The sequence below is a fragment of the Trichosurus vulpecula genome, chromosome 3 (assembly GCF_011100635.1).
Source record: "Trichosurus vulpecula isolate mTriVul1 chromosome 3, mTriVul1.pri, whole genome shotgun sequence".
Classification (NCBI taxonomy): domain Eukaryota; kingdom Metazoa; phylum Chordata; class Mammalia; order Diprotodontia; family Phalangeridae; genus Trichosurus; species Trichosurus vulpecula.
Genome location: NC_050575.1, coordinates 42,147,395 through 42,398,253, shown reverse-complemented (window position 1 = coordinate 42,398,253; position 250,859 = coordinate 42,147,395). Strand labels below are relative to the sequence as shown.

The 250,859-nt window shown below is 37.2% G+C and overlaps 2 protein-coding genes and 1 pseudogene across 2 annotated transcripts; 2 read left to right on the top strand and 1 right to left on the bottom strand.

Annotated features, from left to right (window-relative positions):
- The first annotated feature begins 60,155 nt into the window (after positions 1-60,155).
- NID2 (nidogen 2) lies at positions 60,156-203,193 on the top strand. Its single transcript, XM_036750336.1, has 20 exons — positions 60,156-60,488; positions 61,302-61,610; positions 95,230-95,462; positions 98,589-99,367; positions 111,073-111,222; positions 111,558-111,803; positions 140,044-140,244; positions 140,973-141,203; positions 147,552-147,695; positions 149,045-149,173; positions 150,363-150,506; positions 158,498-158,617; positions 174,190-174,411; positions 175,278-175,447; positions 184,495-184,624; positions 185,696-185,867; positions 199,035-199,192; positions 200,386-200,509; positions 201,957-202,069; positions 202,438-203,193. Exons 1-20 carry the CDS (start codon positions 60,264-60,266, stop codon positions 202,446-202,448), a joined length of 4,011 nt encoding a protein of 1,336 aa, XP_036606231.1. The 5' UTR covers positions 60,156-60,263; the 3' UTR covers positions 202,449-203,193.
- On the top strand, positions 88,339-90,424 carry LOC118841132 (annotated as a pseudogene).
- Positions 201,781-239,763, bottom strand: RTRAF (RNA transcription, translation and transport factor). Its single transcript, XM_036750337.1, has 8 exons — positions 239,563-239,763; positions 237,871-237,995; positions 233,796-233,895; positions 222,103-222,189; positions 220,394-220,482; positions 219,555-219,623; positions 204,038-204,086; positions 201,781-203,642 (listed from the first exon to the last, which is right to left on the bottom strand). Exons 1-8 carry the CDS (start codon positions 239,621-239,623, stop codon positions 203,488-203,490), a joined length of 735 nt encoding a protein of 244 aa, XP_036606232.1. The 5' UTR covers positions 239,624-239,763; the 3' UTR covers positions 201,781-203,487.
- Between the last annotated feature and the right edge of the window lie 11,096 nt (positions 239,764-250,859).

The window sequence follows — 250,859 nt, the reverse complement described above, 5'->3', positions numbered from 1 at the left end:
CTGTATGAGACTCCAAACAAATATATAGAGACCACCTCAATTTTCATAAGGAACTTTAGGGGTGCATTGGTAATTAAGGTGGGACTTTTTTTTTTTTTACTATTTTCTCTTTCAGAAATGCTAAAGTAATCAAATGCCTTTGGTTAAGCCTTACTAGGGGCAAAGGCCCAGGCCCCGCCCCCCCCCCCCCCTTTTGCTAACTAGGCCCAAGGCTCACACCCTTTGGTTGACTAGGTGTGAATCCTTCAGGCCCTGAACAGGGTATAAAAACCCAAAGGTTAGTATTCTGTCTGGGGCTTTCACTCATGGAGGAGTGTTGATGTGGAGCCTCTGGGTAGCTGATTTCAAGAGCCCCTTGGTTTATAAACCCAGATGTTGATGCCTTCCTGGTAACCATGAATTGTGATTTGGCCTGTTTATATTGTATATGTGTGTGATTTGTTTATATATGCTCTGAAGTTTAGGGTGCTGGCTTTTCCTCCTTGAACTACGTGAATGATATTTGTATGTTGGATTAAAGTAAGATCATTAACCCCTTAATATTGCTTTCCTTAGTAAAGCAGATGAAAGAGCTTGTGCTGGCAGCTCTTGTTGCAGGTCTTCTTGGGTCTTACACCCCACAATAACTACTAGCTGAATTGTTGCTACAAGGGTGTAGACTGCTGAGGGAGTGGGGCATCCCTGTTCAGGTAGAAATGAATGAAGGACCTCCCATGTGGGTTATAGTTGTGATGGATAATCTCAGGAAATATATTGGAATGGATATTATGAATTCTATGGACAGCAGCTAGATGGTGTGGTTGATAGAGGTATGAGGAAATGAGATAATATTATAAAGCATTTAGTACTAGTGCCTGGCACACAATGAGTACTTTATAAATGCTTATTCCCTTCCTTTTCCTCTAGGACATCTTGGATTTTAGTGCCCACAAAAAACACAGGTCCCTTGGAGGTAGGGGTTGGGGAGGTGAAAGATATTTCCTTGCTAGTGATAGAGATGGAGGATGGAATTTTGCCTATGTCAACACCCCCTTATCTGGTGTAGCCAGTTAAACATGTAGATGGTTACTGGCAGGTTACAGGGGACTAAAGGAAACTTAACAAAGTTGTCATACCAATTGCTGCAGTTGTCCCTAACCCAGGGTGAGTGATATGAGGTTACTTACTTTGTCAATGTCTTTATTCTTGTGGTTGAGACTAGTCAGGAATGATTTGCTTTCACCTACAAGTGAGTCCAGTTGTTTGTCCTTTGTTTTTGAAGAGGACTGATGACATCACAGGGTGATGTCTTGACTTGCTTGTGAATTGGATTTAAGTGAGGCAGAGTTGTACAAAGTCATCAGGCTCATTCTTTCTTCCAAAGTCATTGAAGTCCAGTCACTAGAGAAAAGTCAAGAAGACTGGTGATGGCCCAGGATGCATTGGATGACCTTGGTGTCTTTAATGTCAGACCAAACTCTAAGTGGTCCATAGCACCTACTTCAGCTACTTTCATGGGTGTTGGAACAAATTGTTCTCATCCACCCATTTCACCAAGAGAAGTCTTCACATGCTTCACATGTCTAAGGGTAGATATCCACTTAACTCATCAACATATTTGAAGCCTTTTGGTTACCCTCAACCTGGTTTAGCCCATCTGCTAAGATATTTTACTGGAGTGTGTCTGCTGCACATGCTTCTTGGAGCCACAGATGAGGGAGCTGTGTGGCAGATGGATACCAAAGGTAGATGAGCAGCCCTGAAAAGGGCTCAGCAAGCTTTCACACAAGAGATGCTAGTCCTCCTTGGACACCCCATACTTCACTGTCCTTCCTCAGGGCTACCTGATTTCATCCTCATACTGCCACAATCCAGTGGACGGAGAACTGAAAGAAACTTTCCTTCCTGAAGGCAATGGGATATGCCACTATACTGATGATATAATGTTGACAAGGGCAGATGAGTTCACAGTAGCTGAGACTAGATTGAATAGTGACACATATGAGGGACAAACGGTGGGAAACTGACCCCAAGAAAATCCAGTGTCCAGCCTCATCAGTAAAAGTTCTTCACAACACAGTAGATGGGAAGGATCCAGATGCTTATGGACAAAGGTTAGAATAAAGTACTGGACATCGGCTTCCTCCAGTTTCTGGAGAACTCACATTTCATATTTTTGTATCTTTATGGCTTCCATTTAATAATTAACTTGCAAATTTGCTTCTTTTGAATGGAGCCCAGAACAAACTACAATTCTGGAAGACCTAAGGTAGGCCATACTGTCGTGTCTCCCTCTGGGTTCTTATAACTGTGTGGTCCAGGTATTTAGAAGTCTCTCTCCACAAAGATCAAGAAAAGTAGAGCCTTTTGCTGGCACCTACAGGTGGAGAGACCAAACAACCATTTGGTTTCTGGAGCCCAAGAGTTCCCCAAACAGCTACTCATTATATCATTTTTGAAAAGAAGTTACTCTCTTGCTACAAGACTCTAGTTGCTATCAAGTCAATCACATCAGATCATTCCTTCACCAAGAGTTGCCTATGGGTTGGATGATAAGAGATGGGATCTTTTAACAAGATGGTTAGGGCACAAGTGGAATCTAGTGTCAAATGGAAATGATACATTAAAGCTTGAGCACTCCCAGGCCCAGTGGATATTAGTGTCCTTCACAAACAAGTTGTGACCCTGTTAGCCCTGCTAGCCCAGTGGGCCTATGAGCACCTGACTCCCAAGGAATCCAATTTGTCTTATTTACTGATTGGTCTTCTGCCCCCTATGTAAGAGGTATATGAAACTCAACTTCAGTAGCTATGAGTCTGGTAACTGGTGATATTCTGAGGGATGGAAGTATTGTTAGGTCCTTCCAGTTGGCTGAGTTGTGTGTTGCATGACTGATATGAAAAAGTCTTGAGGGATGGGACTGATAATATTTTTATTTATACTATTTTGAGCAGTAGTTATAAGTCTGGTAGGGTTATCTGGAGCCTGAAAGGAATAAGACTGGACTAGTAAGGACTATCTTGTTTGCGATGAAGGTCAGTATAGGAATTTTGCTGATACTTCCTATCAATCACATACAATTGTTTGTAAGGTATATTAATGCCAGAGACAACAGACACTCTCAGCTAAACTGAATAAGCATGGTGATGTTCTTACTGAGAAAAGCAGAGACTGGAAAATGGGTCCATAGCCAATTTGGACATGTAGGACATCATACCATGTTGGTGTAGGCTTGGGACAATATAATTCCCCCTAACAAAAGTTGATGGAGCTATTTCTGCCCAACTATGTTCCTCATACCAATCAGAGTGCTCACTTCTAAAAGATCAGTATGACATGATTCTCAATGGTTCCTGGCATCTGACTGGCAAATTGATTATAGTGGTCTTTTTCTACCACTTAAGGGCAAGAGATCTGTTTCAAGTAGAATTTTTAATAAAAAAATTGTTGTTGATTTCTGTTTTCTACTTTATTCTACTGTTCTCTTCTATTTTCAATAAACTCCAGTGGCTTACTATTGCTTCCAGGAGCAAATACAAAAGGCACTTAAAGTCCTTCATAACCTAGCCCCCTCCTACCTTTCTAGTCTTGTTACAATTTACTCCCCAACATATACCCTTTAATCCAGTGATACTGGCCTCTTGCTCGTTCCTCAAACAAGACATTCCATCTCTCAGCTCTGGGCATTTTCTCTGGTTGTCTCCCTGTATCAGTGATTAAGGTGGGACTTTTTTCCTGTTTTCTCTTTTGGAGCACTTATTTAATCAAGTGCCCTTGATGAGTCCGGCCTTTGCTTCTTTGCTTAAATCAGGAGTCTTTGATAACCTCCTTACATTAAGGGAAAGCTTAGTTTGAGTCATATTTTTGTGATGCTTCTAGGTCATGTGGGGTTTGAGTCACATGTTGTGGCACCCTTTGACCCTGAACAGGGCATATAAATTCAGAGGATGGCGTTTTTCCTTTGGAAGCTCTTACAAACTGGTAGAGTGTCCTGAGACTTGAAGAGACTCTGGGCAGTCATTGTAAACACAGATGTAACCCTGGTAACTATGATTTGTGATTTGAATCAGACATGGTCTGTCTATTGATGTTTGTAATTTCTATTTGTTTTTGCTCTGAAGTTCAGGGTGCTGGCTTTTCCTCCTGAACTAACTTAGTTATATATGTATGTTTGATTAAAGTGAGAGTGTTAACCCCTTAAATTTGCTTTCCTTGGAAAAGCAGATCAAAGAATCTATGCTGGCACCTCTTGTTGTTCGTCTTGTTGGGTGTTACACCTCAGCAGAAGCTGCTAGCCATACTGTTGTTACACTTCCATGCCTAGAACACTCTCTCCTTGGCCTCCTTTAGGTCCCAACTGAAATCCTACCTTTTACAGGAAGCCTTACCTAACCCATCTTAATTCCAGTGCTTTCCCTCTCTTAATTACTTCCTGACAATCTTGTATATAACTTATTTTGTCATGTTGTCCCCCTCTTTAGAGTATGAACTCCTTGGGGGCAGGGGATGTCTTTAGCCTCTTTTTGCCTCCCCAGTATTTAGCATAGTGCCTGGCATATAGTAAGTGCTTAACAAATGTATATTGGTTGATTGATTCATTATTGATAAGTTCATCCCACTCACATTCACAACATTATTTCCCTCCATCCTATTGTCTTTTTTAAGACTCAGACTAATCCTTCCTTTAATCCTCTCATTCCTCCACTTTTCCTTAACCCCTTTCCTCCATTTCTATTATTGGGGGAAATGTATTTCCATACCCAACTCTGTGTGTGTGTGTGTGTGTGTGTGTGTGTGTGTGTGTGTGTGTGTGTGTCTGTGTGTCTGTGTGTCTGTGTGCAATTACAATGCTGCTTGTCCCTACCATGGCTATGTAAGGCCAATAACACCAGCACACAGGAAGGCTACTAGCACAAGTTCTTTGATCTGTTTTTCTAAAGAAAGCAACTTTAAGAGGTTAACAATCTCACTTTAATCAAACATACACATGCCATTAACTTAATTCAGGGGGAAAAGCCAGCACCCTGAACTTTGGAGCAAATACAAACAGAAATTTCAAACAGACACAATATAAACAGAGCAAACACACAGTTATCAACAGACAGAACTCTAGCTGTCTGCCCAAAGAATTACATCAAGAATTACATAGTTACCAGAGAGAGAGGCACCAACATCTGGGTTTTCAAAGCAGGGGGCTCCAGTGGCTACCCAGAGTCCCATCTGGTCAAATCACAGGACACTCTTCCAGTGAGTGAGAGCCCCAAACAAAATGCTAACCTCAGAGTATACACTTCTTCAGGGTCAGAGTGCTTCACACCTCTCAAGGGTTTCACAACACCTCTCATGACCTAACTAGCAAAAAAGTGTGGGCCTTCCTACAAACAAAAGCAAGACTCAGTCAAAGGCACTTGATTGCCTTAATGCTGAGAAGCGCTCCAAAACAAAAGACAACAAAAAGTCTCCCTTTGCTTGCCATTACAATGTGTGTGTGTATTCTTCTTTCCTTTGACCAGTTTAATGATAGTGTTATCTACTTTCCCCTAACTTTGCCTTGTTTTTACAGATTTCTACTTGTGCATCTTATTTGACATAATTTTCCCCATTCTTCTTCTCTTCCACCCCCCAGCTTTTCCATATCCCCTCCAGCATTCATAATTTCCTTTTGCTGTTATGTTAGCCAACCTGATAGCTATGAGGTGGTATCTTAGAGTTGCTTTAATTTGTATTTCTGTAAGCAATAGTGATTTAGAGTATTTTTTCATGTGGCTATAGGTATCTTTGATTTCTTCTTCTGAAAACTGCCTGTTCATATCCTTTGACCATTTATTACTCAGGAATGGTTCTTATTATTATAAATTTATCTCTTCACTATAAGTTTGAGAAATAAGGCCTTTATTAGTGAAACTTGCCATAAAAATTATTTCCTGTTTTCCTTCTACTCCTTCTAGACTTTTTTTTTTGTTTGTGCAAACCCTTTTTTAATTTCATGTAATGAAAATCATCCATTTAACTTCTTGCGATCCTCTCTATCTCTTGTTCAGTCTTAAATTCTTTCCATATCTATAAATGCAACAAGTAAATTTCTCCATGCTTTCCTAATTCATTAATGATTTCCTTTATGTAGAAGTCTACTGATCCATCATGGTATTTCTTAGCCAGTACCAGGTTGTTTTGATGTTATTGCTGTATCATATAGTTTGAAATCTGGTATTGATAGGCCACCATTCTTCACTTTTTTTTTCACTCAATCCCTTCATATTCTTGACCTTTTTTCTTTCAGATAAATTTAATTATTATTTTTTCCTAGATGTATAAAATAATTCTTTGGTAGTTTGATTGTATGGCACTGAGTAAATAAAGTAATTTGGGTAAGGTTGACATTTTTATTATATTGTTTTAATCTACTCATGAGCAATTAATATTCCTTCAATTATTTAGATCTATCTTTATTTGTATCAAAAGTGTTTAGTAATTCTACTCATACAGTCCCTGGGTTTGCCTTGGAAGGTGGACTCCCAAGTGTGTGATATTACCTGCAGTTATTTTACATAGAATTTTTCTTTCTATCTACTCATGCTAGTTTTGTTAATGATTTATGTGAGGTTTTTTTATGTCCTTCAGTTTTGCTAAAAGTTACTAATTGTCTCAATTAGTTTTTTAGTTGATTTCCTAGGGTTCTTTAAGTATACCATTATATCATCTGCAAAGAGTGACAATTTTGTTTCTTCATTGCCTATTTTTATTCCTTCAATTTCTTTTCCTTGTCTCACTGCTTTAGCTAGCATTTCTAATAAAGTATTGAATAATAGTGTTGATAATGGACATCTTTGCTTCACCTTTGATCTTATTAGGAAGGCTTAAAATTTATCCTCATTACAGATAATATTTGCTCTTGGTTTTAAATAGATACTATTCATCATTTTAAGAAAGACTCCATTTATTCTTCTGCTTTCTAGTGTTTTCCATAGAAAAGAGTGTCATATTTTGTCAAAAACTTTTTCTGCATCTATTGATATGATAATTTGGTTTTTTTCTTATTTGGTTATTGATGTGGTCGGTTATGCTTATAATTTTTCTAATATTGAATCAGCCCTTCATTACTAGTATAAATTCCACCTGGGCATAATGTATGAACTTCATATTGCTATAATTTCTTTACTAGTATTTTATATAAAATTTTTGCATCGATATCATTGAGGAATTTTGTCTATATTTTCCTTCTTTGTTTTTGCTCTCCCTGGTTTAGCTATCAAAACCGTATTTGTGTCATAGAAGGTGAGACTTCCTTACCTATTTTAAAAAGAGTATATATAGTATTGAGATTAATTGTTCCTTAAATGTTTAGTTGAATTCATCTGTAAATCTAGCTCGTCCCGAGGATTTTTTTCTTAGAGAACTCATTTATGGCTTGTTCCATTTCTTTTTCTTACATAGCATTACTTAAGAATTTAATCTTATCTTCTGTAAAACCTGTGCAATTTCTGTTTTTGTAAATATTTCTATATTTCACTTAGATTGTCAGTTTTACTGTGGTATGCCTCCTAATAATTGCTTTAATTTCATCATGGTGGTGCATTCATCCTTTTCATTTTTTATACTGGTAAATTTGGTTTTTTTTTCTTTAAAAAAAAGGAAATTAACCACTTGTTAATCTATTTTATTTTTTCATACAACCAACTCAAAGTTTTCCATTTTTTACTTTCAATTTCATTAGTCTCTCTTTTGAGTTTCAGTATTTTTATTTTGGTTAATTCAAAATTTTTTATTTGCTCTTTTTCTACTTGTTTTGGTGTCATTCCCAATTAGTTGATCTGCTCTTTCTGTCTTTTACTGATATAAATTTTCACCTAGGTATTTCGTTGTTATATCCCCAAAATCTAGGTATGTTGTTTCTTTGTTGTCATTACCATTAATTAAGTCATTGATTCTGTGATTTGTTCTTTGACCAACCCATTCTATATTATTAGACTATTTAATTTCCAATTGATTTTTATTCTATGTTCCACAACACTTTGCCATTTTTCAGTTGTGCTCAACTCTGTGGCCATGTTTGGAATTTTCTTGGCAAATCAAATTTTGTGGTTTGCCATTTCCTTCTCCAGTTAATTTTACAAATGAGGAAACTGAGGCAAACAGGCTCAAGTAGCTTGCTTAGGGTCACACAGCTAGTAAGTGTTTGAGGCCAAATTTGAACTCAGCATGATGAGTCTTTCTGACTCCAATTCCCTCTATCTATGCAGTTGCATCACCTAGCTGTCACAACACTTTATTGAAGAAAATTTTAATTGCATTGTGGTTTGAAAATGGTATATTTCCACTCCTGGGGCTACATCCCAAAGAGATCACACAAGTGGGAAAGGGACCTCTATGTACAAAAATATTTATAGCTGCTCTTTTTGTGGTCGCAAAGAGTTGGAAATCAAAGGGATGATTGGAAAATGGCTGAACAAGTTGTGGTATATGAATGTAAAGGAATACTATTGTCCTATAAGAAATGGGGAAGACACGGACTTCATAATAACTTGGAAAGGCCTATATGATCTAATGTTGAGTGAGAGGAGCAGAACCAAGAGAATATTTACAACCACAGACATATTGATTCTGTGATGACTAACTTTGATAGGTTTGCCTCTCCTCAGCAATACAAGGCTCAAAGACAGCTCCAAAGGATGGAAAAAGCTATCTACATCCAGAGAAAGAACTGTGGAATCTGAATGCAGATTGAGGCAAAGTATTTGCTCTCTCTCTCTTTTTTCTCTTTTTTTTTTTTTGGTTTTGTTTCTTCTCTCTCACGATTCATTCCATTGGTCATAAATCTTCTTCGTAACTTGACTATTGTGTAAATAAGTTTAATGCGAAGGTTTATGTAGAATCTATATCAGACTGCTTGCCATCTTGGTGGGGGAAGGGGGAAGGGGAAGGAAGGGAAGAAAATTTGAAACCCAAAAACATGTAAAACTAATTGTTGTAAACTAAAAATAAAAAAAATCTAATTTCAAAAAGGTGCATCTAATATTGCTGCTTTTCTGCATTTGTTTATAAAGTTTTATGCCCTAAGTCGTGGTCATTTTTTGTGGATGTGTCATGAAGAGCTGATTAAAGATACGTACTCTTTTTTATTCCCATTCAATTTCCTCCAGAGTCATATTTGGATTCTCTAAAATTCTATTCATTTGCTTAACTTCTTATTTATTTCATTGTTAAAATTTATCTATGAGAGGGGAAAGTTGAGGTCTCCCACTAGTATAGTTTTATTTTAATTTCCTCCTGTAATTCATTTAACTTTTTCTTTAAGAATTCAGATGTTATTTTAATTAGGTCAATTTTTGCTTTTGCTTTGTCTGAAATCACAATCATCTGCCTTTTTTACCTCAACCGAAGTGCAGTAGATTCTGTTCCAGCTCCTTATTTTTTGTCTCTGTTTGTCTTTCTATTTCAAATATGTTTCTAGTAAACAACATATTATTGGATTCTGGTTTCTAATTCATTCTACTACCTGCTTCCATTTTATGGATGAGTTCATCCCATTCATACTCAGAGTATGATTATTAATTGTGCACTTCTCTACATCCTACTTTCTTTTATTTATCCTTCTCTTATTTTTACCCTTTCCCTTCTCAAAAGTCTGTTTTGCCTCTGGCCATTGTCTCCCCTAAATCTGCCTTCCCTTTTATCACACAACCTTTTCTCCACACCCCTTTTCTCTTATCCCCTTCCCCTCCTGCTTAACTGTTGGGTAAGATACATTTCTATAACCTATTGAATGTGTATATCTATCCCTCTTTGAATCAGTTTCAATAAAAATGAGGTTCAGCTGTTGCCTGCCACTTGCCTTCTATTTTACCCTTCACTCTAAAACCTCTTCCTTGTATGCCCTTCTTATGTAAGATAATTTCTCCCATTTTTCCTCTCCCCTTCCCCTTCTCTCAGTGCATCCCTCTTTCTCACACACTCGTTTCTTTTGTTGGAGATCATCCCAACATGATCAACTCTCCTGTACCCTCTAGAGAACTCTTAGCTGTCCTAATAATGATAACATTCTTAAGAGTTACAAGTATCATCTTCCTCTTTAGAAATGTAACAGTTTAATTTTATTGAGTCCCTTATGTATTTGAGTGTCATGTTTTCTATTCAGCTCTAGTATTTTAATTAGGAATGCTTGAAAGTCCTCTATTTTATTAAATGTCACTTTTGCTGGGTAGGCTATTCTTGGTTGCATCTGAGCTCCTTTGCCTTTCAGAATATCATATTCTAAGTCCTTCAGTCCTTTAATGTGATAGCTTCTAAATCTTGTGTGATCTTGACTGTGGCTCCTTGGTATTCGAATTGCGTTTTTCTTTTCTGTCTGCTTACAATATTTTTACTTTACCTGTGAGCTCTGGAACTTGGCTACAGTATTCTGGGAGTTTTCTTTTTGTATTTTCTATCAGGAAGTGATTAGCACATTCTTTCAATTTTTATTTTGCCCTCTTGTTCTAGGATATTAAGGCAGTTTTCCTTTATAATTTCTTGAAATATGTCTAATCTCTTTTTGATCATGGCTTTCAGGCGGCCCAATAATTCTTAAATTATTTCTCCTCCATTTATTTTAGGTCATTTTTTTCTGATGAGATATTTGATACTTTATTCTATTTTTTTAAATTATTTTGACTTCATTTTATTGTTTCTTAATGTTTCATGGAGTCATTAGCTTCCATTTACCCAATTCTAATTTTGAAGCAATTAGTTTCTTTAGGATATTTTGCACCATTTTTCATTTGGCCAATTCTGCTTTTTGAGGGTTTTATTTTCTGTAGTGATGTTTTGTACCTCTTTGTCATTTGGTCAGTTCTGGTTTTTCAAGACATTATTTCCTTCAGTATTTTTGTGCCTCTTTTCCTAAAATGTTAATTGTCTTTTCATAATTTTTCTTGCGTCACTCTGAATAATTTTAATCCATTTTTCTAAGATTTTCAAATTTTATTTAATTTTTAAATTTTTGTTTAGCTCTTCCAGGAATTCTTGTTCAGCTTTTGTCCAATTTTCATTTTTCTTTGAGGCTTTACTTGTAGCTGTTTTGACATCACTGTCTTTTTTGTGTTTGTGTCTTTATCTTCCCTGTCATCATAATAACATTTTACATTCAGGTCCTTTTTTGTTTTTTGCTCATTTTTCCAGGCTATTTCTTGACTTTGAATTTTATGTTTATGTTTAAGTTGGGCTCTGCTCAAGATTTTTTGCACTATTGTTTTTAGAGCTAGTTCTGGGGGTAAGCTTTTGGTGCTTCTCAAGTGGTATGATCTGGGAAGACATGTGGCCATTGCTCTCCTGGTCTTTGCTCTTGTCCTTACCCAGGAATGGCCTATGATCCCTTGTGACTGAAACTGCCATTGGTCCTCAGGGTCCTGCTCCCTTGTGACTGAAAATGCTCTTCTCCCCCCTTGAACTGTGACTAGGAAGTAGGTATGGGAAATGGAGGTGCCAAATAACATATTCTTCTATGCCCAGTGCTGGCACTGGGGTCCCCTAAAGTCTCTTTCTGAATAGTTGCCCTTTTCTCCTTAACATCCATAGGCTGAGAAATCCTCCTGCTACTGATGCTGCTTCTAAGTCCCACAACTGATGTTGCCACCAAATTTGCCCTGGGCTAGCACCCACCCCAATGTCATAGTCCTTTCCTTTTGATCCAAGTTGTCTTACTCTGGAAAAATGTCTCACCCTGAACTTTCGTTGATTCTATGACTACAGAATTTGATTTGAGATGTTATTTTAAGTTTGTTTGGAAGGAAATGTTGGGAGAGTTCAGTTGTAGGGCCTTCATTCCTCTGTCATCATCTCTGTCTTACTGCTATGTTCTTGATCATTTTTTTTCAAGTAATAAAATCAGACATGATTCCCCCCATTCTTTTGGCATCTTAATCTCCTTGGTTATAATATCTTAGGTTTTGAGCTGGAAGGGATCTTCAAATCCATTAAATCCAACCTCCTCCTTTTAGAGATGAGGACACTTAGGCAAAGGTTAAGTGATTTGCTTAAGCTCATAAAGCTAATGAGTATCAGAAGTGGGATGAAAGGGCCCTCAGGGAGCCAAGATGGCAGCTGGAGAGCAGGGACTTGCCTATAGGTCTCCCCCAGGACCCTCCAAACACCTATAAAAATGGCTCTGAACAAATTCTAGAACTGCAGAACCCATGAAATAGCAGAGGGAAGCAGGGCTCCAGCCCAGGAGAGCCTGAATGGTTGCTCGGTAAGGTGCATCACACCATGCTGGGAGCAGAGCAGAGCCCAGCATGGGCCATGCCTGGACCAACCAGACTGGGAGCCAGGCAGAATAGGCCGTAGTGCCCTGAATCAGTGAGCTGTGGCAGTTACCAGACTTCTTGACCCACAAATACCAAAGACAACAGAGAAGGTTAGTGGGAAAAACTGCGGGGACAGAGTGAAAGAAATTCGTGGTTGGCTACCACCCCGGGGGCAGAAGAGGTGGTGCAGCTCTGAGACTGCATACAGAACTATAGCTGCAGTTGCTTCCAGTCCCAGGCCCACCTGGTGGGAGGAATTAAGTAGTGGATCAGGGTGGGAGTGCAGAGGCTGCTTAGATCTGAGTCCTATCTTGGTTGGCAGTTCTTGGTGTGGCAGAGCTTGCTGTGTAGAAATAGCTCTAAAAACAACAGCGCAGCCCCTCAAGCATGGGACAAAGTACTCTCTACTCTACCAGCAGTCATATCCTGACAAAAAGCTCAAGGGTCACGTAGTTGGCTGGGAACATGGCCAGGCAGCAAAAACACACTCAGATTCGGTCTCAGACTTTGGAATCTTTCCTTGGTGACAAAGAAGACCAAAACAAACAGCCTAAAGAAGACAACAAAGTCAAAGAGCCTACATCAAAAGCCTCCAAGAAAAATATGAACTGGTCTCAGGCCATGGAAGAGCTCAAAAAGGATTTGGAAAAGCAAGTAAAAGAAGTAGAGGAAAAACTGGGAAGAGAAATGAGAGTGATGCAAGAAAATCATGAAAAACAAATCAATGACTTGCTAAAGAAGATGCCAAAAAATACTGAAGAAAATAACAGCTTAAGAAATAGACTAACTCAAATGGCAAAAGAGCTCCAAAAAGCCAATGAGGAGAAGAATGCCTTGAAAGACAGAATTAGCCAAATAGAAAATGAGGTCCAAAAGACCACTGAAGAAAATACCACCTTAAAAATGAGTTTGGAGCAAGTGGAAGCTAGTGACTTTATGAGAAGTCCAGATATTATAAAACAGAACCAAAGGAATGAAAACATGGAAGACAATGTGAACTATCTCATTGGAAAAACCACTGACCTGGAAAATAGATCCAGGAGAGATAATTAAAAAATTATTGTACTACCTGAAAGCCATGATCAAAAAAAGAGCTTAGACTTTATTTTTCAAGAAATTATCAAGGAAAACTACTCTGATATTCTAGAGCCAGAAGGTAAAATGGAAATTGAAAGAATCCACTGATCACCTCCTCAAATAGATCCCTAAAAGAAAACTCCTAGGAATATTGTTGCCAAATTCCAGAGCTCCCAGATCAAGGAGAAAATAATGCAAGCATCCATAAAGAAACAATTTGAGTACTGTGGGAATGCAATCAGGATAACACAAGATCTAGCAGCTTCTACATTAAGGGATCGAAGGGCTTAGATTGTGATGTTCCAGAGGTCGGTGGAACTAGGATTAAAACCAAGAATCACCTACCCAGCAAAACTGAGTATAATGCTCCAAGGCAAAATATGGATTTTCAGGAAAGTAGAGGACTTTCAAGCTTTCTCAGTGAAAAGACTAGAGCTGAATAGAAAATTTGACTTTCAAACATAAGAATCAAGAGAAGCATGAAAAAGTAAACAAGAAAGAGAAATTATAAGGGACTTAACTGTTTTGCTTGTATTCCTACATGAAAAGATGATGTGTGTAATTCATGAGGCCTCAGTATTAGGGCAGATGAAGGGAATATACATATATATCTAGACAGAGGACACAGGGTTAGTCGAATATGAAGGGATGATAAAAATAAAATCAAATGAAGGGATAGGAAAGGAGTATATTGAGAGAGGGAGAAAGGGAGAGGTAGAGTGGGGTAAATTATCTCACATAAAAGTGGCAAGAAAAAGCAGTTCATTGCAAAGGAAGAGGGGGCAAGTGAGGGGGAATGAGTGAATCTTGCTCTCATTAGATTTGACCTGAGGAGGGAATAACATACACACTCAATTGGGTATCTTACCCCACAGGAAAGAAGGAGAAAGGAGATAAAAAAGGGGGCACAATAGAAGGGAGGGCAGATAGGGGGAGGAGGTAATCAAAAGCAAACAGTTTTGTAAAGGGACAGGGTCAAGGGAGAAAATTGAATAAAGGGGGCTAGGATAGGAAGGAGCAAAATATAGTTAGTCTTTCACAACATGAGTATTGTGGAAGGGTTTTGCATAATGATACATGTGTGACCTATGTTGAATTGCTTGCCTTCTTAGGGAGGGTGGGTGGGGAGGGAAGAGGGGAGAGAATTTGAAACTCAAAGTTTTAAAAGAAGATATTCCAAAAAAAGTTCTTGCATGAAACTAGGAAATAAGATATACAGGCAATGGGGCATAGAAATCTATCTTGCCCTACAAGAAAGTAAGGGAAAAAGGGGAGGGGGAGTCAGGTGACAGAGGGGAGGGCTGACTGGGGAATGGGGCAATCAGAATATATGCCATCTTGGAGTGGGGGGGAGGGTAGAAACGGGGAGAAAATTTGTAATTCAAAATCTTGTGGAAATCAATGTTTAAAACTAAAAATATTAAATAATTAATAAAATATTAAAAAGAGTATGTAGCATGCAGAGCAGAATAGAGCGTTTCCTCACTAGGAGTTCTGAATACAACCTGTATGCTTAAAAAAAAGAATCTTCTGTTTCTGCATCACCATTTCCAAATATATCCTCCCACCATTTCAGAAGAGCCATTTTTCATTTTGAAAAAATCCATCTAACACTAAGAAATAGATTTGCAGGTGATAATTACTAATAAATTCAAGGGTAAAGCAAGGATGCTTCTTCTTGCCACTATGATTTGAAATAGGTGAAAAGTGTTAATATACAGTAGTACAGACTATGGAGTCTATTCTCCTAACTACACTTGGACTAGTTTGCTGTGTGCTCAGAGAAAGACTTCTGTCCCCTTCTCAGGATTCTAGACACTCCTCAGAGTGAGGGTGTCTAATACTATCACTCCTGAACCCTTATCCAATGTGTTCCCTAAATATCAATCCATCACCTAACATCTCCCTAATATCAAGTATCCAATTAAAATCAACTAGTTTTTACAAACAAACATTTATTGAGAAGATATAGCAAGAACTGTAGGATAACAGTATACCAAACTGGGAGCATTCTTTCCCCTTTACATACTGTACTTTAATCCTTAGAAGGTAGATCCAAAATTAAAAAAAAATAATAGCAATTTATTTTTTCCAATTACCTGTAAAGACACTTTTTAACATTCATTTTTTTTTTAAAAAAATTGAGTTTCAAATTTTTCTCCCTGTCTTCCTCCCCTTCACCCTTCCTAAGATGGTAAGCAATCTGATATAGGTTATATATGTGCAATCATGTAAAACACATTTCTATATTTGTCATGTGAAAAAAGAAACAAAAAATCATGAAAAAATAAAGTGAAAATAGTATGCTTTGATCTACATTCAGACTCCATCAGTTCTTTCTCTGGCAATTGATAGCATTTTCATTATAAGTCCTTCAGAGTGGTCTTGGATCATTGTATTACTGAGAAGACCTAAGTAATTCACAGTCGATCATCACACAGTGTTGCTGTTACTGTATACAGTGTTTTCCTGGTTCTGCTCCTTATGTTTTGCATCAGTTCCTATAGGTCTTTCCAGGTTTTTCTGAGAGTATCCTGCTCATCATTTCTTATAGCACAATAATATTCCATTACATTCATCTACTACAGCATGTTCAATCATTCCCTAATTGATTGGCATCCTCTCAGTTTCCAATTTTTCTCTACCACAAAAAGGCTGTTATAAATATTTTTGTACAAATATGTCCTTTTCCCTGTTCTTTGATCTCTTTGAGATACAGACCTAGTAGTGGCATTGTTGGATCAAAGAGTATGCACAGTTTGATCATCCTTTGAGCAGAGTTCCAAATTTCACTCCAGAATGGTTGGATCAGTTCACAACTCCACCAACAATGTATTAGTATGAAATGTTTTTTATAAAACATTTCCCCCATCTCCCTATAAACTGGGAGGAAATTCCTAGCATGGGTTGCCCTTTTTGTTGATATGGCAGAGCCAATGGAGGAATCACTCTCTCACATGTGTGGCCAGAGTGGCCTTTGTTTTCTTTGAGTGACTCAGTTTATCTCATTGAGCCTTGCTGGGTGCTGGGTCTGCTGCTTCTCTTCTGGGGCAGGAAGCCCAGAGACCCATGCCTGGGAGCAGAGAACTTCCTGTGTGACCTCTTCCGGGGCAGGAAGCCCAGAGACCCATGCCCGGGAGCAGAGAACTTCCTGTGTGATGATTCATAGGGTGTGGCTATATTAGGAAGGCAGAATTTATGATTTCAAAGAGAATCTCATATGTGCCTAAAAGGTCCGGAACCGCAGGATATAAGGAATTCTCTAGGCAGAAGGCAGGAGAACTAAAGCATGTATTTACACTCCACAATAACAAGCCCACAAACCAGCGTCCCCATTTTGATATTTTCATCAAAAGCTTCCAGGCCCAATAAGTCCGCCTTATAAGGGTAACCAGAAGGCCGCAGAGAAGCGAGATGGTATAAGGCAAAATTGTATACATGCTTCCCCTCTACGGTAAGAAGATTACCCACTAGCCTCTAGTCAGCTCTGCTACCGGCAGCTCAGCTTCGGCTATAGATGTCTCTGGCTCCAACCGGAAAAGGAAAGGAGGATCTTCAAGCTGTCCTCTCTCCTCTTATAGAGTTTTTGACATCATCAAGCGCCGCCTGAACGACCAGGGCCGATTGGTTCTTGACTTGGCCCTTCCCCCTAGCGTAGACCATGTTAACACACTTCCCCTCAGCCAGCCCCACGACTCATCACACAGGAAGCTCTGGTCCTGCCCCGGAAGAGCAAGCCCCAGCGTCCAGGGAAGCTCAACGAGGCAAGCTGAGTCATTCAAAGAAAACAAAGTCCATTCTGGCTACAGTGGCTCTGGAGTTAACACCTCCCCTTTGAAAGTCAATCCCTCTCTAGCTGAACTTCCAACTGAAGAAAAGGTTTGGGATGCCATTAAGCTCCTTTTATGTGGCAAAGCATCTGCTGCTAATTCTATTCCAGCTGAGATTTATAAGGTGGAGGGTCCACTGCTCATGCAAAAGCTGACTGAAATTTTCCAGGTCATATGGCAAGAGGAATTTATCCACAGAATTTCGAGGATGCCTCCACTGTCCATAAAGGAAAGGGAAATAGACTGTCCTGTGGCAACTACAGGAGGGTCACTCTCTTAATCACTGCCAGCAAGATTCTCACTGGGCTCTTCCTTAATTGGCTGATCTTTCACCTGGAAGATGATCATGTGTTCAAGAGCCAGTGTGGCTTCAGAAAGGCCTGAAGAATGGCTGATATCGTGTTTGCTAATTGACAACTCCAAGAGAAATGCCAGGAGCAGGACAGAGGTCTGTATATATCTGTTCATAGATCTAACAAAGGCCTTTGATGACACTGTCAGCTAAGCCAAATTTGGTTGCTTGGAGAAGTTCAGTCAGTCTCATGACAGCATGCTTGCCTGGATCCTGGATAATGGACAATGCTCTAATGCTTTCTTAATCACCAATGGAGCGAAGCAGGGCTGTGCTCTTTCTCCCATGCTTTTTTAGCATGATGCTTTCTGCAATTTTGTCAGACCCCTTCAATAAGGACAAAAATGGCGTCAAGGTCAGTGACAGCACTGTTGTTACCATTATTCAACTTGTAAAGGCTACAAACTAAAATCAAAGTGGAGAGAGAGTTGGTGCATGACTTTTTGTTTGTAGGTGATTACACACGCAATGCAACCTCTGAGGCTGAATTGATCCTTTCTTGCTTGAGCTAATTTTGGCCTAACAATTAACACAAAGAAAACATATGTCCTCCATCAGCCACCACTGACACCATCCATACATGGAATCATCAGTTACAGCAAATGGAGAAATTTTGAATGCTGTGGATAAGTTCTATTGGAAAATTCCAAAGCAAAAATCTTACACAGGAGTGAGAGAAGGAAAGCTTTATTATAGTTCTTGCGAGAAGTGGACACCCCACACTAAGATGCATGAGCCCATACAGAAACAGAGTCAGCTTGTATTGGTTAATTGATTAAGGTCCCTCCCTTCCAGACCAGAATTGGTCCCCATCCTTCCAGGTTACATTCTTCCTTACACTCTCACTACATACTACTCCTTATCATGTTGCCCCCTCCGTGTCACGTGTCACATGTACAGAAAATGGAGGGATAATTTTATGTGAGGTGTGTCAGTTAATATTAATGAGGTTCATTAAGCAAGCGCACTTTGATTCTGGAGGCTGTTGCTTTAAGTGTCCTTTTGTTAACCCCTCAATTCTTGAACTCCCTCCTTCAAGTCAGATTCTCTTGGTTAGCAAGTATTTAGTTCTAGCTCCCCCATTGGGTGGTTAGTCTCTAAGCAAATTATGGTCAATCAGTTCCCATGGGGGTGGGGGGACGTGGGGGGAGTGGATAAGGTTTGTCTTCATCACCATTATCTGTGGAAGCAGAACAATACACCTTTTCTCATAGTTCACTTACCTTGATGGTATGCTTTCCAGGGATGCACACATAGATGATGAGATTGATTCATATATTGCCATGTTTAAGAGACTCTGAAGGAAAAGGTGAAAGAGAAGAGGTATTAGACTGCCTACTAAACTGAAGGTCTACAGAGCCATTATGCTGACCTTATTGCTGTATGCCTGTGAAACTTGGACTGTATACTAGTACCATGCCAGGAAACTGAATCACTTTCATTTGAATTGTCTTAGGAAGATTCTGAAGATCACCTGGCAAAATAAGGAAGATAAGGACACTGAATTCCTTTCTTGAGCTGACCTGCCAAGCATTCAATCTCTATTGCAGAGAGCACAATTCCAATGGGCTGGCCACGTTGTTCAAATGACAAAAGTATGCTGGCCTAAAAGACTATTTTGTGGAAAACTCACATAAGGTAAGTGCTCACATGGAGGTCAGAAAAAGTGATACAAGGACACCTGCAAGTTCTCTCTGAAGAACTTTGGAATCAATTGGGAAACACGGGAGACACTGGCATAGGACCACCCAATATGGTATGTCTACATCAAAGTGGTTGCTGTACTCTATCAGTAAAGCAGAATCGCAGTAGCTCGAAAGAAATGTCAGATGTGCAAATTTAGAGACATCACCACTCTCTCTCTCTCTCTCTCTCTCTCTCTCTCTCTCTCTGTCTCATTTGAACATGGGTGTTGTCTCCTCCATTAGATGATGAACTTCTTGAGAGCAAAGATTATGTTTTTTCACCCTTTCTTTGTATCTTCATTGCTTAGCACGGTGCCTAGCACATAGTAGGTACTTCATAAATACTGTTTGACCAACTGACTAACTTATGAGGGAAGAGTAATTGAATCGATTCCAGACAACTTTGGAAGAACTCCACATCATTTCTGAACTAGACAGTTACATGAGAATACTCCTTTCTTCATTGATGAGTGAGATTGTCCAATAGCCCGAGATATTCCAAAGGAACAGAGCATCCTCTGAGGTCTTAGATAACTTTACTTGGTGTTAGCCTGACAGGACATATAACAAAGAATTAAGAATCCTTTCAGACTTATGGCCAAGGAGTTATGTTTAGAGGCTTTCAGATTGGGAGTGCAGCCCCTCATAATGTACTTTTTATGCCTATAGTCCCATTGAGGAACCCTAGGAAGGATAAATGTGGAATTAAATAGTGTGTTTTGATGTGTGGGAAATCAAGCCCTTGAGAAAGTCTATTCATAAGTGTTCCTGAGTAAATGCCAGATACTTTTTATGGAATAGGTGATCAGTCAGTTTTCTTGCCATTATAATTATTCAGTTGAACTATACACCAAAACCATAGAAGGAGATGTATTTGTAGTACATGGAAAAAATTATAGAGTTAAAAAACACTAAGTACACTCTCTAGAAAGTTATGACTATATTGGAACAATCAGTATATAGATTAAAAATATCTCTTTTTTAAAAAAACAGCTATGACTAAGGGGATCACACTATCTATTAGTAATGTAACCAACTGGTAAATAATAAAAAATGTTACTTATGAGTTCCAATTGACCTCAAATTGGACCACATTGATCTCAGATGGCTTTAGTAATCTTAAAGCTTTCTATCTACCTTTCATGAGACTCATATAGGTTTGAATATAGACTGTTGGCTACAATCATTGCTTTGCCTTCAGTAACCTAGCCAATATAACTTATTATTCAAGGGAATGCCCTTAACTCTATTATGTCACTTGTTATAGACTGTTATAACACCTGGAACTGTTCTTTCTCTTCTCTTTTTATTTTGATGCATTTGCTATGTGTTAATTTTAAAAGGCAGAGATGAATATTTATTATTAACAACATATATTAAGAGTACAAATTATCATAAATAATAAAATGACATTATATATAGTATTTTATAATATAATTTATGTCATTGTTGATATATAGATAATAAATATTTGCAACAATATATAATTTTACTATTAATGATATAATTTATTGCAAGCAATTTATTATATGTAGCTACACTAAATATGGATCTTTCTGAATTTTAATATTAATATAGCAAGTGCATCAAAACAAAAAGATGAAGAGAAAGTATACCCCTGCAATATGATAGCACATAATTTCCTGCAAGGGAAACGTGACCTCTCAAAACAGTTTGGCTTAATAATCCATACATGAAAAACCAAATGGATGAAGATGGCATATAACCCAGATTATTACATGTGAGAGAAATGATTATTAATAACCAGTATTTGGGGAGATCTCTGAATCTAAATTCCTCATTTTAAAAAGTTCAATTTCGGGGCAGCTAGGTGGCGCAGTGAGTAGAGCGCCAGCCCTGGAGTCAGGAGGACCTGAGTTCAAATCCGGCCTCAGACACTTGACACATGTACTAGCTGTGTGACCTTGGGCAAGTCACTTAACCCCGAATGCCCTGCCAAAAAGCAAAAAAAAAAAAAAAAAAGTTCAATTTCCTGAATTACTAATAATGAGATTAACTCCTCATCTTGATCAGACCTCACCCAACTTTACAAGGAATCAATCTAAGGTGGGGAAGCCCATTGTATTCTACTCAAGCTTAGGTGGAGACAGATCCTTTTATCTAGATAGCCCAAGGCTTTGGGTGGTCTGAGCAGAAATAAATTTTCTATCCAAGGGTCACTCTCATCCCCTCATCTACCAGCTACTCTTTCAAAAGGTATATAAACTGTGAGCACTCAATGCAGCCTCTGAAGCTGAGGTACAACACAATATGGATCAATTCTGTGCTGCCTGTGCTAATTTTGGCCTAACAATTAACACCAAGAAAACACAGGTGCTCTATCAGCCACCACCATAGCAGTCATACATGGAACCATTGGTTACAGCCAATGGAGAAGTTCTGAATACTGTGGATAAATTCACTTACCTTGGGAGTGTACTTTCCAGGGATGTACACATTGATAATGTGGTTGAAATACACATTGCCAAAGCTTCCAAACACATTCCAGTGTTTGGAAGACTCCAAAGGAAAGTATAGGAGAGAAGAGGTATAAGACTGGCTACCAAATTGAAGGTCTACAGAGCTGTGGTGCTGACCTCGTTGTCATGTATGTGTAAAACCTGGACAGTCTACCAGCACCATGCCAGGAAACTGAATCACTTCCATTTGAATTGTCTTGGGAAGATTCTGAAGATCACCTGTCAGGATAAGATACCAGACACTGAGGTCCTTACTCAAACTAAACTGCCAAGCATTCAAATTCTGCTTCAGAGAGCACAATTCCAATGGGCTGGCCACATTGTTCAAGGGTAAAGTGTACTCTTGCCAAAAAGACTATTTTATGGAGAACTCACACAGGGCAAGTGTTCACATGGTAGTCAGAAGTAACAATACAAGGACACTCTCCAGGTCTCTCTTAAGAACTTTGGAATTGATTGTGTGGCATGGCAGATGCTGGCACAGGATCCGTCAGCATGGCATGCCCACATCAGAGAAGGTGCTGTGCTCTACGAAAAAAAGCAGAATTGAAACATCTCAAAGGAAACATAGGATGCGCAGATTTAGAGAATCCACCCCAAATGTTCATGTGGACTATTTGTGCCTGACCTGTGGTAGAGCATTCCAAGTTCATACTGGTCTGATCAGCCACAGTTGGACACACTGAAACTTGACTCTAGCATAGTGATGTCATTTTAATCCTCTTTGAGAACAAAGGACAACAACCACACTGTGAGCCCCCCACCATGATTGTCTTTGGTCTAAGAGACAAATAACCATCCTTTTATTAATAACCTGCTGGCCTTATCAATAAATATCATTAATTAATTAATTAAACTTTAGTAAACTACTAAAAAATTAATAAAATCATTAAATTACCTAAAAACTATGTCTCTTGACCTTTTTTAATCATCACACATGTATCATGCATAAAGCTTGTTCATCAGTATATACCAGAGATAAAGTATAAATAGACAGATTGGACCCAGAAGGAGAGGAGTGGACAAGATTGCCTCCAGGAAATTTAAAAGGTTCTTTAAGGATTCTAAATTTTTTCCAGAAGGAAGGCCTAGTTCTTTAAATAATATACTTCTTCTAGTAGTATTGTATGGCTTTGAGGCATAGAACATAATAATCTCCAAAGAATCAAAAATGATTATCACACAAAGGGTAATGAAGAAAGGCATGGTGGATGTGAGCAGCTGTTAACATAGAAGATGAAGAATTTTAAGGAAGAATTGGGAGTATGGGATGCCGTCAGAGAAATATTGACTGAAAAGTAATATGAATTGATCTCATGATGAGTCCCATGGCTGAAGAAATGCTGAATACCACTGTTATCTATGATGTCAGGAAAGAGCAATGAAGAACCACACCATTTAAGGTGGATCTTCTATGGTGAACTTATGGTAGAATATGGACAAGTGTTACACTGGATGGGTTGGTACTGATGGTTTGAAAAATGCTTTGTTTCAGGGAACATCCAAATCAACGAGAACACAGAACCATTTTACTTTTTCAAGAAAGTGTTCTTAAAAAGAGCTGCCTCTCTAATCTTTCCTGGAAAAATTACCTCAAATTCTACTGGAAAAAAAAATGATGGGAGCTGTGGAGAAAAATAACTGGATCACTTTATTTTCTTTTTCTTTCTCTTATTCCTGGCAAGAACAGAGGAAAATCACCAAGTATGACTTCTACTCTAATTATTCAATAAAACTAAATCTGTATATAGCCTTGGACTTTTTCAAAGGAAAGCACATCTTATTTACTATAGCAGTCCTGAGAGGTCTCAGATTTCATACTTCTCTTATTAAGCAGCAAATGCCATGGATTCTTTTACTTTTTTACCACATTTGTACAAACCATACCTCTGGGGAATTCTAAGAACTTTTCTAATAGACATAAACTTTTACATCACTCTTAAAGTGATTTCCTTTGAGAAATGTCAATGACTTTAACAAGTATCCTATTCCCTTCAGGTACCTAAGGATATCTTCCAAGGAGGGGGAGCCTCCATCCTGGATATTCTCCAGGTATCTAGTAATCATGGAAATTGCTTGGAAAAGGTAGTGACCTTGCCCTTCCTCCAAAACTATCATTAAAATGATTTAGAGGTATAGCAAGTTCTTTGATGATTCACATATTACATGAATAAAGGAGTGGGTATGCGATGCAAGATACGACATTATCTTTCAGGTACCTTTGGATAGAAACATAACTTCCAACTTCTCATTATCTTAGTAATTCTCTCTTTGGGTTCACAGACTAGTAGTAAGCATCAATGAAAATTATTCAGAAATCACTTAAAATGCAGTATGTCTCATTAATTTAATTAATTTGCACTGAGCTTCCAGTAAAATAAGGGAAATTTATTGTTCATAAAGATTTCTCTCCTTTCTCATTCTCAAATCCCAGACCCATAGGCATGGACAAACATCAATGGTCCAGGCTATATAATTTATTAACAGTAATGGATACTATAATGAAAAATATTTAGAGACTATACTGGCTGTGAGGAAAATCATAGCCTGGAGTCATTCTATGCTCTCCCAAGTAGAAAAAAAGAAATATTTAACTAGAATTCCCTTGCCAACAGCTACAACTGCTGATTCCTCCAAAACACTAGAATCATTCAGTTCTCTAAAGTTCAACCCATTCATTTGTTCTCCAGAACTATAAATTCAACCCTCTCAAAATATCTCCTCACAGTGGTTCTCACAGATTCATTTTCTCATGGAAATTAACTATATTCTCTCACATACTCTTTCTCCATAATATTTAACCTTCTAATCTTCTGAGAAAAGTTCTCTTAGACCTCTCAGGTCCACACACTCTTCAGACTCCTCCAAAGATGTCAGTTAATTGACAGTCTCCAATACATCGCTTTTAAAGGTAGAATGACAATATTCAGTGTCATAGTGAGAGATATCACATTTGATTTCCAAAAGAAAAATAAATTTATTTTATTTTTGTCATTTTTTTATAAATTTATTTTCAGTTTTCAACATTCACTTCCACAAGATTCTCAATTCCAAATTTTCTCCCCATCTCTCCCCTCCCCCAACCTCCTTTTCCATTTGGCCAATACTTCTTTTCAAGGCATTCTTCTCCTCATTGGCTTTTTGGACCTCTTTTGTCATTTGGGTTAGTCTATTTTTAAAGGTGTTGTTTTCTTCAGCATTTATTTGCATCTCCTTTAGCAAGCTGTTGACTCATTTTTCGTGATTTTCTTGCATCACTCTCATTTCTCTTGCCAATTTTTCCTCCACTTCTCTTACTTAATTTTCAAAATCCTTTTTGAGCTCTTCCATGGCCTGAGATCATTTCATATTTTTCTTGGATGCTTTGGATGTAGGAGTCTTGACTTTGTTGTCTTCCTCTGGCTGCATGCTTTGATCTTCCTTGTCACTAAGTATGTAAGAAAACGTCTTTTCGACAAGAGAGTAACCTTCCATAGTCTTATTCTTTTTTCCCTGTTTGCTCATTTTCCCAGACAATTATTTTACTTTTGAGCTCTTTTTTAAGTGGAGGGTGTACTGACCCAAGTTTCAGGAGTTTTGTGCGGCTGTTTTCAGAGATATTGCGAGGGACCCGTAAATTCTCAGTTCCCCCAAAGAGAGGTGTTTAGTCCTCTCCTGGCCTGCGCTCTGGTCTGTGAGCAACCACAGGCACTCTTTTCTGCCCTGGAACTATGAGGAGGGTTCCTTCTCCACAGCCACCACCAGCTTTGCCATTCCAGTGTTCCTCCTCACCCCAGGAATGCCACCCAGGACTGTGACCCAGATCAGCTGCTCAGTTCTCCCACCGTCTGCAGGTGGAGAGCTCCAGAAGTAGCTGTAACCACAGCAGTGGCTGCCACCACCCTGGGGCTAGGGTTGTGGCCTTACCAAGCTCCTCTCTCACCCAGGTGAGAGTGCTTCCCCACTAACCTTTGAAGCTGTCTTCAACATTTGTGGGTTAAGAAGTCTGGAAACTGCCACAACTGCCAGTGATTCAGGGCCCGGAGGCCTGCTCCAGTCCCATCTATGCCAATCTGGCCCAAGGTGGGCTGTTGTCCACTCCAAGCATGATGTGATAGACCCTTCCTGTCAGCCTTCCAGATTGTCTGGGACTGGAAGTCTGCTTTGTCATTTTGTGGCTTCTGCTGCTTGAGAATTTGTTTAGAGTAATTTTTTAGAGGTATTTCAAGGGGTTTGGAGGGAGAACTTAATCAGGTCTCTGCTTCCTTGTCACTCTTATTAAGAGAATAATATCTCATAGTTTTCTCCTCTGTAAAAATCAGGTTAGGTAGTGAACTCCAAGAGAACAGAGACTGTCTTTTGTCTTTCTTCATATCCCTTGCACTTAGCACAATGTAAGCACGTAGCCAGAGATTAATAAATGTTTATTGTCTGGCTTCTGGGGGGCGGAGTCAAGATGGCAGCTGAAAAGCAGGGACTTGCGTGAGCTCCCTGCCAGGTCCCTCCAAAAAAATATAAAAAATGGCTCTGAAAAAATTCTAGAACTGCAGAACCCACAAAATAGCAGAGGGAAGCAGAGATCTAGCCCAGGACAGCCTGGATGGTCGCTGGATGAGGTCTATGGTGCACGGAGCAGAGGGGAGTGGAGCTCAGTGTGGGTGGTGGCAGGACCAACCAGACCAGCAGCAGGCTGGAACAGGCCCTAGCCTAGCGCCCTGAATCAGTGAGCTGTGGCAGTTACCAGACTTCTCAACCCACAAACACCAAAGACAACAGAGAAGGTTAGTGGGAAAAGCTGCGGGGGACAGAGTTTGCAGTTTGGCCACTGCCCCAGGGGCAGCGGGGGAGGTGCAGCTACAGAACTACAGCTGCAGTTACTTCCGGCCCCAGGCCCACTTGGTGGGAGGAATTAAGTGGAGTTTCAGAGCAGGAGTGCAGAGCCTGCTTAAGATTTACCTTAGGTCCAGGTTGGGGGTTCTTGAGGAAGGAGGAGTGCTGGTGTGGCAGAGTTGGCTGTATAGAAATAGCTCTGAAATCAACAGCGCATCCCCTCAAGCTTGGAACAAAGTACCCTTTGCTCTACAAGCAGCCATGTCCCGACTTAAAACTCAAGGGTCAAGTAAGTTGGCTGGGAACATGGCCAGGCAGCAAAAACACACTCAGATTCGGTCTCAGACTTTGGAATCTTTCTTTGGTGACAAAGAAGACCAAAACATACAGCCAGAAGAAGTCAACAAAGTCAAAGAGCCTACAACAAAAGCCTCCAAGAAAAACTTGAACTGGTCTCAGGCTATGGAAGAGCTCAAAAAGGATTTGGAAAAGCAAGTTAGAGAAGTAGAGGAAAAATTGGGAAGAGAAATGAGAAGGATGAGAGAAAACTATGAAAAACAAGTCAATGACTTGCTAAAAGAGACCCAAAAAATACTGAAAAAAATATTGAGGAAAACAACATTTTAAAAAATAGACTAACTCAAATGGCAAAAGAGCTCCAAAATGCCAATGAGGAGAAGAATGCCTTGAAAGGCCAAATTAGCCAAATGGAAAAGGAGGTCCAAAAGATCACTGAAGAAAATACTAGCTTAAAAATGAGATTGGAGCAAGTGGAAGCAAGTGACTTGATGAGAAATCAAGATATTATAAAACAGAACCAAAGGAATGAAAAAGTGGAAGACAATGTGAAATATCTCATTGGAAAAACCACTGACCTAGAAAATAGATCCAGGAGAGATAATTTAAAAATTATTGCACTACCTGAAAGCCATGTGTTTTAACAATCCGGCTAGCAGCTTCTGTGGGGGCATAAGATCCACCCACAGCCAGCACCCAGGAGGCTGCTGGCACGCCGGGAAAGCACAGGTTCTTTTTATCTGCTTAACCAAGGAAAGCACGGTGAAGGGGTTGACAAGCTTACTTTAATCCAGCATTCAGTTAGTTCAGGGGAGCATACAGCCAGCATTCAGTTAGTTCAGGGGAAAAAACAATTAGCACCCTGAACTTTAGAACATTCATTTAGTTTGGGGGAAAAAACCAGCATCCCGAACTTCAGAATAAAATACAAAGAAATTACAAATATCAACAGACAGACCCAATACAATTCATAGTTACCAACATCTAGGTTCAGCCCGAAACAAGGGCTGGCCCAGAGTCATGCTTGCCACTTCTCCCGCTGCTGCTCCAACCGAAAAGGGATCTTCAAGCTGTCTTCTCCCCTCTTATAGAGTTTTTGACATCATCAAGCACCACTTGAATGACCAGGGCCGATTGGTTCTTGAGTTGGCCCCTTCCCCTAGGACCCTGGGAGGTTCACATCCATGCAGACCAGGTCAACACCCAACAGAGGCGGACCCAAACCCCCGTGGTCAAAAAGCCTCTGCTGTCCCCGACATGCAAACTAGGCCCTCCCTGGAGTTAGCCCTAGCAGGGGCCCAGCACCCAGCAAGGCTCAATGAGATAAACTGAGTCACTCAAAGAAAACAAAGGCCATTCTGGTTACACCATGATCAAAAAAAGAGCCTAGATATCATCTTTCAAGAAATTATCATGGAGAACTGCCCTGATATTCTAGAGCCAGAGGGTAAAATAGAAATTGAAAGAATCCACAGATCGTCTCCTCAAATAGATCCTAAAAAGAAAACTCCTAGGAATATTGTTGCCAAATTCCAGAGCTCCCAGGTCAAGGAGAAAATACTGCAAGCAGCCAGAAAGAAACAATTTGAGTATTGTGGAAAAACAATCAGGATAACACAGGATCTGGCAGCTTCCACATTAAGGGACCGAAGGGCTTGGAATACGATATTCTGGAGGTCAATGGAGCTAGGATTGAAACCAAGAATCACCTACCCAGCAAAACTGAGTATCATGCTCCAAGGCAAAATATGGATTTTCAATAAGAGAACTTTCAAGGTTTCTCAGTGAAAAGACCAGAGCTGAATAGAAAATTTGACTTTCAAACACAAGAATCAAGAGAAGCATGAAAAAGTAAACAAGAAAGAGAAATCATAAGGGACTTACTAAAGTTGAACTGTTTTGTTTACATTCCTACATGGAAAGATGATATGTATGATTCATGAGACCTCAATATCACAGTAGCTGAAGGGAATATGCATATATATATGTGTATACATACACATACATATGTGTGTGTCTTTGTATGTATATATGTAGGTGTATATATATATATGTATGTATGTATGTATACACATACACACACACACACAGAGGGCACACGGTGAGTTGAATATGAAGGGATGATATCTAAAAAAATAAAATCAAATTAAGGGATAAGAGAGGAATATATTGAGAGAGGGAGAAAGGGAGAGCTAGAATGGGGTAAATTATCTCGCATAAAAGTGGCAAGAAAGGCATTCACGGGGGTGGAGCCAAGATGGCGGCTGGAAAGCAGGGACCAACCTGAGCTCCCTGCCGAGTCCCTCCAAAAACCTATAGAAAATGGTTCTGAACCAATTTTAGAGAGGCGGAACCCACAGAACAGTGGAGGGAAGCAGGGCTCCAGCCCAGGACAGCCTGGATGGTCTCTGGGTGAGGTCTATCCCACACGGAGCTGGGAGCTGGGAGCTGGGAATGGAGTGGAGCAGAGCCCAGCCTGAGCGGCGTGGATCAACCAGACCAGGAGCCGGGCGGAGTGGGCCCTGGTGCCCTGTGTTGGTGAGCTGCGGCAGTTGCCGGTCTTCTCAACCCACAAACACCAAAGACTGCGGAGAAGGTTAGTGGGAAAAGCTGCGGGAGTGGAAGGAGTTCGCAGTTCCGCTTCCAGCCCCCGGGGCAGCAGAGGTGGGGCAGCTACAGTTGCTGCTGCTTCTGGCCCCAGGCCCACCTGGTGGGAGGAATTAAGTGGTGGATCAGAGCAGGAGGGCAACAGCCTGCTGAAGATCTAAACCCAGTCCGGACTGGGGGTTCTTGGGGAGGGAGTAATGCGGGTGTGACAGAGCTGGCACCTCCCCCCCAAATGTGGAACATAGAACTCGTTAGTCTACAAGCAGTCATACCCCAACGAAAAACTCAAGGGTCAAGTTAGTTGGTTGGGAACATGGCCAGGCAGCGAAAGCACACCCAGATTCAGTCTCAGACTTTGGATTCTTTCTTTGGTGACAAAGAAGACCAAAACATACAGCCTAAAGAAGACAACAAAGTCATAGAGCCTACAACAAAAGCCTCCAAGAAAAACATGAACTGGTCCCAGGCCATGGAAGAGCTCAAAAAGGATTTGGAAAAGCAAGTTAGAGAAGTAGAGGAAAAATTGGGAAGAGAAATGAGAAGGATGTGAGAAAACCATGAAAAACAAGTCAATGACTTGCTAAAGGAGACCCAAAAAAATACTGAAAAATACACTGAAGAAAACAACACCTTAAAAAATAGATTAACTCAAATGGCAAAAGAGCTCCAAAAAACCAATGAGGAGAAGAATGCCTTGAAAGGCAGAATTAGCCAAATGGAAAAGGAGGTCCAACAGACCACTGAAGAAAATACTAGCTTAAAAATGAGATTGGAGCAAGTGGAAGCTAGTGACTTGATGAGAAATCAAGATATTATAAAACAGAAGCAAAGGAATGAAAAAATGGAAGACAATGTGAAATATCTCATTGGAAAAACCACTGACCTGGAAAATTGATCCAGGAGAGATAATTTAAAAATTATTGGACTACCTGAAAGCCACAATCAAAAAAAGAGCCTAGATATCATCTTTCAAGAAATTATCAAGGAGAACTGCCCTGATATTCTAGAGCTACAGGGCAAAATAGAAATTGAAAAAATCCATCGATCGCCTCCTCAAATAGATCCCAAAAAGAAATCTCCTAGGAATATCGTCGCCAAATTCCAGAGCTCCCAGATCAAGGAGAAAATACTGCAAGCAGCCAGAAAGAAACAATTTGAGTATTGTGAAAACCCAATCAGAATAACCCCAGATCTGGCAGCTTCTACATTAAGAGATGGAAGGGCTTGGAATGCGATATTCCGGAGGTCAATGGAGCTAGGATTAAAACCTAGAATCACCTACCCAGCAAAACTGAGTATCATGTTCCAAGGCAAAATATGGACTTACAATAAAATAGAGGACTTTCAAGCTTTCTCAGTGAAAAGACCAGAACTGAATAGAAAATTTGACTTTCAAACACAAGAATCAAGAGAAGCATGAAAAGGTAATCAAGAAGCAGAAATTGCAAGGGACTTACTAAAGTTGAACTGTTTTGTTTACATTCCTACATGGAAAGATGATGTGTATGATACATGAGACCTCAGTATTAGGGTAGCTGAAGGGAATATGCATATATATGTATATATATGTGAATGTGTATGTATGTATATATCTATGTGTGTGTGTGTGTGTGTGTGTGTATATATATATATATATATATATATAAGAGAGAGAGCAGACACAGGGTGAGTTGAAGATGAAGGGAAGATATCTAAAAGAAATAAAATCAAATAAAGGATGAGAGAGCAACATACTGAGAGAGGGAGTTAGGGAGAGATAGAATGGGGTGGATTATCTCACATAGAGGTGGCAAGAGGAAGCAGTTCTGTGGGAGGAGGGGAGAGGGCAGGTGAGGGGGGAATGAGTGAACCTTGCTCTCATCGGATTTGGCCTGAAGAGGGAATACCATGCATCCTCAATTGGGTATCTTACCCCACAGGAAAGAAGAGGGAGAAAGATAAAAAAAAATAAAAGGGGGGAATGATGGAGGGGAGGGCAGATGGGGGTGGAGGTAATCAAAAACAAACACTTTGGAAAGGGGACAGGGTCAAGGGAGAAAATTCAATAAAGCGGGATGGGTTGGAAAGGAGCAAAATATAGTCTTTCACAACATGAGTATTGTGGAAGGGTTATACATAATGATACACATGTGGCCTATGTTGAATTGCTTGACTTCTTAGGGAGGGTGGGTGGGAAGGGAGGAGGGGAGAGAATTTGGAACTCAAAGTTTTAAAAACAGATGTTCAAAAACAAAAAAAAAAAGTTTTTGCATGCAACTAGAAAATAAGATACACAGGCAATGGGGTGTAGAGATTTATCTTGCCCTACAGGAAAGGAAGGGAAAAGGGGATGAGAGGGGAGATGGGTGATAGAGGGGAGGGCTGACTGGGGAACAGGGCAACCAGAATGTATGCCATCTTGGAGTGGGGGGGAGGGTGGAAATGGGGAGAAAATTTGTAATTCAAACTATTGTGGAAATCAATGCTGAAAACTAAATATGTTAAATAAATAAATTAAAATATAAAAAAAAGTGACAAGAAAAAGTGGTTCTCTAGAAAGGGAAGAGGGGGTGGGTGAGGAGGAATGAGTAAATCTTGCTCTCATCGAATTTGACCTGAGGAGGGAATACCATACACACTCAATTGGGTATCTTACCCCACAGGAAAGAAGGAGGAAGAAGATAAAAAAGGGGGGATGATAGAAGGGAGGGCAGATGTGGGGAGGAGGTAAACAAAAGCAAACCCTTTCGAAAAGGGACAGGGTCAAGGGAGAAAATTCAATAAAGGGGGATAGGATAGGAAGGAGCAAAACATAGTTAATCTGTCACAACATGAGCATAGTGGAAGGGTTTTACATAATGATACGCATGTGGCCTATGTTGAATTGCTTGCCTTCTTAGGGAGGGTGGGTGGGGAGGGAAGAGGGGAGAGAATTTGGAACTCAAAGTTTTAAAAACAGACGTTCAAAAACAAACAAAAAAAATAAATGTTTATTGACTGACTGAATATCATGCTCAATATTGTTTAATTAGTTTATTTCTGTAGGTCCTTTCTCTTAGTTTTCTAATGATCTGCATAAGATTTTGTTTACCTTTTCTAACATTATAATAATAAAATGTGTGTCCTTCACCTCTATACTTCTCTTCTGCTAATGTTTTAATGAATGTAATAAAATCTTTAAATAGATTGAATTGGGAAACCATAAATGAATCTCTCCTGTCAATTCCAGATATGACACTGGTTATCTAAGAACTGTAGTAATTGAAATGCTGGGAAGCTTACAGACAAACATAATTGAAAAACAGTAGCTTTCATATGCTTAAATACTGTCCCAGTGGTGTCATGATGATTCAATGACATGCTTGATAGGAAAAAATAAGGGCTGTGACAAGACATCTTTATAACTTGGGAGTGGGGCTAATGGACAAGCACCCATCTCTGCTTTATTTCCAGGAAAAAGTCAATGGTAGAATAAATTAGCTGCTTTGTTGAATTGAGTCAGAAGTGTACAGAATAATTTGGAGGGACATTAAAGAGCTTGTGAACTTTTATGGCTAATTGCTTAATAGTGACCAGTGCAAGCTTACCAAAAAGGGAGCATCAAAGAAGTATCTGAAGTTTTCAGATTCCATTTTGCCAGTTAAAGGTTTTAGTAACCAAGGGGCAGGTATCCTTCTGAATGATAACGGATCACTTGAGACAGAGTTCAACACCCCTCACTGCAGTGTGGGTAGAGTTAGAATTTTAGAGTCTTTCTACTCCTTCCTCTTGTATAGTCTCTTAAATGGTCTTTCCACTTCCAATTTCTACCCTTTCCCAGCCACATGCTATTGCCATATTACACTTTTTAAAAACAAAGGTCTAATCATAACAGTCCTTTGCACACAATTACTTATTCTCCACTGCTTCCTGAATTATCAAACTTCACTTTCAAGCATTTTCACAACCTGGCCTCAAACCATCTTTCCAGCTTTGTCTATCTCTACTACCCTAGGTCTATATATTGTATATACTACTCTATACCTACCTTATATTCCAGTTTAAAAGAACTACATAGAGCTCTTAAAACAAGCCTAAACTTTCCCATGTCCGTGTCTTTACTTGTACATAATTTTGTTTTTCACTGATGTCCTATTGCCTCCCAAGTTAATATTCAAGCTCCTTTGCTTGGCGTTTAAGCCCTAATCATTGCTCCACAATCTAGAGCTATCCTGCCTTTTCAACCATAGTTCATATTTCTCCCCTTCATGAACTCTTATTATTCTGTTCTCGTGCTTATATTGGGTCCCTCTGTCTGGAATGTCCTCTCCCCCCATTTAGCCTTTATCCATCCTTTAAATATTTCTTCACTTTAGGGAATCCAAGATCTTATGAATATAGTTTTTCTTTAGCTCTTCAGATCATAACCTATCCATTTAATCAATACACATTAAGTTTCTCCTATAGATAGTATTTTGCTAGACTCTTGAAGTTTTAAATGTTTAGCTCATGGAGATCTAAACCTGCATAATTATTGTTCATATCCTTGCACAAATCTTCTGCTAAAGATCCACTCAATATGATGCAGAACTTCCTTTATGTCCTTTAACATCCTGCGAATACAAGTGTAATGCCTGGGGGTTGTTCTTCTTACTGTTGTATGGCTGACCCACTTCTTTTGATCAGACATTTTTGGGGGGCAAATGTTTTGCACTACTTCATATGAATAAATAATTTTTGGTAATGAGACAGCCTACTTACTGTTTTGATTTTTGAACATTGTGTTCTTCTATAATTCAGTTATATAACATCACTAGAAGATTATTGGTGCTGATGATGGATATATATATTTAGGATCATTGAATGTGCTTCACAATCTCCCAAATTCAATACAGAGTATTCACTTTTATCTCTTACATCTGGAAAATTATAGGGCATTTTCTGTAATTTCAAACTATTCCCTGGACACATAAATGTATCTTACTAACGATGAACCACTAGCTGTCCATCTGAATGCATGTCATAGCCTGGACAATAGATATTCTTCATTCACACTTTTTCTTGTGTGATCAAGGATCTTATTTAAGAGGCCCTAGCCAGCATTTAGTACTCCTTATTTTTATATAAGGAATATAATTTATATAATTTTATATAACATATATATATATGTTTTTATACATCTAGAGGCCATAACTATCAGTGTTGGGTGATTTTTGTGTCACATGACCAACAAGATGAAGGATTAAACCTTTTCTCTCATGCTTAAAAGCTCTCAAACCTCTGCAAAATAGGAGTAATACACAAGAGATTAAGAAATTTCAGTTGTCTCTATAGTCTAGGACACCAAGAACCTTAACAAGGTAAAAAGCAGATTAACTAACATCAGAGAATATGAATCCCCAGCCCCTAACTTGACCCCCTTCCCCCACTGCCCACCATGATCTGGCAGGGCTGCTCAAGCCAATCTACAAGCTTTTAATAAAGCTCAATTCTATTCTTTCCCTCCCAGCAAATGTTGCGGAAAATCAAAAGGCAGAAGCTTGATCTGCCTGGGAAAGCAACTTGGCATAGAGCTTAGCCAGAGAACTGAGAAACAGAGGGTGTGGGTACAGGATGCCAACATTACTCCACTAAACCTGAGTTAAAGAACCCAGCTTCTAGCTGGGACCAACTTTGTTCTTCTTTCACCCCCTTGCCCCCAAATTAAATTTACTTGGGCATGAGACTGAGCCTAATGAAACATGAATTTCCCAGTGTCATAGAAAACTGAAATGGCTTTAAAGTTTAGCCCCCAAGGAAACCACTATCAAAAGATAAGGAATCAGAAAGAGAGCAGTAGGGGAATATAAAGGAAAAGATTTAAATTACAGAAGATCTCAGGAGAAAGAAAACTCAATTAAAGGTCTTGAGCATAAGCAGATAAATTGAGAGAGAAGATTCCCAGAAGAGAATATGGCCTTCAGATAAACTGAAAGAGTAAGACAAAGAAAGACAACTCAGTATATGATAAGAGAAAAGAACGTATTGATTCCCAAAAGAGCATGGAATCATAATAGGATATTCCTAAGTGTCTTAAAAGAGAAATAAGAATTTATGGCCTACGTAGCAGAAGTAATCAGCACAATAGAAATACTTGAATCCATGATGACGAGTCTCACCAAAGAAACAAAAGAGAGGATTACTGATCAGGAATGCAAACACACAGGGATAAAAGACAGTCTGGAAGAAAGGAAATAAAAAACAATAAAATTAAAAGAAAACATGATCTTCATAAAATATATTTATCTCAAAGACTGGTAAACAAATCTGAATACCACAAAGCAAGAAAAAATGCAAGAGAACTACCCAGAGCTTTGAAATATATAAAACAAAATGTCAATAGGAAAAAAATTCCTCAAATTGCCCCTCTGCCTGCCTCGGCCTCCCACCCCCAGCCCATATTGCAAAATCCAATATAAATAGTAGTTACCTTCCACAATTTCAATGATGACAAATTTTTCCAAGAAACCAGGAGAAAGACCTCCAAATATAAAGGAAAGGAACTTCAAATAAAATGAGACTACTCTGCACCCATCAAAAACTGCAGGTGGAGACAGAATAATGTGTTTTGAAGAGTAAAGAAGCTCATAATGCTGACAGATATATACCAGTTGACATAACTTGTAAATCTGAGCTTGACCATTAATGAAAAAAAAGACCTATATTCAATATAAGGAGACATTTGAAGCATTTCTACAAAGAAAACCAGACCTAATAAAATTATTTGCTTTTCAAAATCTTCAAACAATATATACAAATACAGATATACAAAAAAGGTAAACAAACATAGCAGCCATGGACAAGAACAAAATGACAGCAGGAGAAAAGGGTCAAAGTAAAAGACAAATCAAAAATTATGGTATAGAAAGAGGCCTAAAACATCAAAAACTAAACCTTACAATACCCAGAGATAAATCAATGTTTTTCTGTGACTAATTACAGAGAGGGCACATAAAAAGGGAGGAGTGGAAGAAAGGGGGGGGGGAATATGTGATGCACCCTAATCATGGACTGACAATGAAAGAAAATAATTTCTGTAGTCTCTTAGGAAGAAGAGATCCTACATGAGAATGGGAGAAGAGGCAAAAGGAGGGACTGAAACAGGAGGGAAGAAAGGGATCAACTTTTTTTCAGTGGGGGGAAGACATCTCATTGAGGATGTCGACCTGAAAATTTGGTTAATGGAGGCAACAAGCTAGGTGATATGTAAATTCATATTGTTTATTCCCTTAAAGCTAGCAAAGTTAGGGAACTTGTACACAGGAGGAGCCAGAGCATAAGCTCTGAGTGTCTGAACAAAAGAATGAGAAGACTTACATACATTTTAGAACCATTCCAATTCAGGGTGGCTGTGTCACTCAAATTTGTGATCTCCATGTATGATTAAACATAGTATGAGAAAAGGAATTTTCTTAATTGAATAGGTGATAAATAGAATAAGATAAGAGAGCTGACATGTCAATTGAAATTACAACCCAGAATCTCTGTGTTTAATTTACCATTAACATGCCATAACATAGTATGTGTCCATAAAATATTAAGATAAGAAAAAGTCACAATATTCAAGATAGTGTCTCATGTTAAGGGTTTCATCCTTAATGTCCATAGACAGAGGAAAGAATGCTCTTATGTCAGCCCCATCTGGCCTTGTTGACATAGTAAGAGGTATGCTCTGAGTAAACTCAGAGAACAAAAAGCTATTGGGTTTAGGTTCTTCCTCTGGTTGATTAGTTCAGGCTCTGGCCCTTATTGAGGTTATTAAATTGATATTAAATGATTATCAATGAAGACTCCCATAAGGGAAGAGAGATGATCTATAAAGAGAAATGGGGACCTTAAAATGGGTATAATCTGTAGAGATTTGGTACTTAAAGTGACTTTTCTTTATGCCTCAGTAGAAGGAGAATCAGAGCTCCTGAGGGCAGGTGACACTCAGAAAAAGGGTAGGGTATAGACCCAAGGAAGCAATTCTATGGTAAATGGAAAAAAATGGCCAGAGAGTGCAAAGGTTAGTACTAAACTTCACAAAGACTTGGGAAAATTCCTACCGTGGGACAATATCTTAATCACCTGCAGGAACTGGTATTTCACAAGTGTAACACTGCAGAAAAGGGGGCCTGAGAGCAAGATCTAGAAGGCAAAAACATGAAAACTATTTGGAAGGGGGTACCCAAAAAGCTTTAATATCTTGAGATATAAAAGGAATTAAGAAGGCCCAATAAAGACCGGGAATCAAAGAATAAATGTCAAGAATAAACAGAAAGGGTTGATAAACAATGAAGAGGACAAGGGGGAAAAATCCTTTTCAGAAAACAGTACAGAAAATAAAATTTAAAAACTAACAAACCAAGTTTAAGGGGAAGAAAGGGTAATTTTGCTTGACTACTTAACAAAGGAAAAAAAAAGAGAAGAATCACATAACTAGATAAAAGGAAGTAAAAATTAAGCAGAATCTCGACACTAGGGAAACTAGGAGTGCGGAAGGGCCTTAAGGGTGAGAGGAAAAAAGCTAGTGGGAAATAATGTCTTAAAAACGATTAAGCTAAAATGACTGAAAAACACACTATTTCTCAGAGGAAAAGGGAGGGGGGGGAATCATAATTCTGAAGGAAAAAACTGAGTATTAGAGACAAATAGGGGAAATTATAAACCTTGTAACTTTAAATGTAAACAGATTAAACAATCCAGTAAATCCAAATAGAGTGACAGATTGAACAAGGAAACAAGTTGTCCATTATAGATCTGCGGTTTCACGTGCCATTACTTTTTATTTACTATATCATGGAAATGTTTGTTTTATTCCATAAATTAAAAATAAAGTAATACATTTTGAGATCTGGTACTGCTAAGCTACCTTCTTTTCTTCACATTTGTATTCACTGACTCCAATAATATTCTTGACCTTTTGTTCTTCCAGATGAATTTTGTTATAATTTTTTCTAACTCAATAAAATAATTTTTGGTAGTTTGACATGATACTGAATAAGTAAATTAATTTAGGTAGAATTGTCATTTTTATTGTATTGGATCAGCCTACCCATGATAAATTAATAGTTCTCCAATTGTTTAGATCTGTCTTTATTTGTGAGAAAGGTGCTAGCAATTGTGTTCATATTTTCCTAGGTTTATCTAGGCAGGTAAACTCATAAGTATTTTATATTGTCTACAGTTATTTTAAATGGAATTCTCTTTCTATCTCTTCCTCTTGGATTTCATTGGTAATTGTGTTGGTAATCAAAATGGGCTCCTTAGCACTTAGTTCAACAAGTGCCCTTGAAGAGTTTGGCCTTTGTTTCCTTTGATTAATTCAGTATCTTTGATTGAGTCTTACTAGGTGCTAAGCCCTAGGCCCAAACCCCTATTAGGTGTAAAACCTTAGTGGGTGTGAATTGGCAACTAAGGTGGGGCCCAAGGTGGGGCTAACTCCAGGGAGGGCCTAGTTTACATGTCTGGGAGAGCAGAGGCTTTTAGACTACAGTGGGTTTAAGTCCTCCTCTCTGTGCCAATTCTAGGTCACGTGGGTGAGTCGCATGTGTGACTCACCCCTGATGCTGAAAAAGATATAAAAACCAGGGGTTGGCTGTTTGTTCCTTGGAGCCCTTTGCCACAGCAGTGGTGGCGCATGACTCTGGGCCAGCCCTTGTTCTGAGCTCCCGGGCTGAACCTAGATGTTGGTAACTATGAATTGTATTGGGTCTGTCTGTTGATGTTTGTAATTTGTTTGTATTTTGTTCTGAAGTTCAGGGTACTGGCTTTTTCCCCTGAACTAAGTGAATGCTGTCTATGTGCTGAATTAAAGTAAACTTGTCAACCCCTTTAACCTTGTTTTCCTTATTAAGGCAGATCAAGAGAACCTGTGCTTTCCCAGCGTGCTGGCAGCTTTCTGGGTGCTGGCTGTGGGTGGATCTTACACCCCCACAGAAGCTGCTAGCCGGATTGTGGAAACACTAACATACAGAAAAGCTGGTGACTGACATGGGTTTATTTTATATACAACAGCTTGCTAAAGATAATTATTTCACCTAGTTTTTTTAGTTGATTTTCTAGGATTCATCATATTGTCTGCAAAGAGTGACAATTTTATTTCTTCATCGCCTAGTCTAATTCCTTCAATTTCTTTTTCTTGTCTTATTGTTATAGCTAGCATTTTTAGTACAATATTAAATAACAGTGATGATAATGCACATCCTTGCTTCACCCTTGTACGTATTGGGAAGTCTTTTAGTTTATCCATATTACAAATAATGCTTGCTCTTGGTTTTAGATGCTAATTATTTTGAGGAACACTATATTTATTCCTGTGCTTTCTAATGTTTTCAATAGAATATGGATTGCATTTTATCAAAAAGCTTTTTCTGCCCTTTTTGAGACAATCATATGATTTTTGTTGGTTTTGTTATTGATACAGTCAATTATGCAAATATTTTTTTAAAAAAATATTCAACCAGCCCTCAATTCCTGGTGTTAATCTTACCTGGTCATAGTTTGTCATATTTGTGATATATTGTTGTAATCTCCCTGCTAGTATCTTATTTAAAATATTTATACTTTTGCATTTTCCCTCTTTGCCTACTTTTCCAAATAGTTCATATAGCATTGGAATTAATTGTTCTTTAAACATTTGGTAGAATTCAGTTGTGAATCATGTAATCCTGGAGATTTTTTCTTAGGGAGCTAATTCATGATTTGCTCAATTTCTTTTTCTAATACAGGATTATTTAAGTGTCTGTTTTCTCTTCTGTTAATCTGGGCAATTTATATTTTTGTAAACATTCATTTATTTCCTTTAGATTGCCAGATTTATTGCCATATTTTTGGGCAAAATAGCTCCAAATAATTGCTTCAATTTGTTTATTTCCAGCTTTTTGCCAACACAAAAAGAGCTACAATAAATATCTTATGTATATATTACACACACATTATATATATGTATGTATTGTATGTATGTTGTATATAATATATACATGCAGACATACATATGTATGTATGTGTGTGTGTGTGTGTGTGTGTGTGTGTGTGTGTGTGTGTGTGTAACATCTTTTCTTGTTTCTTTGTTCATTTGGGGACATAGACCTAGCAACGGTAACCTTTTGTGTAAAATTCCTCATTGCTTTCCAGAACTGTTTACACCTTTCCTTTAATTTGGAAAACTGTGTTAGTTAGGCAGTCAAGCTTTTTGTAATCTGTTATCAGGGTTTGGGAACAGACAGAACCCCACTCTTGTGTTTCAATAGGAACATAAGCCACTGCATGTCTCCTAAAAATATTTGTAATACGTTGGTTTAATAATATTACATGCAGTCTGGAATATGGTTGAAATGTAAAGGAAAGTGGGGGTAGTCTGAGTAATGGGTTTGAAGGATCAGGAAAGAGAAATAAAGGCTTGAGCAAAAATATGGAAGGTAGAGAAAAAAGTAGTTTGGGGACAAATTGGGGTGGGCCGCAGCAAGCCCATGTTCTCTAAGTCTCCCTTCCCCACCCCCCCATCCTTGGATAGTTGTTCTGGATGCTCTTGTGCCCGCTTCAGATGGTTTAAGCATGTTGAGAGGGTGTGAGGAAGTTTGGTTTTATTTTAAGTAGAAAGATTGAAAGTGAAAATTTTGTAACTTGATTTGAAAACCAATAGACAAGGTTATAGAGGATTAGAAAGAATTATGTCCACCTGCCTTTCAGGATAAATCTGTAGGAAGGCCTTATTAAATCTAACACTACCTAAATATTGGTTATGGCAAACATATTGGTTATTGTGATTTGCGATTATTATATAAAGTCTTAAATGTTTCCTTGTATTGTTCAATTATTTAATTATTATCTCTGAAAGCTGGAGATCTCTGCCTGGGAAACTGGCCATACTCAGTACTTGGGTCTCTTTGCCTGGGCCAAAATCTTTAACTAACCTGATGATAACAGGTGATTTCAAACTCTTTGTGAAATTTTGTAAAACTTTTCCTAGTATATACAGCTTGAAATTCCCAGGAGAATGGAAATGGGGAGCTGGAATGCTTAGGGCTGCTCTTTATCGGATAAGTCTCTAACGAGAGGGGACTTCAGCTTTTTAAGGAAGTAGAGAAAAAGGTTATTCAGAGCTAGGAATTTTCACCATGTGTCTTTTTTTTTTAAAGGGAACATATGAATTTATGGATAACAATCTCTTCTTTTAAAGTACTAACAGTATTAGGCTTTTTAAAAAATGTAAATGTTTACTATTAGCGATTACACATCCAGGTTTGATTTAAGTCAAAATCTGTCTTGAAGGAGTAAGAACAGTGTCTGAGAGTGCACTTTAAGGCTGCTGAGACCCCGAAATAGTGACATGTGGGTCCTGCTCAAATGAATTTGACTCAAGCCTTCTTTCAGCCAAGGAGAAACAAAGTTTATTAAAAATCTGCCATATTGGCCAGACTCTTAAGAAATCTCAGCATGGGCTCTACTGTTAAGGAATCTGAGCACTTGTAACATTAAAGTAAGTGGGCCAGATTGAATCTGAGCATTTGTGACATTTGTATTGGCAAGCGGGCCAGATTGAATCTGAGCACCTTCATGGAGGCCCAGATGGATCTTATATACAGAAAGACTGTGGGAGGGATCTAGGGTTGGCCAAGCAGTCTGGGGAAGAGGAGGTCTAGGGAGGATCTTGATTGGAGTGGTCAGTAGGATGGGGTAACTAGAGGTAGGATGCCAAGAACCAACAGAATGGAATCTTAAATAGGATCAAGGGTGGGAAGTAGCTTGAAGGGGTTCTGCAGAGAACAGACAATGGAAGGCTAGACTAGGTTAAGGGTCACAGAGAATTGGGCATAGTGATAATGAAAGGCTTATAGCCTCAGGTGAGAACCAGATCAAGTGGGAAGATTCAAGGAGAGTTTGAGGGGGTTCCTAGAGCCTGTACCCCATCACTCTCCACAGTTCTCTTTCTTTCAGACTGAGTATGTTTAGAGAAGGATAAATAAGTTTAAGAAACAGAGATGCAAATCTATTAAGAGTAGTAACTCATGAACTATTTGTGTTATCTTAATGGGAAATTTGATTTTATTTATGTTTGTTATTTAATCAGGAACTAGATAGAACATGTAGGAATGTATGCAGACTACTTAAGACTCACCTTAAAGATGTTCCCATTATTTAAAGGGATTCTGAGAGCAGTAAGATTTTTCTATGATGCATCTTTTACTGTTACCAATGTGGGATTATAGTCATATACCTGAAGCTCTAATTATTGGAACTTGCTATTCAAGACCTCATGGGACTGTTAACTGACATTATCTTGAGTCTGACTCCAGGTATGATTACGAAGGGATTTGCTATTTAACCAGTGATCTATGATGCCAAAAACCCTATGGGGTCTGCGAACCGCATCTATGAACTGCAAAGGGTGTTCTCATGGGAAAGGTTGGGAGAACGACTATTCCACATGGGCTGAGGAAAGATTTTCCTGCTTCAATTTCCCCAATATAAATATCCAACCTGGCAGATTTCAAGCCTGGCTCAATGCAATTGGCAATCCACACAACTTCTGCCTGGAAATGACATGAAGTTAGGGAAGCATTGTTCCCTTACTATAGTTATGTCCCTATTCTCTTATACCAAATTTCTATAATCAAAAAGTTTTATAAGTACAATATTAAATCTGTTAAATAATAGATTGACACTGAAACAAGTATAAGATTGAGAAATTTAGCCTAGAATTTTAGCTCAAACAACTAACTAATTAAGTATTTAGCCTGGACATCTCTTACTAGTTGTATATTCCAGTATAAGTTAGAGTCCTTTAATTCCTCATAATGGTATAGGGATAATGAGGTCAAGGACCTGTGAAACCAGAATATGATTCTGTTATTTAGCCAATAGCATAACTGTCTCATTTCTGTTACAAATAGTTATCTTAGAAGAAGAATGGCTTGTGGTCTATCTTGTAAATGCTTTAAAAGAAGCATCTACTTTAATTAGGGGTTATTTATTTGAACATGGCTAGAAGTTGGAATTTTTATTATAAATAGCTTACTTGATATGTAGTTTTAAATCTGATTACTCAATGTGTTTGTGTATGTATTGGAGTCCATCTTTTTATAAAAAGTGTTCAGTTATTAATTCCTTAGTGGAATCTCATCCTCTTAATGGGGAAATGAATAAAAACTGGTTCTAATTTTTCTGTTTCTTATTTGAATTTCTTAGATATATCAACATGGTAATTAGCCAACCTAAAAATCTATTTTTCCCAATCTAAAATGTTCTAATTTTGATTTTATAATAATAGAGACTTAAAGGTTGAGTTAACTTTCATTATTTGACCTAGTTATTGGCAAAGTAATTTAAAATTGTGTTAAAATCAATGTTGTAGATTTTAGCAAAGAAAGAGGATCTTTACCAGGAATCTTAAGGAGATACTCTGCTGAAACTGCTTAAACCACAATGAGATCAGAAAACTTTGTCGGATGGTATCCAGACTGATTTATGAGATGAGATTTCTGAGCCTTAAATGGACAATTTTATCCATTGTTTGCTTTTTCCCTTTGTGTCTTTCGTCTGTATGGTTTACTTACTAGAAAGGGGACTGCTCCCTTGGTTTTGATCAATTTCTCCCCTCCCTCCCTTCCCATATTGTTAGGCATCATAAATCCCAAAACCCTTGATGAAGTGTTGACCATATCAGACAGTGAGAAGGCTACTTCTCTCCTCAGAATCAGATGGGGGAATGTGAAAAATGATTTTTCTTAATAATCTTTATCTTGGAGACTCAGAACTTCCCCCAACCCCCTTCTTCCAAAGTTAAGTTTCTTCTTCTGAAGGACTTTAATGACAATGAAATTGCATGGGTGTGGAAACTCCCTTGTGTTCTGCTCTGATTTGGGTGGAGACAATTTTTTCTGTCTAGATAGTCCAAGGCTGGGAGTGGTCTGGTATGGTTGGGGCGGTGGTCTGATAGAAAAGGTAGATGGGGTGATATCATCCCCTGTTGAAAAGGTATATAAACTTGGAACCCCAACTCCAAAATGGACTCAGTCTTTGACTGCAGCTCTGTAGGCATGTAGCCAGCTTGAGAGAAATAAAAATGTGGACTCAGACAACCTAATTTCATTTGTCTTTCTTAGATCAAAGGATATGCCTGGTTTTATAGACCTTTGGGGAGAGTTCCCAATTGCTCTACATAATGGTTGAATCTGTTCACAATTTCACCAACAGTATATTAGTGTGTGGGGTGAGACCACACAACAGCAATTAATTAAAAAAATCAGAGGTCTCTCAAATTTAGAAACAGAAAAACTTCTTTATTATGACCCTGTGGGAAAGGGTGGTCTCCAAACCGATATACAATAGGTAGGGAGAGGCAGGGCCCAGAGGGCAGAACCCAGCCTTATACTCTAATGTAAACAACCCCCCCACTCCCCTCCCCACCACCCCCCTACCACCACTGGTCTTTTACTCTCATTGGTGGAGTCCAGGCTCACAATTTCAAGGAAAGATCAAAACATACAGTCAGAAGAAGTCAACAAAGTCAAAGAGCCTACATCAAAAGCCTCCAAGAAAAATATGAATTGTTCTCAGGCCATGGAAGAGCTCAAAAAGGATTTAGAAAAGCAAGTAAGAGAAGTAGAGGAAAAATTGGAAAGAGAAATGAGAATGATGCAAGACAATCATGAAAAATAAGTCAACAACTTGCTAAAGGAGACCCAAAAAAATGCTGAAGAAAATAACACATTGAAAAAAAGACTAACCCAAATGGCAAAAGAGCTCCAAAAAGTCAATGAGGAGAAGAATACCTTAAAAGGCAGAATTAACCAAATGGTAAAGGAGATCCAAAAGACCACAGAAGAAAATACCACCTTAAAAATTAGAATGGAGGGGGCGGAGCCAAGATGGCGGCTGGTAAGCACGGACTAGAGTGAGCTCTGTACCGAGTCCCTCCAAAAACCTATAAAAATGGCTCTGAACCAATTCTAGAACGGCAGAACCCACAGAACAGCAGAGGGAAGCAGGGCTCCAGCCCAGGACAGCCTGGATGGTCTCTGGGTGAGGTCTATTCCACACGGAGCTGGGAACGGAGTGGAGCAGAGTCCAGCCTGAGCGGCGTGGACGATCCAGACCAGAAGCCGGGCGCAGGGGGCCCTAGCGCCCTGAATATGCGAGCTACGGCAGTTACCAGACCCCTCGACCCACAAACACCAAAGACTGCGGAGAAGGTTAGTGGGAAAAGCTGCGGGAGTGGAAGGAGTTCGCGGTTCGGCTTCCAGCCCCGGGGGCAGCGGAGGTGGGGCAGCTACAGCTGTTGTTACTTCCGGCTCCAGGCCCACCTGGTGGGAGGAATTAAGTGGCGGATCAGAGCAGAAGTGCAACAGCCTGCTGAAGATCTAAGCCCAGCCTGGACTGGGGGTCCTTGGGGAAGGAGGAGTGCGGCTCTGACAGAGCTGGCACCTCCCCCCCAAACGTAGAACATAGAACTCGTTAGTCTACAAGCAGTCATACCCCACTGAAAAACTCAAGGGTCAAGTTAGTTGGTTGGGAATATGGCCAGGTAGCGAAAACGCGCCCAGATTCAGTCTCAGACTTTGGATTCTTTCTTTGGTGACAAAGAAGACCAAAACATACAGCCTAAAGAAGACAACAAAGTCATAGAGCCTACAACCAAAGCCTCCAAGAAAAACATGAACTGGCCCCAGGCCATAGAAGAACTCAAAAAGGATTTGGAAAAGCAAGTTAGAGAAGTAGAGGAAAAATTGGGAAGAGAAATGAGAAGGATGCGAGAAAACCATGAAAAACAAGTCAATGACTTGCTAAAGGAGACCCAAAAAAATACTGAAAAATACACTGAAGAAAACAACACCTTAAAAAACAGACTAACTCCAATGGCAAAAGAGCTCCAAAAAGCCAATGAGGAGAAGAATGCCTTGAAAGGGAGAATCAGCCAAATGGAAAAGGAGGTCCAAAAGACCACTGAAGAAAATACTACTTTAAAAATGAGATTGGAGCAAGTGGAAGCTAGTGACTTTATGAGAAATCAGGATATTATAAAACAGAACCAAAGGAATGAAAAAATGGAAGACAATGTGAAATATCTCATTAGAAAAAGCACTGACCTGGAAAATAGATCCAGGAGAGATAATTTAAAAATTATTGGACTACCTGAAAGCCATGATCAAAAAAAGAGCCTAGATACCATCTTTCAGGAAATTATCAAGGAGAACTGCCCTGATATTCTAGAGCCACAGGGCAAAATAGAAATTGAAAGAATCCATCGATCACCTCCTCAAATAGATCCCAAAAAGAAATCTCCTAGGAATATTGTTGCCAAATTCCAGAGCTCCCAGATCAAGGAGAAAATACTGCAAGCAGCCAGAAAGAAACAATTTGAGTATTGTGGAAACCCAATCAGAATAATCCAAGATCTGGCAGCTTCTACATTAAGAGATGGAAGGGCTTGGAATGCGATATTCCGGAGGTCAATGGAGCTAGGATTAAAACCTAGAATCACCTACCCAGCAAAACTGAGTATCATGTTCCAAGGCAAAATATGGAGTTTCAATAAAATAGAGGACTTTCAAGCTTTCTCAGTGAAAAGACCAGAACTGAATAGAAAATTTGACTTTCAAACACAGGAATCAAGAGAAGCATGAAAAGGTAATCAAGAAACAGAAATTGCAAGGGACTTACTAAAGTTGAACTGTTTTGTTTACATTCCTACATGGAAAGATGATGAGTATGATTCATGAGACCTCAGTATTAGGGTAGTTGAAGGGAATATGCATGTATGTATATATATATATGTGTGTGTGTGTGTGTGTGTATATGTATATATATGTTTATGTATATATATAAGTGAATGTGTTGTTATGTATATATCTATGTGTATATGTATGTATGTGTATGTATATGTATATATATGTATGTATGTGTTTTTATGTATATATATATATATATATGTAAAAGAGAGAGAGCAGACACAGGGTGAGTTGAAGATGAAGGGAAGATATCTAAAAGAAATAAAATGAAATTAAGGGATGAGAGAGTAACATACTGAGAGAGGGAGATAGGGAGAGATAGAATGGGGTGGATTATCTCGAATAAAGGTGGCAAGAGGAAGCAGTTCTATGGGAGGAGGGGAGAGGGCAGGTGAGGGGGGAATGAGTGAACCTTGCTCTCATCAGATTTGGCCTGAGGGGGAATACCATACATACTCAGTTGGGTATCTTACCCCACAGGAAAGAAGAGGGAGGAAGATAAAAAAAAAAAATAAAAGGCGGGGGGATGATGCAGGGGAGGGCAGATGGGGGTGGAGGTAATCAAAACAAACACTTTGGAAAGGGGACAGGGTCAAGGGAGAAAATTCAATAAAGCGGGATGGGTTGGGAAGGAGCAAAATGTACTTAGCCTTTCACAACATGAGTATTGCGGAAGGGTTATACATAATAATACATGTGTGGCCTAGGTTGAATTGCTCAACTTCTTAGGGAGGGTGGGTGGGAAGGGAAGAGGGAAGAGAATTTGGAACTCAAAGTTTTAAAATCAGATGTTCAAAAACAAAAAAAGTTTTTGTATGCAACTAAAAAATAAGATACACAGGCAATGGGGCGTAGAAATTTATCTTGCCCTACAAGAAAGGAAGGGAAAAGGGGATGAGACGGGAGATAGGTGATAGAGGGGAGGGCTGACTGGGGAACAGGGCAACCAGAATATAAGCCATCTTGGAGTGGGGGGGAGGGTAGAAATGGGGAGAAAATTTGTAATTCAAAATGTTGTGAAAATCAATGCTGAAAACCAAATATGTTAAATAAATAAATTGCATTTAAAAAAAAATGAAAAAAAAAGAAATTACATGCATCAGGGAAGAAAAATCACTATGGAACTGTAAGAACTTTGAGTAGACACTGTATTTTATATATAGTGGATATGTGAATAATAGGGCTTCAATATCTAGCCACAAGTTGCAAAATAAAGAGAGACCAAAGATTTCATAAAAAAAAAAATTAGAATGGAGCAAGTGGAAGCTAGCAAATTTTAGGAGAAATCAAGATATTATAAAACAAAACCAAGAGAATGAAAAGATGGAAGACAATGTGGAATATCTCATGGGAAAAAACCACTGACCTGGAGATTAGATCCAGGAGAAATAATTTAAAAGTTATTGGACTACCTGAAAGTCATGATCAATAAAAAAAGAGCCTAGACATCATCTCTCAAGAAATTATCAAGGAAAACTGCCCTGATATTCTGGAACCAGAGGGTAAAATACAAATTGGAAGAATCCACTGATCACCTCCTGAAAAAGAAAACTCCTAGGAATATTGTCCCCAAATTCCAGAGTTCCCAGGTCAAAGAGAAAATTTTGCAAGCAGCAATAAAGACACAATTCAAGTATTGTGGAAACACAATCAGGATAACACAGGATCTAGCAGCTTCTACATTAAAGGATCAAAGGATTTGGAATATGATATTCCGAGGGTCAAAGGAGCTAGGAATGTGATATTCTGGAGGTCAAAATCAAGAGCCGCCTGCCCAGCAAAACTGAGTATAATACTCCAGGGCAAAATATGAACTTTCAATAAAATAGAGGACTTTCAAGCATTCTCAATGAAAAGACCAGAGCTGAATAGAAAATTTGACTTTCAAATTCAAGAATCAAGAGAATCATGAAAAGGTAAACAGGAAAGAGAAATCATAAATGACTTACTAAAGTTTTACCATTTTGTTTGCATTCCTACATGGAAAGATGATATCTGTAGCTCATGAGACCTTTCTCAGTATTAGGGTAGTTGAAGGGAATATTCATATACATAGACAGGGAGCACAGGGTGAGTTGAATATGAAGGGATTATATCTAAAAAGAAACTAAATTAAAGGGTGAGAGAGGAATATATTGGGAGAAGGAGAAAGGAAGAGAGAGAGTGGGGTAAATTATCTCACATAAAAGTGGCAAGAAAAAGCAGTTGTATTGGAAGGGAAGAGGGGGCAGGTGAGAGGGAATGAGTCAGATTTGACTTGAGGAGGGAATACCATACACACACAATTGGGTATCTTACCCCACAGGAAAGTAGGGGGGAAGAGGATAAGAGAGGGGGTAATGATAGAAGGGAGGGTAGATTGTGGGAGGAGGTAATCAAAAGCAAACACTTTTGAAAAGGGACAGGGTCAAGGGAGAAAATTGAATAAAGGGGGACAGGATAGGATGGAGGGAGATATAGTCTTTCACAACATTATGGAAGTGTTTTGTATAATGATACATGTGTGGCCTATGTTGAATTGCTTGCCTTCTCAAGGAGTGGGTTTGAGGAGGGAAGAAGGGAGAGAATTTGAAATTCAAAATTCTAAAAACAAATGTTTTTTTTAAAAGTTGTTTTATATGCAACTGGGAAATAAGATATACAGGCAATGGGGTATAGGAATCTACCTTGATCTTCAACAAAGTAAACAGAAAGGGAATAAAGTGGGGGGCGGGGAGTGAGGTGACAGAAGAGAAGGCAGACTGGGGAATGGGGAAATGGGGGAGGGTAGAAATGGGGAGAAAATGTGTAACTCAAAATCTTGCAGAAATCAATGTTGAAACCTAAAAATATTAAATTAAAAAAAAAGAAAGAGTTTATGTGGTTATTCACAAACCAGTGCAAAGTACAAGAGAGCAGTAAACACACTTTTCCCTAGATCATACCACCTTGAAACAACCAAAAACTTACAGGTCCCTAGAATTACCTCTGAAAACAGCTACACAAAAGACCCTGAAGCTTGGGACAGTACCCTCTCCACTTGGGAAGCGGAGCCCAACATAGAATTAAAAGTCAAGAAATAGAAAGGAAAATGAGCTAACAATAGGAAAAAAATTACCATAGCAAGTTACCATGGGGAAAAGGAAGATCAAAACACACATTCAGAAGAAGATAATAAATCAAAGCTCCTATATCCAAAGCCTCCAAGAAAAATACTATTGGCTTCAGGCCATGGAAGAGCTCAAAAAAGATTTTAAAAATCAAATAAGAGAGGTAGAGGCAAAATTGAAAAGAGAGATGAGAGTGATACAAGAAAATCATGAAAAAGAAGTTGACAGCTTGGTAAAGGAGCACAAAAAATTTTGAAGAAAATAACATCTTATAAAAACAGAATAGGCTAAATGGTAAAAAGATGAAAAAATCTAATGAGGAGAAGAATGCCTTGAGAAGCAGAATTGACCAAATGGAAAAAGATATACAAAAATTCACTAAAGTGAAGAACTCCTCAAAAAACAGAATTGGCCAAATGGAAAACGAGGTACAAAAGCTCACTGAAGAAAATAATTCCTTAAAAATTAGAATGAGGCAAATGGGAGCTAATGACTTTATGAGACAACAAAAAAACAATTAAATAAAACCAAAAGATGAAAAAAAAGAAGAAAGTGTGAAATACACCATTGGAAAAACAATTGATCTGGAAAATAGATCCAGAAGAGATAATTTAAGAATTATTGGAATACCTGAAAGCCATGATGAAAAAAAGCCTAGACATCAGATTTCAAGAAATTATCAAGAAAAACTTCCTCATATTCTACAACCAGAGAATAGAAATTGAATTGAAATTGAAATTCCAAAGATGATTAGGGGAAAAAGAAAAAAAAAAACCTTACATGTTCTAAAATGTTCATAGCAGCCCTCTTTGTGGAAGCAAAGAACTGGAAATTGCAGGAATGCTCATCAATTAGGGAATGGCTGAACAAGTTGTTGTATATGATTGTGATAGAATACTATTGAGCTATAAGAAATGATGAACTCAATGATTCTAGAAAAACATGGAAAGATCTGCACGAAATAATGAAGAGCTAAAAGTACAGAACCAAGAGAACACTGCATACAGTAACAGCAATGTTGTTTTAAGAATGACTTTGAGTGAATAAGTTATTTTGTCTATTAAAAAAATCCAAATTAACTATAAAGGACATAAGAAGAAAGATGCTATCTGCATCCAGAGAAAGAACTGATAAATAGAAGTACATATAGAATAATTTTACATATACATGTGTGTATGTGTGTGTGTAAACCATACCTATTTGTGTCTAAGAGTAGCCATCTCTAGGGTAGGGCAGGGGAAGAGAGAGAAAAAAATAAATCTACATGATTTTGTTGTATATTTGAAAAGCATATCACATGTGCATAGCAGATTTGCAGTTTCGTGTGCTATCCTCTTTTTTATTGTACTATGTTATGGATAACATAACATATGGAAAAACAAATTAAAAAATTTTTAAAAAGAGTTTTATTTTTAAAAAGCTTATATTTTTCTCCATTTGTCTCTAATATTGGGGGTTTTGTTATGTTTTTCTCACTCTCCTGCTGGAAACACAGTACTATGTTCCTTAAATTACTTTGCAGTTACCTTTTTTTATGGTCACCCTATTCCCATTGGCTCTCTTCCCCTCAATCCTGATCCACCACTCTCATTTTTTACCCCATTTAATTTGGGATTTTGCTTGTTGGTTCCTTTTTCTCTTCTGTTTTTATCTGGTTATATAATTCTTCCCTCCTCCCTGCCCCCCCCACTTTTTTCCCTTTTAGTCAAATAGATTCTTTCTTCCTTTTTCCCCTTCAACTAGTTCTGTTCAGTAATTTTAAATTTTATATTTTGTGCCTTTTTACAAAAAGAATTTATCTTACTCTCTTCATTATCATTTTTCTTTCTGTCTACTCTAGACTTCCATTCTTTGAATCATGACTTCTACAATTGTCTAGTCTCTCTCTAGTTTTTGTACTACTTATGCAATTAAAATTTTCAAGGTATTCAAGGCTCTCCCCTCTAGGTAGTTTCTGCCACTGTCTTGTAGAGTTTGCCCCATGGATTTCCCTTTTTCATTGTGTCTCACTCCCAAAACAATGTCAATTATTATAGGTGTAAGAGAGAACATTACTCTCTGGTAGGGCCCCTCCTTCACCATGTCTCTGATTATGCAACACACCATTGATCTATCCCCAGTTACCTATTTTTTCCATTTGTCTCAAAATCTCCTCCCTAGGTCAATGCTCTCCTGCTTCCCCAAAGGCCAGTTATCCTCTGGAGCTCCAACCCCACCCCTTCCACTTCTGAGTTAGAACAAGTAGACTTTTCAAGCACAAAATGCTTAGTTCAAGGTCCCTATTTCACTTTACAGACCATCTCTTTTCACTTATAGGAACATTCATTGGTAAAACCCTCTTATCACCAAATCAAAGCCTCCTTCCTTTGCTTCCTTTTTCAGTCCTTTGGCCATCCTGTTCACTATTCTTCTGTAGGCTTCTGTAGGCTCAGTACTCAGTAAGAGTACTGAGACCACAGGGCTTACATTCATCTCATTGCTAGCCTTTGACTTGACCTGGACACATTCTTCATGCCTCTTTATCTCCTGGCTCTCTTACCCAGCTTTCATGTATCCTCTAATATTCTAACATCTCAGCAAAAACCATTGGTTTATCTGTAGACAGGGTGTCATCATATTTCCCGAGGTTCACCTCTTCACTCTTACCTCCGCTGGACTTCTGTCTTCACTTCTGTCTCCTTGTGTACACTTAGAAAGAGGTCTCTTACTAGTTTCTCTGTGGTGAATCTGTTGATGTTGCTGTCCTTGTTGTCCATGCCTGTATTTCTGTGGTTTAGGGTGTTTGAGAAGCAAATAATCTCTTCAGTCTGCTTTTCCTTTCTAAACATGCTTCAGATGCCTCTTTTTTATTAAGCAACTATCTTTTTTCACTTATGGTTAAGTTGAGATTTGCAGGGTAGGTCAATTATATACTGACTGCCAATATTCTTTGGAACATATTATTCTGTTCTCTCCTACATTTTCTGGTGGTTGCAGAATAGTCTTGCATTATTTGAATTTCCTTTCCTTCTTGTTTGAAAGTCTTTCTTCTAGGATGTAGAAATATTGGGACACTAATTCAATGTTGGTGGAGTTGTGAATTGATCCAACCATTCTGGAGGGCAATTTGGAACTATGCCTAAAGGGCTATAAAACTGTGCATACCCTTTGAACCAGCAATATCACTACTATGTCTGTATCCCAAAGAGATTTTTTTAAGAAGGAAAAGCACTTAAATGCACACAAAAATATTTATAGCAGCTCTTTTTGTGGTGGCAAGGAATTAGAAATTTAGGGGATGCCCATCAATTGGGAAATGGCTGAACAACTTGTGGTACATGAATGTAATAGAATACTATTGTGCTATAAGAAATGACAATCAGGCTAATTTCAGGGGAAAAAACTGGAAAGACTTATATTAACTGATGAAAAGTGAAGTGAGAAGAACTGAGAACTTTGTACACAGTAACAGTAAAATTGTGTGGTGATCAGTTATGATTGACTTAGCTCTTCTCAGCAATATAATCATTGAAGACAATTCCAAAAGACTCATGATGGAAAATTCTACCCACATCGAGAAAAAGAACTGAGATCTGGTAACTGCTTTTTTGGAACCCCCCCTTTTTTTTTACTGAAATGTCTCCAGCATTGCCTCTAGAACATTGAGTGGATCCTTAGTGGAGGATATGTTGGAAGAACATGAAGGAGAATGATACAACGAAAATATATGCATGTGGCTTTGTTTGCCTATCATTTGTCTTTATTTGGCCTATCATTCTGTAACCAAGTATGGAGAAAGAAATAGACCCAAGGCAAAGCCCCCACAGTTGGAGGATATGCTATGGATGAAGAGTTAGCAAAGGTGCCTGGAAAGCAGCAGAAGGAGAACCAAGAGAGTAGGGAGAAAGAAATAGACCCAAGGCAAAGCCACCACATTTGGAGGATATGCTATGGATGAAGAGTTAGCAAAGGAGACTGGAAAGCAGCAGGAGAACCAAGAGATCAGGGTAACAAAAACTCAGAGAAATGAATGAAACCAGGAGGAGATGATGGTCAACAGTGTTATGTGCTACAGAGAGGTAAAAAAATGTGAACTAGAAAAACTCATCTGATTTAGCAATTAGTAGATCACTGCTAACTTTGGAGAGATCAGATTCAGTTAAATGATGAGGTTGTAAGAGAGATGGCAAATCTCATCAGAGATTTTGGGAGCAGAAAAAAATATGGGCTAGTCACATATTGAGTGAAGGAAAATTGATAGACTCCTTTGGTATCCATGAAATGTAGAGAGATTAAAAGTCTAATGCAACATATTCAGCCAAATGTAATATCTGTATGTATATATGTATATGATATACATATATACACATACACATGTTATATACATACAATATATATACATATATATCTATATCTTTGTAGCACTTGTGTAATCTCTAGAGCTACACTCTCTTCTAAGCTACACTTAGATTAGAAGGTCAAGTTCCCAGAGCAAGGCTGATATTCCATTCAGAGTTCTAAAAATATGTCTGGGAGTTTGAGGGAATATTTTCCTAAAGCCATAGTTCATTATCCTCTATCCAGTGTATTCCCTCCAATTTCTCTTGGCCCATTAGCTCTTCAATATCATCTAACCAGTGATTAGTAGCCTGATACCACTTTGACCAGGTGATTTAATTGATAATCAGTATTATCAATTAACTTTAACAAGGAAATATTTACTGAGAAAATATGGAAAGAATGAAATATAAAAACTCCCTCTAATAAGGCACACTCTTCCTTCTATGCCTCAGTCCCTAAAAAGAGTGGGCTCACATTTAAAGAAGTAGCTAAGAAAGTACTTCTTCCACCAAGTTCTGAGTGCAACATAGCTGATGCACGTTTTCCCTTACTTAAAAGATATGGTATCTGATATCTATGCTTTGCTGAATCATCAAGCTTAGTTGATGCAGCTACAGAAAACTCTGCTTGTAACTGCCATCGCTGAGCCTGTGGTGACTTTTCTGATGTTTTGAAATAGACAAAGTTAATCATTGATGTAGGCTCTGAAAGAATAAACACAACAGATACAAAAGAAACAAGTTATGATGTATTTGATGCCACATTGCAACTGTTTGAGAAAGGGAGTTAGTTCCCTTATCCAGAGGCTTATGAAATTTCTCTTAATTGACTTGGTGGTAATTCTGAATCACTTGATAGTCACTGTAGAAGAAGCAGGTAGCCATCAGAGGCCTCTAAGGGGGGAAATATCTTGTATCATTCTTCTAATGTGGCTCTCAGAGGTTTTTATTAGGGCCAGGGAATAGTGAGTGGGGGACAGTACCAGGAGAGCCTTTATATCAGCTTAGATCTTGGGATAGTCTTTGTGCAAGAGACTTGGGATTTCTTAGTCATTTTACTACTGATAACCCTAAAGCCGGAGCAAGAATTTTTGACTGTACCAGAAATGTCCGTGTGGTAGCCCTTGTATTCCTCATCACCATCTCACATCAAGAAAAGAAATCCATTATTGTATTGGAAATTTCATCATCTTTGTTGTGGCTCTGATGTTCTTAGTTCATCACCACCACCACAAACTGCAAAGACACGGCATCACCCATAACATGGACGATACTGTTAGACTTTAGACTTCGTCTTTTTGAAGGGGTAAGAAATGGATTAAGATTTCTGGTGTTTGTACCCCTCTAAATTTTTTTGTTTTTTCTGCACCCCCTTTCCTTTAATCCTGCCCATGCTATGAGGGGAATATGGAAGCCTAGGATTATTAGCTTTTGTTCTCCTTCATATCTTGCTTTCTTTGGTTCCCCACACTCCTTTTCTTCCTTACTATTGCCAATGCCAGGAGGACTGTCCAGTAAAAGTCAAATGATTCTTAGGACCTTGCCACCTGGGAGTGATGCATGATAGAATAAAGATATCCCTGGTACCAATTGGCCTCAGTTTCCATATGCAACTTCTTTCCCCACCCCCTTAGCCAGCATTGAGGAGTCCCAAGATAAAGCTTCTCCTGCCACTTGATTGGCCCCGGCTTCCCTAATGTGGCTACCACATCATCTAAGGGCTTAAAAAGTCCCAACACTCATGAAATCAGGATTCTAAGACTTGGTGGGTGCCTAAGACGATGTATGTTAGCAAACCCTGCTGACAGTACTGAGAATATGAGTTTCCAGATAGAAAACCATAGAGCTGAATTCAGAGAAGCTAAATGCTACTGTATGTGTCCTTTTCATATATTCTTGCTACTTTAGGACAAAATAAACTTCCTTTGTTAAATGTTCATGCCAACATTGAATCTGAGTCAAGAAGGTGCTTCTGTTAAGAGTCATATTTACAATATGAGTGCAGGAAAGGATGGCAAAAAAAATATGATGGAAAACATGACTTGGCATTAAGAAATAACAGAGGCTAAAGATGTATAGGCTGCTTAAAGACTTCATGCTTATGTATCATAAATATTTTCTTCAAAAAAGAAAATCTTTATGAAAATATATTCAGCATTGAGTAACTATAAAAATAGAATTTGCTATTTTAACAGATGAGACACAACTAATGATTAATGATGGAGGAATTTATGAGTCATTTATGTTCAGTTAGAGTAAATGTCAAAATCAACATCAGATTCAAAGAAAGGATAAAGATGAGAAGATACTATGTGGAATTACAACAGCTCCAACTGACTTATTAAACTAATTAGGTGGAAAGAGAAGTATATATTGAACATCCACATTCTGTTACTGGACATATACCCCAAAGTCATTAAAGGCAAAGTGAAAGTTGCATTTATATCAAAATACTCCCAGTAGTACTCTTTGTGGTAGCAAAAAAATAAATCTGGAAGCTAAGTAGTAACTGATCAAATGGACAAGAGCTAAACAGATTGTGGTATATAAGTGTAAATAAATACTATTGTGCCATAAGAAATGAATATGTGGAATTTAGAAAAATTGATAAAACTTACATGAATTGATACAGTGTGAAGTAAGTAGAATCAGAACAATATACATAATGACTACACTGAAAATCAGCCACACATAGACTGAATGAAATGACCTACTTTACTACTGGAGAAGAAATGATAAAACACACTTCCCTTCTTTCATAGAGTGATAAGGAATTACAAGTGATGAATGTTTCATAAACTGTCAGGCATAGTTATTTTGGGCTAGATTTTGCTTAGCTGTTTTATTTTGTTATAAAAGAGGTTTCATGTTGGAGTGTGGGGGCTGGGGCTGGAAATAATGGTGGTGTAAAAAAAAAGTAAACCAATAGCCTTCAATAAAAGGCAGTTCTAAATAGTGTGTAGAGTGGTTGGATATGGAGTCAAAAGGAACTCCTACGTTCAAATTCTGAGACTGGCATTTACCATTTGTGTGACAAGGGCAAGTTATTTCATCCCTCTGAGCCTCAATACCTTTCTTAAGTAATGTGGATAATAATGTTATACCTGGGGTACATCTCTAACAGGGTTATTGAGAGGCTCAAATGAGACTGCATAAAGCATTTTGCAAACCCTATGCATTTGTTATGTAAATGTAAGCTATTATTTTCATGAAACCAAAATTGTGCTTATATGATGTGAGAGTATGTGCTTGCCTTTCGTGTGTGTGTATATGTGTGTGTGTGTGTGTGTGTGTGTGTGTGCGCTCGAGTGTATGTGTATGTTTGATGGGGCAGAGTGATATCAGAAAAGGGTAAGCTATGGCCCCTTGTCCCGGATAATTGTGGTAAGGAGATGAGGGTTGCAAAAAATAAAATAATTTAGGCTACATATAATGAAGTGCTAAATTATGTAGTTCAGACTCTAGGTACTAAGAATTTTAGTAATAAGAATTATAATTCAAAGAGTTTGAGATCAATGTAGCTTTTACAATGAGCCTAGCTACGGAATATATCAACAGCAATAGCGTTTTAAAACGGAAAAGTCAATCATAAATAATGTTTACCAGAATAAGAATCACACCTTTCATGCTAATTCTTGTAGTAGCAAACCAACATAAGCAAATATTCACGAAATACATGAAAAATCTCAGGGAGTGGGAGAAGGAGTTGTCAGGAAGCAGATTTATTAGAACAGTGTTTTATAAATGCTGGGTGATGGACAATTCATGGCCTGGAAAAAGATTTCTGGGAGTCCTTTGAGTTTCCTCTTACCTCCATTCAATCAACCAACAACAATTTATTAAGTACCTGCTATGTGCTAGGCACTATACTAGGCAATGAGTGGGGATACAAATACAAAGAATGAAGTAATCCCTATTCTATATAAATTTACATTAAAATGGTGAAAACAAGTACAGCATAAAGTTAATAAGGCAAACATATACAAAGTAGTGAAATACAAGGTAGTCTGAAAGGAAAAGTACTAAAAATTGTGGTGGAGAGGGGATCAGGGAAGGTTTCATGTAGAACATGGTGTTTGAATTTCATCTTGAAGGAAGAGAGGGACTCTATGAGGCAGAAGTAAGGAGGGGTTCCTTCCAGGCATTGATGCACAGGAATTAGCCAAGAAACTATCCAACTTGATAGCAAAACAAATCAGAGAATGTATATATAGGAGAATATATACCAGACAATACAAAGCAAAGCAGCTTAACCAAGAGCATCCTAGATTTCGCACAAGGGGAAGTTTCCCAAAGTCTCTTGTACAGGAAACTGGGGATAGAGATATGATGAAGATTGTTATCTCCTTTCATATTGGCTTCTTCCCAGAGCAGTTTCCTTCAGCGACTTGAAGTACTATCGGCACAGCCCATCCCGAAACCCAGAGAGACTGCAAGTGACTCAAAGGCTTGAAGAGAACTCAACAGCTCTCCTCTATACTTCTCTTATCAACTCTGCCCTACCCCTCACACAGGCACAGGGCATTGATCCCCACTAATGAGAACAGAGTCCTTTACCAATAGGCTTTAGGATTATACTTACAATAGTAAAACACCTCATTATAATCTTAGGGTTTCAGAGAGTGCTTTAAGTTCTTTGGATAGGGTGCTGAAGCAAACAGAATAACCCATTTCCCCAAATTCAGCGGTTTGCACACGATTTTTCCCTCTTGTGAATAAAGAATTTGGTTACTCTTAGATCCCTCTTTTAGCTAAAGACAGGAAGCCAAACCAATCCTAAATTATTCCTCATCCACTTACTCTCAAAGTGTGTAATGTGGGCTGTGTATGAAGTAAAAGGACATAGCCCCATATCTTTGATTGGTTATCTGATTATTTCTTTGGATCTGCTTTAGCTACTCCAGTAATTTGGCATTTGTAAGAGAAAATGGACATTTTCCAATCAAACATTTGCATTCATAAAAAGGTGAATTTATGCTTGAGTTTCTTTCACTTTTCTTTCCTAGTGGATTGTTCCCTGGGGGGCAGTTTAAACAATGGCTAAGGAGGGCTCTCTCATCCCAGGAACTCTCATTTAAGAGTTAGAAAAGAGAAGTGACCCATAACATGCATACTACAACTCCATCCAAGCAGGACACAAGGCTCTGCAGTGGGACGCTAGCAGTGGCCACCAGTTGGAAGGCGCTGTTTCCAGGCAATTCCCCACCCCCACTCCTACCCCTAATCAGGCCAAGCATGAAGTCATGTCCTCTCCTCAGTATTGCCTTTGGGACCTGGGGGCCGTTTGTTTGGTGTTAGGAGTGGAAATGTTAGGTTGGCAGCCAGTCGGACAAGGCATTTGGGATCTGGTACGACCCCGAATGATTCACCGAATTTAAAGCATGAGAAAGAACCGCAAGAATAAGAGGCGGCAATGGTCTGAGGCTTTTAGCCTAGTATCTCCTTCCTCCGCCTCCACCACGGATGCAGTTCAGTAGGGCCTCGGCCTAGAAAACTTTTAATGAGAACCAGATGCTGCTTCTGCCACCACTATTGAACTTTCTCAGACTCTGTAGCTCCTCTGATTGGTTCCTGTCTGGACCGCCGTAGCCAGTCAGGACTCTAGAAAAGACTTGGAGTCCCACCCTGGGCTTGGAGTGCCAGCGGGGACTCTGGTCGGATGTTCCGAGCACCCGATCGTGGGCTGGCTGTATTGGGGTGTGGATGGCGGACGCGCTCTGCTCCTGAAGCAATCCCGCGAGCGTACCATGAAGGGAGAAAGGGATACCAGTCAACAGAGGCAGCTGTTGCTGCTGCTGTTTCACTTACACTGGCTACTACCTTCGGCCTCAGCCCTCCATCCACAGGACCTCTTTCCGTATGGGGAAGCCTGGGGGGACCAATTTCTGCAGGAAGGGGATGATGAAATCTCAGCCTTGGTAAAGCTGAAGAGACCCCTGCGGTTCTATGAGGCTCAGTTCAGTAGCCTCTATGTAAGTTCAACCTCTTTTCACATTAGTTAGGAACTTTTTAGAAACTTTCCCTTCTTTCCTCTTTGCTGAAACAGAGTGGGAGCGAAGGAGGGAGGAAGGGAGAGAGAAAGAGAAGGGAGGGAGTAAGAAAAGGAGAGAGAGAAAGGGGTAGGGAGGTGGGGAAGGAGGGAGATGGTGGGGAAGGGAGACGGAGAGGGAGAGGAGCTCCATGGTTTTGGAGATGGTTCTTTTCAGGGATATTTTTATTTGACCTCAATCCCCTTCCAACACCTACTAGAGAACAAGATTTTCAGCTGGACCTGCTTCAGTCAGAAAAAAAAAATGGGAAAATCCAGATGTTAGTCAGGTTGAAAGTTTAGCTTAGGAACTTGGGTAGGAGTGCATCAAGTTCAGAGATAGAAATGATTTTTCACTGACCTGGAGAGATTTTTTTGCCACAGGGATGTATGTTTTCCAAGGACATACCGTAAAGGAGTGAGTGTAATATAAAAAAATCCCAGGGCTATTTAGGTCAGAAAATATGACTTTCTTGACTCAAGAAGATTGTGGTGAGGGGTTATGATTAATGAGATCTTCTAAAACTGAAATTAAGAATTTTAGGCAAAGGAGTTGTGTTTTTCATCCTGTGAGAGTGGGGAGTACATAATGTTGGATGTGGTACAACAGGAGCCACTTGACTCATAAGGAGAAAATTACTGGAGAGAAAATGAGAAGTATGGGTATATAGGTTTGAAGTACTACAGATCTTTAAAATTTGTTATAGCTGACGCATGATGCCTGTATCTTATAGGGTGATTTTCGGTTTTCTTCCAGGTGGGCACTAATGGCATCATCTCAACTCAAGACTTCCCTAAAGAGATACAATATGTGAATGATGATTTTCCTACAGAATTCCCTGCAGTTGCCCCCTTCTTATCTGACCTTGATACTAGCAGTGGGAGGGGAAAGATCTCTTACAGAGAAGATGACTCTGTGGAGATACTGAGCCAGGCAGCCCAATATATTCATGCTGGGTTTCCCAAAACTGCTGCAAACTACACACCAACCCATGCCTTTCTTGCTACATGGGAGGAGGTGGGTGCCTATGAAAAAGTGACACAATATGTGTTGCCATCAAGGCTGGTAAGTGATACAGATATGCTCTCTTTCCAAGCCATTGGATGTTGTCTTTGGTAGAGGGCTTGAATTCTAAGACAAACAAAAACAGGAAACTGTTCTTACTAGAGAAACATTATATAAATGTTTACTAAACAAGAAGTTCTACATTTAATTAGAACCAGGTTTCTTTTATAATTGACTATGTTGTGTTCTGGAGTTGTCTGTAAAGCAAATATACATTTGCTTTGTGGTCTTTGTGTGGTTTTCAGGAGTGGTTCGCTGTGAAGGAAGCCTTTCTTAGAGGATCAGATTTGCTATGTAGATGGGAAAGCTCTCAACATATTATTCATGTTTTTTTTTCTTTTTTACTTTTCTTTTTTTTTTTACCTCTAGCTTAGGGACAACATTGACTGAGTTCTTACGGCACATAACCTCAAGGACAATTATGAGAATTTGAAAGATTACAAATTAAAATCAGTCTCAAGGAATGGATCATAGAATCATAGATCTAGAGTTGGAAAGAACCTCAGAAGTCATTTAGTCACCTCTCTCATTTTACAGTCTAAGGTCACATAAGTTGTAAGCAACAGACATAAAATTTGAATCCCAGTCCTCTAATTCTAGAGACAACTCTCTTTCTAATAGATTTTTTAGACAAACATAATCTCCTCACAGCAAGAGGAAAATTATTCCAGATAGGAATTTGCTATCATGAGTAGGCATTTGGGACTTCAGAGTCATATTCTTAGAGGGCTTAAAATTCTTGAATTAATATAGTCTTTAAAAAATCCTTACCATATTTCATAGCTGTAGGAAGATAGCAAGTATCCAAACAGACAAGTTAAAAAACTTTCCTCTTGTCACAAAATAATTCAGAGGGCATTTGTGCTTTTCGGGAATTCAGTCATTCAACTAACAAACACTTACAAGGTACCTGCTGTGTACACTATCAGAGTCAGTGTGGTTTGGTGGTTACAGAACAAAGGTATTGGATTTTGGAAAACCTCAGTTCAAATCCTGACCCTGCCACATACCAGATATATGACAATGAGCCATACACTTTAACCTATTGGTGCCTTAACTGACTCTTTAAAACTCTAAGTTGAAAGTGAGTTTCTAGTCTATATTGATAAAGGGAATTTCCACGCTAGGAATTTCCCCAAAATAATTAAATTTCAGGTATAATATGCTGTGCAAGTCACTTGACCACCATTGTTTTTCTATTTCTTAAGAGTTAGGTATTTCCAATTTTCTAATTAGGAACTTTGTTTCCTGTAGGGTTTTTTAAATGAAAAGCAAAACCAAACACCTGAGACCTACAACAGAAGTAGCTGTAAAAATTAATCATTTCCAAAGGATGTAAAGTGAAACATAGATATTTAACTTTACCATAAATAGCACACCTCTATTATTGTCATCCCATGTAATAAAAGACAAGGTAACGGATCTCCAGAATAGACTTCTGAAGTTATATCCATCCCCACAAGTCAAGTCTTTTAAAGAACGTACCATACATCAGAGAAATAGGGGAGGCAAAGTGGGAATATTCAGACTTAAAGAACTAGAATAAGTAACAATGAACTGACTTCAGGGGACTTGAGTTGCCCCTTTTTTGGTTATCCTATATACACCTTATATTCAATATGTCCAAAAATGAACTCATTCTTTCTCTCAAAATCCTCACCTCTTTCTAACTTTGCCATTAATATCATTCAGTCATCTAGGCTCACAGTGTGTGTGTCATCTTCAACTCACCATTCCTTCTTACCCCTCTCTCCTGCCTATGTCCAAGCTTTTGCCAAGGCCTGTCGATTTTACTATCTGACATTTTATATGTGTTTAGGTGTATATATACATATACATGTGTATATGTATATATGTATATGTACATGTATATAGAGAGATAAATATGTATATATGTATGTGTGTATAGATATATATAGAAATCTCTTTATATAGATATAGATAGATATGTAGATATGTATGTATGTGTGTATGTATGTGTGTATTCTCTTCTCTCCTCTGACATTGCCATCACCCTGGTGAAGCTTATCACCTCATGCCTGGGCTCTACTGTAATACCCTGCTCATTATTTTTCCTGTCTCAAGTCTCTCCTCACTCCATTGCTCAGTTATAGAAGTGCTCTTCATAAAGCTTAGGTCTGACCATGTCCATGGCCCCAGTTCCATTCAGTCAACTTTTGTGGATCCATATTACCTTCAGAATTAAATATACAATCCTCTGTTTGGCTTTTAAAGCTCTTAATCTGGCCCTTTCCTACCTTTCCAGTCTCCCTTGCTGCCCTTCACATACTTTGCAATACAGTGACAGTGGCCTTCTACTTCATCTCCCAGCTCCATGCATTTTCTTCTTCTTTTTTTAAAAATTAAATATATGTTTTCAATTAGCAAGAATTCACCTCACCTCATCCAAATCCCTCCCCCACCAATTGTAGTGCATTCTGAGTCCTTCAGTTCTCTGTCATGAGATAGATAGCATGTTCCATCATTTTCCTCTGGAATCATGGTTGGTCAGTATACTGATCAGAGTTCCTAATTCTTTGGAAAGTTATCTTTACCATAATGTTGTCATGGTATAAATTATTCTCCTGGTTTTGTTTACTGTGCATCAGTTCTTACAAGTGTTCCCTTTTTTTTCTGAAACTATCCCTTTCATCATTGGTTACAGAACAGTAATATTCATTACATTTATGTCACACAGCTTGTTCAGCCATTTCCTAATTTATGAGAACCTCTTTAGATTCTAGTTCTTTACTGCCTCATAAAAACTAGAAATATTTCTGGTCATCCCTAGTTAGAGTTTGTTTTTCTTAGGAATAATCCTTCCCTTAATGTGCTGTCCTTCTAATTCCCTTTTCTCCTGCTTATCTCCTATTTCCCTATTGAATTAAAGATATTTACATGTCTAATTCTCTATATGTTTGACCCAGATGTGAGGGAGGTTCACGACTGATTAAATTTCAGGCATAATATACTATGCTAGTTACTTGACCAGCATTCTCCCTTTCTGTTTCTTAAGAGTTAAATATTTCCTAATTTCTAATTAGGAACTTTGTTTCCTATAGGATTTTTTTAAATTTAAAAAATAAAAAAATACTTGAGACCTTTAACAGAAGTAGTTACTTCTTATTCCATCCTCCTTGATATCTGCTTGTATACTCTGATTATATGAAATAATTTCCCCAAACCTTACTTTCCTCCATAAACCTCATGATGTGATCAACAAGACATACATAACAGAACCACACCCAGGTCTTGTCTAATTTAGACTCCTTCTATGGCCCCAATTATGACAGCATTAAAAGGGGACATGTGTATCATCTCCCAGTATATGAATCTAAGCAGCTTATCAATGTTCAGATTCTTATGACTGTTTATTCATGCTTCCTTTTTTAAATGTTTCTTTTAACTCTTGTGTTTGAATTTTAAAGTCTCTATGCAGCTCTAGTATTTTCATCAGGAATGCTTAGAAGGAATCCCTTTAGAAGTCTGTTTTCCCCACTGTAGGGTTCGGTATTTTTGCCAAGAAAACCCCAAATGGTATCACAAAGAGTTGGACATGACTTTCTCTCTCTCTCTCTCTCTCTCTCTCTCTCTCTCTCTCTCTCTCTCTCTCTCTCTCTCTCTCCCTCCCTCCCTCCCTCCTTCCCTTCCCCCCTTTCCATATATATAATATACACATATATTTCTATATGGTATGCATATGTAGGTATGCATGTATGTATGTAAAACTGGGAAGCTCCGGATTTCAGCTGTGATATTCCTGGGAATTTTCATTTTAGAATTTCTTTCAGATGATTGGTGCATTCTTCTTATTTCCACTTTGGCTTCTGGTTCTAAGAGATATGAACAGTTTTATTTTAAGTTATAACATTCAAATAGTCCAGTGATTCATATTTTTTTCACCTTTTCTGTTTTCTAGGTCAGTTTTTGCATTGAGATACTTTACATTTTCTTTGATTTCTAACTCTTCTGACTATTTTCAGCATTTTTTCTGATATCATTGAATCATTGGCTTCTATTTCATTCATTCTAATTTTCAGGGAGTTTTTTGTGTAGGCAAGGTTTTGTACTTCATGGGTTGAACTATCAATTCCCTTTGGGTTTGTCTTGTCAGATAGCCTGGCAAGTATTTTATATTGTCTACAGTTGTTTTAATAGAATTTCTCTTTCTATCTCTTCCTGGTGTACTTTGTGGTAGTATATAAAAATGCCAATGATTTATGTGGGTTTATTTTTATATCCTGCAACTTTGCTGAAGTTGTTAATTATTTCAACTAGTTTTTAGTTTATTCTCTAGGATTCTCTAAGTCTGCAAAGAGTGATAATTTTGTTTTCTCATTGCATATTCTAATTTCTTCAATTTCTTCTTCTTGTCTTTTTGCTACAGCTAGCATTTCTAGAACAATATTGAATAATGGTCATTTTTGGTGATAATGGGCATCCATGCTACAGTCCTGATCTTACTGAAAAGGTTTCTAGCTTATCTCCATTACAGATAATGCTTGCTGATGGTTTAAGATAGATACTACTTATTATTTATTCCTATGCTTTCTAGTGTTTTTTATAGGAATGTCCATTGTATTTTGTCAAAAGCTTTTTCTGCATCTGTTGAGACAATCACATGATTTTTGTTATTGATATGATCAATTATTCCGACATCCTACTATTGATTTAGCCCTGCATTCTTAATATAAATCATACCTGGTAATAGTGTACTATATTTGCTATATATTGCTGTAATCTCCTTGCTACTTCGTTGTAAATTTTTGCCTCAATCAATAGTCATTAGTTAAATTGGTCTATAGTTTTCTTTCTCTGTTTTTGCTTTTTCTGGTTCAGGTATCAGCACCATATTTGTGTCATAAGAGGAATTTGGTGGGACTCCTTCACCTATTTTTCCAAATAGTTTATATAGTATTGGAATTAATTGACCTTTAAATGTTTGGTAGAATTAATTTGTGAATCTATTTGGTCCTAAGGAGCTCACTGATTGCTTGTTCCATTTCTTTTTCTAAGGTAGAGTTATTTAAGTATTCTATTTGGTTTTCTGTTAACCTTGGGCAATTTATAGTTTTTGTAAATATTCATTGACTTAATTTAAATTGTCATATTTATTGGCATACAGTTGAGCAAAATAACTCCAATAATTGCCTTAATTTCATCTTTGTCAGTGATGCATTCATCCATTTCACTTTTGGTACTGATAATTTGGTTTTCTTTTTTTAGAAAATCAACTTAATTGATGATTTGTCTATTGTTTTCTCCATAAAACCAGCTCCTAGTTTTATTTATTACTTCAATCCTTTTTTCACTTTCAATTTTTATTAATCTCTCCTTTGATTTTCAGGATTTCTAATTTGGTGTTTAGTTAGGGATTTTAAATTTATTCTTTTTCTAGTTTTTAAAATTATATACTCAATTCATTGATCTGTTCTTTCTCTATTTTATTGATTTTACTGTTTTGGTATATGAATTTTCCCTTAAGCACTACTTTGCCTGCATCCCATAAATTTTAGCATGATGTCTCATTTTTGTCATTCTCTTTAATGAAATTATTTATTGTTTCAATGATTTGTTCTTTGACACACCCATTCTTTAGGATTAGATTACTTAATTTCCAATGAATTTTTAATCTATGTTTCCATGGCCTTATACTGTTATTTTTTTTGCCTTATCATCTGAAAAGGATGCATTTAATATTTCTGCTTTTCTGCATTTATTTATGAGATTTTTATGCCCCAATTCATGGTTTTTTTTTTTGTACAGCTGTGAAAAATATATACTTTCTGTTTCCATTCACTTTTCTCCAGAGGGCTATCATATCTTTTATAAAATTCTATTCATCTTGGCTGCCTTGGCCTCGCTCCTCATGGGCCCTCCTCCCAGGCAGAGCTAGACTAGTGGAGGCCACCCTCAGTCTTGGGGTGAGGCCTTGAGGCCTGTCTTCAAGGCCACAGTGAACACTACCCTCCTCCTTGGCTAACTGTGGGGCTGACCTCCCCCTCCCCCTTCTTCCCCCTCTTACAATAAGCCTAGAAGCCCCCAGGCTAAACTCTGACCCCTTGCTTAGCAGAGTCCCTCTGAAAGTCCTAGGTTACCCCATTTGATTACTTCAGCAGCAAAGGAAACAAAGACTACATACCTTGCTGAGTTCAGCTCTCAGCTGTACATGTCAGCTCTCAGGAAACTTCATTACCACCAGGGGGAAGAGGCAACTGACCAGAAAACAATCATTCTTCAGGGATTTAAGAGCTTAGCTTATAGGAAGAAGCCAGAGTGTTTCCAGGCTTTGATCAGTATGCTTCTTAGAACCTATTTATGCATTGCCGTTTTCGATGGGGGCTGTTTGATGATATCTTCACTGAAGTTGGCTCTGGGTATTATGTGGAGGTTCCAATTCAGTCCTTTCTTACCTTTCTAGCCATGTTTTTCAATTCTGCCATTAACCTGGGCTACCTGCTGTTGGGATGGTGCTAGCTGCAGAAAAATAGAAAGTCCTAGGAAATAATGAAGATTGGAGACAGGCCTGGTACCTGAAAGATATCTTTGTCGGCATGACCCTGCTCTGTGGTTCTGTTCAATAGCTATGCATGTGGACTCAGATTTACCACTCTGCAGTTCTAGACCAGTGGTTTACCTTGCCATTTTTGCTTGGCCAGTGGTCTGGTGCTGCTACCTAGAGGTTGGTTGGAAATTCTGGTCATTCTTTTGTACTGAGTGCATCCCTAGCCTTACCCCATTCCACCATCTTGGATCTGATATAGCTCTTGCATGTCACATTCTTGATGCTGTGTGGAGTGCCATACGTGTGCACCACCATTATGGGGATTCTGTCTTTGCCACGTATATCAGCCTGGCTGTGATATCTTGCCTGGAGTTAATTGTCCTTAAGCTGTGTGAATACTGGCATGCTCTGTGGATTTTCTTCAAGGAGCTAACTGGACACTTCTGATCTAAAATTTGTGATATCTTGCATTTCCACTTTGCATCTTTGTTCTTGACACACTTCAGTAGTCCCCAAAGATACATTGCTGAGGAAAAGAACATTTGAGTGGGCTAAAGAAGCTTCTATCTTAAGTACTTTAGTTAATATATACATTTGAAAAATAGTGTTCCAGACAAGTATATGCATCTATTCCACATTTATGCTCAATTAATTATCCCTGTTTTTCTTGTTTCTCTTGTTCATGTTTTTCATGGACATTAAAATAAAATTTGTTAATTAAAAAATAAAATTTTATTCGTCTTCATAACTTTTTTCTTATTTATTTTATGGTTAGATTTATCTAGTTCTGAGAGAGGAAAGTTGAGGTCCCACACTAATACAGTTTTACTATTTTTTCCACCTGTGACTCATTTAACTTTTCCTTTAAGAATTTGGTTGCTATGCTTTTTGGTGTATATATGGTTAATATTAATATTACTTCATTTTCTATGATACCTTTTAGCAAAATGTAGCTTCCCTGCTTATCTTTTGTAATTAGGTCTGTTTTTTTATTTTGTTTTGTCTGAGATCATGATTGTAGCCCCTGTCTTATTTTTAACCTCATTTGAAGCATAATAGAACCATATAATGCAGCTAGGTGGTTTAATGGATAGAACACTGGGCCTGGAGGCAGGAAGACCTGAGTTCAGATCCAGCCTCAGACACTTCCTAGCTGATCAAATCACTTAGCTTCTGCCACTGGAAAAGGAAATAGCAAACAAATCTAGGATCTTTGTCAAGAAAAGCCCCTGGAGAGTATGGTGCATGGGGTCATGAAGAGTCAGATACAGATGAATGACTGAACAACAGCGAAGCATGATAGATTCTCCTCCAGCCCCTTATTTTAAATCTCTGTGTGTCTATCTGTTTCAAGTGTTATTCTTGTAAACAACATATTGTTAGGTTCTGGTTTCTAATCTATTCTTCTGTCTGTTTCCATTTTAAGAGTGAATTCATCTGATTCAGATTCACAGTTATAATTGCTAACTGTGCATTTCCCTCCATCCTATTTTATTGTTTTTTATATTTTCTCTCTCTTTTTTTACCCTGTTCTTCCTCAGAATTCTTTTTTGCCTCCGACTACTGCCTCCCTTCTATCAGCCCCACCCCATCATTTATTTCTCTTCCTCTCCTACTTCCCTATTGGGTAAGACAGATTTTTATATACAACAAAGTGTGTATGCTATTCTAGCTTTGAGCCAATTCATATGAGAATGTGGTTTAAGCATTGTCTAATACCAGCACCTCTGTTTCTTCATTGTAAAAGCTTTTCCTTGCAGGCCTCCTTTATGTGAGATAATCCCCATTCTTCCTCTCCCTTCCCCCTTCTCCCAGTGTATCCTTTTTCTCATCCCTTCATTTGTTTGAGATCATCCTGTCATAGTCAATTCATATCAATACCCTCTGTCTATGTATACTTTCTCTAACTGCCCTAATAATGAAGAAGTTCTTTGGAGTTATAAGTATTACCTTCCCATATAGGAATGTAAATAGCTTAACCTTTTAGAATCCCTTATGATTTCTCTTTCATGTGTACTTTTTATGTTTCCCTTGAGTCTTGTGTTTGAAAGTCAAATTTTCTATTCAATTTTTCATTGAATAGAATAGTCTTTTCATCAGGAATGCTTAAAAGTCCTCTATTTCATCAAATAGCCATTTCTACCCCTCTGCCCCAAATGATTATACCAAATTTTGCTGGATAAATTATTCTTTGGTGTAATCTAGCTCCTTTGCCTTCTGAAACAGCATATTCCATGCCCTGTATGCCTTTAATATTTGTTGCTGTTCTGTCATTTTTCAGTCCTTTCTGACTCTTCTTGATCCAATTTTGGAGGTTTTCTTGGCAAAGACACTGAAATGGTTTGCCATTTTCTTCTCCAGCTCATTTTACAGATAAGGAAACTGAGGTAAACAGGATTAAATGACTTGCCCAGGGTCACACAATAGTAAGTATCTGAGGTCAAATTTGAACTCTGGAATGGGAGTCTTCCCAACTTCAGGCCCTAACTAGCTGTCCTACTCCATTAATGTGGAAGCTACTAAATCTTGTGTGATCCTGACTATATCAACAATATTAGATTTGTTTCTATCTGCTTGCAATATTTTCTTCTTGACATGAGAACTCTGGAATTCGGCTATAATATTCCTAGGGGCTTTCATTTTGGGATATCTTTCAATAGGTGGTTGGTGAATTCTTTCTTTTTTTTGATAGTATTTTACTTTTTCCCAATTACGTAAAGACAATTTTTAGCATTCATTTTTACAAGATTTTTGAGTTCCAAATTTTTCTCCCTCCCTCCCTTTCCTTCCCCTCTTCCTAAAATGGTGAACAATATAGGTTAGGTATATGCAATCATGTAAAGCATATTTCCATATTAGTCACAGTTGTGAAAGAAGAAACAGACCAAAAGGGGAATTTTGGAAGAGTTCAGCTGAGTTGTTGCCCATACTTGGCCATCTTGGCTCCCTCCACTGAGTATTATTGTTGAGGAGGATATAAACCTGGGCTTTTTGAGAATGTGTACATTCTCTGAGCCAGTGGTGTGTAGTAACTGAGTATGATAGAAACGGATGAAAGGAATTGTGAGATGTTTGTGCCTGAGATAAAGGAATGGAGAAAAGCAAAATAAAAAATACATTTACATAGCATCTTAAGGTTTACAAAACACTTTCTCATCAGAACCCTGGAAAGAAGGTAAAGTGTTATTACTGGCATTTTGCAGATGAGGAAACTGAAACTCTGAGATATGCCTTGCCCGTTATCACACAACTAACAAGATTTAGAGACAGGAGTTATTCTCAGGTGTCCTGACTCTAAATCCAATGCTCAGTCTGCTATGGCTAATTAAGTAGCACACACCCTTAAAGCCATGATTTGTATATTCTAACTAAACAGAAGGTTCTTTTGGACACTTGAGGGTTTTAAATGAGGAATAACATTCACAAGGTTGTAGGTGAAAAACTTATTTTTGACTATAGTCAACTTTGTTTCGTAGAACAAATAGAGAAAGAATCTACAAATGGGGGAGTTAGGAAAAGATAATAAACTTAGAACAAGGATACATTTATGGGTTGGAGAGAAAAAAGTGGGGGGGGGGATGAAAAGAGGAAATTGTAGGAGATATTAATAAATTGATGATGTCACTGAAATTCTGAAGGAAAAGTCAAATTATTATCTTTTAATGTGTAATAAACAATCTGTTGGCTGGTTTCGAGGATAATATGAAGGGAACAACTAAATGGAGAGCTTTTATGAGGAATGGAATATTACTTAAATACCTAAATTATACTAGGCAGTGTAGTGGATAGCGTGCTGGACCTAAAGTTAGGAAGTTATGAGTTCGAACATAGCCTCACATACTTAATATCCAGGTGATCCTGGGCACATTGCTTAACTTCTGTCTGCTTCAGTCTTTTCATCTGTAAAATAGAGTTAGTAATAGCATATACTTTCCAAAATTGTGGTGGAGATAAAATAAGATATTTGTAAAATGTTATGCAAATGCTATAAAATAATGATAATAATTATCATTATTATTAGTTGGTGTAGCTAAACACATTTGGAAAGAAAGTGCTGAATTATGGAGGCCATAAGGTTTTTTTGTTGTTGTTTATTTGTATAGGATTTATTTTTATACAGTGCAAAGACTTATTTGATGATATAAAGTGTGCCTCTCACAGTGGCAGAATCAATCTCAGACCAAGGAATTGGCAGACTTTTAATCATGTGCTTGACATCTCTTTAATTAAATTTTATTTTTTTATTCTGAATTTAATGATCACTAAAAAAAAGAACATTTGCATCTATGAAACAGAACAAAAAAGATTACATGTTGAATTATCAATCTCTGCAAACTGCCTTTTTAAAAGTATATAATAAATCCGTTGTTTCTTTCAGAGCTTTCCTGCTTGTCTGAGTTCCTTCTGAACTTTCTTTAGTCCTGTTCTGACACTTAAAAATGCTTCAATGACACTCTACACTACACTGTCATCTTCTCTTGAGTTCTTTGCCCAGTTATTATATTGTTGATCTTGCCTTGCCAAGCCTCAGCCTTGGATCACTCCCACCATCCTTTGCCTTTGCTCTTACACATATGCTGCTGAAGGAAGCTAGAAAAAATAATGTAATTGCCAACTGGTTCTACTATAGATTTATGTTACACAACCACAACTGGCCCACAAGACAATCAACATAAACATCCCTGATTAACTCTCTATCCCACTAATCACAGTGGCTTTTTATTTATGTCTTTAATTTTTTATTTTTACTTCTAAATTTCTCCCTCCCTTCCTACTTCCCCTACAAATTGAGAAGGTAAGAAATATGCTACCCATTATAAAAATGAAGTAAGGCAAAATATATTTCCACATTAGCCATGTTCCAAAAAAAAGATGAAGAAGCAAGAAAATGGAGGAAAAAATGTACTATAATATGCACTCTGAGTTCATCCTATCTAAAGGCAGATAATTTGTTTTATCCTGAGTTATTTGAAACTGTGGTAAATCATTGTATTGATGATTGTTACTAAGTCTTTCAGAATTGTCTTTACAATATTGTTATTACTGTCTAGATTGTTCTCTTGGTTTTGCTCACTTCACTGTGCATCAATTCATATAAATCTCCCAGATTTTTCTGAGACCATCCCTTTCATTATTTTTTTCTGACACAATAGTATTACATCACATTCGTATTCTATAATTTGTTCAACCATTCCCCAATTAATCCCCTGAGTTTCCAATTCTTTGTCACAATAAAAAGAGCTGCTATAAATATTTGTGTATATATAGATTACTTTCCTTTTTCTTTGATTTCCTTGAGGTATAGACATAATAGTGGTACTGCTGGGTCAAAGGTTAGGCCCAGTTTTATAGCTTTTTGGGCATAGTTCCAAATTGTTCTCTGTAGTGGTTGGATTAGTTCATAGCTGCACTAACAATGCATTATGGTACCAATCCCTTCCAATTCCCACAACTCTCCAGCATTTGTCATTTTCCTTTTCTGTAATCTTAGCCAGTCTAATCACTGTGAGGTGGTACTTCAGAGGTGTTTTAATTTGCATTTCTCTAATCATTAGAACATGTTTTCATATGACTCTTGATAGCTTTGATTTCTTTCTCTGAAAACTGCCTGTTTATATCCTTTGATCATTTATAGATTTGACTGTATCTTGCTTTTCTTCTATTTTTGGTTGCATTGATTTTGTTTGATTTTGTTTAATCAAAATGATCCATTTTACCTCCCATGAACTTCTTATCTCTTGTTTGTTCATATATCCATAGATATGACAGGTAACTTCTTCCTTGCTCCCCCTAATTTATTTACCAATGTTCCTCTAATTTGCTGTCCTTTCATGTCTAAATCATGTGATTGTTTTGAGGTTATCTTGTATGTAGTATGAGATGTTGGTTTGTGCCTAGTTTCTGCCAGACTACTTTCTAGTTTTTTCCAGCAGTTTTTGTAAAATAGTGTATTCTTCACCCAATAGCTGGCATCTTTGTGTTTGTCAAACACTAGATCCTGTGCTCATTGGACAACTAGATGGCCCTGTGGATAGATCATGGTGTATCAGTAATGCAATAATAACAATGTAGATGATAATTGTCAAAATGTCCATTTGGCTTCTTCAAAAGCTTTACTCTATTCAAGTCCCCAGTCAAATTCATATTTTTTCCTGGTAACTTTATATAGGAGTTTCAAAATCTGTCCAAGATGTGGAATGTGGTGTCTCCAATATCCAAACAGTCCTATGAACTTTTGTGCCTCCTTCTTATTGGTGGGGATAGGAAAATCTTGAATCTTTTGTCAAGCTTGTGAGAGAATTTCTCACAGTCCTTTATTCCATTGTATACCCCAAAACTTTACAGTTTTAGCTGGACCTTGAATCTTTGCAGGGTTAATTTCCCATCCTTTGCTTTTTATATGCTCAATTAAAAGTATCAAATCCTTCTCCACTTCTTTTACATTTTCTCCCTGTAGCAAAATATCTTCTATATAGTGGGTAAGCTGTATACCATGTAACTTCATTTCATCCAAATGTTCAGCCACCATCCTATGACAAATAGGCTATGCAGATATCCTTGTAGAAATTGGGTAAAAGTATATTGTCAACCCTGCCACGTGACAGCAAACTGGTCTCATCGTTTGGAGTCTATTGGGATCATAAAGAAAGCATTGGCCAAATCAATAACTGTGTACCAAGTTCCATCATATTTCTGGATTCTTTCTATTAAGATAACAGTATCTGGAACAGTAGCATACAAGGGAAGAGTCACTTTATTCAATTGTCTATAATCCACGGTCATTCTCCATGTTCCATCTGACTCTCATACTGGCCATACAGGATTATTCCATCGAGTGGTTGTAGGGACTAACACTCCTGCTTCAACATATTCCTTTATACTATTGGCAATTTCGTCTTGCCCACCTGACCCATGATACTGCTTCAAAGTAATTACTTTAGAAGGCTCAGGTAAAGTGATTGGGTCCATTTTTACTTTTCCCACTAAAACTATATTAACTCCTGTCTTCCTTACCGCAGATTTGATATCTCCCATCAGGCAAATTCAGAGTCATACCTTTCAATATTTCTAGTCTGATGATGTATTCAAGAATAGATACAATGAACATGGTATATTCTTTCTTAGGCAATTGTCCAATTATCATCATCAGTTTTCACTTGTTTGGCTGATATTTCAGCCCCTCCTAGTACTGTTATGGTAATAGGAGTTCCATGCTTAAATTTATCAGGGTTTCCACAAATCAAGGTGGCCTCTGGCCCAGTGTCTGTCAGTACCCTAGTTATAGTACTTGATCAATTTTTCCAATATTTATTTAGATTAATATAGAGTCTGTAATCCCATCTGTGTGTTTCTTTAATCTGAGCTGGGGCTCGGCCTATTCCCTAGTCTCCTTGAAGGTGTGACTCACTTGGATACAAGGGTTCAAGATCTGTAGGATTTGTAGGGGCAGTTCTTACTTCTCTGTTTCTTTTGCTAGTAAGTCCCTTATCTTGGCACATTTTTAATAGCTCATTAGTTGGAATGCCATCTATTCTTCTAAAATCTACCCCTGCTTCAATAGAGCAGTAAACATTTCTTTTCTTATCATTTTATTCTGATGTTGAATCCGTTGAATATTTACCCTTCTCACTCGAGGAAATTTATTTTTCCCTAGTCTCCTAAGTCACTTAACTATGAAATCTTATCCAGCACCTCTGAAAGAGGGTTTCCTACTTCTGCAATTAGCAGAGTCAGGATTACTTGTTTATAAGTGGGGAGTTTTAACTATCAAATTCCTATGAGAGACTCCCAAAGGAGTTTCATAATAAACCTCAGCATTCCTTATCATAATAGCAGTCTTCACTATCTCCTCCTTTAACTTTCTCATACATTCCCTTATTGAATGCCAGGGTCTATGTGCAGTAGGCCACATAGCATCAGCATTACAGCCTGCAGCAGCCAAAGCCCAACAAATTGGTTGTTTGGTTACCCCTTTGCAAATTATAATCCCTAAAAACTTGCTGTACAAAAGAATTCTGATGAATACTTATGAACCTCATACAATCCGCAGTATATGACAGACACTCCTGTGGTCCCTTCATTACTGATTCTCACCAACCAAGATATTAATAATTCTCTCATTCTCTGGGTGAATCTATTCAAGATATATTTGATTTCCTACTGTTTAAAATCTTCTAAAACCTTCCTGAACACAATCTTATTATCCTGCATTTCTTGCCTCCATCACTGTTTGGGGCGCACTTCTGGTTGAGAAGTCTGGTATGATACTGTAACATTCTGTGGCTCAGGAGTAGCATCATACCACAAAGTATCATCTCTTGCCTCGACCAGGTTGAGTCTAGCAGCCAGTCTGATTACCCTGGTAACAGGGGGAGAGACTCTAGACAGGAAGATACAATGCCAGAAGCTGAGGCAAGAGATGATACTTTGTGGTATGTTTCCAGAATCTAATAACTTTACTGTAAATTCAGCTAGAAGGCAGAGGGAGTCAAGGAGGTCAAGAGTTCATCTCAGCTTATTAGATTCTGGAAACAACAATCTGTTGTTCTACCACCTGAGATTCCCCATCTTGCTGTGGTATAGGAGAAGTATTTTCATTTGAGTTAGCAGATGTTTCAATAACTGTCTTGAGTCTGAGTTCTCTCTCATAATAGTCTGTCCCTGGTTTCATATATAATACAATAGGCTATGAGTAAAATCCAGCCTTGTCTAGAAATTGCTGTTCGCATTTCCTTTCCTGGCTCAACAGTAACTTCTCTCAGACATCGTTCCAAATCTCTAGGTCCTCCTCTCTGCAGCTTCTGTTTCCAGTCCTCACACAAACCAGTGCCTTGAGACCATTCCCTTGCTAGTGAGGAATAAGTTACATCATCCCCTACTAGGATAACCATTTCTTCCTCTAAAGCCCTTCTACCTCTAAATAGAGACCATAGACCTTGCGATCCTATTTATGATGCCAAATGTAATGCAGTAATAACAAGGTAGTTTGAGATCTAATTTTGCTGGTCCACCTTCCTTCACATTTTTTTCATTGAGTCCCTTAATAGTCAACCTTTTGTTCCTCCACATGAATTTCATTATTATGATTTTTAGTTCAGTAAAGTAATTCACAGTTTTGATTGGTTAAGTAATATTAACGTTTTAATTTTATTATTTTGGCCTACCATAAGAAATTAACATTTCTCCAATAATGTAGATCTGTCTCTGTGTTAAATGTGCTTTGCAATTATGTTCATACAGTCTTCTGTTTCTTGGCAGGTAGACTCACAAGTATTTTATTCTGTTTACAATTATTTTAAATGTAATTTATCTTTCTGCCTCTTTTTTATTATTAATGCATAGAAATGCTGGTGATTTGTGTAAGTTTATTTTAATCCTTCAATGTTAAGTTGTTAATAGTTTTTTTTCTGACTTTATTTAGTACTTTATTTTCCCACAGTTACATGCAAAAACAATTTTTAACATTCATTTGAAAAACTTTGAGTTCCAAATTCTCTCCCTTCCTCCCACCCCACCACCATCCCCTCACTGAGAAGGCAAGAAATTCAATAAAGATTATACATGTGTAGTCATGCAAAACATTTCTGTATTAGTCATATTGTGAAAGAAAGCATAGACAAAAATAAGCCTCAAGAAAAATAAAGTAAAAAAAAGTAAGCTTCAATCCATATTTAGACACCATAAGTTCTTTCTCTGGGGATGGATAGCATTTTTTATCGTATCAGAGTTGTCTTGGATCACTGTATTGCTGAGAACAGTAAAGTCATTCACAGCTGATCATCTTACTGTTCTTCCTTTGTACATAGTACATTTCACTTTGCATCAGCCTGCCAGTCTTTCCAGGTTTTTCTGAGAGCATCCTGCTCATCATTGCTTGTAGTACATAGTATTCCATCATAATTACATACCACAGCTTGTTCAGCCATTTCCCAATTGATGGACATCCCCTCAATTATCAATTCTTTGCCCCCAGAAAAGAACTGCTATAAATATTTTTGTACATAGAGGTCCTTTTCCTTTTTGTTTTTGTTTTTATCACTTTTGGGATACAGACCTAATAGTGGTATTGCTAGGTCAAAGGGTATACATGGTTTTATAATCCTTTGAGTATAGTTCTAAATTGTTCTACATAATGGCTGAATCAGTTCACAGTTCACTAAAATGTCTCATTTTCCCCATATTCCCTCCAACATTCATAATTTTCCTTTTCTGTCCTATTAGCCAATATGATAGGTATGAGGTAGTCCCTTAGAATAGTTTTAATTTGACTTTCTCCAATCAATAGTGAGTTAGAGTATTTTTTTCATATGGCTATAGATAGCTTTTATCACTTTATCTGAAAACTTCATATCTTTTATCATTTATCATTTGGGGAATGGTTCATATTTTTATAAATTTGACTCAATTCTCTACACATTTGAGAAATAGGTCACTTATCAGAGAAACTTTCTTCAAAAGTATTTTACTATTATATTATATATATAGCATTTATAGTACATATATATGTAGCAATATATATATGTGTGTATATATATATATACTATTAACTAAATAGTTACTATTGCTAATAGTATTTCCCTCCATTCTGTTTCTTCCCCCCATTTATTCTATTCTCTCTCTCCTTTCACTCTGTCCCTCCTCAAAAGTGTTTTGCTTTTGAGTATCCCCTCCCCCAACCTATCCTTGCTTCTATCACCTTGCCCCATTCTCTTGTCCCCTTCCATACCTACTTTCTGTACGGTAAGATAGATTTCTATACTCAGTTGAGTGTGTGTGTTATTCCTTCTTTGAGCCAATCCTGATAAGAGTAAGGTTCACTCACTTCCCCCCTCTTCCCCACCACTGTAAAAGGTTTTTCTTCACTCTTTTATGTGAGGTAATTTACCCCATTCTACCTCTCCTTCTCCCTTTACCTCAGGACATTCCTCTCTCATCCTTTAATTTTAGTTTTTTAGATATCATCCCTTCGTATTCAATGCACATCTGTGCCCTGTGTCTATATATACTCTTCCAATTGCCCTAATAATGAGAAAGGTTTTATGAGTTATGAGTTACCTTCTCATGTAGGAATGTAAACTGTTTAACCTTACTATGTACCGTATGATATCCCTTTTCTGTTTACCTTTTTATGGTTTTCTTGAGTTTTGCATTTGAAAATCAAATTTTCTTTTCAGCCTGGTCTTTTCATCAAGAATGCTTGAAAGTCCTCGTTTCACTGAATATATATTTTTACCCCTGAAGTTTTGCTGGGTAGGTGATAATTATTTGTAATCCTACTTCCTTTGCCCTCCAGAATGTCATAGTCCAAGCTCTGTAATCCTTTAATTTAATAGCTGCTAAATCTTGTGTTATCCTGACTGTAGCTCCACAATACTTGAGGTGTTTCTTTCTGGCTGCTTGCAATATTTTATCCTTGACCTGAGAGCTCTGGAATTTGTCTATAATATTCCTGGGAGTTTTCATTTTGGGATTACTCTGAGGAGGTGATTGGTGGATTCTTTCCATTTTTATTTCATCCTCTGGTTCTAGAATATCAAGGCAGTTTTGCTTGATAATTTCTTGAAATCTGATGTCTAGGCTCTTTTTTTATTGTAGCTTTCAGGTAGTCCAAAAATTCTTAAATTATCTCTCCTGGATCTATTTTCCAGGTCAGTTGTTTTTCCAGTGAAGTAGTTCATATTGTCTTCTACTTTTTTTATTCTTTTGGTTTTGTTTTATTGTTTTTGGATTGCTCATAAAGTCATTAACTTTTATTTGCTCAGTTCTTTTTTTAAGGAATTATGTTCTTCAGTGAATTTTTGTGCCACTTTTTCCATTTGGCTAGTTCTGCTTTTTAAGTCATTCTTCTCATCGGATTTTTGTACATCTTTTACTGTTTGGCCTATTCTGTTCTGTAAGTTGTTATTTTCTCCAGTATTTTTTCTATCTGCATTACCAAACTGTTGACTCTTTTTCCATGATTTTCTTGCATCACTCTCATTTCTCTTCACAAGTTTTTCTCTATTTTTCCAAATATTTAGATCTGACTTTATTTGTGTGCAAAGTGTTTGGTAATTGTGTTCATATTGTTCCTGGGTTTGTTTTGGCAGGTAGACTCCCAAATGTTTTATAATGTCTACAGTAACTTTAAATGGAATTTTTTTCTATCTCAGTATTAGGCTTTGTTAATAATATATAGAAATGCTGATGATTTGTGTGGGTTTATTTTATATCCTGCAACTTTGCTAAATTTATTATTCCAAGTAATTTTTACTTGATTCTCTAAGTATATCATCATATCATCTGCAAAGAGTGATAGCTTTGTTTCTTCTTTGCCTATTCTCATTCCTTCAATTTATTTTTCTTCTCTTCTTGCTTAAGCTAACATTTCTAGTACAATATTGAATAACAGTGGTGATAATGGACATCCTTGTTTCACTCCCAATCTTATTGGAAATGCTTCTGGTTTATCTCCATTACTTATAATGCTTGCTCATGGTTTTGGATAGATGCTACTTATCATTTTAAGGAAGATTCCATTTATTCCTATTTTCTCTAGTGTTTTTAACAGGACTGGGTATTGTATTTTGTCAAAAACTTTTCCTGCATCTATTGAGATAATAATATAATTTCTCTTAGTTTTGTTGTAGATATGGTCAGTTATGCTGATAGTTTTCTTAATATTGAACCAGCCCTGCATTGCTGGTATAAACTCTCCCTGGTCATAGTGTGTTATCCTTGAGATAAGTTGATGTAATAGTTTTCCTAATATTTTATTTAAAATTTTTGCATCTATGTTCATTAGGGAAATTGGTCTATAATCCTTTTTATCTGTTTTGGCTCTTCCCAGTTTAGGTATCAGCACCATATTTGTAACATAAAAAATTTCTTAGGACTCCATCTCCTATTTTTCCAAATTGTTTATATAGTATTGGAATTAATTGTTCTTTGAATGCTTGATAGATTCACTTCTACATCCATCTGTGCCAGGAGATTGTTTCTTAAGGAGTTCATCGATGGCCTGTTTGATTTATTTTTCTGAGAAGGAGTTATTTAAGTATTTTATTTCCTCTTCTGTTAATCTATGCAATTTATATTTTTTTGTAAATATTCATCCATTCTACTAAGATTATCAAACTTATTGGCATAGAGTTGGGCAAAATAGCACCTAATTATTGTTTTAATTTCATCTTCATTGGTGGTGAATGAACCCTTTTCAATTTTGATACTGATAATTTGGTTTTCTTTTTTCTTTTTTTTTTAATAAAATTAACCACAGGTTTTTTTATTTTATTATTTTTTTTTCATAAAACCAGCTCTGGGTTTTATTTATTATATAGGTTTTTAATTTCAATTTTATTAATCTGTCCTTTGGTTTTCTGAATTTCTAATTTGGTATTTAATGGGGGACTTCTAATTTGTTCTTTTTCTAGCTTTTTTGTTGCATTCCCAATTCATTAATCTCCTCTTTATTTTATTTATGTAACCATTTAGAGTTATTAAACTTTCTGTAAGAATTGCTTTGGCTACATCCCATAAGTTTTGGTAAGTTTTCTCATTATTGTCATTCTCTTGGATAAAGTTATTGATTGTTTATATGATTTGTTGCTTGACCCACTCACTCTTTAGGATTAGATTATTTAGTTTCCAATTGATTTCTAGTTTATCTTTCCATGGCCCTTTATTTCATATTATTTGTATTGTATCATGATCTGAAAAGGATGGATTTAATATTTCTGCCTTTCTGCTTTGGATTGTGAGCTTTTTGTGCCCTAATACATGGTCAGTTTTTGTGTAGGTGCCATATACTGCCAAGAAAAATGTATATTCCTTTCTATCTCCATTCATTTTTCTCCAAAGGTCAACCATATCTAACTTTTCTAAAATTTTATTCATCTCCTTAACTTCTTTCTTGTTTATTTTGTGGTTAGATTTATCTAGTTTTGAGAGAGGGAGGTTGAGGTCCCCCACTAGTATAATTTTGTTGTCTATTTCTTCCTGTAACTCCCTTAGCTTCCCCTCTAAGAATCTGGATGCTATGCCACTTGGTGCACATATGTTTAATATTGATATTACTTCATTATCTATGGTGCCTTTTAGCATGATGTAGTTTCCTTCCTTATCTCTTTTATTAGATCTATTTTTGCTTTTGCTTTTGCTTTGTCTCAGATCAGAATTATTACCACTGCTTTTTTTACTTCGGCTTTGTGTATATCCCTCTGCTTCAAATGTGTTTTTTGTAAACAACATATTGTAAGATTATGGTTTTTAATTCACTTTGCTATCTGCTTCCATCTTATGGGAGAGTTCATTCCATTCACACTCATAGTTATGATTACTATCTGTGTCTTTCTCTCCATCCTATTTCCCTCCTGTTTATGCTTTTTGCTCTCCTTTCTCCCTTTCCCTCCTCACTAGAGTTTTGTTTTAAGCCACCACCACCCTCAATCTGCCTTCCCTTCTATCATCCCCCTCCTTTTTCCTCCCCTTTTCCCTTACTACTTCTTCCCTCCCTCCTATCGACCCCTTCCCTTTTCTTTCCCCTTTCCCCTCTTACTTCCTGTAGGGTAAGTTAGGTTTCTATACCTAACTGATTATGTTATTCCCTCTTTGAGCCAAATCTGATGACAGTAAGTTTCAAACAATGCTCATCTCCCTCCTTTCTTTTCCTCTACTGTAATAGACCTTTGTGCCTCTTCGTGTGATATAATTTATAGTTTTCTGCCTCTTCCTTTCCTCTTCTCCCAGTACAATCCCTTTTTACCACTTCAGTAGATTTTTTATTATCACATCAAAGTCAACTTATACCCACACCCTCTGTCTATGTATGCCCCTTCTAAATGTCATAATAAAGTACAGTTCTCAAGATATCGTCTTCCCTTGTAGGGATGTAAGTAGTTTGCCCTTGTTAATAACAGGTTGTTGTCTTTTTCTTTCCTGTTTACCTTTTTATTCTCTCTTGAGACTTGCATTTGAAGATCAAATTTTCTGTTGAGCTCTGGTCTTTTCATCAGGAAGGTTTGAAAGTCCTCTATTTCATTTAATGTCTATTTCACTGGGTAGTTGATCCTTGGTTGTAATCCAAGTTCCTTTGCCTTATGGAATATCTTTTCTAAGCCCTGATCCTTTAATGTAGAAGCTGCAAGGTCCTTCATAATCCTGACTGTGGTTTAATGATATTTAAATGGTTTCCTTCTGGCTGTTTGCAGTATTTTCTCTTCGACCTGATAATTTTGGAATTTGACTACAATATTCCTTGGCTTTTTCAATTTGGGATCTCAGGAGGTGATTGGTGGATTCTTTCAATGACATTATACCTTCTGGTTCTAGGGCCTTGAGGCAGTTTTCTTTGATGATTTCTTGAAACCTGCTGGCCAGGCTCTTTTTTTCATCATGACTTTCAGGTAGACTGACAATTTTTAAATTATCTCTCCTGCATCTGTTTTCAGGTCAGTTTTTTTTCCAATGAGGCATTTTATGTCTTCTTCTACTTTTTCATTCTTTTTATTAACTGATTCTTGATGTCTCATAGAGTCATTAGATTCCAGTTGCCCAGTTCTAATTTGTAGTGAATTGTTTTCTTCAGTTAGCTTTTGTATCTCCTTTTCCATTTGGACAACTCTACTTTTTTCAGGAGTTGTTTTCTTTAGTCATTTTTTGTCCTTCCTTTTCCAAGCTATTTACTCTGTCTTGCATACCTTTCATTTCTTTTACCAATTTTTCTTCTACCTCTCTTATTTGATTTTTCAAATCCTTCTTGAGCTCTTCCAAGGCTTTTTGGGATTGAGACCAGTTCATATTACCCTTTGAGGTTTCAGATGTTGGTATATTGACAATGTTGTTTCCTTCTGAATTTGTGCCTTGATCTTCCCTGTACCTATCATAAGAATCTGTGGTTATCATCCCTTTCTGCTTTTTGTTCCTGATATTTGCCTGTTTCCTGACTTTTAAAGTTGAGCTCTTCTGCTGGAGTGCAGAGGGCACTGACCCAAGCTTCTTGTGCTGGGAATCTGGCACCTGGTCACTGGTTTTGTGTCCTGGGACCTCAGGTGCTAGCAGCTTGAGGCTCTGGGGGTATGGCAGCTTACCTGGTGCTGAGCTAGAGTCACCAACACTGAAGCTCTAGGCTGGGGGGAGAAGGTCTGGCCCCCAAAGGATGCCTGATCTCCTGTGCTGCTTTGAAGCACTGGAAGGGGGAGAGGGTGAAGCCAAACTGGTGGAGTAAGAGCAGGGACTTGCTTCAGTTCTCTCTCAAATCCCTCCAAACACCTGTAAAAAATGACTCTAAACAAATTCTAGAGCTACAGAACCCACGAAATGATAGAGTGAAACAAGTCGTCAGGCCTACACGGCCTGGATGGTCACTGGGAAGGGTCTATTGCACTAGGCTGGGAGTGGAGTGCAGCCCAGCATGGGCCACACCAGTACCCACCAGGCTGGAGCATACTGGGTGGAGCAGGCCTCAGGGCACTGAATCACTGAGCTGTAGCAGTTTCCAGACTTCTCAGCCCACAAATGCCAAAAACAACTGAGCAGGTCAGTGGGAAAACTCTGTTGGACCTCGGTGATAAAAAGGCACAGTCCAGCCCCAGCTCTGGAGAGGTAGAGGTGGCTGCAGCAGAGGCAGTAGCAGCAGTGGTAGCAGCTGCTTCCAGAGCTCCAGGCCTCCAGGTGGTGGGGGAATCAAGTGGCTGATGAGAGTGGGAGTGCAGGGATCTCTTTGCTGGACCTGAAGCAAGATTCTCTTGCTTTGCCCTTCTTGGATCTGGGTCATAGTCTTAGGTGGCAGTCCTGGGATGAGGAGGAATGCTGGTGTGGCAGAGCTTCTGATGTCTGTGGAGAGGGAGCCATCCTAACAGTTCCGAGGTAGAAAAGAGTGCTTGAGGTCACTCACAGACCAGAGAACAGGCCAGGAGAGGAGTAAACACCTCTCCTTGGATCATACCACTTCAGAAGAACTGAAAATTTACAGGTGAAAAATTTACAGCTCAGAAAACATCTGTCCACAACCCTAGAAGCTTGGATCAGAGCACTCTGCACTCTAGAAGGAGAGTCATACCTTGACAAAGAGCTCAAAAGTCAAGTAATTGTCTGAGAAGGTGAGCAGACAGCATAAAAAAACTCAGACTATAGAATCTTACCTTAGTGACAAAGAAGATAAAAACATACAGTCAGAAAAAGACAATGAAGTCAAAGATCCTACATTAAAAGCCTCCAAGAAAAATATGAATTGGTTGCAGGCCATGAAAGAGCTCAAAAAGGATTTTGAAAATCAGGTAAGAGAAGTAGAGGAAAAATTGGGAAAAGAAATGAGAGGGATGCAAAAAAAATCATGAAAAACAAACCAACAGCTTGCTAAAGGAGACCCAAAATATATAAAAAAAATAGTACCTTAAAAATAGACTAACCCAAATGGCAAAAGAGGTCCAAAAAGCCGATGAGGAGAAGGATGCTTTAAAAAGCAGAATTGGTCAAATGGAAAAGGAGGTCCAAAAGATCACTGAAGAAAAAAATTCCTTAAAAATTAGAATGGAGCAAATGGATGCTAATAACTTTATGAGAAATCAAGAAATTATAAAATAGAACCCAAAGAATGAAAAAATGGAAGACCGTGAAATATCTTATTGGAAAAACTACTGAATGAATGATTGAGGAGAGATAATTTAAAAATTATTGTGCTACCTGAAAGCTGTGATCAAAAAAAAAAGAACCTAGACATCATCTTTCAAGAAATTATCAAGGAAAACTATCCTGATATTCTAGAACCACAGGGTAAAATAGAAATGGAAAGAATCTACCAATCACCTCTTGAAAAAGATCCCCAAAGGAAAACTCCTAGAAATATCGTAGCCAAATGCCAGAGTTCCCAGGTCAAGGAGAAAATATTGCAAGCAGCTAGAAAGAAACAATTTGAGTACTGTGGAAACACAATGAGGATAACACAAGATCTAACAGCTTCTATGTTAAGGGATTGAAAGGCTTTGAATATGACATTCCAGAGGTCAAAGGAAATAGGATTAAAACCAAGAATCACCTTCCCAGCAAAATTGAGTATAATACTTCAGGGGAAAAATGGATTTTCAATGAAAAAGAGGACTTTCAAGCATTTTGATGAAAAGACCAGAGCTTAATAGAAAATTTGGCTTTCAAATACAAGAATCAAGAGAACCTTGAAAAAGTAAACAGGAAAAAGAAATCATAAGAGACTTGTTAAAGTTGAACTGTTCACATTTCTACATGGAAAGATGATATTTGTAACTCATGAGACCTTTCTCAGTATTAGGGTAGTTGAAGGGAATATACATGCATACATACATACATATATATGTATATATGTGTATGTATATATATGTATGTGTGTGTATATATACATATACATATATATATAGATATATATAGACAAGGGCACAGGGTGAGGTGAATATGAAGTGATGATATCTAAAAAATAAAATTAAGGGGTGAGAGAGGAATATATTGGGAGAAGGAGAAAGGGAAAGATAAAATGGGGTAAATTATCTCATATAAAAGAGTCAAGAAAAAACTGTTATAATGGAAGGAAAGGGGGGAGGTGAAAGGGAATGAGTGAACCTTACTCTCATTGGATTTGGCTTAAAGAGGGAATAACATACACACTCAGTTGGGTACAGAAACCTATCTTACTCTACAGGAAAGTAGGGGGGAAGGGGATAAGAGAGGGGGATGATAGAAGGGAGCAAATTGGGGGAGGGGGTAGTCAGAAGCAAACACTTTTGAAAAAGGACAGTGTCAAAGGAGAAAAATAAATGTGGGATGGGATAGGATGGAGGGAAATACATGTCAGTCTTTCACAACATGACTATTTTGGAAGTGTTTTGCATAATAATACATGTATAACCTATATTGAATTGCTTGCCTTCTCAAGGAGAAGTGTATGGGGAAGGAAGAAGGGAGAGAATTTGGAACTCATAGTTCTAAAAACAAATGTTAAAAATTGTTTTTACATGCAACTGGGAAATAAGGTATACAGGTAATGGGGTGTAGAAATCTATCTTGCCCCACAAGAAAGTAAGGGGGTAGGGGGCAAGGGGAGGAGTGGGGTGATAGAAGAGAGGGAAGACTGGGGAAAAGGGCAATAGGAATACATGCCATCTCGGGCTAAGAGGGAGGAGAAAGATGGGGAGAAAATTTGTAACTCAAAATTTTATGGAAATGAATGTGAACACTAAAAATAAATTAATAATTGAAAAAAAAGAAACACTTGAAGACTTGACCACAGGAGGATGCCTGCCTGGAGCTGTGCCTCCTGGACCTGTGCTTCCTGGACTTGTACTGAAATATTGGGAGGTTTGGCTGCTGAAGAATGCCTGCCCCCAACATACGTGGTGGTTTTCTGAGCTGGAGTCTATAGGTTCTCCTGCCTGTGCCAAGACCCTGGGGGGAAAGGGAAAGTGGGGAGGGGATGATGCCCTGATGTTGGCACTTGCCTGCTCCACTACCCTGGGGCTCAGGATCTCTCCCCGGTTTGCTGAGGTGTGGCTTGCTGCTGGCTTGCTGAGATGCCTTTTGTCCTGTCACGAGAATGAGAGGGACCTTTCTTGTTAATCTCCCAAGCTTCCCAGGCTACAAGACTGCTGCATGTTGTCTTTCTTCTGGCTGTGGTGTTCCAGAGCTTTTCCTATTTTCTGGGCTTTCAGAGGTTGATAAAGGAGAGTGAGATCAACATACTTCTTACTCTGCCATCTTGACTCCCAGAAGTACCCTTAGCCTATTTCTTGACTTTTAACTCCATGCTAAAGTGGGACTCTGCTTCTGGAGTGAAGGGGGTACTGTTCCAAGCTTCAGGGATTCTGTGTAGCTGTTTTCAGAGATACTTCTAGGGATCTGTCAGTTTTCACTTCTTCCAAGGTGGTATGATCTAAGAAGAGGTGGGGTTACTACTCTCTTGATCTGTTAATGACCATAAGCACTCTTTGCTGCCCTGGAACTGTGAAGAGGGTTCCTGTTCCACTGTGGCTGCAAGCTCTGGTGTGCCTGTGCTCCTCCTTGCCCTGGGACTGCCTCCCAGGACTGTGACCTGTATCCGAGTATGGACAAAGCAACAGAGTTCTGCCTCAGTGCTAGCAAAGAGACCCCTGTGATCGTCTGTCTGACCACTTGTTCGACCACCTTCCCATCTGTGGACTCAGAGCTCCTGAAGCAGCTGCTGCTGCTGCTGCTGATTTGGTGGTTCCCATGGCCTGCTCTGGGTTTGCTGGGGCTGGGTCCATGCTGGTGCGTCCTTTGCTGGACTGTGCTTTACTCTCACCCAGGTGCAACATACCTTTCCTCCTGACCTTCTAAGTTGTCTTTGGCTGGAAAATTATTTCACTCCATCCTTTTATCAGTTTTGCTTCTCCAAGAATTGTTTTTTGGCATTATTTAAAGGTGTTTGGAGGGGTTTAGGGGAGAGCTCAGGGGAGTTGCTGCCTCTTCTTTGCCCTCTTGGTTCCACACTCAGGTTCTTAATTGTTTTGAATAATTTTTTATTCTCTAGGGTTCCCTAATTATAGCATCATGTCATCTGCAAAAAGTGATCATTGGTTCCACATAGCCTATCTTGTTCCATCAATTTTTTCTTGTCTTCTTTCTGTAACTAATATTTCTAGTATAATGTTAAATAATAATGGTGATAATGACATCCTTGCTTCACCCCCGATCTTATTAGAAAGGCTTCTAATTTACTTCCATTATCAATGTTTAATTAAGTTTTAGATAGATCTTACCATTTTAAGAAAAGTTCTATTTATTCCTATGATTTCTATTGTTTATTCTAGGAATGGGGTGTTGCATTATGTTGAAAGCTTTTTCTGCATCTATTCATATAATCATATGGTATTTATTGCTTTGTTATTGATATGGTTAATTATGCTAACAGTTTTCTTAATATTGTACCGTTCCTTTATTGCATAGTGTATAATCTTTGTGATAAATTACTAGAATCTCCTTGCCAATGTTTTATTTTAAATTTTTTGCATGAATATTTATTAAAAAAAATTGACCTGGGGTGCTCCCAATGAGCTCTAGCTTTTCCCATCTCCCTCCTTGGACCAGAGCCAAGCAGTTTAAAGAAACAGTGCTGGGAGAACTGGGGGCACCAATTCTCTTTCACGGGAGGTGAGTGGGCAAAGGGACTTGCGACCTCTCAGTGACTTTTGACCCCAGGACGGCCTCTTTTCTCCCTCCTGCCGTGTTAAGATGGCGATGTCCAGGGTCTACTGGAGACTCATCTCTCTCTCTCTCTGGGTGATGCAGCCCGTTCCCCTGGGACCCTTCTCCCTGCAGCTGCAGCCTGGGTGCCCAAGCCCAGCCTGGGAGCCTCCTAGACCTTCCAGGCTCCGTATCTCCCCAAAGCTAGATGTGAAGAGCACATTTGGTGGCCAAGACAAAGGTGGTTAATGAGAAGTATAATCACTTCTTGGAGAGTTGCTTTCCCCCATGTGTATTCAGCCTTTGTGAAAGATAAAAACCAGGCAAGAATGAAAGTCACTGGGACCAGTTCTTAGGCCATGGCAAAGGGATTTCAAGTGCTTTTGGCTGATGCAAAAAAGGCTAGAAGAATAAAGGCATTTATATCCCAGAAAAAATTAATGTTTCATCAGCTTTCATACAGGGACATGAAACATTTGAGACAGTTTTGACAAGATGTCACCAAATGTCTTTTCCTGGGCATCATTTCCACCCCAATTGCCTGGTCTTCCTGCTGATGTACTTGTCCCCTGGGCAACTGCTGTTCCAGCATTTCTGGACCTCAAAGCAGCAGCTGGAATTCTTGGACAACTACCATGCTCAATGAAAGCAGTCCCATCCAATGATTCTCAATTGCTTGGAAAAAGCCATCCCTTTGCTCTCAAATACGACTCTCCAGTGGCATTTTACACAGCTGTGCACCAAGGTTCAGAATGGTGCTCATCCAGGTATAAATGATCTGCTGTTTTTGAAGAAATGTTTTTCTGTCTATCCCCTGGACATGACTTATCTTCCTGTTCCACACATGAAAGCCTTGAGCCAGGCCATGCTTCTCACACCTTGCCTACCCTCTGTTTTCCTGAGATACCATCTGAATAAACACACCACTTTCCTTCACCAGCTAGACAAAGCTTTGAAAAGATGAGATCAGCCTTCTGACTGCTCAGGAAGTAAAATTGGTTTGCTATCTCCCCGGTGTGGATTCCACCCACCTTGTTGAAGACTGGTTCCAAATTCATCTGGAAGAATGGCCACAGCTTTCCTGTAGCCTAAAATTGCTGAGATGTCCCTCTTCATGCATGCCATGGTCTTACTGTCCGCCAACTACTCTGAGACAAGGAATTGAGGGAACTGCTAGAAAGGCTGAGTCTGTCCTCTACCCTTTCTGGATATGCAGCCTGAGACCACAGTACTCAGCAGCCACAAACCCATGAGAGGAACGAACGCTGCAGGTCTGGAGCAGTGTGGTTGCCGAAGTAGGAGGAAGTGCTATCATTTCCCTTCCAGCTGGAACCAAAAGAGTCCATTCACATAGTTGAGTCTTGTGGGGTCCATCCTAACATGATTAGCTTATCAGGTAGCAGCCCTGTGCACTGGAGCCCTGTTGGTGATTGTAATTGAGTTCAGGTCCTAGGAAGACACAACCAGTTTCATATTTATTAAGGCCTTATCTGCTGCTATGTTCTTTCTGGCTGGTTTTTCACTGAATGCTTGGACTGGGTGGGAAACAAAGCTACTTAAACTTAAGCACTTAACACCCCAGAATATTCTTCTTCTGCTTTCTAAAGTTGCCAGAGAAGAACACTCTTTTTCCTTACCCCTTTCTAAGTTTGTCCCCTTCCAGTAACTACTAAAAAAAGAGGAAGTCTTTTCCTTTTGTAAAAAGTGTCTTCCCTGTCCTTCCTTCTTCCCTTATACATTTACACTTTCACCTACCTTGTCTTAGTTTCTGGGCTACAGCCCCTGTGGATCTTAAGATTCCTGGCTCCTTCCACTGTATTGTCGATACCCACCTATCACTGTCACAGTGGCTATGGTGTTTGGGCCATGGATAACACTAAGAAAATACCAGTTAGTGCCTGGTTCAGTGAATCCATCCATGGGAAGGTCTGTACCAAAGGTACAGTGAATTTGGTTTGGTTTTCTATATGTACATGTCAGTGATTTGTAAATTACTGTAAATGCATGAACCAACATGTTCAACCACAAGAAAAGATTTAAACTAATGGCTACAAATCAAAAAAAAAAAAAAGAAAGAAATTGGCCTAGACTTTTCTATCTCTGTTTTTGTTCTCTCTGGTTTAGGTATCAAAACCACATTTGTACTATAGAAGAAATTTGATGAGACTCTGTCTTTACCTTTTTTTTTTTTCAAACAATCTATATAATGTTGGAATTAATTGTTCTTTAAATGTTTGGTATGATTCACCTTTAAATCCATCAGGTCCTGGATTTTCTCCATTAGGGAGCTCATTTATGGCTTGTTCAATTTCTTTTTCTAAGAGTTATTTAAATATTCTATTTCCTCTTCTGTAAATCTGGGCAGTTTTAATTTTTAAAAAATAATGTTCCATTTAATTTAAGTCATTTATTAGTTTTATTGGCATGTAGTTGGGAAAAATAGCTCCTAATAATTGCTAACATTCATCTTCATTGCTGTCGTATTTACTATTTTCATTATTCACACTGGTAATTTGGTTATCTTTCTTTTTTTAAATCAACTAACCAATGATTTATCTATTTTTTTGCTTTTTTCATAAAATCAGCTCCTAATTTTATTTTTAGTTCAGTTTTTTTACTTTTAACTTAATTAATATCTCCTTTGATTTTCAGAATTTCTAAGTTTGTGTTTAATTGGGGATTTTTAATTTGTTATTTTTCTGGTTTATTCAGTTGCATAACTAATTCGTTCCTTTTCTCTTTTTCAGTATTATTGATATTTAGAGATTTGGAGATACAAATTTTATAGCTCTAAAATTTAGAGATATAAATACAAATTAAAATTTCCCTTAAGTACTACTTTGCATCCCATAAATTTAGGTATGTTTTCATTGTTTTTATTAACTTTAATGAAATTATTTTTTTCTGATTGATTCTTTGATCCATTTAGTCTTTGGGATTCGAATATTTAATTTTTAATTAATTTTTAATCTGTCTTCCAAGGTTCTTTTTATTGTATTATGGTCTCAAAAATATGCATTTACTATTTCCACTTTTCTGCATGTGTTTATAAGATTATTGTGTGCTAACACATGGTCAGTTTTTATGAAGGTGCCATTTACAGCTGAGACAAAGCTATATTCCTTTGTATTTTCTTTCCATTCCATTTTTTCTATTCCATTTATTATTCTCTAGAAGTCTGTCATATCTAAATTTTCTAAAATTCTATTCATCTTCTTAACTTCTTTCTTATTTATTTTATAATTAGATTTGTCTTAGTCTGATAGGGGTAAATTGAAGTCCCTCACTAGTATGGTTTTATTCTCTATTTCCTTCTATAACTCACTTAACTTTTCCTTTGAGAATTTGGATTTTACCATTTGGCACATTTATGTTCAGTATTAATATTAATTTTAATATTATAATTTATTATTAACATTCTTATCAAAATGTAGTTTCTCTAATCAGTTATATTTTTGCTTTTGTTTTATCTGAGATCTTGATTGCAATCTTTTACTTGAAATGAAGCATATTAGATTCTGATCTAATCCCTTATTTAAGCTCTGAATATGCCTTTCTGTTTCAAGTGTGTTTCTTCTAAATAACATATCTTTAAATTCTGACTTCTTATCCATTCTACTATGCTCCTCTGTTTTGTGAGTTTATCCCACTCACATTCATAGTTATGATTGTTAACTGTGCATTTCCATTCTTATTCTCTTCTATTTATCCTCCTTCTCTCTCTCTCTCTCTCTCTCTCTCTCTCATCCTCTCCCTCCTTCCCTCCCTCCCTCCCTTCTTACCTCCCTCTCCCCCCCACCTCAAAATTCAGTTTTGCTTCTGGCACTGCCTCCCTTAATTTACTTTCCCTCTTATTACCCCTTTCCTTTCTAAGATGAATTTCTATACCCAGCTCTGTTTGTGTGTGTGTGTGTGTGGGTGGGTGTGCGTGTGTGTGTGTATTGTTTGAGTGTATTTATTATTCCCTACTTGAACCAGTTCAGAACTTCTGAGAAAACTGGGTGATAATTTGTCATAAACTAGGTTCAGACCAATATCTTGTACTATATATCAAGCTAAACTACAAATGACCTAGATATAGAAATTAACATCATAAAGATACTAGAACAAGGGAAAAAATGCCTTTAACATTATGGACAGGAGAAGAGTTCATGACTACAGAAGTTATAGAGAGGATCATATAAGATAACATGGACAATTTTGATTACATAAAATTAAAATGCTGTTGAACAAATAAATAGTAGTAAAATTTGAAGCAACATGGGTAAATGGGTAAAAATATTTGCAATAAAATTCTTTGATAAAGATTTCATGTCTAAGATACATTAAGGAAATGATTCACATTTATAAGCCTGATTCATATTTATAATCTCCATTAGATAAGATATAAAGAGAGTTTTCAAAAGAAGAAATCAAGCTGTCAACAACAATATGAAAATGATCTAAATTACCAATAGGTAATAAAACAACTTTGAGGTTCTTCCTCATATTTATCAGACTGGCAAAAATGATAAAAAAAAGAAAATAACAGAAATTGGAATTTTTGTAAGAAAACAAGCACACTACTGAACTATTGATAGTGCTGTAAATTGTTCCAGCCATTCTACTAAGTAATTTCAAATTTGTTAAAATGTTCATGTCCTTTAACCTAGTATTTCTGCTTCTATATGCATAAAGAAATCAAAGGAAGAGGAAAGCATCAATATGTTTCTAGGAGCTCTTTTTCTGGTTTCAAAAATAGAAATAAGAAGATATCTTTCTGTTGAAAAAGGGATAAATAATTTTAATTTATAAATGTAATGCAGTATTATTGTGCAACAGAAAGAATGAAATGGATAATTTCAGAGGAATTCTGTGAACTGATTTATGGTTGAATATGAAGGGACGTTATCTAAAAAAAATAAAATCAAATTAAGGGATGAGAGAGGAATATATTGAGAGAGGGAGAAAGGGAGAGATAGAATGGGGTAAATTATCTCACATAAAAGTGGCAAGAAAAAGCAGTACTGTTGGGAGGATAGAGGGGGCAGGTGAAGGGGAATGAGCGAATCTTGCTCTCATCAGATTTAACCTGAGGAGGGAATACCATACACACTCAATTGGGTATCTTACCCCACAGGAAAGAAGGAAGAATGGGATTAAAAGGGGGGATGATAGAAGGGAGGGCAGACAGGGGGAGGAGGTAATTAAAAGCAAACACTTTTGAAAAGGGACAGGGTCAAGGGAGAAAATTCAATAAAGGGGGATAGGATAGGAAGGAGCAAAATATAGTTAGTCTTTTACAACATGAGCATTGCGGACGGGTTTTGCATAATGATATACACATGTGGCCTATGTTGAATTGTTTGTCTTCTTAGGGAGGGTGGGTGGGGAGGGAAGAGGGGAGAGAATTTGGAACTCCAAGTTTTAAAAGCAGATGTTCAAAAAAAAAAGTTTTTCGTGCAACTGGGAAGTAAGATATACAGGCAATGGGGCATAAAAATCTATCTTGCCCTCTAAGAAAGTAAGGGAAAAGGGGTTGGGGGGGTGGAGTGGGGTGACAGAAGGGAGGGTTGACTGGGGAACAGGGCAATCAGAATATATGCCATCTTGGAGTGGGAGGAGGGTAGAAATGGGGAGAAAATTTATAATTCAAACTGTTGTGAAAATTAATGCTGAAAACTAAAAATATTAAATAAATAACAAGAAAAAAAGAAATTGAGGTTTTTGGTTTTTTTAAAGAATTCTCTTCCTTTTTCTTCTCAGGATAAGAGTTAAATTCATTTCTCTCAGGAAATGACATTAAACAGAGTTACAGAGGAAATTACATTTCCAAAATACTATGAGTATTTTAGATTAGAGTAATTTGGATAAATTTGATATAAATAACAACTCTTAATAGAAAAAAAGTCTATACTATTTTACAATTTTCTGGTGTCCATGTTTTTAGGAACGTTTTGTCTCTAACTCATTTTCTATTTTATTTCGCAGATGAACACTTTTCAGGTAGTCTTGGCATTTGATGAGTTTGACACCTACGCTCTCTTTCTTTATCCTACCAATGGCCTTCAGTTCTTTGGAACTCGTCCCAAAGAATCTTATGATATACAGCTTGAACTCCCAGCCAGAGTGGGTTTCAGCCGAGGTAAAGATAACTATCAGAAGAGAGAAGGACCTTATTTTAGTGTAACTAGCACTGAACAATCTGTGAAAAATCTCTCCCAGTAAGTAATAAACATTCACTCAGTTTTTTGTTTTACCTAAATTTTCATGTACTTGAATTTGATGAGCTTTCCAAATCATTAAACAATACCTTTGTTGTATATAAGAAGGGTTAATAACTAGGGAAAAGATTAGGCCTTCAATAACAAAGCTTCTCATTCCAACAGCATGCTTGTTTTCCTTATTAAAGGCCATATATCATTAGTCTCTAGATAGAACTAACTGATATTCATTCATTTTATTTATTTCTGTTACTATCCTACCAAGAATTACAAACAGTCACTTGTATGCAGAGGAGTGCTGTATCACACCCCTGGAGTAAAAGTCAATTGTTAATTTTCATTGAGAGCAAAGGAACCACAAAAATTGGCAAACTACAAATCAGGGCTTGTTTTATTATTTTGTTGGTTGCCTAGTCTTAAGAAAGTGATAATAATGCAGAAAATACAGTGAAAGTGATAATGATGCAGATTAAATTTAAAAGTGTGCCATGTTTCAGAGAGCTGGTTGCTAAATGGGAAATAGGTGCCACAGTAGATAGAGCACCACGCCTGGAGTCAGGAAGACTAGAATCAAAATCTGGGCTCAGACACTTGATAGCTGTGTGACCCCAGGCAATTCATTTAACCTCTGTCTGCCTCAGTTTCTTCATCTGCAAAGTAGGGATATAATAGTATCTGATTTCCAAGATTGAGAGGATCAGTCAGTCAATAAATGTTTATTAAGGGTCTGCTATGTGCCAGGCACTGTGCTAAGTGCTGGATCAACTGAGATAACGATTATAAAGTGCTTTCACACTGCCTGGCACATTGTGAGTGTTACATAAATATTATTTTTACTAAACATCTAAAAGCATATCCCTAGTTGTTTATTTCCTTACATTCTTGCCTCTCTATATTCCTTTTAGCTTTCACGGTCTCTTCAGACATATTTCACAACTTGCCTTCATGCCCTTTTACACACACCCTTTTAATTTCATTCATTTGGGAAGAGATTTCTCTAAATATTCTTCATTTCCCTCAAACAGATCAGAAATTCCAAGTTCAACAATCAGTGGCTCAATCCCAAGTTAAGTCTCATTCGGATCCTTTGATTTAATCACCATTTAATTTAATACCAATCTTAAATATATACATATTCTTTAAATTTGAAATCAATAAAGGAAAGTCTTACTGTCCTTTGAGTGCTACTTATGTAGTCAATTTATGCCCCTTTATTACCTCTAGGTTTGTTTTCTTACTGAGGAAAACAAAATTTTAAATTCCTCTCATTATCAAGTTTTCCAGATGACCTTGCATTTAAGCGCATATTAAAATCAGCACCTCTTACAAGGTGCTGATATATTCTTATATATCACATAAGAGAGAAGAGAGTGGTTTAAATTTAGATGGATAGTAATTTCAACTTTTTGAAATATAGTTAAAATACTGCAAGATGGAATTTCATGGATGTAATACTTTATATATTGTATCAAATTCATTATTCTTACATCTCTAAGATTTTTCTTTTCAATTTCTCTTATTTGTCAACTATGCAAGCAATATTTTTTCACAAACATTTAATGTATGTATGGTAGCAAAAATTAACTTTGATTTTTCATTCTTCCTCAAAATCACTTTTTAAGAATATCCTTTCTACTGTAATGGAAAATATAAGTACTATAGAATTCCAGATGAAAATAATGAATTTTTGTGAGAAAGTTCACTTGTTTTTATTCAATTCAATTAATTACTCATTTTCTGTTATGCATATTAACCTGTATTCTTTATTGATTGATTCTTGGGGAAATCCTACGGCTTTTGGCAGTGTAGAGTTTTTGGACATACCAAAATGAAATAAGCTGACCTTATTCTGTTTTTTAAAGTTTGGATTTGGGTACATAAATCAAATCCTAAATGATTGTAATAATAAAAATGTATCATTGTGTCCTATTAAGACATTATTACTAGACTACTTGTTATGCTTTAGTAGAAAACCAGAGGATGGCTAAAATACTCATTAGTAGACAAAACATTATTGTTACTACTGAGCTAATTGGATATGCTTCAGTTGAAAGGTGAAGAAAGTTTATATATAAAGTATTCTTTAGAAAAGAATACATAACTGTTCTTTAAATGGGGAGACTAGCAATTAACTCTCTGGACTAGAAATACTGTTTTAAAAGTTTCACAACTTCTATTGTTTTGATTAAGTTTCTTTCTGTTATGCCATATTAACTTTGTATTTTGCCATTTTCCCCATGGAACATTTTATATTTAGTCATTTTTCTATGCACTTTAGCCAAACCAGAATCGTAATTATGGAAATGAAAACTTTTTAGGGTAAAAATTAACTCAAAGGCTATACTTTCTATCCTGAAATGAAACTATCTAAGCCTACCCAGAAAAGGTGGAAATTTATCTTCAGAAATGGAAACTCTTTCAGCCTATTCTGAGGGAGAACTTTTTCCAAAAATTTTTTTCAAACTTTGATAGGGATTTATAGGCATTAACTTTCCCAATTATGTCAAATGATGCTAAAAATCCAGGTGAAGAGTGAATTATTTACGCATTTGGATCAATTATATTCAATGAATATTTACTAAGAATCCAAACTTCCTACCTGGTCCAATATCCTCATTTTACAGATAAGTTAAATGACTTGCTTAATCATCAGCAGACTTGATGAGATTTGACCCCAGGCCCTCTTAAACTAAGTTCAGTACTTTTTTGTCTTGTTTTACTGGATTAACACAAACATAAATAAGGCAAGATTCCTGCCCTCATGGAGTCTGGTTGTTTCTAGCCATCAATATTTTGCTGTCCTGTTGACAAGCAAAAAATCTGGTTGAAAAATAATAGGTTATTCACTAAATTTTTCAGCCAGATTTTTAGGTACTATATGCACACAGAGCTTCTGAAAGGATGTTAAGATAATTTATAAGAAGATTGTGCTATGTTCCCTTTAGTTATCATATTTGTTTGGTTCATCTCATTTTAAAACCAGTAAAAGCTATGGATTGAACCTGCTGATCTAGAGTAAAGTGCTTAATTATATTTTAAAGCAAGGTAAATTAACTTTACAAGAATATTCAAAAAATATATTTGTTAAATGTGATAGTTTCACCTAATTGTTCATTTTTAATTTAGAATAAGTAACCTGGGCATTCCTGGAGTATGGGCTTTTCACATTGGCAGCATATTCCAGTTGGATAATGTTGAACCTGCAAACTTCAGAGGAAACCTTTCCATAGCCCATTCTCTTGAGCATTTTCTTAACAATGCTGCAGAGTACAGTGTCCTGGAAAGTAATTATACTGAAGAAAAAATGGATTATGTTAAGGTTTTTTATAATAACAATGGTGATGAAAGTGAACACTCACGCACTGAACAAGAACTAGCATCAAACAGTCACAGCAAGACAGTTTTACTTGACTTACATGCCAGCTCTCGTAGTCAAGTAGATCACAGTGAATCAAATCATGATGGTATGTTCTCTCCACTGGACTCAGAGCTAAAATCCAAATTGCTATATCCATCACCTAGTCATTGGCCATCATCTCCCAAAACAGAATCTGACTCCTTGTATCATCAAATTAAAGAAGGAACACCAGAGAGGGAGGCATTTTTTCTGATATCACAAGGCCACACTGAGTCTTCTCAGCAAAAAGGAATTAAAAGCCCAGTTCCAACAGACACCAAGGGAGAATGGCTGGATCTCTTAGTAGAAGCTTCACCACTCTATCCTAAAAATGAAACTATCCAACCCTACCCAGATGGTGGAGCTATGTCTTCAGAAATGGAAGCTCTTTCAGACTATTCTGAGGGAGTTGTTCTTACAGATTATCATTTTCCAGAAAATACACCACCATTGAATCATGGGACGTATGTTATGGGAATGGAAGAAGATAGGAATTTCAAAACTGATGGTAAGTGTTTTATAAGTCTGGGATACTAAGACTTTGTTTTAAAATTAGTTTTGGTAGAGTTAACATTTTCCTATTAAGCTAATAAATTCTAAAGTTTGAAACTATCTTCAAAATCCTTTGTATCAAGAAATGGGCTGATTATTTTTTGCCAGATGTATCTAGGCAGACAGATTCTACTTTGAATCTCTTATCCACTAATAATCACTAATTATGTTATTAAAAGTCAGGTTCCATAAAATGAAGGGGAAAGAAATGGAGTTGCTGATTACTTCTAGGCTCAAAAGTATAATGCATTATTTTGAGTTTAAAGGTTTGGCAAAAATAAGCCTTTTCATTTTGCTTTTTGAGTCTTCAGTCAGTTTATATTGATGGAGTTCTTAATTATCTTTTTAAGTGCCCATGGATGAAGATTATCGAACATTTGTTTCTATTGTTTTGGTTTACTGCCTCATACTGCTGTGATATTTGTCCCCCTGAAACCCAGTCCTCAGCACTATGACCCATTGACTCCAGTGAGAGGCAAGGAGTAAAATACTGAATATATTCTATTTTGAGCAATTAGTTAATTAAGTAATATAATTTTGTATGAATTGACCAATTTCTCTTCCATCTCTGGATAATCATTTCTCTCTGATAATAGTTATTATGAAAATCCTTTTCATTTCTGCAGATGTAAAATCTTAATATAAAATTGATAAAGAAAATTTAATTTAAAGTAAAATTCATCATAGAATGATACTTTTGTATTCTTACTCATGAATAGTCAAATCAAAAACAGTAAGAGGTAAAAGGTAAAAAAGTAAATACTCTTAGTAAGCCACTCGTCCTAAGACAGACCTTCCTTTACCATCTTATTTTCCTTTTGCACTAGAAAAAAATGTAGAAATATACCATAATTTGAAAAAGACCTTCAAAAGGAGGGTACCAAGCAACTTTGGGCAAGTCACATAATCTCTTTGAGTATTAATGTTTTCATTTATAAAATACACATAATGATTTTTTATTTTTTATTTTAGTCATGGTTGTCACAAAGATCCAATTATATATCTGATTTTCAGAATTTCTATTTTGGGTTTTAATTGCAATTTTAAAAAGTGATTGCTTTTCTAATTATTCTTAGTTGTGTCCAAGTTCATTTATTGATGCATATATTTAGCAATATAAATTTTTCCCTGAGGACTACTTTGGTTGTGTCCTGAATTTTTGATATGGTATCTTAAGGTCATCATTTTTTTTTTGAAAAATTCAATTAACTTTTATGTATTTAGATGCTATGACATTTACTAAATATACATTAAGTTTTGGTATTATTTCATTATCTCTAGTTCCTTTCAGCATAAACTGGTTTCTCAATTTATTTCTTTGAATCATGTATGTTTTTCTGTTGTCTCCTTTGTGATCATGATTCTTATTCCTTTTTTTAAAATTTTTTTAAATTTGCCTGAGACATAATAAGTTTCACTTTATATCCTCATTTTAATTCTGTGAATATTTTAATTTAAGTAGCTTTTCAGTAAACAACATGTTGTTGGATTCTGCTTTCTAATTCATTTTTCTCCTTTTATTATTGAGTCCATCCCATTCACATTCACTATGACTATTATTTATTTATTTATTTCTGTTCATCATATCTTACATTTTTTTCTTCTCTTTAACACCGCCCCCACTACCTTCCTTACAAAGGAAGAGGAAAAGGTAAAGAAAGAAGAAATTTGATAAATACTAGTAATCTATAATTGCAGTGGTCCCTTTCTACTTTCCTGCTCCTCCTTTCCTCACCAAGCCCAGACTCTGATCAATGGTTCTTACAATTTCTTTCTTTTTAGTCCACACTTTATGATCTGCCAACCAAAGTTTAATTTTGTTTTCCTTTTGCAAGGTAAATATTAGTGATTAGGTGAGAATAGTCCATCATCCTATAAATATTTCCACCCACTAGTTAGCTGATGAAAAGGGGAGGCAGCTATAGCAGTGAGAATCCAGGAGTGTGCTGATAGAGGATTACAACAGGAACCTATGGTGTCTATGGAAACAAGCCCTTCTTTCCCTCTTTGTTCTAGATTCTTTGTCACTAACATCTGTAGTCTAGTGAAATATAATTTGCTTTGGGTTATTAATTGCTGTCCCCATTTATTATTTACTCTTGTTATTGCCTCGGCTAATTAAGAAAAACTATTGCTTGCTGACCCTAAGTTCGTAATGTCCTGGGGGACAGTAACCTATCTGTTCTCTCCAGTGAGAGAGATGGATTTGTCTACCATATTTATCCAGACTGCTCTACCATAGCAAATAATATTAAACACAAAATAAGTTTGCTTCTGCTACTAATTTCTGTTACAAAAGAATGGGATAACAGTAACAAGAGAATAAACAGCAAGCCCAGGCCAAAAAAAGGAGCATGAAAGGGTTGATTGGTATAGTTTCCTGAAAATAATAGCAGCTAATGCAAAATATTTACAATTACAGAAGCAAGAATAGCTTCCCTCATTCAGTCATTTCTCCCTAGTGAGAAAGAGGGAAGAGGGAATCTGAGAGAGATCTGTCAGTTACCAGAATCCCCTTTCTTCCAACTTAGAGGCAGAAGGGGAGTAAAGGGAAAGGAATCACCAATAATCTCTGTTTGCTATAAAATGCCAGCAAGGCCATGGACCAGTGGTAGCTGCATCAGAGCTGGAAACAGAAATTATCAGAGTCCGTAAAGAGGGCAAAGAAGTTCGAATTCAGGATTTTTAAAGGTCCTAGCTTCCTCTCTCCCCCTTCCTTAAATTCCTTATGAACAATTTGAGAGTATACCTGGTTCTATGATATCTGTGACTGGTTGATTTTCAGAGAAGAGTCTCCACAATAATAGTGATGCTGGGCTACACATGTGAATCCTAGCAGGACCTTAGCTCTTCAGCCTCATTGTTTTCTTTCTCTGTCCCCATCTGAGTTCAATACATTTCTATACCAAACTCTGTGTGTGTAATCTCTTCTCTTTCTCATCCCAATGAGAATACCTGATTACTAGAGCTTGGGCTGGCTTGTGACCCTAGTCCTGAGCTTAATTTGCCAGAATGCACACTGGCGTCTGTAGTCTGATCCCACTCCCAGAGTCCACAAGGCTTCAGGTTCATTTGCAAGGGCTTGTGCAGGTTTTTCTGGTGTGATTCTACTCTGATATTCTGTTGGCTTCTGACTATTGGGGTGGGGTGAAAGTCACCTGGATTAGGTGAAGGTCTGTGCTTCTGTTTCTCTTCAATTTTCTTTATCATTGCTCTATCTGGAGCCATTTTAATATATTTCCTGGGGTGGAAGTGGAGAACTGAGTAACTTTATGACTTTCCATATCACTATATCAACCAAAAGTCCTTTTCCTTGGATTCTTATTATCATCATGTTTATGGAGGATATAGAAATGATACTAATGAGAAAAATATTGGGGAAGGAAAGTGGATTACACTAAGCGTAAATAGAGGTAATCCATGTTGGAGCCAACACAGTTGTAAAGATGTTGATGGATTAATTCCCAAGGTATCTCAAGGAATGAAGATATCAAAGGATTGGAAAGAATTTCAGATATAATAATCCCCCCACCGTTCTAGAAAAATTCATCAAGAAGGTGTTAGCAGCTAACAACCTATGTGCCTACTTTTCCATCTATATAAAAAATTTATAATAATGTATACATTCACTGAAGGCATCTTTGACAGGAGTATTAATAGGGAAGAAGTAGGCTTTCACAGACAACATCATATAAGAGACCATATCTTTAACAACCCATCCTTGACTAAAAGAGATAGAGAATAGAAGAAATCCATTAGGCTTATTGTCTTTTTTTAATCATTTGATGCATTAGAGCAAAACACCACCATGAAGGTTCTCTTCCAACAACCTGTCTCTCATCCATATGTCAAAATTATTAAATATTCCTGGAAATATATAACAACAAAGGATACCTCATTCAAAAGACATGTAAAACAGAGAAGCATGCTCACCAAATGTGTTCACTAAAATGACGGAAGAAATCCAGCAAAGAGTTAAGTTGAAGAAAGGTTCCTATGTATATTGAAGTCTTCTAAATGATCCTATATATCTATGATGTTGTCCTGGGTGTTGTCCTTGAATACTAGAAAGTCCCAGAGAACTATAACCACTCAAAAGAGCTTGGTTTAAGCATCTACACAGGGAAAAATAAGGAAATGGGTCAATCAGTAAACAAACATTTATTGAGCACCCACTGTGTTAAATGCTGGGGATACAAATACAAAAAGAAAGACAGTCTCTGCCCTCAAGAAGTTCACAATCTAAGGGAAAACACACCACACAAAAGGAAAAACAGAAAAGGGGATGGAGGAAGGAACAAAATATCCAGGAATGTACATGATGGAGTTCTGTTCAAAGATCTAAAGTACTATAGACAGGGACTAAATAAAAAGGTAGCTAACCTGGAAGTCCTCTTTAAAATGGAGGTTTGGGGAGAAATTCTTTGCTCTGCCCTCCACTCAGAAGGGCTGAGACTACTAAGGATGTGTGAGTACCAAGTCCAATGCAGTATTGCCAGATGAAGTTTTTCCTGATGAGGTTCCTATGGAGCATGGCCATGATGAAGTCTAGTCCAAGGGTACAAAGGAGTGAAACTGGCTGGGAAATAAAGATGAAGAATGGTTACTGTTCAAATTTATGACATGCAGTTAGATGGACAACTTGTAGACCTCACCATATATCTCTTGACCAGTCTGTAATACTCTCCCATGGAGTCCCCAGAGAAGTGGACTCAAGCTTATAGAGCAAATGTAGCATATAGGACAACTCCTGAAAGTCCTCTTGCTGGAGTCTTCAAGATGTTTCCCTTGGGTATGGTATAGCTTTTCTTTTGAACACCTTATGGAGTCTTAGAGCTGCTGTTCCTCATCATATTGTCATTTACCATCTGCTACTCTAGTGATGCTGTTGAGATTAGAACATGGATGGGAAGTCTAAACTCATCAAACTTAAAAGATTCATAAGGTCCTCCAACTCATCTGACCAGACATCTTGAAATGCCTTGATTGATCTAAAGATGTCCAGGTCTTGTCCACACCTGCTACATGTTTATTTTTTCCTGGAGGGTGGAAGGCAGGGCAATTGGATTTAAGTGACTTGCCCAAGGTTACACAGCTAGTAAATGTGTCAGGTGTCTGAGGCTGGGTTTGAACTCAGATCCTCCTGACTCCAGGGCCAGTGCTCTACTCACTGCGCCACATAGCTTCTCCTGTTACATGTTTCTTGATGCTCATTTAATATGTATTCTCACCTAAAAAGATATCCTATCAGTTGTTTTAAGTGGGTGGGGTGACTTGATTGACTCAATAAATCCCTTCCCTTATAATTTTCCCTTAGTTTTAATATTTGTTGTCCTTTACAAATCTACTAGAGTATCTTGGGCAAAGATTATAGTCCTGAATCCTGGATAACTCTGTAGTGTTTTAGGGAGGTTCTGTATTTTTCCTTTTTGAATGCCTTCCCTGGTGATATGAGCTAAAAGTTTCAAGAATTCATAATCAACTTCCATAATTGACATTCTTCTATAATTCTGTATACATATTGACAAAGTTTAACAAAGCAATATCTTTTTTAGCAGTTTAATGCTGTTTGTTCCTTGCAGAAAAGCCTTCCTCCAACCAAAAACAATAAAGAGGAAAATACTTCTCTCAGAGGGACAGCCTAGTCCCTTGCAGAACCTCTAAGGCTCTCCTCATAGGACTTAGTGACCTAGAAATCACCTCCTTACATTTAGATGAGATACTAAACCCTTTGACTTAGTGCTTGTGTAGATGCACCTGGAATCTCTGTTTTCTCCCTCTATCAAGAGGCCTTTCTGTGTTCAGTTGTATTCCAAGGGGTACAACACTGTCTAAGGAGTACTGGCAAACTTACCATACCCCTTTCACACTAGTGTGCCCCTCTACTCTGCCCCCTCTCCCTGACAGGCCAGATTTAATTGGTGACCAACTTTGAAAGGGAATTAAAGTCAAACTTCTTGTTTCAGGAGGAAATCTGAGTCCCTAAGAGATCCCAGAGCATATGGGGCTCTCTTCACAGGAAATAGAGACCTGAGATAAAAAAGAAGTCACCCCATTAACCCAAGTGGAAGCTTAACTGTCCAGGGTAAGAACTCTTTCTTCAGGGCATAAATCCATCCAGATAGGGTCCAGACAAATTTTCTAGGTGTTTTTATTTTCTATAGAGTGATAGAAATTTCTTCAAGGATGTCTCATAAATAATCCCCTTCGAGGTCCAGGCAAATTTTATCTTGGTTCTAAAATTTCTTTCAATGGATCCCTGATACGGCAAAGGTAATCCAAATGGAGTTTCTAACTCATCCATCACTAGGACAAGCAGGTTCAGATAAAGAAAAATAAACTCAGAAAAGCCCTCAAAGATATGTAGGACTCCCCAAAATAGATTATGCATTTATGAGTTGATTATTCAGGGTTCCTAGGCCAGCAGGCAAATCTTAGCTTATGAGTCTATAAAGATTTCAGACAAGGTCTCTGGACTCATGTCACAAATAAGGCACATATTAAGTCTGCTAAGAAGATAAGGTCAACAATTATGTGCTATCATAGTGTGGTACAAGCAAACTTTCTAGACACTAATATTTTAAAGATATAAAATCCATACTTCTATGAGATACAATGCTCACACTGCATAGAGTAATAAAATAGATATCAGTACATAAACATTAAAACAAGCAAAAGTGATGGCAAATTTTTTACTTTTAAGGAAACATATCAGAAACTTAACAATTGTAGTCTAAGAAATATAGAAAATAGAAAAAATTAGGAAAAATATAAAAAAATAGGAAAAATGCTAACTTTTTCCTTGACCTAATGTATCCCCAAAACTAGGTGTCAGGGCAGCTAGGTGGTACAGTAGATAGAGTGACAGGCCTGGAGTCAGGAAGACTCATCTTTGTGAGTTCAAATATGGCCTCAGACACTTACTAGCTGTGTGACCCTGGACAAGTCACTTAATCCTGTTTGCTTCAGTTTCCTCATCTGTAAAATGAGTTGGAAAAGGAAATGGCAAACCACTCTAGCATCTTTTCCAAGAAAACCCCAAATGGGATCATGAAGAGTTAAACACAACTGAAACTGCTGAACAACAACCACGAAAACTAAGTGTCTAGGTTCCAGTTCCATAAATGGTTCAATGAGTCACTTGGAGCCCAAGAGTTCAAATAAATAATCCATTTAACAAAAATACATTCAAATAGCCCCAGGTAAAAGCAGTTGCCTCAGTGACAGCAAAGAGGTCTCAGGAGCTCCTTGGCAAAGTCCTAAAACCATTCATAAGTTCCTCTTAACCAGAGGGCCCATAGTTGGGTCCCAGGTCAAACAAACCTGTGGGCAAAATTAATTCAAACTGCCCCAGATCTGCATCAGTTTCCATATTCCCAACAATCCTGGCTGGCTATGGTGGAGTGGGAGATTAACTCATGCCTCTCCAGTTCCATCAGTATCCTGGCCCACTATACTTTACCCTCTGATCTCTGACAACAGTGACGTAGGTAGCCAGAGTGACAAATTCCATTTTCATTGCACAACAGCCTCATCCTTGCTACAAATTAGAGAGGGTCCCATCAAAACAGCAAAAAGGTGTCACATAGACCTCCCCAATTTCTGGACTTCCCAGAATGCTAGAACTCTATCTTCCAGTTTACTTAGCTACCTACAGCTTGCTTATAGCTGAGGCTGCTGCTGACCCACATGCTCTATGAGTGCTTCCTGCTCACTGGAGCCACATATTCCATTCTACTGTTTTTTCTGACCCACTTAGCCCAAAAGCCCCTGGCTACTTCCTGGTGGGAGTAATCTAATTCTCATTCCCCTATGGAATTTAGGTCAGTTTTTCCTTAAAAGTTATAGAAGACATTCTTGAAACTTATCTGGCTCAAGCGTAATAGCTTAGGCCATTCATATTACTTCCTGGTTGCCTGAGTACTAAACAACCATGAGGAGTTCCAGGGGTTCTGTGATTCTTGGCTGGCAGACCATGAAGGTAACTCAGAAGCCCGGAAACTTTGCTCAGCGGAATCAACTTGAGGTATTCTAAATGCAAATCTTTGTTGAATATCCTTTTCCTATGGTTAAGTAAATTTCCTTTTGTCTGCTGAATAACTGATGAACATCATCTCTTTCATTCCAGAATCAAACATCCTTCCTGGGATGATGTTTCTTGCAGAATTTTCATCCCTGGTATACTGTATCCTTTCTTTATATGTTTGAAATATGCTTTCACCAAATCCAATAAGACTATTCTTGGTTTACCTCTTCTCTATTAAAAAAAATCTAAGATGGAATGGTGTTGAGTTTTCATTAACATGTGACATGAAAAAATGAAGAGGAGCCTTACTCTCCCGAAATGCCCCAACAAGGGCACCAAATCAAGCCCCTTAATCCAGTCCAGGACTGCACAAAGGACAGTCAAAAGACAGTCCTTGAAGATCTTGCCAGCACAGCTAGCATGAATGCATGTGAAAAAGCATAGTACAGATGGCAGACAAGAGCAGTGGTGCAGACAGGGAAGCCCCAAGGGGGTGGAAGACCATGGCAGTGCCCTGATTGTTGTAGTCTGGGAGAGACGGGAGAACATGAACTTACTAGGGAAGCCTTAGGGAGGACTGAAGCCCACATAATGCCCAGCAGGGACAGAAGACTGACAGACATGATGAGAGGCAACCAACTATAAAGCTCTGACCAGGGACACTGAAGCTGCCAGTGCTTTGATCTCACACCAACCAGAGGAGAGTGAAAGCCAGTGACAGGAGCACAGGAAATGGAGGTCACAATCAAACAAAGCCTGATTACCCCATGCATGAATATGGGAAAGGGTGAAGGATTCCCTTACCATAAAGTTCCAAATCAAGCTATAAGGCTGAAGATATGGGTTAGCAGAAGAATACACTAGATGCAATGATGAAAAAGCATAGATCATGGCACTCCCCAAAGGAAAATCCAGAAGAAGAAAGGAATTTCACAAAAAGTACAAATGAGGCCCTGGGGATGAAGAGAGAGATATGACATAGCCATGAGGACTTCAAGAGTATCAGAAAGAAAAGAAACAAGTGAAGTTATCCATAAAACAATAAAGGACAGCTGAATGGATTAGAAAGCAAAAGTCAGTAATATGTGATTTACTGAAAAAAAATAGAGATGTGAAACATAAAGATTCACATAGAGTTAAACTCTGGGGTTAAAGCAAAATATATTATGCTTCAGTTGATCTCAAAAAAGAAAAGGATAGAAACATGATCTCAGAAAAGGCAACTAAAAATAGATATGGTTAAAATAAACACGGAAATTATAATTTTAAAATGTGTCACATGTTATGACAATAATAATAATGAACATTCATATTGTGCTTTAAGGTTTATAAAGTCCTCTACATATGTTAACTCATTTTATCCCCACAATAACCTTGTGAAGTAGGTGCTATTATCATGGCAATTTTATAGATGGGGAAGCTGAGACCAGAGAAGTTGTGACTTGCCCAGAACTGTAAGTGTCTGAGGTAATATTTGAACTCAAGTTATCTTTTTTCCAAGTCCTGTACTCTTTATCTAGCGCACCACCTAGCTGCCCAGCTAACATAACATCTAAGTACTTAAAGGAAAAGTAATTCAAAATACAAAGAGAAATAGACAGTAAACTATTAGTTGAGGACTTCAATATATTCCATTTCACGGCAAGACAAATCTAGCATAAAGCTAAACAAACAAACATAAAAAGAAGTTATGAGCCTCAATAGAAATTGAGAAAAAATGAAACAGTAGATTGAGCACTAGACTGTCAGGAAAGACTTAAATTCAAATTTAGCCATAGACACTTACTAGCTATGTAACCCTGGACAAGTCACTTAAGGACTGTCTGCCTCAGCTTCTAATCTGTAAAATGGAGGTAATAGTATCAACTACCCCTCAAGGTTGTTGTGAGGATAATATTTGTAAATTTTAAAGCGTTGAATAAATGCTAGCTATTGCTACTACTTCTACTACTACCACTACTGTTACTACTACTATTATAACTACTACACTACTATTACAAATGCTGAATTGGAACAGAATTAATATACATATTTCTCAGTAGTAATGGTACTTTTAAAAGAAGTGACCATGTTCAGAGTATAAAAACTTCATAAATGCATGAAAGTAGAAAAAATAAGCAGATCCTTTACTAATCCTAATAAAACAAACATTATAATCAGTAAAGAGACGTTAAAGAAATGTTTCACACTTGAAAGGAGACTAAATAATTTAATCCTAAAGCATTCAAAGAACATTTGTTACTTGTTAAAGAATAAGTCATAGAAACAACAAATAATTTTGTTAAATAAAATGATACTAAGGAGACATCATATGTAATGCTAAAGTAGTTCTTAGGGGAAGTTTTTGTATTATTAAGTACTTGAGTCAACAAAAGAGAGAGAGCAAATAAGTTAACTAGGCAGGCAACCAATCAAATTAGAAAGAAAAACCCAGCTAATCAAAAATTCCAATTAAACATGAAAATAGGAATTCTGAAAATTAAAAAAAATATAAACAAATTGAAATAAAATATATAGAATCAATTGATAAATAAAACAAGTTTTAAACCAGTTTTAAACTTTTTTAACCATTAAATCATTAAATTATCTTTTTAAAAGAGAAAATTAAATTACAATATGAAAATGCAAAAAGAAATATCAAAAAATGAAGTAAATTATCTGAAACAACTTTGCCCAATTGTATGATAGCAATAAAATGATAAACAAGTTAAATGAATGTTTATAAAAATATGAAATATTCCAATGAAAAGAATAAAAACAGACTATTTAAATTACCCAGTCTTAGAAAAAATAAATTTAAAAGGCCATAAGTGAACTTCTCAAGAAAATAATTCAGGATCAATTGAATTTACCAGTGAATCCTATCAAGTATCCAAAGATTATTTAATTCCAGTAATACATAAATTATTTGCATAAATAGAAAAAGAAGGTATCTTACCAAGTTCCTTCTTTTACAATATGTTCTTGAAACCTAAACCAGGGAGGGATAATGAGGTGGAAAAAAGCTAAAGACATATCCCTAGTAAACAGTGATTCAATACTATTAAATAAGCTAACAAAGAGACTATAACAACATTTTAAAATGTATTTCCAGAAATATAGAGCTATTGTGTATTGTGAAAACTATAAACATAATAGACCATATTAATACCAAAACAAAAATGTAGAAAAAACACTTGAAAAATTATACCATCTATTTGTATTTTTGAAAATCAGAAAACATAAGAATAAATGTACCTTTTCTTTATATGATAATTCGTTTCTCTCCTACTATTGTAGGAGATTGTAAGCTCTTCAAGGGCAGAAATAGTATCTTGTTTCACTTTTATCTTCCCCAGAGCCTACCAAAACACCTTGAAGACTTAAAAAATGTATAATGTGGTTTTTTTCCGAGTTTTTGCCTTATAAATTAAGCAGTAGTAACAATCTGTCTTAGTAGGCATTACTTGTTTTCTAGCAATCAGATTTGTTCCCCTCAGTTGAATGTTAATGCTGTAACATTCAAAACCCTATTTTTGTATTTTTTTCAAACATACAAATAGCAACTGATTTTGTGGTGGAGTTTTCTTGACTCAATTGGAAGGTGCTATTATTTTTAATTTGGTCTTTTTCACATACATGTACTTTATTTTCAGTATTCACACATCAAGCTACTATCAAGGAAACATGTGAACAGAAACACAGAGAGTGTTCCCAGCATGCTTTCTGCACAGACTATTCCACTGGCTTCTGCTGCCACTGCCAGTCCCAGTACTATGGAAATGGAAAGCATTGCTTGCTAGAAGGTAAAGTGTTATAGGCTGGTCTTGTTTCAGTTTTTCAAGGGTCTCTTGGGGACTGTATGTAGACACATCAACTCAGAGCTATGTTGGGCTGTTTACTGAGAACTTCTTCCTCTCATCCTTTTTATATACCAGTTAGCCCCAGAGTTGAAGGAGAAGGAAACATGAAGCTGAAAGTAGATCATTCAGTTAATTATAAGAAGTCAATAGAGGAAGAAGTAGAGATTTTTCACTCAGAATTTAGTTTTTTTTAATGATCTATGGAATTCACTTCTCTTCACAATCCCTGTCTGTCATTACTGTGGATACTGAGAGTAACTCTACTTTCCATCTTTTAGGAGCACCTCACCGAGTCAATGGGAAAGTGAGTGGTCATCTCCATGTAGGACATACTCCAGTGTCCTTCAGTGACGTAGACCTGCATGCCTACATCGTAGGAAATGATGGGAGAGCCTATGTAGCCATCAGCCACATCCCTCATCCTGCAGCCCAGGCCCTGTTGCCCCTTACCCCAATTGGAGGCCTCTTTGGCTGGCTCTTTGCTTTCGAAAAACCAGGCTATGAGAATGGTTTCAGCATCACTGGTAGGTAGCATGGTTCATCTCTGGGAGGTCACATGTTCAACTGAACTTTAGATTATTATTTCCTGTAGTCATGTCCTAGGTTTTTAGTACAGTCTTGATGATGTCAAAGTTGTTTTGTGTTTATTCCATCCAGCACACATTTACAAAGCATGTGCAAGGAACTATGCCAGGTTCTAGATACAAAGACAAATAATAGAGCTTTCAAAGAAGTAAGGAAGATGAAAATGCATATGCAAAGAAGGTGTATAAGGTAGAATATGATAAGTATACAAGAAAGGTAAAAGTTTGGTAAATGTTTGGTTTCCTTCACTAATCTGAAGCCTTACCATGATGTGGAGATGACCTTGGGTTCTCAAAGGCTGGTTCAGTGGAGTATAATTTCTAACTAAGAAAGGTTCAAAATATAATGACAGACTGTATTTGTTGTCTAAGAACTAAAATACCTAAGTTCATAAAGGCTCATTACCATTGCTTAATACTTTTTGCCTTGTCAAATCAAATTGCCTATTCTAAATCTTCATCCATTTTTTTTTAAATTTCGTCACAGCTTTTGATATTGTTGATCACAACCTTCTCCAAGATATTCTCTCTTCTCTAGATTTTTGTGACACTGTTCTCTCCTGATCTCCTACACTTTCTTTGTTAAAACTTCATCCATGTCATGACCACTAACTATGGGTATTGCCCAGTGGTCTGACCTTGGCCCTCTTTTCCCTTTCCTACTATTGGTGATTACTTCAGCTCCAAAAGAATCAATTGTTGTCTCTATACAAATGATCCTTAAATCTATTTGCATACATAACTTCTATTTTGAGAGCTAGTCTCTCATCACCAACTACCTATTGGACATCTCAAATTGGATGTCCCATAGTTATGTTAAATTCAGAAGATCCAAAACAGAGATCATTATCTTCCCCCCAAATATTTTGAACATTGTTATTACTATTTTGGGTACCATCATCCTCCCAGATACAGCCTTCTGCCACCATCTCACATCCCTTACTCTTCTCCAAAATTTCAACCACCCTAGTGCAGGGACTCATCACTTAACACACTGGGAGTCTGCCTGTCACAAGTCTCACCCTTACTCCATTCCCTGCTGTACTCAGCTTTCAGATTGATCTCCAGATTGATCCTAAAGTCTAGGTTTTACCATATCACCCTTCATCCCCCATCCAATAAATTCAAGTGGCTTCTTATTACTTCCAGGGTCAAATACAAAATTTTGTTTAGTATTTAAAGCCCTTCATAATCTGTCCCTTTCCTACATTTTCAATCTTCTTATACCTTACTTCTTTTACATAATCTGTGATCTAATGACATTGGTCTTCTTGCTTTTCCTTAGACAAGACATTCCGTTTTCTGAAAATCAAAAGAATTTTTATGTAACAAAATCTGAGTGGCAATAACAAAAATGGAAATACCATTCAAAATAATTCTAAAATGTAGAAAATATTCAGGGATTAATCTACAAAAGCACATAAAAATTCTATTGATTTTTGTGGATATATTTTTGTAGCCTGAATCTTGGCTTAAAGTACTATTTCAAATAGCACTTTTGCTGATTCCCTAGGACTTTCTAAGCAAACCTTCATCTTATCATGTTAAAAGGGATAGTTTTAAATCCTCTTTTGCCTATCTTTATCTCTTTAATTTTTTTCTCTTGTCCTATTGCTATTGCTAGCATTTCTAGACCTATATCAAATACCCTAACCTCTATATTCCTGAGTTTACTCATTTTCTACCCATTCTTCCACCCAACCTCAGCTCCACAGAAATGATCATACCCTTGACTTTGCCATCATCCACAAGTGTTCAACTTCCAGATTCATAAAGCCCATTATAAATTTATCTTACATGATCTTAACTGGACCCTCACTGTGTCAATGAAATAATGTTTTGCCTCTCTAATTCATTCATTGTATTACTCTTTTCCACACTTTTTCATCCTTGATTAAATCTCCCATGACTGTCCCTCCCCCCACCCTCTCAGCTAAAAATTTTGCCATGTAGTTCACTAAAAAAAATTAGCCCATTCACTAAGAGCTTCCTCTTCTTCCCATTGTTCTCTTATGTCACTTAGATGCCTTCCACAACAATCTCCTCCTTCACCACTGCCTCACCTTCATGTGGGCAATGAAGCTGGAGAAAGTCACAGAACTATGATAAATCCACTGCAAATTTATGTTACATAATCTCAACTGGACCCTCACTGTGGCAATGGAATGTGATCCTTTCCCATACCAAGGCAAGCCCCTCTTTGTGCAGAAGTTATCCCATTTCATCTTGTCTTCTCCAGAAGATCACCCATTCTCACTCATATTCAATCTCTGTCTTCTGAATGCTTCTCTACTGCTTACAAGCATATCCATGTCTCTTCCATGCTCAAAACCCCCCTCAATTCATCATGAGATCCCTTCTAGCTGTTACGTTATATCTCTCCTGAGAGCCTCTGACTTTCTTCAGGTCCCAGCTAGAACCCAGCCTTCTATATGAAACTTTTCCTGATTCTCCTTTAGGTTAGTGCCTTCTCTCTAAGATTATCTCCAGTTTATCCTATCTCTTTTTTGTGTATTGTTGTTTACTTATCTCCCCCTTTGGACTTTGAAGACTTTGAGAACAAAGAATACATTTTGCATTTCTTTGTATCCCAAGCACTTAGCACAATGTCTGGCACATAGTCAATGCTTAGTAAATATCTTCTTGACTTTACTTGAAGCTTGTGGGGGGGGGGGTGCATACTCTTTGTGTGATACCAGAGGCAATAGGGAGCCATTGGAGTTTATTGAGTAGGGGAAGGGATGATATGATCAGAACTGCACTTTGGGAACATCACTTTCCTAGCTAAATGGAGGATGGATTGGAATGGCAAGAGACTTGAGGCAAGCAGACCCATCAGCAGACTATTGCCATAATCAAGGCATAAGGTGATGATGGACTGCACTAAAGTATTGGCATTGTTAGGGAGCATATTCAAGAAAGTTGCAAAGGTAAAACTGATAGACATGGAAACAGATTGGATATGTAGGGGAGAGATAGTGTGGAGTTGAGGAAGACTCCTGGTTGTGAGCCTGAGAGACTCAGAGGATGGTTTGCCTTCTACAGTAATAGGGAAGGTGGAGGCAGGAAAGAAGAGGGGGAAAGAAAATTACTTCTGTTTTTGGACATATTGATTTTAAGATATCTCCTGGTCATCCAGTTCAAGATTTCTAAAAGGCAATTGGAGAGGTAAGATGGGAGGTCAGCAGATATTTTGGAGCAGGATAGGTAGATTTGAAAGTCATCAGCATAGAGATGGCGATTAAATCCGTGGGAGCTGATGAGATCACCAAGGGAAGTTGTATAGAGGGAGAAGAGAAGTGGATCCAGGATAGAACCCTGAGGGACAGCTATGATTGGAGAGTTGATCTGAAAGAGGATCCAACAAAAAGAGATGTAGAACAAAAGGTCGGATAGGTAGAAGGAGAACCAGGAAAGAATGATACCTTGAAAACCTGGAGAGATGAGAGTAAGAAGCAGAAAGTGATCAACAGCATCAAAGGCTGCAGAAAAGTCGAGGAGGATGAAAATTGAGAAAAGGCCATTGGATTTGGCAACTAAGAGATAAATAGTAACTTTAGAAAAAAACAGTTTCAGTGAAATGATAAGGACAGAAGCTGGATTGTAAGGGTCTAAGAAGACAGGAGGAAGAAAGAGTACCTGTTGTAGATAGATTTTTTTCAAGGAGTATAGCTTCAAAGGGCAGAAGAAATATAGGATAAAGCAGGGACCAGAAGGATCAAGTGAGGTGTTTTTTTTTCCAGGGTGGGAGAAGCATGGGCGTGTTTGCTGGCAGTATGGAATGGGCACTAGCAAGGAGATGTTGAAAATAAGTGATAAAGTGGGAATGACAGAGGGGGCAATCTGTTGGAAGACATGGGATGAAATGGGATCCCTTGAAGAAGTAGAGGGGTTAGCCTTGTTAAGGAATGAGGCCACTTCATCATGTAAGATGGGGGTCAAAGAAGGAATAGTGGCAGAAGGTATATGAATGATGTGAGATAAGGAAGGGAGAAGAAGAAGGAGCTCACATCAAGTGCCTTCAATTTTTTTCTATAAAATATGAGGCAAGGTTCTCAGCTGACAGAGGACAGGAAGGGGGAACCATGGGAAGTTTCAGAAAAGGTTTGCAAGAACTACTGTGGACAGTGGAATGGTTGAGTGAAATAGTAAGTAAGGGAGATATGGTAGAATTGTTTAGCAGCAGTTAGGCCTCACTTGAGGTTGTGTAACCTATATTTGTAGTGGACCCTGTCAGACTGGATATGTGATTTTCTCCATTGTCATTCAGCAGCATGTGTGGAGGAGTGAAGGTTCATGGCTGGTGGAAGTGATCCAAGGCTGAGTCTTCTTGGACTTAGTTGGAAGTATGATAAGGGGGCTAGGGATTCAAGAGAGGAGGACAGTGTAAGGCTGAATTGGTTCTTTTTTTGGAAATATAAATTTTATTTTTTTCCTATTAATTTATTTTTAGTTTTCAACATTCACTTCCACAAGATTTTGAGTTCCAAATTTTTTCCCCATCTCTCCCCTCCCCCCACCCCAAAACAGTATGCATTCTGATTACCTCTTCCCCCAATCTGCCTTCCCTTCTATCATGTACACCTCCTTCTCTTATCCCCTTCACCACTTTTTTCTTGTAGGGCAAGATAGTTTTCTATACCCCATTGCTTTATTTCCTAGTTGCATGTAAAAACAATTTTTAACATTTGTTTTTAAAACTTTGAGTTCCAAATTCCTTCTTCCCTCCACACACCGCCCCCCCCCCCATTGAGAAGGCAAGCAGTTCAATAGAGGTTATAAATATGTAGTCATGCAAAACACTTCCATAATAGTCATGTTGTGAAAGGCTAACTATATTTCCATATCTTCATCCTGTCCCACCCCCCATTTATTCTGCTCTCCTTTGACCCTGTCCCTCCTCAAAAGTATTTGCTTCTGATTACCCCCTCCTCCCATTTGTCCTCCTTTCTATCCCCTTCCCCCCTACTTTCCTGTAGGGTAAGATAGATTTTCATAACCAGTTGAGTGTGTATGTTATTCCCTCATTAAGCCAAATCCAATAAGAGTAAGGTTCACTCGTTCCCTCTCATCTGCCCCCTCTTCCCCTCCATTGTAAAAGCTTTTTCTTGCCTATTTTATGTGCAATAATTTGCGCCATTCTACTCTCCTTTTCTCCTTCTTTCAATATATTCCTCTCTTACCTCTTAATTTTATTTTTTAGATATCCCTTCATATTCAACTCACCCTGTGCTCTATGTCTATACATATATACACACACACACATACTTGTATATGCATATATATATACACATACCCACACATATATACACATACATGTGTGTGTGTATACATGTGTGTGTGTGTGCTCTCCAAATACCCTAATACTAAGAAAGGTCTCGTGCATTATAAATATCTTCTTTCCATGTAGGAATTTGAACAATTCAACTTTAATAAGTCTCTTATGGTTTCTCTTTTCCATTTACCTTTTCATGCTTGTCTTGATTCTTATATTTGAAAGTCATATTTTCTATCCAGCTCTGGTCTTTTCATCAAGAATGCTTGAAAGTCCTCTATTTCATTGAATGTCCTGAATTGGTTCTTGACCAAGGGGTCAAGATGGCAATAAAAGAATAGTCTGTATAGTACAAGGGAAAGCGCCTTGGAAGAACTGAGGAGTCAAGGGGTTGAAGGTCATGAAAAGTAGGGTTTTGTGAAGGAAAGGAAGATGTAGACATGAAAAGGCAATAGATGGTCAGATAAGGGGACTAGAATTTTTGAACATGGGGGTAGTACATCTGAGAGTACAAATCAAGATCAAGAGTATGACCTTGTGTGTAAGCTAAAGTGGTATGGAGAAGTGGCTCATGAAAAGACTGAGGAACTGAGTAATTAGGAAAGAGAGGGTATCCACAAAAAAAAACATTGATTTACCTATAGGCAAGTATTTTAAGGTTTAATCCATGGTGTTTCAGGTCTGTTACCTTAGTTCAGCTTCTTTTATTTAATATCTATTTTTCACCTTTATCTCTTTATGTATTTATTTTGTTACTTGTACCCTGCTTAGTGGCTGTATTTGTTTACCTTTCTTCTATTTCTGTTTCCTGGGTTTTTTTTTTCAAAGCAGATAATATGCTCACATATTTTGTTGTTGTGGTTTTTAAGAAATACTTCAAATGCCTCTCTTTTATTTAATATTCATCTTTTCCCATTGATAATTAGGCCTAGGCTTGTGGGTTATCACTCATGTTTGCATCTCAAGCTGCTTAGTTCTTTGGAACACATCACTCCATTCCCACCTGTGGTTTTTAGTTGGTGCAGAATAGCATTGTGTTATTTGAATTTCCTTTCCATTACATTTGAAGGACTTTCTCCTGGTCACTTGAAGAATTTGTTGTCTGTCACTGGAATTTGTTAAACTTAACCACAATGTATCTTGCAGTTTGCCCTCTGATGATTTCTTTAATTCTCCATCTCTTTTCTGAGTTCAGAAGTTCTGGGCAATTTTCTTGTATTATTTCCTACATTATTTTGTTCAGGTTTTTTACTTATCATGTTCATTTGGGAGACCTATGATCCTTAAATTATGCCTATATAGCCTGTTTTTGAGATCAGTTTGTTTTGGTTTTATGTTGTTGTTCAGTCATTTTTCAGTCATGTCCAACTCTTTGTGGCCCCATTTGGGGTTTTCTTGGCAAAGATACTGGAGTAGTTTGCCATTTCCTTCTTCAACTCATTTTGCGCGTGAGATGAGAAAACTAAGGCAAACAGGGTTAAGTGGTTAACTTTCCCAGGATCACACAGCTAATGTCTGAGGCTGGTTTTGAACTCAGGAAGGCAAGTCTTAGTGACTCCAGATCTGGCATTCTATCCACTACACTTGTGTTCATTTTGAGGCAGACTTCTTGTATTATTTCCTGCATTTTTGTGTTCAGGTTTTTTTTTTACTCGTCATGTTCATCTGGGAGACCTATGGTCCTTAAGTTGTCTCTATCCTGTTTTCAAGATCAGTTTGTTTTGGTTATATAGAAATCATATATTCTTTATTTTGGAAATTATTTTTTTCACGAAGCAAAAATCTACCTTCTTTTCCTCCAACTCCCTCTCTCACCTTCTCCACCCTTCCAGTTATACATGAAAGGAAAAAGAAAACCCTATTAAAAACATGTATAGTAAAGCAAAACAAATTTCTACCCTATGTCCAAAAATATGTCTCATTTTGCCTTCTGACTCTTTCACTTCTCTTTCAGAAGGTGGTTAGCATGTTTCCTATTAATCCTCCAGAATCATGGTTGGTCATTATGCTCATCAGAGTTCCTAAGTATTTCAAAGTTCTTTGACTTTACAGTTTTGTCGTCTTTGTATGTTCTAGATCTGCTTATTCCACTCTTTACCAATTCATACAAATCTTTCCAGGTTTTTCTGAAATCATTTCCTTCAGCACAGCAGTGCAATACCATAGCCAATTCAGCCATTCCTCAGTTAATTGCTACTCCTCAGTTTTTGACTGCCTGCCACTGTAAAAAGGAGTTGCCACAAATATCTTTACATATTTTTAGAATTTGATTTGCTTAGGGCTAATCCCTCTCGTAATCTGCCCTCCATCTAATTCTCCTCCCTTCTATTTCTGTGTTGAGTGAAATGTATTCCTATACCCAACTGTGCATGTGTAGTCTTCCTTTCTTTGACCAGTTCAGATAAGAGTAAGGTTCAAGTGTTATTTGCTCTTCTCACTCCTTCTTCCTTATTTGTATAGGCTTCTATATGTATACCATATGATGGTACAATAGGAATAATATTCCTAATCTTCTTCACTTTCCTCCTCAGTGTATTCCTCTTCTCCTCCCTTTCCATTGAAATCATTAAAACATAATACAGTTATTTCTAGGCCTTCTGTCTAATTGGTTGTTACCCTTCTTTCTTGAAGAGGACCAAAATAACATTGCTATGTTGAAGTCAGGGTACACAGTGTGTTTTACTGTGGCTGATCAGACCAATACGAGCTCAGAAGGCTCTACCAGAGGTCAGGCACAAATAGTTCACGTGAATATTCAGAGTGATGTCTCTAAATCTGTGCATCTCATTTCTTTTGAGCTACTGAGATTCTGCTTCACTTATAGACCACAGCACCTTCTTTGATGCAGACATGCCATGTTGGGTGGTCTTTGCCCATGTCTCCCACGTCACTCTATCCATTCCAAAATTCTTCATAGAGACCTTGACAGTCTCCTTCTATAATTTCTTCTAACCTCTGTGTAAGTGCTTGCCTTATGTGAGTTCTCTGTAAAGTAGTCATTTAGACAAATGTATGTTTGGCATTCAATGTGGCCAGCGCATTGGAATTGTGCTCTCTGCAGTAGTATTTGAAAGCTTGTCAGTTAAGGTAGAGAAAGGACCTCAGTGTTCAGTACCTTACCTTGACTGTTGATCTTCAGAATCTTCCTAAAACAATTCAAATTGAAGTTACTCAGTTTCTTGGCATATTGCTGATATGATATGATATGATATATCCAGGTTTCACAGGCATACAACAACGAGGTCAGCACAACAGCTCTGTAGACCTTCTGTTTGGTAGGCAATTTAATTCTTCTTCTCTCCCACACTTTCTTTCAGAGCCTCCCAATCACTGAGCTATAGCAATTTCATCATCTTTGTGTACATCCCTGGAAAGTATGCTGCCAAGGGAAGTGAATTTATTCACAATTTTCAAAATTTCTCCATTTGCTATAATGATGGTTCCACATACAGATGGCGCTGTCTGATGGAGAACCTCCATTTTCTTGGTGTTGTTAAGCTAAAATTAAAACAAGCAGCAGAGAATTAGTTCATACTTTGTTGCATCTCAGCTTTAGAAGCTCCATTGAACAAAAAAATCATGCCCCAACTCTCCCTCCTCTTTAGTCTTAACTTGTAGCTTTTTTCAAGTTAAATAATTGTGAGGATTTTAATTGCCCAATATGCAAGAAAAAACACTGAGGCATAGCTCTGAGCCAATGGCACTTTATTAGAGGGTCCATGTACCCTCTAATGAAGTGGACCTCACATCTTCTTCATGATCTGAGATGCTCCCTTCCAGGGCCTTATTTTTATAAGGTTTGATATTAGATTTGATACTTGAACACTCTGGAGGGACTACACAAAATACAGAATCCCATTGGTTGATAGTCCTCACTTCAAGGGCTAACAATGTTGTATCAGCCAAAACATGATATGTCAACAAGGGGGTTTTGGATTGGGTGAAGCATGGGGCATCTCCACAGACTAAGTTGTCATAAGATGGTGACCTGCTCATGTTGAACAAGAGAAGGGGTCTGGAGGTACAAAAATAAGTTGGAGGACTTTCCATGTAATTGAGTCACCTCTGTCACATTAGGCTTGGTCACTATAACAAGTTGAAACAAGAGTGAAGGGCCTCTAGTTAGCTTCCTATGCTTAAGCAAGTGAGTTTAAAACCTTCAGTTTACAACTCTATGGCCTAATATATAGAACTTATAATCACTACCCCTATGAAATCATATCAAAATGATTAATACTGATTAGAATAGAGTAGGGATCCAAATGAATCATTTCTCATATTCCCTACCTTTGGTCCACAGAAAGACTCCAATCTTTCTTTGGATTGTTTCAATCTAAATGCATAAAGGGCAGTCCTCTAAGGGAAACACATTGATTAGAAACCATTTGGGAGCACTAGGCTTTGGTAAGTAATCTTAATGGAAAATAATGGTGCAATCTATTTCTTAATTTAATTTCCACATCCCTTTCATCATTCCATCATATCGTAAGTTTCAGAGTCCCATCTCATACAGTTGTCCAGTGTCTGAAACTGTACTATAGTCCTGTGGTCTTCTGGAGAGCTCTCTTCTTAGGCATACTGGAATGAATGGAGCTTCAGAGAAACTTCTAGTGGATTTGCTTCTCCAGTTCAGGTCACTTGCAGAGATTGCCTTCTATGTTCAAAATCCCTGACAGAATAGATCTTTTTTTTTTTTTTTTTGTAATCTTTTTTTTTTTTAATGCAATTTATTTATTTAACTTATTTGGTTTTCAGCATTGATTTTCACAACAGTTTGGATTACAAATTTTCTCCCCATTTCTGCCCTCCCCCCCCACTCCAAGATGGCGTATATTCTGGTTGCCCTGTTCCCCAGTCAGCCCTCCCCTCTATCACCCCCCTCCCCTCTCATCCCCTTTTCCCTTCCTTTCTTGTAGGGCAAGATAAATTTCTACGCCCCATTGCCTGTGTATCTTATTTTTTAGTTGCATACAAAAAGTTTTTTTGTTTTTGAACATCTGATTTTAAAACTTTGAGTTCCAAATTCCCTTCCCTCTTCCCTTCCCACCCACCCTCCCTAAGAAGTTGAGCAATTCAACCTAGGCCACACCTGTATTATTATGTATAACCCTTCCACAATATTCATGTTGTGAAAGGCTAACTACATTTTGCTCCTTCCCAACCCATCCCGCTTTATTGAATTTTCTTCCTTGACCCTGTCCCCTTTCCAAAGGGTTTGTTTTGATTACCTCCACCCCCATCTGCCCTCCACTCCATCATCCCCCTGCCTTTTATATTTTTTTTTTTATCTTCCTCCCTCTTCTTTCCTGTGGGGTAAGATACCCAACTGAGTATGTATGGTATTCCCCCTCAGGCCAAATCTGATGAGAGCAAGGTTCACTCATTCCCCCCTCACCTGCCCACTCCCCTCCTCTCCTAGAACTGCTTCCTCTTACCACCTTTATGGGAGATAATCCACCCCATTCTATCTCTCCCTATCTCCCTCTCTCAGTAAGTTACTCTCTCATCCCTTAATTTCATTTTATTTCTTTTAGCTATCTTCCCTTCATCCTCAACTCACCCTGTGTCTGCTCTCTCTCTTTTACATATATATATATACACATACATACACATACATACATATACACATAGATACATGCATACATACACATTCACTTATATATATACATAAACATATATATGCATATATATATATGCATATTCCCTTCAACTACCCTAATACTGAGGTCTCATGAATCATACTCATCATCTTTCCATGTAGGAATGTAAACAAAACAGTTCAACTTTAGTAAGTCCCTTGCAATTTCCGTTTCTTGATTACCTTTTCATGCTTCTCTTGATTCTTGTGTTTGAAAGTCAAATTTTCTATTCAGTTCTGGTCTTTTCACTGAGAAAGCTTGAAAGTCCTCCATTTTATTGAAAGTCCATATTTTGCCTTGGAACATGATACTTAGTTTTGCTGGGTAGGTGATTCTAGGTTTTAATCCTAGCTCCATTGACCTCCGGAATATCGCATTCCAAGCCCTTCGATCTCTTAATGTAGAAGCTGCCAGATCTTGGGTTATTCTGATGGGGTTTCCACAATATTCAAATTGTTTCTTTCTGGCTGCTTGCAGTATTTTCTCCTTGATCTGGGAGCTCTGGAATTTGGCAACAATATTCCTAGGAGATTTCTTTTTGGGATCTATTTGCGGAGGCGATCGATGGATTCTTTCAATTTCTATTTTGCCCTGTGGCTCTAGAATATCAGGGCAGTTCTCCTTGTTAATTTCCTGAAAGATGGTATCTAGGCTCTTTTTTTGATCATGGCTTTCAGGTAGTCCAATAATTTTTAAATTATCTCTCCTGGATCTATTTTCCAGGTCAGTGGTTTTTCCAAGGAGATATTTCACATTGTCTTCCATTTTTTCATTCCTCTGGTTCTGTTTTATAATATCCTGATTTCTCATAAAGTCACTAGCTTCCACTTGCTCCAATCTCATTTTTAAAGTAGTATTTTCTTCAGTGGTCTTTTGGACCTCCTTTTCCATTTGGCTAATTCTGCCTTTCAAGGAATTCTTCTCCTCATTGGCTTTTTGGAGCTCTTTTGCCATTTGAGTTAGTCTATTTTGTAAGGTGTTGTTTTCTTCAGTGTATTTTTCAGTATTTTTTTGGGTCTCCTTTAGCAAGTCATTGACTTGTTTTTCATGGTTTTCTCGCATCCTTCTTATTTCTCTTCCCAATTTTTCCTCTACTTCTCTAATTTGCTTTTCCAAATCCTTTTTGAGTTCTTCTATGGTCTGGGGCCAGTTCATGTTTTTCTTGGAGGCTTTGGTTGTAGGCTCTATGACTTTGCTGTCTTCTTTAGGCTGTATGTTTTGGTCTTCTTTGTCACCAAAGAAAGAATCCAAAGTCTGAGACTGAATCTGGGCGCGTTTTCGCGTCCTGGCCATATTCCCAACCAACTAACTTGACCCTTGAGTTTTTTAGTGGGGTATGACTGCTTGTAGATTACAGAGTTCTATGTTCTACGTTTGGGGGGGAGGTGCCAGCTCTGTCAGAGCCGCACTCCTCCTTCCCCAAGGACCCCCAGTCCAGACTGGGCTCAGATCTTCGGCAGGCTGTGCACCCCTGCTGTGATCCGCCACTTAATTCCCCCCACCAGGTGGGCCTGGAGCCGGAAGTAACAACAGCTGTAGCTGCCCCACCTCCGCTGCCCCCGGGGCTGGAAGCCGAACCGCGAACTCCTTCCACTCCCGCAGCTTTTCCCACTAACCTTCTCCGCAGTCTTTGGTGTTTGTGGGTCAGGGGTCTGGTAACTGCTCACGTATTCAGGGCGCTAGGGCCCCCTCCGCCCGGCTTCTGGACTGGATCGTCCACGCCGCTCAGGCTGGGCTCTGCTCCACTCCGTTCCCAGCTCCCAGCTCCCAGCTCCCAGCTCCGTGTGGAATAGAGCTCACCCAGAGACTATCCGGGCTGTCCTGGGCTGGAGCCCTGCTTCCCTCTGCTGTTCTGTGGGTTCTGCCGTTCTAGAATTGGTTCGGAGCCATTTTTATAGGTTTTTGGAGGGACTCGGGTACGGAGCTCACTCTAGTCCGTGCTTACCAGCCGCCATCTTGGCTCCGCCCCCTGACAGAATAGATCTTAATACAATTCTAGTTTGCTATGACAATAACAAAGTCAGGTAGTGACAGCACTAATATGAACATCACTAGACCAGAGAATTTATATTTTTAGGTTAGCAACTTCAAATATCAACTGAAAAATTAAAAATTCTAAAATTAAATATTCTATTTGGCATATATAATTTCCTGATCTTGTTACAACTATTCATTAAAACCACCTAAAAATTTTCACTCTAGCTATTTTCTTTTAGCTGTTCATCCCCCCTTAGGAGGATGAGATTCTGCTAGAGATCTATTAACAAAACACTTTTTTAAAATAAGATGAGGACCCCTAATACACAACTGAATTCATTTAAAAGTTGCCAAAATAATTGCAATTGTAATAAAAAGTATTGGGATGGGATGCATTGAGTAGTTGATTTAAAGACAGTGTACATCAAATAAGTTATTTATAATAAAACATATTTGCCTTTTAAGACACGCTGAATATCTACATGGTAATAATAAATCCAAATAAAATTGGCTTTTCCCATTTAGGTAATATGAAATATTCTAACATTGTTTTCTTCAAAACAAAACTGAAGATGCTTTTGTTTTAGCCTTAATAATAGAACAACAGTTTAGTCCCATAAACTGTTCCATCAATATCCAATTATTCTCACATTAATTTTAGGAAGGACTAAAATTTTAGGCTAAATAGCTCAGATCTTATACCTGTAACTTACTATAATAGCTCAGATGTGCTCCAGGATTAACCTATGAAATAAGGCTTTAATATTGTATTTATACTGATAACCTGCCATGATTATAGAAATTTTCCATAGAAAGAAAATAGGAATGTTATACAGTAAGGGAAAATGATTCCCTAACTTCATGTCCAGGCTAGAGTCATATAGATAGCCAATTTTATTGAGATAGGCTTAAAAGGAAGGATTTTCCATTCAAGAAGAAATGTCATGCTGGGGAAATTGAGTCAAGAGACTCTTACCTCGGCCCATGCTAACAGTCATTCTTCCAGGTTTCCCCATGAGAACTCCCCCTGTAGTTCATGGATGTCAACCCCATAGAGTTACTGGTATCATGGATCATTGACCTAATCATACCTGGAATCAGACTCAGAATAATAATTACCATATCATGAGGTAACCCTCCAATAATTGTAGCTTCATATCATTAGGTGGATTCGGTTATTAAAGATCACATATCCTTGATGTAGATGAAAAAAGTTCAAGGGTCTACATTGTGTACTGAAACTTTACTCTGGGGAGTTCTCTCAGTCTGGTTTGTAATTGTATTTTGTTGGAATAAACCATGTTGTTACTTCACCTTAACACAAACCCAATATAAAATAGAGCTATAAGAAGAAGCATTATATTAAGAACACATAATTCATCTGAAACTTCAGAGAATTCAGTTGTTACATCGTGAGGGCCTGAATTAGAAAATAAGTCTTTGTCTCTGAATATTATTAGACAGATGTTTCAAACAGTTTTTACATGTAAAATTCTTAATTCAATTTTGTAAATTGTGTCACATTTCTTACCAATTTACCCTCATGAGGATATTATCATATAACATAGTGAAAGGATGTTATGGTCTCTATTATTTGTCATTCAAATGACAATTCAAAATGATCCTTCACTATAGTAGTACTATACTTAATCAGAAATCACCAGTAGGTTTATCTTTCTTTACACTTACCCATATCAAGGGAATTTGTTATGTGAGGAGAAAGGCAGGGACATAGCAGCATTAGTTCTGTTTGATATGAGTTATAGGCAGTCAATTGCATGACAGGGTGTCATAGTCAGAATTAACCAGATGGGAAAATGTCTTATTTATCAATATGGGGATAGGTCAAGAGAATCCTACCTTCACCCTTCACAAGGTCATTTTCTTGACTTTCCTAAGGAAAGACATCCACCAGTGGCAGTCCTCAGACTGCAGGGGCACATGACATTTCCCTTGAATGATGAACTAGCAGCTTTATGAGGGGTCAGACACTTACACCTGGATTCAAGACTTTTGAATAGCATCAAGTTAGAGGCCCTGGAGACTCTTCCTCAAACAGCAAAATTTCAGTAATTACAGCTTATGGCTAGATAACCATTATTTTTTTCATATATTAGACTCAAAATCTCATCTAGAACTTTTCAACTATTCATAAATTTCATTAGTTCAAAATTATCATTCACAAATTTCATCAATTCACAACTACATGTTTCTCCCAACAACCCTGGGAGATTAATGTAAATATTTATTATCCCCTTTGTACATAGAAGGACTGATTAAATTCTTCTAATTTGCTACAATAAAACTTTAAATTATTGACTTATGATTACTATTATTTATAATATTAATCCATAATTACTATTGGCAGTAAAATTTTTAAAGGGTCTATTGTTTTTAGTTGTCTTATATTCAAAAAAATTATTGGTGACACTCAGGCTGCTTCTTTAAATCTTTGAATCACCCAAAGAGTCAAATCAGTTCCTTTAAATTTTCTAAATTACTAATCCTTTGGCATAACTGTTGACACCAGAGCAAGGTAACAGTCCTTTCCCTATCAATTGGTCAATATTTGTTAAATGTATCTGTTAAATTTCTACTTGTTTTGAGATGTTATATTGAGGAAAGGAGACATGCAGTAACTATCTAAAGAGCATTGCTTTAAAAATTCCTAAATCTTTATTTCAGTGGGGTTGAGACTCTCTCTGATTTTTTTTCAAAACTCCAAAACCCTTTACTTTTGAACCCTAAATTTTATGCTGTGTCATACATAGTCCAAACATAGTCCAGTGCAAAGATAGTCTAATTTTCTTTACCCTTCTACTCATTCTTAGCTTTTCTTATTTCCTTATGCAGCACAACATTTTTCTTCTACTTGCTTAATTCCTCCTTTTTGTTTCATTAGTGGTTACAAATGCACAATTCATTTTTATTTCTTTAAGAGTTTTTGGGCAATTAGAGTCAGTTACAGTCTCATACTTTCTGTTTATCTCTTTGTTTTTAAGTGATGGGCAAATAGACCCCAAAGTAACTCACTTAGCACAATAAGTTCCTCATTGTAGGGTTTCACAGATTTTAGTAAGCAGGATGACTTTGGGAAACAATCATCTATCTCCTTCTCAAATTTAACCTCTTTTATGCTGGAAAAGCATTCATCCAGATATTTTGGCAGTGCCCGAAGGGATTGGTCAAAGTCCAACTGAGGCATAGGAATATCACAGATATTGATGCCCTAAAAAGTTCTCTGCTAGTCTTCTCACAATAGTAAATTAATATTACTACTCTCTTCTTTATCATTTACTTTTAATGAAACACTGAACAGTTTTCTCAAAGGCAACTTCCATTTTTGTGCTTGTTGACTGTGAACGAGCCTGATTCCCAATTGCTTCTTTCTTTTACAAAGTTTTTATAGTTTCCAAAAACTGTAGGTTACCATGTTAGGAATTTTATGTTTGCCTCTCATCACAAGAGGAACTATTTCCTAATTGTTATAAATGAACACAATCCTTATTACACTGATTTGACTTTGAATTCACCTAAATGAAGTATAGTTCAATAATTTAAAACTTAACTTTCACATTGGCCATTAATTGCCAAGATTTCAAATTTCAAGGCCTGCTATCATCAGTGTGCTCATGCCTTAATATATGTTTGACAATGATTAGAATTAGAAAAATCCTTTTATTTGAAGTAGAATAATTTCTTGATTTAAAGTTTCCATTTTTATTGAAACATAGTTTTAACCAAATGTAGAGTTAACAAGAATTACACTACTGGAAAACTAGCTGATGGAGATTTTGCTTGTCTGCAGGGCTCAGGGTATAGCTCTTTATTTCCTTTTAAATCACTCAAAAATTAAGTTCTTCTATTTTTTTTCCTTAACCTAACCTATCATAAGATATCACTTAGTAGAGATTCCAAATCATTGTTTGCAACCTTCCAACTGATAAGAATTTTTTTGTATTGTGAGTGTCCTAATTTCTTCCTATAAAATGCTTTATTTGTTCTAAAATAATTTGCAAGTTCTTCCTTTCCCTCACAAAATTTTAGCGTTTTATACTTTTATAAGCCATGTGCTCATATTAATATGATCTTTTGTAATCTGAGTGCCCACTATTAGATGTGCCTACATTCCTATATCTTTTTATGTTCTCATTTAATTCTATCTTCAGTAATTCTTTCCCTGACTATAGCCTTATTTATACAGTTTGAACTCATTTTCAGTAAACAATTGATTTCAACACAAGCTTTACTGTGTTATAATTTACCAATTGATTTAAGCTGCAATAATATCATTAAATCTCACTTACCTTCCATTGCTTTCTGATTTCAAAACAAAATTTGGGGGGATTTTTTTGAGCACTTTGAGATCACCTTCAATTGGGAGTCCCAATCAGGACTTGCCTGATGCCCTCAGGTTGGTTGTTTAAAAGCAATAAACAACAGAAGGGTAAATGAACTCCAATTCTACCCACTTTTATTCTTTCCTGAAGATGATCTAAAATTTCCTTGTTCTGCCTTCTAATAATAAAAATTCCTTTCTGTAATAAACTTATCCCAACTTTAAGTATAGTTTCTAAGTACACTTTTATTCCATGCTAAAATTAAAATCAACTCCCCAGATTGATACGTTCAGACTTAGAGATTAGCTAACTGAAACTTCTTCAGGCTTAAGAAATGCATTTCCTTTCAAAATTCCGAATTGTGGAATTATTTAAGCTCACAAGAGTTTTATTCTAATTTCTCCCTTATGGTTTCCTAAGTTTTTTCTTATTATGGCATTTCCCTGAATTCCTATTTCACTGAATCTCTCCTGGACATATCTCATGACTAATAAACCAATTCTTAAAATTCAAACTACATCTTTAAATCAATCCTTAGTCATTTTAAAGGTCCCTTTTGAGGAATGACTGATCTGTGAATTTTTTGTTGTATTATTGTTGTTTTCATTAAACTCTACAGAGTTTGCTAGTATCTCATAAGCTCATCAAAATGATTTATAAAGACATTTAAATTATAATTTAGAAATGAAAGAAATTTGATTATTCCTTTTTCACAAATTTGGTTTCCAATCAAAATTTTTGTATCTTAGTTTTCAATTAACTTTTGTATCTGCCTTTCAACTCATCAATCTCCAGCATGGCCAGTGTTGGAAACAGATAAAAAAGAGAGATTTGCCCTCTTTCAGCTTTTTTGAAAATTTGGCATGCCAAAAGAAAAGGCATAGATAAAACACTTCTTAGCTACAGGTTATCCCAAAGCAAGAATAGCATAACATAGACAAAATGGACACTTATTTTCCATTCTGTTAAAGATTTTCCTAATTGCATAAGTTCCCTTTATTTTTGAAGTAAGCAACCCATTATTCTTAAACTTAATTTTGTCATTTACAAAGTGGACACACATGGAACATATAAGAAGACATATTAAATGAGGCCTGAACTTCCCTTAAGGTTTTGTCTAGGAGATTTTGAAGTCAGTATTTTAATCTCTTCTATTAAGCATAGAACTTAAGCCCATCTTGTCGCTCAGGTCCTGTTGTCAGCCTACGATAATTCTTCTTTCTTAATTATGTTAACACTTTTAGAATCTCACCAATTAAGAGATGTCATTTATTAACAGTGCAAAATTGCTTTAATTTGCCAGTAGGGTTCATTCATTAAAAATGCACTTTGTATTTAGAATAAGTCCTAATGGAGAGAAGATCTGGCTGAAGTTCCATTCCTCTAGACTTTTTGCTAAAGTATATTCACAAGAAGAAAAACTGAGACTGATAAAGGATTTAGCAATATCAGTAGTTCATTTGTCCTAAACTATTTTGGGGAGATTGTTCAATAAAATTTTGTAGCTTTCTAGTGCAGGCTAGGGAACTTAAAGCTTTCATTGCCCTCAAAGTGATGTAATACAAGGCAAAGTCTAATTGCTTCACCCTTTGTCTGAACCCTGCAAGTTCCAGATGTGTGTTTGGGCCTGCCCCATTTAGAGTTTCAGTAGAGTGCTGCTCAACTTAGCTGCTATCAGTCAGCTGGAAAAGTCTACTGTTTCAGAGTAATAGAACTTCACATTGCCTTTTGGTCTGGGATTCCTTCCCTGGTTATTTCTCTGTAGGCTATGGTAGCTTAGGCTAGGGGCTATAACTGAGGCTCTATGCTGCCCCTGGGGTCATAGCCACATCACTGCTATTTGCTTCTTAGCTTGTTCCTTGCTCAGTACATAAGTTAGGACCTATGACCACACTTTACCTGGAACACCACCACTGGGTGGTGAGTGGAAAAACTGTTAACTGGCACTGTTCTTCCTGTATCCTGCATAAGGTCACACATCGGCTTGGTATGGATCTAAGACCTGGTCTTGCCCTGATGCATAGACTCAGTTCTTGGGCACTGGAATGACTGCATGCTAGGTTTTGGGCCAAACTCCATCTCCACTGTTTAAAAGACATTTATCTTTCCCTCTATGATGACCTGGGCTGTAAAAATGACTCACTGTGACTTTTCCTTGAAATTCCTAATCAGGATTTTGTCGAAAGCATTTTCTAGATCTCTTTGGATGATTTTTTTGGGAAAGGGGGGTGGGTTGCTCATTGTAACTCTGCCTCCCAAATGTGTTGTTTTAACATTATTTCTTTTTATTTCTCTTCTTGCATATTTTTAAATTTATTTTTATTTTTAGTTTACAACACTCGGTTCCACAAGTTTTTGAGTTCCAAATTTTCTCTCCCTCTCTCTCTTCCTCCATTTCCCCCCCAAGATGGCATGTAATCCAATATAGGTTCTACATATACCTTCTCATTGAACTTATTTACATAATAGTCAAGTTGTAAAGGAGAATTATAACCAATGGAATGAATCATGAGAAAGAAGAAATAAAACCAAAAAAGAAGGGGAAAAAAGAGAGCAAATAATTTGCCTCAATCTGCCTTCAGACTAGGTAATGCTCTCTCTGAATGTGCATAGCTTTTTCCATCACTAGTTTTTTGGTGCTGTCTTTGAACCTTGCATTGATGAGAAGAATCAAATCTATCAAAGTTAGTCCTTACAGATACTGTGTGTCTGTAATCATGTATAATGTTCTCCTGCTTCTGCTCCCCTCATTCAGCATCAGTTCATATGAGTCCAGGTTATAATGAAGTCTGTCTGTTCCTCATTTCTTATAGCACAGTAGTATTCCAGTACATTCATATGCCACAATTTTTTTAACCATTCCCCAACTGATGGGCATCCCTTTGATTTCCAATTCTTTGCCACCACAAAAAGAGCTACTGTAAATATTTTTGTATGTACTGGTTCATTTCCCACTTGTGTGATTTCTTTGGAATACAGCCCTAGACATAGTATTGCTGGGTCAAAGGTCTCTTCTTCCATATTGTCCGTGTCTTCTGTATTTTTATATTGCTAATCAGCTATTCTGACTTTTGTTTCTTTGGAAAGATTTGCTACCATGGATTTCACCACATTCACTTGTTATTTTACTTTTTGGAGGTCATATCACCTTCCCTTCTATTATTACTATCTTCCATGTTGGCTCATCTGTTTGTGCTCATTATTACTCCTGAAATCTGTAGTAGTTTCAGTCTTTTTTCCCCTTCCCCTTTGATGGTAGTTTCTGGGAGTCTAGACCTCAAAACTGTTTCAGCTTCCACACTGGGTAATTAACTGTTTTATTGGGGGAGGTGGAGTGTAGAACTGGCCTCAACTGAATGCCACTTCCATTTCCTTTGAGCCTGGTGGAGGTATCTGGTGGTACCCTGTCCCAATTAACTCTGTTCTTTAGGGTTTTTGTTCTTGTTTGGTTTATTCTAGCAAACTGGAATTGGTTTATTCTGGCAAACTGACAAAACAGATGGAGCACAAAAGCTTTTCTATGCCTCCCCATCTTCAGCGCAGGTGGAACAAATTGTTCTCATCTACCCATGCCACTTGGGGAAGTTTTCGTATGCTTGAGGTAGACAGCCTGCTAACTCACCAATGGATTTGAGGCCCATCAGTTACTCTCAACCTAGTTTAGCCCATCTGCTAAGGCAGTTTACTGGAGTGTGCCCACTGCACATGCTACAGCTGCTTGGAGCTACATGAGAGAGTTCAATGTCATGTAGATGCCAAAGGTGGATGAGCAGCCTTGAAAAGGGCTCAGCAAGCCCTCACACCAGAGGGGCTAGTCTTCCTTGAACAACCCTACTTCCATATTAGCCATGTTGTGAAAGAGAACACAGACAAAACAAACAAACAAAAAAAGTAAAAATAAAAAAGTATGCTTCAAGTATACATACAGGTATACATATATCAGTTCTTTCTTTGGAGGTAGACAGCATTTTACATCATAGGTTCTTCACAATTGTCTTGTATCTTCATATGGCTGAGAATAGCTTAGTCATTTATGGTTGATCATTGTAAAATATTGCTGTTGTACCATGTACGATATTCTCCTGGCTCTGCTCATTTCTCTTTGCACTAGTTTATGTAAATATTTCCAGGTTTTTCAGAAGGTATCTTGCTCATCATTTCTTATAGCACAATAGTAATCCATTGTAATCATATGCCACAACTTGTTCAGCCATTCCCCAATTGATGGGCGTCCCCTCAATTTCCAGTTCTTTTCCACCACAAAAAGAGCTGCTCTAAACATGTGTGTACATATATGCCCTTTTCCATTTTAAAAAAAAAATTACTTTGGAGTACAGATCTAGTGGTGGTAATTCTGGGTAAAGGAGTATGTACAGTTTTATAACCCTTTGGGAATAATTCCAAATTGCTTTCCAGAATGATTAAATTAGTTCACAGTGTCACCAATTTTCTAACATCCCCTCCAACACTTCTCATTTTTCCTTTTCTATCATATTAGCCAATCTGATAGATGCGAGGGGGTAGCTCAGAATTGTTTTAATTTGTATTTCTCTAATGAATAGTGATTTAAAGCATTTTTTCATGATTTTACCTGAAAACTTTCTGTTCATATTCTTTGACCATTTGTCAATGGGAAAATGACTCATATTCTTGTGAATTTGACTCAATTCTCTGTATATTTGAGAGTTAACGCCTTTATCAGAGATACTTGCTCTAAAATTTCCCCCAGTTTTCTGCTTTCTTTCTAACCTTGACTGCATTGCTTATCTGTACAAAACCTATTCAATTTAATGTAATCAAAGTTATCCATTTTTACATCCCATAATGCTTTCTATCTTTTGTTTAGTAATAAATTATTTCCTTATCTATAAGTCTGATAGGAAAACTTCCACACTCCCCTAATATGCTCATGGTGTCACCCTTCTTGCCTATATGATGTACCTATTTTGCCCTTATGTTGACATGGTATGAGGTGTTGGTCTAAACCTAGTTTCTGCTAAACTGCTTTCTAGTTTTCCCAGCAATTTTTGTCAGATAATGAGTTCTTGTCCCAAAAGTTTGGATCATTCATATACCAAATTTGTTTATCCATTCCACAATTAATGGGCATCCCCTCAATTTCCAAATCTTTGCCACCACAAAAAGAGCTGCTATAAATATTTTTGTGCATGTGGGTCCTTTTCCCTTTTTTATGATCTCTTTGGGAAATCCATCTAGTGGTGGCATAGCTGGATAAATGGTATACAGTTTTTATGACACTTTGGGCCTAGTTCTAATGATTGGATTAGTTCGCAATTTCAACAGTAATGCATTAGTGTTCCAGTTTTCCCACATCTTCTCCAACATTTGTCGTTTTTCTTTTCTGTCATTTTAACCAATTTGGTAAGTGTGATGTGGTACCTCAGAGTTGTTTTAATTTGCATTTCTCTAATCAATAGTGATTTAGACCATTTTTTCATATAACTATAGATAGTTTTAATTTCTTCAACTGAAAACTGCCTGTTCATATCCTTTGACCATTTATGAATTGGAGAATGATTGTTTTCTTAAAATTTGACTCAGTTCTCTATATAGTTTAGAAATGAGGCCTATAAAAACTGTTTCCCAGTTTTATGCTGCCCTTCTAATCTTGGTTGCATCAGCTTTGTTTGTGCAAAAACTTATTAATTTAATGTAATAAAAATTATCCATTTTGCATTTCATAATGGTCTCTATCTCTAGTTTGGTCATAAATTGTTCCCTTCTCCATAGATCTGACAGGTAAAATATTCCTTGCTCTCATAATTTGCGTATAATATCACCCTTTATGTCTAAATCGTGTACCCATTTTGACTTTATCTAGGTATATGGTGTAAGATGGTGGTCTATGCCTAGTTTCTGCCATATTGTTTTCCAGCAGCTTTTGTCAAATAATGAGTTCTTATCTCATAAGCTAGAGTCTTTGGGGTTATCAACGACTAGATTACTACAGTTACTGACTACTGTGTCTTGTGTACCTACCCTATTCCACTGATCCACCACTCTATTTCTTATCCGGTACCAAGTAGTTTTGATGATTGCTGCTTTGTAATACAATTTAAGACCTCACATAGCTAGGCCACCTTCCCTTGCATTTCTTTTCATTAATTCCCTTGATATTCTGGCCCTCTTGTTCTTCCAGATGAATTTTGTTATTATTTTTTCTAGCACTATAATTTTTGGCAGTTTGATTAGTATGGTACTGAATAAGTAAATTAATTAATAGAATTATCATTTTTATTATATTAGCTCTGCCTACCCATGAGCAACTGATATTTTTCCAGTTATTTAGATCTGAATTTATTTTTATGAAAAGTATTTTTATTGTGTTCATATAGTACCTGGGTTTATTTTGGCAGGTAGATTTCCAAATATTTTATATTGTCTACAGTTACTTTAAGTTGAATTTCTCTATCTCTTGCTGCTGGGCTTTGTTAATAATATATTGAAATCCCAATGATTTATGTGGGTTTATTTTATATCCTGCAACTTTGCTAAAGTTGTTCATTATTTCAAGTACTTTTTCAGTTGATTCTCTAGGATACTCTAAATCTACAACAATCATAACATCTGCAAAGAGTGATGGCTTCGTTTCTTCATTTTGTTTTCTAATTCCTTTAATTTCTTTTTCCTCTCTAACATTTCTAGTACATTTCTAGTGGTGATAATGGGTATCCTTGTTTCACCCCAGATCTTATTGGAAAGGTTTCTAGCTTCTCCCCATGACATATAATGCTTGCTGTTGGTTTTAGATAGGTGCTTCATTTATTCCTATGCTCTCTAACATTTTTAATAGGACTGGGTGCTATATTTTGTCAAAAGCTCTTTCTGCATCTATTGAGATAATCCTATGATTTCTGTTGATTTTGTTATTAATACAATGAATTATGCTGATAGTTTTCCTAATATTAAACCAGCCCTGAATTCCTGGTATAAATCCCATCTGATCATAGTGCATTATCCTCTTGATAGGTTGCTGTAATCTCTTTGCTGATATTTTATTTTAAAAATTTGAATTGATATTCATTAGGGAAATTGGTCTATAATTTTCTTTTTCTGTTTTGGCTCTTCCCAGTTTAGGTATCAGCACCATATGTTAATCATAAAAAGAATATGGTAGGCCTTCTTTGACTGTTTTTCCAAGTAGTTTATACAGAATTGGAATTAATTGTCCTTTAAATATTTGGTAGAATTCACTTGTAAATCCATCTGGCCCTGCAAATTTTTCTTAGGGCGTTCTTTCAAGGCTTGTTCAATTTTTTTTTCTGGAATAGGGTTATTTAAGTATTTTATTTCCTCTTTTGTTGATCTGAGCAATATATATTTTTGCAATTATTCATCCATTTCACTTAGATTGTCAGATATATTGGCATGCAGGTGGGCAAAATAGCTCCTAATTATTGTTTTAATTTCCTCTTCATTGGTGGTAAATTCACTCTTTCCATTTTTCATACTGGTAATTTGGTTTTCTTCTTTTTTTATAAATTAATTTATTTACTTGTAGTTTTCAACATTCTCTTCCATAAGTTTTAAATTTTCTCCACCTCGCTCTCCTCTTCTCTCCCCAAGACAGCGTGCAATCTGATATAGGCTCTACATATACATTCTTAATAAACATATTTTCACTTTAGTCATGTTGTATAAAAGAATTAGAATGAATGGGAAAGAAAAAACAAAACAAAGCAAAAAGAGAGAGCAATTAGTCAGCTTCAATCTGCATTCTGACTCCATATTTCTTTCTCTGGATGTGGATGCCATTTTCCATCATGAGTCTTTTGGAGTTGTTTTGGGTCCTTGCATTGTTGAGAAGAGCTAAGTCTATCAAAGTTAGTCCTTGCACAATGTGGCTGTTACTATGTACAGTGTTCCCTTGGTTCTGCTCACTTCACTCAGCATCAGTTCATATAAGTCATTCCAGGTTTTTCTGAAGTCTACCTGCTTATCCTTTCTTATAGCACAATAGTATTCCATCACATTCATATATCACAACTTTTTCAGCTATTCCCCAATTGATGGGCATGCCTTCAATTTCCAGTTCTTGGCCACCACAAAAAAAAAGATGCTATAAATATTTTTGCACATACAGGTCCCTTTCCCACTTGGTGGTCTCTTTGGGATACAGACCCAGAAGTAGCACCTTTGAGGATAGTTCCAAATTGCTCTCCAGAAGTTAGATCAGTTCACAACTCTACCAACAATGAAATAGTGTTCCAATTTTCCCACATTTTCTCCAGCATTTATCATTTTCCTGTTTTGTTGTGTTAACCAATCTGACAGGTGTGATGTGGTACCTCAGAGTTGTTCTTATTTGCATTTCTCTAATCAATAGTGATTTAGAACATTTTTTCATATAGACACATTTAATTTCTTCCTCTGAAAACTGCATGTTCATACCCTTTGACCATTTATCATTGGGGGAAAGACTCGTATTCTTATAAATTTGAATCAGTTCTCTATACATTTTAGAAATGAGGCCTTTATCAGAGACACAGGTTGTAAAAATTCTTTCCCAATTTTCTGCTTCCCTCCTAATCTTGGTTGTTCTTTCTTTTTTAAATCAAATTAACCAAAGGTTTATCTATTTAATTGTGTTTTTCATAAAACCAGCTCTTAGTTTTATTTATTAATTCAATAGTTTTCTTAATTTCAATTTTAGTAATCTCTCCTTTGATTTTCAGAATGTCTAACTTGGTATGTAATTGTTCTTTTTTTCATTGATTGCCTCTTTCTCTATTTTATTTATGTAAAGCATAGGATCCCAAATTGGGCTATCAACCCTGGGGGGCACTGGAATGATCCAGGCAGGCAGTAGTAGCCTCAGGTATAATTAGGGGGTGTTCAGTAACAGTAAGAGGGCTGTGGAAGCATAAGGAAACAAGAGAAGATAAAAAAATTTTGAAAAACTGTTCTTACATATTTCATCTATTGTGTGAAAGAATTAAAGTCATAGCAATTACATTATTTTCCAAATAAACATATGAAATGCAAGTTATAACCAATCAGTGATCAAGTCTGCCAACAGATCTTAACAAGCAAGTGTTGGCAGGTGAGTATTGTGCATTTTCAGGAAGTCCAGCATGCATCAGGAGGAATATATGCATATAATGACTTGTTTACAATATGATACTATATGGTTACATGATGTAATATTATATCATCAAATTTTCAACGCCGGAAAAAGCCCCACAAATTTAAAATAAATAATTAAATTTAGGATGCGTCATTCAGGAAAATATATTTTGTATTTATTTGAAATGAGGCAAATTTCAAAAAAGAACTGTTAAAGGGTTAAAGAAAGTAGATTTCCGGGGGGGGGGGGTGGGGAGCACTCAATAATTTCTTTTTTGGAAAGCGGATGGTAGGCCAAATAAGTTTGAGAACCTCTGATGTAAGCATTTAGAGGTATAAAATTTCCCCTTTGAACTGCTTTGACTACATCCCATAAGTTTTGTTATATTGTCTCATTATTCTCATTCTCTTGGTTGAAGTTATTGATTGTTTCTATGATTTGTTATTTAACACATTCATTCTTTAGTATTAGACTATTTATTTTCCTGTTAATTTTTAGTCCACCTTTCCATGGCCCTTTATTACATGTAATTTTTATTGCATCATGATCTGAAAAGGATACATTTAATATTTCTGCCTTTCTGCATTGGATTGTATGGTTTTCATGCCCTAATAAATGATCAGTTTTTGTGCAGGTGCCATATACCACTGAGAAAAAGGTATATTCCTTTCTATCCCCATTCAGTTTTCTCCAGATGTTTACCATATCTAACTTTTCTAAGATTCTATTCACCTCCTTAACTTCTTGTTTATTTTGTGGCTAGATTTATCTAGCACTGAGAGGGGGGAGATTGAGATCCCCTACTAGTATAGTATAGTTTCTTCCTAAAACTCCCTTAACTTCTTCTCTAAGAATTTGGATGCTGTACCACTTGGTGCATAAATATTCAGTATTGATATTACTTCACTGTCTGTGATACATTTTAGCAAAACATAGTTTCCTTCCTAATCTCTTTTAATTAGATCTATTTATGCTTTTGCTTTGTCTCAGATCTGGATTGCTACCTTTTTTTACTTCAGGTGAAGCATAATATATTCTACATGAACCTTTTACTTTTACTCTAGGTGTATCTCTCTGTTTCAGATGTATTTCTTGTAAACAACATACTGTAGGATTCTGGTTTTTAATCCTCTCTGCTATCCACTTCCTTTTATGGGAGAGTTCATGCCATTCACATTCACAGTTATGATTACTGTGTCTTTCTCTCCATGTTATTTCAACCCCCCCCATTTATACTTTTCTCTCTCCTTTCATTCCTCACCACAGTTTTGCTTCTGACCACTGCCTCCCTCAATCTGCCCTCCCTTCTATCACCCCCATCTCTTTTCTTCTCCCCACTTCTTCCCTCCCTTTTCCCCTACCCTCTATCTATCCCCTTCCATTTTCTTTCCCCTTTTCCCTCCTACTTCCATATAGAGTAAGATAGATCTCTATAACCAACTGAATGTGTCTGTACCCTGGTTTCAGTATGAGTCCTCTTCCTATCAAAGCACAGCTTTTCCCTGGGTGCTTGAGTACCTCTGCAGCATGCTTCTGGATTGATCACATCCCCACTGTCTGTCTCCCTATGCTAAGCTTGGCTAAACAAATAACTAATTGTGACTTTTTCTAGATTTCTCTATCAAGATTTGATCGGTACATATTCTTGATCTGTTTAGAGAAGTTTTATGAAGGGGAGCTCTCTATACTACTTACCACTTCATCATTTTGACACCTTCTCCAACAACTGATGGTTTTTGATGTTAACTCTCTGATAATCTTAGTTATTTCTGAAATGTAAAAGAAATGAAAAGAAGAACTGAGCAAGAGTTATTTCTATTTCTCTCTTTTGCTGCCTCTTTTTTCTTCTATCTATTAAAAGGTGCAGCCTTCAGTAATCACATGGACATCACCTTCTACCCAGGAGAAGAAAAAGTTCATATTACTCACATTGCTGAAGGACTTGATCCAGAAAACTACTTAAGTGTTAAGACAAATATTCAAGGCCAGGTGCCTTTCATCCCAGCAAATTTTACAGCCCATATTGCACCATACAAGGAGATTTACCACTACTCTGATTTGGGTATATATAACTTTTCTTTTTTGCTATTATTCTACATATCCTGCATGTCAGAAAAAATCTTAGATGCTATGATTTAAGAATAGTAATGATCCCTGTCTGATAGCCTCTGATTTTAAATATAATCACTTAACTTTATATTGCTTTGGCCTTTGGAATATAAGGATAATTGAAGTTCACAGCTAATGCTGAAAATTTGTTTTAAGCCAATAACTACAGAAAGTTTTGACCAGAGTTGTAATAGGTATCCCTGTTTACATTTTACCTTCTCTTATTGCTCTTTCCTCCTGATATGTAGAGAAGATTAGCTTCACCCTGAGAGAAGAGAATGAGAGGTAGAGGGGATGAATCAGTCACTAACTAGTTAACCCTTATGGTAATTAAAGGGCAAAATAACCATGAATTGTCTCTTCAGAGATAGGTTCTTGCTAAAACATTGCTCAAACTAAAAAAGAATATTTTTCTTCTCTTAATTACTTATTCAGACTTGCTTAAATCTCTATGATGCTGGGAGAAATGTTGATCTCAAAACACTGTACTATGTGCAGTGCCTTCTCTTTCTTTTACATTTTAAAATTTTCAGTATGCCGATTTGGTGTAATTTCTGTATCCTTTATTGGGTTGCAGGTCTCCTAAGGAACCACATGTTTTAAAAATTAGAAAAACTTGTACCAGATTCAAACTTCTAAAAGAATGTTTTTCATTAAATAGTTTTAACATTTATTTTGCAGCTGTAACTTCTACAACCTCCAGAGAATATTATCTTTCATTTGGTGAAATCAACCAAACATTCTCTTATCATTTACACCAGAACATTACTTACCAGGACTGTAATCATACTTCTAACCCCAGGATTGTTCCTAGAACTCAGCAGCTAAATGTGGATCGTGTTTTTGCTTTATATAATGAGGAAGAAAAAGTGCTTAGATATGCTATGACCAATCAGATTGGCCCAATGGAAGGTAAGAAAAAATTTTATTGGCAAGGGTTGCATTTTATCTGTATTAATTACCTTTTACCTGATCTCAAGAGGTTAATTCTTTCAGAAAATAAAGATGGGCAGGAAGGTAAGTGGTTCATAGTCATGCCCAATTTCTAAGAAATAGTCTAAAATTGTGAAACAGTAATGAAAAATTTAATTTCTACTTTTCATATGCATCACTCTCTTCTGGATTCCTTGGGTAATTTAACAGTTGCTTATAATTTATTTTGTCCACAAATATAGCTCTTTGATGCATTGTCAAATCAAAGTAGAATATCTGTTCTAAAAGACAGTAGATAACCCTAGTTGTTTTTTTTTAACATAAATAGTAGATGAGGGATATAAGAATGCTTCCATCATTGTAAGCATTAAACTTAGAGTCAAGAGACCTGAATTCAAATCTGACAATTACTACTTTTATGATCATGGAAAATTCCAGGTCATAGGATTCAAAACTTAAAATCATTTAGGGGCATGTCTTCAATTTACTCTGCACAAAAGATAAAGCAAGATCAGCTGCCTCCATGGTCTAGGACACCCAAAATTCAAAAGAAAGTAAACAAACCCCTTCAGAACCCATGAACTGATTCTCACTAACCCTGAGCTCACTCAGCAACCCTCCCTTACCTTTCATGCTACTGACAGTGTACTGGTCTATGCTAGTAGACTGAAGAATATGACACAGCCTTATAATAGTTTCCCCTCCCTTTTTAAAGGGATGAATACCCCCTGGATACCTCAGCCTTAGGCTGTGGAAATTTGCCCTGGCTAGCACAGGCAGGTGACTTTAGCCTCTCAGGAGCAAAAGCCTTTGAGAGGCCACAACCCTATAAACATCAACACTGTAAAGCTCCAAACTACTGATATCAAACCAAAGAACTAAGGAAGAAAGGGAGCATGACAGGACACTGTGTGTATGGGGTGTGTGGAGGGGAGGGGAATATAACACTCAACGAAGGTTGAAGGAAACAGCACAGCTACTCCCTGGCCCTGACTCCTGCTTTCTGGTGCACTGGATACCTTGGCTCTGGGCTGTAAAAGTTTGCTCAGGGGTCAACAGCCAGCTTGGTTACAAAAGTAAAACTCTACCAGGAGCTATAACCTGGAAGCTCCTATGCTGCAAAGCAATGTTTTGGCAATGCCAGGGAAAACAGGCTCTGAACTGTCATCTCTGGACCAGAGAACTGAAGAACAGAGGAAGGGGGACAGGTCACCAGGACAGGACACCAAGTATGTGGGAAGCTGTGCAGCACCCTAGGCCTGAGGAAAAGAGCACAGCATCCACCTGAGACTAGTTCTAACTACCCACAAGTCACTTGGACAGAGACTTAGGGTAGTGGACCATGAATTACCTAATGTGAGAGGAAGCTGAGACTTTTTGAGATCCAGCTCCTAAGGAAACCACAGCCAAAAGGAGAGGGAGTCAAAAAGTAAATGACAAGGAAAATTAGAACATGGAATATACTACCTGTCAAACTTATGGATAAGAGAACAATTAAAGGGGAAAAAACTGAAAGCATCAATGATTTCAGGAAGGAGAAAACTCAAAAACTGTTAACATAGATAAATCAATAGGAAAAACAAACCAGAAGGCAAAGGGATTTGGATATCTATGAATAAATACTGCAAAACAATTGGAAAATAATTCAACATTTTAGGAGTCTGTGAAATTTGAGGAGAACACAGAACCACAACATGCTATTCCTAAGTAGTTTAAAAGACAAATGAGAATTATGAGAGCAGAAATTATGGTTTACACAGCAAAAATAATGAGCAAAATAGAAAAACTTGAATGAATGCACAATGGCAGCCTCACCAAAGATACAAGTGAGAGAACAATATATTTGGAATGTAAATACACAAAATTGAAGGACAGCCTAGAAAAAGGGAAGCGAAAAAATCTAAAAAATGTAAATGAATTAAACGATCAAATAAAATGAAAAAGAGTGATAGATTGTGTAGCAAAACCCCAAAAATCAGCTGCTTGCAACAAACACATTCACAAAACAGATATTCACAAAATAAAATTGTGGAAATGGAAAAAAAAAAATTACTGTGCATCAAGTGAATCCCAAAAGCAGGAGTTGCAATCACACTAGCAAACAAAAGTTACAAACCCAGATGGAGACTTAACCAAATTCTAAATAATAAGTGGGTCAAAGAAGAAACCACAGAAATGATTAGTTATTATGTAAAAAAATGATAATGATGAAACAACTTACTAAAATTTCCAGGATGCAGTTAAATCATTTCTCAGGGGGGAAATTATTTCCTTACCAACATACATTGCCAAAATAGAAAAAAAAACAGATGAACTGAATATGCGTTAAAAATAGAAAACAGACAAAAGTAAAATAAACACAAAAGAGGAGATATTAAAATTTAGAGGGGAAATAGATAAGGTGGAAATGAAAAATAGATATAAAACTATAAGCTAGTTCTCTGGAAAGACTAATAAAATGAATAAACCCTTAGCTAATCTGCTTAAAAAGAGCAGAAAATAAAATCAATAACATAACAAATGAGCAAAGTAAAATCACAACAAAACTAGAAGAAATTAAATAAAAAACAGAATTCGCTACATGTAGTTGTATGCCAGCAAATTGAGAATACAAAAGAAATAAATACCTTAAAATATAAAATACCTAAACTCTCAGATTACTCGTTTGTGGCTCACAAAACCGGGGTTAACTGAAGAGGTGACCTGCATCTAGGGATGGCCTTCTAAAGAGTAATCATTGGTCTTAGGATGTATACTGAACAAGGATCAAGTTAAGAAACAAACAGAAGTTGTGTGTGTGTAACCATAAGAGCAGAAGAGAGTCTCAGTTTAAACGGAAGTTCAATCTGAAGCCTGCAAAGGAATAGCCATAGCTGGAATCCCAGACCAAAGAGGCACCTGCAATTCTGTGACTCTGAACAAACAAAACTTTCCAATTGGCTGATAGTAATTGAGTCCAGTAGCAGTCTACTGGAACCCCAAATAGGGGAAGCTCATAGATGTGTTGCTTAGATCCAAACCTAGATCAGGAACTTATGGAATTAAGAACAAGATGCCAGTAATCATACTATGCCCTGCATCTCACCATTTTGGGAGAACTGAAAGCTTATAGGTCACTAACCAGACATCCTGGAATAACACAACATGTACTGCCACAATAAAGCAGAAGGACCTAAGAACATACAAGTTCAATCAAGACATTCATTCCAGAAGTATGCATAGCCTAGACCTAATGTCAAGTCTGAAGTTGGGAAGTAAGCTGTAAGAATGAGAAAACAGAAAAAAAAAAATCCTACCATAAAAAGCCATTATGGTAGTAGGGTTACTCAAGATACAAACCTAGAAGAAAAGAATGACTCCAAAACATCTACAAACAAAGCCTCAAAGAAAAACACAGCTTTGACACAAACTCAACTAGAATGCCTACCAGAGATGAAGCAAAATCATGTTTAAGTTATAAAATTTTTTGGAGATTAGATTTTTAAGTAAATGAAATGAGATCAGTAGAGGAAAAAATGGAAAAGAAAGGAGAGCTATGGAAGAAAGAATTGAAAAGAGAATTAATAGCTTAACATAAGATGCGTAATATGTTACACAAGGAACAAACTCCCTGAAAATTAGAATGTAACAAATAGAACATAATTGTTTGGTGAGTCAACAAAAATATTAAAACAAAGTCAAAAGACTGAAAAAAATGGAAGAAAATATAAATTATTAGAGCAAAACAACAGTCCTGGAAAATAGGTCAAAGAAAGACAATTTAAGAATGATTTGGCTATATGAAAGCAATAATAATAATCATAATAATAATAATAATAATAATAAAAGAGCCTAGGCATTAATTTTTAAGAGATCAAAAGAAAATTGCCTAGATCTCTTAAAATCAGAGGGCCCAAGTGGAAATAGGAAGAATCCAGCAGTCACATCTTGAAACTCCAAAATGAAAATTCGTAGGAACATTATAGACAAAGTTGCACATCTTCCAGACCAAAGAAAAACTGCAGCAAGAAAGAAAAAAATTAAAGTACTGAGGAGCCACAGTCAGGCTTACACACGATTTAGCAGCAATCCCTTGACAGGAATAGAGAACTTGGAATACAATTATTCCAATTATTGGAATACAATTATTCCAATTATTGGAATATAATTATTCCAATTATTAGAATACAGTAACCCAGAAAGCAAAGGCTTGCAATAGAGAATAAATTACCTGTCAAAACTGAGTATAATGCTCCGGGGTGGGGGGGGGGGAGAAGGGAGAGTGATGGATATTTGATGAGATGGAGAACATCTAAACTTCCCTGATGAAAAGACCAGAGCTGTGCAACAACTTTGAAATCCTAACACAGGAGTCAAGAGAAACATGAAAAGGTAAATGTGAATGAACAATCATAAGGGGCTAAGTAAGAATAAATTGTTTATATTCTAGTATCAGGAGGTGAGACATGTGTCCCTTCAGAACCCTATCATCGTCATCAAGGATCATAGGGAGAGTAATTAGGTAGAAAACCTAAGAGTGGTTCTTTTATGTTTTGCTGATCTTAAGAGAAAGGGAAGGGAGCAAAAAGGAATACATGGGTAGGGGGCAGGGAGAGGAAGGATGGGGAAAATTATTTCACATAATTGGAATATTCAAGTACAAGACTATACAAACAAGGAGGGAGGAGTGGGAGAAGTGGCTGACACTTGAACCTCACTCTCATTTAAACTGGTCAAAGGAGGGTATAGAACACACCATTGGGTGTAGGAATATATTTCATTCCATGGGAAAGCAGAGGGAAAAAGGGAGAAAGGGGTGATAAGGGACAGAGTAGATTAAGGGGGCAATTAGTTCTAAGCAAAAAAATAAAAAACCCTCAAACTCAGAATAAACAAAACTATTTGTTGCTCTTTTTGCAGAGACCGGGAATTGGAAACTGAGGGATGTCCATTGTTTTAGGAATGAATGAAAAAGATATAGCTTATAAATGTAATGTAAAATTACTGTATTATAAGAAGTTGTTAAGGATATGGTTCCCAAAAAACCTGGGGAGACTTACATGAACTAATACAGAGTAGAATAAGCAGAACCAGGAGAATGATATATATGAGAACAACATTGTATAGGCAGACAGTTTTGAAAGGCTAAGGACCTTTGATTAATGCAATAACCAACTACAAGTCCAGATGACTCACAATGGAGCATATTACCCATCTCCTGATAGAGAAGTGATGGACTTATTGAGATGTATTTTTATACAGTCAGTGAAGGAATTTGTTTTGCTCGACCATCCATGGGATAGGGGATTTGACTTTTCATTCTTAGGGGACAGGAACTGGGAGAGAGAGAAGGTATATTCTCATTGATTAAAAAATCAAATTTGACTTAAAAATAGCTGTTTTGTTTCTTATTGCTGCTGATGTTATATCTAGAAATAAGGTTCTGTTAAGAAAACATCAATCTTCATTATATGTATCTCCAAAGTCATTGATGTTTGACTTTGAAGTAGATATTTTTCATTAGTTCTGAACACTGAAGTGAGTTCATGTTCCCTAAATATACACCTGATAGAAGAGAAAGGCCATTCAAAGACTCATGGGAGGTGGGGGAGAGGCGTAACTTCTGTGGTATTAAAATTAAATGGGTAAGACACACATGGAGTTAATGTCACATTATGGAAATGTGCAAATAGTATCCCTTGTATGCTCTGGAACTTGGAATTAGAAGCATTCCTTTCTAAAGACACATAGATTTCATTTCTTCAACTCCATCTTTATCTCTTTTAACCTTTTAATCCGTATTGTAATCTATTTAAGAAACATTTACTTAACTTACTTCAACTTAACTAATGTGTAGACCAGTGTTCTATACACTAAAAAAAATAAATACATTTAATAAGATATAGTGCCTTCATCATGGAGCTTACAATCTAGTAGAGATATATATAACACTTGTTTGGATACTGCAATGAATCCATGATCTCATTTAATGTGAATCCAGATTACACACTATCCATAACTTTTTATCATGTATGATTCTCTCCCATATACTTGTAAATTAATCATAGATCTACTATAAAGACCTTGCCCTAAATTTTTTTAACTTTTTGTGAGTAGTATTTAGGTCATTTATCTATTATTTATTTGTCTTAACTTCACAATAAACATAGTACTATTACAAAATAGTACCTTTATTGAAAGTACCAAGGAAACCAAATTATTATTCAGAGGTGGGAGAAAGTAAAGCACTGAATGAGGGAGACCAAAGATGGCTTCTTAATGAGTGCAGTAATTGAATTGGGATTATAGTCAAGCTAGAGTTGTTTTTTTCCTCCATCTGCTGTTTAGAGGATATAAATCCATTGGTGATAAATCCTTGCTATGATGGAAGCCATGCATGTGATACCACAGCTCGATGTCTGGTGGGAACAGGACTAACCTATTCATGTGAATGTACAACTGGCTACCAAGGAGATGGAAGAAATTGTTTTGGTGAGGGATTCTTTATCTGTTCATTTGGCTTTGTGTTTTGTAGATGCAAACATGTTTTTTTCTTTGTATTTGCCTCCGCTCAACAAAAGCAACAATGTTGTGTGGTCCTGTGTTGTTGAGCCAAGAACAATTCTTTTAAGGACAAAATATTCTGTGGACAGTATTTAGGTGAAAAGTTTTGGGAGATTATTTTTGGCTGGATGCTATGAAAATGGAACATCTGCTATTCATTGAGACTCCTGAATTATTTGAGCTTGAAGTGATGTATTTTTAAAAACTATTTTATGGACCTTTTAGACTGATCAACAAAAAAAGTTTTCAGTGTCTCTTAACATCCACACATCTGTTACATTCCAACAGCTATAGTCCATGTCCTATTCATTTTAAAAATTAAAATCTTTACATATGTACCATGTATTTCTGACATGCTGCACAGTATTTGAAAAATGTTAAAACTATAAAAGAATTTCCAGTATGATGATAGTTGAGAAAGTGAAGCAGGACAGGAGAGAGAAATTCTTCATAAAACAAATTCAAATATTTAATTTATTTTTAAAACACATTTCTTTCTAATTATTTTATTCTTAAAAAATTCACCCTTTCTAACTTTTATAAATAATTTATCTTTCCTGGGATTATTCAATTCAATTAAAATATTAATTAATGCTAGGAATCTGTAATATCAGTTAAGTTGGGTGTCTTTGATTGAGCCTTACTAGCTGCTAAACCCCAGGCCACAAACCCCTATCTATTAGGTGCTAGGCCTATGTGGGTGTGAATTGGTAACAAAGGTGGGGCTTCAGGTGGGGCCAATGAAGGGAGGTGCTAACTCCAGAGCCAATAGTAAGAGCCTAAGTTCTGGTCTCTCAGATGACCTTTGATGATGTCTGAAACTGTATAAAAAGAGAGGACAGATTTATTTGCTTAAGGCTCTCACTCCTGGAGGCTCAGGGATTCTGGGCAACCACTCTAAGGGCCTTCCGGCTGAACTCAGATGTTGATGGTTTTCTTGGTAACTGAATTGTATTGGGTCTGTTTGTAATTTTATTGTATTTGCTCTGAAGTTCAGGGTGCTGGCTTTTTCCCCTGAACAAAGTGAATGATATTTGTATGCTGGATTAAATTTAGATTGTTAACCCCTTAATGTTGCTTTCCTTAGTGAAGCAGATAAAAAGAACCTGGGCTTGCAGCATTCTGTGAGCTGGTTGTTGTTGGTTTTACACGCTCACAGCAGCTGCTAGCCAGATTGTTGAAAAAGGATCTTCTTGATAAAATCAAATTAAAGGTTAAAAGTTTTTAATTTATTTTAATTTAATTTAATTGAAATTTTTTCACTTTCTTTTATTTAGATATAAATGAATGTGCAACAGGTTCCCACCTATGTGGTCAGAATTCTGTGTGTGTCAACTTGCCAGGGAACTACAGGTGTGAGTGCCAGAGTGGTTATGGATTTGCAGAAGATAAACACACTTGTATTTGTAAGTCCACAATAATTTTTGAATTTTGCTTCTTTTTGGCCAAAAATAAGGATTGGCCTTGGTTTTTAATTATTTTCTCTCTAGCAGTTTACTCTATAGAGCTCTGCTAATTTCTCTGCAATACACTTGTGCAATTTACATTGAAATTATTAAAAATTGGGATTATACTCTAATATTATAATTTTTCTAACTACATGCTTTAGAAACTGAATTATTGAAGGAAGACCATTTATCTAACTTAACTCTTTTATCTAACTTAGCTAACTTATCTAACTGTCTTAGTACCTGGTCATCTGATACAACCATGTTACCTGAATCTATAGTAACTTCTTTTGTAATAGATAACCACCTCTATAGACCAAGATTAAGAATTCCTCAAATGAAAATGAAGTTAAGTCCATAATTTAAAAATATTGTCCCATTTATCTAAGGATCTCAATTCATTATAGATATATCCTTGCTATAGTTCAAGACAAAAGTTCCATTGAGGAGGAATAGCATTAAAACAGAAACAAGTTGGTTTCTAAAGTTCGAAACTTAACTTGTTTATGAAGTCAAATTACATTTCTAAGAAGAGAAACATTTTGGGGCAATATTAATGTTAGCAGAGTTTTGTGGCACAGATGCAAAATATTCTTATTTGTCAGAAGTAATTATGTCTTAATTATGACCTTAATTAGACCTTAATTATACCTAAAGATATAAGCTGAAGGCAACTAGATGAAGTAGATAGAGCACTAGGCTTGGAATGAGGAAGAAATGAATTCAAATTAGGTCTAGCTGTGTGTCCCTGGGCAAATCATTTAATTTGTCTTAGTTTCTCCATCTGTAAAATAGGGATAATAATACCACCTATCTCCCAGAGTTTTGTGAGGATCAAATGAAAAAATATTCATAAAGTGCTTAGCACAGGGCCTGGCACATGGTAGGTGCTTAATAAATTATTGTTTCCTTACCTCCTCTTCCCCTGAAAGTGAACTTTCACAGGCATGAGAAAGGAGCATATAAGGATCCAAAATCAAAACACTGGGTACCATGTTTGATACAGTAATAGTAGGATTATGCATCACACTTTTTCTCTAGGAGTTAAAAGTGCTTTACAGACTAATGAACTCGAATCAAGAAAAACTAATCTTCAGAGTTAGACCATAACTGCCTAATGTAACTTGATATACTTTTCTTTTCTCAGTAATTGCTCCACCATCCAATCCTTGTGAAGATGGCAGTCACAATTGTGCTCCTGTGGAAAGGGCCCAGTGTATTTACCATGGAGGCAGTTCTTATAGCTGTATTTGCCTTCCTGGTTATATTGGCAATGGACATGAATGTACTGGTAAGCACAGGCAAATCAAAACTACTGCAAGAAAGTAATATTTTTACTTTCTGCCTTTTTGTATACAAACCTTATTTGTAATGTCTAGATGATTTTGTTTCCTTATACAAATTTTTACCATAGACAGAGATCCCACTTTATTAGGGTTTTTTATGAGCAGAATAGAAATGAAAATAAGGTTAGTTGGCAGAGACTGAGGTGTTTTTTTCAAACCCAGCTGTTTGTGTAACTTAAAAGTTCTTGGTACATGATAGTTAAAAGTTGTGTTTTACATTTTATATGAGCTTCGTTTTTTTGTTTTGTTACCATTGACAAAAGATAAATAAAACACTCTTGTTAAGTGTTTGGAAATTTGCTATATTCTCTAGCTTATGGACCTTCTCTTATTCATGTTATTGGTCTATAAGTTATATATTCCTACTTTCTAGTTGCAGATAGATAGATATAGTTAAAGATAGGTCTGTTGCACGGAGGCGAAAGTGGGGTTCAGTCCAGCACTTGACTGCACCAGCAAACTGGAGTAGGCATTGTGTATGTTGGGGGGAGCAGGGCAGCAACTGAATTAGTGGTGGCAGTTTCAACTTCTGGAGCTCTCGGCCCACAGAGACTAAGGTGGTCAGATAACTGGTCAGAAGGAGATTATAAGAGTCCTTTTGCTGGCACTTGGGGCACAATCCTGTTGCATTGCCCATACTCAGATTTGGCTTGCAGTCGTGGGTTGCAGTCCTAGCACAAGGAGGACCACTAACTAACACACTAGGGCTTGCAGCCATAGTGGAGTAGAGACCCCTCATCACAGTTCCAAGGCTGAAAAAAGTACTTGTGGTCACTCATAGACCAGAGCACAGGCCAGGAGAGTAGTAACCACACCTCTCCTTAAATCATACCACCTTGGAAGTACTGAAAACTTATAGGTCCCCAAAATTAGCTCTGAAAATAGCTGCACAAAAAATCTAAAGCTTGGGACAGTGCATCTTCCACCCTGGGAGCAGAGTCTCACATTAACATGAAGAGTCAAGATATAGGCTGGAAAAATGAGCAAACAGCAGAAAAAGATCTTGACCATAGTAAGTTACTATGGTAAAGAGGAGGATCAAAATGCAAACTCAGAAGAAGATAAACAAAGTCTAAACTGCTACATTCAAAGCCTCAAAGAAAAGTGTGATTTGGCATCAGGCCCAAAAATAATTCCTAGAAGAGCTCAAAAAAGGATTTTAAAAATCAAGTAAGAGGGGTAGAGAAAAAAATGGGGAAAGAAATGAGAGTAATGCAAGATAATCATGAAAAAAGAGCCAACAGCTTGGTAAAGTGGACACAAAAATGCTGAAGAAAAAACACCTTAAAAAACAGAACAAGTTGTGGTATATGAATGTAATGGAATACTATTGTGCTGTAAGAAATGGGGAAGATACGGACTTTATAATAACCTGAAAAAACCTACATGATATAATGCTGAGTGAGCAGGGCAGAACTAGGAGAGCATTATGCACAACCACAGATATATTGATTATATGATGACTAACTATGATGGACTTGGCTCTTCTCAGCAATACAAGGTTCAAAGACAACTCCAAAGGACTCATGACGGAGAGAGCTATCTACATCCAGAGAAAGAACTATGGAGTCTGAATGCAGATTGAGGCAAACTGTTTGCTCTCCTTTTTTTTCTTTTGTTCTTTTTTCTCTTTTGTTTTGGTTTTGGTTTTTTAGGTTTTGTTTCATCTTTCTCATGATTCATTCCATTGGTCATAATTCTTCTTTACAACTTGACTATTGTGTAAATAAGTTTAATGCGAAGTTATATGTAGAAGATATGTTGGATTCCATGCTGTCTTGGGGAGGGGGGGTTGGGGAAGAAAATCTGGAACTCAAAATCATGCAGAACTGAGGGTTGTAAACTAAAAATAAAAAATCTTAATTAAAAAAAAAGAACAGGTCAAATGGTAAAAGAGACACAAAAATGCAATGAAGAAAAGAATGCCTTGAAAAGCAGAATTAGCCAAATGAAAGAAGATGTGCAATAATTCACTGAAGAGAACTCCTTAAAAAGTAAGACTGGTTAAAGGGGGAAAGATGGACAGAAATTCACTGAAAACAGGACTCCTTAAAAATAGAATTTGCCGAAGGGAAAAGGAGGTACAAAACTTCACTGAAGAAAATAATTCCTTAAAAATTAGAATTGGGCAAGTGGAAGCTAATGACTTCATGAGATATCAAGAAACAATCAAAATCAAAAGAATTAAAAAATAGAAGACAATGTGAAATTTCATTGGAAAAAGAACCGACCTGGAAAATAAATCCAGGAGAGATGGTTTAAAAATTATTGGAATACCTGAAAACCATGATCAAAAAAGTCTAGACACCATCTTTCAAGAAATTATCAAGGAAAACTTCACTGATGTCCCAGAACCAGAGGGCAAAATAGTCATTGAAAGGAATCCACTGATTCTCCTGAAAGAGATCCCCAAATGAAAAATATCAAGAATATTATAGCCAAAGTCTAGAGATCCCAAGTCAAAGAGAAAATATTATAAGCATCCAGAAAGAAACAATATGGAGCCTGAGTCAAATAAGGCTGGAGCCACAGTCAAGATGACACAAGATGTAGCAGCTTCTACATTAAAGGATCAGAGGGCTTAGAATATGATATTCTGGAGGACAAAGCAGCTAGGATTACAACCAAGAATCACCTACCCAGCAAAACTGAGTATAATCCATAAGGGGATTGATTGTAAGGAAGGTCTAAACCCAAATTATGGCAATGACATTCTAACAGAGGGCAGAAATTTAGAGGATAGAGTCAACAGAAGTTGGAAAGTAATTCATAAGGGGGAGAAAAGAGTTAAAAAGCTTTGCTCTAATCTGTCCTGTAGGAACAGATTTAGCAATTGATCTAATGAATCAGGACCATAACTTTCCTTATCTACGGGATGTGTATACTAAATAAAACGTATCTGGGAGAATTTCTGTTCCTAAATCATACAAAACAATTTCTGGCTAGCACAGACTGTCCAAGTTAGAAGGAACCTCAGAAGGCGGGGGTTGGGGGGGGGATGAGAAAATACAAGCACCTGGTTAATAATTCCCTCCACACATACAACAACTGGTCATGTAATCCTTGTATGAAGTCTTCCAGTAGGAACAAAGTGCTGGAAAGCACAAATCTGCCTCTCCACTACCTTTTATCCATTTTTCCATGATCCATGACATAATTCCCTTCAGACTTTGAGTATAACAACCCCTAAGAGGAAAATAGTTCACTGGTATCAGAATTCTTCACACTGTGAGCTGTAGGGACCTACATGACTGAAAATCAGCCACAAGAAATGCTTCTCAGAAGCAAAAGAGACATCTCTTGTCACAGAAGATCCTACTTCCTGTCTTTGCCTTGCTACCAGCCTCTGTATTGGGAATATCTTTAATTTCCTTCTCATTAACTGACATTTGGTTTTTATTATCTCAGCTTTTGAGGTCTACAAATAATTATTTCCAGGGTTTGTGGGGGGATGGTAGGGGGAGACCTTATGGTGAAAAGCAGGTAACTAGTTAATGAGAGTTTGAGAGCTTTCTTACTTTATTTTGTTTTAAAATTTTTATTTACATCTTGCTTTTATGTTACCTTCATTTCCAAATATACCTGTCTCTCCTACTTTCTCTTATAATAGAAGTGAAAGAGGGGGAGGGGGAGAGAGGGAGAGAGAGAGAAAGAAGCAATTCCACAAAAGTACCCAATACATCCATTTTGAGATTTTTTTGAGAAGGCTCATAATTCAGGGGTTTCTTCCATTCAAGTAGTATCCTATTTTCATTAATTACCAATAATTATTGTATAATTTTGTGGAATGTTCTAAGAAATTGTAATGGATTGCCTTAGGAGGTAGTGGGTTCCCTATCATTTGGAGATATTAAAGCAAAGAATAGATGACTATTTGCTGACAGTGTTGATAGTATTCTTATTAAAATACTGAATTAGAATTGGGATAACATCTGTGATTCTTTATAGCTCTCATAATTCTATGGTTCTGGGTTAATAATTAAGATTTCTGGTATGCCAGAAGAATATTTTTTCATTTAATTTAATTCTTATTCTAAGTTTTTCTGAAATATGACACTGTACTTTCCAGACTTAGTAAATAGAGAAGAGTTTAATCTATCTTAGATTCTGTAGTCCACTATAATCATCATTATGAGCATAACTGATTTAGAAGGTGTAGGAAGTTGGTTTGTCCTACTAACTGATATTTTGTTAATGCTACTGTATGAAAAATCAAATAGGAACTTATTTGTTTTTTGCCTCTTTCTCCTCAATTTGGTTCAACAATTCAATTCAACATATATTTGTTAAACTCCTAACTGTATGCAAAGCATTATGTTAAGAACTGAATGATGAAACAAAGTTTGGATAAAATGTGATCCCTGCCCTCATAGAGCCTATAATCTAACAGGGAAACGGGACTAACACATATACAATATTATAAGATAAATGCATTAGACAGGTATGAAATAAAATGCTATATAATGTCTTAAGAGGAAAAAGCAATAGATACAGAGAGAATCAGAGAAGAAGGAAGTAGAATTTGAGATGAACTTTGAAGGATGAACAGACAAAAAAGGGGTGAGAGAAGTTGTCATTTCAAGTATTGGGAACAGCATGAGCAAAAGAAGAGAGTCTGTGTTGGGGAGGAAGACAAAGAATGTTCCAGTTTGCCTGGAGCCTAGGGTTGGTTAAAGTAAGTAATAGGAGATATAGGGTTGGAAAGATAGGGAGATGTGAGATTGTAAAGGGTGTTAAATGCCGGGGAGAGGATTTTGGTCTTTATTGTATAAGCAATAAGATTTTTAAAAAAACTGTTGGAGTCACTATTCCATTTCACATGAATTTAGGACTAAACATTTTCTCATATCTTTCTAACTTCTTAAGCTTCTCCAAAATAGGAGAATAAAGAGATAAAGAAATTTTAGCTATGTTCATGGTCTAAGACACCAATATCCCTAACAAGGTAATACCTAATGAACTAACAGCAGAGAAGGCTTCTCACTCAGCAACCCCTGCCCCACCTGCTAGCACACTCTGGTAGGTCTGCAGAAACTAGCCCAGGGGCTTGCAACAGAATTCAGCTCTGCTCACTCCCTGTTCTCATGCCATGAAACAAATAAAAGGTGGAAGCTTGCTGTAGGTTGGACAACAGTGCTGCAGCACTCTTTGTTACAAAAGAGATCAGCTAGAGAACTGAGAAATTAAGGGACATGGGGCAAGATTTCAATTGTGGGGGAGGAGGGGTGTATGGGTGTATGTGTGTGTCCATCAAGTCTGCAGCAAAAAGGACTGCCATCCATATGGAGGGACTTCTGTACTCCAGAAGCCACTGGAGGAAGTAAAGACTGATGAAAAGTGAATTTTCTATCATAGGAAAAATCTGAGGACTTCTAGGGGTGGAGCCAAGATGATAGAGCTTACCCAACATTCCCCTGAAAGCAATTTTAAGATAATGCCTCAAATCGAAATCTGAAAAGGAAAAGCCAACAAAACTTCAGGGAGAGACATTTTTCCTGCCTAAGAGAACTTAGGAAGTCAGAGAGTGACCCTGGGGTGGGGACTGGCTTAGAACACATACAGCAGCAACACAAGCTGTGGACCTTGGAAGTAGCAACAGCAGCAGCTTTTGACATTCTCAAGTCAGAGATGGTAAGGAGATTGGGCAAGTGGTCAGAAAGAGACTACAGAGGACCCCTGTGCTACCACTGGATGTTTGGAGTTTAGCAACTCCAGTCCACTTCTGGCTCACATTTCCAGGGCAGAAAAGATCACTTGCTGTCTCAATGGAGTAGGGACCCAGAGGAGCAGAATCACTTTTGGTAGCAAGAGAGCAGGGGCCCTGTAGAGCGGTGTCAATTATGGTTGCAACAGAGCAGCGACCATACCTCTCCCTGAATCACACCATCTTAAGATGCACCAAAAACTTCAAAATCTGCAGACTAGCTCTGAAAACAGTAGTGCAAAAAAGCCTGAAGACCCTGGTAACAGAGCAGAAACTTAATATAAAATACAAAGTCAAGAAACAATCTGGAAAATGAGCAAATGGCATATATCCACATTTTTAAAGGAAAATTTAAATGAGTTGCAGGACAAAATAGGCAGTGAAACTATACTAATGGGCAACCTCAATTTACCCCCTCCCAGAGCCAGATAAATTGAACTGCAAAACAAATAAGAAAGACATTAAGGAGATAAAAATAAATTTATTTTTATCTTTATTTAGTATTTTATTTTTCCCCAGTTGCATATAAAAACAATTTTAACGTTTGTTTTTTTTAAAACATTGAGTTCCAAATTCTCCCTCTTCCTCCCTCCCAACACTTCCCTCATTGAGAAGGCAAGCAATATAATATAGGTTATATATGTGCAAAACATATCCATAATAGTCATGTTGTGAAAGAAAACAGACAAAAAAACTCAAGAAAAATGAAGAAAGATTTTTTTAAAAAAAAGTGTGTTTCAGTCTGTGTTCAGACACCATCAGTTCTTTCTTTGAGGATGGATACCATTCTTCATCATAAGTCCTTCAGAATTGTCTTGGATAGTTGTATTGCTGAGAATAGCTAAGACATTCATGGCTGATCATCTTACAATATTGCTGTTACTTTGTACACAGAACATTTCACTTTGCATCAGCCCATGCAAGTCTATCCAGGTTTTCCTGAGAGCATCCTGCTCATCATTTCTTATACTACAATGGTATTCCATCATAATCACATACCACAGTTTGTTCAACCACTCCCCAATTGATGGCCACTCCGTCAATTTCTAATTCTTTGCCCCCAGAAAAGAGCTGCTATAAATATTTTTGTACATGTAGGTCCCTTTCCTTTTTGTTTTTTATCTCTTTTAGGATACAGATCTAGTAGTGACATTGCTAGGACAAAGGGGATGCATGGTTTTATAGCCCTTTGGACATAGTTACAAATTGTTCTACAGAATGGTTGAATCAGTTCACAACTCCACAGTGTATTAATGTCTCATTTTTCCCAAATCCCCTCCAACATGTCTCATCTACTTTTTCTGTCCTGTTAATCAATTTGATAAGTATGAGGTACTACCTCAGAATTGTTTCAATTTGCATATCTCCAGTCAATAGAGTATTTGTTTCATATGGCTGTAGATAGCTCCTATTACTTCATCTGAAAACATATCTTTTGATCCTTTATCACTTGTGGAATGGCTCTTACTTTCATAAATTTGACTCAGTTTGCTATATGTTTGAGAAATGAGGCCTTAGTTCACAACTCCGCCAACAATGCAATCTGGTCCTCATAACTACGGTGTCCTCATAATTCTCTGCCAATCTCTGATTTCTCATGAATTAAACTTTCTTATACAGCATGTTAAAACTTTTCTTTCTCTAGGAACAATATTAAGTCTACCTTAAAATAACTCCTGCCAGTTACTTTAGAGTCTTTAAAATCATATTTCTTAAGGAACTCTGAAATTTATGGTTCCATGAAGCAGCTAGTTAGTGCAGTGGATAGAGTAAGGGCCTATAGTCAGGAAGACCTGACAGATCCAGCTTCAGACATTTCCAACTATGTGACCCTGGGGCAAGTCACTTAACTTCTGTCTGCCTCAGTTTCCTCATCTGTAAAATGGTGATAATTACAGCACCTATCTCCAAGGCTTGTTGTGAGGATCAAATAAAATAATATTTGTAAAGCACTTATCATAGTGCCTGGCACAAAGGAGATGCTATATAAAAGATTATTTGCTTCCCTTCCAAACCAGGTCTGTATATATTGGGGTCACTTAGATTAGTTTACTACTTACGTGACCTTGGGCAAAAAACTGGGCCACACTTTCCCCCCACTATGAGATAAAGTAGTTGAAGTTGGTCTCTAAGGTCCTTTCCAGTACTAGAATGATCATGCAAACAATGTACAATGAAGTCATGATTTTCTTTCCTCTTCTCTTTGCTCCTTCCCATTCCTGATGTCTGAAGATGTTGATGAATGTATGGAAGAAAGATGTCACCCTGCTGCTACCTGCCATAATATCCCTGGCTCCTTCTCTTGCCACTGCCAACCTGGCTACAATGGAGACGGATTTCAGTGTTCTCCTGGTAAGATATCAGGGACTGGAGGAGTTTGGGAGTATTGGAGTTTTTATGACGTTATAGATATTTTCAATTAATAAGGACCTAATTCCTTACATTGAAGATTATACAAACCCTTAGATTCTTTACAAATGTTTGTTTTATTGAATTGAAATAATATATATTCTATTACTATAATTTTGTGATTTTGTAGACTGCTTCCTTTATTCTCCTTAAATTAGCTTATAATTTAGCTACACTGTCAAAAAATCTTTAGGGACATATCATTAAATATACCATATTATATATCATGTAAGCAAGTGACTTGTCATCAACAAGCATTTACTGTATGTCAACTATGTTCCATGCACTGTCTGAGGATACAAGGAAAGATGAAACCATCTCTGCCCTCAAGGAGTTTATATTAAACTACATGTACTTATCTCTATTATAAAATAAATACATGCTAATTTGGAGGATGACACTAGCAGCTGGATTCAATAGGAAGACTTTGTGTAAGTGGTAGTCTTTGTGCTGAGTTTAACAGGAAACTAAGGATTCTAAGAGGCACAAGTGAAGAAGAACTGCATTCTAGGAAAGAGCATCACAAGCGTAAAGACTTCCTGTTTTGTGTGAGGAAGAGTAAAAAATCAATCAATAAACATTTTTAAGCACTTTATGTGCCAGGCATGTGTTAAGTTCTATGGATACAAAAAGGGACAAAAGACAGATATTGCCCTCAAGGAGCTCACAATTTAATGAGAAACAATAAGCAAATAAATATGTACAAACAAGATACATATAGCGTAAGTAGTAAACAGAGATGGAGACAGCTAGGTGGTACATTGGATAGAGTTCTAGGCCTGGAGTCAGGAAGATCTGAGTTCAAATCTTGCCTCAGACATTTACTAGCCATGTGACCCTGGCTCACTTAACCCTGTTTACCTGAGTTTCTTCATCTGTTTAATGAGCCGAATAAGGAAATGGCACACTATTCCAGTATCTTTGCCAAGAAAATCCCGAAAGGGATTTGGACACAACTGAAAACAACTAAACAACAAAGAGATGATGCCTCTTAATCATGAAACAACTGGGAAGCTAGTATCACTGGATCAAAGAGTACACAGAGAGGAGTAAGATGTAAGGAGGCTGGAAAGGTAGGAGGGGTTAGGTTATGATGAACTTTGAATTCCAAATAAAGGATTTTGTATTTGGTCCTAGAGGAAATAGAGAGCCATTAGGGTCTAATGAGTAGGGAGAGTGATATGGTCACACCTGTGCTATAGGAAAATGATTTTGATAGCTGAATGGAGGGTGGATTAGAGTGGAGAAGGACTTGAGACAGGCAGACCCACCAGCAGGCTAATGCAATAGTTCAGGTGTGAGGTGATGAGGGCTTGCACCGCAGTGGTGATACTGTGAGAGGAGAGAAGGGGGCATATTCAAGATTAGTTGCAAAGGTGAAATCAACAGGCCTTGGCAACAGATTGGATTTGGATGGGAATGGGAAGTGGAGAGATGGTGAGGGGTCAAAGACAACACCTAGGTTGAGAGCCTGATAGACTAGGAGGATGGTCCTACCCTAGACAACAAGTTAGGAAATAGAGAATTTAGAAGGAACTTGGGGTTTATGAAAAAAGGTAATGAGTTTGGTTTTGAACATACTGAGTTTAAGATGTTTACTAGATATCCAGTTTGAGAGGTAGTTGGAGATGTAAGATCAGCAGAGAAGTTGAGGCAGGATAGGTAGCATATTGGCAAATTGTCATCACATTGGTAGCTAAGAGATCATTTGTAACTTTGGAGAGAGCAGTTTTCAATGGAATGATAAGCTCAGAAACTGGGTTATAATAGGTTCAGAAGAGAATGAGAGGAAAGAAACTAGAGGCACATATAGATGACCTTTTCAAAGAGCTTAGCCACAAAGGCCACAAGAGATATATATGATAGTAAGTGGGAATGGAAGGATCAAATGAGTATTTTTTGAGGATAGGGGAGACATTGCATGCTTGTAGGTAGTAGGGAACGAACCATCAGACAAGGAGAGATTGAAAAGAAGTGTTAGACCAACAATACCACTACCAGGTCTGTATCTCAAAGAGATAATTAAAAAGGGGGAAAGGACCCACATGCACAAAAATATTTATAGCAGCTCTTTTTGTGGTGGCCAAGAACTGGGTATTGAAGGGATGCCCATCAATTGGGGAATGGCTGAACAAGTTGTGGTATATGAATGTAGTAGAATACTATTGTGCTATGAGAAATGGTGAGCAGGTGGATTTCAGAAAAACCTGGAAAGACTTGTATGAACTGATGCTGAGTGAAGTGAGTAGAAGCAGGAGAACAGTGTACACAGTAACAGCAACATTGGGCGATGACCAATTTTGTTAGACTTAGCTCTTCTCAGCAATACAATGATCTAAGACAATTCCAAAAGATTCATGATGTAAAATGCTGTCCACATCCAGAGAAAGAACTATAGAGTCTGAATACAGATTGAAGCGTACTATACTGTTGTTTTTGGTTGTTGGTTTTTCTTTCTCATAGTTTTCCCCTTTTGTTCTGATTCTTCTTTCATAACATGACTAATGTAGGACATATGTTTATAATATGATTGTACATGTATAGCCTATATCAGATTTCCTGCTATCTTGGGGGGTGGAAATTTCAGAACTCAAAATCTTACAAGAGTAAATGTTGAAAACTAACATTAAAATTAAATTTAAAAAAAGAAAAGAAGTGATAGAGCAGGGATAGCAGAGGGGCAGTCTTTTGGAGGAGAAGAGATGGAAAAGGATTGCTTAATCAGGTAAAAGGTTTGACTTAGTGAGGAATAAAGCCACCTTATCTATGAGACAGGGTGAAGAAGGAAATAGTGGCAGATGGCAATATGAATGATATGAGATAAGGAATAGGGAAGAAAAGGGATTCACAGCAAATGGCCTCAGTTTTTTTTTTCTGTTTTTTGCTTTCATTTTTTGTGCTAATTAGGAAGCAGGTTTCTTAGCAGAGAAGGTGGCATGAGGGGGAGGCATGGGACATTTGAGGAGAGATAACAGTGTTTGGAACAGCAGTTGTAGAAAGTGAGATAGTGAGTTGATAAGGCACATATGGTGGGATTGCTTAGCAGATGTGAGTTCCCAGTTGAGGCTGTGTAAAACATAAATTTGTAATGAACCCAGTCAAAATGGTTATGTAATTTTTACCATCTTCATTCAGCAGCATATGTATAGGAATGAAGGTTGTAAATGGTGGGAGTAATCCAAGTCTGAGGCTTAGCAGGGAATGATTGGTGAAATGATAAGGAGCCTAAAAACTCCAGAGAAGAGAACAAGGTGGAGTTGAATTATTCACCAATAAATCAAGACAGAGAAAGAGGAGAGAGTGGTTAGTGCAGGAGAGATGGCCTGGGAGAGCATTGAGGGGGTCAAGGATTTGGAGGTCGTAGCATAGAAAATAAGTAGAGTTTTGTAAGGGAAGGCAGAAGGAGAGGTGGAAAGCCAAGAGATTATGGCTGGATAAGGAATTTCAGAATTTTAGAACATGGAGGTGGTACATTTATGGGTAACGAAAAGGTCAAGGATATGACCAACTTTGTGTGTGGCTGAGGTATGATGGAGGAGTAGGTCATGAGAAGTGAGTAGGTTGAGTAACTGAATGATTAGGGTCTTTGAAGGCGAGTCAGTATGAAAATCGAAGTCCCCTAGTATGAAGACAAGAGATGGAGAGGAGAGAAAAATTGTGAGCCATTTACCAAAATCATTGAGGAAGGAAAGGGAGTGAGTTGGAGTATCTCTTGCTGTCCCCCATGCCTGCAACACTCTCCCTCTTCCTCCTCTCTAGCTACTGACCTCCCTAGCTTCCTTTATGTCTCAACTAAAATCCACCTTCTACAGAAAGTCTTCTCTAACTTCAGTTAATTCTAATACTTTGCCTCTTTTAATTATTTTTTATTTATCCTGTACATAGCTTACTTTGTATATATTTGTTTTCATGTTGTTTCCCCTGTTAGATTGTAAGCTCTTTGAGAGCAGGTACTATCTTTTGCCTCCTTTTGAATCCCTGTTGCTTAGCATAGAACCTGGTGTAAAGTAGGTACCTATTAAATGTTTGATTGGTTGATCAATAGGACCCCCCAGGATTTTGATTGGGTGGCAGATGTGAATAACATGAACCTCAAAGGAAGAGAAGTTACTGGGTGATGGAGGAAGGGAGAGAACCTGAAAGTGGTAATAGAGAGGAAGGACCAATTCAACTCCCTGCCTGGGCCAATGATTCAAAGGGAATGAGTCAAGATACACTGGAAAGAGTGACCAAAGAGGCTGTGTCATCAGAGAAGGATCCAGATTTCAGTAATAACTACTTTAACTAATTACTAATAACTAATTACTTTTCAGTAATAAGTACTTTTAGTAATAACTTCTTTGGCTTTTCAAGAAAAGTAATGTGTAATAAGCCTAGAAAAGTAGGCTGGGGTGGAGCTAAAGTGGCAGAGAAAAGGCAGGGACTCATCTGACCTCTCCCCCAAATCTCTCTGAACATCTTTAAATGCTGCTTCAAAAAAAAATCCTGGAGACACTGAACCCACAAAAGGATGGGGTAAAACAATTTTCCAGCTGAAGGCAACTTAAAAGATTGACAGGAAATGTGTGTTGCACTGGGGTGAGGGGAAATGCCTGGGGAGCCACTGAATCAGCAGCAGCAGTGGCTGCTTCCAGAGCTCTCAGCCTACAGATGGTAAGGGCATCAAACAACTAATCAGAAGGATTACAGGGGTCACTTTGCTAGAGCTGGGGGCAGGACTCTGTTACTTTGCCCATACTTGGATCCAGGTTGCAGTTATGGTGGCAGTGCCAGGGTGAGAAAGAGAAGCAATATATCAAAATTTGCAGCCATCGTGGAGTGGGGATTCTCATCACAATTCCAGGGCAGAAAAGAGTTCTTGTGGTCACTCACAGACCAGAGCACAGTCCAGAAAAGTAGCAAACATGCCTGTCCTTAGATCACACCACCTTGGAAGTACTGAAAACTTACAGGTCCCCAGAATTAACTCTGAAAACAGCTGCGCAAAAAACCTAGAGCTTGGGACACTGCACCTTCCACCCTGGGAGCAGAACTCCATGTTAATGTAGAGTTAAGAGTCAAAAAATTGGCTGGAAAAAAATGAGCAAACCAAAAAAATTCTGACTCTTAAATGTTACTTTGGTGACAAGGGAGATCAAAAACACACTCAGAAGAAGAAAACAAAGTCAAAACTCCTACATACAAAGCCTCATGGAAAATGTAAATTGGTGTCAGGCCATGGAAGAGCTCAAAAAGGATTTCAAAAATCAAGTAAGAGAGGTAGAGGAAAATTTTTCAGAAAGAGGAATGAAAATAACGAAAAAAAAAGAGTCAACAGCTTGAAAAGGAAGCATAAAAAAATACTGAAGAAAATAATACCATAAAAATTGAATAGGCTAAATGATAAAAGAGGTACAAAAATCCAGTGTAGAGAGGAATGCCTTGAAAAGGAGAATTGGCCAAATGGAAAAACGATACACAAAAATTCAGCGAAAAGAACTTCTCAACAAGCAGAATTAGCCAAATGGGAAAAGAGGCACAAAAATTCACTGAAGTAAAGAAATCTTTTAAAAAGTACAGTTGGCCAAATGGAAACAGAGGTACAAAAGTTCACTGAAGAAAATAATTACTTAAAAATTGGAATTGAGCAAATAGAAGCTAATGACTTTATGACAAATCAAGAAACAACAAAACAAAGCCAAAAGAATGAAAAATAGAAGAAAATGTGTAATATCTCATGAAAAAACACTAACCTGGAAAATAGATTCAGGAGAGATCATTTAAAAATTATTGGACTACCTGAAAGTCATGATTAAAAAAAGAGCCCAGACAACATCTTTCAAGGAGTTATCAAGGAAAACTGCCCTGATATTCTAGAACCAGAGGGTAAAATAGACATTGAAAGAATCCACCTATCACCTCTTGAAAGAGATCCCCAAATGAAAACTCCCAGGAATATTATAGGCAAATCCCAAAGCTCCCAGGTCAAGGAGGAAATACTGCAAACAACCAGAAACAATTCAAGTATTGTGAAGCCGCAGTCAGATTTTGCACACAAGATTTTGTAGCTTCTATATTAAAGGATTGGGGGACTTGGAATATGATATTCTGAAGAGAAAAATAGTTAAGACTGCAACCAACGTACCCAGCAAAACTGAGTATAATAAATGGATGTTCAATGAAATAAAAGACTTTCAGGCATTCCTGATTGAAAAAAAAAAGACCATAGCTGAATAGAAAATTTGACTTTCAAATACAAAACTCAAGAGAAGCATAAAAAGGTAAACAGGAAAGAGAAATCATATGGACTTATTGAGGTCAAACTCTTTACATTCCTACATAGGAAGATGATACTTCTGAACTTTCTCATTATTAGAGCAGCTAGAAGGAATATACATATATATATATACATATATACATATACATATATACATATATATATATATATAGACAGAGGACACAGGTGTGAGTTCACTATAATGGCATGATATCTTAAATTTAAGGGATGATAAAGAGGAATTCGCTGGGAGAAAAGGAAAAGGAGAGGTAAAATGGGGTAAATTATCTCACATAAAAGAGGTAAGAAAGAGGTTTTGCAATGGCGGGGGGCAGTGGGAGAGGTAATGGGGAGCACTTAAACATTACTCTCATTGGAGTTGGCTTAAAGAGGGAATAAAGTACATATTCAGTTGGGTATATGAGCACGAGGGGAAGGGGAATAAGAGAAAGGTTGGGGTGATAGGAGGGGTGTATTGGAGAGGGCTTAGTCAGGAGCAAAAACACATTTTAGGAGAGACAGGGCAAAAGAGAGAGAGGAGAGAAGAGAAACAGGAAGGAGGGAAATATAGTTAGCAATCATAACTATGAAAAAAATTTTGAAGCAAGTTTCTCTGATAAAGGTCTTATGACTCAAATATATAGAGAACTAAGTCAAATTTATAAAATAAGAGCCATTTCCCAATTGATAAATGATCAAAAGATATGACAGTTTTCAGATGAAGCAGTCAAAACTATCTATAGCCACATTTTTTTAAATGCTCTAAATCACTATTCTTTTATTTTTAAGAGAGGAAGGCAGGACAATTAGGGTTAAGTGACTTGCCCAAGGTCACACAGCTAGTAAGTGTGTCAAGTGCCTGAGGCCTGATTTGAACTCAGGTCCTCCTGATTCCAAGGCCCATGCTCTACTCACTGCACCACCTAGCTGCCCCTTCTAAATCACTATTGATTGGAGAAATGTAAATTAAAACAGTTCTGAGTTACTACTGCACACCTATTAGATTGGCTAATAGGACAGAAAAGGAAAATGACAAATGTTGAAGGGGATATCGGAAAATTGAGACACTAATGCACTGTTGGTGAAGTTGTGAACTGATTTAACCATTATATAGAACAATTGGGAACTATGCCCAAAGGGCTATAAAATTATGCATCCCCTTTGACCTAGCAATACCACTACTAGGTCTATAATCCAAAAGAGATAAAAAACAAAAAGGAAAAGAACTTGTAGATAAAAAAATATTTATAGCAGCTCTTTTTTGGTGGCAAAGAATTTGAACTTGAGGGGATGCCCATCAGCTGGGTAATGGCTGAAAAAATTGTGGTATATGATTATGATGGAATATTATTGTGCAATAAGAAATGATGAGCAGGATTCTCTCAGAAAAAACCTAGAAAGACCTACATGAACTGATGCAAGGTGAAATGAGTAGAACCAGTATAACATTGTACACAGTAAGAACAATATTGTGAATGACTTAGCTATTCTCAGCAATACAATCATCCAAGACAATTCTGAAGGATTTATAATGAAAAATACTATTCATCCCCAGAGAAAGAACTGATGAAGTCAGAATACAGACTGAAGCATAAATTCTTTACTTTCTTTATTTTGGGAGGTTTGTATGTTTTCTTTTACAACATGACTAATATGGAAATATGTTTTGCATGACTACATATGTATAAGCTATATCAAATTGCCTTCTCAATGAGGGGTATGGGAAGGGAGGAAGAAAATTTGGAATTCAAAATTTTTTTAAAAGTAGTGTACATGCATATATAATCAGGGAAAAATAAAATACTAAATTTAAAAAAGAAAAAGAAAAGTAGACTGAAACCCAGGATGTGCATTTCTTTAAATGTCAAATACACAAGTTTACATGTGATCTCAAAAGTAATCATGATCTACTGGGGTTTATTGGTCAGATTTATCATTTAGGAAGTTCACTTTGGCAGCAGTGTAGAAGATGCCTTAGAGTGGAAAGAATCTTAAAGCAAGGAGTCCAATTAGCGCCTATCATCTCGAAAGGTTTCAAATATGGGCTTACCCCATGGTCATGTGAGAACCAGTTTAATGAAGTTTGAAGTAGCTTATAAGCAGGAGGTTGGCCACTAAGCAATAAAATTTGGTCACAGCAATTCATGAAGATGAACAATAGTGGGTGAACAGACTGTAATCACCTTTGGTGGAGAGAATGCTAAAGCTGGTGAAATCACAAATATTTGAATTGTAGAGATGATAAATATATTAAATTCAAGGTCACCAACTAAACATCTGATACCTCAAACTTCACATCCTGTGAACATTACAAACTCATCATGTCCAAAATAGAACTCATTTTCTTTCCTCCCAAACCTGACCACAGCTTTCCTATTGCTTTTGAGTATACCACCATTCTTATGGTCTTCCAAACTCATAAAATCAGTATGATCTTCATTCCTCACTTGCATTCACTCTGTATATCTAATCTGTTGCCAAGTTTTGCCATTTTTATTTTCATAATATCATATATATGTGATTGATGATATGCACTTGTATCAGGGATATATACATATATATATGAATGTATGCATGCACATGTTTACACTTATGTTATATGCATACATAAATATACATATAGATTATATATACATGTGTGGGGGATGTTATTTAGGGTATTCATTCTGATGGTCTTCCCTACTTTCTTCAATTTAACTCTGAATTTTGCAATAAGAAGCTTATGATCTGAGCCAGTGTCAGTCCCAGGTCTTGTTTTAACTGACTATTTAGAGCTTCTCCACTTTGGGCTGCAAAGTATATAAACAATATGTATTGACCATCCGGTGATATCCATGTGTAGAGTCACCTTTTGGATTGTTGAAAAAGAGTGTTTGCTGTGACTAATGAGTTATTCTGACAAAACTCTAATAGTCTCTGCCCAGTCACGTTTTGTACTCCAAGGCCAAACTTGCCAGTTATTCTAATTATCTTTTGATTTCTCACTTTAGCATTCCAATTCCCTATGATGAATGTGAAATCTCTTATTAAAATTTAATTTCTAGAAAATCTAGATCTTCATAGAACTGAGTAACTTTGGGCTGTTTGGCATCAGTGGTTGGAGCACAGACTTATATTACTGGGATGTTAAACAGTTTGCCTTGGATTCAAACAGATATCATTCTGTCATTTTTGAGATTATACCTCATTACTGCTTTTCTCACCCTTTTATTGAATATGAGGGCTACTCCATTTCTTCTAAGAGATTCTTGCCTATGCATCTGTAGTATATGTAATGATCAGCTGAATTAAGTTCACTCAGTTCCTGTCCATTTGAGTTCACTGTCACCCAAGATGTTGATTTATATATTTATACATATATACGTACATACATACATACATACATACATACATACATACATATCTATATATGCCTTTCTCTCCACTTTCCCAGCCATCAATCTGATACAGGCTCATCAACTCCCACCTGATATATTGCAGTAGTTTTCTGGTTGACCTTCCTTTCTGACACATAGTAAGTAAGAGCTTAATAAATGCTTGTTGGCTGACTTACAAGAAACTACTGCTTTAGTCCAGATACGAGGTGATGATGATAGTCTAGAATGAGGGGATGGCTATGTGACTGGCGAAAGGGCTACAGACATGAGAGATGTTATTGTAGCAGAACCAAAAATACTCAGTAACTGATTGGATATTTGTGGTGAGTGAAGCTGAGTTCAATATAATTCCAAGATTGCAAACCTGTATGACCATAAGAATTGTGCAACCCTTAGAAGAAATACAGGAATTAGGAAAAGAGTCAGGTTTTGGGGAAAAGATAACGTGTTCTGTTTTGGACGTGTTGAGTTGAGATGCCTACAGAATACCCAGTTGGAAATGGTCAACACTAAATTGGCGGTAGATATGTGTAAGACTCATCTTCACAACAATACTAATTGAACCCCATGGGAGCTGATGCAATCAGCAAGATGGTCTGTTGATAGAGAAGAAAAGATAAAGCCCAGGGTTAGGAAGAAGGAATATATGGATGATGATCCAGAAAAGGAAACCAAGTATATTCACTATGAAAATTACACACTTAACTCCAGTATTTTAGACTCCTGTATCAATTTTTTCAGTCAACATTTATTATTTATTAATATTCCAAATACTGTTCTTTTTTGCTGTTGTTTGATATATTTTGTTTTTACTCCCACTTCATGGGAGGTCTCTTGTAACAAAGTGAATATTTGCCTGTCAAATTAATAATACAGTGACCCCATCTGAGGTACATGCAACATTTTACATCTGTAGCATCCTCCCATTTCTCTATTTCAAAAAATTGAAAGAGATCTATTTTCTCTCCTCACTCTCCACACCACTGGGAAAAAAGAAAAATAAATTTATTTTAATAAATATGTATAGTCATTCAAAAAGTTACCTTAACAGCTTTTAAAATATGTATGTACACCTATATCATAATATATAATAACTATATCATATGTATATAAATATATTATGTGTATATTTTTCTTTTCCTTTCTTTTCATTATATCTCTTAAGATTTCTGACATTTTTCCTACATATTTTACTACCTTTGTTGTATAAAGTAATATATTAAGTAATATAGTAAAAATTACTAAACGGTACATGTGCTTTTACCCAGTTATACCTGTTAGTCCTATACTTAAAAGTGATCAAAGAAAGAGAAAAAAAGTCCTTTAGTCTTGGCATATGAATATGATGGAATATTATTATGCTATAAGAAATGAGGAAATAGATGGTTTCAGAAAGAAGTGGAAAGACTTAAAGGAACTGATGCAGAGGGCAAGAAACAGATAAAAGAAGAATAATTTATATTATAAAGTCAATATTATAAAAATGAACAATTTGGAGGATTTTTAATAAACTGATGAATAATGCAATTAGCAGAACCCAAAACACAATATATAATAACAACAATACCATGAAAATAAAACAACTTTGAAAGCTGTATAAGCTACGATTAATGCAGTGGCTATCCATGGTTCTAGAGAACCAGTGATGAAACATGCAGATTAAGACATACATACATACATATGCAAGAGCAGCTAGGTGATGTAGTGGATAGGGTGCTGGGCCTGGAGTCATCCTTGACTCATTTTCCTGAATTCAAATCTGGCCTCAGGCACTAGCTGTGTGACCCTGAGCAAGTCACTTAACCCTGTTGGCCTCAGTTTCCTCATATATAAAATGGGCTGTAGAAGGAAATAGCAAACCATTCTAGTATCTTTGCCAAGAAAACCCCAAATAGGTCATGAAGAGTCTGAAAAACTGGGAAAAAAAAGCCGAACCAACACACTTATGCATGTACACATATATAATATATACACATTATGTATAACATTTGCATATATAGACTATGTATTATGTATATAATATACATGATATATAATACCTCATTCCTCATCCTATTATCCAATTCCTCATTCCCATTCCTGTCAATCCTTTTGCTCCAAACAGCCCTTCCACTGTGCCCTCTTTAAAACACCTGTTTCATAGGCAATAGACTTCTCTTCATCTTAAATATATTCCTTTCCTACTCCCTCCATATACTATCTCATTGAAATGGCATTCCTGGCCATTCTTTCTGGTACTGGCTACACCTTCAATCATTCTTGCCTCATTGGCCAAGACAAGGGAGGTGGAATACTCCTTCCTCCCCATTGTCACTTTCAGGTTCTCCCCATTCCTCTATTATGAAGTAACCTCTCTTCCTTTGAGGTTCATGCTATTAGTATCTACCACCTAATCAAAAATAACAGTAGCCATTGTATACAGACGCTCAGGTCATCCCCCTTCCTTCCTCAGTGAGGTTGATACGTGGCTCACATTTTTTCTCTCCTCCCCGACTTCTTCCCTTCTGCTACGGGACTTCAATAAACATATTGATTCTTCCTCAAACACCTTAACTACTCAGTTCCTCAACCTATTCATCACCCACAAGAATATCACTTCGACCACAGACGAAGATGGTTATATCTATGATCTTGCTCTTATTCACAAATGTTTAAGAATCCTGAAATCCCCTTATCTGACCATTTTTGTCTGTCCTTCTGCCTTCCCTTACATAATCCTGCTCTTCATCCACACCATGACCTCCAATCCCTTGACCCCTCAATTCTCTCCCATTATATCTCCCTTTCAATAGTCACTTTCTGCTTTTCTTCCCATCTTGATTCCTTGATAAATCAGTACAACTCTCCACTGCCATCCTCTCTTGAATCCCTTATCACATCACCAATTATGCCCAGCCAAGTTCAGACTTGGATCACTCCAACAATTTGTCACCTTTGGTTCTACACACATGCTACTGAATGAAGGTGGAGAAAAATGCAACCATTCTGACTGGGTACACTACAAATTTATGTTACATAATCTCAACTGGGTCCTCACAGCTACAAGGCAGTTCTACTATAACTCCCTTATCAACTCACTATCCCATTCTTCACATTGGCTCTTGCAAATCTTTTCATACCTCTTTAAATTTCCCCCTTCCCCACTCTCTCAGTTGAGAACATTGCCTCATATTTTACAGTAAAAAAAAAATTAGTCCATTCACCTTGAGCTCCCTTTCCCTCCTCTCCTATTACTCGAGTGCCTTCTGCTTTACTCCTGTCTCGAATAGCCTCAGTCCTTACTAAGACTGATTCCTCTACCTGTTCAAGTGATTTCATTCCCTTCCATCTCTTCCAATAGATTGCTTCCTCTGTCACCCCAACTCTTTCATTTATTTTCAACCTCTTCCTCTCTAATGGCTTATTTCCTCCTGCCTACAAAATGCTCATGTCTCCCTTCTCTTGAAAAACTCTCAGTTGGTCCTTCCATCCCTGCTAACTATTGTCCTGTATCTTTTCTGCTCTTTGTAGCTAAACTCAAAAAGACTATCTGCAACAGGTACCTCTACTTTCTCTCCTCTCACTTTCTTCTTAACCTCTTATAATCTGGCTTCTGACCTTATCATTCCACTGAAACTATTCTCTTCAAAGTTAGTAATGATCTTAGTTGCCAGATCCAATGGTCTTTCCTCCATGGCCTCTCTACAGTTTTGACACTGTTGATTGCTCTCTTGGTACTCTCTTCTCTCTAGATTTTTAGGATACCACTCTCTCTTGGTTTTCTTCCTCCCCACTGGGCCATTCCTTCTCTGCTTCCTTTGCTGAATCCTCCTCCACCCTCTATCTGTAGGTATCTCTCACAGTTCTGACCTGGGCCTTCTTTTCTTTTCCCCTTTTGTTATTTCACTTAGTGAACTCATTAGCTGTCATGGATTTACTGATGATTCTCAAATCTAACTTTCCTCCCCCAATCTCTCTGCTGATGATCTCCAATCTTAACTTTCCAACTGCCTTTCAGACATCTCGCACTGGATTCTCAGTAGACATCTTAAACTCAACATGTCCAAAACAGAATTCATTTATATTCCCTATTTTGGTAAAGGGCAACACCAGCCTTACAGTCTCTCAGGCTTACAACCTAGGAGTCTTCCTATATTCCTCACTCTCTTTCCCCACCCCCACCACACATCCAAGCTGTTACCAAGGGCCTTTGATTTCACCTTTGCCACTGTGTCTCTTGAATACACTTCCTTCTCTCCTTTGACCTCGCTACCATGATACTTCAGGCCCTCAACACTTCACACTTTGATTAACTTGATGGTAGGTCTGCCTGTCTCAAGTGTTTCCCCATTCCAATTCATTCTCCATTCAGCCACTAAAGTGATTTTCCCAAAAGGCAGGTCAAACATTTCATACCCCCACCCAAAAAACTCTAATAGCTTCCTATTGCCTCCAGGATCAAATACAAAATGCTTTGTTTGGCATTTGAAGCCTTTCATAACTTAGTTTCCTCCTACCTTTCCAGTCTCCTTACACATTACTCCCTGACAAGTGCTCTTTGATCCAATGACGCTGGTCTCCTGGCTGTTCTACAAACAAGACACTATTTCTTGGCTCCAGGCATTTTCTTTGGCTATCCCCCATGCCTGGAATACTCTCTCTCTTCCTCTTCTGCTCCAACTACTGACCTCCCTGCCTTCCTTTAAATCCCAACTAAAAGTATATCTTCTAAAGTAAGCCTTTCCCAGCCCCTCTTAATTCCTTCTCTTAATTATTTCTTATTTATCCTGTACATTGCATGGTATGTATCAATTTGCATGTTGTCTCCCCCATTGGATTCTAAGCGCCTTGAGGGGAGGGGCTCTTTTTACCTATTTTTGTATCCCCAGTGCTTAGCACAGTATCTGGCACATAGTAGGTGTTTAATAAATGTTTACTGATTGACATATATGTATTCATATATTTTATTACAAAGTTTATGTATATATTGTATATTAACATTGTGTATAACATTATATACATGTGTGAATATACATATAATTTTTCACATATAAATAGCATATTTGATATTATAATTATTACTATAGATAGTAGATAGTAAGGTCCATGAAGGCAAAAAACTATGCTTTATTTAATCTTTTTATCACTCCAGCACACAGAACAATGTGTACATTTCAAGAACTTAATACACGTTATTGAATTTAATTATAAATATATATATATATATATATATATATATATATATATATATATATATATATATATACACCAGCCTTTTGAATCAAATAAGGTATTATTTGTAAAGTGCTTAGTACAAGTCCTGTCCTGTAATAAGTGCTCATTCCCTCTGCCCACCCCTTTCAGATACTGCAACTTGGAAAGAACAAAAATGAATTTGATGGTTCCCTGGAGCCATAGAGACTGAATCCATTTCCTGAGTGAAAATCCATATTGAGGCTTCATCAGAGGGGACAATGAATAAATCTGAAGGGGAAGGGTGACTGGATTGCGCCTCAGTGGAGAGATTTGGGGGAAACGAATAAGAATTCCTGTGTATCTGTATTTCTTTCAGCTTTAGAGCATGGTCAGTTCTTGGGTCAAGCTCCTTCATCCTGGTTTGAGCATATATCCCCTTTTGTTTTCTTATTGTTGAGCCTTGATAACAAATGCTTAAGGGGAAACACTGAAAATGGCTCTCTTTTGTTTCATGTTGAAATGGTGCTCTCTGTGGTAACTTTGGAAACTCTTCTGGTGAACTCTGGCCCAAGAATGGGGATTTGGAACCAGCTTTTCTTTGTTAATTGAACATTTGGAAGATATAAGAAATAGAGCTTGGGGTCAGCAGCATGTGTGCTGAATTCTATACGTGGCCCTCAATAAAAGACTTTTCTTTCTTACTTTAGAACCTACCCAGGGACCACGGACAGTTTGTGAGCACTGGAGGGAAAGTCTCCTGGAGCACTATGGTAGCAGGCCTCGGGAAGACCAGTATGTTCCACAGTGTGATGAGTTTGGCCATTTTAACCCCTTGCAGTGTCATGGAAACAGCAACTTTTGTTGGTGTGTGGATAAGGATGGCAGAGAGGTTGAAGGAACTAGATCACAACCAGGAATCACTCCTGCATGTAAGAATCACCTAAGGATTCATTGTATGGTATACAAATGCTTACGAGGAAAAGCCATGATACTGATTAAACATTATACTGAATCCTAGGCTACTTGTTCTCCAGGGAAAGTGCCTAAGATGGAGGGATAGAAGGAAAGGAAAAATCAATAAATTTGATGTAATGATTTATAATCTGGTCCACAGAATAGTCAGGTAAACATTTGGGAGGCAGGTTGACATAGTGAATAGGGAACCATCCTCGGAGTCAGGAATACCTACCTCTAGTAGACAATGATCATGTGACTGAGCATGTATAAATAAGTTCCTTAAATTCTCGGTTTTCCAGGCAGTTGCTGTAAGATGCCGCACAATTCTGATTTGTATTGGCAGCGGGAATTCCTCACTGGGGATTTCCTATACCAATGAAATCACAAGTCAAGACCCTACTGCCCAACCCCACCCCCGCCCATGCCCCTGGCAAGATTTAACATTTGGTCTCATTTTTAGTTTTTGTGATTAGAACATCTGGGATTTATGAAACCATATGGTCCTTTCCATTACCATTACCCTCTTCCTCTTTGTTCCCCCAAGTAGCTCAGTATGAAAGAAATTTGCCTGTCAAACTGGGCACCAACCCAAAGCTTCTTTTTTTTTAAATTGTAAAATATTTTCCATCTTTGTTTTCCTTAGAATGAATAACAGGCAGATTTCCAAAACTTATATTTTTAAAACCCCCTAGAAATCCAAATTTCATTTAAAAGAACATCTGGAGCACATCTGTTGGGTGGACAGTCTTAGATTTTGGAGACTGTGATCTAGGGGAAACCTAATTTAACTAATTTTTCTTTTTCTTGTCTTTGTCTTTCTTTCTTCCTCCTATGGCAGGTATACCGAGCATTGCTCCTCCCACCATTCTGCCATCCCCACGTCCTGATGTAATACCACCATCTGTGGGCACATTCCTGCTCTATGCCCAGGGCCAGAAGATTGGCTACCTACCTCTCAATGGAACCAGGCTACAGAAAGAAACAGCCAAGACATTACTATCACTGCATGTAAAGTATATTCCTCAAGAGGGACTTTTCTACTAGCATGCATAGCTTCTCTGCAGGCTTAAAGCCATCATGTATTTTATTCTGTCATGGCCTCCTCATGCAGATGATAAGGAAATAAAGGTCTCCTCTCATAACTATTTCTTACATGATCTCACCCTAGTTTTACCAAAGATAATTTTTCATAGTTTGCAAGTGTGGAAAGAGGGGCTTTGTAGTTATTAGGTGTGTCTCACTCAACATGCAGAAATCCAAATAAGGAAATTGCAAATCTGTACTAAAGCCATATAAGTGAAAGTGTGATGGCATATTATGGAATCTCGCTGTGAAGATATCTTATAAATTTACATGACAGATTCACCACCCACTTATTTTTGCAACTTCTTTGGAAAAACCCAAACCCAGGATCAATAGGACCTGCTCCTTTGTTTTATCATCTTTTCCACATCTCTAGTACCTATTCCAGGTCCTTTATTGGACAAGGAGTTTGTGTTAAACCTCATATTTCTGAGAAGGAAATTTCTTTGCTGGGGATGTTTTCTGATTCTAGTTCTGTTTGGCTGAACTTTGATTTAGGGTCAGGGACAGCAGGGATTTAAGATTAGGAAATAACTGTTACTACTAGTACAAATTCTAGCATCTTAACAAGATTTCTCTAAAATAAAAAGTTGAAAACCAAGAAATTATTTTATATATACAGAAAAATTCCACTTATTTTAGTCAACTGCATTTAATTGACTGCATTTCTGGGAATATCTCTGATAGGATGAGAAAAGTGGGAGAAAATTGTAATATGGGATTTGTAAGAACATCTTGAGAAATATGTACTTGAAGCATTCTTTCCTTAGAAAATCTTGAAATTATTATGGCTTCAGTCTTGGAAAACATTCTCCTGGATCTTCTCCACATCTCTAGTACCTATTCCAGGTCCTTTATTAGACAAGGACTTTGTGTTAAACCTCATATTTCTGAGAAGGAAATTTCTGCATTTAGATTCCTTGGACAATTGGCATTTTAGAGATTTTATTTTTATATAAAGCTACAGTTGATCCCAAGGTATCAATATAAATTCAGTCAGTCCTACAACTAATAAAGCCTGAACAGTTATTCTGTTGTTGTTCACTCAATTCAGTCATATCTGATGCTTTGTGACCTCATGGGGTTTTCTTGGCAAAGATACTGAAGTGGTTTGCCATTTCCTTTTCCAGTGAATTAAGGCAAACAGAGGTTTAGTAACTTGTCCGGGTCACACAGCTAGTAAGTATCTGAAGCCAGATTTGGACCCAGGTCTTCCTGACTCCAAGCCCAGTACTCTATCCACTGAACCACCTTGCTGCCTCCTAGGCAAACAGAAGTTATGTCACACAGCTAGTAAATATTTAAGGCTGGATTTGAACTTAGGTTCCTGACTCCAGACCCAGCTGTCTATCTGCTAAGCCATCTAGCTGCCCAGTTATATCCTATAATTATGTTTCAGGGAAAGAGTCAGCAAGCCAAACCTCATTTTTCTTGTACAAGTCTTCCTTATGCAGAACTTGTATTTGTTGTTGTTCAGGCATTCAGTTGTGTCTGACTCTTCATAACTACATAGATGCCAGGCCCTTCTATCCTCCACTATTGATTGAAGTCTGTCCAAGTTCATGTTCATTGCTTCCATGACACCATCTGTTCTTCTCATCCTCTGCTGTCCCCTTTCCCTTTGTCTTCAGTCTTTCCAAATATCAGGGTCTTTTCCAGTGAGTCACATCTTCTCATTATGTGGCCAAAGTATTTAAACTTCAGTATTTTACCTTCCAGTCAATAGCCTGAATTAATTTCTATAAGTATCGACTGATTTGATCTCCTTGCTGTCCAAAAGACTCTTAAAAGTCTTCCCCTGGGGCAGCTAGGTGGCACAGTGAGTAGGGCACCGGCCCTGGAGTCAGGAGGACCTGAGTTCAAATCTGGCCTCAGACATTTGACACACTTACTAGCTGTGTGACCTTGGGCAAGTCACTTAACCTCAATTGTCCTGCCTTCCCCCTCTAAAAAAAAAAGTCTCCCCAGCACCACAATTTGAAAATGTTGATTCTGTGATGCTCAGCTTTCCTTATAGTCCAACTCTCACATCCACACATTGCTACTAGAAAAAGCATAGCTTTGACTATACAGACCTTGTCAGTTAGGTGATGTCTTTGCTTTTTTTTCTATTTTATTTTTTTTCCAATTACATGTCAAGACAATTTTTAGCATTCAATTTTACAAGATTTTGAGATGCAAATTTTTCTACCTCCCTTCCTCTCTTCCCCTCTTCCAAAAATGGTAGGTAATTTGATGCAGGTTATACGTGTGCTGTGATATAAAACATTTCAATATTAGTCACAGTTGTGAGAGGAGAAACAGATCAAAAGAGAAAAAACACAAAAAAGAATAAAGTAAGTGAAAAATATACTTCAATATGCATTAAGAGTCCATCAGTTCTTTATCTGGATATGGATAGCATTTTCCTTCATGAGTCCTTTGTATTTGTCTTGGATCATTGCATTGCTGAGAAGAGCTGAGTCATTCATAGTTGATCATCACACAATGTTGTTGATACTGTGGACAAAGTTTTCCTTGTTCGGCTCATTTCATTTTGCATCTGTTTGTACAAGTCTTTCAAGGTTTTTCTGAAATCTGCCTGTTCATGTCTTATTGCATAGTAGTATTCCATTACATTCATATACCACAGATTGTTCAGTCAGTCCTCAGTTGATGGGCATTTCATCAATTTCTAATATTTTGTTACCATGAAAAGGGCTGCTATGTATGTCCTTTTCCCTTTTATATGATCTCTTTTGGATACAGATCTAGTAGTGGTATTGCTGGATCAAAGGGTATGCACACTTTGGTTTCCCTTTGTGCATAGTTTCAAATTGCTTTCCAGAATGGTTGTATCAGTTCACAACTCCACCAATAGTGCCTTAGTGTCCCAATTTTCCCAGATCCTCTCCAACATTTATCATTTTCCGTTTTTGTCCTATTAGCCAATCTGACAGGTAGATGTGAGGTGGTATTTCAGAGTTGTTTTAATTTGCATTTCTCTAATCAAAAATAATTTAGAATACTTCTTCATATGCCTATATGCTTTGATTTCTTCATCTGAAAACTGCCCGTTCATATCCTTTGAGCATTTATCAATTGGAGAATGGCTTGTATTCCTATAAATTTGACTCAGTTCTGTATATGTTTGAAAATGAGAACTTTATCAGTTACTTGCTCTAAAGATTGTTTCTCAGCATTCTGTTTTCCTTCTAACCTTAGTTGCATTCGTTTTCTTTGTATAAAAGCTTTTTATTTTAATATAATCAAAATTATCTACTTTGCATTTTGAAATGTTCTCTCTCTCTTGTTTGGTCGTGAATTCTTCTCTTCTCCATAAATCTGATAGGTAGAGTATTCCTTGCTCTTCTGATTTGCCCTCAGTGTCTGTCTAAATCATGGGCCCATTTTGACCTTATGTCACTATATGGTGTGAGGTGTTGGTCTATACCTAGTTTGTGTCCTATTGTTTTCCAGTTTTCCCAGCAGTTTTTGTAAAATAGTGAGTTCTTATTCCAAAGGCTGGGGTGGATACACAGAATAAATCAGGGATAACTAAATGAGGGAGGGCCGTAGTATTAAGGGGAAATCATGAAAGTCTCCTTCCAGAAGGTAGCTGGGACTTGAAGAAATTCCAGGGGAGCCAGGATACAAAGAGGAGAAGGGAGAGAAACTCAGGTTTGGGAGATAGCCAGTGAAAAGGAAAATCTCAGGAGATGGAGTGTCATGTTCAAGAAACAAGTAGGCTATTGTAACTGGATTGTGGACTATGGAGGAAGGAATAAAGTATAAGAAGACTAGAAAGGTAGGAAGGACCCAGATTATGAAGGACTTTACAAGCCAAAAAGAGGATCTTATATTTAATCTTAGGTGTAATAAGGAGTCATTGGAATTTATTTAGTAAGGGGGTGGTATGATATTATCAAGAGATAGCTTTAGAAAAATCACTTTGGTAGTTGAATGTAGGATGAATTGAAGTAGGGAGAGGCCTGAGGCAGGGAGGCCAACCAAGAAGGCCATTGCAATAATCCAAGTGCAAAGAGATAAAAGCCTGAACCAGAGTGGTGGCAATATCATAGGAGAGGAGGTAGTTACGAGAAATGTTATAAAGGTAGAATCAAAAGACCTTGGCAAATTGTTGAATGAAGGAGGGAGATGAGAAGGAGAGAGGTGAGATGAAATGAAGGTAATACCTAGGTTTCAAGCCTGGGTGACTGGGAGGATTATGATGCCCTCAATAATAATAATAGTAATAATAATGATAATAATAGTTCAAAAGAAGGGAGGATTTGGGGAGAAAGGTAGTAATTTCAGTTTCCTGTTGAGTTTAAAATGTTTATGGAACATACCATTTGAGATATTCAGTAGGCAATTAGAGATATAGCACTAGGGGTCAGGACTAGATAAACAGACCTGAGAATCATCTGCATAGAGATGGTAATTGAATCCATGGAAGATCACCAAGAAAAATAATATGGAGGGAGAAGAGAAGAGGTCCCAGGACAGAACTTTAAGAAACACCCATGGTTAGCAGGTATGATCTGGATGGAGATCCAGCAATAAAACCAAACAACCCCGCCCCCTGCCCCCCCAAAAAAGAAAACAAAGCTGAGAAGTATCAGGTAAGTAGGAGAAGATCCAGGAGAAATCAGTGTCACAAAAACCTAGAGATAAGAGCATAACAAGGAAAAAGAAGTGATCAACAGTGTCAAAAGCTGCATGGAGGTCAAAAAGGATGCGTTATGAGAAAAGGCCATTAGATTTGTCATTTAAGAGATCTTTGGGGGCAGAACCCACAAAATAGCAGAGGGAAGCAAGGCTCCAGCCCAGGACAGCCTGGATGGTCTCTGGGTGAGGTCTATCCCGCACGGAGCTGGGAGCAGAGCAGGGTGGAGTAGAGCAGAGCCCAGTGTGAGCGGCGTGGACCAACCAGACCAGGAGCCGGGCAGAGCATGCCCTAGCACCCTGAATCAGTGAGCTGCAGCAGTTACCAACTTCTCAACCCACAAACACCAAAGACAACAGAGAAGGGTAGTGGGAAAAGCTGCAGGAGTGGAAGGAGTTCCCAGTTCGGCTACCGCCCTGGGAGCAGCAGAGGTGGGGCAGCTAGAGAACTACAGCTGCAGTTGCTTCCAGCCCCAGGCCCACCTGGTGGGAGGAATTAAGTGGAGGATCAGAGCGGGAATGAAGAGCCTGCTGAAGATCTAAGTCCAGTCCGGGTTGGGGGTTCTTGGGGAAGGAGGAGTGCTGCTGTGGCAGAGTTGGCCCATCCCCCCAAGCTTGGAACATAGTTCTCTAAACTCTACAAGCAGTCATACCCCACTGAAAAACTCAAGGGTCAAGTTAGTTGGCTGGGAATATGGCCAGGCAGCGAAAACGCACCCAGATTCAGTCTCAGACTTTGGAATCTTTCTTTGGTGAAAAAGAAGACCAAAACATACAGACAGAAGAAGTTAACAAAGTCAAAGAGCCTACAACAAAAGCCTCCAAGAAAAACTTGAACTGGTCCCAGGCCATGGAAGAGCTCAAAAAGGATTTGGAAAAGCAAGTTAGAGAAGTAGAGGAAAAATTGGGAAGAGAAATGAGAAGGATGTGAGAAAACCATGAAAAACAAGTCAATGACTTGCTAAAGGAGACCCAAAAAAATACTGAAAAATATACTGAAGAAAACAACACCTTAAAAAATAGACTAACTCAAATGGCAAAAGAGCTCCAAAAAGCCAACGAGGAGAAGAATGCCTTGAAAGGCAGAATTAGCCAAATGGAAAAGGAGGTCCAAAAGACCACTGAAGAAAATACTACTTTAAAAATTAGATTGGAGCACGTGGAAGCTAGTGACTTTATGAGAAATCAAGATATTATAAAACAGAACCAAAGGCATAAAAAAATGGAAGACAATGTGAAATATCTCATTGGAAAAACCACTGACCTGGAAAATCAATCCAGGAGAGATCATTTAAAAATTATTGGACTACCTGAAAGCCATGATCAAAAAAAGAGCCTAGATATCATGTTTCAAGAAATTATCAAGGAGAACTGCCCTGATATTCTAGAGTCACAGGGCAAAATAGAAATTGAAAGAATCCATCGATCGCCTCCTCAAATAGATCCCAAAAAGAAAACTCCTAGGAATATTGTCGCCAAATTCCAGAGCTCCCAGATCAAGGAGAAAATACTGCAAGCAGCCAGAAAGAAACAATTTGGGATTGTGGAAACCCAATCAGAATAACCCAAGATCTGGCAGCTTCTACATTAAGAGATCGAAGGGCTTGGAATACGATATTCCAGAGGTCAATGGAGCTAGGATTAAAACCAAGAATCACTTACCCAGCAAAACTGAGTATCATGTTCCAAGGCAAAATATGGATTTTCAATAATATATAGGACTTTCAAGCTTTCTCAGTGAAAAGACTAGAGCTGAATAGAAAATTTGACTTTCTAACACAAGAATCAACAGAAGCATGAAAAGGTAATCAAGAAAAGGAACAAGAAAAAGAAATTGCAAGGGACTTACTAAAGTTGAACTGTTTTGTTGACATTCCTACATTGAAAGATGACATGTATGATTCATGAGACCTCAGTATTAGGGTAGCTGAAGGGAATATGCATATCTATATATATATATGTTTATGTATATATATGTATAAGTGAATATGTATGTATGTATATATGTATGTGTGTATATATATATATAGAGAGAGAGAGAGAGCACAGGGTGAGTTGAAGATGAAGGGAAGATATCTAAAAGAAATAAAATCAAATTAAGGGATGAGAGAGGAATATATTGAGAGAGGGAGAAAGGGAGAGATAGAATGGGGCAAATTATCTCACATAAAAGTGGCAAGAAAAAGCAGTTCTGTAGGAAGAGAAGAGAAGGCAGGTGAGGGGGGAATGAGTGAATCTTGCTCTCATCACATTTGACCTGAGGAGGGAATACCATACATACTCAATTGGGTATCTTACCCCACAGGAAAGAAGGAGGAAGAAGATAAAAAGGGGGGGGGAACGATAGAAGGAAAGGCAGATAGGGGGAGGAGGTAATCAAAAACAAACACTTTTGAAAAGGGACAGGGTCAAGGGAGAAAATTCAATAAAGGGGGATAGGTTAGGAAAGAGCAAAATACAGTTAGTCTTTCACAACATGAGTATTGTGGAAGGATTATACATAATGATACACATGTGGCCTATGCTGAATTGCTTGACTTCTTAGGGAGAGTGGGTGGGAAGGGAAGAGGGGAGAGAATTTAGAACTCAAAGTTTTAAAAACAGATGTTCAAAAACAAAAGAAAAAGTTTTTGCGTGCAACTAGAAAATAAGATACACAGGCAATGGGGCGTAGAAATTTATCTTGCCCTACAAGAAAGGAAGGGAGAGGGGATGGGAGAGGGGTGGGGTGACAGAAGGGAGGGCTGACTGGGGAACAGGGGGGAGGGTAGAAATGGGGAGAAAATTTATAATTCAAACTCTTGTGAAAATTAATGCTGAAAACTAAATATATTATATTGAATAAATTTAAAAAATCATCAGAAAAAAATAAAAATAAAATTAAAAAAATTTAAAAAAAAGAAAGATCATTGGGAACTTAACAGAGAGAAATTTCAGCAGAACAATGAGGTTGGAAGTCCTACTACATAGAGTTAAACAGTGAGAAGAAATGAAGTGAAGGCAGTGTTTTTTGTTTGGGGTTTTTTTTGTTTGTCTTTTTTAGGAAATTTTTTTAAAATTTTATACTTAAATACAAAATAAGAGAAGAAAAAAACATTGTCATGTACACAGCAAACACAGAGAGGATTCAATGTAACACAATAAATTTCCATTTCAAGAAAACCTATGTAGTAAATACTACACATTGTTTTCAAAACTGCCCAGCTTTTCTTTGCTTCCTTGTTGGTTTTCTCTTGTTCTCTGCTGTGCACTTTTTACTTTATTTTTTTCCCTCCTTACCCCTACCCCATCCTAAAGAAAGCTACGATTAAGGATGGATCCTAAACATCCACATATATACTTATATGTGTGTGTGTGTGTGTGTGTGTGTGTGTGTGTGTGTGTGTGATCATACTGTGTTTGTTTCCTCCTAACATCTGTTTCTCTGAAGATGGATAGCATCTTTCTTCTTAAGTCCAAGTCTTTCCATGTTTATCTATATTAACCAGTTCATTATTTCCTACACCACAGCAACATTCCTTTCTGGATTCAAACAGCATTTTCCTTCATAGGATCTTTGGGGTTAATTTGCAATAGAATGACTTGGTTGCTCAAAATCGTTCTTAAAACAATACTGCTGTTACTGTATACAGTGTTCTCTTGGTTCTACTTATTTCACTCTTCATTTTTTCATGGAGGTCTCTCCATGCTTTTTAAAAGTCATTGAGCTCATCATTTCTTATAGTATAGTAATATTCCATTGATTCAATTGAGTCCTTCTCAAAGTTTAGCCCCAGAAAAAGGAGGAAAGATATGGGACAATAGTTACGGGGATAGATGGATCAAGTGAAGAATTTTTGATGATGGACAAGACACGAGAATGTTTGTAGGCAGTATAGAAGCTGGTTCAAAATCATCTAGACCTAAGTCTAGGGCAGGTCACAGCCTGAACAACAGGAAATAGCATTTTATAGGTGTGTCATAAAGGTTTTAGTAAGTAAACAATTATACACAATTTAACATCCCTCAGGCAAAGCCAGCTTGGGCTATTTTTCAAGTAATAAGATATAATTGTGCTGCTGGTCCTAGAAAACAAAATGAAGGGCAATTAATACATTTAGAGATATGTAGAAGTATAGTAGGCTACCTCATGAGGTAGTCCCTTTCACTGAAGGTCTTCAAACAAAGACTAGATTGTTGACGATATTGTAATGGTAGAGGAGCCTTTCTATAATTAAGATTCTGTGAGTCTACGACCACTATACAGAATAGTACTATACAGCTAAAAATAAATAAAAGCAACCACATAATTCCTAATTATTTCTCTTCTGCTTTGTTTCACAAAGGGTTCCATTGTGGTAGGGATAGATTATGACTGCCAGGAGAAGATGATATATTGGACCGATGTTGCTGGGCGTGTAATCAGTCGGGCCAGTCTGGAATTAGGCAATGAGCCTGAAATTGTCATCAGTTCAGGTAAGTAGAGGTGGCCATTAGCACAAAACCACATTTCAAATTTGATTTTCCATTATTTTCAGGTCATTTGAGTATTTTGTGCTATAGTGTTTCCTCTGGTTTTCTCTCTCATCCTCATCATCCCCTCTCCCCACTGTCATCAAACAACAATCGTTGAATCGTACATGTCTGTAGAGCTGCTCAAAATGCAAGCCCTTCTCTATCTAATGATTGTGATCTAACACATGGCGTGTGAGAGTAAGGAAGGTCCTTGGAGTGTCACCAAAGAAAGCAATTACAATGTTAATCCAGATTTTGGTGGTGATTGTTAGTACTTGTTTACACTGGAATCCTCAACGCCTCCTTCTTATTGCACCTATGATTCTTTGTCTTCTAATGTCAAAGAGAAACATTTTGAGGAGCTTCAGGGGATAAAGCGCTGAGGAAAAAATCGCCACAAAAATACAATTTTGCTACTATAAAGGATACAATTGGCCCTGGTCATTTTCATTTTTTAATTTTTACAAATTTCATCAGAGAGCATAAGGAAAATTGTGATGATTCAACTTATTTAAACATGTTCAGTGTTTCTTCAATAATCAATTAATAATCTATAAGAATTTATTAAGTACTGGTACTGTATGCCAGACCCTATGCTGGGCTCTGATATGAAGGCAAAAATTAAATAATAGCTGATATTTACATGATACTTTAAGGTTTATTTTAATTTATACATTGTTTCATTGGACCCTCACAACAATTTCGTATTTCCATATTCTGGATAGGGAAACCTGAAGCTCAGAAAGTTTGCAACTTTCCAGAAGCACTGATCTAAGTATCTGAAGAAGGATTCTAACCCAGTCTTTCTGACACCAAGACCAGCACACTCAAGACATTATACCATACTGACCATTTCTTTTGTCAATTATCTCTCCCCCTCTATTTCTCCAGATTTCTTCTACTATTAGTTTAGGTCTTGTGATTTTAATCATTTTAGGATTCTTATTTGTACTTGAAACATAGAAAGATTCTCTGTGCTTCAAGTTCATTAACTATCCTAGTGTTTAAGATTTGCTTTTGCTTCCCTTCTAGGACTGATGAGCCCAGAAGGACTTGCCATTGACTATTTCCGTAGAACCATGTTCTGGACAGATAGTGGCCTCGATAAAATAGAGAGTGCCAGGTTGGATGGTTCAGAACGCAAGGTTCTCTTTGACACTGATCTGGTGAATCCCCGAGCCATCACTGTGGATCCAATCGGAGGGTCAGCTCTATTGCTAAAGGATAATGTATTTATAAACAGTTGAATCATAAACATAGTATAAAGAGGGGAAGAGTAAAAATTTTAATTCACATTTCCATAGTTATAAGCTTTTTCAGGACAAATGTTATTTTCATTCTACGGATAATAGAACTGAGCTCAAACTCAGAAAGATTAGGTGACTAGTCCATGGTCACACAGTTATTGCATGTCAGAACCAGGATTTGAACCCCATTGCTTCTTCTAGCCTTTATTAGTCAAAAAAAATACATTGCCAAAACCACAAAAGAATTTGTCTCCATTAAATGTACTCTGAATATATGTATATGTGTGTGTTAATTCCTTGCCACTCAGTGGTGACTCAGCTGAAAATCTTTTCCATTTTTTTAGGTAAGACCACCAATTCATATATGAAAGTTTAAAAATCAGTTTTCCAGTGCTTTTTAGACCAAGCAGGGTATTTAACTCACTGGAGAAAATGAGTGTACAAATCCTAACTCTGACATTTATAACCTATGTGACTTCGTGTCACTTAATCTTACTGAGACTCAGTTTCCTCACTTATAAAATAAGGGACTAAATTATCTCTGAGATCCCTTCTAGCTCAAGATCTAAGATCTGATGAATATGATCATAACAAGAATCCTGTGAAACTTTCTCGTGATTTAAATGACACTCCTACCACACTAAATTCCGGAGTTTCTATCTTTTCAAAAATTTTTCCTATAAATTATTTTTAAGGTTATTATTTTTGTTCCAGAAATGTAAAGTGCCCTCTGCTTAGGTCTCTATTAATTTTAGTTGTGTTCTGCATGTGTTCGTGTCTGATTGCTGGGTCTATGTCAAATCCAATTATGCCTATAGTGGATATAGTGGTCTGCAAACTGAATGTCTGAGGGACTAATTATTTTCTCCCATGAGCATTGCTGATAATTGGGCTTACTTTCCAACTAGCTCATAATGGCACCTTGGTTATAGATGACCTTGTGGTCTGGGTGAAAACCATCCTTTAATTTTAAGTACCTATTCCATCCAACAACACTTTCTTAGGTGCTAGGCATAAATATAAAAACAAAAACACTCCCTGCTGTCATAGAGTCTACATTCCTCTGAGGGGAAGCAATGTATAAATAAATGAGTAAGTACATGTTATATAGAAAATAAATACAAAATAATTTCAGAGGGGAAGAATTGGAGGAATCAGGAAAAGTCCATTTCAGGAATTGGATATCATTGGGTACTTTAATCCAGGGCTGTCCAACCTTAGGTTTTTATTGAAACAATAGACAATATATTTTGATTTGCCATTTTAGTGAGAGTTCTGTGGTAGCTTGACTTCCTTTACTAAAGCATTTATGTAAATTTCCATGCTTGTAGGTGGACCGCATAAATCATACTGCAGGCTGCATTTTGGACAGTCCTGCTTTAATCTGTTCACATTTAAAGTTATGAGAGTTATGTTTATTTTGCTCTCCATTTGCGTCTAATATTTTTTCCCAAGTTAAGATTCCCCTTACCCGCCTCTGTAAAGAGAGTACTTTATATCTTCAGTTACTTCAAGGAAACCTTATTCTCAGTGGCTCTCTTTCTCTTCTCCTTAAGCCTCTGCATCTCCTGTTTGTTTCCTCTGCCACTAATTTTAGAGGTTGCTTAACTAATTTTTCTAATTGTAGAAATTTTCCTCCTTTTTCCTTCTCAATTAAGTAGTCAAGTAAAATCTCTTAACTTGTTTTGTTAGTTTTAAATTTTTGTTTCCTGTATCTTTTCCTTTTTAAATTCTATTTAGTGTTTTATTATTCCCCAATTACATGTAAAAACAATTTTTAACATTCGTTTTTTGAAGCTTGGAGTTCCAAATTCTCTCCTTTTCTCCCTACCCACCCCCATTCCATGGAGAAGGCAAGCAATTCTATATAGGTTCTGTAGCTAAATCATTCACAGCTGCTCATCTTACAAGATTGCTGTTACTTTGTACACAATAAATTTCACTTTGCGTCACCCCATGCAAGTCTTTCCAGGTTTTTCTAAGAGCACCCTCCTCACCATTTCTTATAGGTACAATATAGTATTCCATCATAATCACATACCACAACTTGTTCAGCCATTCCCCAACTGATGGGCATCCCCTCAACTTCTAATTCTTTACCCCAAGAAAAGAGATGCTATAAATATTTTTGTACATATAGCCCCTTTTCCTTTTTTTTAATCTCTTTTGGGATATAGACCTAGTAGTGGTATTGCTGTGTCAAAGGGTATGCACAGTTTTATAGCCCTTTGGGCATAGCTCCAAATTACTCTACAGAATGATTGAATCAGTTCACAACTCCACCAACGGTACCTTAATATTGTCTCATTTTTCCCACATCCCCTCCAACCTTTGTCATGTACCTTTATGGGCAAGCCAATAGGTATGAGATAGTACCTCAGAACTGTTTTAATTTGCATTTTTCCAATCAATGGTGAGTTAAAGTATTTTTTCATATGGCTATAGATAGCTTTAACTACTTCATCTGAAAACTGTTCATATCTTTTGATCATTTATCAGTTGGGGAATGGGTCTTAGTTTTATTAATTTCACTCAGTTCTCTATATGTTTGAAAAAAAGACCTTCATCAGAGAAATGTGCTTCAAAATTTCTTTCACAGTTACTACTGCTGTGTTTCCCTCCATCTTATTCTACCCCCAGTTTATTCTGTTCTCTCTCTCCTTTCACCCTGCCCCTCCTCAAAAATGTTTCACTTCTGACTACCCTCTCCCTCAGTCTGCCCTCCTATCTATCATCCACTCTTTCTCTTATCTCCTTCCCCTCCTACTTTCCTGTAGGGTAAGGTAGATTTCTGTACCCAATTGTGGGTGTATGTTATTCCCTCTTTGAGCCAATTCTGATGAGATTAAGGTTCACTCATTCCCCTTCACCTTCCCCCTCTTCCCCTCCACTGTAAAAGCTTGTTCTTGCTGCTTTTATGTGAGATAATTCACCCCATTCTATCTCTCCTTTCCCTTTCTCCCAGTACATTTCTCTCTCAACCCTTAATTTTATTTTTTAAATATGATCCCTTCATATTCAAGTCACACCTGTGCCCTATGTCTATCTATATATGTGTGTGTATATATATATATACTCCTTCTAACTATCCTAATAATGAGAAAGGTCTTATGAGTTACAGATATCTTCTTCCTATATAAGTATGTAAACAGTTTAACCTTATGATTTCCCTTTTCTGCTTACCTTTTTATGCTTCTCTTGAGTCTTATATTTCAAAGTCAAATTTCCTATTCAGCTCTGGACTTTCATCAAGAATGCTTGAACGTGCTCTGTCTCATTGAATATCCATTTTTGCCCCCTGAAGGATTATACTCAGTTTTGCCGGATAGGTGATTCTTGGTTTTAATTCTAGATCCTTTGCCTTCCAGAATATCATATTCCAAGCCCTCTCATCCTTTAATGTAGAAGCTGATAGATCTTGTGCTATCTTTACTGTGGCTCCATGATACTTGAATTGTTTCTTTCTGGCTGTTTGCAATATTTTCTCCTTGACCTGAGTGCTTTGGAATTTGGCTATAGTATTCCTGGCAGTTTTCATTTTGAAATCTCTTTCAGAAGGTGGTCAATGGATTCTTTCAATTTCTATTTTACTCTCTGATTCTAGAATATCAGGAGAGGTTTCCTTGATAATTTCTTGAAAGATGACATTTAGGATCTTTTTTTGATCATGACTTTCAGGTAGTCTAAAAATTTTTAAATGATCTCTCCTGGATCTATTTTCCAGGCCAGTTGTTTTTTCCAATGAGATATTTCACATTGTCTTCTATTTTTCATTGCTTTGGTTTTGCTTTATTGTTTCTTGATTTCTCATTAAGTCATTATCTACCATTGCTCCATTCTAATTTTTAAGGAATTATTTTCTTTAGTGAGCTTTTGTACCTCCTTTTTCATTTGGCCAATTCTGCTTTTGAAGGCATTCTTCTCCTCATTGTTTTTTGGACCTCTTTTACTATTTGGACTAGTCTGTTTTTTAAGGTGTTATTTTCTTCACTAATTTTTTGGTCTCCTTTACCAAGCTATTGAGTCGTTTTTCATGATTTTCTTGCATCACTCTCATTTCTCCTCTCGATTTTTCTTTTACCTCTCTTACTTGATTTTCAAAATCCTTTTTGAGTTCTTCCATGGCCTGATACCAATTCATATTTTTCTTGGAGGCTTTGGATGTAGGATCTTTGACTTTGTTGTCTTCTGATTGTGTGTTTTTATCTTCCTTGTCACTATAGTGACTTTCAATAGTCAGAGTTTTTCTATTGTTTGCTCATTTTCCCAGCCTATTACTTGACTTTTAACTTTTTGTTATAGTAATGCCCTGCTTCCAGGGCAGAGAGCATGCTGTCCCAAGCTTCAGGGGTTTTGTCCAGCTGTTTTCAGGGATACTTCTAGAGACCTGTAAGTTTTCAGTTCTTCCAAGGTGGTATGATCTCAGGAGAGGTGTTGACTCTCCTGCCCTGCAACTGTGAGGAGGGTCATCCCTCCACTGCTACTGCAAGCTCTGCTATGCTAGTGCTCCTCCTTGCCCTGGGACTGCCACTGTGATTGTGACCCAGATCCAAATATGGGTGAAACAACAGAGTCCTGCCTCAGTGTTAACAAAAAGACCCCTTGGGGCAGCTAGGTGGTGAAGTGAGTAGAGCACTGGCCCTGGAGTCAGGAGTACCTGAGTTCAACTCTGACCTCAGGCACTGGACACATTTACTAGCCGTGTGACCTTGGGTAAGTCACTTAACCCCAATTGCCCTGCCTTCCCCCCTGCAAAAAAAAAGAAAGAAAGAAAGAAAAAGAAAAACAACAAAAAGACCCTGTAATCTCCTTCTAACAAGTTTTTTGACCCTCTTCCTGTCTATGGGCTGAGAACTCTGGAAGCAGCCATTGTTGCTGCTGATTTAGTGGCTCCTGGTTTGCTGGGGCCAGGGCTGTGCTGATGCAGCTTGTCCTGGACTGCGTTCCACTCTCACTCAGGTATGATTGACCCTTCCTGCCAACCTTGCAAGTTGTCTTTGGCATCTGTGGGCTGAGAGGTCTGGAAACCACCACTGCTGCCAGTGATTTAGTTGTCCTGAGGCCTGCTGCAGCTTTGCTGGGGATTGGCCTGCACTGGTGCAGCCTGCACTGGACTGTACTCCTTTTTCACCCTGGTGCAACAGACCTTTCCTGCCAACCTTCCATGTTGTCACAGGCCAGAAATTTGTTTCATTCCATCTTTTTATAGGTTCTGCTGCTCTAGAATTTGTTTAGAGTAATTTTTAAAAGGTATTTAGAGGGATTGAAGGGAAAGCTCAGGTGAGTCCCTGCCTTTGTACCGCCATCTTGGCTCCCTCTATACCTTTTTCTAACAAGCATTTCATTCCCTCATTCTCTTCGTGTATTCAATTCCTTTTCTGCTCAATCTAGATCTTTATTTCTTCATTCATGGCCCTTATATTTATTTATTCATTCCTTAGTCTCTATATTTTTCACAGAAATAAAGCTACTAAGGTACCTTTTTTGAGTCCCATTTTAAAAATATTTTATTTTTTCCATTACATATAAAAAGAATTTTTAACATTCTTTTTAAAAAAATGCTGAGTTCTAAATTCTCTACCTTCCTCACTTCCCCCCTCATTGAGAAAGCAAGCAGTTTTATAAAGGTTATACGTGTGCAGTCATGCAAAACATTTTCATATTAGTCACATTGTGAAAGAAAACACAGACAAAAAAAATAAAGTTTTAAAAAAAGGAAAATAAAGGTTTTTTTGAAGTATCTATTCAGAATCTTATCAATTCTTTCTCCGAAGGTGGATGATAGCATTTTTCATCATAAGTCCTTCAGAATTGTCTTAGATAATTATATTCCTGAGAATACCTAACTCATTCAGAGTTAATCATTGTACAATATTGCTATTATATACAATTGTTACAGTGTTGCTTCTGCTATTAGAGTAACATCAGAAATGAAGTTCTACTCATTTTACTTTGCATCAGTTCATATAACTTTTTACAGATTTTTCTGAAAGGATTCTGCTCATCCTTTTTTTTTAAGTAACAAAGGCTTTTAATTAAATATCAATGCAAATAAAAATTTTCCCCATAAACTTTGAGCTCACTTTCCTGTGAATATTATACAGCCATTGATGAGAAGGAAACCTTTATAGGAAATATATGTGGCCTATGAACACATGGTGGGGAGACATATTAATACTGAATGTACTCATCATTTGTCATAGCACATTGATATTCTGTCACAATCATCTACCACAATTTGTTCAGCCATTCTTGAATTGCTTAGCCATCCTTTCAATTTCCAATTCTTCGCCCCTACAAAAATAGCTGTTATAAATATTTTTGTTCATATAAGTCCTTTTGGTTTTTTTGAGTTCCCTTTTGTAAACCACCTCCATATTATTGCCTTAATGATTTTTTATTAAGCACCTACTATGTGCCAAGCACTGTGCAAAGTAATGAGCATACACAGAAAAGAAAAAGATCATCCACCCCTCAAGGAGCTCAAAATATAATGTAAGAGATGACAAGCAAAGAAACATGTACAAACAAGCTGTATACAGGATAAATAGGAAATAATTATGAGAGGGAAAGCACTAGAATTAAGAGGAGTTGGAAAAAGTTTCTTGTAGAAGATGGGCTTTTAGTTGGGACTTGAAAGAAGCCAAGAAGCAGAAATTAATGGGGAGAGCATTACAGGCTTGAGGGACAGTGAGAGAAAATATCTGGGTCAGAGAGATGAAGTATCTTGTTTGTGGAACAGCAAGGAGGCTAATGTCACTGGATTGAGGTGTATGTGGTGGTGAATAAGACGTAAGAAGACAGGAAAGGGAGGGGTAGCTTATGAAGGACTTTAAACACAAACAGGTGATGAGGTGTTGGGAATAGAGGATGGATAGACATAGTCAGACATGAACTTTAGGAAAATCATTTTAGTGGCTAAATGGAGTATTCATTGGAGTGGGAAGAGAAATGAGGCAGGTAAATTCACTAGCAGGACGTTGCAATAGTCCATATGTTAGGTCTGGGCTGTCCAACCTTATGTTTTTATTGAAACAATAGAGAATATATTTTGATTTGCTGCATGCAGCCCTCAGGCCACATTTTGAATAGCCCTGTGTTAGGTAATGGAGGCCTGCACTAAGGTGTGGCAGTATCAGAGAGAGGGGGCACATTGGAAAGATGTTACAAAAGTGAAGTCCATGGGCCTTGGCAAGTGGTGGTGCCATGAGAAAAGAGATAGGGAGGAGTTGAGAATGATAGATAGGTTGCAAGCCTGGGGGACTGGCATGATGGTGGTGCCTTTTTATCTATTCATGTCTCACTCTTAAAAATACCCATTTTTGCAATTGATGGAAGTATTGCCCCATACTAAAAATTTTCCTTTGTCCCTGATTGTATAATATATTACTACCTTTTGCCTTCCCTCATGATAACTTTTTTTCCCCTTCTGCCATGAAATCTCTCTGAATCCATACCTTCACACTCTTCTGGTTGTCCATTGTCCCCAGGAAGTATCCATTTAAAGAACTTTGTTCCCCTATAGGAGAATTTTTCAGTGGGGTCTCTTCAGATCTCTGAAACAAGACTTCTTCCTTTCTTTCCCTCTGTTTCAGTCCCTCTCTTTGCCTGCTCTTCTTTTTGAGAGAATACAAGGGTTATTTTCCCTTCATTGTTAATCTTTGACTTGATTGGGGAATATCACATATCCCTTTCTATCCTCTTCCTCTTCTCTTCTTTTTATGCATCCTCCTATTCTGCAATTTAGTCCCACAAAGAAACAGGTATCTTGTGAGGTTTGGTCTATGATGTTTCAGACCTGTTTCTCTATCACCACTTCTGCCTTCCACTTTTACCCTTGTTTCTTTATGTGCTATTAGAAAGAAAACTTCTTCATGGTCTCTCTATTGTTGTTTTTGTTGTTAACCCCATAGATGTTATTCTCCTTTGGTTTGTTTTTTTTTCCCCTGGGGTAATTTGTTTTATCTATGCCTCCCTTGTTTGCCGTATTTGTTTAACTTTCTTGTATTTCTATTGCCTAGGATGTTTGTAAAGCAAATAAATTTTTGAGGTCTGGTTTGCATTATGGGAATGCTTTGAAAGCCTGTTTTTTAATTGAACATCCACCTTTTTCATTAAAAGGCTCAGGTTTGCAGAGCCTATCATCTTGGGTTGCTTCTTGAACTTCTTTTCTCTTCAGAACAAATTATTCCTTTCCCTCCAATTTCTCTTAGTATAGGGTACCCAATATGTTATTCAGATTTACTTTTTTAAAGGTCTTTTAAAGGTCACTTGTAAAATGTGTTGGTTTTTATTGGAATTATTTAATTTAGCTACTATATGGCTTGGAGTTTAAATCATAGGTGTTTTGTTTTCATTTTCTAGAGGCTACCTATGGATATTTCTTCAATTAGCACTTGGTTTTATATGTTCAGAAGTTCTGGGGAATTTTCTTGTAATATTTCTTGCTTTATGGTTTTCAAGTTTCTTGACTTGGTTGTTCTGGGAATTTTCTTGTAATATTTCTTGCTTTATGGTTTTCAAGTTTCTTGACTTGGTTGTTCTGGGAAACAGAACACCCTTGTTCTTGTGACCCTTGTTGCCTCTATATATCCTGTGTTTGAAATGATATATTTTGCTTGAGTAGATACCATTTTTTCTTTTAATATTAATTTTTGTGCTTCTCTTCTTCAGATTATCTTTTACTTCAGTGTATCTGCTATTCCCAATTCATTGGTCTCTCTTTTTGTTTCTTTAGTGATGTTTGACACCATGGATTCAAGTTTTCTATTCTCCTGATTATTTCTGATGTGCAGGCCAAAAAATTTGCTTTCACAACTCTTATTCCTTTTTTTAAACTATTAAGAAACATCCTGCTATGGTTCCATGCTCTTTGGGAATCCTCAGTTTCTTATTCCTCATCAACTATTGATTCATTTTCCTTTGACTTATAATACATGGGTATCTGTTGGAATATCATAGATGTTTGGACTGGATCTAGAGGCCATATCTTTCCTGTTGTTTTATCTGTTTATGCTCAAGATCTTTAAATAGAGTTTTCTTCCTCTTGCGGTTCTTGTTAATTTTAATACTTTTCATTCACTCCCCTATTGCTCACTTTTGACTACTTCCCATTCAATGGCAGTTCCCTCAGTGGCTAGACATCAAAGCTGTCTCAGCCATGTTCCTTATCTCCATATTCTGGCTTCCTTGACTTCCTTCAAGTTCCAGTTCCCTCTTACATATAGAATCAAATAGAAATCCCTCTGACTGCTATTTAAAGCCCTTTACAGCCTGACTCCAACCTGTTTTCAGGCTTATTACATATTATTCCTCTTTATACATTCTAATAAACTTGCTTTCTTGTCCATCCTACACATGTCATCTCATTTATTCTATTCATGCCTTTGCCCAAGTTGTTCTCCATATGTAGGATGTGCCTCTCCCACATTCTGCCCCTTGGAATCCCTAATTTCCTCCAAAGCTAGCTCATGTCATATCCTACATGAGACCTTTCCTGATCCCCCTAGCTACTAGCCCCAAACTTTCTAAATTATCTTTTACTTATTTTTATATAAATACACATATTATATGTATATATATTGATTTTCTGATAAAATATGATCTCCTTAAATGAAGGGACTATTTTCATTTTTGATTTTGTATCCTCAGTTCCTGACACATAGCAGGCAATAATAAATGCTGAAATGGTAATCAGGGCAGGATTTTTTGCTCTTGTTCTCTTTTGGGATGCTAAGGCAACCAAATGCCTTTAATGAGTCTGGCCTTTGTTTGAATGGGATCTTTTGCCTTGGAATGCTTCTCAGCACTGAGGCAATGGAGAGTCATTGATTTGTATATGCTTTCCCATGCCCTGATTTCCCACACCCTGGATAGTGAGCCCTGAGTCCCCAGGGCCCTGAGCAGAGAATGTGTTGGAAGGTTAGCATTTCACTTTTGGGGGTACACTCATTGAAAGAGTGTGGGTGACAAGACTCTGGGCAAGCTGTTGAAATAGCCCCCCCCCCAGCTTTGAAACCCAGATGTTGGTGCTTCTCTGGTAACTATCGTGACTTGATCATACCAGATCTTCTGTTCATCTGCTTGTAATTTCTGTTTCTATTTGCCCTGAAGTTCAGGGAGCTGATCTTTTCTGCCTGAACTAAGTGAATGATATATGTATGTTTAATTAAACTGAGGTTGTTAACCCCTTAAAGTCGCTTTCCCTAGAAAAGCAGATCAAAGAATCTGTGTTGGCAGCCCTCCTTTGTGCTCTTGTTGTTGGTCTTACATGGCCACAGTAGCTGCTAGCAACCTTGTTGTTACAAATTCTTATTGAACATGATATACTTTCATATAAAATCCACATGAAATATAATTTAACCATCGATTCAATAGAACACTTTCTTGAACTTTGTAAGCATAAAGAGTAATAGGTGAAGAAGAAGTTCTAGGCAGTTTTCTTGTAATATTTTTTACATTATGGTGTCCAGGTTTTTTGACCTGTTCACCTTCTTCTGGAAAATCTAGAAGGGAAGTAGGGATTCCTTAACTTGCAAAATGAGGGAATTGGATGACGTTTTTATTGTCTCTTCCAAGTTTTCCACAAAGAAAAAGCTTTTAAAGAAAATAAACACTTAGATACAATATAGTACCTTCCTTGTTAGTATTTAGTTATTGTAATTACCACTTAATCTCACCATAGTTTCCTACACCATCCCATCCCAGATGAGTATAATACTTCTTTTTAACTCACTTTCAAGAGCTTCTAATTTGAGTCAAAAGCTGTTCCTAATCCAAGTTTACACATATTTTATAGTTTTATCATTTGTCATAACCCCCTGCTTAGGAGCCGGCAGTTTTAACTTCCCTAATAAGAACTTTTCACAATATAAGCTTCTTTTCTCTTCCTGTAGTGCTCAGTCCTCTCACTATTGAATTTTTTTTTTTAGTAATTATCCATTTAGCATAAAGAACAAGCTGCTCAGCGTCTCTCCTGTGCCACACTGCCAAGCTCCTAACTCCTGCCTTACTATCCAGAGCAGAAGCAGAAACTGGAGAAAAGTTCCTATTGCAGCTTGGTAACTTGGTCTTGTCCATTCCTCTCTTCTTTCCTTCCTTTCTCCCTCCCTTCTTTCCTTCCTCTCTCCCTTCTTTGCTTCCTCTTTTCTTCTCATTCTCGCTTCCTCCCTCCCTCTTTTCCTTCCTTCCTTCTTTCCTTCCCATTCCATCTTAGTGTCCTTTGCTAGATCTTCATCCAGGTCATGCCTGCTAACCACAGGGTTCTGTTCTGCACCCTTTTTTCTTCTCTGTCTATACTATTCCACTTGGTGACCTAATCAGCTACAGTGGATTCAATTATCAGCTTTGTGTTGAAGACTCTCAAATCTACTTATTCAGCCTGAACTTCTCTGCTGACCTCCAGTCTCATGTTGCCTATTGACCATCTCGAACTGGATGTCCTATAGACATCTTAAACTCAACATGTCCAAAACTGAACTCATCATCTTCCCTTCCCACCCCACAATCCCTCCCCCTTCCAAACTTCCCTATTACTCTCAAGGGCACCACCAACCTCCCAGTCACTTGGGCTTGACACTTAGGTGTCATTCTTGACTCTTCACTCTCTCTCATCCCATATCCAGTTTGTTGCCAAGGCCTATTGATTTTGTCTTTCCAAATATACTTCTCTTGCATATTTCCTCTTTTTCTTCTGACATTGCCACCACTGTAGTCCAGGCTCTTGTCTCCTCATGCCTAGACTATAGAAATAGTCTGATACTTAGTCTGTCTGCCACGAAATTTTCCCCATTCCAGTCCATCCTCCACTCAGCTGTCAAGGTGATTTTCCTAAGTCTGACCAAGTAAGTCTGACCAAGTCTACATGTCATCCCCACTCCCTCCTCCCTTCCCCAAACAAATCCCAGTGGCTCCCCTGTCACCTCAAGGAACAAATATAACATCTTCTGGTATTCAAAGTGCTTCATAACCTAGTCCCTCCCTGCCTTTCCAATCTTCTTACACCTTGCATTCCCCCACCACATGTACTGTGCAATCCAGTAACACTAGCCTCCTTGCTGTTTCTTGAAGAAGACGCTCCATCTCATGACTCCAGGCATTTCCGCTGGCTATCTACCATGGCTAGGATGCTCACCTGCCTTATTTGTGCCTTCTGGCTTCCCTGGTTTCCTTTAAGTTCCAGCTAAAATCCTACCTTCTACAGGAAACTTTATCTGATTCCCCTCAATTCTAGTGCCTTCTCTATTGATTAGCTCCCATTTATCCTATATATAGATTGTTCATACATAGTTATTTGTATGTTGTCACCTTCACTAGGTTGTGAGGGCTCCTTCAGAGCAGGGACTTTTACCTTTCTTTGTATCACTAGTAATTAGCACACTGCCTTGTACATAGCTGTTTACTGAATAAATTAGTTTCACTGACTTTCTCCTTCCTTCTAACCAGTCTTCAAATCTGCTTTACTAACTCTAAGCTTCTTCCCCTTCCATTTTTATTAGTACCTAATTTTGCTATCAGTGCTTAATTGTATTCACTTTCCTATACCACTAACCCATAAATTTGAATTAATGCCTAAAGGGACCAGATTTTATTCCAGCCACTAATTCATTTTTGAATAATCAATTTGAACATAAGATTTTTTTTAACCATAATTAAAGCATAATTGCCATTGTAAGGTTTGACCTTAAAACATTATTTGTGTATTAGGCATAATTGTGTGTGCTCTCTCGACTTGAGCACTCTGTAAAAAGCCAAACAGAACTTCTCTAATGAACTTTCCCTACTCCAAAGGCCTGGGACTAATAAATATTAAAATTCTTGTCTGACGCATCTCATGGAGCTATTGGAGTACGGAGTATCAGAAATATAGAAATGATAAACCAAATCAAAGACCAAAAGTACTTAGGGTACTGTTCTGGTCCTCCATGGATTTCTATAACTACTGCATTCTTGACCCCTGCAATAATGAAAAGTAGAATAGAGATATGGTTGGAGGCTTGGGGCAGAGAAATGGAGCTTTTACATATTCTTCCTCGTACCCTCACAGTTCATTTAGGGATCATTTACAGTGGAATATATTTGAGTGATGTGAATAATATTTTTTAAATAAATTAAATCATCCACAGCAACCTGTACTGGACTGACTGGAATAGAGAAGGACCTAAAATTGAAACCTCTTCTATAGATGGAACAAATAGAAGAATTTTGGTGAATAAAGATATTGGACTACCTAATGGTTTAACCTTTGATCCATTCTCTAAACTGATTTGCTGGGCAGATGCAGGTAATTTTATTTACTACAGATAATATGCAAAACCTTTGGCTGCAAGTAGGCCAGATTGCATTGTTCTTGTTTTGTGTTTAACTAGCAGGCAAAGTTAAAGTAGGTGTACAACATAAAGGAAATTTTTCCAAAGTTCCTTCCAATCATCCCTGGGAAAGCCCATTGCATAGACTTGGATGCAAAGGTTGATTTTATTACTCTGTAACAATATTACCACCATGTGAAAAGCAGGTCTTGTTCAGTCATACCCAACCCAGTCTCTGGTCCAAAAAAAGAACAGATAAGTGTTTCTGCTGAAAAGGAAATCTTTTTGAAAAAATCATAAATGATGAAAGAGAAGCCTCTAAATTGGTAATTGGTAAACACCAAGCTTCCTTGGTTATTTCATTATTACAGATATTAATCCATTTTTACTTTATTCTAAGATAATCCTTTGCTGTGAGTTGGGTCTATATTAAGCAAGTTGGGGCTTTAGAGAGCGTTTAAACCCCTGGGGAATTTATCATCTAAACTGGAAGATAACTTAAGTGAGACATTTTAAGATTCAATTATCCACAAATGAATTAAGGCTTCCCAAAGTAGTTGAAGATGAAATTGGGATTGAAATTTTTGATTGTTTAATCTTTGAACACTTTTCCTTTTCTAAGATTTAGTTTTATACTGTCCAAAACTATATTGAAAATGATTAATATTTTCACTTCTATTTTGTTTCAAGTCAGAAAAAAAGCTGTTTAAAAAATTTATATTTTGTCTTTGCTTAATGCACATTTTATAAGCATGTATATATTAGGGCATCCATTGCTCACAAACATGCATATTATCACATAAATGGGAAAAAGCCTTTTCAATAGTATTTATGTTAATGTGCCTCAGGAGTACACAAACCCAAATTTAGTTGCCTGCATAATTTCTTCAAATGAAATTTGAATCATCTTTGTGTAAGGGAGCCATAGTTTAAATATAAAAATGCTAACTAAAGGGCTAATGAAGTATTCTTTCAGGATTAATAAAATAGAACCAAGTTGCTGTTTGTAAAAAGGCAATGGTAGAAATGCTACGATTTTTTGATGTTCTATTTTTCTTGACCAAGACTCCATAATTTTCAGGGGAAAAAAGGGTGAGGGCTCCTCAGTTTCTTGAAGCATGAAGTGTATGATACTTTTTAATTATGTTTTCTAATTTTTTTCCCAAAGGAACCAAAAAACTGGAATGTGCATTATCAAATGGAACTGGAAGGCATATAATACAAAATAACCTCAATTATCCCTTCAGCATTGTTAGCTATGCAAATCACTTTTATCATACAGACTGGAGAAGGTAAATTGAAGACCGAAAAGAACAACATTGAATTTAAGGGAAAAATCAAAGTATTTTAGAGTTATTTTACTCAGCCAACTAGTTGATCATCCATTTCATCATTGGCTTTTTCATCAGTGGTACACTTGCTCTAAGATGAAGTACTATAGTGCAGCTGGAAGAACATAAGATTAGGAGTCAGGAGAACAAGGTTTGAGTTCTGACTGTACAGTTAACTTGCTTTCTCTACACCTGTTTTCTCATCTGCAAAATGAGAGGAAGTAGAGAGTGCTGACTGTGGAGTCAGAAAGAACTGAGATCTAAGCTGTCTCTAACACATATAAACTGCATGACAATGGCTATAAATCACTTATTCTCTTAATGCCAAAGGCATTTATAATACTATTAATGCTGGTTGCAGATAGAACTAGTTGGATGGAAAGAATTTCCACAGTGGGAGTTATCCACACACAAAGCCACAGTTTTACACCTCCCTTCAAAATCACTCCCACCCCTAATATACCCACAATTTCTTCTAAGTGCCTTAAGGTACTATTTGTCTCATCTTAAATGTTAACAGTATTGCAGCTAGATTAATGTCCTATTGCATTATAATTTAAATGATGAACTAATGAATTTCTTGAGAGGTAACAAAACTAATTTCAATCTTAGGAGCATATAGGTGCCCACAACAGAAAATACATTTTTTTTTCCTAAAATTTTTCTTGTTGAAGTTACATGTAACATTTAAGCCAACAAATTTGACTTTCAAAACTTCAAAATTCTCTAGTTTTAATCTATGAACACTGAGCTATTTTCTACTGATAACTGCAATTATTGGTCCTTGTTCGAGACTTAAAAATTCCTTCATATTTACACCAACATTCGAAACTATACAAAAAAAGCACAACAACCCACCTTCTAGAAAGCACAGAAGAGACAAATACAATGCTATTATGCTTTTAAAAATCATATAGTAGACTTCTGATTGGAAGTACACTTGATAAAAATTGTGACTGTGCAACAGCAATTTTGTAATAGCAAATTTTGGGTATTTATGTTGTATCATTGTCCCAGTACAAAGCCAAGAAGCCTAATATTTTCTTTGGATAATAATCTTAAATTTTGTTTACTCTTTCTTTAAAAGCAAGAGACTGATATCCATGGTATAGATTTGTAGTATATTTAATTCTTTTTGCTTTAGTTTATAAAAAGAAGTGTGTATGTGCAAACATGTGTAAGTCCAAGAAAAATCTGGAGTCACCCACAAAAGATAAAAATCACAAGATTGGTTGGAATTAACTAACAGACCTTTATTATAAGGATCAAACTTACCTTGACATTCAAACTAACACTTTTGCCTATAATCTCCTCCATGCCATGAGCTGAAATTAAGTTTTTATACATAAAAAGCTTCAAAGCTGTTACTTAGAAGTGGACCTGTTTATTTATCCTTTTCTTTTTCTAGGGATGGTGTTATAGCAGTAAATAAAGATAATGGCCAGTTTACTGATGAGTATCTTCCAGAGCAAAGATCACATCTTTATGGAATAACTGCAATTTACCCCTACTGTCCGAAAGGTAAATAAAACATCTAGAGGCGAGCATTAGGGTCTCATTTTGTAAAACAGAAATTGTGTCAAAGATGGTGCATAGAAGCCAACTTACTTTAACAGATATGCTATTTGCTCCTGGAGTTCCATCACTCCACCACTGTGAGAGACACTGGCAGCCATAATAGTGGACAGTACACATGAGTACAAGTCCTACTGCCATGAAAATCTGCAGCTATGAAATTACTTATTAATAGTCACTGAATCCTCCTCCCCGGCACACTACATGAAAAGGAGTCAGTTTCCCTGTATCTCTCCCTTTAAAATCCCCAATAAAAACACTCTGTATAATAATAAGAAAATAACTTTCCCCTTCCCTCTCCCTTCTCCCTACAGGAACAAAGTAATGAACTCTAAATAACAGAATTTCAATTCTGAAGACTATTTCCTACCAACAGTTGGAAGGTGAAGAAAATGAAAAAACAGAATAAAGGTTACTGCCAGTTTCTGGATATGCCACAAAATGACCTTTTACAGGGCAAAGATTAGTAAGTGTATTCTGGGAAAGTTTTATACCTCAATCTTTACTACTGTATTTTCTAAAATTAAAAAATTGATACTGATGTTATAAGGAAAAAATATATTCCTTAAAGTGTTAGGAACAGAATTTGATTGTTACATATAAAACATTTTTATACATAATTACCCTATTTCACTTTTAAGGTAAAATTCATTAAAGAAAAATCAATTAAATTTAAAATTTAAAGAACTCATAGACTGATTCTAGTATAACTAGAATCTTCTATGAAGAACTAGGTTCTTCTTGGCTAAAAGATTATTTTGTTTAACTAAAAATACATTTAAAGACAAAAATATAGAAGCCTTGAAGAGGCTATGTAATAAGTAACAGTATTGGGAAAAACCAATGAAATTAAGTTTTTTGAAGTTCTAAATATTGTCTCTTTACCTCACCATCAGTGAATTTCTTTTAGTATTTATACAGAAGGTGCTAGAATAATTCATTTTGTATTTTATAGTTCTTAAGTGCCTATATCCCCATAGTAGAAAAAATTACATTCATGTATACTTACAAGATATATTTCTATTCAAAGATTCTGGATTACTGTAATAAAACATTTAAGTTTTCCTATTAGTGAGACATAAGGTGTGTTGTTTATGACAAACTTGGGAATAATAATAATATAATTTTAAATTCCACGCAGTCTCAAATACAAAATTGATGATTAGCAGTACTTCATATATAATCAAATAAGAACATGTCCATTTCCTTGATCTTTATTAAACAGAAAACACGACAATGGTAAGAATCCAAAATTTTCTGTTATTTTCCCTCCCCAATGACATTTGATTGAAAATACATTGCCAGAGTTATGCCACAGTTCCTAGGTATTCTAAGTAGATGAGAGGCTGTAATCCTAAATTGCTTTATCTTCCAACTTTTCCCAATCTGTGGTCTGTCTTTGGATCAGCAATAATTGCTTGAACAGCTACTATGGCTTCATTAATTTTTGTTTGTAGTTCTCTGAGTTCTTCTATATGTAGCAATCGAAGAATTTGAGCAGCTTCATTAAGAACAGCATCTATTTTATCATAAGAGAAGATATTACACTGATATATACAATATCAAGTAAATTATGTTTAAAATTACAACCACTTAAATCATCTCTGGACATAATTTCAATCAAAGTTTTTAAAAGGTTATCAGACATGCATTAAAATTTTAAGACTAATTTTATGTCAGTGTTCTATATGCCTACAAAGAAACAGAATGGTTTATTTATGTTTGGTGGATAATATGAAATCACTTTACAAAATCTGACTATTTAAGGATTGTGGCTCTAGAGCACCAAAGAGTAGTCCAACCCCCTCATTTACAGATAAGAAAATTGAAGCCCAGAGGTTAAGTATTATACTCAAGGTCAGACAAATTTATACTTGATTAGGTAGGACAAGCTGTTTAAAAAATAGCACTTACCTCCTGTATCAAAACCAAGGATATGCTTATCTAAAGCAACAGGTAAGCCCTTTAAAGAAAAAAAAAATAGACAATAAGAAATGCTATTGTTATAATTAAGAAACACATACCACTTAAAAAGTAAGGTAGAACTGATTCAGCTCAAAAACATGGCAAATTGCCCATTTCTGCACATGACTGCAACATCTTTCCTTCCTTTATAATTTACCACTCTAAAGTGTGGGACTGAAAAGGATTAGAAGGGTTCTCATGCAAGCATCTTGGACTCCATTTGCTAGCAAACTAAAATTACTTATTGCTGCTCTCCTATTATTTCTTAAATTCTTAATCAAACCAAACAACAGCTTTGGTATTATTTCAAGTCTGGGGCTTCCCCCAGCTTAAGCATCAGCTTAGAGAAACAAGAAAGAACAGAAAAGACTGGAGTCAGCTTGCATGGAGGTGAGGCTGCGAGTGAGAAAAAGAGAACTCACTGCCCCACTCTACCCCAGTAACAAGCAACCAGTTGTTCCTTTCATTTAACCCTTTTTCTGCACACTGTCAACCTAGATTATTGCAAAGGAGGTTAAAAAAAGAAAGAAAATGGGGAGAGGGATAAATTCTATGGTGATACAAATTTTTGGATGTTTCTTCTAAAAATATAGAGGAAAGAGGGTAGAAAAATCGAAAAGCAAATATAGAAGCTTTAATCCATTACTAATATTTATTATTATATATATAATTACATATTATGTATACCATATATAATTATTAATATTTTCCTATTCATTTGGGTGCCAGTAAAAATATTAGATGCAAAATCAGATTTTAAATCTAATAAAATAAAACTGACAAATAAAAATCAGAGGTAAAAACAGACTGAAATCTTGCTTGTACAATTATGCAATGATCTTTGGCTAATTATAAGTGAGCAATTAGCATAAGGGAAAAAAAAACATTGAGTAAAGTGAAAAACTAATGTTAAATGTCAAGATGCCATTCAGCATCTTTTTAAAAAAGCTGTAGGCTATCATTGTAGTTAATTTAACATTAACATTAGACTAGACTTTTATATATTAACAAAAACTGAAGAGATTCAGTGCAGTCCAGATTGGTCCACATTGCTTTAGCAATTAACTTCTTTATATGGTTTCAGGGACCTTCCTACTCTCCAGGGTCCCCAAGCCCATCATCAACAGCCATCCTTTATGTATTCTGCATTTGCTTAACTATGCATGGGCAATAGAATGCATTTTTTTTACTTGCTCTTCACACATGAGCTATGTGTGAATGTGCACACAACGTGATGCTAGTATTAAAATAAGACTATATAATTGACAGATTTTTTTTAAACTTATGAAACATCTGCCACCACTACCACCCCCAAGAAAAATCCAATTACTAGTACCTAACTCCTAGGATTAACTGAGATAATAAAACAATACATAAGTACTAACTGCTGTATCAAAACCAAGGATGAGTATGGTGGCTTTCACTAGGAGCAGATCCATCTGAGTTCAGAACAATATTTCTAAAGTTTGGTAGTGTTAACAAAAATAGCAAAGTCAAGTACCTTAATTATGGAACAGGCATTTCATAAAGCACAGCAAGAAAGGGAGGAAAGAACTAGAATTAGACATTTAGAAGGGCATGGTTGAGAGAGATGAGAAAGACGGGGTATCCCACTTCCTGTCATTCACCATACCCACCAGGCTAAAAGAACTCTAATGTATGCTTTGATGCATTTTTTAAAAATGCAATGTGCAACAGAAATAAATTAGACTTGGCTTTTACAATCGCTGCACCAACCCTAAATACCCACATATTTGATTTACCAAGAACTCAGACAATCTGGGGGTAAGCAAGTTTCTACCTACTTGGTTTAAATACCATCTAATTTCACATCAAGATGAATTTTAATAGAAGATGCCATGAGCATTTTATAATGAATAAATTCTATAACTAAAGCAATGTGAAGAGAAATTCTATGAAGAACCTGATTAGGCCCTGATATAATGTGAAGGTGGGAAAAGTGAGGATATGAATAAATACATGGAAAAGCATGGTTCAGCAAAAAAAAAAAAATGAGAGAGAGAAAGGACTTGTAGATTATATTTAAAAGCTTCACACCCTTATGTCACATACACTTCAAAAAAAGAAGTGATAGGCACTGTGAATGGCAAGCACCTTCTTAGATATGGAGCAGGTAAAGAGCACAGAAGAAAGGGTGGAAATAACTTGGACATTTGGAAGGGCAAGGCTGAAGGGGATGGGAATGATTGCAGAGGGGTACAAGGTTTACATTTTATCAGCCAGTGGTTCAAACTCACTAAGAGAGAGAGAGAGAGAGAGGCAAAGAGAGAGAGAGAGAGAGAGAGAGAGAGAGAGAGAGAGAGAGAGAGAGAGAGAGAGAGAGAGAGAGAATAAGAGGGGATGTAAGTATTTTTTGAACAAATACTCTAACCACTTATTGCCAAGATACTCAATGAAAGAGGCAAGAGATAAAACTCTTCAGAGTCCTGTTTTGAGGTAAAACTTTGTGGCAGGTGGTGGTGATATGCCCCATAAAACTTCAGGAAATCCATCTCAGAGTGGACAACAACAGGTAGAGCCATTACCTGAGGGAGTCTAGATAGGAGGCTAAAGATGGTAGGGGAAAGTGGGTTTGGTCAAGGGAGGGTCTTTGAAGCATTGCAGAAAGCCCTAGGGCAGAGGCCAGAGGTCTGGATCATGGGCTATTGCAAGGCTCAGTGGGAAAGCCCTAGTGGAGGCCTAGAGGTAAGTGGCCAAGAAAGATAAGGCCAGAGGTGGTCTATCAAAGCCCAAGGAGGTTCTAGGAGGTAAAGCCCAAATTTCTCAAAAGTGGCTGTGATGGCCCGAGTAGAGACTGTCCAAGAAGTGAAGACAAGAGTAATGGTGGTTCCGTAGACAGAATCAATAAAGTGATGGGAGGAGCAGGGTTTTTTGGAAAATGGAAAGATAATTTTGGACTCTGAACATTTGCCCATTTGGCTTTGGACATTTTGAATTTGATATACCAATGGACCCATTCACACAGAGATGTTTTACATACACTTAGGTCGGAGCTGGACGTAAAAATTTGGGAGTGTGGCCTGCTGATGGTCTAGAGAGTATAAGTATGAGTGCAGTTCCTGCCTCCATGCCTTTGTGCCTACAACAAAGCCCAGAAGAGGTGGCTAGGTCGCATTGCGGATAAACTTGTTCAATCCTGCCTGATGCTTTGTGACCCTGGACAAGTTACTTGACCATTATCTGTCTCAATTTCTTCACCTGTAAAATGGAGATGATAATAGCACCTACCTCCCAGGACTGTTGGGATAAACTAAGACAGAAAGATTTGCCTTACATATAAATGCTAAATGATATTATTGATAGCATGGATATTATCAATTATCAATAATATTGATGGCATCAAGGTGGCTTTCATGAAAGTAGGAGCAGTTCCATCTCAGCTCAGAACAATATTTCTAAAGTGTAGTAGTATTAGGAATGGGCAGTGCAGCAGATAGAGTGCCGGATCTGGGGTAAGGAAGATTCATCTTCACGAGTTCAAATGTGGCCTCAGAAACTTACTTACTAGTTACGTGACCCTGAGCAAGTCATTTATCCCTGTTCCATTTCTCATCCGTAAAACAAGCTGGAGTAGGAAATGGGAAACCACTCTAATATCTTTGACAAGAAAACTCCAAATGGGTTCACAATGAATCAGACACAACTGAAAGTGACTGGACAATAAGCATAAGGAAAAATAGCAAATTTTTCATGTCCTGAATACTTCTAAAGAATGGCAGTCATAGACCATGTAGCTCCAAGGATGTGTGGACTGAACTAAATATGGGCTAATCTCCTTACAAGAATTTGTAGAAAGTGAATTCTACAGCCTGCACATATACCCTTATCATGGTGGCCTTTTAGCTATTTGACAAAACTGGCAAAGGAGAAGTTACATTTGGGAACATAGAGCATATTTTGGGGGAAACAACTGTCTATCATATTGCATGTTAAGTGGAATCAGAATTGGGGAAAAAATATTTTGTAAGGGAAAAGATAGAAAAAGGCACCTGATGTGTAGAGAATTCACTCAGTTTACTGAGTGCCGAGCAAGCATTCGTGCAATAGAATCAGAAGGGTCACTGCTATCAATCCTCAACAATCCAATCCTCCCTCTTAACAATAACCATTTCCCTGACAAGTTTAATATATTTCTACACCAAAATTTGTGTCTTTATGTGCGTTTTTTTTTGTGTGTGTGTGTGTATGTATGTATGTATCTCTTCAATTCTTCTTCAGCCAGTTCAGATGAAAGTAAGGAGAGTGCTCATTTCCCTTCACCTCTCCTTCAATGTTTGTACACTCATTTCATATACTCCTTCCCATTTAAGTAAGACAGTAAATTATCTTCCTATTCTCCTTTCTTCCCTAATATATTCCCTTCCCCTCTGTTGTCTTTGTTTTAAGTTCATCAAAATAGAACTAGGCCAAGCACTCACCAGAGCTCTCCCAACATTCCCCTCCAAACAATTTTAAAATAATGAAGCAAATCAAATTCTGTAATGGCAGAGCCAATAAAAGGTCTGAGTGAGACATCCTAGAATAACACAATAGTCAACGCCCCAAGAAAGCAACAACAGAACCAGCCCAGACCTTCCCTCCAGAAATGCCAAAGAGACCAGCCCTAATACTGAGTCTGGAGCCAGTAAGTAGGCTGGAAGAATGAGAGAAGAAAAAAAACACACCATAAAGAGCTATGAAACTGAAGACAAAAACCCAGAGGAAGAGTATGATTTCAAAATATCTAAAAGCAAAGCCTCAGAGAAAACATAGTATGGGCACAAACTCAACTAAAATGCCTGCAAGAAATGCAGTAAGAATTTAAAATAAAATTTAAAATGGTTTTTACAGATGGAATGAGTATTTGAGGGGGAAAAAAAAGAAAGAAGCTATGGAAGAAAACTGGAAAAAGAATTAACATCTTGGAAAAAGAAGTCCAAAACCTTACCCAAGCAACAATTTCCCTGAAAATTAGACCAGACCAAATAGAAGTCCATGAACCTATGAAGGCAACAAACAATATTAAAACAAAGTCAAAAGGCAGAAAAAATAAGGAAATGGAAGGTAGGACTGACCTGGCAAGGAGAAAAAATTTAAAAATTACTGAATTATCTGAATACTATGACTAAAAAAAGCCTAAAAATCCTATTAAAAGCAATCTTAAAAGAAAACTTCCCAGATCCCTCTGATTCAGAACAGAAATTAAAAATTGGAAAAATCTAGGTGTCACTTCTTGAAAAAAAAAAAAACCCAAAATGAAAACTCCCAAGAATATCACGGCCAAAATCCAGAGTTCTAGGACAAAGAAAAAATACGCAAGGAGCCAGAAAGAATGAATTCAAGTACTGAAGAGCCAAAGTTAGCAATCCTCACTATAAAGGAACGGCGAACTTGGAACATAAGGTCTCTAATCCAGAAGGAAAAGGTTACTGGCTTATAGCTAAGGATAACCTATCCAGCAAAACTGAGTATGATGTTACAGGGAAAAAAAACAGACCTTTAATTAAATAGAGAACTTCCAAGCATTCCTAATGAAAAGACAAGAGCTGCACAGAAATGTTGAAGTTCAAACACAAAAATGAAAAGAAATATGAAAAGTTAAATGAATGAAACGTGAATGAACAATGATAAAGAACTAAACAAAGATAAACTGCTTACATTCAAATATGGGAAGATAATACCTCTATTTTCTCTGAATTCTAACACCAACAGGGGTCATACCAGTCCAACTAGACAAAGCCTGGTAGTGCTTCTTTTATATCTTAATGATCTTAAGAAAAAAACTGAAAGAGAGTGGAAGAAGAATAGACTGGGCAAGGAAAGGAGAAATAAGAGAGGAACGGAAAGGAATGTTTGGGGAAATTGTGTTATATAATAAGAGTGCTCAAGCAGACATTTCTACAAATAGCGAGAAGAGGGTAGAAAGGGAACAACTGACACTTGAACCTTTCATCTAAATGGACAAAAAAAGAAACAACACACACATGTATGTGCACATGTACACGCAAAACTGGATAAAAACATAAATTTCATTACATAAGGAAACAGGAGAGGGAGAATTAGAAAGGAGGGTAAGTTAGGGGAAGGAGTAAAATCATAAGCAAAACAAACTTTAAAGTTGTACAAAAATATTTATAGTTTTTTTGTGGGTTGAAAAGAATGGGAATATGAGATGACCTAAAATTAGAGAATCAAGAAACAATTTATGATATATAAATGTGACAGAATATCATTGTGCCGAACTCTTCTCTGTGCCATGACAATGCCAAAAGATCAGTGTTACAACATGCTACCCTACCTCTTGAGAGAAGTGAAGAACTAAGAATGCATAATGAGACAAAATATTTTTGAACACAGCCAACATGGGAAGTTGTCTTGATCAACTATATGTGTTTTAAGTAACAAAGTAATTTTTGTTTTCTTTTGTTTTTTAACTTGTGCTCTCAATTGAGGGGGGAAGAGAAATGAAAAAGTAGATTTTGGTCGATTACAACAAAATATTTTTTAAAACTTCCCCAAAAAGACTGGTAATTTTGAAAAAAAGCAGTTTCAGTCAAACAATGAGGCCCAAATCCAGATCACAGAGGATTTAGAAATGAAGAACAGAAATCAAATTGTATATGGCTTTTTAAAGGAGATTAGATACAAAGGGCAACAAAAATATAGGACAATAGTGGGGATGGTGGGATCTAGAGAAGGTTTTTAAAGCTAGGGAAGACTTGAATGTGTTTGTAGGTAGCAAAGAAATAGCCATAATGTAGGAGATATTGAAGAGCAGAGAATGGGGGTGATAGTGAAGCTGGCTTCTACACTGCTAACAAAGACAGGAAGGGATGGGATCAAAGGGTTTCCCTTAGCAACGAGAAGGGCCACCTCATCTTCAGAGATTGGAGTAATGAGTATAGTGAGGGACAGTCTCAGAAGCATGTGAATTAGGAGGAGAGATGAGAGAGTAATCAGTGAACACCTCAAATCTGTCAGTGAAGTACAAGGTGAGGTCCTCAGGAGACTGTATGGGCAAAGACTGGCACAGGAACCTCAAGGAGAGAAGTAAAGTTTTCAAAAGTTGCTATGATGAAAATGAATCAATTAGGAAGAAACAAAAGAATTGCCTTGCTGTAGTAAGGACCCAGTTGAGATTAATTAGAACAAAAATTTTAGGGACCTAGTCAACAATTTCATTAGCTCTTCTAATTGCCATTCAGCAGCACCTGAACAGAAGAAAACTAGATGGCAGCAAGGCATTACTGGAGAAAGAACAAGAGAAAACAGAATAAAAAACATAGTACAGACTTGAATTGCTATAGATCCAAATGGGATCTGGTGAAAACACAAATGCAAAACTAATGATTCTTTGAGTCTTAGTTAGAGAATTTATATGTAAAAATATAGCACTTTTTAGGGAAATGCTATGCTATGAAGGTTTCCTTAAATTTTAAACAAAGGTCTATTACAGTAGTTGTTGGGTAGGTCACTTCCAGGAGGCAAGATGATGGAGGAAGCAGTAAATCCCTGTAGCTCTCCCATGTTTCCCACCAAATGACCATAAAATAGCACCTCAAAACAAATCCTGGAACAGCAGGTTCAGCAGAAAGACAGGGTGAAGTGGTCTTTTAGCCCAGGAGACTTGGAGGATCGGCAAGAAAGATCCATCTCACTTGGGTAAAAGGGCCAGAAGCATCCCAGCAAGCCCCACCTCAGCAAACCAGCATGAAATCCTGAGCCCCAGGGTGGTGGAGAAGGCAAATGCCGACCAGGACCCCGCCGCCCACCCATGTGCCTTAGCATAGCTGGGGGAACGGGCAGACTCCAGCCCCCAGGACTACGATATGCTTCAGCACAGCTCCAGGTAGGCAAGCATCCTCTAGAGGCTGGACTTTCACATACTTCAGTGTTGCCCTGGGCAAGTGGGCATCCTCCAGCAGCCAGACTTCCACATGCTTCAACACAGCTCCAGGCAAACAGACATCTTCCAGTGTGACAAGAAAGTAGCTCAGACTTCCACGTGCTTCAGCAAAGCCTAGGGTAAACAGGCACCCTCTGATGGCCAGATCTCTACAGGCTTCAATGTAGGCCCAGGAAATGTAGAGAAATCCCACTGAGCCGCACACAACCACTAGGACCCCAGCTTACCACCAGGTAAACTGCAATACCCCTATGGTCTCCAGCAGCACCAGCCAACCCCCATCCTACCCCCTCAACACAGCACCAGACATGAGGTCCCCCATGGGCCTCAGGGCAACATCAGCATAGCAACAGTTAAACATCCAAGGCCTACAGCCAGTTACACAAGAAATCTAAGACAGAACCCCTGAAATTCCACCCTGGGAGACAAGCTCAGAATTAAAAGAAAAGAAAAAGACCAAAAAAAATGATGAGGAAAAACAAACAAAAGAAAAAGAACGTGGCCACAGAAAGTTATTATGGTGACAGGGAAGACCACGACACAAACTCAGACAACAATGTCAAAACATCTATGGGCAAAACCCCCCAGTGAAAAATGGGAAGTGGTCTCAAACCCATCATATAAGACAGGAAGAAGAAAAATTGGGAAAAGAAATGAGAGTATTGAAAGAGAATTATGAAAAAAAGAGTCAACAGCTTGGAAAACTGCTTAAAAAGTACAACTGGCGAAATGGAAAAGGAGATACAAAAATCCACTCAACAAAACAACTCCTTGAACATTGTACACAACCACAGATACATGGATTCCGTGAGGACCAACCCTGACATACTTCGCTCTTCTCAGCAACGTAAGGTGCAAGGACAACTCCAAGGGACTCACGATGGAAAATGCTGTCTCCATCCAGAGAAAGAACTGTGAAGTTTGAATACAGATTGAGGCGCACTACATGCTCGCCTTTTTTGCTTCTCTTTTGTTTTTGTTTATGGGTTTTTTTTTGGTTCTGTTTCTTCTTTCTCATGATTCATTCCATTGATCATAATTCTTCTCCACAGCTTGACTAGTGTATAAATTAATTCAATGCGAAGTTATACATGGTAGTTAAATGAGATTCCATGCCATCTTGGGGAGGGAGGGGGAGGGAGGGGAGAAATTCTGAAACTCAAAATTTTGTAGAACCGTGTGTGGTAAACTAAAAATAAAAATTAAGAAAAAAAAAAAAGAAAACAACTCCTTAAAGAGTACAACTGGCCAAAATGAATATAAAAAAGCTAACTGAGGAAAACAACACCTTAAAAGTTAGAATTAGGCAAGTGGAATCAAAGCACACTATGACACATCAAGATCAATCAAACAAAATCAAAAGAATGAAAAAATTGAAGAAAATGTAAAAAACCTCATGGGAGGCGCACTACATGCTCGCCTTTTTTGCTTTTCTTTTGGGGTTTTTTTTTTTGGTTCTGTTTCTTCTTTCTCATGATTCATTCCATTGGTCAAAATTCTTCTCCACAACTTGACTAGTGCATAAATTAATTCAATGCGAAGTTATACAGGACAGTTATATGAGCTTCCATGCCGTCTTGGGGAGGGAGGTGGGAGGGAGGGGAGAAAATCTGGAACTCAAAACTATGTAGAACCATGTGCGGTAAACTAAAAATAAATAAATAAATTTAAGAAAAATTAAAAAAAATAAAACAGGAAAAAAAAAAAACCTCATGGGAAAAACAGCTGACCTGGAAATCCAGGAGAGACAATATCAGAAACACTGGACTACCTGAAAGCCGTAATCAAAAGGAGGACCTGGACAGCATCTTTCAAAAATTACAAAGGAAAACTGCCCTAATTTCCTGGAACCACAGGGCAAAAATAGGCATTGAAAGAATTCACCAATCACCTCAGGAAAGAGATCCAAAATAAAAACCCCAAGGTACTTTACAGCCAAATTTCAGAATTATGAGGTCAAAAAAATACAAGTGGCCAGAAAGAAACATAGATAGAGGAAGATATAAGGTGAATTTAAGGGAAAGACATTTAAAAAAACCTAAGGGATGGGAAAGAAGATACAATGTGTGCAGAAAGAAGGGACAGGTAGAATGGGGTAAATTATTTCACTTGAAGGCCTATTACAGTAGAGGGGAAGATGACAGGGTAAGCGATGAGCATCACTTGAACCTTACTCTCATCAGTACTGGCTCAAAGAGGGAATAATATACACAATCAGTTGAACATAGAAATCTATCTTTCCCAACAGGGAAGTAGGAGGGGAGATCAAGTAACGGGGCATGGGAACTGACAGAAGGGAGGGCAGATCAGGGGAGGTGGTAGACAGAAGCAAAACACTGGTGAGGAAGTAAAGGTCAAAAAGAGAGAGTGGACAAATAGGAAGAAAAATAGAATTGAGGGAAATAGATAGTAATCATAACTGCGAATGTGAATAGGATGAACTCTACCATAAAATGGAAGCAGACAGCAAAATAGATCAAAAACCAGAATCTATAATATCTCGTTTACAAGACATACACTTAAAGTGGACACACACAGAGTAAGGAAACTGTATCTTGTTAAAAGATACCACAGACAATGAATCAACAGAAATACTAAATATATATGCACCAAGTGGTACAGCATTCAAATTCAGAACTTAACTGAGTTATAGGAAGAAATAGATAGCAAAACTAAACTAGTGGGGGACCTCAACTGTCCCTTTTCAGAACAAGACATAAACAAGAAAAAAATTAAATAGAATAATAGAAAACTTAGATATGATAGCCCTTTGGAGAAAACCAAAAGGAAACAAATTAATATACCTTTTTCACAGCAGAACAAGGCACCTACACAAAAACTGACCAATTGGGATTAAAACCTCAAAATCAAATGTAAAAAGGCAGAAATAGTAAATGTATTCTTTTCGGATCACAATGCAATACAAATTACAATCAACAAAGGGCAGTGGAAAGATAAGAGTAAAAATTAATTGGAAACTAAATAATCTAACCCTAAAGAATAAGTGGGTCTAAGAACAAATCATAGAAACAATCATAAGAAAGTGACAACAATGAGACAACATACCAAAATTTATGGGATGCAGCCAAAGCAGTACTTTGGAAAATTTACATTTACTTGCTTGTAAGTAAGTAGTCTGTCTGTGTTAGAGGACCCTGGTTTTGGGGGGTATCTTCAAAGCTGCCAAAAGAAAGAACATTCCTTTCTCTGCCATACTGTTTTCCCTGCTATGTTAATATGAAGGCATTCATCACACATGAAGAGATAAAGATTAGCCCAAGAAGCTGCCTCCTAGTGGGGGCCAAAACTGGTATGCCTATAACATATTTAATGACCCCTACTGATGTTATGAAGACAAGACCATAGGTGCCAGCCCAAGCCAGCTACTCTTTTATGAAGATCCTACCAAAAATGAGCCTCAGAGATTTTTTTTTAAGATGACGTACATGTGTTTCAATATTTTCCCTAGTGTAATGTGATACCGCTGACACATTGTCTCTTCATCGATACTAGGAGCATAAAACTCATGGAACCACTTCAAAATCCAGAATCAATTTACATGTGCCCAATCCTGATCATGCTGGGACTATAAATTAGCAGTTGCTATACTTGTAGGGATTAAAATTTAGATTTTACATACTTTGGTATGTACACGTCAAGGGGTGTTGTTAGAGAAGAGATCCCAGGAAGACATAAATAATGCAATATTTCATTGTCATTGCTAAAATAAAAGTGTTCTTGATTAGGACTAACTTCTATCCCTTGCTTAAATTTAGGTTTAGACTTTTTCTCTTTATCATATAGGTTTTGTATACCTTTAATCAGTTCCTAGTGAAATTCCTACACATGATTCATTCTCTGGGTTTTGGCTTACAAATATGTATATTTGCATTTAACCTTGTCTAAGTGCTTGGGTGACAATGATACAGAATTTGAGAGAAGAAACAACGTTGTAGATTTTATTTAGGCTGGGGTTATGGTTCCAAAACAGCTATAGAATAGGTATGTAATAGCATTCTGTAGATACAGAATGGCAAATGCAGCAAGATGAACTCTTGGAACTAAAGGACAAAGTGAAAACAGAAACGAATCCACAGGTCATTCGTGGAAAGAAGTCTAGAATATAAACTCTTAGGAACATCATTAGGGCAACTAGGTGGCACGGAAGAAGACTCATTTTCCTGAATTCAAATCTGGCCTCAGGCACTACTAACTCCATGTTTGCCTCAGTTTCCTCATCTGTAAAATTTATAAACACAGATAACCTATCTGGCAAAACTAGAATAATCTTCCAAGGTAATGCCATGACTTACAAGTGAACTGAATTTAAGTGAGAGAGGGCTGTGCAAAGTCACCAGCCTCACTTTCTCCTCCAGAGCCATCTAGGTCCAGGGGCAAGATATAACTGAAAATGGCCCTTGAGCCTTGAAATGAGGACATTAAAAAAGGGAGAGATCCCAAAGGCATCAAAAAAAAAAGTTTGTCCCTTTTTGTACAAAAATGTTTATAGCAGTTCTTTTTGTGATAGTTAGCCATGGAAATCAAAGGCATGGCATGCCCATCAATTGGGGAATGGCTTAAGAAGCTGTGGTATATGATTGTAATGGAAGATTATTATGACAAGAAATGAGCAAATGAGAACCAGGATGATTTTGAAAAACCTGGAAGGATTTAAATGAACTGATGCAAAGTGAAGTGAACAGAAACAGGAGAATGTTATACACAGTAACAGCAATATTGTTCAACAAAGAATTGTGAACGACTTAGCTATTCTCACCAATACAATGATCCAAGACAATCCTAAAGTTCTAATGATGAAGCATAATATCCACCTCCAGAGGAAGAACTGATATTGTTTGAATACCGACTGAGGCATGCTATTTTTCACTTTCTTTCATTTTTTTCTTTTATTTGAGTCATCTTATACAAAATGACTAATATGGAAATGTTTTACATAATTGCACATGTATAACCTATATCTGATTGCTTGGGCAGGGGCGGGGGGAGAGAAGGAAAGAGGAGAGGGAGGCAGGGAGGGACAGAATTTAGAACTCAAAACTTTAAATAAAAATGTTGAAAAGAAAAAGGGAGAGAACTCTGGATCTCCCCAAATCACTGGTTATCAATAATCATTTCTCTCACTTACGCTGTGCTATGCCAATTAAACTCAAAAAAATATTTTGTAGAGCTAGAAAAAAACAATGAAATTCACATAAAAAAAATAATTAGTGAGATGGAGGGGGGAAGAAGAGTGTCCTGATGAATATCTGATGTTAAATTTTACTACACAGCAGTAACCATTAAAATGATGTGGAAAAATTGGGACATTAATTCATTGTTGGTGGAACTGTAAAACGATCCAACCATTTTGAAGAGCAATCTGAAATTATGCCCAAAGAGTTATTAAACTACCCATACCCTTTGACCCAGAAATACCACTATTAGGGAAAAAGGAAAAGAACCTATATGTTCTAAAATGTTTAGAGCAGCTCTCTTTGTGGTGGCAAAGAACTGGAAATTGCAGGGATGACCATCAATTGGGGAATGGCCCAACAAGCTGTGGTACATGATTGTGATGGAATACTACTATGCTGTAAGAAACGATGAGCTCAATTATTTCAGAAAAACATGGGAAAATCTGCACGAAATAATGAAGAGTGAAATGAGCAGAAACAAGAGAACACTGAATACAGTAATAGCAATATTGTTTTAAGAACGACTTCAAGCAAATAAGTTATTTTGTCTATTAAAAATACCCAAATTAACCCAAAAGAACATTTGAAGAAAGATGTTATCTACATCTGGTGAAAGAACTGAAAATAGAAGTATGTATAGAATAATTTTGCTTATATACCCATTTGTATCTAATGGTAGCCATCTTTAGGGTGAGGGATGGGGGAGGAGGGAAGAAAAAAAAGAAATTTACATGATAATTTCTTGTATATTTGAAAGGAATAGTAAGTTGTGCATAGTAGATATGCAACTTCATGTACAATCATCTTTTTTATTGTACGTTACCAAAATGTGTTTTATTCCATAAATTAAAAATAAAATTTTAAAAAATGATTTGGTACTGGTTAACAAAAAGAAAGCTTGAATGATGCAACAGATTATGTACACAATATATACACAATAGCATAGTGTTAAGATTAACCCAAAGACCACAGGTAGGAAGAAGGACTTATTTGTCATGAACTGCTGAGAAAATAAGCAATAATCAGGCAGAAATTAGATTTAGAACAACACTTCACACTATTTACTAAGATAAACCCCAAATGGATACATGACCATCAAAAATAAACCAGATCTATGCCTAAACAAGTTATAGAAAGAAACATGCAAGATTAAAAGGTCAATTTTCTTTATTCAAAATTTAAAAGGTTTTGAACCAACAAATTTGTTATAGTAAAAATTAGAATGGAAACAGGTAACAAAAGGGAAAATATCTACAACCAAAATCTCTGATAAAAATCACATATCCAAGATATATAAGGAACTGATTCAATTTTATAAGATTTAGAATCATTCTTTAATAGATAAACAAAGGACATGAACAGGCAGTTTTCAAAGGAAGAAATCCAAGCTGTCAATCATATGTAAAAATACTCTAATGAAAGCAACTCTGATGTAAATTAAATTATACATTAAAAGCAATCCAACTTACATCTATCAGACTGGCAGAGATGACAAAAGAGGAAAATGACAAATGTGGGAGGGGTTGTAGAAAAACACATACTCTAATGGACTGCTGATGGAACTATTAATTGGCCTAGTCCTTCTGGAAAGCACACCCTTTGACTAAGCCTCATCACTATTAAGCTTATATTTTAAAGAGATAAAAGAAAAAGGAAAAGCATCTTTATATACAAAAATATGACTAGCAGCTCTTTTCGTGATAGCCAAAAAATGGAAAGTAGAGTGTTCTATTCCAATGGGAAGAAGCTACATAAACTGTTATATATAAATGTAAGGAATATTATTGTGCCATAAGAAATGATGAATTGGACAAACCTCTATGAACTGATGAAGTGAGCGGAACCAGGAGAACAATTTATAGGTGAAAAACAACTTTGAAAAATTTTAGAATTTTCATCACATTTGGTTGTATTGAAGTTCATACCAAGATAGATAAAAGCAACCCAAAGTATGTTAAACTATCCATATATGTTAGCTATCCACAAAGAACTAGTACAGCTCCTATCACATCTCAACCCTTGGTGGCATAGTACCATAATTTTCTAGGGAAGAACTAAAACAATCAGGAGAACCAAAGGACCATAATACAAATATTAATGTCATAAAGCCATACAAACACTCTCCTTAAAAAACAGAGAAATTAGGAAATATGGCCACAGTAGGGGCACAGAATCACAACCCACCTCAACCCACAATTAGGGTCCCTAATCTTCAACAACAGCCCTCCAGTGCCCCTCTTGGTGTCCACATAAAGCTAGTACAGTTCTCACCAAAGATGCTTAAAACATGTATAAAGATACTTATTACAACATCTGAAAGTGTTAGCAAAAAAAATTAATTTCTTGTTTAGAAAAGCACACATACCTCTTTTGTCTGATTTGCCTTAGCAACTGCCTCCTGTGTTAAGCGTTCCTGAACCAAAATACGAATTGCCTGGTAGATTAAAAAAAAAATTTTTAAATCTTTCTTTTTACATAGATGGGTAAATTAAATGACATGTCAACCTTATCTTTTTATGGCTCAGTAGCGCAAGGGTATTGGTCAGAATTCACCAATGTTGAGAGAATAAAGGGCTACATGTAATCCACCCTCACCTCACTATCTGCCCTCAGAACTACTTCCGCCCTTCCCACCACCATCCTTAACACACAAAAACTGTTGCTGCCGTGAAGACATTTTTCTCTAGTTTTGGTTAATTAAAGATGCCTTTTATGTATCTTAAGATTTCAGCTATTTCAAAGAACATATTACATTTAACCACATGTTAAAAAAATTCAAAACCACATTTTTTCATCACACTTTTTTCAGGCAAAGCATGAAACTATAAAGGGTAACATATAGGCCTAAGGCTACAGATTGGCTATGCCACAATAATACAGGTTCCTAAATACAAATGTAATAGTATTTCATCTCAGGGTTCCAACACACCTATTTCTATATACAGAAAATCTTGTTTACTAATTAGTGCTCTTATTTCCAAGATGTATGCTACACCAAAGTAGGAACATGTACTATGTTGTTTGTGTGTGTGTGTGTGTGTGTGTGTGTGTTTATGTGTATGTACATATGTATATCTTTTTTTAATTTTATAGTATCTGTTTCATATATCTGTTTTAATTATACTTTGCAGAATTACGGTGTTTTAAAAGAAAGATAAACACACTACTTCTCTCATAATATTAAATTTAAGAACATAAACCGACCTTAAGCATTACCAAGTAATCGTCATGACGCTGGATCTGAAGAAGGTTGGCCAAAGCCATTACTCCTGCCTTAAAATCAGGATTATTCACTGTAAAATAAATACATACAAAAGTTGATTTCATATTTATCTATAAAAGTGTAATATAGATTTAGATTGCTACTTGGCTGAGAACTAAAAAAAAAAAACAAAAAAAAAAAAACAGGTATATAAAATTTCTTACCCAAGAATTGCCCAAAAGAACACACAAAATTAAAATCCCAGCACCAATAAATATGATGGTAAAACTACTTGTTTTTCTTCAATAATGTTCATGCATTCAAACTAAAGGACTGGTGAGAAATTTTTTTCACATTGATTTTATCCCATGTAATTCTTTTTCTACAAAACACATATAAGTAGCATTTTTCATTAACATTTCTTTCCAAAACGATCAATATAATCTGCAGCTTCTGAGAACCTGAAAAGCTTATTAGTTCACATGAATGAAAACTCATAAAAAAGAGATCAAAAAATTAGTCACTGGTAGATTATTTTTTTTTAATGAGCTAACTTAGAGTCTTCATTTAAAGCAAACAACAAAAAAATTAGTAAAAAGCAAAGACTGACTAAAAGAGGTTAAAACAGTGAAACCTATCAGTGTACCTAAGCGAGAAATGCATCTCACTAGGTCAAATTATTTCAAATACAATTATTTTTGTGACAAATAGGAGATGCCAATAATCTCCACCTTGCTTTAACAACAATATAATTATGATAATATCACTGAATAGGATATTTTCCATTGTAAGGCTGTTCTGAAAATCTTATCCTTAGGCAATTTTACATCTAATGTTAGTTTTGTATTAATGTCCCTCTCATATTGATATTTTACTAAAGATAAAACAGTAATAACATGCAATCATAAAAACGTGTTTAGCCTAAGTTAGCTCAGACTTATGTTCTGAATAGTCTTATGATTAATTGGTATATAATACACTGATTTTAATGAAGCACACATCCTTTAAGTCTCCTCCAATCTACCTAAGACAAGAATTCCATTTCCTTTTAGGAAAAATATGGAATTAACCAAATGGAAAGAGTGAAAATCAATGTAAAATGATCAAGTTGAACTTTAAACACCGAAGCTTTGTTATTAATACCCCTGAATATCCTTGTGACCATTTAGATTCATAGGTCCTTTTTTTTTAACCTATTCAGTAATTAAAACTTACACTTGGGTATTCCAGGCATACTATGTAATGAGCAATCTGTAGAGCAGAATCCTTTAAATGCACTGGAGCCTTGCTATCCATAAACATTATTATGGTATTATTAATTGATTTTTAAAAGGAAGTCTTTCCTTCTAAAATCATGCTCATCTATTTAAAATTTCTTCAGAAAAGTCAGATATGTTCATATGTGGGTCAATTTATTTTACTTAAAAATAAACACGATTTTCTCTTCTAACAAAACTGTGACAGCATCATGAGAAAGGGAAATGAATGGAAGCTGATTACATGATATTGTAAGGATAAGATTTCAGAAAACCATTGCATTAAAAAAATTAGATGTTAATCTGACCAATTTGTATCCATTTGAAGAATTCTTTATTTGTTTACTAAAATAAACCTATACTGAAAGATTTAATTCTAAATAACAGAAAATAAAAAAAATATATTTTAGTTAAATTAGTAATATCAAACAATCGTCATTCAGTTGTACACTTACCATCCAAATTTATCAGTGGCTCTACATTTTTAGCTGCATTGTCAGCATTTTTAGCATTATCTGGTGCAGAATCCTTGTATTTGTCAGCTATATGAAAGGCATAAATTAATTAGTCATAATAGTGGTAATGTGTTAACATAATAATTAAAGTTGAATGATATATTAGTTTACTTAGGATAAGTGAAAAATTACTGTACCAACAAATGAGTAACACACAAAAGACATCTGTATAGCCTCTAGGACTTTAAGGAAAAAAAACTGCAAAATGGCCTAGTGAAGACATTCAGCTAGATGGTGTGGCTTTAAATCTCAATTAATCCAAAATGGAACAGTGCCTCCCAAATCAGGTACAATGAATCCAAGAACAGTTGTGCAGAAAGTGCTACCAAGGAACACTCATCTACAGCTTCTCAGTGACACGTGGGCAACACTTTTGTTACACAGAGTTGAACATACTGATGCATCTCCAACATAATGTGAATGGAATCAACATGGCATATCCACTCAAAGTCACACACACAGATATACTTAAATGCTTTTGAGATCTGAAGGTAAGTCCATTCATTTAATACCAAAAACCTAAATAATATTTAAATTGAGTCAATAACTGACTTCATTTTTTCACTAAATTCATGCAAGTACATTCCTGACTCAAGGATATTCCCCTATTTACCAATGTAGTGGAAGATGAATATCAAGAAACACAGACACAGCTAAGTACTTCCTTCTCTCCTTCCCACTTTGGGAATAGGGCTCTGGATCCTCATACTGCTAGCCTAAATAGAGGAAGCTCCTATCTCTCCCAGAGACATATCCCCAGGAATCTACATGTAAGGCTTAGAGAGTAACAAATAATTACCTACCAACAAGTTGGGAAGTAAGGACAAATCTTTGAAGATTTGTTTGAATAATTTACTTTTCCTTGGAATTTGGGTCAACATGTTCTGCAGAATTTCTAACATTTATTTATATGCTGAATAGTATTATGTACTGTTGCATTCTTCTGATTGTGACAGCAGACAACGCAAACTGATTCCAGGTGTCTTTACAGAAACTGTGAACATTTTTTAATTATATGCACTTTTTAAACATATATCAAGCCAAAATTACCTTTTCTGAATAGCAGAGTAACTGTCAAAAGGCATTGTTTTGTTGAAATTTTGTTTTGTTGAAATTGTCTATAAATTGCAAAAAGTGGATTACCTACTCTTAAAAATATCATATTAAGGTCACAAATTTTACAAATAAATTTAATTTTTTAAATAGACTTCTTCCCAAATTTTAGAAACATTAGAATTAAATAAAATTGCATCCATTTTCTTTCACTAAAATTTTACCTGAAAAGTTGTTTCTCTCCTAAAATTCCATTATCTTATTTACCAAAAGGTCAAAATATTTCAGTATTTCAAAAATACAATAATTTATGCTGCCCTAAACATTTGATGGTTTAGAACTACGGATTAGGATTTTAGAAAAGGAATGTTCATTAAATATAAGATTCTAAAATCACTGAATACTACACAAACTACAGTGTTCATGGATAGATGATTTTCCAAGAAGAGAAAAAATGTGTTGAAATAGAATTTTAAATTTCTTTTTTTTTTTTGTTTTATTTTTTATTTTGTTTTTTGGCAGGACAATTGGATTAAGTGACTTGCCCAAGGTCACACAGCTAGTACATGTGTCAAGTGTCTGAAGCCGCATTTGAACTCAGGTCCTCCTGACTACAGGGCTGGTGCTCTACTCACGTGCAACTTAGCTGCCCCTAAATTTTAAATCTCTAATAAAATTTTTTTAAGCCATCAACCTTCTCAAGAAAATGAAAAAAAAATTTGCCTCTCACTGCCTAGTATGGGTCTTAAGAAATAGCTATGCAGATCAAACATCATTATATTGAAGACGCTAATAATACAAATTACAAATTAAACAATTCATGTTGTAAAAATCTGAACCAGATTCTTGCCATCCTAATTGACATAATACACAAATCAAATTCTAGGTTAGGTGTAAGTAAAGCACTGGGCCTTGAAACAGAATTAAGTTCAGATCCAACCTCGGACACTTACTAGCTGTATGACCTTGGTCCACTCACTTTACTACTTTCTGCTTCAGTTTCCTCAATTATAAAATGGGGATATCAATAGTTCCTGCCTCACAAGGTTGTTGTGAAGATCAAATGAAATAATATTTGTATGATACCTGACACATAGCAGGCTCTTAATAAGTGTTCGTTCCATTCTCTCCTCCCCCTCTCATTTAACAAAGTAATTTGCTTTTTACCTTGTACAAGTTTCCCCTTTACATTATTTAAAAATTATGCAGTACTTGTTACGACTAATAATTTAAACTGATTTTTTAAAACTAAGTTAGATTTTTGCCACTAATTCGCTTGTTACAAAAAGTAAGTTATCTATCAAATTACAGGTTAACAAAAAAATAAAACATTAGCAAATAGGCTAAAGCAACATATTTGAAAGATGATTTACTGCTAGGTGGCACAGTGGATAGAGGACTGGATCTGGCGTCAAGAAGACCTGAGTTCGAATCTAGCCTCACACTATTTTTATTAATTTTTTTTTTTAATTTACAACACTCAGTTCCACAAGTTTTTGAGTTCCAAATTTTCTCCCCCGCGCCTCCTCACCCCCCATGGCCTCACACCTAATAGTTATGTGACCTTGGGCAACTAACTCTATGTTGGCCTTAGTTTCCTAAACTGTAAAATGGGGATAATAATATCATCTATTTGCCAGGGCTGCTGTGAGGATCAAATGAGATATTTGTAAAGTGCTTAGCACATCCCCAGGCATATAATAGGAGTTATATAAAAATGCTTGTTATCATCATCATCATCATTATTAATATTATTCCCAAGTAAACTACATTAACGGAAAAATTGTAGAGCAATCTGCTATACCTCTCCCTCTCCCCTTTCTTCCTTCCTGGACTTTCTTTTCTTGTCTAAACCCTCTCATTTGCCAACCTCATCAGCTCTCATGGATTAATTATCATCTCTATGCAAATGACTCTCACAATCCTATCAGGTGCCCAAAGGAAAATCAGGCTTTAGCATCTGCCATTATGCCCTCCAGACTACCAAACCAAATGGTTTCTTGTCTGCCCTGTCAAAGCACCACCTCCCTCCCTTCCTGACCTGGACAGCCGATGCACATTAAGGACCTCTGGCTTTTGACACCCGCTTTGCCATTGTACCCTAAACCTTTCTATCCATTCTGCAGCTGAACCCTGTGTTCTCTCCCCCTATCAGACTGTGAACTTCTTGAGAGAAGAGATTTTCTAGCTTTTCCCTCTGTACCCTAGCACTTAGCACAATGCTTGACACATACTAAGACTTTTTAAATGATTTTCATTCATTCACTCATCTAGCCCTAAATTCTCTCCCAAGCTCCAGTCCCACATCAATTTACCTGTTGGATATTTAAAACTATATGTCTAATACACATCTCAAAAACTGAAGTTCGTTATCCTATCCAAAACCTATCCCTCTTCCCAACTTCCTTTTCTTTTTTTCTTCTTTTTAAATTTAATTTATTTAATGTATTTAGTTTTCAGCATTGATTTTCACAAGAGTTTGAATTACAAATTTTCTCCCCATTTCTACCCTCCCTTCCACTCCAAGATGGCGTGTATTCTGGTTGCCCCGTTCCCCAGTCAGCCCTCCCTTCTGTCACCCTACTCCCCTCCCATCCCCTTTTGCCTTCGTTTCTTGTAGGGCAAGATGAATTTCTCCGCCCCATTGCCTGTGTATCTTATTTTGTAGTTGTATGCAAAAACTTCTTTTGTTGTTGTTTTTGAACATCTGTTTTTAAAAACTTTGAATTCCAAATTCTCTCCCCTCTTCCCTTCCCACCCACTCTCCCTAAGAAGTCAAGCAATTCAACATAAGCCACATGTGTATCATTATGTAAAACCCTTCCACAATACTCATGTTGTGAAAGGCTAACTACATTTTGCTCTTTCCTAACCTATCCCCCTTTATTGAATTTTCTCCCTTGACCCTGTCCTTTTTCGAAAGTGTTTGTTTTTGATTACCTCCACCCCCATCTGCCCGCCCTTCTATCATCCCCGCTTTTTCATCTTCTTCCTCCTTCTTTCCTGTGGGGTAAGATACCCAATTGAGTGTGTATGGTATTCCCTCCTCAGGTCAAATCTGATGAGAGCAAGATTCACTCATTCCCCCTCACCTGCCTTCTCTTCCCTTCCTACAGAACTGCTTTTTCTTGCCACTTTTATGCGAAATAATTTACCCCATTCTATCTCTCCCTTTCTCCCTCTCTCAATATATTCCTCTCTCATCCCTTAATTTGATTTTACTTCTTTTAGATATCATCCCTTCATATTCAACTCACTCTGTGCCCTCTCTCTCTCTCTATATATATATATACATATATATGTGTGTATATACACATAGATATATACATACATACACACACATATATATACAATACATATACACACATATATACATATGTACATGCATATTCCCTTCAGCTACTCTAATACTGGGGTCTCATGAATCATACACATCATCTTTCCATGCAGGAATGTAAACAAAACAGTTCAACTTTAGTAAGTCCCTTGAAATTTCTTTTTCTTGTTCTTTTTCTTGATTACCTTTTCATGCTTCTCTTGATTCTTGTGTTTGAAAGTCAAATTTTCTATTCAGCTCTGGTGTTTTCACCGAGAAAGCTTGAAAGTCCTCTATTTTATTGAAAATTCATATTTTGCCTTGGAGCATGATACTCAGTTTTGCTGGGTAGGTGATTCTTGGTTTTAATCCTAGCTCCATTGACCTTCGGAATATTGTATTTCAAGCCCTTCGATCTCTTAATGTAGAAGCTGCTAAATCTTGTATTATTCTGATTATGTTTCCACAATATTCAAATTGTTTCTTTCTGGCTGCTTGAAGTATTTTCTCCTTGACCTGGGAGCTCTGGAATTTGGCGACAATATTCCTAGGAGTTTTCTTTTTGGGATCTATTTGAAGAGGTGATCTGTGGATTCTTTCAATTTCTATTTTACCCTCTGGCTCTAGAATATCAGGGCAGTTCTCCTTGATAACTTCTTGAAAGATGGTATCTAGGCTCTTTTTTTGATCATGGCTTTCAGGTAGTCCAATAATTTTTAAATGATCTCTCCTGGATCTATTTTCCAGGTCAGTGGTTTTTTCAATGAGGTATTTCACATTGTCTTCCACTTTTTCATTCCTTTGGTTCTGTCTTATAATATCTTGATTTCTCATCAAGTCACTAGCTTCTACTTGCTCCAATCTCATTTTTAAGCTAGTATTTTCTTCAGTGGACCTCCTTTTCCATTTGGCTAATTCTGCCTCTCAAGGCATTCTTCTCCTCATTGGCTTTTTGGAGCTCTTTTGCCATTTGAGTTAGTCTATTTTTTAAGGTGTTGTTTTCTTCAGTACTTTTTTGGGTCTCCTTTAGCAAGTCATTGACTTGTTTTTCATGGTTTTCTCACATCTTTCTCATTTCTCTTCCCAATTTTTCCTCTACTTCTCTAACTTGCTTTTCCAAATTCTTTTTGAGCTCTTCCGTGGCCTGAGACCAGTTCATGTTTTTCTTGGAGGCTTTTTGACTTTGCTGACTTCTTCTGGCTGCATGTTTTGGTCTTCTTTGTCACCAAAGAAAGATTCCAAAGTCTGAGACTGAATCTGGGTGCGTTTTCGCTGCCTGGCCATGTTCCCAGCCATCTTACTTGACCCTTGAGTTTTTCATTGGGGTATGACTGCTTGTAGAGTAGAGAGTACTTTGTTCCAAGTTTGAGGGGATGTGCTGTTGTTTTCAGAGCTATTATAGCCAGCTCTACCACAACAGCACTCCTCCTTCCCCAAGAACCGCCAACCTGTACTGGACTCAAATCTTCAGCAGGCTCTGCACTCCTGCTTTGATCCGCCACTTAATTCTTCCCACCAGGTGGGTCTGGGAACAGAAGCAACTGCAGCCGTAGTTTTGTAGCTGCCCCACCTCCACTGCCCCCTGGGTGGTGGCCAAACCGCAAACTCCTTCTTTCACTCTGTCCCCAGCAGCTTTTCCCACTAACCTTCTCTGTTGTCTTTGGTGTTTGTGGGTTGAGAAGTCTGACAACTGCCACAGCTCACTGATTCAGGGCGCTAGGGCCTGCTCCACCCGGCTCCCGGTCTGGTTGGTCCTGCTGCCGCCCGCGCTGGGCTCTGCTCCACTCCCAACCCTGTGCGCGATACACCTCACCCAACGACCATCCAGGCTGTCCTGGGCTGGAGCCCTGCTTCCCTCCGCTATTTCATGGGTTCTGCAGTTCTCTGTTGTCTTTGGTGTTTGTGGGTTGAGAAGTCTGGCAACTGCCACAGCTCACTGATTCAGGGCACTAGGGCCTGCTCCACCCGGCTCCCGGTCTGGTTGGTCCTGCTGCTGCCCGCGCTGGGCTCTGTTCCACTCCCAACCCTATGCGTGATAGACCTCACCCAACGACCATCCAGGCTGTCCTGGGCTGGAGCCCTGCTTCCCTCCGCTATTTCATGGGTTCTGCAGTTCTCTGTTGTCTTTGGTGTTTGTGGGTTGAGAAGTCTGGCAACTGCCACAGCTCACTGATTCAGGGCGCTAGGGCCTGCTCCACCCGGCTCCTGGTCTGGTTGGTCCACGCAGCCAACGCTGGGCTCTGCTCCGCTCCGCTCCCAGCTCCGTGCACGATAGACCTCACCCAGCAATCATCCAGGATGTCCTGGGCTGGAGCCCTGCTTCCCTCTGCTATTTTGTGGGTTCTGCAGTTCTAGAATTGTTTCAGAGCCATTTTTTATAGGTTTTTGGAGGGATTTGGCAGGGAGCTCACGCTAGTCCCTGCTTTCCAGCTGCCATCTTGGCTCCACCCCAACTTCCCTATTTCTAAAGGGTATTACCATCCTTCTAGTCTTCCAGGTTCACAATCTTTAAGTTACTCTATCTTCTACTATCCCTTACCCTTCAAATCCAATCGGTTGCCACATCTTTCCATTTCTACATCCACATTTCTCTTCATCCACCCGTTCTCTCCACTCACACAGTTACCATTTAGTTCAGGCCCTCATCAGCTCTAGCCTAAATTATTAAAACAGCCTTCTGATTGATCTCCCTGGTTCAAGTCTCTGACTATTTCAATCTGTCTTCCGTGATATATGCCCAAGTCACTATGGCTTGGAATGGGGTGGGGGAGAGGGAGACAGGGAGAAGGGAAGGGACTGAAGGATTGCTAGATGCTGGCAGCCAGGTTGCTATTGTACTTGCAGACTCTCAGTATCTCCAAATGTTTCTGGCACATTGGGTGGATCTACTATGACAAATTTATGGGAGGTTACAGACAACAACCAACTAAGGATGGGCAGGCATGGATGGACTGAAATTTGCATTACTGGAGGGAATTCCAAATCAATGACATCACAAATCCATTTGTGTAAAAGTAAAGAAAGGAAGCATGGTTAGATGGAAATGAAATTTTAACTGAATAGATATGTTAAGGAAACATCATAAACATTCCACCTTTTGAATTAACCATTTGTGATTCAATTTACCAACAGAAGAAATTCTATTCGGACACTTCCCCCATTAACTGACTAGAACCAAGCACTAGGAGTTCACTCCAATGATTGACCAGGGTTTCCCTAATAAGGATTTCCCATACAGTGTGGCAGGTATTATTTTAACTAAAGGATAACATACATTTGGGTGTTCCTACAACTGCTAGTAAAGACATTAAGAATTTAGCTCTATAACAACATCACAAAGTTGCTCTGCCAAAGATATGTTACTGTGAAACTTGTTCTTGAAATCCATTTAATCTAAAAGAGGACTATTCCTCTAAAAATAGCATATTATAGTCAAGGCCAATTATAGGAATTTCAGCTAAGGAACATCATTCAAGAAAGCATCAGCTCAGACACAAAATCATCCTTCTTATACCACAGTTCTCACCTGGCCGCATACTTTGGCACTTCTCTTACTGACTTTTCCACCATACCTCCAGGAAGCTCATTATTAGAATGGCCTTATAATCCTGTAAGATCTCAACAGTCTTGGAACTTCACTTCATCACTACCCTCTCTAATTAGACAGTGGGGCCGTGATTTCCAAACCTCCACTTAAAGAGAATTCTCAGCTCAGACAACTCATTTCTCATCTGGCTGCACTACCTTGAGACTTTTCTTACTGCCTTTCCACCATGCCCTACAACGAGACTTTCTTTTTTCCTATTTGTATCCCCAATGCTTAGCACAGTGCCTGCCACATATTAGGTGCTTAATAAATGCTTATTAATTATTAATCATAAGTATTCTTGTTGCACAACTACAGTTATCCAAGACCCTAATAAATACCTGGAGGAGTGGCTTGATGCAAAGAGACACTTAAAATAATTAATAATAAAAATTATAAATCATTAGTAATATAAATCATTAATAATAAAATTATTAATAATAATTACTTTGCTCTATCATGGCAAAAATATGTAGTCAGGATAAATACAGGAGCATTTATCTTTAGTTTTGATAGATTCAGCTTCCCTTGCTTGCTCACAGAAACACATCTGATTGGCAGATCATCAGGATATGATGATTCACAAGGTTTTAGGCACCCATCAAGTCTGATATGCCTTAGACTGTACTTGTCTTTATATGCCCCTATATAAGCAGGGTAGCTAGGTGGTATAGTGGATAAAATGCTGGGACCAGAGTCAGGAAAATTCACCGTCATGAATTCAAATGTGGCCTCAGACACTTCCTAGTTATGTGACCCTGGTCAAGTCACTTAACTCTTTCCTTCAGTTTCCCCATCTGTAAAATGAGCTGGAGAAGGAAATGGCAAACTACACTATTTTGCCAAGAAAACCCTAAATGGGGTCACAAAGAGTAGAAAACAAAGGAAGAACAAAAACAAATATTACCAAGAAGCTGCATCGAGAATGCCAAGGAAAATCAAATGCCAGGGCAGTTTTGTCATCTTTAGGTAAAGCTTCCCCATGTTGTGGGTGAGAAGAAAGAGACTGTGTTGGGAAAATATTATCACACAGGGCCACTCTTAACTTTTGATATCAGAAATCTAAATAAGAGCCAAGTAATCGAGACTATACATAGATTTGGAGTCAAAAGAAATGTAAATACTTATTAGTTGTACGACCTTGAAAAAGTCATACCGTCAGAGTATTAGTTCCTTTGTGTGTATACATGGTGATATTAATATTTATATTATCTCCCTTATAAAACTATGAGGAAAGTGCCTTACAAACTGTAAAGAGTTACAAAACCATGAGTTATTATCGCAAAGTTTCTCTCCACGTGAGGGTTGGGAGTGAGGGAGGGGAGCACGGTATTATTTGTAACTTAAATTATCCAGGAATATTTCAGACCCAATCTATTTATTTATTCTTGCAGGCATAACAACATATTCTCATGGCCATATAAGTAACACGGGGTAAAAAACAATTAACTAGATGAAAATAATAATATCATCATGTTTATAAAGTTTGATGACTTGTAAAGCACTTTCCCCACAACAACTGAGTCAGGTAATACAAGTATTATCCCCATTTTTACAGATGATGAAAATGGGTTTAACTGATTGGTGACAAAGTACATGAGGAATGATTTGAACTCAGCTCTCCTGGTTCAAAGTCCAGAGTTCTGTTCTTATGATCCTCAGGACCATGTAAATTGTAAAGCAATGTACCAAGTATAACATATTTTCAGCCATTCACACACCATTCCACTTCATGTAGACACCAGACCTTTAATTTTCACTGGTAGAAGGAACACCAAGGTGGGGAAACTCCCTAAGCCAATATAACACATTCTATGCCAAAGAGTTTACTAGAGCACTGAGAAATTGGGTCTTTCACATAGGCAGAACTTGAACTAGACAGTCATTCCTGACTTGAAAGACAGCTTTCTAACCACTATGCATACTGCTTCTCTCTCCATCTCAGGTACTCCAGACAAAACATACGAGTCACCAATACATGAACATGTCACACAATCTGGGTTCTCCTCATCCTTAGATATTAAATATTAAGGAATGGTATAATAGTGCCCTGGTGACTAGGTCCTATTCTGACCTCACTGGTACTACCTTACAAAAACTGTCAGTACTTAAATCTGAAGAGACAATGTCCTGTTCTGAAATCCTTTTGTTTCATCTTCATCAAAAGCCTAACCAGTTTCTAAATGGAATCTAAGTCAGATTTCAGGAAGGAACCTTGAACTTTGTACCTCCGTTTAATCTTCAATGTGGAATATTGCCTTTGTTTCATGATTACTATAAAATGAGTCAGGGAGAATTCAACAAAGAGCAAATTCTTTCCTTTCGTTTTCTCTCTAAAAAGAACAGTGCTTAAAATTTAATTCATAATTTTGTTAAGAAATCTGAAAAGCTTCTACCAAAAACAAAGAGTGCTGAGTTTTCTTCAATAATCTTCACCTTCTGAAATCCTATGAGGCACAAATCAAATGTTATACCTTCATGAAGCTTTCACTGACTCCATGGTAGAAAACAATCTCTTCCTTCTTAGAATTTTCACAACTCTGTGATTTTGTTTGTTTTGCCATGACCCTCAGCAAACTATTTAATCTCAAAGGAACTATAAAATACCATATTTTCCTTTGTATTATTGTTACTTGCAAACAAGCCTCATTGCCCTGAAATTATTTTAGCTTACATAAGCTCATCTTTGAATGTTACTCATTGCCTAGCAATGTTTTCAAATTTGTTGAGATGAACTCAAATTTTAAATATATACAATGATATCAACATGAACTTCCTTTCAAGATACATAATGCAACCCAATCATGCTTGCCTTGTTCATGTGACTCTTATCCATGCCCTAACGTCATTCCACCAGGCTATCTGCCTGTGCTAGAGGCCTTTCACAATTTTTCCTGACATCAAAAGGGTACCAGTAGAACACTCTGGATACTTTGCCCTTAACTACATGACCAGCCCATCTTCTCTTTCTACTATACATTTTCTTGATGACATTTTTATCCTACTATTGAATTAAACAGAAGTTCAAAGAACTAAACTATAGGCTTGGCTTTGATGTGGAAATGTTCTTCCACTGTTCATTTATTTTTTAAGCTATAAGCTATAATGGTTTACTGACATAGGATCACAACTTTAGAGCTGGATAATCATATAGATATCTAATCACATTTAACAGAGATAATCATATAGAGATATCTAATCACATTTAACAGAGAAGAGGTGGCACTGTAGATAGAGCACAGGACCTGGGGAGTTGGGAAGACCAAAGTTCAAATCCAGTTTCAGATCTTTGCTATTCAGATACTGAGCAGATCATTTAGGATTCAAACCCAGGTTCTCTCACTCCAACTTCCATTCCAACAGACTCAAGTGCCTCTAGAAAACTTAAGGACCAACAAAATAATGATGAGAAATGTGCTCTGAACTTCTTTTGCTAATCAGGCGCTTTTAAATAAGATTTTATTCTTCTGTTAGAAAACTATAAATTCTCAGTGAGATCAAAGAAAGAAAGGAAGAAATAAAAGCTTTTTCAAACAGACCTAAAAAAGGAAAAGGAATTGCAGCTTTTAAAAAAGCATTCAAATAAAAAGCAGTTAGATTATTTTTAAACACTCCCATATCAAGTCTTTTCATAATCAGTCACTGAATATATAAGTAAAACACAGGTAAAAATCATACCATTATCTCCATACTCTAGTCTAACAGCTAAACCAAGAAGCCAATCAATAGTTTCTTGTCGCTCTTGAATCTTGAAAGGACAGTTAACATCTTTCAGATACTGTGAAAGAAAAGGAAAAAATCTGGCTCGTTATCACTAGTTAAATGGCAACATACAGCCAAGAATCAGAATTACATAAATAAGCCATAGTGTCTATATTTAGGTAAACAATTATGTATTGATTAAGCCATCTAGGACATGATGTGCCTTATATGTCTAAATCTTAAAACAATGAGTGATTAAAACAACAAAACACCACTACTATAAAACTTAGACATCCAAGTTAAGTGTTGTTCTTCACTGTAGCCCCTTTGTGATTCATTCAACATTCATTTAAGCACCTACTACATGTCATATACCACACTAGGTACTGGGAATACAAAGACAAAAACTAACTAGTCCTTGACGTACAGAAGGTTACATTCTATCAGTGGAAACATGAATGCAAAAAGGAAACGGGAAACATAAATACAAAAAGGAAATAGAAAGTAATTTTATGGGTAAGACAGCAAAAGAAACTGGAGAAGTTGAGGATAGGGTTCTTGTACGAAATGGCAAAGTGAAAGACTAACAGGTAGGGAATTTGGGTGATTTAAAAAATGGTAGTGCCCCTGACAATAATAAAGAAATTATAAAGAGGAGAGGATTTAGAATGGAAAGGTAACAAGTTGTTTTTAGCATTCTGAATTTAAAATTTTGGAACATCCCTTTGGAAATGTTTAATACATAGTTGCTGGTATACAACTGGAGCTTAGAAGAGAAATTGGGGCTAGATATGTAGATCTGGGATTCACCTGCATAGAGACGATAGCTGAACCTCAGAAGCTTTTGATGTCACTAACAATGACTGCCACTGCTCAAACCATTGTTGGAATACAGGTTTTAGATTTGCTTTCAAGTCATTTTATGAAACCTAAAGAAAGTTAGCCTCTATTTCATAGCCACATCTTGTTTCAAACCTAAAATGAGATACCCCATCTTAATTGTTCATTTATCAAACTTGACTTTGAATATTCAATTTATGACTTTTCAAGAACTAAAATCCATTTTCAGAAGGACAATCATTTGCAACCACTGAAAATATTCAAAAGCATTTTCTGAGAAATCCAAATTCTCAGGTTCAAAGGATTTAATATAGAGAGAATTCTGGACTTGGAGTTAGGAAGGCCTGAATTCAAACTGCCTCAGAAACTTCACTAGTTTGTGTTACCGAGGACAAATCCCATCAGGCTCAATTTCCACACACGGGCACAATAATGAAACCTGCCTTACAGAGCTGTTGCAAGGATTTAATGACACACAGTTTTGCAAAGATTACAGCAATATGTAAATATTAGTTATTGTTATTATCAAATCCAACTAAATCATTTTATAGATGAGGAAATTTGAGAGTCAGAGTACACAGAATCTTGCCCAAATAACACAGCATGTTAAACAACAAAATCGGGATTCAAACACAGGAGAGGGTGATGTCATGAGACGAGGGTAATAGACAATGTCAAAGGTTGCAAAGAGGTCAAGAAGGATGAGAACTGAGAAAAGGCCATTAGATTTGGCAATTAAACTTATTCATATTCCTGAGAATAGGTTTTGTTCTGGGTTTTTTTTGGGGGGGGAGGTTGATAGTTGTTCAGTATCAGGGAAAATTCAGGTAAAAATAAATAAGTATTTAAAAAACAGGACAAGAATTTGGAGAAGTTGGGGATGTTTAATCTGGAGAAGAGAAGGCTAATGCAGGATACAACAACAGTATTCAAGTATACGAAGGGCTATCATCTGGAAGAGGGATAAGACTTGTTCTATTTAGACTTGGAGGGCAGAACTAGAAGTAATGAGGGAAAGTTTTAAAGAGGCAAGCTTAAAATGTGATGTTGGGAAAAATTTCCTCTAACAATTAGAACTACTGAAAGCAGACTAGGTTCTCCATCACAGGAAATCCTCAAGAAGAATCTAGGTGACCACTTTATTACAACCAGTTCAGGTTTTGGTAGCTATTCTTTTCTGGGTACAATTAGGAATTAGATGATCTTTGAAGTTCCTTTTAACTATGTAATTTTGTGATTCTATGTGAGAATCCCACATTTAGTAAGAGAATGCTCTCTTACTAAGCTCTTCTTAATTATTAATTCATATGGTTTTATGCCATGGCTAGGGATACATTATATAAATATGGAACAGAATAAAGTTACTTGGCCTCCACACAGTTAATTAACCCATGATGATCAGAGAAATCTACTGATACTACAAGATGATGGTCACAGATTTTTTTTTTTAAATGTACAACAATTAGAATGAGTTTGCCACATTCTTGTATATAATCTTTACCAACATATTGGAACAGGTTGTTCTCCTATGAAATTGTAACTATTAGTTAAAAATTACAAAAATTTAGAACATTTTAACATCCTTTTCAGCACTAAATTCCACTATCATAAAGGTGGCTTAAAAAGTGTATTGCTACATTTAATAAACAAAATTCTATGCTTGGGCTATGGGCTAACTTATTGTTATTTTTATCAATCACACCAAATAGCTTCTATAATGGGCTATTATCAATAGGCACTAATTAGCGAAGGACAGGTTCATCTTGGATAAAGATGTTGTAGAGTTAGAAAGGTCAAGGATTTGCAAATGGCGGAAAAAACTTGGCAAATATTAACTGCTAAATAACAATAATCACTCAAGTCTCTAAAACCAATAGTCAAAAAAGTATTATAGATAAAATATGAGATAGTTCATTGGGGGATAGGGCTACAAGGAGATGGAATATAAACAACATGCAACAGTGGATGGGAGCCTACCCTTAAAGTGAGGAAGATCTGGTTTCAAGTATTACCTAAGAAACACACTAGCTAGGAAAACACTGGTACATCAACTAATCTCTTAGTATCCCAGGAAACTCTCTAAAACTGTAAGTTATAGTCAAGTGGCTAACCTGAATTGGTGGAAAATGTTCCATATTAGTATCTACCCACACAAATAAAAATCACAGGGCCAGACCCAATTCCCACTGCTCAAAAAAAAAAGGGGCGGGGGGAGGTATGGGAGAAAGGAATTTCTGTATTAAGAGAAGTATGGGGAAAAAAAGAGAGAGAAGGATGGGTTTGTTTACCTTCACAACATGCAACTACTAAGATGTGGCTAAGCGACATCAAGAAATAAGTACACCACATATTTATCAAATGTACATTATAGTCACAGGGCTAGTGTCCTATATAACCATATAAGACATTCTGAGGCTGGAAGTCACCCTCTAGTACCCTGCCACTCTATAAAATGACCATGTCTCCTGCTGTTTTACAAGAAACTTTTCAAAACAGAGTAAGAATCATATTCACAAGAGAATGAATGTGGGTCAGTTCAAATACAACCAGATGTGGACAAAAACTATAGCATTCAGCTTCACAATTTGAGGGTCCTCAAAAAAGAGGAAGCAAATGGCTCTCCAAAAAATGTCTGATGCCATTAATTCACATACAATTTTTAAAAAAAAAAATCTTCAGACAACTTAACCTTATTTTTAATACAAATTTTTTTTAGTTTCTGAAGGCTTTTATAAACAGAAACAGAAACTTTAAAATCATCTTGTTTACATGCTGTTAACATTAAAACGTTATCAATTAGTTTTCATTTTTGGTTTCTTCTAGAAAACTAAGTTGCTTAGTTGATCTTGTTTCACTGGTTAAACTTCACTATATTGATTTAAATATATACAACAAAAAACAAGAGGGTTGAAATTTTTAGTAATATTAGTATAGTATTAGAATTACTGTGAGTTTCCTTAATCACTATCACCTACTTCATTATTCTTGAGCTTTTTTCAAATAAAATGTTTCTCAATTTTCTCATCTATAAAATAAAAGGCTACACTAAATGGCATCTAAACGTTTTCCAACTCTAAATCTGGGATCTTTCCCCCATTTAACAAATAAGAATCTGTTTCCATTCCAAAACTGAATGACTATTATTATTCCTCATTTAAAATTAAATTTTATCTTTAAAGATGTTTACCGCCTTAACCAAGTGATTCATTACCTTTTCAAAGAACTTGGGCCATTCACTATTGTGGATGTTTCTTAAATTTCCTCTGTCTTCGATCTTGTAGTGTCTAATCTTTTGATCTTCAAGCCAAACAATAAAGTTTCTAAATTCTGTTTCATCTGTAGCAAAAATTTTAGACAAATCAGAATACAAGATTTTAGGTAATTCAAAATAAAGAATGATAGTAATAGTAAAATGTGCATCTTCTTAAATGTAATCTTTTCTATACATTTTAGCTAGTCTTTATTATACAAATTATTTCTAATTCTATTATGTCCTTCCTGAATATTAAAAATGAATAAGTACTACCAAGCAATGAAAGAAAGAAAACATCTTTTAAAATGAAATAAAACAAAAACAATTACAAAGCTATCAAAAAAAGAACTTAAAAGTAATATGAGCACATCAGTGGAGTGAGTAAAAAAAGAAAAGATTACTATTAATCCCCAATCATTGAATTTTGCTTTGGGGGGAAGATCCAGTTTAATAAGGAGTTAAGATATCATATAATTATAATATACAATAGCATAATATTTAGAGAATTAGGTAAAGCAATGGGTAAGATCCACAGAGTAATCCAAAGAACAGACAGTGAAATGAAAAATAAAAACTTTCAAACAAAAAAAAATGAGAAAGATGGTATGGAGGGGTGAAGACAGTAAGAAAAATTCCTACTTAAAATTTTTAAGGTTTCTGAAATATTCGAAGTACTTTACTAAGTATATGTCCACCATAACAGAGTTATTTAAACTATCACAAGTTTCGGCACATCAAAACACTGCTAATTAGAATAGTTAAAATGCATGTAGGAATAAGTCCATCAAAGTACTTTACAAATTTTATGTCATTTAATATTTAATAGTCATTTAATACTCTGTGAGGTAATCTTCGTTTTGCAGATGAAAGAAACTGAGGCTCATGAGCAGTTAGATGTCTCAATTATGAATATGTGAAGACGTTATGGGGTTTATCTTATGATTCTTTTCATTTTTATTAATCTACAATAGGTCAAAGAATATGAATGAAACCTCTGAGTACCAGAGTTTTTTCCTTTGATCTTTTATGCATTCTCCCTTCAACTTCCTCTGTACTTAATGCACATTACTGACCATCTTACTATCTGATTACAACGTACATTTTATTACATGCTGCTCTGCTTCCTAGTTCTGTGTGCAGATATGTACAGCCTCCTCCTTGGGATGCTAAGCTCCCTTGGCCCCTCGGCCCCGGAACCACGTAACTGTCTCCCACAGCACTTACACCGGACCGTAACACGTTCACCAGGTACTCAACTAATACAAATGACAGGTTTTTACAGACAGGGAAGTGCTTCCTTTGGCCAGAGTCGGGTGGTTTTCTCCCCTTTTCCTTAATGGAGGAGGGAAGAAGAGGTGGGTTTACTTTGGTGGGGCTGAAAAAGAGAAATGACGGCCGATGGAGGTGAGTGATCCCGCAGGGAGCTTGGCTCATACTGAAGCGCTCCAGAAATCAAACGGTAAAGGGGTTGCACTAATGGCAGAGAGAAGTGTATGGAGAAAATGGGAAGGAGAGCCTGGTGAGGAGCGAGGCAGCGGCCGAAAGGTGATGCGTACACATAGAAATGGCCGGGCACGGCCGAGGACGAGTGACGCATTCCCGGGCCTAACTCCTGCAAGGCCTGCAGCGAGCACGGGCCGCCTCCCTCACCTTTGCAGTTGAAGCCCGCAGGGTTGTGATAGTCGAGGGCCGTCAGCTTTCGGCGAAACATGGTATTGGCTTCTAGCTCAGTCGCCGTGGCACGCGAGACACCGGGAGCTACGGCTGCAGGGGGGTGGGAAAGCAGAAGCAGGGAAGCAAGGGAAAAGCGGACTCCCGAAAGTGCGAGTGACAAGTTCAGTAGCGAATCCCGAGCTCAGTAACTCCCAGCAGCCTGCGGGAGTTCACCAATCACGGCGCAGCCTGAGAAGGCGGGGCTAGAAGCAGTTACGTCACATTCAATAAACTTTATTGTCAATGACTGAAATGAACAATAAACAAAGAGGCGGGGTCCGAAATTCTAAAGTAACTTTCCCCCGAAAGAACAAACCAATGAATTGGGCATGACACTAAAAGACAACGAGAAAAACAATACATTTAAAAACCTCAATTGGATACAAAAAATAGACATTTGTAAAGAAGAGATCTTGTTGTTCAGTCATTTTTCAATCACATCGGATTCTTTGTAACCCCATTTGGGGTTTTCTTGGCACAGACACTGGAGTGGTTTGCCATTTCCTTCTCCAGCTCATTTTACAGTTGTGGAACTGAGATAAGCAGGGTTAAGTGACTTGACCCGGGTTGTGCAGCTAGTAGATGTCTGAGGGTAGATTTGAAATCAGGAAGGTGAGTCTTCTTTTGCCACCTGGCTGTGCCACCTGGCTGTCCAAGAAGAGATTAACAAAATAGAAAGCACAAAAATTAATTAATAAATAAAACTAAAAGCTGAATTCTTTGAAAAAGCTAATAAAATACAAAAATCATTAGCTAATTTTAAAGAAAATGTTTACGAATTATTTTTTATTAAAGAAAGCACACAAATTACCAATATAAAAAATGAAAATGAAAAATTCACAGCAAACGAATAAGACAAAGGAAATTACTAGAAACTAGTTAGCAAAACTATATGCCAAGAAAACTGACAACTTAAGTGGAATGGATAAATAGATACAAAAATACACAATACCAAATGGGGAGAAAATTTGTAATTCAAACTATTGTGAAAATCAATGCTGAAAACTAAATATGTTAAATAAATTTTAAAAAAATTAAATTTAATTTAAAAAAATACACAATACCAATACTGACAAAACAAAAATAGAGAATTATAATTTGATATTAGAAAAATAAATTGAATAAGCCATAAACTATAATAATAATAACCACAGCCAGAAGATTTTGCAAGCAAATTGTATCAAACATTTAAAAAACAATTCCAATATTATATAAGCTATTTGCAAAAAGAGGAAAAGAGTATACCAAATTCATTCTGGGATGAAAACTACATTTAAACAAGAAAGATTCAGAACAAAGAAAGAAAATATACCAACATCCCTAATGAATATTGCCACAAAATTTTTAAATAAAATATTAGATAGACTTTACAGTAATCTACTATTGGGAAGTTCAGAAGAGGGGAGGGATTTCAAGCTATATAAAAGTAGAATGAACTTTCTATGGTGGTAGTTGTAAGAAATGGGAGGAGGAGTTTTGTTTCCACAGAACTAACGGTATACTTACCCCGCCCCCCACCCCAGCTTTAACAGAAACCAGGCCTCAAGGTCGGTCAGGTGAGAGGTCAGAGGCTTGTACGCATGTGCATGCTTTTTGAGAAGGCAGTCAGGGGAATTAGAGAGGCCAAATGGCTTGAACCAGTTCAAGCTTATCTAGGGTCTGGTCTTGGTCAAGAATCCAGGCCTACTGATTTGCATCATTTGCATATGTTAAAGAGGGAAAGTAGGGGAAGTAAAAGAATGCAGTTTAATCCTAAACTAAGACAAGGAAAATCTAATTAACTTCACTTTTGCTTCTGTATCCTTATTATCCTACCTATATAAACTGTATAACCTAGGAAAACTATGTAAAAAATAAAGATTGTAAACTAACCATAACTCTAGCAGGAGTGGAGGGAATGGTTACCCCTGCTCCTGCAGCTGTATCAGTGTGAATATTCCAGTGAACACTACACCCGTTCTCCCGAGGAACATAATAAATGCCTTTCTCTGCCCACTCTGGTCCTGAGTTTTTTAGGTGAAAATGGGCAAATCATATGGATTTTCTTAAGGTTAAGGGAAGTAAAGCAATGAGCAGTGGAAACTCTTCTCGTGGTCTGCACAGCCTTCTTAAGGGGATATCACTTGGGTCTTCTGGCCCTGTCTTGGGAGCCTTGTGATCTTATGGCCGTCCTAAGGGGCCATCACTTGGGTCCTCCTTACGGTCTGATCCCTCAGGGTCTCTGTGATCCCCACAGATTAAGGGAGGGGCTACCACTTGGTCTTCCTCTAGAAGTCCAGTGGTCTGTACAGCCTTCCCTAGGGATTATCACAGGGTTCTTCCTCAGGACTTTGGCCCTGCCTAGGAAGTCCAGTGATCCCCAAAACTGTTTTATCACAATTTGGGGAAGTCCAGTGATCTCCAAAACCGTGTTTCTCACAGTAGTGAATCACTCCAACACTGTATGGAAGCTAGATGATTGCTTGTTGTAGGTGTTATAAACAGTATTTTTTTCCTGAGGTTCCTTTAAACTCTTAAGATTTTATGATTTGTAGATAGATAGAGATAGACACATATGTGTGTCTACAAATATATTCATATGTGTATATGTATATATATTAAGTTTATTATTTGTATATATACTCTCACACATGCACAGATGTGTGTTTACATATATGTGTGTATACATACACATGTATATATACAAATCAAACTTTGTATACATATAGATGTGTGTATGTGTGTATATATAAACACAATCCCTAAAACCTCAAGAGTTTGAAGGAATCTCAGGAAAAAATATATACATATGTTTGTGTATGTATATGTACAATATACCTCCCCATGTCCACAAACACCTAAAATGAATCATTATAATTTAAAGTGCACTTAGTTGGGAATTAGATGGCAAGGGTTGTAGTTCCAGCTTTGCCACTGGCTTGATCTGTGCCCTTGGGCAAATCACTTTACTTCAAATCACTTTCAAGATTCAAAAAATGATGGAGTTGAACTAGGTTAAACTCTAAGGTCCTTTCCAGCTCTAAAATCCTATCACTTCCCTGACTTACCCTAATGTAATAAGAATAAAAGGCTTGTTTCACATATACAGTATGTATAAGGGCAAGATTAGGGAGTTTAGTCTTGTAAATTTGCACAGATTCATCTCCTTGAGAAATAATCAAAATAATTCAACAAGAGATAAAGAAAATCCAATACTGTCAATCAATAAAGAATTACAAAACAGTTCTTCACTATCCCAGGTGGATCTCAAAATATCTCTGGTCTAGGGGATTTGATAATATGCTTAAGGGTATTTACTTTCATGATGTATCTTTGGGTTTATACAATTTGAATTCTTTCGAGATTGTGGTGTTTCATAATTCAGAGCTATATAGTATTCAACAGGAGACCTGAATGGGTTCTTACAAAAATAAGCAGCATTGAAAGTATTTTGCAATCTCCCAGATGTGATCCAGCTTGATTTCTTCATAGATGATTAGACCTGGAAGGGAGCTTAAAAATTATCGTGTCCAAACCGCTCTCATTTTACTGATGAGGGAATTGAGATCCACAGTGGTCAAACGATTTACTCAGTCAGAAAGATTTAAAAACATATGTTTGGCATTCAATTCTTTCTTGGGATATAAGCCTAGTAAAGGAATCTCTGAGTCAAAGGGCACAGACATTTTAGTCACTTTATTTGCAGAATTCCATATTGCTTTCCAAAATGGTTTATAGCCCTACCAATAATAATCTACTGTGCCTACCAAATGACAATCCTTCAACATTGATTTTCCCTCTCTTTTGTCTTCTTTGTGAATTTACCAAATATGAGGTAAAAACTCAAGATTGTTTTGATTTACATTTCTTCTAATAGCAATTTGGACCATGTTTTCATGTATTCGAAATACCATTAATATTTTGCAACTTTTTGGAGAACTATCTGTTCATATCCTTTAACCAATTGTCTATGGGGGAAATCTTTTGGTCATATATGTTTGTTAATTATTTCTACATCTTGGATACCAAACCATTATAATTGATACAAAGATTTTTTTTTCCCATTCAATTGCTTCTCTTTTTATCCGTGGTTGCATTATGTTTGTGCAAATGCTTTTTATTTTCATGTAATCAAAGTTATCCGCTTTATCTTTTGCAATTGCTTCTATCTTTGTTTGGACAAGAACTGAGCAGGAATTTTGAAATATAAACATGAGCTAAGAGAAAACTTGAAAGTTAGCAATTACAATGGATTATGTGGTGATATAGCGCTAACATTCTAATGGGAAGAAACAGCTGTCTTTCAGAACCTTAAAGTCTTCAAAAGTTATTGAGAGAGTTAGAAAAAAAAGAGTGCCTGAAGGTGGACTTGGTTCTATTTTGAAGGTTTTAAGAAAAGAAAGAGAATACAGAGTGGAGAGAATAGAGAGATATATAATACAGAATATAGAACGAAGGAGAAAAAAAGGCAGAACTTGCTGTATTCCTCATAATCGGGGGCTATGAAGAAAAGTATAGAAACATAAAAGAAGGAATAGGGGAATAGGTATCAAACAAACATCATTTATATGATATGGATAAAGAAAGGTTGACCACAAACACGGATTGATGTAAAAATATAACAAATTCAACAGAACATAAGAAGAGTTGGAGGGGCAGTGTTCACAGGGATAAATAAATAGTTGTAAACTAAACAAACTTCCTGATCCTTAAGGGGATTATTAAAGTAGAAAAAAATGAAGTAGAATCTAAGAGAGTACCCTTCAGCTGGGGAAGGGCTGAACATCTTAAATTGGATGTCCCAGGGGAGGAGGATTGGGGAAGGGGAAAGAAATAAGCATTTATAGAGGTCTTTCCTGACCTCCACACTCTTACTGCCAATGCCTTACCTTTGAGATTGCCCCCAGTTTACTCTGTATAAATCTTCTATGTACGTAATTAATTGCTTGTTATCTCCCCTATCATTTCGAATTATGAACTATAATTCTCTCTTCGGTGCTTCCATTGAGGAGGCCCTGAAGAGCACAGAACTCAGACCCTAGGTCATTCATGGAATCTCTAGCCATTGCCAATCATCTCGACTTTTGTATTACATCGGACTTCAATGACTCTAGAAGAGAGAGCGAGACTGGTGACATTACACAACTCTGCCTCACTTAAATCCAATTTATGTTCAACATGTTTCATATATTTTTATATATTCAGTGACTTTACTATTTTATTATTTTACTACTCAACAATTTTACTATTTTGCCTACATTGAAGTCCTGTAACAACAGGCTACTGACAAAGCAGCAGGTGGCAGATGCATTGGGAGCTGTAGTCATAACCCTGAACATGGGCATCCCAGGCAATAAGGGCATCTTCTCACTAGACTAAAGCAGCAGTGGGAATTGGCAGTCCCTTGGGGGACTGAGCAGCCTTTCAAGGACCACATTGCTCACCACCTGGCAGGAAGAAGGAGCTAGAAAAGGTGCCCTAAAGACTGGCTGTTTCACCTAACTCTGGCCAGCCTGCTTACCATGACAGGCAGGGATCCCACTCTATGGTTGAAACACAAAACAAAGTACAAAAACTTTGGCGAAGATGATTCCATTCACCATTGGTATATGGAACGTGCTTATATACAGCATGAAATACAGTAGACTTTAAAGATGCAAGAGAACACAGCAGGATTCACATTCAAACAGCAGCTCTGAGTGAAACAGATGGCAAATGAAGGCCAGCTTACCTAAGTCAGGGCTGGATAAATATTTTTCTGGAGTGGCCACCATGATGACGACTGCCATGAAGGTGGCATAGATTTTGCAATCATACCTAACCTAGTCAGAAAGCTTGTATGCCTTCCAAAAGGAGTGAATGACCAGCTCGTGACAACGCAATTGCCCCTTCCAGGAAAGTACCACACCACCATCATGAGTGAATTTGTTCCTACCATGACAAGCACTGACGAGGTCAAAGAAAATTTTTATGAAGATCTAGAAATGAGAGCATCATCCATGTGCCAAAAGAAGACAAGCTTGTAATTCTGGGTGCCTTATAAGCCAAAGTCCTTGGGAGTAATGTATTCAGAAACTGCAGTAGCAACGGTAACTTACAGTAATAAGACGTGTGCCTTTCATGAGCTTCTCACCTGTCTTCCACTTGCCTAAAGGTAACAAAACATTGCAGATGCACCCCTGCAGCAAACACTGGCATTTAATAGACTACGTCATTGTAAGAAAAAACGACAGGATGTGAAAGTGATGAAGTTGATGTGTGACTCAGAGTCCTGCACTGATCACAGGCCTATACTATCCAAGATAAACATTCACATTCAACAAAAGTGGAGACCTCAAGGCAAGATGGCTATCAGAAGACTCAATATCAACAGTTAGAGGGCTTCTCTGTGTGTGGACAGTTTTCATATGTCACTCACATGTTTCCTGTCATTCCCATGCCATTCGCATGTCACTCATATGACATTCATAGGTCAGCCATAGGTCATTCCCGAGTCATTCCCATGTCACTCATGTGTCATGTCACATGTCAGTTGTGTGTCATTCCCATGTCACTCATATGTTATTCGCATGTCAGTCAAGAAGTCTTCAGTGTCACCTACCTTATCTCTTGCCAGATAATCTTCAGAATCTAACACAATTCAATTTCTGGCATGGCGCTGATAGACCGTCTAGGCTTTAAAGGCAAACAACAATGAAGTCAATATAACATTTATGTAGACCTACAGCTTGGTAGGCAGTTTAATAACCTCTTCTCTCCTACATTTTCTTTTGGAGCCTCCCAAATGCTGAGCTAGCTCTGACAATGCATGTGTCAACCTTATCATCTATGTGTACATCTCTGGAAAGTATACTGCCAAGGTAAGCCAACTTTATGAGAGCAATGTGGGAACAACACATGAGTGACATGTGAATGACATGTGAATGATTACAGTAAGTAATGGGCTATAGTGAACATGCCTTTTGTCACTGCGCATGCCAATATAGGCATATCTCATTTTACTGGACTTCACTTCATTGTGCTTCGTAGATATTGCATTTTTTACAAATTGAAAGTCTGTGACAACCCCATATCAAATAAGTCTATAGACACCATTTTTTCCAATAGCCTGTACTCACATCATATCTCTAAGTCACATTTTGTTAATTCTTGCACTATTTCAAACTTTTTCATTGTTATTATGTTTGTTATGGTGATTACACACAGTGTCCATATGTAAAACTGATTGATCTTTTCTCATTGCTTCCAGTTTAACACCCTTTGATCATTATATAACTACACCTCTACTAGGGTTTGGAGGAAAAAGGGTTGGCATTTTTGGGAGGGATCATGATTTATGTCAACTAAAAATGTCTAATCAGCTCCAAAAGAAGAAGGAGGTCAGGTCTTAGAATCCCCCATAAGGCAAAGATGTTGTATTCTACCACCCACTCCCCCACATGGGGCTCCCAGGGAGAGATGCTGGTGTTCAAGGGAACACTAAATGGGAGGTAGGACAGGGCAATTCTGCTTGACCTCCGATAAGTATGGTGATTATGCAGGAAGTGTTGTTAGCTTTGGTGTAATTCTGACATTTCTGGTGTTGCTCGTGCTTATGGTCAGTTACCTGCAAATATCTGGTATTACCTATAACATTGACCTGATCATTTAGACCTGGGCTTCGGTCCTTCCTAGGACACTTCCAGATTCAATCACTCTTTCATGGAACTGTTATATTATTTGTTTTGGTTTTGTTATGTGTCAGTTTTAGTTTTTCTCTTGATCTTTTAGTACTGCTTTTATCAGCTTGCTTGGATACCCAAGGTCAAGGTTGATTCAGCAGTGCTGAAGGCATTTAAGAGGCAGGAAGTCTTCTAGATACAGTGCTTCTTAAACTGTAGGTTGTGGCCCCATGTGGCCTCAACCCACAGTTTAAGAAGCACTGAAGGGTAGCAACAATGATCTCAGACAAAGCAAAAGCAAAAATAGATCTAATTAAAAGAGATAAGGAAGGAAACTACATCTTGCTAAAAGGTAAAATGAAGTCATAAAATACTAAACATATATGCACCAAATGGTGTAGCATCCATATTTTTAAAGAAGTTAAATGAGTTACAGGAAGAAATAGTAAAACTATATTAGTGGGTGAGCTCAATTTTCCCCTCTCAGAACTAAATAAGTCTAACCACAAAATAGAAGGGAAAATGAAGTAAAAGAGGTAAATAAATTTTAGAAAAGTTAAATGATAGACTTCTGGAGAAAATTCAATGGGGATAGAATGGAGGATAACTTTTTTCTCAGTGATACATAGCACCTATTCAAATACCGACCATGTATTAGGGCATAAAAACATCACGATCAAATGCAGAAAGGCAGAAATATTAAATGCATCCTTTTAAGATCGTGATGAAATAAAAATTACATTTGGTGAAGGGCAATGGAAAAATAAATTTAAAATTAATTGGAAACTAAATAATCTAATCCTAAAGAATGAGAGGGTCAAAAAACAAATCACAGAAACAATCAATGATTTCATTAAAGAGAATAACAACCATAAGAAAACACATAAAAATTTATGGGATGCAGCCAAGGCAGTAATTAGGGGAAAATTTATCTCTAAATGCTTGTACCAACAAAATAGAGAAAGAGTAGATCAATGAATTGGGCATGCAACAACAACAACAAAAAAAAAAACTAGAAAAAGAACAAAGTAAAAATACCCAATCAAACACCAAATAAAACACACACAGAAATATGGTCAGAGGTAGAGAAACAGGGGGAGAGAGAGACAGGGAGGAAGAGAGACAGGGAAGAATAGAGAGACTGGGGAAGACTGGAAGGGACACAAAAAGGAAATAGGAAGGTGGAGATAGAGACAGAAGTGAGGAAGAGAGACAGGCAGATGTGGGGAGCCAGCTATATCCTGTTTAGGATTCTTAGACCTCTGCAAGGCAGGGTCAATTGAAAATGTGCCTATGCATCGCAAGGCCAGTTCTGGGATAAGAAGACTTGGCAAAGAAAACCCAGCTTTGTAGCTGATTACCCACATGGGAGATGACAGAAATGTTTCAGCCTGATTATCTATATGCAAGAGAACATAAATGTTTCAATTTGGTTAGCCTTGAGAAAAAATAGTGTCTCACTCCTAGGAACAAGGAGATAAAAAACTTAACCATTGTTTTATTGTACTCTTCTTTGAAGTCTGGATGACTCAGCAATTAACCTGTATAAAATACTGTCAGTAACTCCATTAAAATCAGTCTATAGCTTGACTATACAACTTGCCTAGCCCCATGTCTTTATCTTTTTCTGTCAATTACTTCATCATATATTCACGCCACTGCGGGCACAGGCAGATACAGAAAGAGAGAGAGAGAGAGAGAATGAACCAATTTCCAATCAGAAATCCTGAAAATCAAAGGAGAGGTAAATAAAATTCAAAGTAAGAAAACCATTAAATTAATAAATAAAAGAGCTGATTCTATGAAAGGAAGAAAGAAAACAACAAAGCAGATGAGCCACTGGTCAATTTGAATTTAAGAAAAAAAGGAAAGAAGATAACTAAATTACCAATATCAAATATGAAAAGAATGAATTCACCACCAATGGAGAGGAAATTAAAGTAATAAGTAGGAGCCAATAAAACAGACAAGCTAAGTGAAATGGATAAATATTTACAAAAATATAAATTGCCCAGGTTAACAGAAGAGGAAAGAGAATACTTAAATAACTCCATCGTGGAAAAAGAAATCCAACAAGCCATCAATGAACTTCCTAAGTAAAAATACCCAGAGCCATGGATTCACAAGTGAATTCTACCAAACACTTGAAAAACAATTAATTCCAATACTATATAAACTATTTGGAAAAATGGGCAAAGAAAGAGACTTACTAAATTCCTTTTACAGCACAAATATAGTGCTGATACCTAATCCAGGAAGAGCAAGAACACAGAAAGAAAACTATAGACCAATTTCCCTAATGAATCTTGATGCAAAAATTTTAAATAAAATAGTAGCAAAGGGATTACAGAAATCTATCACAGGGATCATACATTATAACCAGGTGGGATTAATACCAGGAATACAGAGCTAGTTCAACATTAGGAAAACTATCAGTATAATTAACCATATCAATAACAAAACCAACAGAAATCATAGGATTATCTCAATTGATGAAGAAAAAACTTTTGACAAAATACAACGCCCATTCCTATTAGAAACACCAGAGAGCATAGGAAAAAAATGAAGCTTTCCTTAAAATGATAAGTAGTATGTATCTAAAACTGTCAGCAAGCCTTATCTGTAATGGGGATAAGCTAGAAACCTTCCCAATAAGATCAGGGGTGAAACAAAAATGCCCATTATCACCACTATTACTCAATATTGTGCTAGAAATGTTAGCTAAAGCAATAATAAAAGAAAAAGAAATTGAAGGAATTAGAATAAGCAATGAAGAAACAAAGCTATCACTCTTTGCAGATGGTATGGTGGTATACTTAGAGAATCCTAAAGAACCAACTGAAAAACTACTTGAAATAATTAACAATTTTAGCAAAGTTGCCGGATAGAAAATAAACCCACTTAAATCATTAGCATTTCTACATATTACCAAAAAAGCCCAGCATCAAGAGATAGAAAGAGAAATTCCTCTTAAAATAACTGTAGACAATACAAAATATTTAGGAATCTACCTGCCAAGACAAACCCAGGAACTATATGAACACAATTACAAAACAATTCTCACACAAATAAAATCTGACCTAAAGAAGTGGAAAAATATTAATTGCTCATGGGTAGGTTGAGCCAATATAGTAAAAATAACATTTCTACCTATAAGTGGTACTAATCTTGATTAAAGATCTTCCCCACTGATTTAATAGGCTTCAGGTGGAGCTAGTTAAGGGAAACTTGATTAGGGGAGACTTGTTTGTAGACAGGCTCACACCCTTTTGCTGATTTAGGTGCTAAGCTCTAGGCCCATACCCTTTTGCTAAGTAGGTGCTAAGCCTCAGGGCCCTAAACAGGGTATATATACCCTAAGGGTAGCCATTAAGCTCAGACTAGAGAGCTGTGAGGAGAAGAAGAGTAGAGAGAGCTTCGAAGAAGACAGAATTGTAAGAGAAGAGAGAGCTGTGAGACAGAGAGAGAACTGGAAGGGCTCTGAGAACTGCATGGGCTTTCAGAACTGTGGGAGGAGAGGACACAGGCAAGCATACAGTTAAGATTCATGAGTGAGTGTTTATGGGAAGGCCCTAGCAGAGGGGAGGGTTACAG

What these genes read in the sequence shown, in the direction of transcription:
- NID2 (XM_036750336.1), top strand. Translation starts at nt 60,264, where the DNA reads ATGAAGGGAGAAAGGGATACCAGTCAACAGAGGCAGCTGTTGCTGCTG. An exon ending in AGATGGAAGAAATTGTTTTG is followed by an intron (nt 147,696 to 149,044) that starts GTGAGGGATTCT and finishes TCTTTTATTTAG; the next exon opens with ATATAAATGAATGTGCAACA. An exon ending in GATTTGCTGGGCAGATGCAG is followed by an intron (nt 199,193 to 200,385) that starts GTAATTTTATTT and finishes TTTTTCCCAAAG; the next exon opens with GAACCAAAAAACTGGAATGT.
- RTRAF (XM_036750337.1), bottom strand. Translation starts at nt 239,623, where the DNA reads ATGTTTCGCCGAAAGCTGACGGCCCTCGACTATCACAACCCTGCGGGC. An exon ending in GGCCCAAGTTCTTTGAAAAG is followed by an intron (nt 233,896 to 237,870) that starts GTAATGAATCAC and finishes TTTCTTTCACAG; the next exon opens with TATCTGAAAGATGTTAACTG. An exon ending in ATTACTTGGTAATGCTTAAG is followed by an intron (nt 219,624 to 220,393) that starts GTCGGTTTATGT and finishes TTAATCTACCAG; the next exon opens with GCAATTCGTATTTTGGTTCA.